We start from the raw sequence: 244,392 nt of genomic DNA on the forward strand, positions 1-244,392 counted from the left end.
GTCTTTTCTAGGTACCAGCTCATTGCCCTGATCCTGAAAGCAGGGGAAACACGAAAACCGGAATGCATCTCCTCACGCGCTCGGGTGTCCGCATCGGAGTAGGCGCGCCCAGCCGGCGAGTGGACCAAGTCCCAGTACCGGGTTTGCGCTTTTGTCCGGCTCAGTTTTTCCAGGAGTAACTGCTCGACTAGCCCGCCACGCAACTCTCAGCAGATATCCTGGCCGGGGGAGGCAGGGGCGGGGCGGGTTGCGCACTGGTACGAAACGCTCGGTCTGCAGCGGAGAAGGCAGGCTTTGGTGAGCTGGTGGGCGTGAGGCCGAGGGTCTCTAAAGGGCAGCTAGTCCTGGCGGGACTCAAGTCTGGCCGCGGAGTTGGGAGGCGGCCGCAGTGGAGTGTCACACGGCTTAGCGCTAAGCCCACCCACTCTCGAGTGGTCTGCCTGGGGAACTCGCTCCTTCTCCTTGTGGGCAGCGGCGGCAAGTATCCCGGGCTGCGTTACACTTGGTTAAACTGCTCCCGGTCACCGGCGAAGCTTTTTGCCTTTGCTGCTAGGGGCTGCCCCGGGGGGTCGTGCAGAAGTCTCTTGCCCCAAACGTGGCGTCGGCGGTGCAGGCTGGGAGAGCAGCCCCACCCCCACTCTGACCATTCCAGGTGCCTTGGAATGCCCCGCTGCCCTTCCCTGCGCGCTCTCATCTCCACGATTTGGGCACCAGCCCCCTGCCCTTCCAGGCAGTGGCAGTGCTCGGTGGGGGTAGGGCACGGACAGGGTGTGTGAAAATGATCGGCTCGGGCGCTTTCCCAAAGCCGGAGTTCTGTCCACACTCAGTGGGAAGAAATGACATTTGTCTTTCCCCAAACAAGCCAACTTATTTAGCACCCGCCACTCTGAACAATTAATAGCCACTCCTTACTGATTTCTTCTTGTTTCTTTTTGTCTTCCCACCACTCCTGTCGCCTGAGCCTGGGAACCGCGCTGTTTAGACTTTGTCCGGGTCTCACGGAGGATGCCTCGACGCTGATTGGAACACAGTTGGACCGAAAATGTTTTGACTGGCGTCGTTGTGACAAGGTCATCAGTCATTCTTGGACAGATTGATGGTATCCAAGTTTAAGGCCAACACCACGAGGGAAAACCCACGTGCTGTGGACCCCCGAGGCTAACCGAGCACTCTGAGCGCGGGCTTTGAACCCCATCGGAAGGAGACTACGAAGTTCCAGGCCCGTTTCAATTAATTTGCTGGAAGAACTGCCGAAGAGTAGCTGCCGGCCCTCGGGAGAAGGGGCAAGCTGTCTCTCTCTGACACTCTCCCGGTTCATTGCTGGGGAACGAGGAGGCTTCTCTCTTCTCTGGGAGAGACGGGGAGCCCGGACGCTGCGGCAGCGGCCCCGCCGCCTCCTTGTTTGGGGCCACGCCGGCTACGCTCAACTGTTTGGTCCCCAGGGCTGGCCGTCTCGGAGAACTCCTCCCCATACCGCCCTCCAAACAAACTTGAAAATCTCGAGATTTTGAGACGCTAGTTAGTTGCAACAACTGTCGTCCCGCCCCCAGGCCTCCTGCCGCCCGCACCCTGGGAAGCCAGAGGGGGGGGGTCCCCTTCGTAGCAAGATTAGCTGATCGGTCAGGGAGAGCTTCGGATTGGCCAGGCGCGGGTAGGCGCTTCAAGTTCATTCCGCCTAGGAACCGCGCGGAGAACACATTATCATTAACCCCATATTACAGATGGGGACACTGAGGCTCAGAAAGTAGGTTGCCTAAGGTCCCGCCACTAATGCGTGATGGAAACCGCGTCAGTGAGGCGACACGTGTGTTTTCCTGCCCACCCTGGTCAAACCTCTACCCTCACCTTCGAGACCGACGCCAGAGGGGTGTAGGGGCACCTCCAGGGAGGTTGGCCTTCCCTTGCTGTGAGGGCCAAGGGGAGAAGCAGGGACTGGAGCGGAGCCTCAGCCTCTTCCTAGGCCAGAGTGTGGAGTCCCTGACTCATCAGGTTCGCCCCCACCCCCTGCGGCCCTGGGAGTAGGCGGGTCTCAGGGCGAAGGGACCCTAGGGCCCAGAGGCCTTAGGGAACTTGCGTGAAGGAGGTGACTGGAAGTTAGAGCGAGCGCTCAGAAGGCCCGGGAATCCAGAAGCTCACACAAAGGGCTGGAGGGGAGTGTGGCGGGAATCCTGTGCCTCCCCAGTCGGCCCACCACGCGGGGCGGGGCCCTGCCCTCACGCAGAGGAGGCCCGAGGGGCTGGGCTGGGACAGAGGTCAGCGCGGTCCCCCCACCCTCGGGCGCCGAGCTGTGTAGTCCCGACCGCCCGTGGCCCCGGGGTACTAAGTTCTGCGGAGGCCGCCACCCCACCCCCACCCACCGGCTGATCCTGGGCCCGCGGCTCGCCCTGGCACATCTCGTCGGTGGGGGGTGGGGGTGTTTAGAAAGTGAGGCCACCCGTCGCCAGGACATGCACCCCCCAAATCCGCCCCCCTCCTCTTCATTACTTAGAAGAAGACCGCGGAAACAAATCACTTGGACCACTTAGGAAGCGATCAAACCTTTATAAAAATCCATCGCTCCCAAATCGATGGGTGAATATTTGCTGGGAATTTGTTCCAGAGGAATAAATAAGGAGCGTGAGTGTATTAAATGCAAACGGGGGGACACGGTGGTGTTTTTCTTCATTGATTAATGACCTCTAAAATAAAACAAGTGGGAAGAGGAGCCGGGATCGATAAATTAACTACCCAAATTCATCATTTTCTCCAGCAATTTTTTTTTTTCTTCCTGAAAATTATTCTCGGGAAGCCCATTGTACCCTTCGCTGGGAGGGGAAGAAGGGAGCTGGAGGGGAGAGTGGGGAGGGAGTGCCAGGAAGGGGCAGGAAAGCGACAAGAGGATTGGGTCAGGGAGACCCTCTATCTGATTTCGTTTGACACACAATTTTAAAGTTTGCCTCTCATATTAATTATTTTTTTCGTGATGGAGGAGGGGGACAAATGGTCGGTTGCCTTTGACAGGACTCCAATAAAGGATTCAGCAGCTCTCTGCCCTCGGCGCTCCCGCTTCTAGGTTTAAGGTCATGGATGGCTGAGTTAATAATTCATTAATATAGACATTTATTCAGAAGGGTTCTCTGAGACCCGCTCTCCCGCCTCCTCCCAGAGATTTATTTTCCTGGGAAATGGCAGGGAGGGGGGAACTATCCAGCTGCAGGTGAAAGGAAGGAGGAGGAAAAGGGAAATGGAGAGAGCTGGACACAGCTAGGAGGAATCTTTGTTCGGCCAGATTCACGGACAGGTCCCTCTAGCCTGCTGACAAAAACTTGGTAGAAAATGTGGCATCCGAACAGCCCAGGGACCGTGGCCTCCAACATTCCTTTGCCTGTGTCTACATCCGTTCACTAGCCCTTATTCAGAAAGCCCCTTTCCTCCCCGCTTTAACATCGGAAGAGCCTTCTGAGGACCCGGCAGTGCAGGCAAAAGGGGGAAATCTCTGGGTAGAGACTAGCCAACCCCCCTCCCCCGGCCCTGTGAAGTTCCCAGAGGAACTCTGCAACTGGCCCAGAGGAAGCTCCATTCCTAGGGCCACAGGCAGCTTCTGGTGGGCACTACCCCTTCAGAAATGGGGATTTCTGAAATGTGGCATTCAAACAAAACCAAATCACAAAGTCCACATCTGCATGAAGTTTATGGTCAAGTAAAGGAGTTGTGAGATGCTAATAAGTGCAATAAAGAGCGATAAAGGGTGTTAGTATTTGAAATAGGGTGGTCCGGGGAGGCACCCCTTCCAAGGTGAAATTTGAATAGATACTTAACAGTAAGGGGATGACTGCTTTGTGCGTGGAGTGGAGTGGGGGCATTCCTGGCCCTACCCTCAGGGCCCCAGGGCGAACTTGGTAAAAGGGGCCTCCTCTGAAGAACCGCCAAGGATTCTGCCTTGTCAGCTTCTGGCCACACTTGGCTCCCCCTGCTTCTCTCTGTTCCCACCTGCCCCCCCACCCCCACCCCGAGATGCTGTGAGCGCCTCAGTGTCCTTTCAAATACATCTGCTCGTTGTTAACATCAGTGCAAGTCCCCTCTGTTGCTGGCTGCTTAGAGACTTACACAGTGGCCTGCCCCAACCCCCCTGGGCCTCAGTTTCTTCAACATCAAACAAAAGGATGGGGCTCCTGTGGCTTTCCACCCTAAGGATTCTCATAAAGGAGCTACCCAATTCTGATGTCCTCTCTGCTACCTATTTTATACCCCACCTCTGTGAGTCTAAGATGTATGGTGTGTAAAATGTACAGAGAAACTGAAAACAAGGAAACGGACGCCACTTATGTGAATCACTGCCATCTTCCCACTGACCCCTTTGCATCTTGGCTGGTTTGTCCTTACTCAGTGATAGCAAACAGTGTGTTGGAAAGAAAGGGTGTGAGAGGGAAGACACAGGGCTAGAGTTGGTGGGGGGTGGGGAGTGGAAGGGACTGGAAAACTCCCCAGGAAGAAGCCAGCTCTCTCCTGAAATGCTGCAGCATGAAACTGTTCCTCTGAGGCCTTGGCAATTCAGACCCATTGCCTCCTCAGCTTGCCTCCTGTCACGCCTGCGTTGGGAAAGCAAGTGCCTCGCTTTGCGAGGTCAGAGATGGCCTCTGGGGCCAGGAGCCCAAGCTTGGCCTATTTCTGACCACTCTCTTTTATCCTCTGCCAAAATTACTGCAGACAGCACCTGTTCACTTCACTTGAAATGCAGCCGAACCCTCCAGCGCCTTTCACTAGGGTTTCCCAACAGCTGTCACTCAAACAATGCCTCGCAGCCACCCCAGGCCTGATTTGGATTTGACCTGCTGACCTCGAGGTGAAAGGCTCTCCCGTCCATTACCAGTCCCCCAGGGCCGGATCATTCTCCCAGGAAAGCCTTTAAAGATATCCCTTCTGCTTGTGGGGAAGTCAGCTATTATTATTTACAAAGGCCTCGTAAGTTTAAAACATATTGGGGAAGTTCGGTCCCTTAAAGATTTCCTGAATAGCCAAGGAATGAAAACCAGCCCCTCTTTCAAGTCTTGACGAGTAAAAGAGAAATAATTAGACACGGAGAACTGTCCCTTCAGAAACTCATGTATCTCCTTTACTGTCTCCTTCTTTATCTACTTTTCGCCCATTTCCCCCAATTTGCTCTTCCCTTTTCCCCAGAATCTGTTAAGGATAAGACCAATTGAAGTTAGCTACAAATTAACAGCTATACCTACTATCTAATGGACACCTACTATGTGCAAGAGACTACGGGCAGGGATCTTTGGGACAATCTCCTCTGATTTCTTCTAGCAAATGCTACCTGGTTCTAACACGGGCTGCTTTGGGTCACCAGAGCATTGCCTCAACTGGCTGAAGCCCGTAGGCCTTAAGTTCTAATCAGGACGAGGCAAGCATGTTGCAGCGCATCTGTTTGAAATTAGGAACATATGCTTTGGTTGATTGGCATTCTGAGGGTCGGTGCTTCCTAGTGCCTGCTGGGTCCCCCTAAATGCCTGGCGGCGGTCTAGGAACCAGGATGGCTTCTAGTTAGCCCCGTTCATGAGGGGCCCTGAAGATTTTGTCCCAGAGCAGCCTGAGGAAATCGGACCCACACCTTAGGGGATTACATATATATATATGTAATGTATAATATATGTGCTCATAATATGTAATATGTAATATGTAATATATATATGTGTATATATATATACACACACATACATATATATATACACACACATACATACACACACACACACACACACACACACACACCCCTGTGGGAGCCCTGGGAGTCCTGTCTGCCCCCTCATCATACTCTCTCCTGGATGGACTGGTGTTCTTGCCCTCTTCTGAGTTAGGGGGTCAAAGGATGACACTAAAGTGTGCTCTTGTATTATTTCTGGCGAGTCTATGTTCTCTGTATAAGAGCCTCCCGGCAAATAAGTAAATAGATAAATAGATAGATAAATAGATGATAGCTAGCTAGCTAGATACATAAAACTTACTCTCAGTTTTTTGGAACCAGAAAAACTTGCCTTTAGACCAAGATAAAGCAACCTGTGCAGGTTTCTGGGGGAAGCCAAAAGAGGATAGGGGCTCCTGGGTGGCTCAGTCGGGTTAAGCGTCCGACTTTGGCTCAGGTCATGATCTTGCAGTTTGTGGGTTCAAGCCCCACATCAGACTCTGTGCTGACAGCTCAGAGCCTGGAGCCTGCTTCAGATTCTGTGTCTCTCCCTCTCTCTGCCCTCCCCTGCTTGTGCTCTCTCTCTCTCTCTCAAAAGTAAACAATTTTAAAAATCTTAAAAGAAAAAAAAAAGAGTATAAATCTGCAGTGCCCCTACCTTCAATGTTCCGGGGATAACTTTCGGAGTCCCCACTTTCCTTCTCTGATCTCCAGGATCTGGAGCCAGTGGGTGACATAAGAGTTCAGGAGAGGAAGCCATCATTGCTTGAGGCCAGGAGATGATCAAGCAAAGTTTCACAAACGAGAAGGGCTGTGAGGACCGCCTGCATTCTGGCTAGCAGGGAGAGGAAGTGAGGAAAAGCATTATAGGACAGGAGAACTGCCTGAGCCAAGCTGCCCAAGGAAAGGACCCACCAAAAATAAACTGGGAGGCTCCTCTGTCTTTCCTTCATCCACTCAGGAGAATAACAATGGAATGACTGACTGCCCTCCTTCAAGGGCCGAGCACCAGCTCCTTGAGGGCCCTGCAGTCCTAGTCCAGATTCAGAAAAATGTTTTTATGAGAATCTCCTGACCTAATATGTTCAGGTTTAAATCTGACAATCACCTCACAAGTACGGTAAGTGAAAACTGTTGAGAGCTCCAGTATACAGCCATTGGCACAGAAGGTACACGGGACCATGGTTCAGTAAGTTCAGCAATGCTATTTCCAGGCTCTGGATGGTACAGTCTATGACTCTCCAACCCACTCCTTCAACTCTTGGTCGACTCTTGGTTTCGACTCAGGTCATGATCTCACAGTTTTGAGAGTTCGAGCCCCGCATTGGGTTCCGCGTGGACAATGCGGAGCCTGCTTGGGATTCTCTGTCCCCCTCTCTCTCTGCCCCCTCCCCACTTGCACTGTCTCTGTCTCTCTCAAAATAAATAAGCTTTAGGAAAAAAATATATATATATAACTTAATATAATAGTATAATAATAAATATATAAATATTATATTTATATATTAGGCCTGAGGTAAGTTTAAAAGATACTTCTGAAGTAAAAAATCATGTAGGAAAATGTTTCAAAATATTTACTTATTTACTTATTTATTTATTTATTTATTGAGAGAAAGAGAGAGCTGGGGAGGGGCGGAAAGACAGAGAGAGAGCGTCCCAAGGAAGCTCCTCACCGTCAGCACAGAGCCTGATGTGGGGCTCGACCCCACGAACCACGAGATGGTGACCTGAGCTGAAATCAAGAATTGGACAATTAACGGACTGAGCCACTCAGGGGCCCTGAAAATATTTTAGAATATGCAGATACATTTCCCAAGGATCCTTACAGACTAATTATGGCTAATCCCGCGGCAAAAAGAAAACAAAGAAAGATATTACACAAAAATGACAAGATTCTTGAGACTCAAAGAAAAATAACCATTTTTTCATTGGCAAAACTCCCAGATTCTTAAGTGAAACTTGTAAAAGGCTAAGCACGAACATGGAATACATTCTTAGCTCATCTTTATAATATAGTAATTGACAGGTAACACTGAGACATTGATTGGAAAATTAACATTTTGAAAAAATCAGTAATTAACAACGTGACTTTTAAACATATTGTTAAGTATGGCCAAGGTTCGGGCATTTCCTTTTTGTCTGTCTACACTGGCAAGCATTTTTCAACTCAAACATATGTTTGGGTGGACAAGTATTTTATTTGGCAGCAACCTAACAGTTTAAGTATAGATTTCAACATCAAATGTTTGCTCCATAAGCAACCATTTTTCAAACAGAAGCATTTCTCACCATTGTTTCCTCAAACAAATGTTTATCTTGGAGCCGGCAGAGGCAGCCAGGCATTCCAATAAATCTCTTCAATACGTTCATCACTATTATTTTGTCACCTACAAGATCTATTGGTCACATCCTCTTACGGATTTTCAAAGGGTTGCTTCGCAAGGCCAGCCCTCAAAAAGCTTTGTACGACAAATGCAAGCATTCTCAAGATGACATTTTTCTTTGTTGAAAGGGAATGGAAGGAAGTACACGCCCATTTAGCAGTGTTTCATCTGTGTTGATGCCATTCTACTTGTGATTTGATTATTGGCACTACTGGTCTTCTGACTTCCAGATACAGAGTTGGGAAAGTGGTTGGCATGGGTCCCTCTGCTCCCTCCTCCCAGACAAAAAGGAGAGGATGAACCTCACATGACTCTCTGAGTGACCGTGTGCCGTGTGTGTGAAGACAGAGGACCACTGGGATTTGAAGAATCTGCGATGATATAGTCTGGCTATATATTTCTTTTTATTTATTTATTTACTTACTTGTTTACTTATTTATTCATTCATTCATTCATTTTTCAATTGGAGACAAAGAGAGCACGCAAACAGGGGAGAGGGGCAGAGGGAGAGAGAAAAACAATCCTAAGCAGGCTCCCTACTGAGCGCAGAGCCCGACGCGGTGCTCGATCCCATGACCCTGGAATCAAGCCCTGTGCTGAAATCAAGAGTCAGAAGCTCAATCAACTGAGCCACTGAGGCTCTTAGGTCATGATCTCACCATGTGTGGGATCAAGCCCTGCATTAAGCTCTGTGCTGACAATGCAGAGCCTGCTTAAGATTCTCTCTCTCCCTCTCTCTCTGACCCTCTCCCGTGCTTGCTCTCTCTCTCTCACTCTCAAAATAAATAAATAAATAAACCTAAAAAAAAAAAAAACAATGGAGTATTTGATGGTTACATATGAAAAGCCTGGTTGGGGCGCCTGGGTGGCTCAGTCTGTTGAGTTTCCAACTCTTGATTTAGACTTAAGTCATGATCACACAGTTGTGAGATCGAGCCCCACCTTGATGCTCCTTGCTGAGGGAGGAGCTGCTTGGGATTCTTTCTCTGTCTCTCTGCCCTTCTCTCTCAAAATAAATAAATAACCTTAAAAACCAAAGTCCAGTTATGGGTTTTCAGGTCTAGATGGATTCAGGGCTTCAAACAACATGTAGTCTAGGTCTTTCTCTTTATCTCTTGGCTCTGGCTTCCTCTGTTGTGACTTTAATTTCATGTAAAACCTGCCATGTGGTTGCCCCCAGCAACTCCAAGTTCACCTTATTTAATCTTCCAGATAGCAATCCCAGGGGAAAAGTTCACTCCTTCCAATTGTTCCAACAAGAGTTCTGGTGTTACGTCTTCACATGGGCTGATTTGAGTCACCCAGCTGACCCTGAATTAATGATCACTGCAGCCAAGAAAATGGAGTATACTGACTGTCCAAGCGTGGACAGTAGTCCTAACTAAATCCAGAGACTGAGACTGGGACAGGAATCGTTTTCCAAAGAAAACCGGGTGTTATTCTAGAAGATTTATGAATGAATGAACGCTGAACAAGTTAAAGTAGGTGGCCCCTCCCCTAGGAAGGCTTTGCCTACTAATAGCTACAGGTCCCTTTTTATAGGGAATATTGCCGTTGAAAAGCCCACAGTTGTTACAGCAAATCTGTATTCGTTCCTTGTTGTACTTGGCCTTCTGTCTTGAAACCACCATAAATGTCTACTAGGAGCAGAGGCTGTAATGAACGAGTTTGGCTCTGAGAGCCAAGTGATCTGTGTGACCCGCACCAGTGGTTGACCAACTCAGCTCCCATGTGCAATCTGCACAACCCTTTTTTCCCTATTCACCTTCTAGGGTTGACTTAGAAGCAGTTGAGGCGACCCAAGCAGAAATCCTTGGGTAAAACTTCTAAGAATTCTTAAATTTTTTTTTCAATGTTTATTTATTTTTGAGGGGAGGGGGGAGTAGGGGCAGAGAGAGAGGGAGACGCAGAATCCGGAGCAGGCTCCATACTCTGAGCTGTCAGCACAGAGCCCCACAAGGGCTGAACCCACGAACCATGAGATCGTGACCTGAGCCGAAGTCAGATGCCTAACCGACTGAGCCACCAAAGAGCTCTTAAGAATGCTTTTAAGAAGAAAAAGCTTCAGGAATGCCTGGGTGACTCAGGTGGTTCATCGTCTGACTTCGGTTCAGGTCATGTTCTTATAGTTTGTGGGTTCAAGCCCCGTGTTGAGGCTCTGTGCTGATTGATAGCTAGGAGCCTGGAGCCCACTTTGGATTCTGTGTCTCCCTGTCTCTCTGCCCCTGCCCTACTCACACTCTGTCCCCCCCTCTCTCTCTCTCTCTCAAAAATTAAAAAAAAAATAAAATTTAAAAAAAAAAGATGAGAGTTTGAGCTGCCACGCCTTTTAGACTTCTGACTTTTGTCTGTTGCTCTTCCCCATTTCCTCCGTCCTCAAGCACAAATATAACGAGTGGAGGTACAGGTGTAGCACTGCTGAAGAAGAAAGCTACGAGCAAAATGGAAAAGCCAGGATGCAGAAGGAGCCCAGGTCCCGTGTGGTATCCCTGAGCTACAGTCCGAGCCTTAGACTGTCTGCCCCTAGCTTTCTTGTTAAGCAAGACAAAAAACCCTCTGCTTGCAGCCAAATGCAATCTCACCTCATACACAAACCTCCAAATCATCTGTGTAATTCACAATGTGGTTTACAGAAGGGTTGATTAATTAGGCGTACCTGGGGGCTCTCAATTTTTGTTAACTATTCTTGATACCTCGGTGGCGAGGCCATGGTTTTCATGCTTTAGGAAGACATACACTGTCCACATAGGCAGTATACCTGGACAGCAGAGTTAGTGGCATTTGGACTCCAACGTGGCTCTGACACTAAAATTGGCAATTGTGTGACCTTTGATAGGTTATTGAAACATTTTTGTACCTCAAGGACCCCATCGTAGTTTCTTAGTGTCATGAGCATTCAATACCTTAGTCCTGGAAAAATGTTTAGGACACAGAAAGCACTCTCTATATGTTATAGCTTACAATGTGCATCGCTTTTTAAAAACCTATTTATAATTTTGTGGCTTCTGTGTTTTGGTATCCTACGGGTAACTCCAGTTAATACATATGGCTCAGGGGTGGCTGGGTGGCTCAGTCGGCTGAGTGTCTGACTTTGGCTCGAGTCATGATCTCACAGTTGGTGAGTTCAAACCCCAGCATTGGGCTTACTGCTGTCAACACAGAGTCGGCTTCAGATCCTCTGTCCCCCTCTCTCTCTGCCCCTCCCCTGCTCATGCTCTCTTTATTTTTAATAAACATTAAAATATAATAATAATAAATTAATTTTTAAAAAAAACCATATCACTCAGGAATGAGCACATGGCATGGAGACACTATGGTTAACTATTTATGAACCGCAACCCTAGCCATACAGAGACTGTGTGGTCAAGACTGTGGCACCTGTGAGTTCCCTTCGACCAGAGATCTCATCCTTTCTCTTGCACCTTGACCCTAGTTGCTCCTGAGATACTCATTCCAGTGTTTGGGCTGATCTCTTAAATGCACATTTACTTGCCTTGGCTGAATATGTTTTCTCATTGACTGTAAGAAGCGTCTGGATATGAAATCAATAATCATGATTGAGAATACTTATATTTCATACAAAAAGAAATGCCTCAGGAGAAATGGATGCCATTGTAGAGTCTATAACAAGTAGGCTAAGTAGTAGGTCACCGTCTTGATCATGAGGCCACTCATCTTGGACTTAATTGGCTACCTTAACACATCCTCACCCCCAACTCAAGTACATGCTGTTTGCCAGGAAAAGGACTGGGTTTTAGGACAGAGGTAAATACTTTTGGCTAAAACTTACTGAGCATAGATTATGCACCAAGTAAATGCTTCTCAGGTATCATTTCGCGGAGTATTCATTTTGATATGAGCTACCTTTTAAGGGAAACATTTAGGTTATTTTATTTACAGTTTTACCACCTAAGAGTGCATGTCTAAATCTCATGGTTCATGAGATCAAGCCCTATGTCAGGCTCCATGCTGACAGTACAGAGCCTGCTTGGGATTCTCTCTCTCCCTCTCTGTCTGCCCCTCCCTCCCTCCTGCTCTCTCTCTCTCTCTCAAAATAAATAAATAAGTAAACATTAAAAAAAGAGTTATCTCCAAATAATTTTTGAATTTTTGTGAATTTTGTGAATAGAATCATACCAAATGCTTTCTCTAGAACCTTGCCTCTTTTGCTCAAAGCTATAAAGTTAAGCTTTATTCACATTGTTGTATGTGACTTCGCTCACTGATTTTTAATGTCACGTATCATAAAAATATACACCATAATTTATCCATTTTAGATTGATGGACTTGCGAATGGTTTTCATTATATGACTATTTTGAAAGATGGTGCTATGAACATTGCCGAACCTGTATCTTGTTAGGTGTATGCTTGAGGTTCTGGATGGTATAGACCCATGAGTAGACAGGCTGGATCCTGAGGTTTATATATCTTAAACTTTGCTAGAAAGTACCAAACTCTTTTCCAAAATGGTTACATTAATTTGTACTCCCGCAAGCAAAGAAAGAAAGTTCTTGCTATACCATATTTTGTTAACCCTTGGAGTTGTTAGTTTTTGTATTTCTTTTGGTCTACATTGGCAAATTTTGACATTTTGATATTAACTTGCATTTCCTTGATCACTAATGAGTTGAGCACCACTCTGTATGGTCACTGGCTATTTAGAGTTTCTCTTTTGAGTGGTGCCCATTAATGACTTTTGCAAGACTTTTGTCTGGGGTTATCTGATTTTTCGATCTTGATTTGCAAGCCTCCTTTTTTCCTCCCTCTTATTTGGTCTGCTTATTTGGTCGTTTGTTTACTGTATGCACTGCAGATACCTTCTTCCCTTCTGTGACTCACAGTTCCACTTTCTTGATGGGGCCTTATTTTAATACAAATTTTTATTTTATTAAAAAAATTTTTGAAAGTGTATTCATTTTTGACAGGTGGGGAGCATGAGCAGGGGAAGGGCAGAGAGAGAGGGAGACAGAATCTGAAGCAGGCTCCAGGCTCCAAGTTGTCAGCACAGGTTCTGCCACAGGGCTTGAACCCATGAACTGTGAGATCGTGACCTGAGCCAAAGTCGGATGCTCAACAGATGGAGTCACCCTGGCGCCCCTTAAATACAAAATCTTAATCATTTTTGTATGATCTATGCTTAATGCTTCATTAAGGAATCTTTCCCTATCTCGAGGTGACAAATATATTCTTCTATATATTTCTTTCTAAAAATATTATTGGACTTCTATTTCCAGTCATCACAGAATAGCAGGGACTGAGTTTACCCTTCTGTCAATACAACCAAGAAACTCAACAAAATATGTACAACAATAGTTGTCAACACGTTGAACACCAGGCAGTGAAGGACTGTGATCCTTCAGAAGTGGAAAGCAGAAGGGTTAAGGTCTACAGTTGCCCCAGCTCACTGCCTTGACAAAGGAGTCAATGAGGTGAAGACCAGCACACTTGCAGAGTTGAGGAGACAGAGCCAAGATGTGGGGGAGTCCAAGGTAGCTGGAATCTGCAGAACAGAGGGCTCAAAAGACAGCTGCATAGAGAAGGCACAGAAATCTGCAGAGAGCCCCCTAGAGTGTTCAGCAGAGTCCTGATCAGTGTGTGTGTGTGTGTGTGTGTGTGTGTGTGTGTGTGTGTGTGTGTGACCAGTTTCCCCTCTCCTGAGGAAATCAATGCTTCTAGTTTTTTAAATACTGTTCCTGAGACATCCTATTCATATGTACCCCCCACTTTTTGGTCAAATGTTAAATGACGCACACTGCTTTGTACCTTAGGTTTTTTTAACTTAAGAAATAAAGCTTAGAGATTGTTCTGTATCTATGAATAAAGAGCAGTCTCAACTTTTTAAAATAATGTTATGATCTAATCATTAGTTAAGCTGTTCTCTGCTGATGGCCATTTAGACTGTTTCAAATCTTTGTTATGACACATAATGGCACAATTTTGCACATATTCTTTTGCATATTCTGATGAATATTTACTGGTGTAGTGTTGCAGGCTCGCATAGGCTTTTGAGGGCCATTTGTTACAATTTCAGGAACTTTGAGCTCTGGTTGATGGTAGGAGAATAGTTGGAAATTAACCTTGATAGGAGTATTTATATACCATTAAAAATGGCAATATCCAAATAATGGAATGAGCCTAAATGTCCATCAACTGACGAATAAAGAAGATGTGGTTTATATATACAATGGAATACTACTTGGCAATGAGAAAGAATGAAATCTGGCCATTTGTAGCAATGTGGATGGAACCAGAGGGTATTAGGCTGAGTGAAATAAGTCAGGCAGAGAAAGACAGATACCATATGTTTTCATTCATATGTGGATCTTGAGAAACTTAACAGAAGACCATGGGGGAAGGGAAGGGAACAACCATAGATACAAACAGAGAGAGGGAGGCAAACCATGAGACTCTTAAAATACAGAGAACAACTTAGGGTGGATGGGGTGGGGGAGAGGGGAAAGTGGGTGATGGGCACGGAGGAGGGCATTTGTTGGGATGAGCACTGGGTGTTGCATGTAAGCCAATTTAACAATATATTTTAAAAAATAAAAGAATAAAACTGGCAATATCAGGGCACCCGGGTGGCTCTGTTAAGCATCTGACTCTTGACTTCAGCTCAGGTCATGATCTCTTGGTTGGTTAGATTGAGCCCTGCGACAGGTTCTGAGCTGACAGTATGCAGCCTGCTTGGGATTCACTGCCTCCCTCTCTCTCTGCCCGTCTCCTGCCTACGTTCAATCTCTCTCTCTCTCTCACTCAAAAGAAATAAGTTAAAAAAAGAAACCTGGCAATATCTACACATAAAAGGCATTTCCTTATTTTGGGCAGAGAGTTGGTTGTTAAGTATGTACAGTTTTCAATGAACACATTTCCAATAGTGGAATTGCTAATTCAAAGGGTATGTAACACTTGCCATTTTGATATATATATATATTGCCAGACTGCCCTTCATGGATTTCTACCAGCAATGTATAAAAGTTATTCCTGAATTCTCATTAACGGTGTTATCAAAATGATTGATCTTTGCCAATTTGATCAGGGAAATGGGCTTCTCAATGAAGTTGTATTACTTACACCACTTGTTATTGAAAACAGACATCTTTTTATATTAGTTTTAAATGTTCTTTAGAAAGAACTCGATTTATATCCTTTGCCTTTAGATTGTGGGATTTGTTATTATAATTATTACTTGTAAGAGCTCCTAATATGTTAAGAAGATAAGGACTTGTTGTGGGATATGAACTGCCTGTATCTTTTCTCCAGAATATTGTTTCCTATTTAAGCTTGTTATGGTGGTTTATGCAATGCAGATTATTCAAAATAGTTTTTACGTAGCTAAATTCATCGATATTTTCTCTTGATGCTGATGATGTTACACATCTTACATGCTCATGGACCATGTGTATATTTTCTTTGGAACACTGTCTTTTAAAATGCTTTCTGCAAAAGAGCCCAAATGTCCATCAACTGATGAATGGATAAAGAAGATGTGAAATCCTGCCATTTGCAACAACGGGGATGGAAATAGACAGTATTATGCAAAGTGAAATAAGTCAGGGACGGACAGATACCATATGTTTTCACTCATATGTGGGCTTTGCGAAACTTAACAGAAGACCATGGAGGAAGGGAAAAGGAAAAAATAATTTCAAACAGAGAGGAAGGCAAACCATAAGAGACTCTTAAATACAGAGAACAAACTGAGGGTTGATGGGGCGGAGGGAGGAGAGGGGAAAATGGTGGTGGGCATTGAGGAGGGCACCTGTTGGGATGAGCACTGGGTGTTGTATATAAGTGATGAATCATGGGAATCTACTCCTGAAGCCAAGAGCACACTGTATGTTAGCTAACTTGACAATAAGTTATAATTAAAAAAATCCTTTCCCCATTTTTTTAACTGTTCACATTTAAAATGTTAAAAATTTTTAAATGTTAAAAAATGTTTACCATTTTTTAAATGTTTATTTATTTTTGAGAGAGAGAGAGAGAGAGAGTAGTGTAGAGGCAGAGACAGAGGGAGACAGAAGATCTGAAGCGGGCTCTGTGCTGAGAACAGACATCTCGATGTGGGGCTCGAACTTAACGAAATACGAGATCATGACCTGAGCCAAAGCTGGGTGTCTACCTGACTGAACCACCAGGTGCTCCTAAAATCCTTCCCCCGTTTTAAAATTAGCTTATTTGCATTCTTATTATTGGATTCAAAAAATTTTTAATGTATTCTGAACACAAGTCTCTATTAGATCTCTTCTCTTATTCTGGGAATTGTCCTTTCATTTTCTGGATGGTGTCCTTTGAAGTATGAATGTTTTAAATTTTGATGAAGTACAATTAATCTATTTGTTTCTTTTTGTCTTGGCTTTTAGCGTCATATTAGGATCAAAATCACAAAGATTTGCTCTTGTTTTCCCTTATAAGTTTTAGAGTTGAATTCTTACACTTAACTCTATAATCTCTCTTGAATTAGCTTTTCAGTATGATGTGAGGTAGGGGTCCAACTTCATTCTTTTGCTTGTGGAAATCCAGTCAACTGAGCACCCTTTGTTGAAAAGACTACTATTTCGTTACTGAATGAATGGTCTTGGCATCCTTGGGGAAAATGAACTGACCATAAACATGAGGTTTATTTCTGGATCCTCGATTTTACTCCACTGAGATCTATGTCTATCCTTATGCCAGCGTCACACTGTCTTGATTACTGCAGCTGTGTAGCAAGCTTGGAAATTGGGAAGTGTGAGTCTTCCAGCTTTGCTCTTCAAGGTTTTTTTTTTTTCTCTTTCTTATTCTAGATCCTTTGGATTCTCACAGGAGTGTTAAGATCAGCTTGTCAAACTCTGCAACAACAAAACGAAGCAAAACAAAATAGAACAAAACAAAACCCAGCTGGGGTTTTGATAGGGAAACCTCACTGTGCCTGTCATTTCTACCACTTCCGGCGTAAGAGGGTTGTTATGGATAAATGTAACATCCAGGTGTGTCAGATGACATCAGGGCACAGCTAATGTGACCAGGAAAGAGAGCCTGACACCAGCATAGCTGTCTGTCCATGACTACGTAGCCTTCTCCATGATCTCAGCCCAGAGACACAATGTGGAGTCAGGGGGACTGGCTGACCAATCAGATCTCTTCTCTCAGGTAGTGTGAATTTGGGACAAAGTCTTTCAGTCTTTAAGAGTAAGTTCTTTGCAAATAGAGAGCAAGAAACTGAGTCTCCCCATAGTAGCATAATAGAGAAGTGAGGAATAAAAAGATGCCAGCTGTTGAGGGGACCTAATGACCCATCTTCTAAAATTGTATTGTTTCTTTCTTTTTTATTTTTAACTAATCTCTGCTCCCAATGTGGGGCTCCAATTCACAACCCAGAGATCAAGAGTCACCTGCTCTTCCAACTGAGCCAGCCAGGCACCCTTAGAGTTTTATTGTTTTTTAAGGATATCACAGCCTTGGTTGGGTTGGGCTGGGCTCTTTAAGGCATCCTGAGTGGAGTCTCCTTCTTTCCTGCCTGAATTATCAACACACAGGTCTTTCGGGGTGGGCAGAGGCTGTTCAAGAATTTTTTTTAGTGCTTATTTGTCTATTTTGAGAGAGAGAGGAGAGGGGCAGAGAGAGAATCCCAAGCAGGTTCCATACTGTCAGGGCAAAGCCCGGCGCGGGGCTCAGTCCCACAAACCATGAGATCATGACCTGAGTCGAAACCAAGATGTTTAACTGACTAAGCCACTTAGGCATCCCTGTTCAAGCATTTCTTGTCCTCATTTCAACCTCAGATGAAAAAATGCAGACCCTAACACCTGAATAGTGTGCCCTTTACTTGTGGTAGGTGGCTAAGTTCCTTGGGCACGGGGCCAGGAATGTCTGATCCCACGCAGCAGGACCTGGCACATAGTAGGCCTTCAAGAGATATTTGTTCAATGAACAAAATGCTGGATAAACACACTGTGTCCCCTGTAATCTGTTCCTCTCCATGAGGGTCAGGAAAATACAACTCAATCCTGCCTTCTCACTCGGAGCTGGCTGTCAGCTGTGGAATCGAGTCCACAGGCAGGCCAGACGGAAGATGTGTCTCAGAGTAGCTACTGAGTTTCTCCTCAGGACAGGTTAGTTCTGTGCAGGTTTCTGGATGTCCTGTCCAGATGCAGCCACTATAGGCAGATGGGTCCTGACACACAGATCTGGGGTGGGGTGGGGAGGCTGGACTAAACCAGGCTGGGCTGGACACGCTCACCTTTCTCCTTCCTTTCCTCTCTCCCCTCCCCTCTTCTCTTGCCCCTTTCCTTCTTCCAACATTCTTGCTCTTCAGCTAAGAAAAGGGAGCTTGACCTAATCAAAGATAGCCACAGCTATTCTCCTTTCCATCAAATAATTTATATTTCTTTTTCTTTTAATGCTAAAAATAAAATATTCCTTAGTCCATGCTAAATCCATTATTGTTCAAGTATCTGAAAGGCCTTATCTCCTTCCACTCTCCTCCTTGCCAACCCTACTCTAGCCACACTGTTGTCTTCACTGTTCCTCAGGACACACAGGCATGCTCCCACCTCAGGGCCTTTGCACTCGCTCTTTCCTCTGCCTGGAATGCTTTCTTCCCCCCTGATGTTCTCATGGTTCAGTCCTTCTTCCCTTTCAGGCCTTAGGGAAATGTCAGCTTCCCAATGGGGTCTGCCTTGATTTCTCCATTTTTGCTTATTCACTTTCCTTGCTTTATTTTTCTCCACGGTCTGTATCATCCTTTTATACAGAGCATGTTTTTGTTTCTTATTTTGCTTAGCATCTGTCTCACACAAGAGGATGTAAGCTTCTTGAGGGCCAGGATCTTTGCCTATTTAGTTTCCTGCTCTCTCCCAGTGCCTAGAACAGCTCCTGCTCTTAGCATGTGCTGAATTTTGAATTAACACGTGATGTCATGAGGTGCTTCGTCTCCCGTTATGCCTTGCTATGTTTCCAGTGTCCAACTCTGGCCTTGGGGATCACTCTGCCCTCCACCAGGTGGGAACAGAGGCATGCCACCAGGTAGTCACAGAATGGTCGCCCAGTATCGAGGGCCACAGGCAGGCCCTTGAGTGGCCCAATACAAGTGACTGCGTTTGTAGCCATGAAACATGGTCAACACTGAATGGACAGTTTGTCCAGTGAGGTGAAGTGATCAGCTGTATCCCAAAGGCTCGGCAATCCAATCGTCTACAGACTTTGTGGTGCAGAGGTAAATGGTGGCAAAGACAGGACAAATCAGGGGCACCTGGGTGGCTCAGTCGGTGAAGCATCTGACTCTTGGTTTCGACTCAGGTCGTGATCTCACAGTGCGTGGGCTCGAGCCCCACACCAGGCTCTGTGCTGATGGCACAGAGCCCGCTTGGGACTCTGTCTCCTTCTCTCTCTGCCCCATCCCTTGCCCTCTCTCTCTCAAGAAAAAACATTAAAACATTTTAAAAAATAAAGACAGGACACATCATCACTTGGGGTTTGAATCCTAGTGAAGTCTCTTCAAATGGCTGTTACCCAGGATCAAAGAGGGAATCTAGAGAAAGACCAAACATGACCCCCAGCACTTTAAGCGTGTCATGTTGCTTATCACGAGTGTGATGGGAGGAGGAAGTTGGAAAACTCATTTGATTTCCTGTGGTCTGAAAGTCTTTATCTCCATTTCTCTGTTTGGATTAAAATGCGATATATGTTGTATACGGTTCAGGATACCCCTCCGCCGTTAAAACTAAATTAATGGTGGGAAGGTGACAGCGATTTGAGAGACGAGAATCACCCTTAGTGCTTCTCCAGACACCTCACGAAGTTAGGAGAGAGCTTTGCGGGGAACAGTTCCCCCAGGGAACTAGAATTGGAAATGCTTGACGTGTGCTTGCTTGGAAACGGTGACAAGCTAGGATCTGTGATTCTGAAGTGGTAAGTGTTGAAAGCTTAGATGGAAGCATGCCACTTTGAATGATCCATATTTCATCCTAGAATTGGGTCATGAATTACCCACCATCTCACTTCATGGAGCATGAGTTTCATTAGGCCATTTTCTTCCTGTGAAAACCGGGCAGTTTTACAAGACAACAGGGCAGGGTGTCTATCCTGCATGGCATGTGAGTAGTCATCTCATCAGACGTGGGTCCAGACATCTTCTCTACGCGCTTTTGAGGTGCCTGACATCTGAACATGTACCTGGGATCTAGAAGATTCAGATCACCATTGACTCGCAGCTCACACCGTCTTTGTTACAAGGTCCCAGAGCAACAAGAGCTATTAGTTGGAGGGTCAGAACGTGTGCTAACATATGAGCAGAGATAGCAACAGAGGCTGCTATTGGCAGTAACGGGAACAAATACGTAATGCGACGGGGCAGCCGAGAGAGAAGAGAGAAAACTTGTGAAGTAGGTCAGCACTTCCAATGAGCAGAGGAGGTAAAATTTGTCTCTTTCGCACATGTGGTCCCTCATTCAGCAAGCATGTAGTTGAGCACCATCCCTGTCCCAGGCATGTTGTAAATGACAGGCGATGCCAAGATGAAAAGGGGCAGTCTGTGTTCCCAAGATGTGCACAGTCTAGTAACCGCCGAGGGGACACTGCCCCAAGGCGTCTGGCACATTCCTTCAGAGGCATTGAAGCAAATCAGGAAAACTAAGCGATATACAAGGTATGTGGCCCATGATGCGGTGATAGTTAGATGTGACAAGAATACACCACATTTAAGAAAATGTGAAATTAAAAAAAAAAAAGAAATGGGAAGGAAACGGTAAAAGACAAGACTCTACAGTTCAGGACCGGACATAAATAAACAAGATGAGAGGAAAACACAGAAAGTTGTTTTTTTTTCTTTCATATTCCTTAACTCTAAATATCGAATCATTCAAGTAATATCTATTCAACTTACCCCGTCTGGGTAAAGGTTTTTTATTTTTTTATTTTTTAAATGTTTGTTTTATTTTTTTGAGACAGAGAGAGACACAGCCTGAGTAGGGAAGGGGCAGAGAGAAAGGGAAACACAGAATGTGAAGCAGGCTCCAGGCTCTGAGCTGTCAGCACAGAGGCCCGACGCGGGGCTCGAACTCACAAACTATGAGATCGTGACCTGAGCCGAAGTCGGACGCTCAACCAACTGAGCCACCCAGGCGCACCAAGGTTTATTTTTTTAAATAAAATTTTTTAAGATTGATATTTTATAAATAAGGTGGAGAAGAATTTCTTGTTTCTAAAGAGCTCTCCTAATGATGGTGATGGCAAGAAGTGACTCTGGATAGTCATTTTTTGTTTGTTTGTTTAAAACTTTTTATTTATTTTTATAGAGAGTGAGGGAGAGCAAGAGAGAAAGAGAGAGAGAGAGAGAGAGAGAGAACAAGTTGGGGAGGGGCAGGGAGAGAGAAAATCCCAAGCAGGCTCCACAACGTCAACACAGAGCCCAACACTGGGCTTGAACTCACAAAACTGTGAGATCATGACCTGAGTTAAAATCAAAAGTTGGCTTAACAGACAGCCACTCAGGCACCCCTGTTTGTTTTTGTTAAGTAAACTTTAGCCCAACGTGGGACTTGAACTCACAACCCCGAGATCAAGAGTTACATATTCTACCAACTGAGCCAGCGAGGTGCCCAGGCACTGGATAGCTTTAAGGATCCCAGAAAATCTGACCCCCCTAAACCGTATTCATGTAAAGGAATGGATTTTTCTCCGATCTCACTAAAAGAATCATGCCGACATCATTTCCTCACAAGTCCCCTGGCCCTGCCCCCACTCCATCTTTTGCCACCAGACTGTGGCACCTAGGACTCTCTCCGTGTGGATATTCCAGGGATGTTTAACCTTGATCATGCCTTGGCAAGAGCACAGAGGTGGTGACTTTGTGAGAAGTAAAAGGGGGTGCTGCTGGGTTGAATACTGACCCCAGTTCTCCCAAGTGAGCGTCCACTGGAAACCTAAGAATGTGATTTTATCTGGAAATAGGATCTTTGCAGATCCAAGTACTTAAAATAAGATCATATTGGATTAGGGTGGGTCCTAAATCCAATGACCTATGGCCTCATAAGAAGGCCACATGGAGACATAGACGCCCAGAGAAGACAGCCATATAAAGATGGAGGCACACTCCCTCTCTCTCTGCCCCTCCCCTGTTTATGCTCTGTCTCTGTCTCAAAAATGCATAAACGTTAAAAAAAAAAAAAAAAAAGATGGAGGCACAGAGGGAATTACATTGCCTGAAGCCACTGAACACTGGGAGCCACCAGAAGCAGGCAGAGAAGGATTCTCTCCTAGAGCCTTTCAAGGGATCATGACCCTAGTGACCAACACCTTGATTTAGGATTTCTGGCCCCTGAACTGTGAGAGAACATGTTTCTGTTGTTCTGAATGAGCTGACTTGTAATGTTTTGTTAGGGCAGCCCCAGCAAACTACTTGAGGGGGCCTGACAGGAATCATGGCTGCAATCAAAAAAGCAGTAAATATCGTTTCAAAGATTCAATGCATGGATTAATGGCTCTTCATCACTGGAACGACCGTGTCCCATCTCCCCTGCTGCACTGAAGCCTCTGAAGCAGGCCCAAGCCCTCAAGGTGAAGGGCCATTCAGCATGGCCCCTTAAAATCAGCACTGTAGGTTGTAAGTTAGGGGCGGGAAAGAGAAGCGGCCTCACGCCTGCCCACGCCTGTTGTGGGGCTGGAACGAACTCTCTGGAGTCTCAGAAAAGACGTCCAAGTTTAAAGTCTTTGAAACCACTCACAAAAACCAGCCCGAACCATACAGATGGCCTGAATTTCCACTCTGTGGCAGAAATTACTGTGTGACCCTGGGCAAGTGGAAGCTCTCTTTCAGTCCTGGTTTCTCCTGCCTGAAAACCAGGAATAAGACAGTACTGGACTCTTACTTTCCCAATGTTTACCATGAAGCTGGCAAAATCCATTCTCCAAAGTCCAGAGGTGCTCTAAGTGGAATGAACACATATGCCATTGGGCCCCAGATACTTCCCGTTTTTGCTGTTATCCCAGCACGATTATCAACAGCTCCCCTTGCACTCACAAAAACTGGCCTACTGTCGGTCATGAATTCTATGGTCGCCCAGGTTTTGAGGAATTCTCATGGACGTGGCAGAGAAAAAGTTACAACGCGAGCCTGACCTTGGCCGGACCCTGCACAGAGCACCACAATCATCTCAGGCATGCGCCCTACAGCGATGCAGTTAGCGTTACTTGCCCTCACTGTGTATCTTTCACATATATGCATATTATTTTCATTACAGTTCGTTTCAGTACAGATGGAAAATATAGTCGGTATGTAGGACTGTATAATATTGTGTATCGAACACAAAATAACCAGTGTGTTTAATAATTAGATGATTGGCGTGCCTGGGAGGCTCAGTTCGGTGAGCATCCAACTCTTGATTTCAACTCAGGTCATGATCCCATGGTCGTAGGATCAAGCTTTGCAAAAGGCTCCATGCTAAGTGTAGAGTCTGCTTGAGATTCTCTCTCTCCCCCTCTGCCCCTCGCCCCTGCTCATGTGCATGCATGCACTGTATCTCTCTCTAAAAAAAAAGCGGGGGGGGGGGGTGCCTGGGTGGCTCAGTCAGTTAAACGCCTCACTCTTGGTTTTTGGCTCAGGTCACGATTTCATGGTTTGTGAGTTCGAGCCCCACATTGGGTTCTGCGCTGACCATGTGGAGCCTGTTGCAGACTATGAGTCTGAAGTTCTCTCTTTTCCAGCAAGAGAGTGGATGCAGAATTGAATACCAGAAAGGTTAACATCCGGGAAGAGAGAAGAGCTCCGAAGCGGGGTTTCTTCTCTGTATTTACTGAGCGCTCAAGATCTTACCCATATGGTGAACGTGAAGAAAACAAGATCTGACACATGTGAACATGGAGAAAACAATCAGATAGTAATCATTAACTTGTATAAGAAGCAAAGGGCCTGGGTGACAAGTGGAATTTATGATCAGAGTGGAAGAGTATATTGGCGTCAGATGGAAAGTGATTTCCTGCAGGTGATATAACAAGTTGCTCGTGTTCCCATTACAGTATCTCACCCGCCCACCTCGGGCGTTTTTGCCCCATGGTGGTGGCTTTCCACCCTAAGCTTTTTTTCTAACCATTTATGTAAGTAGAACCTATTTCCCCACAGGATCCTGCTTGGGATTCTCTCTCTCTCTCTCTCTCTCTCTCTCTCTCTCTCTCTCTCTCTCAATAAATAAATAAATAAATAAATAATCATAAAAATTAGATGATTGGTGTTCTTAACATTTTATATGATGCAGAAATCCATGATGAACGGTTGTATAGACATCTGAGATGTTTGGTGAAATCTGGAGCAACTTGATTGCACTTCTGGGTAAGCCTAGCGTTCTCTATGATTTTTTTTTTATATTTAAAATAACAGAATATAGTCTCTCTCGTTCTGCAAATCCCCTATCTGGCACATTTTCAGGAGCAAATGCGATTGGTAAGGAGGGATACTTATATGTCACTGGGTTGTGAAAACTAACTAGCACACACATATAGCAAGCACAGGGCTCACAATGGCTGCCTCGTCCCCTCTGTTGAAATGAAAACTCTATGTAGAGAGTAGGAATCCCAGCCCCCATGCCCAGTGTGCAAGAATCCTCACCTGCTTTATTTAGAGTTCTCATTTAGGCTGCGTGACCCACATTTCATGTTGCTTGGAGGGAGCTCGCCTTGCCTTGGATTGTGACAGGAAATTCTGGTCCACTCCTGTGCCACCGGGCAACTGGGTCCTTGGTCACCAACCAACACGGTCATGGGGGGAGCGGAGGGCTTCCCCTGCCCCTGCATGTGGTTCCTTGAGCGCTCCTGCCGGCCTCCTGCTGGGTGCCACCTGGGGCGCGGGAGGTTCACCGCACAGCCTCCTGGGATCCCTGCCCCCACTGCCTCCACCTGAGCCCCAAGTGCTGCCGTAACAAATTACCACAAACACCACAGATGTATTACTACCTTGCAGTTCTGGAGGGCAGAAGGCCAAAATGGGTCTCAGGAACTAAAGTCAAGCTGTCAGGACCAGCTGGCTCCTCCTGGAAGTGCGAGGGGAGAATCTGCCCATTTGCTTTTGCCACCTTTGTGGGGGGCTAGGGAGAGAACACCTGGGTGCTGGGACTCCCAGCATTTTCCTCCATCTTCCAAGCCAGCAGGGTGATGTCACCACACCACCGGTGATCCTGTTCACCTGCCTGCCTCTGGCAAGGACCTTGTGCTTACACAGCGTCCACCTGGGTACTCCAGGCTGATTTCCCCCATCGTGAGTTCCTTAATTAATGCTATTTGCAAGGTCCCCTTTGCCGTGTAAGGTCACAAATGCATAGATTCTGCAATTCTGGAGGGGCCATGACTCAGCCTAGCACACCTCACAGAGTCGTTCCTCCCTGGGGCCTTGGTGCCTCCCAGGCGCTCCTGGAAAGCAGGGCACAACCCCCTCTGCTCTGGGAACCTGTCTTCACGTTTGTGTCCATGCACTCGCCCCTTAGCTCTCCCCATCCCCGCCTCAGCCCGGGAGAACCTTTTTTCAAGTTTGGAGGTGAAAGGAAAGCACCCCCACTGGGGCATTTTGTTCAGATCCAGAATCTTCTAAGCTCCCCCCAAGATTTGGGCTATGGTAGCACAGACATAAGTAATTTCTAGGGTGCTTCTGCTTTTTGGCCCGGTACCTCCTTTTCCTGAGGTTATGGACCAGAGCAAACCATCTGATTAAAAGATGGGAGGTGAAGGGGGGAATGTGACAAAAGTCTGTAAATTAATATCTCAAAGTATTATCCAGTCACATTTGCAAACCAACATAGCTCTGTGTGAGGGATAAAGGCAGAGGCGTGTCAAGAAGGGGTCCCGGAGGAAATCCGCCCAAAGGCTGGCTCTTCAGCCTCTCTCTCCCTCTGGTGACTTCTCACCCTTATTTCCACCGCGGCCACCAGCCCGTGTGGCTCTGAAGGCACCCTGCTTCCCCTTCAAAATATTGCCCCTAATCTGCACAGAACTTTCGCCCGTGCTTCCCTCAGCACACCTAAGACAGGCTGGCACTTTCACAGAGAGTGGTACTCAGTATCAAAACAGACAGAAGGAAACAGCTACACAAAATACAAACAGCATAAAAATGATTATGACTCCATCAGGCAACCGTCTGGCCATGGTAACAGCCGGCTGTGACAGCCGGCTAAAAAGAGTGTCTGGGGGCGCCTGGGTGGCTCAGTCGGTTAAATAACCGACTCTTGATTTCCGCTGAGGTCACCATCTCACGTTTCGTGGGTTCGAGCCCAGCGTTGGGCTCTGTGCTAACAGTGCAGAGCCTGCTTGGGATTCTCCGTTCAACTCTCTCTGCCCCTTCCCCTCCCCAACTTGAGCTCTCTCTTAAAATAAATAAATAAACTTAAAAAAAAAAAAAAAAGAGTGTGGCTTTCTCTCTTCTCTGCCATTTCTGCTGTCACCCCTATCCTTACCTCTCACTCTAGAGCAGGTGTCATATTATTGTCTGACACACGACAGCAAGCCAGGCAACTCTTCTTTCTGGTCCCCATTAAATAGAAACCCACATCTCCAAATCTGCCACCCACCATACTGCTCAGCCCTGGTTCATCACCATGGTGACTGACAAATGACCACAAATGAGAACCAAGAGACGAGGAAGGATCTCGGCCTTCAAGCCTTAGGCTCTGAGCTCCACCTGTGGAGAACTTCAGATGTTACACATAAGTGAAGAAGACCCCCTAACACATACACACACACGCACAAAATATCTTGAGAATGTGTAACTGCATTTTCTGTACATGATTACACACTTAGGGAGCAGGAAGGTAAATTTTCAAGGGAGAAGGTATATAGAATTTTAGCGGAGAAATCACAATTTCTTCAAAAACAGAAATGACCCAGTTCAAAAGTGGGCAAAGGACTTAATAAACATTTTCCCACAACATATGCAAAGATATGCACAAGATATGCAAATGGCCAATGAGCACATGGAAAGATGCTCAATATTATCTGTCATTAGGAAAATGCAAGCCAAAACTACAAGATATCGCTCACACCTACTAGGATGACTACAATTAAAACACACACACACACACACACACACACACACACACACACAAGATAAAGTATCAGCGAGAATGTGGGTAAATTAGAACCGTCATACATTTCTTCTGGAAATGTAAAATGGTACAGCCACTGCGGAATACAGTTTGGCAGCCCCTCAAAAAGTTAAACGTACCATGACCACATGACCCAGCCTTTCTACTCCTAGGTATACACACGGTGAATTGAAAACATATGCCCACAGAAAAATCTATACATGAATGCTCATAGCATTATTCATAATGTTCAAAAAGTGGAAACAATCCAAGTATCCATGAGCAACAATTAACATTATTTGAACAAAGGTCCACAAATTCTTAGCAGCACTGCTGACAAAAACTAAAAAGTGGAAACAACCCAAACATCCCTCAATGAATAAAGAAATCATGATATCAGCGTAAAATGGAATACTACTCACCCATGAGAAGGAATGATTCATGCCACAATGTGAATGAACCTCAAAAACAGTATGCTAACCAAAAGATAGGCACCAAAGGTCATGTACTGTATGATTTAGTTTATATGAAACATCCAGGAGAGGTAAACCCATGGAGCCAGAAGGCAGATTGGTGGATGCAAGAGGCTGAGAGTGGCCGCTTAATGGGTAGAGAGTTTTCTTTGGGGGCAATGAAAATGTTTTGAAACTAGATAGAGGTAACTGATTGAATAATATTGTGAATGTATTAAATGCTACTGAATTGTACATTTTAAAAGTGTTAATTTCATCCTATGTGAATTTCACCTCATTTTTAAAAAACGTTTATTTGTTTATTTTGACAGAGAGAGAGAGCAATATGCACAAGTTGGGGAGGGGCAGAGAGAGAGAGAGACAGAGAGACAGAGAGACAGAGAGAATCCCAAGCAGGCTCCATGCTGTCAGTGCAGAGCCCAACATGGGACTCAATCCCACGAACCAAGAGATCACGACCTGAACCAAAATCGAGAATCATCGCTTTACCAACTGAGCCACCCAGGAACCCCTCATCTCATTTATTTTAAAAGAGGAAAAAGAAATACAGAACTAGGAGTAAGAGGACCAGAGACTGAATCCTGATCTATTACTTGTTAGCCATTTTACTACAGGAATGTAAATTAAAGTCTCTCTGGGCTTCAGTTTCCTCATCTGTAAAGTGAGACTGATAATGTTTGTACCATCCACATCATAGGGCTATTGTAAGAACAAAATGAGATATTGTTTAGGACATATGACTATCATGTCACCGTTTTATAAGATACAGCAAAACCTTCTATTGTGAGTAACTTGTTCTGCGAGTGTTCCCCAAGATGAGCAAACATTTCTAATAAATTTTAACTTCATAAACAAGTAATGTCTTGCAAAACAAGCGGTAACGGATCAAATGTCACATGATCGCTACTGAGCCCATGGTTCTTCTCTCTCTCTCGCTGTGGGATTGGGGGTGATCATCACTGCAATGTCACATTTCCACAAAATCCTCAGAAGTAGGCAAAAGCAAATGTCATTGGATAGGTTCCTTGTTAAAAAAAAACTTGCACGAAAAGAAAAAGATTCCATTGAGCCAACATACAGTAGTGATTCCATTAGTGATAGTGAAAGTTGTCCTACACAATCACCCTCCTCTCTTGTCTCCCTCACACCAGCCACAGAAGTTTGCAAAGGTAAGCGCAGGTTAATTTGTTTCTTTTTCTTTATATTTTCTTTATTATTTTGTATTATATTACAGTATTATAATCATTTTTATGTGAATATTTTTGGGGTGTGGAATGAATCATCTGAGTTTTCATTATTTCTTATGGGGAAATTTCCTTTGATATACAACTGCTTTGGATTACAAGCATGTTTCTGAAATGAATTATGTTCTCAAACCAAGATTTTACTATACTAGATACGATTATTCAGGTATTAGTCATTAAAATATACACTCCAGGGGCACATGGGTGACTCAGTCGGTTAAGCGTCCGACTTCAGCTCAGGTCATGATCTTGGGGTTCATGAGTTCGAGCCCCACATCGGGCTCTGAGCTGTCAGCACAGAGCCTGGAACCTGCTTCGCATTCTGTGTCTCCCTCTCTCTCTGCCCCTCCCCTGCTCAAGTTCTGTCTCTCTGTCTCTCAAAAATAAATAAAAACGTTAAAAAATATTTTTAAAAAATAGACACTTGATAAGAACATCTAGAGCTTCCTTTCATACTTTTGCAAGATCCGAGTTATGATAAATGTACTTGCAACATTCTATTTTTAATTAATTTACATATTATGAGCAAAGGATTAAAATAGACAATCCTTATCCAAATAAGTAAGCAACATCTTCAAAATTTACTCCAGGCTATCAAGCCTCATTATGGAATTGACCCTCAGGGAGGAAGATAAAACACATGACACAAATTCTTTTATGGACAGGTGACGGAAATGTGAGTCATTTTACATGCCCAACAGGCACAAACACATGGTTCCTTGTAGTATATCAGTCTGCCCTGGAGTAGGTTCTCACAATATTTTCAACAGAGTAGTGATAAGAATATAGGCAGGGACAGTAAAAACATCTGTGGTTTAAGAAAGCATAAATAGGATTTATCTCATGGTGGCAAGGACTTAATGTTTAGAGGCTCTGTTAGTAAACATAAGGTCCTCCCTCCCAATTTCAATCTGGTTTCAGTCTAATTCAAATCAGGATCATGGGAAATTTGAGTTAAAAATATAAAATAACAGAGGCACCTGGGTGGCTCTGTTGGTTAAGCATCTGACTTTGGCTCAGGTCACGATCTCACGGTTCGTGGGTTCAAGCCCTGCATTGGGCTCTGTGCTGACAGCTCAGAGCCTGGAGCCTGCTTCGAATTCTGTCTCCTTGTCTTCCCATCCCCAGCTTGCACTCTGTCTCTCTCTCTCTTTCTCCAAAATAAATAAACATTAAATATATATATATATATGATATATATTAAATATATATTAATTAATATATATAGTAACATAAAAATCTCTACATATTAAAGAAATTAAGAAATAGTACCAACACATCAAAAGATCTCTCTCTTCCTCTCCCTTCTGCTTTTTTTTTAATGCCACAAACAGTCCCATAGGAATTTGGTGATAAACAAATAAACAGATGAAGTCTCATGAAATCGTTAGGGTTTTTATAGTGTATTCAGGAGGCTGGTAAATTGTTACTCTTCTTTGATTTTATATCTCTACCCTATCTCCCCAAAGCATTCTAGCTGATCATGTCTTGAAACATTTTAAAGAGTAAAATGCAAGTGAGCTGAGGGTTTTACAGGATTTCACAAATAATCTGGACTATTTAAATATAACTCTATTTTTCTTTAGAAGGCCATAGTCATTTCATGCCACTGTGAGATTCTGGCCATCTAATAATAAAAGCATGTGGTAAAATGAGTCATTATCCTCTATTTAGTAATGTGCAAGAAAATCCTCTAACAGAAACTAGATGTGTGCAGTTGTGATGAGTTTCAGGCAAAATTATACTCACTTAGTCTAGTTGGAATATGTGTTCTTATTGTTGTAAAACTGTTTTTTGTTTTTTTTTTGTTTTTTTTTTTTTTTGAGGAGAGGGAAGGGGCAGAGAGAGAGAGAGAGAGAGAGAGAGAGAATCCCAAGCAGGCTCCAAGTTCAGCACAGAGCCCGGGACTCAGGGCTCAGTCCCACAACCCTGGGATCATGACCCGATCTGAAATCAAGAGTCCAACGCTCAACCGACTGAACCACCCAGGCACCCCAGAACTGGTTTAGTTTCACTGCTAAACACACTCAAAGTGTCCAGAGGTGAACACCCAGTCCTCCAAATTCTGTAAGCCTGTTGTAATTACAGAGCTGAGAGCCAGGCCCCAAACACGGGTCATCCTATATAACCAAAGATCCAACGTAGTTCTAAGAAACCAAGGACACTTCTTAAATTTTGAGTGTTTGTACACTAAGTTACATATATGAATAGCTCATTTTTAATTAATCTGAGACATGCATGTTCTGAGAAAGATTGCCTACTAACATAAGACAGTAAGTTGATACATTTCCCTAAAGAGCTTAACATTTTTGTTAATATAACAAAAGTTGAAGTCCATATAACAGTTCTGTTCGCCTTTTTAAACCATTAAAACTAGTTAGCAGCCCCTTCTTACTACTTTCAAGTTCTATTAGTCAGGAACCTGCTCGGTGAACAGAAACAATCCAGCATTGCTGAGTACGTATGATGTGCTCGATTCTTAGACCATCCTAGATATATAATTTCACTAAACTCTCATCAAAATCTTGTGAAGGTTATCACCTCCTTTTTAGAGATGAAGACACTGTAGCTCGGAGAGTTTAAGTAGGTGGTCTGAGGCCCCATAATCAATAGGTCAAACTAGGGCTCAAACCCAGGGTCTTTGGACTCTAGGAGCAAGGCTTACAAACCCAAGTTAATGAGTTAATTACGGAACCTAGCATCTAGACACCCAACGAGCTTCCTGGGTGATGAGACTGGAGAGCAAGAACCAAGCCTGTTCCTCTAACAAGTATTTTCTAAGCACCTGCTAGGTGCCTTGTGAAGGGTGAATTAGATAGACACGGCCCCTGCCTTCACAGTCTAGAGGTGAGTTAAGACATCTCTAAAGCCAGTGCGCCTCAGTGACTCAAAAGAACTACAGAAATGGTAATGATAACATGGCATGGGAGAGGGGCCTTCTGACTCCCAAGCAGACTCTCAGGATGAGGGGGAGGAGGAGAACATAAATCTTGTAACTGTGTCAAGTATGGTAAGTTTAATAGGAGACCTGTGATTGATTTAACAAGCATTGCTGGAACACCACCTTCGTCCAAGGCACCAAGCTAAGCCTTCCTTTTCATAAGGGTATTCCAATGTTTCACGCATTTCCTGTTTCCTAAATACAGGCATCTCCTAAGAGAAAGCTGTGCTTCCATGGAAAGATCACAAGTATTTCTTAAAGATCTCATTGATTATCATGAAAGTGGTACAGCTGCAACAGTCCCTTCCATGTGGGGGAACTGGTCGGACCTGAGGACATAAGGGCAGGGTGTTCCAGACCAGATTACATGCAGGCAATGACCACAGAATTGAAGCATTCAGGCCGTGTCTCCCTCCAATGCATCCAACTGTGGAAACTCAATCAGGTCCAGAAATGAATCAATTTCCTTTGCCTGTGTCCTTAAATTTGATGAATAGGGCCTTTGCTTAGAGCTACTGAAGCTGCTATTCATCTCAGTTAGTTGCTAAATAAAACGTTGTTCTTGGATGTAATTCTGGCGAATATGACTTTGGAGATTTTTCATTTAACTATGTAAGTCCAAATTATTTCCCTAGTGATTCTACATTTGAGCTATTTTTGTTCCACATGCTCCATATTTTTTTCCATGTTAAAGACTAGGAATCTAGGAAGACCAGGTTTTCTTGTTGACCGTACAGAAGATAAACCCAAGTGCAAGTGCCAATTTCTGTGACAAACAGCTAAAGTCATCATCAAGAGTTACTTTTCTATTCAGCGCGAATGGACAATCAGGAAAGAGTTTGGGACCTTTAGACACACAAAATTTAAAGTAATTATGAAAGATAAGGTTTAAATCAACAAATAAGCTGTATCTGAAGAGAGTAGCAATGATTTCGACTTGAAGTAGAGGGGCCAGTGGAACTTCTCCACAGAACAGTTCAGAACGCCGTGGTCTTTGTGGTTAAGGACTTGCCTAGTCATGTAACTAGTAGTGAGTAGAATGTAATTGGACCTTGAGTCCTTTTTTTCTCTTCTTTCTTTAAATCTTTAAGCAGGGGCACCTGGGTGGCTCAGTCGGTTAAGCGTCCGACTTCAGTTCAGGTCATGATCTCACAGTTTGTGGCTTCAAGCCCTGAGTCAGGCTCTGTGCTGTCAGTCTGGAGCCTGGAGCCTCCTTTGGATTCTCTGTCTCCCTCTCTACCCCTCCCCCTCTCATGTTCAGTCTCTCTCTCTCTCTTTCCTTCTCTCCCTCTCAAAACTAAATAAACATTAAAAATTTTTTTTTAATTTTTTTTAAATGTTTTTATTTTTTTGAGACAGAGCATGAGCATGGGAGGGGCAGAGAGAGAGGGAGACACAGAATCCTAAGCAGGCTCCAGGCTCCGAGCTGTCTGCACAGAGCCTGATGCAGGGCTCGAACTCACAGACTGTGAGATCATGACCTGAGCTGAAGTCAGACACTTAACCAACTGAGCCACCCAGGTGCCCCCCCAAATTTTTTTAATTAAAAAAATAATAAAAATTTTTGAGTAAATTTTTATTTTTATCTAAGTGAGGTATGCTCATCATTCACAAAGTCAGAAAGTATCAACTAAAAAGGCTTTTTATAAAAAACACTGGTCCCTGACTCACCCCTTTACCATACCTCTCATCTCTGTCTTCTGGGAGTACCCCTTTGTGTTTTTTTTTTGTTTGTTTGTTTGTTTTAATTTTTTTTAAATGTTTATTTATTTTTGAGACAGAGAGAGACAGAGCATGAACGGGGGAGGGTCAGAGAGAGGGAGACACAGAATCTGAAACAGGCTCCAGGCTCTGAGCTGTCAGCACAGAGCCTGACGTGGGGCTTGAACTCACTGACCGCGAGATCATGACCTGAGCTGAAGTCAGCCGCTTCACCGACTGAGCCACCCAGGCGCCCCGGGAGTACCCTTTTGAATTGTTGCTTCCAGCATTTACACAGCTTTGTTTTTCTAGGTCCTATAACTTTATCCATAAATTTTTATTATGAAAAATTACAAAAAGCATATATCTACATCCACATAGTTATGCACTCACATTTTTGATGAATTCTTTTTTTTTTTTTTAATTTTTTTTTCAACGTTTTTTATTTATTTTTGGGACAGAGAGAGACAGAGCATGAACAGGGGAGGGGCAGAGAGAGAGGGAGACACAGAATCGGAAACAGGCTCCAGGCTCTGAGCCATCAGCCCAGAGCCCGACGCGGGGCTCGAACTCACGGACCGCGAGATCGTGACCTGGCTGAAGTCGGACGCTTAACCGACTGCGCCACCCAGGCGCCCCAATTTGATGAATTCTTTAACAAGTAAGTCGCAACCATCAGTCTTAGATACTATATGTAATTATGCTGTCTTTGCTTCCTCTCTTTTAGACATTATCATGTGACCTTCTGTTTAAGGGATTTAAGGACTGAGGTTTTGTATACCAGCATCTATCTCTTTCACATCCCCCATCCTCCCAGTATCATTACAGTACAATTTTTGGGTAAACATATTCAATGTTGTATACTCTTTGTTTTTCCTGAAATGAATAAGTGCCTTGATTTTTTTTTCATTTTCTTACTGTCTTTGCTTAGTTTCTTACTAATTCTTCCTGTACCTTCAATAGCTTTTTTTTTTCAGTTTTTTAAATGCTTATTTATTTATTTTGAGAGAGAGAGCACATGCAAGCGGGGGTGAGGGGGACAGAGAGAGGGAGAGAGAGTATCCCAAGCAGGCTCCATGCTGTCAGCACTGAGCCTGACGCTCGGCTCAATCTCATGACTGTGAGGTCATAACCTGAACCCAAACTAAGAGTTGGATGCTTAACCAACTGAGCCACCCATCCTTCAATAGCCTTTTAAAACATTAAATAGCCCCTGCACAGCCTATCAGTGTGTGTGTATATATAGGCTATATATATATATATATATATATATATATATACACACACACACATATAGGCCATATATATATATGTGTGTGTATATATATATATATACATATATATATATATATACACATATATATATATACACACACACACACACATATGTATGGGCTTATTAACACACACACACACACACACACATATATATGGGTTTATTTCTTTAGACATCTCTCTTAGAGAACTCTACTCTCCCTTGGTTGCCATCTGGAACTGCCTTTGCCTATCTTCAGGTTTAGAATCCCTGTCTCCTGACTCTCATGCTTGGCACACCCCCTCATTTTGGCAGAACACGGCCTCTAATAGGTTCATGAGGAGAAAAGAGGAACATAAGGGACGATGTCTATCTCCTGAGTCACACTGTTCCAGTCGGGACTGGTTTCCCTCCTCACCTGTTGTGCAGCTGTCATCCTGGCATCCTGTTCCCAATTATCCTGAGGATTGCTGTGACCATGCTCATGTGTTCCAGCTCTGCATACAGCATGCTGCGTCTTCCTCTTTCCTGGCTTATTTCTTCCCTTGCCTTGGTGGCACAGTCTCCGGGAGCTTCCTGAGAAAGGGTGCACAGAAGGTAAAAATTTTTAGAGCTTTCACATCTGAAAATGTTTTTATTCTACACTGGACTGATATTTCGGCTGGCAGTGCATTCTGGGCAGGAAATAACTTTGCTTCAGAATTTGGAATTACTCCTCAATTGCCTTACAGCTGCCCATGATGCAGCTGAGAAATGTGAATTCTGATTCCTTCACTGTTTTTTTTTTAAGGTTTATTTATTTATTTTGAAAGACACAGAGAAAGTGCCAGCTGGGGAAGGGCAGAGAGAGAGAGAGGGAGAGAGAGAATCCCAAGCAGGCTCTGTGCTGTCAGCACAGTCAACATGGGGCTCGATTTCACGAACCATGAGATCACGACCTGAGCGGAAATCAAGAGTGGGATGCTTAACCGACTGAGCCACCTGGGCACCTCGTGATTCCTAATCCGTTGTATGTGATGCTTTTTTCCTTTTCTGAATCGTTTAGACTCTTCCTCCTATTTTAACTATTTAAAATGACATCCTTTGCTGTGGATCACCATAATTTATGGTGCTGGACACCTAGTGGCTCCTTCAGTTGAGATATGTGTTCTTCAGTTCTGGGAACCTTTTCAAAAATTAAAAAAAATTTTTTTTGCTTCCTCCCCCTCTTTTCTCTATGCTCTCTTTTTCTAAGCTATTGTTGAAACATCTGTATTAGTTACCTAATTTTATTGTCTTTAATCTTCTACTTTCCATTTATCTTTTTTCCTCCATCTTCTGGAAAATTTCTTCAACTTTCTTCTTTAACTTTTTTTTTTTTTTTTGAGAGAGAGAGAGACAGAATGCTCACAGGGGAGGAGCAGAGAGAGAGGGAGTCACAGAATCTGAAGCAGGCTCCAGGCTGCGAGCTGTCAGCACAGAGCCTGAAGCAGGGCTTGAACTCATGAACCATGAGACCATGACCTAAGCCAGAGTCGCATGCTTAACCGACTGAGCCACCCAGGCACCCCTCTTCTTCAACATTTCTCATCCCAACCCTAGCACTATTTTTGGTATTTTGCTCTTAGTTTCTAAAAGTTATTTTTTGCTCTTTAGAAGTCTTTGGGGTTTTGTTTTTTTGTTTGTTTGTTTTGGGTTTTTTTTTGGCTAATAGCGTTTGTCCCCTAGATGCAGTATCTTCCCTTAATTCTCTGAAACTAGTAATGAATTGGGGGGTGTTTTGCCTTGTTTTCTTCTCTCTGCACTGCTTCTAATGTCTCCAATTTGGTTTTCTCCCTCTTGGTTGATTTTAGCGTCTACCTTCAGGGTTAGTGACATCCCTCAGATGTTTGGCAATCTTTGGCTGTTGGCTTATGTTTAACGTGGCGAAAACGAAAGCCGAGAGGAAGTTTTGAGATGTTTGGTTTGGGCTTCCTCACGGTGGGTTTCGCTGTAGAGCAATCTGTCTTTGGAGAGTTAAACAGCAGAAAAGGCTGAGAGGATTATTTAGTCCACAAACATTTGCTTGGTTTTGCTGTTTACATATGGTAGCCCCCCTCTCCGCCCTCCCGCTTAGTGCTGCCTGGCATCTTCCAGTCTGGACATCCTCTGGACGTCTACAGGAAATTAACCTCCAGGGCCCCACGGGGCTGGCGAGTGGCCGATGCCCAGGGTGGAGGGCAGTGAGGGGTATATTCCGGGCTACAACAGCTCTCATCAGGCCTCCTGATTTTGCTCTGCATTCCAACCCTCCCCCTCAGATTCCAGAAGCCTCCTCTGCGGCCAGTTCCTAGCCTGTGAGGACTGCACAGACTAGTCAGCTTGGGTCTTCACTGCCCCACTCCAGGTTTAGAATGTGGTTCCCTGCATTTGCTAAAACGCCTCCCATCCATCCATTTTTCAGTTTACAAAACGGTGCTCTTATCTCCTGTTATATCCATCCTGGCCTGGTAAGTTTATCTTTTACCTTAAACCTCTTTACCGTGGTCTTCATAGGGCTTCAAGAAGGAGCAAAATTTGACAAGTATGTTCAATCTGCCAAGTCATCCAGAAAACTCTGTTGTGTTTTTTTTCTACTCCATTATAAGTGTTTGTGCCAACTGTGTAAAGTGTGTAATTCAAGATTATATGATAATCTTGAATAACTATGATACTTCTATAAATATGATTCTTTTATAACCACCTTATCAGCTAGAGTAACCATGAGGTAATGATCAGAAATTCTGAATTTTTTTTAAGAAATTTTTTTTAATGTTTATTTTGGAGACAGAAAGCAGGAGCAGGGTAGGGGGCAGAGAGAGAGGGAGACCGAGGATCTGAAGCAGGCTCTGCGCTGATAGCAGCCAGAGCAAAGTGGGGCTTGAACTCATGAACCATGAGATCGTGACCTGAGCCAAAGTGGGACGCTTAAGTGACTGAGGCACCCAGATGCCCCCAGAGCTTCTGAATTTTCAAAGGAAGAGATGGTTGAAAATAAGAAAGGAAGAGAAAGCATTTTAATATATTTTGCATGATGTTATAAGTTCCAACTTCCATCAGGGAAAATAGAAATGACTAGGGAAAAAAAAAGGTAAATGTAGACTAAATCCCCCTTAAATGGTAGAGAGGAAGCTCCAGAAACAAATGTAACGCTGACATGCACAGGAATAAAAGTTGGGAACAATGGATCAATGATACCTTATTGAGTACTTAATAGAAACAAACCCTAATCTGTCCCCTTTTTCTGTATTTTACGTAAAACAACCAAAGTTTTTATTATAATACTGAAATGCACATTAATTTGTACATGTCTGTAGGATAGCTGAAATCTACAGTCATGTAGTTAGCATGTTTGTCTCTTCATGTGGACAACTCAAGGAAGATGGTCTCAAAGCAACGAATTTTTCAGCACTTGTTCATTAAAAAAGTTAGAGTGTTGGGTACCTGGGTGGCTCAGTCGGTTAAGCGTCTGACTTTGTGGTCATGATCTTGCGTTTCATGAGTTTGAGCCCCACGTTGGGCTCAGTGCTGACCGCTCGGAGCCTAGAGCCTGCTTCAGATTCTGTGTCTGTCTCTCTCTACCTTTCTCCCACTTGCACTCTGTCTCTCTCTCTCAAAAATAAATACACATTTAAAAAACATTTTTAATATAAAAATTAAGAAAATAATAAAAAGTCAGTGTCAGACACCTGGGCTACAGGGCACTGCAAATGGAATTTCTTCTGTTTTTAAAAAATATTTATTTTTGAGGGAGAGACAGAGCGTGAGCTGGAAAGGGGCAGAGGGAGGGAGACACAGAATCTGAAGTGGGTTCCAGGCTCCAAGCTTCCAGCACAGAGCCCAACGTGGTGGTTGAACTTGTGAACAGCGAGATCGTGACCTGAGCTGAAGTCGGACACTTAACCAACTGAGGCGCCCCACAAATGGCATTTCTGAAGTAGGTAGTAGAATTTGAGCAAGAGGAAAGAGTTTGAAAAATTATCAGTCAAATAGATTGTCCTTACTACTCGAAACTTAAAAAAAATATATACCACAAAGTATTCATTGCATTGTTATCGGTAAAGAGGATAAAGGGGACATCCTAGGGAATGACCTTCTCCCCTCAGGGAGAAGCAGCCAATGCCAGGCATGATGTATTGAGTTCTCTCTGATGGTCAGCTGCCTGGGCTTGTCCCAAGGTGGATGCCACAGAGATTGAGTTGGGGCTCAAAGCACCACCTAGACAAGCAAGTTATGTTTTTGCAACAGGACTCTCCCTGCCCCATAAAGCTTCCTTCCCTCTGAACCTCCCCCAACCTGTCAATCAAAGTACTGGTCCTTCACAGTTCCTCTGCATGGGGTTCACCTCATCAGAAGCGAGAACTTAACTTCGGTTTGCTTTTGTTTCTTCCCATTGACTAGCAAAGACACGCCAAAGTAACCTGAAATGAAAACCTTTTTTTATGATATTTTGGCTGATTGAGCCAAATTGCTTTTGATTTATTTTATATTTTAAACCAAAATACATTTGTGATCTGATGTTAACTTATTCAGTATGGAATTCCCTTCATTCATCCAAAGAATATTCTCTAAAAAATGTCTGTGATATCTGGGGAGGAGATAATCATTTCCTCATTTCCTCGTGCCATGAGGGAAAAATTCACTAATTACATTTTTAAAAATTATATATATATATATATATATATATGTTAACATATTTATAATGTATATATATTTAATTAATTAATTAATTAATTAATTATATATTTAAGTTTATTTATTTATTTTGAGAGAGATACAGAGCACATGAGTGGGGGAGAGGCAGAGAGAGGGAGAGAGAGGGAATCCCAAGCAGGTTCTGCACTGTCAGCACAGAGCCCGAGGTGGGGTCCCATCACACAAACCGTGAGATCATGACCTGAGCTGAAACCAAGAGTCAAACCCTTAACCGACTGAGCCACCCAGGCACCCCGGCCACCACTCACGTTTGTCATCTCTGCCTCCTAATCCTAAAAATCATGTCTTCTTGGTGACAGCAAGGTCACATGTGGACACGGGCCACAAGGACGACTTGGGGAATGTAGTTTTAGCATTCCAGCCCTCACAGCACAAGAAGGAAGAGAGGGAAGTTAGGAAGGTACTGAGGGAGGCATTTCTGCTGCGCTCTGAACAGAATGGGGATTCCCGACATTCCTCATCTGGGATGGAGCCCTTCTACCCTTGGGCCTGGGGCGTAGCAGTCTAAATAGGAGGATGTTCCCGGGATTCTCTTAAGGAAACAAGATTCTCTGCACAGGATTCTCTTAAGGAAACAAGCTCCTAGATCCTAAGTACAGATCCACGGTGGTGACAGGGTGTGGCTGTTACCAGTTGCCGCAGGATGGATCACCCCCCAAAACTTGCGTCTGTAAGCAACACCACCTTCCTGTCTCTCACGCTTCTCTGGGCCGGTGGTCCCGGCTGGCTCCCTCACAGGCCTGGCGGCTGGTGCTCCTGGTGGGGCCCGATCCTGCCCTGCGTGGCCTCTCAGCACCCCCGGTGGAAAGGGCAGAACTGCAAGGCCACTGGAGCCTGCGCCTCAGGGACCACCTCACTTCCACCACGTTCTACTGGACACAGCAAACAAGGCCAGCCCAGATTCGGGGGGGCGGGGGGGGGGAGCGCGACCCATCTCTGGATGAGGGGAGCAGTAGAGTGACATCACATACTGGGCTGGGGCCTGGGACTGGTTGTCATTAAACGGCCTGCCACACAAGTGGTTAACGAGAACTGATACAAGGCAGCATTCAGGGAGGATACAGAAATTCCACTCTCTTCTTACCAAGGCAAACACAACCATTATTATGATTAATAATTTCCCATGGGGTGTGATAGAGTTAAGAACAGAAATATTTTTGTGAAACTGCAGTGGAAGGCAGGAATTTTTTTTTAATTTTTTTTTTTAATGTTTATTCATTTTTGAGACAGAGAGAGACAGAGCATGAATGGGGGGAAGGTCAGAGAGAGAGGGAGACACAGAATCCGAAACAGGCTCCAGGCTCCGAGCCGTCAGCACAGAGCCCGACGTGGGGCTCGAACCCACGGACTGCGAGATCATGACCTGAGCCGAAGTCGGACGCCCAACCGACTGAGCCACCCAGGTGCCCCGGAACGCAGGAATTTTAGTGACCTCTGACGAAGGAATTAATAACCTCCTTGGTTTATTTGGAACTGTAGCTTAGAAGTCACCTGCTCATAACAAGAATACCACCGAGGGGCTCATGGGTGGCAGAATCAGCTGAGTGTCCTTGACTCTTGATTTTGGCTCAGGTCACGATCCCACTGTCGTGGGATCAAGCCTCGTGTTGGGCTCTGCGCTAGGAGTGGAACCTGCTTAAGATTCTCTCTCCCTCTGCCCCTCCCCCGCTCATTCTCCTCTCTCTCTCTCTCTCTCTCTCTCTCTCTCAAATAAAAAACAAAAATAAACAAGTTAGAAAAAAAAAATGTCACCAGAAAGAGCCCCGTCCAGCCACAAGAGTCTAGAACTCCAGCATCTACATCAAGCCTTGAAGGACTTTACTGGGTCCTGTTACCGAAAATTTCAGTTTTCAAGTTTCTCTGGCATATTCCCTCAGTGAATGGAAACCTTGGAGGCTTTTCAAAATCATTCAAAACAGTTTACCATGTGGCCTTGGTAGAAAGAGAGGTAAAAAGCCTCCTTCTCCCCTATTTAAGAACTTCCATCTGGTCTGACGCTTGCAGACAGGCCAACTGTGGCCCCAACGGCTGGGAAGTCCTTGGGGCACAGCACAGCCACCAGGCAATGCACGAGGGGCCCTGCGGTGACAGTCCCACCCAGCACGGACTTCCTCCCTTGCCCAGACCTTACATTCGTATCTGTCAGAGGACAGGCGCCAGATGAACGCCTTTCCTGTCGTGGTATCAGAAGACTCGAGAAGCTGGGCAGATGGGACTGGGCATTTCTGCCAGCCCCCAGCCACCTTCCTCCCCAGGCCTGGCTAGCACAGAGGAGGCACATGAGGTGTGCCAGGGGCTGGTGTGGCCCTGAGAGCAGGTGGGGATGTGGAGGTCTCACCTGAGATGCGAGCGCGTCTCTGAAGTCTTCCCGCTGAGGCTGGGATTTTCTCCTTCCCCCTGCTACCTTCTCCAATTGCATTTTTCAGTTGCTACATCTGGAAATGACTATGCAGTGTTTATAAGATTTGAAAATCTTAGGGCGCCTGGGGGGCTCAGTTGGTTAAGCATCTGACTCTTGGTTTTGGCTCAGGTCATAAGCTCACGGTTCCGTGGGTTTGAGCCCTGTGTGGATTCTCTATGTCCCTCTCTCTGTCTGTCCACCCCCCCCCCCACTCTCTCTCTCAAAAATAAACAAACAACAACAACAACAAAAAATCTTGTCTTTTGAACAATTTTTTTTGTTTTGTATTGCAGGAGTGACAATACTCACGCTTTTTCATTTCTGTAAGCCATCTTACAGATATCTTCCAAAAACATTTTATACTTATGTATACCATAAAAGACATCCAAGAACATTGCATTAGCTGAATTCAATGAAAAAATAAAATGCAAAGTAGGATGAACAGAGTAACCAAAAGTCTGAAAGAGAGATGTTAATATATTAACAGTATTTATTTGGGGGGTTGGGATTTTGAAAATTTTTTCCTTTCATTTTCTTGAAGCATAATAACCATTTTTATTATAAGACATTTGTTTACATACAATTAAAATGAATTTGCTCCAAGTTATTTGTTATATTAGGCTTACACTTAGAGCCACATGTTTAAGGAGCAATTAAGAATTTTGTTTTCACTCCTAAAATAATCCATTAGCTTGTTTGTTTAGATTGATGTGAAAACAGTGGCCTGCAGTTTATCTTATATTTGACTCTAATTTTATGGCCATGGATTAGCCCTATGACAGTGAGTACAGGCTAGATTTACAATATCAGTGTCTCTTCTCTCCAAAGAAAGCATATTAAATGGCCACTCGGGTTCCCTGGGCCACATCAACCTGAAAGCTCCACGCCCTTCAGACCCTACCTTCAAGTAGGAAACAAACAAACAAACAGGGCAGAGGAGAAGAAACATTTTCTGAAACAATTTCAAATATGTACTGTCAGCTCTCTTTCTTGAGCAGGGCTCTCGACCAGAAATCCTCAGAGCTACTAGCTTATCAGCTGATGGAAGAAAGATACTCAAGGAGAAATCCACACAGATGTTGTTAGCCAGTGGCCAGCGCTGAGCGCACAAAATGATAAGAATGCCAATGTTTGAAAGACCTGGAACTTTTTGAAACAGAGTAGTACATGGATTTTGTCAATCTGATGTTTTAACGAGGAGACAGATGCCACCATGTTCCTTTGCCAACTTATTTTGGGGGGGGGGGGTGTGTTTGTATCTGAGGACACCACTTATATGTCATATTGCAGCCAAAGAAAAAATTGCTCTCTGGACCACCGCTCTACCAGGGATTGGGTGTTTTCGTACAACAGTAATGCTGGAAGTCTTTCAATGTCACTTAAAAATCCTAATAATTTGAGCTCTCCCAAATTTCCAGTGTTTAAAGAAAAATCATTCAGGCAATTTCTATCACCAAGAACACAACTGCCAAAGATATATTTATAGTGGGATTTCTCTCTTTTTCCACAATCATGGGGTTTCCTTAAACACACTAAGTCGTTACCAATAGACAAGAGTCAATTTGTATTTTACCTTTTAAATGAAGCCTCATATATGGTATGATTCAGTTCCACAAACATGTTTTGAAGTAGATAACTATGTTCATAGTAACTTCATAAATGTCCCCTTGGATTTATTATTTCAACTGTATCTGGTGAGGGCATTTCACATGCTTATAAATCTCTACAGTTTCTTTTTCTGTTTTAGTGCTTCATGTTAATGGACTCCCTAACTGTTACATAAAACACATCTTTCAACAAAGGGTTGGGAACAAACATTTACCCCAAGACTGTTTAAAAGTTGGCAGTCCTGGTGAATAGTAAATAACAGTGAATAGGAGAGAACATAAATATACACATCAATTAAAGAACAGATTGTCTCCAAAGAATTTTTTAAAACGTCGTCTGAATGGGCAAGGTAGACACATGTAGCACTCAGATCAATGCAGCACGATGTGGGAATCCTCAGAGTTCCGTAGCCCTTGATTTTAGTACCCTCGCATAAATGGATTTTCCCTATTTTTGGAATATAATCAATATTTAACCAATCTCTGACTTCACTCTAAGTTGCTATATTCACTGACTCACCACTTCTCTTCACTCCCCAGTTATCATACTGAAATCCAGCTGGACTTCCATGTTCCCTGAACTAACCATTTTTTAAAACATGTATTCATTTTTGAGAGGGGGGGGAGGGGCAGAGAGCAAGGGGGACCAAAGATCTGAAGCAGGCTCTGTGCTGACAGCAGCGAGCCCGACACAGGGTTCAAACTCACGAACCACGAGATCGTGACCTGAGCCAAAGTCAGACGCTCAACCAATTGAGCTACCCAGGTGCCCCTCTAGAGTAGCCATTTTTGACTGCGCACTTTAGAGATTTGTGAGAACTCCATCACACCTGAAATTCACAGAAGCATGACTCTTGGGCCTCCGGGTTGAGTTCGGTGCCTCAGTTTCATGTAACAGCATGCACCTCACCGGGGTCATAGTGTATGCAAGGTGCCTTGTACACAGTGGGAACTCAGTGTTTACATTTCCCTTCTGCGATCCTTCTCACGGGGCTGAATGTTGTCCCACCTCATACCCTCTGGCCCACTGACTGGCATGCAGCCAGTCACTTTACGTAGTTTAAACCCTTCTCAGGTACACAACCTACCTTTGAAGCTCCTTGAGGGCAGGAACCCTTGCAACTGTACGTCTTTGCCAGGGCCAATGCTGCTTCTCTGGCTGGGGAAGGAGCTCAGGGAGGGGGAGAAGGGAGACATCACCTGTCATTAAGAGTGTTGCTCAGGGGCGCCTGGGTGGCTCAGTCGGTTAAGCGTCCGACTTCGGCTCAGGTCACGATCTCGCGGTCCGCAGGTTCGAGCCCCGCGTCGGGCTCTGGGCTGACGGCTCAGAGCCTGGAGCCTGCTTCCGATTCTGTGTTTCCCTCTCTCTCTGCCCCTCCCCCGTTCATGCTGTGTCTCTCTGTCTGAAAAATAAATAAACGTTAAAAAAAAAATTAAAAAAAAAAAAAGAGTGTTGCTCAGCAGAAGGGGGCAGGGGTGGGGGGGGATGGGAAAAACGGGTAATGGGGATTAAGGAGCTCACTAGCTGTGATGAGCACCAGCCCACACGTGGGACAGAGTGAGAATCACTATATTATACAACTGAAACCAATATTACACTATATGTTAACTAACTGGAATTTAAATAAAAACTCAAAAAAAAAAAAAAAAGAGTGCTGGTCAGTTTTCTTCAGGTTGGCAAATAAAGAAGGAAGTTACTTTCTAATTCCTTGGAGACTGTGTCACTGAAAGTCTGGCAGGATGGTCCATAAAGGGGGGAACATTAGGGCAAATGACAGGCTCTGGAAAAATATGCCATGCGCATTAGGACAAGAACAATAGGAAAGTACCAGTAATTTGATCCCAAACCAGAGCTCTAGCAGGTAGACCCTAATGCCTCCTGATGATCTAAGGGGACTGCTCCCTTCCTCGTCTTAACACCTGGAAGAAATGTCCAGGCAAAAAGTTCACCGTTCCGATAGCTAGTTGTTGACAAAAGCCTTAGGCATTTACTTGCTAACCATGAATTTAAGTTACCACAGGTATTTGTGCCAGTTTCACTGTAGTTTGAGGGGAAAGTACTACCTGACTCACCTAAGATGTTATTTATATAAATGAGGATAAAAGCTAACACAGGGCACAAAAAATAAAGGGTTTTGAAAGATAGTGAAAGGTAGTTTTGAGAGCCACATTTATTTAAAAAAATAGCAGAAATCGAAATTTGTTTTTTTTTTAAAATAAAGTTTATTTATTTTGAGAGACACAGAGAGAGAGAACACAGGAGGGGCAGAGACAGAGGGAGAGAGAGAATCCCAAGCAGGCTATGCAATGTCAGTGTAGGGCCCAATGCAGGGCTCGAACTCACGAAAGGTGAGATCATGACCTGAGTCAAAATCAAGAGTCAGATGCTTAACCAATTGAGCCACGTAAGTGCACCCAAAATTTGTTTCTTATATACTAGGAAAAAGGTTATATATGATAAAACTCTACTTTCTGGTACTCATAAACCATTAATAAATGAAACACAAGCAGTCCTTTTTTGTAGTGAATGAAAACTAGAACAAAAATGGCAAGCTATCATATTTCACCAGTTTATTTTGATATTATAAACATAACTGCTAACAGATTAGCTAGTCCCTTTTATAATTCACACATGCAATACATTTGCATAGGTTTAATATTATTCTCGCATTTAACATTTTAATTGTACAATTTACAGTACGACCGCTTCAAATGTTTTTTGAAACATGTGAAAAAGCCTCCAAAGGACTGTACACAAAAGAAAGTAACTGCATTATGTAGTGAGATTGATTAAAAGTGATTTTCGAAGAGTTAATGACAGAGTTTTCCAAAACTGGTAAAAGACATCAGTCACAAGAGTTAAGAGGCCTTTTGAATTCCAAGCGGGATAAATAAAAAGAAACCTATACCTAAGCAAGTTCTAGTAAAACTGTTTAAAAAATCAAATGCAGAGAGAAAGTGACTAATATCATTGAGATTAAAAGAAGACAGATGTGTGGCTCCTAGCTGGCTCAGTTGGTAGAACATGTGCCTCTTGATCTCAGGATTGTGAATTGGAGCCCCAAGTTGGGTGGAGAGATTATTTAAAAACAAAATCTTAAAAAAAAAAAAAAAGACAGATTAACTCTAAAGGAGGAACAATTAGAATAACAGCAGATTTCTCATTAGAAATAATGGAACCTGTAAGTCAGAAGAAATGACGTATTTATGCTGCCGAAAAAAACAAAACCGTCATTCAAGAATGACATTTTCAGGGGCACCTGGGTGGCTCAGTCGGTTAAGCGTCTGACTTTGGCTCAGGTCATGATCTCACAGTCCGTGAGTTCAAGCCCCGTGTTGGGCTCTGTGCTGACAGCTTGGAGCCTGGAGCCTGCTTTGGATTCTGTGTCTCCCTCTCTCTCTGCCCCAACTCTGTTCATGCTCTGTCTCAAAAATAAATAAACATTAAAGAATGACATTTTCAGGGGCACCTGGGTGGCTCAGTCGGTTGAGTGTCTGACTTTGGTCAGGACATGATCTCACAGTTCATGAGTTCGAGCCCCACCTGGGGCTGGCTGCTGTCAGTGCAGAGCCCACTTCAGATCCTCAGTCTCCCCGTCTCTGACCCTCCCTCACTTGCACTCTCTCAAAAATAAATAAAACATATAAAAAAAAGAATGACATTTTCAGATAAACAAAAAATAATTTCTCACCAGCAGACTAGCACTTAACGAAATACCAAGTGGAGTTCTTTGGGCAGAAGGAAAAAGATCACGGGTGTCAAGTCAGAAATACAGGAAGTGATGAAGAAAAATGATTGTATAAATATGTGGGTACATCTGAATGCGTATGAATTTACTAGGCAATAGTGATTACGTGTTGTGGGGATAAAAACTGCATGATGATAATCGCATACAATTCCAGAGGAAAAGTGTCCTGAGGTTTCATATGAGCCAAAAAGAGTAAGAATAACAGGTAATATTAGGCTTTCAAAAATCAAGAATGCATGTTGTAATCTTTGGTAATACTACTGAAAGAGTTTTCAAAGGAGTATGTAACTACCACACTGGCAGAGAAAGAACACAGAAGATTAACATCTATCCCATCAAATCAGGATAAGGAGAGAGAGGAGGGAGGGAGGAACATAAAAGACAGTACAAAGAGAAAGGAAGCATTAGGATATTAGGATTAAATCTAAACACGTATTTATTTTATTTATTTAAAAAAAAATTTTTTTTAACGTTTATTTATTTTTGAGACAGAGAGAGGCAGAGCATGAACAGGGGAGGGGCAGAGAGAGAGGGAGACACAGAATCTGAAACAGGCTGCAGGCTCTGAGCTGTCAGCACAGAGCCCGACGTGGGGCTCGAACTCACAGACTGTGAGATCATGACCTGAGACGAAGTCGGACGCTCAACTGACCGAGCCACCCAGGCGCCCCTATTTTATTTATTTTTAAGTTGACTTATTTATTTTGAGAGAGAGAGAGAGAGAGACAGAGCAGGGGAGGGGCAGAGAGAGGGAGAGAGAGAATCCCAAGCAGGCTCTGCACTGTCATTGCAGAGCCCAATGAGTGGCTTGAACTCACGAACTATGAGATCATGACCTGAGCCAAATTTGTACACTTAACCAACTGAGCCACCCAGGTGCCCCTAAGTAAATACTTTAAATGTAAACAAGTTACATATTCTATTTAAGATAAAGATAACCAAACTTTATTTTTAAAAATTATTTATTTTTAAATATTTACAAGAGATATTTTACAAGGGATTACAAGAGATATCTATTTACAAGAGATATATTAAAACATAAGGACAGAAGGATTGACAGTCAAGTACAATCACAGAAGAAGACAAACTGTGTGTTCAGTAACCAAAGAAAGATGGTGAGTTATAGTAGCATCTGACTTTAAGGCAAAAAGTATCACTACAAATCTCAAATGACACTTCATAATGACAAAAAATTAAATTCATCTAAAGATGGTATTAGATTTGTTTGCACTCAATAAAGTTGCCTTAAAACACATTTAAAAAATACATAAATAACTTAGAGACCTACAAGGAGACATAGATAACCTACAGTCATGATGAGAGATTTTAACACACTTGTCTCAGTAACCAGTAACAGGCATACAAGTCAGTAAGAATAAAGATATAAAATCCAGGATTGACAAACTTGATCCCATGGACAGACAGAGAATACAAAATCTTAACAAGGGCAGAATAATACACTGAATACACAGAAAACAGTTTAAGAAAAATTGATCAGATCCTATGTCATTAACCAAGTGTCTACCTATTATAAAAGAATATAACTAACAGACAGGATGTGGAGAAAGGAGAGCCCTCTTGCACCGCTGGTGGGAATGCAAACTGGTGCAGCCACTCTGGAGAACAGTATGGAGGTTCCTCCAAAAGTTAAAAATACAACTATCCTATGATCCAGCAGTTGCACTACTAGCTATTTACTCAAAAGGATACAAAACTATAGATTCGAAGGGGGTACATGCACCCCGATGTTTACAGCGGCATTATCAACAGTAGCCAAACGAGGAAAGAGCCCAAGTGTCCATCAACTGATGAATGAATAAAAAAGATGTGGTATACACATTCAATGGAGTATTACTCAGTCATCAAAAAGAATGAAATCCTGCCATTTGCAATGATGTAGACGGAGCTAGAGCGTATTATGCTAAGCAAAATGAGCGGGGCAGAGAAAGACAAATACCATGTGATTTCACTCAGGTGGAATTTAGGAAACAAAAGAGATGAACCTATGGGAAGGGGGGAAAAAGAGAGAGACAGAAAAGCAAACCATAAGAGACTCTTAATGATAAAACAGGGTTGATGGTGGAAGTGGGTGGGGGATGGGCTAGATGGGTGATGGGTTTTAAGGAGGTCACTTGTTACGATGACCACTGGGTGTTACTAAGTGATGAATCACAAAATTCTACTCCTGAAACCAATATTACACTATATATTAACTACCTAGAATTTATTTTTATTTTTAAATTTTTTTTTTAACATTTATTTATTTTTGAGACAGAGAGAGACAGAGCATGAACAGGGGAGGGGCAGAGAGAGAGAGGGAGACACAGAATCTGAAACAGGCTCCAGGCTCTGAGCTGTCAGCACAGGGCCCGACGCGGGGCTCGAACTCATGGACCGTGAGATCAGGACCTGAGCCGAAGTCGGCTGCTTAACCGACTGAGCCACCCAGGCGCCCCCTAACTACCTAGAATTTAAATAAAACTTTGGAAGGAAAAAAAAAGAATACAATCAAGCTAGAAATCACTAACAAAAAGATTTTTTTTAACTCATATTGAGGAAATAAACTACTAATCTTTTTTTTTTTTTTTTTTTTTTAAAGAAGGCTCCACTCCCAGTGTGGAGCCCAGTGTGGGACTTGAACTCACAACCCTGAGATCAAAACCTGAGCTGAGATCAAGATTCAGATCTTTAAAGGACTGAGCCACCCAGGTGTCCTAACTAATAGACTTTTAAATAACACATGGGCTTTTAAAAGTGTAAATTAGAAAAATTTTTAAATGGGAAGAATAAATGAAAATACTACATATCGAAACTTGTGGGAAGCATCTAAAGTTGTGCTTATTAAGGGGGATTTTATCATTGTAGTTGCACAGTGAGCAATACAGAAGAAGAAAGGATAAACACTGATGAACTAAGTGAAATAAGTCAGAGAAAGACACATACTATATGAGCTCTCTTACATGTGAAAGCTAAAAATACATACATATAAAAAATAAGTTCACGGGCACCTGGGTGGCTCAGTCAGTTAAGCATCTGACTCTTGATTTCACTCCGGTCATGATCTCATGAGATTGAGCCCCCAGCTGGACTCTGTGCTGAGCCCGGAACGTGCTTGGATCCTCTGTCAGTTCTTCTGTCTGCTTGAACGTCCACGAGCACATGCACACACCCTCTCTCTCTCAAAATAAATAAATAGGCATCAAAAGAAAAAAACAAAAAAACCCCAGCACCTAAGTTCATAGATACAGAGAACAGACTGGTTGGTGGCTGTGGTCAGAGGAGAAATGGGTAAACTTTTATTTTTCTCTTACTTTAAATAAATCACAAAATAAAACTAACTTCTTTGCGTCTTTTCAGGATTCTTTCTTCTCAGGGATGTTGTGATCTTCCTGGATTAAAAAAAAAAAGAATTTGGCAGCACCTGAGGTGGCTCAGTTGGCTAAGCGTCACACTTTTGATTACCCCTCTGGTCAAGACCTCATGGTTTGTGAGTTCTAGCCCCAAGATGGGCTCTGTGCTGACAGAGCTCTCTCTCTTTCTCTCTGCCCTTCCCCTACGCATGCTCTCTCTCTCTCTTTCAAAATAACTAAATAAACTTAAAAAAAAAAAGAATTTGGCTTATACAATATTATAAGCTAAAATACTACCACCACATGCCTATTAGAATGGCTAAAATCCAAAACACTGACAACACCCCAGCACTGCTGAGGACGTGGCACAATAGGAACTGTCATTTATTGCAAGGGGAAAGGCAAATAGGTACAGCCACTTTGGAAGACAGTCTGTCAATTTCATGTAAAACTAAACATACTCTTGCTATATGATCCAGTAATTACTCTCCTATGTATTTACCCAAAGGAGTTGAAAACTTATGTCCGCACAAAGACCTGCACACAGATGTTTACAGCAGCTCTATTCATAATTATCAAAACCAGAAAGCAACAAAGAGATTTCTTTTGCTTGAGTGAATGGACTAACAGTGGCACAGCATATAAGGGACTATTACTCAAAGATAAAAAGAAATGAGGTATATCAAGCCATGAAAAGACACAGAGGAAATACAAATTCATATTACTCAGCGAAAGAAAGAAAGAAAGAAAGAAAGAAAGAAAGAAAGAAAGAAAGAAGAAAGAAAGAGAGTGGATCTAAAGGAGATACAAAAACTAAGAGTAAATTAAACTCAGAGAAAGTAGAGGGAAGGAAATAATAAAAGTTAAGAACACAAGCTAATGAAATAAAAACAAATGTAATTACCAGCTCTCTTGGTGAAGCTGTTCAAAGAAAAAGAGATAAACAGTGAGAGGAATGAAAAAGAAGACATTACTCTAAGGCCTACAGATCTATAAAATTATAAAAAGATGTGCTGGGGGGCGCCTGGGTGGCTCAGTCGGTTGAGCGTCTGACTTCGGCTCAGGTCATGATCTCATGGTTCATGAGTTCGAGCCCCGCATCAGGCTCTGTGCTGACAGCTCGGAGCCTGGAGCCTGCTTTGGATTCTGTGTCTCCCTCTCTCTCTGCCCCTCCCATGCTTAAGCTGTCTCTCTCTCTCTCTCTCTCTCAAAAATAAATAAACATTAAAAAATTAAAAAATAAAATACAATTTGAAAAAATTTACACAAAAGTAAAAAATATAGTAGAAAAAATTTAAAGAAAAATATTTTTAATAAAAATTGAAAATAGAAATGAATTTTTTCCCTTTCTGTATTTAAGAAAGAGAAGAGAAAAAGAAAAATAAATAAATAAAAATAAAAAGATGTATTAAACAACCTTATGGGAGAGAATATTAAAATATAAATAAAATAGAGAAATTCCTCAAAATACCCTACATGTAAAAACTGGTGGAAGAATAGAAACGTTAAATAATTCATCAACTACTTGAAAAAATTAAGCCTATGATTTAAAACTTTTCAATAAAGAAAACTCCAGGCCCTGATGGATTCTAAGAAACATTCAAGGAAGAAAAGGAGCCACACACACCCGTTCAGAACACAGTAAGGAGAGCTACCATTTGCCAAGTCCTATTAGAAGGTCCAGAGTAACCCTGATATAAAAACTGACAGGAAATTCCACGAAAGGAAAATTTCAGGCCAGTCTGACTGATGAATACAGATGCCGACATTGTGAATGTAAGATTAGCAAACTTATCCATTAGCATAAAGATGAAGTGTTAAAGATCAGCTTGGTCTGATCTAGAAAGCCAGAACCACTTTACCCACCACTTTTTCCCCAAACTTCAAGAGAAATGCCTTTTTTCAGTTTTTGGTAAGTTGTTTTTTTTTTTTTTAAAGAAGCACACCATATCTAGCAATATGTAAAAAGGCCAGTATGTGTTGGGTGTATTCCAGAATGCAATGCTGGGTTAAGATTTAAAAATCAATGCAATTCACCACATTAACAGACTGAGGGAAAAACACCTTTCAATTGATTTCAATAGATGATGTCGATCAAATTCATCACAAAGACTTTTAACAAATGAGGACTAGAAAGGAATTTTCATAAGCTAAAAATTAATACCCATTCCCAAAAGAACCTTCAGCAAGTATGAGACTTTATGGTGAAATACTGGAAGCTTTCCCTCTGTAACTGGGACTAAAACATGTTGACTTTGTTGCCTAGGGCTGCTATAACTAACTACCACTAACTGACAGCTCAAAACAGAAATTTATTGTCTCACAATTCTAGAGGCTACAAGTCCGAAATCAAGGCACTGGCTTGGCCGTGTTCTCTCTGAAGGCCTTGGGGGAGGATCCTTCCTTGCCTCTTCCTAGCTTTTGGTGGTTGCCAAAATCCTTGGAATCCCTCGGCTTATAAACGCATCATTCCAATTTCTGCCTCGGTCTTCACATGGTGTTCTTCTCTGTGTATGTCTTTGTGTCTCGTCTTTTTAAAAGAACACTAGTCACACTGGAGTAGGGCACCTATCCTATTCCAGTATGACTTCATCTTAACTCTACATTAACAAAGACCCTATTTCCAACTACACTCGCATTTACAGATTCTGGGGCTTAGGGCTGCAACTTATCTTTCAGGAGAACACTGTTTAACCCACAAAACAAAGACTCCCCCTACTGTTACTTCCTTTTGTACTGATGGTCCTGGCCAATGCAGTAAGACAAGAAAAAGAAAGGAAAGATGTAAAGATTAGAAAGGAATAGGTAAAACACATTACCTATGGACGATATACTTGTCTCTGTAGAAAATCCTGAATAATTCACAGATAAATTATTACAATTAGTAAGTTTAACAAAGTTGATTTATTCAAAATTAATATGCAAAATTAATTTTGCTACAACAGCAACAAACAGGAAAATAAATGTTAAAAGGGTATAATTTATAATAGCGCGCACACACACACAAACCCAAACACATTTTAGGCAATCTAACAAAAAACATCTAAGACCTTTGGGTAGAGAACTATAAAATCTTACTGAGAGGAGCGACTGGGTGGCTCAGATGGTTAAGCATCCGACCTCAGCTCAGGTCATGATCTTGCTGTTCGTGAGTTTGAGCCCTGCCTCGGGCTCTGTGGTGACAGCTCAGAGCCTGGATCCTGCTTCGGATTCTGTGTCTCCCTCTCTCTCTGCCCTTCCCTTATTCATGCTCTGTCTCTCTGTGTCTCTCAAAAATGAATAAATGTTAAGAAAAATTTAAAAAAATCTTATTGAGATAAATTAAATAAGACCTAAATAAATGGAGGAATATGCCATGTTCATGAACTGGAATATTACAAATATGGCAAGTCTTTCCAAAAGGATCTATAGATACAAGGCAACCCTAACCAAAATCTCAGTTTATGGAAATGCAAAGTGATTCTCAAGATTATACGGACATGGAAAGGGTCAAGAACAGCCAAGAATCTGTCGTACAAGGTGACAGCATTTGCATTACTAAATATGAAGACTTATTATAAAGCTATTTTCATTAAGACAATGTGATACTGGCACGAAGATAGACAAAGATGTCAAGTGGACAGAAGAGAGGGCCTACAAGCAGATCCATGCGTGGAGAACTTGTTCCATGACAGAAGTAGCATTACAGAGCAGTTAGTAAAGGAGAGACTTTCCAAAAAATTGTGCTGGGATAAGTGGATACTCCTAGGATGGGAAAATGGAATTTAATCCCTACCTTGTGCTATGCACCAAAATAGCTATGTGCAAAAACATAGATGCATTTCACCAGCATAAATTTGGGCAAAAGAATACATGCTATGAGATTCCAACTAAACGAAGTTAAAAAACTAAACAAAACCATAAGGTAAGAAGTCGGGATTGTGGTTCCCATTGGGAAAGAAAGTGTTAGTAACTGGGAGCAGGTACAAGAGGAGTTTTCAAGGAACTGGTGACTATTCCATCTCTTTGGGGGCAGACAGTTCTAGTGGTGTTTTTGTTGTGATAATTCATTGATTTTCATTCTGTGCACTTTTCTTTATTTGTATTAACCTTCTCAATACAGTGATTTTTTTTTTTTTTAAGTAGGCTCCATGCCAAGCATGGAGCCCAACACCAAGCTTGAACTCACCACTCTGAGATCAAGACCCTGAGATCAAGAGTCAGAAGCTTAACTGACCGAGCCACCCAAATGCCGCACAATAAAGTGATTTTTAAAACAGATTTTTAAATCTGTAGGTAGACAGGTTCATCCACTGAACAAATATTTACTGAGAAATCACTATATGCCAGACATTGTATTAGGTCTGTGTCATCAACAGGAGTAAAAGCAGGTATGCTCCCTGCTCTGGTAATGCTTACATTCTGATAACAGAGTCAGACAAAAACGATTACAGTAATGAGTGAGATAAATAAATACAAGCATTCCGTGTGATAAGTGCTCTGATATGCTTAGATTGCTACAATTTATATACAAGAAGGGTGACTTTATTGGGGGCGAGAGGTTATGAGGAAAGCCACTAGATCTTTCACTGGACTGAACTATTAAAGTAATTCAGAAGTGTTCTACCTGCCCCTCTAAAGTAGAAGTCACTCCTTTTATACATAAGAAATGGTCCCAGTTTAATTTCAGATCTACACTTACACAGAGGAATCCTATCTGCTTACTCAAGGAAAATCTTGGTTTGAAAGTCATGGCACCAGCCACTCGGAAAACCAAGACAGGGGCACCTGGCTGGCTCAGTTGGTTAAGCAGCATCTTGTGGTTCCTGAGTTGGAGCCCCACGTGGGACTCGTGCTGACAGCTCTGAGCCTGGAACCTGCTTTGGATTCTGTGTCTCCTTCTCCCTCTGCCCCTCCCCAGCTCACGCTGGCGTGCTCTGTCTCTCAAAAATAAACATTAAAAAAAAAGAGAGCGGAAAAAAAAAAAAACCCAAGAGAATACTATTCTTAATTTGCAGTTAATTTTGGAGCTATTACTCTACAACTTTAAAAGTCCTTTGAAGCCCTAATTCAGAAAGCACTGAGCTTTAAAATAACATTTTCCTGATTATAAAGTACTTACATGCTCGGTATAGAACACCTGGGAAATCAGAAAATTACAAAGAAAGCAAAAATCCCTAATTCTGTCACCAGAGCTACCGTAAATATTGTGGTACGTTTCTCACCGTTAAAAAAAAAGCCTTTATATATTTATTTTCACAGATGAGATCAAAATTTCCATGTGATTCTGCAACCGGAGTTTTCCATTAAAGGATATAACGAGCTTTCCCCATATCATGAAATAATCTTCCTAAACCTACTTTTAAGTTTGTAAAACTTGTATCTCCAACTTGCATCATCTCAGTGAAGAGTCGTTCATCACGTGCAATCGAGTCAACACATCCAGGGCTCCCAAAGCTCTGAGAGACGTCCAAACCTTTAAGCTAAAGTCTCGGAAGGAGCACGGGAAGCCGGCAGGCGCGGCGGGGGCTCTTCCTCGGATATCGCGTCACCCACGCGGACCCTTCCGCAGAGACCCGGCCGCGCGCAAGTTGCCAGGCGGCCCCGCAGCGCGGGGAGTCCTGAACTTTCCGGCAGGGTCAACGCGCTCCTACGCCGTAGGTTGCCGGAGATGCCCCGCGCGCGCTCTGCAGCTCTCGGGCGTCGAGGGGCCGCGCCTCCCCCCGGGCCCCGCGGGCTCGCTTGGACCCCCGGCGCCCCGCGCACCCGCCGCAAGAGCGGCCGTCAGCCCCGGCTGCGCCCTCCGCGGCGCGCCGCCCCCAGTCCCCAGCGGGTCGCCGGGCTGAACTGCTGAGGGGCGCGCCCCAGGTTCCCGCCCAGCCCCGACCGCCCCATCCCATCCCCCCCGCCTCCACCCCCCCAACCCGGGAGCGCGCAGGCGCAGCCGCCCGGGAGTCCGGCCAACCGTCCCGGAGACTGCGGTGGCGCCCGAGCCGCTGCCGCCACTGCCACCGCTCGCCATGGGCCCGGGTCCCCGGCTGCTGCTACCTCTCGCGCTCTGCGTGGGGCTCGGCGCGCTCGTGCCTTCTGCGGGGGCCTCGCGCGTCGGCAGGCGAGGCCCCTCGGTGACGGCCAAGGTGACCGAGCGGCGGGCAGCAACTTGCCTTCGTGCGCGCCAGGGGGATGGGGGAACTTCGGGGACTGGGTCCTCAGCGCCCGCGGCGGCGAGGAGGGGGCTTCCCGGGCGCAGGCGAAACGAGGCGGCCGCGGGGCTGGGGGGCGGGGGGGAGGGGGCTGCCGGCGCGCGGGGGCGGCGCTGTCCCGGGAGACTTGGGGGCGCTGGGCCGAGCTGTTTGAACTAACTGAGTCCCCCGGGCGGGTGGTCGGGTCCGACGTGACCTGCCGGGGTGCTAGAGGAAGCTTCCGGAACTATTGGGCCCTTTCTCCAGGAAGGAGCCGGCGCGAGTACTTCCTTCGGCGTGGCGGGGACTCGGGAACAGAAGGAGGAAAAGAATGCTGATTGGGGCGGGCGTAAGAGGCGCTCTCTGAGCCGCGGGGGCGCAGTGGGCAGCCGCCGCCGCTGTCACCCGGGCCTGGGCGGGGGGGGGGGTCCCGGGGCCAGCTTCTGCGCGGGGGTGTGCGGGTCGGCTTTACGTGCACTGCTCTAGAGACCGACTGGCCTCCTCCTGTATTTAGGAACCGTGGTCCTCCCGCTGGGGGTGGGGAGGGAGAGGTGTGCTTTTAGACTTAGACTTTTTTCGACTTTGGACCCTGAGCTTGGGATGGGACTGGCTCTGCCAGCCTTTTAAAATCTCTATCGGGAATGGAGGGGCGGGGGGAGGGCAGTGATTATCTACCATGAACTGTTTCTCTCCACTTTAAGCTCTTTTTTTTTCAGCATATTTACCCAGGCTAGAAGATAATGGGAGGGTGCAGAGAGCAAGGGAGGAAGGGAGGGAATGGTTTGGTGCCCTTGATCACCACTTCTGGAAAAACCCACTGGCAGCAGTGTCTTGGAATCTGGAAGGAGGGGCAGCTGCTAGTTGTTTTAACGATAAAGCTGGTGTTTGCCAGTGGAAATGATACCGTGGAGCTAGTGGCAGAGTGCCTAAATCCTCCACCACAGACCCCACGCGAGGTGGTGGGGTGGGGAGAGGGAGATCACCCCAACATCTGATGTAGCCCAAGAGTGAACAGAAAGGCCATACCGCGCTGCGGGTGCGTGTGTGAAAGAGAGAAACTTAGCCCGATTGTTTTGAGCACCGATTTCACTTCCAGCCTCTCCATGTTCTGGGCTGATCTGATTTTTTTTTTTTTTTTTTTTTTTTGAAGTAACACTGACAAGATTTGCCCACGGTTTAGAAGGGAGTGGGGGATACGAAGTAAACTGCCAGCTGAGATAGAAGTTTGTCAGTTAGGTGTGAATTTCAGATAAACCGTGAACAATTTCTTAGTGTGAGCATATCACTGGCAGCACTGGGGAACAGACTTGGCCAGGGAAGCTTTAAAACCTAACGGTGCGGTCACCCACCGCAGAGCAAGTGAATCAGGACGTCTGGAGATGTGTAGCCTGGGTTGGGAACTTCTAGAAGGGATGCCAAGAGGGGAGGAAGCTGGTGGCTGCAGGAGGGGAAGATTTGGAGCCTCTTAGCCCCTAGGCTAGGGTGCTGTCACTGAGGAAGTTTGCGTGCAGTCTACTCTCAGAATTATTTTTTTTATGTTTATTTTTGAGAGAGAGAGCACAAGCGAGTGAGGAGCAGAAAGAGACAGAGACACAGAATCCAAAGCAGGCTCCAGGCTACCAGCTGTCAGCACAGAGCTGTGATGCGGGGCTGGAACTCACAAGCTGTGAGATCATGACCTGAGCCAAAGTCGGACGCTTAATGGACTGAGCCACCCAGGCGCCCCCACTCTCAGAATTTTTAATATATGTCCTTTTCTTTCCTACCAAATTTATCATTAAATTCTAAAAGCTAATTGTGTAGGTGAGTCTTCTGCAGATTTGACCCTGTCGAATGACTTTTTCAGTGGACTTTTTAAAACAACTGAACCTACTGGAAAATAGAGACCTTAAAAACTGTCTGAGTCAGGAGAAGTAGATTAACTGGGACTAGTGTTTTCCCCATCAGTCTTTTTCCTTTCCGTCTTGATTTCGTTTAAAAGTAGGAATCTGTTATAAGAGAGGTGGGAGGCGCTGTCACCCACAAGGCCTAAAGTGGCACTCACCAGCCACCGCCTCAGCCACCTGCTCAGCCCAGCCCGAGAGCCTCAGGTCCAGGCTCTGGCTCACTGGTCTCAAAATCCGCTGGATTGGCATGTGCAGCCCTGACTGTTTCAGCAGATGCCCTGGGGTGTGTGCAAGGTCAGGCACCTGGAGTGGGGAGAATAATGCTGCCATCTTCCTAACTGCCCCAACGGCACAGCATGTTGGCACTTTCTACAGCATGGAGGGGCCAAGTGGCTATGGCCTGGTGACCCTGGGCAGGTGATTTCCTGTGTGAGGCTCTGTTTCCTCCTCTGTAAGTGGAGACAGAGATAATATCTACCCTCCGGGCTTTTGTGTATTAGATGTGATAAAGCAGGTAAAGTGCTTAGCGGTGATTAAAAAGGCCAGTTGTTACTGTTATTCATGTTACCTTATTAATCTTCCTGTGAACTTGCAGCCCTGAAAGGAATGGTCGTCTCCGGAACAGATCCTCCCTGCATCCCCCCTGGTTGCTCTGGAAAGGGAAGCAGGATTAACCCAACAGGGGTTTGGATCGGGCTCTGAGTGCCTCTTCCCTCTAACCTCTTTGCCCACCTCCAGTGGCCCATCATTTTCAAATGACTTTCAAAAGTAGCCCTCAGGGGATAAAAGAAATGACTGAGGTGCTTACTCTTGAAGGGCAGTGTGGAATTCAGATGCCACCTCAGCCAAGAAGCCCACCCTGATCTGCACAGATAATCATCACCTCCAACCATAACATTTCATCTGTACTTGTCTTGTTATAAACCTGATTTCCCATTATGTTACACTTACTTATATATACATTTTTTCTTTTCTGTGGGACTGTAGCCTCACTGCTTGTCCAAAACATGGCCTGTTCTCAAGGGCACGCAGCAGTCGGAGATGATCTTAGGGTGATAGGGTCTGCCTTGGGTCCCCTGCACCCTCTGTCTACATGTGTGCCCTGGTCCTCCTGTAACATCACCTGGCATTGAACTAGTCAGCACGTTTTGAGGACCCGCTCGAGCTGACGCTGTGCTAAGCACTGGGGACCTAAAAACACCATTTCTGCCCTTTAGGGGTCCCCTGCCTGGCCCGAGAGAGCCAGGATTAACCACAGTCCAGTTAGGTGTAACCTGGGACTGCAGAGCTGGCTTTCCTGCTCCCGGCTGGGAAACCTTGGTCAATCACTGAGCCTCCCTCATCCTTACTTTTCTCGTGTGTTAATCGGTGATGACAGCACGTGCCCCTCGCCCAAGGATGTGGGAGGATCAATTATACGAGACATGTAGGCACAGTGCCGAGACACCACTGACTAGGTCCTGTTTGTTTCCTTCCCTCTCTCTCCTCCTCCTCTCCCTCCTCCCTCTCCTCCTCTCCCCTCCCTCCCCCTCTACTCCTCCCCCTCTCCCCTCCCTCCCCCTCCTTCTCTTCTTGTTCTTCCCTCTCCTCCCCCTCTACTCCTCCTCCTCCTTCCTCTCCTCCCCCTCCCTCTCCTCTCCCCTCCCTCCCCCTCCTTCCCTTCTTGTTCTTCCCTCTCCTCCCCCTCTACTCCTCCCCCTCCTCCCTCTCCCCCCTCTCCTCCCCCTCCCTCTCCTCTCCCCTCCCTCCCCCTCCTTCTCTTCTTGTTCTTCCCTCTCCTCCCTCTCTACTCCTCCCTCTCCCCCCCTCTACTCCTCCCTCTTCTCCCCCTCCTCCCCTTCCCCCTCCCCCCTCCCCCTCCTCTTCCCCCCCTTCTCCTCCTCCCTGGTCTAAGAGCTCCCAGATTCTCCTCCCCGCAGCTTGAGTAATATCCCCCATCTTCCCTGGATCCTGTTACTTCCCTTTCTACTGCCTAACAAAACCCAGATCTCATAGCCGCAGCCTTCCTTCTGGAACTGGTGAGATTCTCTCCCTGTTGCTTCTGTGCACAGAGACCACATTTCAGGAGCTCTGCCAGGTGGGGCTCATGATCGTTCTAGTCCCCCCACTCCAGGCCTGCTCCCCATCACGCCTTTTCCAGGATGCCTGCCCTCGGCCCTCAGCCCCCCTCTGGGCCCCCTCTGGCCCCTCATGCGCTTGTTTTGCCCAAGTAAGATTTGACTTTATCATTTCCACTGGAGTCAGGAAAACTCTGCTGCGTTTTCGTGCTGTCAGTCATGAAGTTGAAAGCTCAGTTTGGGGGGAAAAAGCTGTTAGTATGTGTGCTGGGCCGCACGTAAGAAAGTCAGATTTTTTTATTGACGCGTTTTGCTGGGTGACAAGCCCTCTTCTTCATCTTCTGCTGCCCTCCCACATTTTCTTCTTCGTGCTGTCTCAACACTCAAAGGCGATATTTTCTTTTCTTTATTTTACAAGTCTGGCAGGCTTTTCTAGCGTCTTGTATGGTGTCCCTAGAAGACTGTGTCCCTGAGTCTTTTCCGGATGCTGGTTCGTTACTGCCCGTCATTGAATTCTCTCGTTGGCTTGTAAATCACTTTGGAGAAACGGCTTCTCTGCGACGTGGGCTCTGCACGACCGGGCTTGTGGCACATTCATGCAGCTTCCTGTCCCTGAGCCCCATTGACTTGTTCTCCTCAAGTGCATCGCCGCATCTCAAGGGCCCGGTCTCTTATACATTCCATAAAGTTGTGCCGTATAAATAATAATACGGTTTTGGCTGCTGTGGCCACGTAAAAACTCTCAAATGCCACACGGAACACTAAATATCACATCACCCCGTGACAGACGTGCTGATGTATTGGCAGAAGCTCTTGTCTTGGACTAACGCTTCACAGTCTTTACTTTATGATTTTTCTAAACTGTAAGACATCTTTTTCCTCTGACAACCCTTCTTACATTTTTTTTAAGCCATCTCTTGAATGTCTTTTTTTACCCATTCAAACCGTAAAGTGGTTCATATAATCTAAACTTGCTAATAGAATGCCCTTCGACTTGGTAGCCTTTTCAAGCATTCCAGCCCAGAATCCTCGAAACACGGTGATCTGTGAGGCAAAAACGTGGGTGATTTCATTTCGGATGGAACAGGGGTTTTTTTTGTTTTGTTTTGTTTTAATTTTTTTAATGTTTACTCGTTTTAGAGAGAGAGAGAGAGAGAGGCAGAGTGTGAGTGGGGGAGGGGCAGAGAGAGGGAGGCCCAGAATCCGAAGCAGGCTCCAGGCTCCAGGCACTGAGCTGTCAGCACAGAGCTGGACGCAGAGCTTGAACTCATGAACTGTGAGATCATGACCTGAGCCAAAGTCAGACGCCTAACCAACTGAGCCACCCAGGCACCCCTCGGATGGAACAGGTTTTTACAACATAGTTTAAGAGAACTTTCTAAGGTTTATCCACACAAGTGACTCACTCACTGTGGGTCCATGTTTCCTTTTATCTGCTCTAAAATGTGGTGACAGAAAGAGAGAACGCAGTCCCCCCCCCCCCCCCCCCGTTTCGGGAGCATGACCCCTGAGTTCAGCGGTGGAGTCCCCAGGGTGAACGGTTTTGTTGGGGGTGGGGGTGGGGGGAGCTCTGGATGAGGCTGGGGAGCCGGAGCCTCAAGGGCTCGCAGGGGAGTGGCAGGCCTTTCGGAGAACTTGCTGTGCGTTCTGATGTCTTACAGTTCCCTTGACAGCAGATGTCTATGAGAACTCACTGGGAATTGGGCCGTGTTTGAAGTCACACAAAAATAAATCTGGATGGTTAGACGATTTCTCTCTCCACCAGTTTTTCTCTCCTGCCAAGATTTGGAGCGTCACCCTTCTGGAAGAGCACAAAGCTGGGAAATGGGAGGTGGCAGCTGTGCGGTCTGGGGTGTGCGGGGGCCGGTGGGGGGGCATGGAGTTTTCTCGGAGACCTCACTGGCTGACCAACTTCAGACCTAGCACAGGGCCTGGCCTGTGGGGGCTCACTGAGTGCTTGCGGAATGAATGTTTACAGGTGCCTTGCACCCACACGAGGGTTTTAGGGCTCCCTTATAAGCTGCTGTGGGGGCAGGGAGGCCTTTCGCATAGCGATGCGTTCTCAGATTTTAACCTTCTCTTACCTTGTACCTGTGCTCTGCCGGTTCAACCACACACAGGTCTTCTTTGATGTGAGGATCGGAGACAAAGATGTTGGCAGAATTGTGATTGGCCTCTTTGGAAAGGTTGTGCCCAAGACTGTGGAAAATTTTGTCGCTCTGGCCACAGGCGAGGTAGGTCTCAGCTGTGGGTCCCTTAACTGTGCACAAAATGGGATCTCCCTTCTTTTAAGCCTGGCGTAAATACAGATGTTTTCTGGGAAAATAAGTGTGGAATTAGCAGGTCCAATGAACCCGGGATGTCTTAACAGTATTTTACTTTATTTTTGTACAAAATCTTACTCTTTGGGCACCCTGTGTCCTTGGGGTTCTAGAAATTGAGGGGAACTGCATCATGTGAAAACGCAGATTGCTCTGTTTTCACTTATTCACATTAATCCTTGACTTCCACAGTTGGTTTCTTTATTTTGGGTCTGCTAATGAGAACATTTCTATTAGTACCTTGTTGCAGGGACCTCATCAGGTTCTGCCGATAGCTCGTGTCATTTTCTCATTGTGTCCTTTCCAGATAAACGCTGGGGTTTATCTTTTGGTGTGGGTTATACCTACTCATATATTCAATTGACATAATCTCTTTAGAAAGGCTACGGATATAAAGGAAGCACATTTCATCGCGTCATCAAAGATTTCATGATTCAAGGAGGAGACATCACCAGTGGGGACGGCACTGGCGGTAACACTGTCTTTTGCATTTTTCCTTTTCTGTCTACCAAACTGACACCTCAGATCAAGTCAGTGTATCCACCCCATGAAGTGAATTCCCAGGTTCAGGAAACCAATTCATCAAGACCACCAGACTAATTCTTCAGAAGCACAGGGTTTGGGCCAGGGGGGGGACAGCAGGGGGAGGACCTCATCTACCAAAATCTAGTCCTAGGTGTGAATGAGTGAGGCTTCCTAGTTTTGTTTTTTTTTTTTTTTTAATCTTTTTTAAAATTTATTTTGAGAGAGAGAGAACACATGGGGAAGAGGGAGAGAGAATCCCAAGCAGGCTCCACACCACCAGCACCGAGCCTGACGCAGAGCTTGAACTCACAAACCGCGAGATCGTGACCTGGAGGCTTCCTAATTTTAAACAGTATTGCTTTGGTGTTCCTTATCTTTTCGTGGTGGAGATATATTCATCCAGTAGACCACTGTGCAGCTTTTAAAATGCTAGATTCCCAGTTTGCAACAGTAGAGAAGGCTATCTGACACAGGAAGGAAAGGTTGAGTATAACACTGTGTGCACGCTGGGGTGGCAGCCAGCCTCAGACGGGGATGCGGGAGAGGAGAACTTGCAGGGGAGGCCACCACTCTGGGAGGGTGAGGCTGGAATTTAGGAGGCAGGATTACAGGTGGCTTTACCCCTTTCTTTCAAAATTCTTTCATTTTGTTGTCAGCTTTTCCAGCAACACTAATAATAAAAAGTAACAGAGGAGTTGTCAAAATTATAATATACACGTTTGTAAACAAAGGCAGAGCCCTGTGAAGCACAAATAATTAAACTTACGCAACGTCGGATATCCCCGAGGCTGTGGTTCCTCACTGCGGATTGCAGGTGCCCAGCTCCCTGGAACGTCTTCCCTCGGGATCGCCGGGAGTTTGTGACCTGGACACACACCATACCTACAGCCACATTAGGATTTCAGTTTCATTCAGGTTTAAGATTTCCAGTTCAGCAAATAAGTTGCTGTGATGGGTATTAGATTGCTAACTTTTTAAAGAAACACTCGGGCTGTGTGCAAGCTCTATTGCTAAGTGTATGCTTACCGCCATGGCTTATCTATAACAAAATGGCTACCATTCAGCCCTCGGATTGGCCGGGTCCTTCGGGAGAGTTACTTTCACTCCCTGCCAAAATGCCACAGGGGTATGGGGATGTAGAGTGGAGTAGAGAAGTGGTTCGGGTGACTCGGGTCAGTGGGGCCAGGGTGAATGCCTGGGGAAGCAAGCCCCCGCTGCTGCAGAGCTGGGCCTCTCTGGAAAAGCCTGCAGGTCCGGTGGCAGTGTCCTTTGAGACCCGCATCATCTCAGGGTCCCGCCCTGGGGCCAGGCAGGAACAGTGACTGAGCTTTCCTGTGGCCACTTTCCTGCTTTTTTCTCTCCCTCTCTTTGCCTTCCCTGCCGTGTGTGTGCACGCACATCTTGAGTTAAAATTCTCTGAGTTTTGGAGGGAGGACCTTTTGGATCCCTTCACTTCAGTCTCGATCTCTCTGTGAGCAGAGCTTTCTCCAGGCCACCTCATCTGTCCCTGACCAGTCAGCTGTGAATCGCTTGCCTTGGACACCCACTCCTGGTCCGTCTAACTGAGCCAGGATGTTAAGGTTGGCAAGTGAGGGATAAGGAGCCCGGCAGAAGGGGAGGCGGAGGAAGTGGGTGTGGCAGGCGTTCCAGGTGGGAGAGGACAGAGCAGACACTTCTCATGGTCTCTCCGGCTGTCGTGTGGGGAAACCGTGTTCCGCTCCACTTGGGGCTTTGCCAGAACTCCAGTCAACACGCCCACGTCTGGTTCTTCTGTTCAGGGGTTGGATCGCTGGGTGCTCCGGTTGCTACCACCCTCTGTCTCCTGATGAGACCGGAGGTCATCGTGCCTGATGACCTCCTGGCGGGCTGCCCTTGCTCAGAGCGCTGACTCAGGAGGGAGCAGCAGCTTTAGTGACAGAAAGTCCTCTGACTTTCCAGTTCTGCTGTGCAGTTTTCAAACTTTGGAACCCCTGTTGCCTCACTCACAATGGGATTGAGAATACCTGTTCTGTAGGGCTGTGAGAATTAGCTGAGGGTGGCAAGTGCTAATTGCATCACGGTTGGGTGCTGAGGTTGGAGTGACACAGGACAAGTGACTTGAAGCTCCGGACAGAGATTGAGCCAGGAGGATAGTTCACCCACCTTTCCATGTGGTTCTATGATGTCATCCTGCCCTTCACTTCCTTAGTTCAGAGTGAATTGTTGGCTTAGCCAACGTCGGGGTCTTGCTTGGAGGCCAGAAGGTGCTGCCACGTCTTTTGTGTTTATCTGAGCGTCTGGAGCCAAATTGTATCACCTCCTTTATTTTCCTTTGTTTTACCATCTTTTCCCCCTTCCCCACCTCCAGAGGTTAACCAATTCTATTAAAACCTTATGTCTCCCTTTGAAGAATTTACTTTCATATAACATCTGGTGATTCTCCAGATTCTCTTTTTTTTTTTCCCACTTTGTCTCACCCAGGTATAAGCATTTATGGTGAGACATTTCCAGATGAGAACTTCAAACTGAAGCATTATGGCATCGGGTGGGTCAGCATGGCCAACGCTGGGCCTGATACCAATGGCTCTCAGTTCTTCATCACCTTGACCAAGCCCACCTGGTTGGACGGCAAACATGTGGTATTTGGAAAAGTCCTTGATGGAATGGTAACTTGATATGTTATTATTTCTCATTCAAAGTCTTCTATTTATAATGAAGGACTTTCAGTGATTTATTTTCATCTTAAAATGTGTCTGTTAGAGGTTCATCATTATATGATGACTGGCTTCTTCAGAGGTGAATAAACTGGTATTTTATTTTTTAAATTTTTTTAATGTTTATTTTTGAGAGAGAGAGAGAGACAGAACGTGAGTAGGGGGAGGGGCAGAGAGAGAGGGAGACACAGAATCCAAAGCAGGCTCCAGGCTCTGAGGTGTCAGTACGCGGAGCCCAATGCGGGGCTCGAACCCAGGAACCGCGAGAACATGACCTGAGCCAAAGTCACACGCTTAACCGACTGAGCCACCCAGGCGCCCCATATTGTGGTGTTCTGACTGTTAGGAGCACGGGGGCAAAAGCTGGAGACTTGACGTGGAAACACTGAGTACTTAATTTATCTTACTACTTGATACAAATGAAAACTTTTTTAATGTAACCAAATAAGACTCGGGTCCCATATGTGTACACAGTAGAATAATATTCTGCCTTAAAAAGGAAGGAAATCCTGTAACGTGCTACGACGTGGATGAACCTTGAGTATGTTAAGTAAAATAAGCCAGTCACAAAAAGACCGGATGATTCTACTTTGGTATCTAAAGTAGTCAAATGCACGGAAACATGAAGGAGAATGGTGGTTGCCAGGGGCTGGCGAGGAGGAAGAAATGGGAGTTGGTGTTCAGTGGGTGCAGAGTTTCAGTTTTGCAAGATGAGAAAGTTCTGCCCATGAGCCGTGCACTGTGAATATACGTAAGACTGCTGCATTGTCCATGTAGGAATAGGTAAGATGGTACATTTTATGTTATGTGTTTCTTACCGCAATTAAATATAAACTGTTAAAAAAAAAAGACACTGAGCCCCAGGTGCTTCAGGACACAAACAGGTCACTTTCGAAGTCACAGTACAGCAACCAAAACTGCTAGAGAGAACTCAGATTTCTGCTGGTCTGTCTGAAAGAATAGCGGAGGGGTCCGACTCCTAATCCATGGGAACACGTCTTAAAATCCTTACTCTCTTCAGTTCCCAACACTTCTCCTTAGCAGCTAGCTGCCCACAGAAGCTCCCAGCTCCTAAACTAGCACCTGTAAGGTCCGCTCACCCCAACCCTGGACCATTCTTGACTCCCCTGCCCTCTTCCATATTTGATTTTGTTTCATTCTCAGGTCCGAGTTCTGCCTCTTCCCTCCAAACGTTAGCTCCGTTATGGCGATTCTTCCCCACCTTCTCCCCGCTATCCTGATTCTGCCCATCGAAAAGCCAGGAACCGAGCTGACCCCCCTCAGAACCTAACCCACAGGGCAAGCAAGTATTCAGCCTGCACTGCTGAAGATAGGGTTCTCACGGGCGAGTGAGATGAAATATGGCCAACACGGATGACTTCGCAGCTCACTTTACATCCTGTCACAATAAAGAACAGGCCTGTGTTCTCACGAGACGTCACTGTCCTCACAGGACTGTATTCTTACCCGGTCACAAGTGCACCACTCCGCCAGCGTCTTAGGGAACGCTGTTCTTGGCGTGAGCCGAATGGGGGTGTGCGTGTGTTCAACCAGTCTGGGTTTTTGACCAGTGGGCTGAACCAGGTTTTGAACGGTTTAAAAGTAAACTGGTTCAGACGTTCCCGCAATGAGTGTTGTGGAATACATCATGCTAACCCGTGAGAGAATGAAGAGTGCACGTGTTGTGTTTTCTTCTTCTGGTCACGGTTTTTCTAGATCTTCTGACCTCTCGATCTTCTTATGGCTGTAACTGACTGCACTGAATTCCTTCCACCCACTGGGGTGCATCCTAGGAGACCTGCCTGGCCTCAGAGGAACAGTCCTTAACATTCTGAGTCATAGACTTCTTTGAGAGATTAATGACAACTATATTCTCTCCAGAAAAAAAAAAAAATCACCAGACGTTTCTCTCCAGAAGGAAACAATCGTGTGTATGTGTGTGTGTGTGTGTGTGTGTGTTTTGTACTGTTGCCCTCTTTGTCTCAACCCTGTGTGGGAAGCAGGTCAGAAGCCAGTATTCCTAGTCCTGGACAAATCCTCCCTCCTTCAGTGTGAAGCGTCAGGTGTGTGCAGCCTTCCCGGGTAGAGATAGGGCTTTCACGCCACTGTGGGGCTGGGGCCTCTAACTCAACCTGGAGGTTAATGGCTGGGGTCGGCTTGAAAATGGACAAACCCAGACTCAGCTCCGCTTCTAAAGGCTGCCTTCTGACCTGGTTTCTTAACGCCTAGACCGTTTACAGGGCAGAGCAGCAACTGATCCATGCTCCACGTTAACTCTTACGTCGGGTGTGAAGCAGGAAGAAATGTATTTCATGAGAGCCATGTGTGTACAAAAATATCTAATTATGTTTAGAATATAAAATGCTAATTAACAGAGGGAAATTCACAAATACGTTCTTTCACTAGCAAGGGAGTGGATACATTTTATTCTGTTATATGTAAATTTCCTGAATATGGTAAGTTTACCATGGTTGGCTTGTGTGGTTCTTGAAATCATACGAAGGTCAGGGGGGGGGGTGGGGGGGGAGAGGGGTGGAGAAAACCAATAAAAAGCAAAAACGAAAAAACAAAAAAACCCCTAAAAACAACAAAAAACCCTAAAAACAACAAAAAAAAACCCTGGTTTCCCACTTGGGCTTTCAGACTGGGCAGCGATTTCACCTTCTGACCGCCACGGTTGCCAGTCAGAAGCGAGCCATGGGTCTGCTTGTCTTTCCTAGACAGTGGTCCACTCCATAGAACTGCAGCCAACTGATGGGCACGACCGTCCGCTCACCGACTGCACCATCGTCAGCAGTGGCAAGGTAGACGTGAAGACACCCTTCGTGGTCGAGGTCCCTGACTGGTGATACAACGGGCAGAAAACAAAGAACACGCTCTGGCAGGGATGCGTGCGTGTGTGTGTGTGTGTGTGTGTGTGTCTTTTGATTCTCCAAAGTTATTGTTTGCCTTTCTGTTTTGTTTTGGTTGGTTTTTACTTCTGTTTTCTACCCCCGATCACAGGGAAGTTCAGAACATCAGCCACTCAGTGTTTACTTTGCATGAACTGCAGTAAATCACTTGCCTTGGGACTTTGCACTTAGAAGACTTATCCTCTTTCTCCAATGGTGCTATTTTTAAACTAGAAGACTTTGGATGATCTCTTTTCTTTCTATGAGCACAATCATTATTCTGCTGAATTAAATGTGATCCTCAGGTTGAGGGATGCTGAAGATTTGTCTGAAGAAGATGGGGACATGAAGTTTGTTATTTTATATTCAAACAAATTCTCTGCAGATAAAGAGAGATGTGACTAGTGCAATCAGATATATGTCATCGGGACTTTTACCTGGTGGAAGGTGCTTCTGTGTTCTCTATATTAAATGCTTTTTATATAGGTCAATTCTTTTTGCAAGAGTTTTTTTCTTTTTTTTTTTTTTAGTTTAAAGTTCTTTAAAAAAAAATCCATGTACAAAAATATACGTACTCTGATGTTAACAGTGAACAGACTAGAGGGGGTTCTGCCCATCAAAATACCAACACGATTGGCTAATTTGGGATGGGAATGCACACAAATGACGCCTGACCACATCCCAAACACTTGAGCGGATTAACTCACTAATTTTTAGTCACTGTAACAGTTTGAGAAAGTTCCCTTGAGTCCCACTGCAACAAAAGGGCACCTTTTTTTCCTAGTTACACAGTGGGCACGAAGATTCGGGCTGTGCTCAAACCGGATGAGAAAGTGGAACCCTCCTGGGGCCTTGCTGGAACATACCTGGCTGGAACAGAGTGCCTGGCCTCAAATGGGGGCAGGCTCTGCTCAAAAACGGCCCCGGTGCTTCTCCTCTAGGACCCACGCAGTCAGGACCCCCCCAGGATTCCAGCTCTTCAATAAAAAAAGAAAAAGAACAGTAAATAAATTTTGAGAATTACCTTTGAAAAAAGTTCCATCTCTTGGGCTGTATTCTAAGCAAATTGTTTCATCTCAACAGGATGGGAGATGAAATGAGCATTCTCACTGCCGACGGGGGTGTTAGCTGCTGTAACCTTCTTGGTGAGCAACCTGCTCATTTTTTTTTTTTTTTTCTAAGAAAAATTCACTGAAGGCCTTCAACATGCCCGGTACCAGTTTGGAGTTCCAGAACAGCAAGAAAAGGACCCCATGGAACTTCCATTCTAGAGCTGGAGACAGAATAAATAAGGTGACAGGGTGCTGATGGGGTGAGGAAGAGACACCCATGTGTGTGAAGCAGGTGAAAGAGGAGCCCTGTTTGGTCAAGGAAGCGTCTCCTGAGGGGACGTTGGAGCTGAGGCCTGAGGCTGACAGGGTAGGTGGGGGTCAGGCAGAGAGGCCAGCAGAGGCCGGAGGGTCCCCAGGTGAGAAGGTGTGGGTTCCGGGGCTGCAGAGGAGTCAGGCTGAGACTGGATTGTGCGGGCCTGGGTGCCACAGCCAGGTTCTTCCATTATACACCGTACAATGGGGAGCTATCCGTGTTAAGTTGGGGAAGGGTGTGACGCGGTCTGCATTGAAGAAAGATTATTTTGTCTGCTATGAGGAGAGTTGTTTTTTTGTTGTTTTTTTTTTTTTAATAGGGGAGCTAGTTTACACATCAAGAAACTCAAATGGCACCTGGGTGGCTCAGTCGGTTAAGTGTCTTTGGCTCAGGTCATGATCTCACAGTTCGTGGGTTTGAGCATGGGAACCTGGGGCCTGCTTCGGATTCTGTGTCTCCCTCTCCCTCTCTGCCCCTCCCCTGCTTGTGCTCTCTCAAAATACACATTTTTACAAATCAGAAGAAAAAAAAAGAAACTCAAAGCATTCACATCCGTATTTTAAGTCCTATTCCTGGCACTTTGCTTTTGAAAGAGATGTGAAATGGTCATGGGCCCCAGTGTTTGGTTGGTCCAGCACCCAGTTCTCCCTGCCATCTGGGCATGGCTGCCCATTTTCTTTGGGGAATCACACCACTGCTGCAAGTATTTCGTATCAGTAGGGGAGGCTGACCCTACGGACGGGTACATCCATGGCCTGCCAAACTCATTTATTCGCTCACTTGACAGATATTTATTGAGGGCTGGGTAGAGCTGCTCACAGTGACAGCCTAGTGGTCCCCATGAAGACAAATAATTCAAACATTTACCACATGAATATATAGCAGGACATCAGGTAGGTGTAAGTCTCTGGAGAGAAATAGCACAGAGAGAGGACAGAGTGAAGAGGTGAGGTGGTCCGGGAAGTCCTGAGTGTAGGCTGAAGGAAGTGAGGGGGCAGCAAGCCCGGGGGACACAGAGGGAAGAGTGTGTGAGGCAGTGGGCCTGGCTGATGGTCAGGCTGGTGGCCTCAAGAAACATCAGAGTCCGGGTGTGCAGAGTGAGGGTGGCAGGGGGTGAGGTGGAAGAGGGAGCAGGGATGTCCTGAAGGCTAACCAGACATTCCTTCACCCTGGGCCCCGTGACTGGCTCAGGGAAAGGTGTTTGACCCAAGTCATGGTAATGAGTCTCAATCGTGGGACTCCCAGTGGAAATATTGGGAAAGAGTGGCAGTCTTTCCTCTCAGAGACTGTACAGGAGCAAGGCTGAGAATGAAACTGACACAGAGGGAAGCGGATCCAGGAAACGGAAAGATGTATTCCGGAAAACACCATCGAGCCCCTGAGTCCCGCCATGCCTGAAGCCCATCTCCACCCCTAGCTTTTTAGCTATGTGAGCTCATACATTTCCTCTTTTGCTTAAGCCAGGGCAAATTGATTGTGACTTGGAAGCTAACATCTTTGTCTAACACAGCAATATCGAATAGTTTTAAGTACAAAGGTGTGAATTGCAGGGGTGCATGGCTGGCTCGTTGGGTAGAGCATGCGACTCGACCTCAAGGTTTTGAGTTTGAGCCCCAAACTCATAGAGTTTATGGAAAAAAAAAAAAAAGGATGTGAACTGCAGGCTTATTTATGATACCAAAATCCTGGAAGCAACTTGACTGTCCCAGAATGGTTATAAAATATATGTCCTGTAACAGAAGAACATGTGTTCATTAAGACGATGATACAAAACTTAGAGTAACATGAGAACATGGTTGTTTTTGAGAAAAAAGTAGAAATTTTGGATGCAGCTTGATCTCAAGTATGTAAATGCATTCTCATAAAGCAAATGCAACAACATATAAATTGACATGAAGAAAATAAATTGGGATTTTTAAACTCTTATGTTTATGGTTTGTTTGTTTTTTTTTACCTTTTTGGTCTCCCAATTTTTCTCTAAGATACATTTCTAATAATTAGAAATAATTTATTTTTTCATTTTTTAAAAATTATTTTATTTTAGACAGAGAGTACAAGCTGGGGAGAGGGGCAAAGGGAGAGGGAGAGGGAGGTAGAGAATCCCAAGCAGGTTCTGCACTCAGCGTGGAGCCCGACGTGGGGCTCGATCCCACAACCCTGGGACCATGACCTGAGCTGAAATCTGGAGCTGGCCTATCCAACTGAGCCACCCAGGTACCCCCAAAAAAGGCTATTTAAAAAAGTTTTTTAAGGTAACATGTCAGGAAATTGGCAACAAATACCTGTTAGATATATGAAGTGCCTTAAGTTTCATGTCAGAGGGCACATGAGCCACTGATGGCTCCATGCACAGGAGCACAGAGTTTGCCCTGTAGTGCTTTTATTAGCATGAGCATAATCATAGACATCTCTCTAGTGACAAAGCAAAAAGGGGTTCATTTTCAAAGGGCTGAAATTCTGAGACCACTTATCGCCCACGTAGTAAATTGTCAGGCAAGGTGCTATGTGCCAGGCGGCTGATAAGCTCACAACACACACCCTGTTCAAAGCTGTTTCTTTCTCGTAGGCTCAGAGTTGCGCCTTATACCAAAACCATCGGCAGACTCACAACTCTCAACTACTGCTTTACAAAAAGCCTCTACTTTCTGCAAAAGCTTTTGAAACTAACAGTTCACTCTTTTGGCGACTGTGCGGTGAAAAGGAAACATAGTAGCCAAGGGCGTATACAGACTCAGAGGAAAATTATACTGGCCATCACCACCACCGTGCCCAAATTATTAAAATTTTGATCCCGAATCACTTTAACAAACAGTTTAAAACATTGCGGTATCCTTAGCCATACGTTGTTTTATTCTAAGTGCTATTTTGCAATTTCGAGGATCATCAAATAAGATAAATTCTAGTCAAATCTATTCTTGGGACAGACTTGATTAGAATGACACTTTCAAAACTTTTAACTACTCCATTTCGGATGAGTTTTTAGGTTTTGAACAGAACTCACCAGCCTCATATTTTAGTTCAGCCGTTTTGAGTTACATAAAGACAAAAACATGGCAAGGATTTTATAGCAGGAAAAGGATTTGTTTTTGTTTTTAACATTCCTATAATTCAGAGGGCTGAAGAAATCTTTGATCTGGAAGGCTTGGAAATCCAAAGCCCCCTCAAGGCATTTTTTTTTTAATTAAGAAAGAGGAAAAACAGTATTTGTAATGGAAAATTTTTGTGCTGTTAAGTACCTAACGGCTTTCACTTAAGTCTGTAATTCATCTTGTGGACTTCAGATTTCGGCCAAGCCTAAGTTTTAGGTGTGATATAACATCACCTGCTTGGAGATTCGCTAGTGTTGCTGACATTCTCGAATGATGGAAAGAAAACCAGCACTAAAGCAGAATTACGGTGGCTAGTCACAGGAATCCTGTCTGGAAGAGGGGGGAAGAAAAGTCCATCTCACAAATATTAAAGTCACAACAGTATGCAACCCCAAATCCACACGTGGAATTTTCACCCTATGACTACTTCTATGAGAACGCTCGAGGCTCTCAGATTTGGAGGATCTGGAGAGAACTCAACATGCCAATATGCCCCCACCGCCCACTTCTGAACTTTTATTAGGAGTCATCTGTTGCCACATCCACTAATTTTTGAGAGGGTGGGAAGGATTTTTCTTCCCAGTGTGCTATTTAAAGTGCTATTCAATTGGCTGTTCAAACTCTGGTCTCTTTCTGTCCTAGGTGGCAAATAGTATGTCCTGTAATTTGGATAGATATCTCCATTTGAAATTGTTCTTTTTTTTTTTTTTTTTTTAATGTTTATTTTTGACAGAGAGAGCAGGCAAGTAGGGTAGGGGCAGAGAGAGAGGGAGACACAGAATCCGAAGCAGGCTCCAGACTCCGGGGTGTCAGCACAGAGCCCGACACAGGGCTCGAACTCATGAACCATGAGATCATGACCTGAGCTGAAGTTCGCCGCTTAACCGACTGAGCCACCCAGGCGCCCCTAGATACCTCCATTTGGAAATCTGAATCTTTTCTTCCAACCTGGATGCAAAAAGAGGTCTGTTTCCTGTGCCTCTTCTGGGCAGCAGGACCCACACTGTGACGAGACGTCAGGAGGAGAGGAAGAAGAAGTGGTCAGCCTGGAGCAGAGAAAATTCAAGACTTCATTTGTCCCTGTCACAGCAGACCTCAGAACTCCTGAACTGCTTCCCAGCCGTGTACAAGCTGTTCACTCTGCCTCGCCAGCCTCCTACACGCGTTTCTGCTCCCCGTGGCTTTAGGACTCAGTACAGGGCTCCCTCAGGAAGCCCTCCCTGGAAACTTCCTCCCCGGGGGGATCTAACTGCTTGCTTACTTACTGACCTGCTTGCTGTCTCCCATCTCCTCTTGGACTGGAGGCTTCTCTAAGGGAAGGATTAGATCTTCATTGTAATCCTCCCCCTCCCCGGTATTTTACACATAACTGATGCCCAGCAAGTACATTCAGAACTGGTAACCAAAAACAATAGGTCTGCATTTATACCATGAGGTACTTAAAATCTCGCAGGACCATAAATGTTGTTAAACGCGGGCATGCATCTTCCCACTGTTTCTGCTTTCCTCAAAGACTGTAATCTTCTAACAACTTACGCTTTTCCTCTTTACCTTCTGAGTGGAGGTGTGAAGGGCTTGGTAGAAGTAGATGGTCCAAAATGAGGTGGGCGTCAGACATTAAAGAGGAAGAAACCCAGGGGATGGTGAGGTTAAGGGGCGGTGTCTGCGGCGGATGCTAGCTGGCTTCAGTGTCAAACCGTGGTCATGAGCGTGGCTGGCTGTGGGCAGCTGGTGGAGAACCAGGCCCCAGGGGAGTACTTTGGATTTGACCTGAGAGGTGATGAGAAATCACTCTCTCCAGCCTTCAGTACTGTGGAAGTCATGGCATCCGCTCTGGAGACCACGGTCGAATCTTCATTTGTTGGGGGCTTCACGTGGCCTGCCTGGGGGAGGGGGTCAACGACAGAAGTGTGTACATTCACCCCACACAACACCTGGAGACTCAGGTAGGCAGCAGTATGGAGCTCTCTGTGCTTTGCTTTGTTCCCGACCCTCGTGCAAGAAGCGAAAGAGGCTTCGGCACAAACCGATCACCACAGTGGGAAAGATCTAGGCGAGCTTCCTTCAGCTGGGCGGGGGGGGGGGGGGGGGGGGGGGGGGGAGAGTGTTGCATCTAGTTTTGCTTTCATGCTGCTGCAGATGAAACTCATAAAGGAGAAGTCACAGTATATCCACTGGAGAAAGAGACCAAGAAGGAAAGGATTTATCCCCAAACCTGGAGCTCCCTGGGTGACAAGGGTCCTGTTTGCATTCAGGCTGCTACAACAAAGTACCATCGACTGGGTGGCTTACAAACAGCAGAAATCTATTTCTCGCCATTTTGGAGGCTGGTGGCAAACTTGGGGACTGGTGACGAACCTCTTCCTGGTTTAGGACTCACGTGTTTTTGCGACAGCCTTGCATGGTGGAAGCAACAAGGGAGTTCTCTGCCCTCCTGCCCTAATCACCTCCTAAAAGCCCCGCCTCCAGAGACCATCACACAGGGGAGTGGGTTTCAATGTATGAATTTGAGGGGGACACAAACATTCAGCCTATAGCAGGTCCCGACCTCCCACCCCCAGCCCTCATCAATGAACGGCACCACCATCGGCCTAACTGTGCCGGCCAAAAACCCATCCTTGACTTCTTTCTCCCTTCCTTTTACCCTCCACATTCAAGTCCACCAGCAAGTTCACCAGTAGCTGTGCAATAGATCTCACATATCCGTGTCTCATCCTCGTCCCTGCTACCACCCTAAAACAGAAGGTCATCTCTCACCCAGATTATTCAAGGGGCCTCCTAACAGTCTCTCTGCTTTGGATCATGCACGTGGCCAGTCGATTCTCCACGAGCAGCCAGAGTGATCTTGTTAAGTTGGCTCAAGAGGGACAAACCATGTGCATGACCCCAAACTGACGATCGCCTGCTGCTGTTTGCCAGCTGTCTGGAGGGTTTTTAAAAATTCATGTTTTAAAATGTCTCATGCCTAATTAATAAATGAATATGAAAGATAAAAATAAAATTTGTCAATAAACCTGAATAAAATAAAATAGATCACATCCCTCCTATGTACAACCCATCAATGGCTTTCCATTGCACGCAGGCTAGGAGTCAAACTCTTGAAGGCCACCTCCCGAGGGGAGCCCTGTGGGATCTGGCCCCAGCCCCTCACTATGCTCCACATTCTCTGGCTTTCCATGGGGAGCTTGGCTACAGCTCTCTCCTGATTCAGGGCTTTAGAACCTGCTGATGTCTCTGTAACACATTCTCCCTACTCGCATTCTTTGCCCAGCTAATTCCTCCAGCATTCTTCAGGTCTCAGATTCAATGTCACTCACTCAGGGAAGGTTCCTGCCCTGCCCCAATCTAAATTAGGTATCTTCTCTATGCATAAGTAAACCTTCTTCATAGTCCTTCAGAGCCCTTGACACACTTCAAAATGACAAATTTTGGGGGCTTTTAGGCATCCAATATCACATTATTCTGTAAGTTCCATGAAGTCAAAGATTCTAGTTTACTCGGTTTCAAATTTAGAAAGATATCATAGATTTAGAAAGACATTTTGCTGCCTTCTGTGCTGAGGAAAAATTACCATGATAACCAGATATAACAGTTCTTGTGAAGGAAGACAATTTCTAAGTGTGATGGTTCTTATCTTTTACTACATTTAAAATACCTTGTTAGTTTTGTTGAGATGCTGACGGGTTGGACTGTTGTCCTAAAGGTATCACCAGCCTTCTATTGTACCATCCTGACTTGATTTAACTTTGTGTCCGGTTCCCCTAGAAGTATTGAGGGTTTTTTTTTTAATCAAAAAATAATTGAAACATATAAAAAAATACACAACATGAAAATACTTTGAAATGTCCTAGGGTTACAGTTCTCACAATTTCTGTGCACAAGAATCATCTCAAGGGCTTATCAGATCTCCAGGCCCCAGGTTCAGAGCATCTAAGACTACAGGGGCAGGACCTGAGAAATTATATTTCTAAGAAGTTCTTGGATGATGCTGGTCCTGGGTCTAAACTTCGAAAACCACACCCTATGGTGTCACACAACCATGGTTTGTAATCACTGAATTAGCTTAATCATTTGTTAACAGGAGAGTTTAAGAAATCATCCAAGTGTGTAGTTACCCAACCTATTACCACTCTGTATGTGAAGTTCATGAGCAAATTGTAGAAAACGGTTGTTTTCAGAACAATCGGGATGTAATGAAACATTATGGGAACTTGGGAAGATGTTAGCAAATCCTAACTCAAGGTTATTGACTCCACATGCATCTACGAAGCTTCTGCTGTGGAGCACGTAGCCGGCATTGAGCTGGGGCTGGGAAGACAGGGTGCTGGCTACCTACTCCTTCCACAGTGGCTCCTGAGATCTACTCCTGGCCCCATAATGGAGTGTAAACAAGTCAGAAAACGGCCCTGCTCTCACAGAGTTCATGTTCTTTGGTTAAATGCTAAGAAGGAACACTTTGCTACGATACACAGTAAGCCAGAGAAAGACAAGTATCATATGATTTCACTCGTATGTGGAATCTAAAACACAAATGAACAAACACACAAGCAGACTCAGATACAACCTGGTGGTTGCCAGAGGGGAGGGGAGTGGGGAGATGAGCAAAATAGGGTGAAGGGCATTACGAGGCGTGAGCTTCCAGTTATAAAATAAGTCACCGCGATGAATACTATAGCACAAGGAATATAATCAGCAATAATGTAATAACATCGTATGGTGGCAGGTGGGGACTACACTTACCGCGCTGAGCACTGTGTGAGGTACAGAATTGTTGACTCATTAATGTTGTACACCTGAAACTAATATATGTCAACAATACTTCGACAATAAAAATTCTAAAAACTCATGGTGCAGAGTGGCGGGACCAACGAGGGGCTCTTTGTGGAAGGAATATTTAAGCTGAGACCTAACAGGTGAGTGTGAGCATCTTCTCAAGGGAGACAGAAAGGGTGTTTCAAGCAGAGACCAGAAGGAGTTGGGTCTTTAGGGGGTAATTAGGGTTTGGTACCCTTGTAAGAGGCTCCAGAGAGATTCCTTGCCCCTTTTCCACCACGTGAGGACACGGCAGAGAACGCTCATCAGACACTGAATGTGCCAGTGCCCTATCTTGGACTTTCCAGCTTCCAGAACTTTGAGAAATAAATTTGGATGTTCATAAGACACCGTGTCTGTGGCATTTCTGTTACACAGCCAGAACCACTAAGACAAGTACCTCCCTGTGGCCACCTGCCACCCCAGGGCTAAATTGATGTTCTCCTGAGACTGGGGACTGCACGAAGTATACAAGTCAGTAACCATTAAAGAAAGGTAGTTCGAGGCGCCTGGGTGGCTCAGTCAGTGAAGTAGCGACTCTTGATTTTGGCTCAGGTCATGATCTCACAGTTCATGAGTTCAAGCCCTGTGTCTGGCACCATGCTGATGGTGTGGACCCTGCTTGGGATTCTTGTTCTCTCCCTCTCTCGCTGCCTCTCCCCTGCTCATGTGCACTCTCTCTCAAGATAAATAAGTAAACTTAAAAAAAAAAAACGGTTGTTCGTAAACCATCTGTCATCTTCACATCCCTCAAACAGTGGTTCCCAACATAGGTGAGTATCAGAATCACCTAGGCAGTTTTTCTCAGTAACCAAAGACAGGATGCACCCAGCCAGATTTAATGATTGAGCCCTAGGAGATTCTGATACATATATATCTGACTTACAGCTATTGTTTTAGGGGTGTCTGAGTGGCTCAGTTGGTTAAGCATCCGGCTTTGGCTCAGGTCACGGTCTCACGGTTTGGGAGTTCAAGCCCCGCATTTTGCTCTGTGCTGACAGCTCAGAGCCTGGAGACTGTTTGAGATTCTGTGTCTCCCTTTCTCTCTGCCACTCTTGTGCTCAGGCTCTGTCTCTCAAAAATAAACATTAAAAAATTTAAAAAAATATATCATTTTAGAATCTGAGGTTGTCAGGGATATGAGACTAATACCAAGTATGTGTGCCAAAATCTGTTCCGCACCCTGGCAAATATCATTAACTGGTTGTTACATCCTTACTCAAAAATCCTTTAAAAACAACTTAAAAAATTTTTCGGTAAAATAGGCATAACACTTACCATTTTAACCATTTTTAAGCGTACAGTTCAGTGGTATTAAACACATTCACACTGTTGTGCAGCTCTCACCACCACCCATCTCCAGAACTTTCTCCTCTTCCCCAACTGAAATCCAGTGAACATTAATGCCCCATTTCTCCCTCCCCCCAGACACTGACAACCACCATTCCACCTTCTGTTTCCATGAGCTGGACTATTCTAGGTACCTCACGTAAGGAGAACCACACAGTGGTCATCCCTGGTGACCGATTTCACTTAGCATATCTTCAAGGTTCATCCGTGTTGTAGCACATGTCAGAATTTCCTTCCTTTTTCAAGACTGAATAATATTCCGTTGCACGTATCTACCACATTTTGTTTCTCCACTCATCCATTCATGGACGCTTGGGTTGCTTCCGCCTCTTGGCAAGAACTGGGTGTTTAAACAATCTGCTCAAGTCCCTGCTTTCGCTTCTTTCTAGTCTATACCCAGAAGTGGAATGTTTAGCTCACATGGTCACTTTGTATACTTCTCTGAAAAAATGCCATGCCATTCTCCACTGAGGCTGTGCCTTTTTACATTCTTGCCAGCCACGTACAAGAGTTTCAAGGTCTCCGCATCCTTGCCAAGTTGTTATTTGCTTTTTTTTTTATAGTAGTCACTCTGAAGGGTGTGCCAGAATCCTTATTAAGTAGCCCTTATCATTTGATCACAGGTGACAGATGATATAAGAGCCATGTGTTATTTCTAAACTGTGATCATGAGATTTTGACACTTCTTTAAAATCAAAAAATATTTTTATTGGGGAGGCTAGAATTTTAAAGTAAAAAATCTGTTTCAAATGGTTGGCAATTCACATATGTTGTTTTCTACTGACGTTTTTATTTTTTGTAAACCGAGTGGATTACATTTCTACACTTTACAAAGCGAACTGAGGATTTACCAGGTAGGGACGGTTGGTGTATTCAGGGTTGCAGAGATAGACAGCTGTTTGAAAAAGTGGGGTGGGTCAAAGAAGACAGAAGGGGTGCTGGTTGGGAAATGGCCAGATGATGGAGGTGAGGCCCGAGAAGCTGCACAGGAAGCACCGGGAGACCGTCTGAGACCCAGCCCAGACAGACCACCAGATTCATGAACTAGGAGCACAGCAGATGACAGCTGTCCTGGGCTCCTGCTTTAAGAGACAGTGTGGTTACCCTTCCTTTTATTTTTTCTTCCCTTTACTCTTTTACTGCTGTATTGTCTATGAATCCATGTCTTGGAAAATCCTTGTTTTGTAAAAAAGGGAGAAATGGAATATGTATACTAAACATGATTTTGCATGTATGTGGCTGAAATCTCTGCAGGTACACATATAAACTAAGCACAGTGGTTGTTTGGGGGGCGGGGACGGGATGTAGGAGACGGGGTGGGAGATTTTTCTTTTTTTATATATCCTTTTTTAGGTTGTTATTAAATTTTCAACCATGGAAATATATTCCAGCCTCTTTCCATTGTCCATTCCTGCAGTGCAGGGACCAGGCAGTTCCACGCCCTCCCAGACTCCCTTGAGGCTGGGGATTGATCATAAGGTTCTGCCAATTGGATATGCTTTCATGAGATGGAAAATGGAGGTGGGTGAACACCATCTTCCGGCTGTAGCTGTGGGCAAGCAAAGTCAAGGGTGTTGAGAGGGGATGTTAGTGCAGCTGGTAAAGGTGGACACTCTGTTCCAGGGCCCAGTCCCCAGATTCCTGCTATGAGGCAGTTATAGTGGGAACAATTACCTCCTGATTTTGCTTGCTGATACCCGGATCACAGCTACAGTGGAGTTTTTTTGTTTTGTTTTGACCTCAATAGCTCCAGGAGCAGCCTCCTGACTCCCTGAATTCCTGCTTAAGGCAGAGGTTGTAGCTCCCCTGGCAGGTGGGTATTAGATGTTGCTGGAGGATTCTGGAAGTCATTCCTGGATTATCCGCTGAAGTTCACTCTCCTCATCCTTCCAAAAGATTCTACGAGCATCCAATTTCTCACTATTCCATCCTGCTTAAAATACCTACCGTGGTTTCTATTTCCTATAACAGAATTGAAATGAAACACAAAATTACACATTAAAAATTAAATAAAAAATAAAAGTCATCACTAAATAAAAATCCTCAAAAAACGTTTCCTGAGGTGTGTGCCGCCAACAGGGCTTGGTTTACATATTAAAAAAAATTCTTACTATCTTGGTAAATCATCAACTATTTAATGGGTACCTACTGGCTTAACAGATGTGGTAATTTAACACTTCAATTAGAGATAAATGTGAGTATGTATGTGAGAAGTTGTGTGTGTGTGTGTGTGTGTGTGTGTATAAAGAGATAAGACACAACTGGTGTTTCCAATAAAATCCTAGGAGGAGACAAATTGAAATATTTCTTCATCTCTGTTTTTATTTAACTCAAAATAGCTAACAATGAAACATTTAAAAAATATCTCCCAACACTTGAGCATTCAGTTATTTTCGGTTCATGACACTTGATTATTTAGTCCTTGCGTGTTTCCAGCATGAAGTCACATAGCTATCATAAATGTATCTCTAAAAGTCTGCAGCAGGCTTGAAACATATATATATATATATGTGTGTGTGTGTGTGTGTGTGTGTGTGTGTGTGTGTGTGTATATATATATATGTTATATATATAACATATATATATGTATATATGTGTGTATACACACACACACACACACACACACACACACACACACACACATATATATATCCTAACCAAAAACCATGATTCAGTTATTGGTCTTGAATCCAAATATTTTTCTCCCACAAAGCAGCTTAGTAAAATTAATAACCATAAATAGGCTAGCTAGGAGTTTTCCATGAAATGCCTGAATAGAGCACATACATTGTTTGCATATATGTTTTTATCCTCGTACTCCTCAAAATACGAACTTGTGTGAGATGTAGAGTGGCGTTAGATGATACACACATTTAACTTACATAAATTCCATAGAGGAGGTAACAAGGAAACAATAAGGAAAATAACAATTAATCCGGCGGCAATTCTACTTATGTAATGAACGAGTAAACCTCGATGAGTGCTGAAGAACCGTGAGGAAATCAAAATGAGGCTTGTCACTCTGGTGTCTCCTCAGGCAAGTCAGTTCACATCTGTCTCTCGGAAAGCAAGCATCTTGCAGGGCTAAGTACGATTCTAGTGTGGAAAGGTATGTGGTTTTATACAACAGTGTCTTAAACAAACACCAACTCCCATTGGTCTTCAACAGAAGAAACGGTCATTTCTTCCAACATTGGCAGAAAACCTGGATGTGTTGGATGTACAGGGTTCATTGATGGTGCCTTTCTGAAGGGCAGTCGAGGATGATCTCGATGTTCCATTTTATTTTAGGTACTGACCCCAGAAGCGAATTCCTAGGTAAGATGCAACCCTACTGCAATGTAAATAGAAATGACATGGTTTTTTAAAAATGCCCTAACATTGACAGCGAAATATAATTTCCAGTTTAGTTCCATTCTCACATTTAGCACAGCATGTTTCTGTGATACTCTCCCGGTGCGGGCACTTCAGAATACACGTATCGCTGACGGAGAAAATCTCATGATGAAAAGATTAGTCTGTCACGAAATCTGAACAACAACGACAAAAAGTTACCGAAGTAGATGAGTCTCTGTATGTTTCAGGATAAGATGTTCAATTAGCAAGTGGTGCAACGAAAGCAGAGAGCACCTTCATTTTGTTATGCTCGGTGCTCACAGGGACATTCTACAACCTTCTCACCAGGTTCGAAATTGGCAGCTACCTTCTCCTTCTCAAATGCTCGGCCCTAACCTCAGCACCGCCCGGGGTTCAGTTTCTATTTTTAAAAGCACCATTCTAATGGAAATGTCCCTGCCCTGAATTAAGCTGGGACTGTGAATTTTACCACTAGCTAGAGCTGTTATGTCATAGAGTTTAGGTTAATTTGGTAGGTATCGATTTCCGTGAGACCTGCTTCAGCTCCTTCCAGCCATGTAGGATTTCTACCTGGGCTGCAGATGAGGGTAAAATATCCCATGGAGAACTCCTTCAATAACCACATTTGGAAAATCTGAAAAACAAAAGGAACACAGCTTTTCTTAAGCACATCAGTGAAATACGAAATACAATTGCGTTTGGTAGAATTTAAAGAGGTGAGGCCCACGGTAACTTAGGGATCCGCATCACCTTGTTTAGGATGCGTTATCTGTCACGGTGCCTTGGCCTAAAGCCACTTTAGTGCAGGGCCAGGCGCTGCAGGAATGCACGGCCAGATTTGTAGCTTATTGATTTAAGGGATGTTCTAATGGTTAATGCTGCTAGGCCCCAGCTCTTTATCTGAATGTTTTCTCACAAGGAAGATGGATTACACTGGCAATTCAATTTCTAACAAAATCTCAATATACTTGAAGGAATTCCAAGATTTCTACAGGGAATACTCGGCTGCAGTTTTTCCATTGTGGTTTACAGGAGCGTTTAGTCCAAGTTGTCTCGAGGATGATCGTGCTGTTACGTGAGCTTCCAAGGAGCAGTAACATTGGGGGGCCGTCTTCGTAGCTTAAAAGGGCACATTTCCGACAAAAACCATCTTGTCAAACTTGAAAAACCAGCCACGTTTTTAGAGGAGATACAAAGGAAACCCAGAGGTGTATGGATGTGGAGCCACGAGCCAGTGATCGGAGCAGGGAGAATACGAATGGTAAGCTGCACAGGGGGACCTATCCATCACACGGCTCAGAGGTTCAATTTCTAAACTTCAAGCTGCACATGATTATACCCAGGATCTATGCTAAGCCACCCACTTTAAATAATACAGTTATTATGTGAGGAAATTAGCTGGTCCAATACTTTAAGACAAAAACTTTACGACAAGCACTGTTCACGTAGTAATCCAACCTCTAGAGAGTTCCTACTCTGTAAAAGCACTCGCAAGGCAGGGCAGAAATGTTCTCGGAGGAGTGGACTAGGCAGAGGAGCTAGCCATGTGGCACGTCTGTGGCAGGAGGGACCCTGGAAGGATCAAAGACTGAAATGGGGGCCAGGGTGGAAAAGGGAATGAGGGATGCCTGGGTGGCTCAGTCGGTTAAGCAGGTTAAGCGTCTGACTCCTGATTTCCGCTCAGGTCATGATCTCATGGTCTGTGGGTTCGAGCCTCACATTGTGCTGCTCATTGCTGTCAACACAGAGCCTGCTTCGGATCCTCTGTCCCCCTCCCTCCCTCACGCCGTCTCTCTCTTTCCCTCTCTCTCTCAAAAATAAATAATCCTTAAAAAAGAAACAAAAAAGAAGAAAAGGGAATGAGGGAGAGGCCTGGGGGCAGGAAGGCCAACTCAAGCACAGGAACTGTGGCTTCATCTGAAAAGCAACGGGAAGCTCCTGAAGGAATTTAAGCAGAGGGAGAAGGAAATGAATTGTGTTTTGCAAAGATGACCCTGGCTGCCATTCAGAGTAGACAGGAACACGGTCAAAGAGGTGACGAGTTCCACATGACAAGCGAGGGACTTCATAATAGTACCTACCTGATAGGCTGTTGTAGAAACTGGTGGGAGAAACAAAGCACTTGAACCCGACCTGGGCACACGGTGAAGTACCAGCTACCATCAGTACCAAGCGCTGTCTAATTACCGGGGATCTAAGTAAATAGCAGTCCCTGCCCATGCCACAGAACTTTTACGCTAGTCAGGGAGGCAAGCAAATGAATACACAGACAAAATAGGTTTTAAGAATATCTCCAAGGGGTGCCTGGGTGGCTCAGTCGGTTAAGCATTCGGCTCTTGATCTTGGCTCAGGTCATGATCTCATGGTTTGTGAGATCTAGCCCTGCGTCTGGCTCTGTGCTGACAGAGTACAGCCTGCTTGGGATTCTCGCTCTCTCTTTCTGTTCCTCCCCTGCTTGTGCTCTCTTTCTCTCAAAATAAATAAACTAAGTTAAAAAAAATGTCTCCAGTACATGAGTATTCATTCAATCACCTTTAGGCGATGACACTTGATGTCTTATTGTTTGCTCTTATACAACATGAAGTTAACATAATTTTCCATAAAACATATCTTTCATAATCTGCAACAGAACTTAAGCCTATATATGTTGATCTCAATCAGAAACCATGATTTTGCTAAGTGCATTTTAGTTCTAAAAGTTTTTCTCCCTCACAGAGGTATACTGAAACCAAGAGCCATAAATGGAAATATTGATCAATTTTCTTAAAAATTTTTTTAAAAATTCTTTATTTTTGAGAGAGACAGAGAAACAGAATACAAGTGGGGAAGAAACAGAGAGAGGAAGACCCAGAATCTGAAGCAGGCTCCAGGTTCTGAGCTGTCAGCACAGAGCCTGATGCAGGGCTCGAACTCATGGACCGTGAGATCATGACCTGAGCCAAAGTAAGATGCTTAACAGACTGAGCCACGTAGGCGCCCCATAATGATCAATTTTTAATTAGATGCCCAAACAGCATATATGAACATGCATTGTTAGCATATAGGCATTTATCCTTTACCACCCAAAATATAAAAGTCTATTTGAAGGTTAGTGATTTACATCATCAGCATATTTAGTATGGATTTAATAAGCTCGGCAAAAAGGACAATACCATGAATTACTCAGAGAAATTCTGCACCACCTGGACAGGTCCAGCAGTGGCTTAAAGGCAAAGGGGGGAAAATGAAACAGGGCACGGGGCTTGAGGGCAACAGGATGGGAAGGTGAGGAAAGACCTCTGTGAGTAGGTGCCGTGTGAACGAGGGTGCAGCAGCCAGCTGTCCTCACAGGTGCCAGGGTGCACACCTTGTCTGGGTGAAGGGCATTCCCAGCAGAGGGAACAGCACAGGTCAAGGTGCTGTATTTACTGTCCAGCGAGTGCTGAGCATTTGCTAGATGCTGGAGATTAGCAGGTAAACACGACAGAGAAAAAGAAGGGAACAAAGTATGCGATCACTACTATAAAGGAAGCAAACGGGCAGGACGCTAATCAAAGCAAATGGAATACTGGGGTTTTTTTTATTCAAAAAATTTTAGTATTTATTTTGAGAGAGAGAGAGAGAGAGAGAGAGCGCATGAGCATGAGCAGGGGAAGGGCAGAGAGAGAGGGAGACACAGATCTGAAGCAGGCTCCAGGCTCCGAGCTGTCAGCACAGAGCCCGATGCAAGGCTCGAACTCACAAACCGTGAGATCATGAGTTGAGCCAAAGTCGGACGCTTAACTGACTGAGTCACCCAGGGGCCCCTAATGTGTATTTTTTAAACACAGAAGCAAATGCTAGAGAAAGGTGATTAAGTATTCCTCACTGAAAAGGATTTTATAGGAAAAATACTATGAGACTATACTCTTATATAGCAAAGGAAGCTCCCTCTGATCAGGGTGTTAAGAATGGACCCTTGCCAGAGCCGGGCTGTGTCCTGCTAGCCTTCTTTGAACTGACAGCTAAGTCAGGGATCTCAGTGCATGGACTGCGGCTACACAACGGTCCTTTCTCTCTTGCTGGTGATAAGGTTTTATTGTCAGAATGTAGGAATGGTTTCAACAGATAATTTATCTACTGCTGTTTAGCTGCCATGCTATTTAGTTACTCTCAGAAACAAAGGCTGAAAATTCACTCTGTGCACAGAGCACACAAGAAGAAATCAGGCACCAGGGGTCTGCCCATCAACTATGGAGACTGGGCAAGTCAGGGACCTCCTTGAGCCCCGATTCTCTCATTAACCAGTGATGATACCTGCCCTGCCTAGTTCATAAGGCTGTTAAAAAAATGCAATGAGATAATGTCTGAGAATGTACTCACAAAGAGCTGGACAAGGGAACATTTTGAGAGGGACTCTGAATAATTTAAATTTCTTGGCACAAAGAAAGGACCCAACTAAAATATTGATTATATTTATGCTTAAATTAATTCATTATATTTAAGTATATATCTTCTAAAAATATACATTCCATCACCTAAGATGCCATAACTGAAATGGAAGTAGAAATACACATGTGATATACGCAGACAGCTTTTGGGAAAAAGCATTTAAATAAAAAAGAACCAGAGCCTTGGAATCAAACCTCAGCATCTGGATAAAAACATGCAGAGACCCAAATAACATCATCAAAAAAAAAAAAAAAAAAAAAAATGAAAAGACGGTAAATACCTTTCCTCCTTATTACTCTAATTCAAAATCGCCTGGTAAAGTAGAAAGAAAAATTACATTTCTTGCCGAAAGCCCTGCCCCAATTAAAATTCTGAATGTCTCTTACACCAAGAGCACTGTTTTATTGGCAGATTATTAAGCCCTGGACCAATGTCACTCTGTTAGACCTGTATTAAAAACGTGGTTTATGTGGTGCAGGGTCAGATCAGTAAAGAGCTGTTAGCAGATGACAGGTTTGATTACCGCTGGCTGCAGGCAAGACGTATGGATCCCTGAGGAACAGTAGCACCGGCTGGTGGGACAGTTTGCTGGAAAGGTCAAGAACAGGCATGTCAGCATCAGGGGACGACGGTAAACAGAAAACACTACAAACTAGCTTTGAGGGGATCAAACTGCTGTGTGGGGACATCTCAAGGTTTATGTATCTAACCGTGTGGGTGAAGGATAGCAAGCCGAGTTACAGGGAATAAACAAGCCGGGCGCTCACCTTCTAAACATTTCTTTGTGGAATCTGAAGCAGATCTACAATCTATACGATAAATCACTGCTGAAAAGCGTCGCTGTCGTCTTTTTTAATCTCATAGCACAATTATTGATAAAAGAGTATTCTTATTACTTGCACAAAACAATGCAGGGCTCCTATGGCTTCTCTCCTGGATATAACTGTTTACTTCTCTAACTTTCTATCAAATATTTATAATCTGAAAATCAATTTGCTAACAAACGTTTTCAAGAAGATCATGACTTGATACCCTTACACCATGGTTAACTAAACATTTCACAAAACCACAGTCCTATTCCTGGTTTTATGTAAGTCTTGACTGGCCAGTATTAGTTCTTACCTTGATTCTTCAGATTCTGTCTCATCAAACGATCTAAAAAATTTTTTAAAAGAGGAGAAAAAAGACCATATAAATTGGGTGACTGTTTACACCAACCAAAGAAAAAAAAAACCAGCCAGCAATCCTAGAGCTCCGAAATGGGAAACATTTTGAAAAGAAAGGGGTTTTCCCAGAGTCACAGCATGACTGACGCCTCCTTCTAAGGAATCTTATGAGCTGAGGAATCTTATGAGCACGATATTCTCGAATGTCAATTTTCCCGACGATCACTTAAAAACCTGATGGTTTTACTTTCAGACTTGTATAAGGGAGAAACGATTTCACTCTGTCATTTCCCACATTTCTTCTTAAAAACATCCCTCTATAAACCCCCACCTCATAGCAAGTACACGCAAGTCAGAACAGGGCACACTGACAACGCCTGCTATTTGGTGAGCAGTGTGTGTGTAATTCTCGCTCTGGGGTGAGTGGAAGGTGGCCCTGAGCAAACACTGCCAGTGAGGGGTCTAGTGTCTGCAGCGTCTCGCCCCGCGGACGGCTGGGGTTTAACACGACTTTGGGTGTGGTCAGCTGGAATCTTGTAGTTCGAATGAATACAACCCTTTCCTCCGCTTGGGCTCCCAGAGACTTTGTGATGATGTGTTTCTCCGTAATGGATTTAATTGGTCAGGGGTGTTGCTAACTGCTTTCGGCAACAAGCTTCACGCACGTCAGGGGCCCGGAGCTGGGTGAGGAGCTTGTCTCAGAGTTAATTCTGCAGAAGAACACCTTCCCAAGTGCTGAGGGTATCCAATGTTTGGTTCCTTGGAAGACAAAGATGGGGGTCTGCAGCCCCTCAGGAAAAGGTTCTGCGAGAGAGGCAGCAGGGCAGCAGAGAGAGTTCACACAGGAAGGCCTGGGCTCTACCAACTACAAGGTGAGAGATTGTGGGAAAGATGCTTAATTCTGTGCCTTGGTTTACTCCACTCTACAATAAGGCAGTTGGGTAAAATCATCTTAAGGTCCTTCTCAGCTTTATGATTATGTGACTGTATGTGTGTGGGGATATAGACCTAGCTGAAGTATCCACAAATAAATATATGAGTCTCTCAACAGGCTATCTAGATTCATAACTCCTGTCTTGTAACATCACTCCATGAAGCAGCAGAACTTAAAAAGTCAATTCCTTAAGTCTAAAGCTGAGTTACTAAGCCTTGGTCATTTGGCCACAATATAGTGATGAGGGCTGATGAGGAATTCCTTTGACTACAGGCAGGGGGCGTGTGAGTGCTGTCCCGGCAGAGAGAAGGGGTGTGGCCAGGCTGGCCCTTTCCAGTACCAGTGGGGTTATTGGTTAGGCCAACAAGTGACTGCAGAGTAGTTTCAAATACATGTCCAATGGGTGAACAACAATCCTTACCCACAACTCTCTGCCTTTGGTAGAGAGGGCAAGTGTCGCACATTTAGGAAATCAAGGAACAGCTTGGGGAGCTCTTCATTTTCTAAAATGACAGCCTGCAAAAGTAGAAAACAGAACGGAGAAAGTAAAATTTGCTAGGCGATCTATCCAACGAACTACTTCCAAACATCATGAGCACCCATCTAAGTTCTTAGCAGTATCATTCTTCACACTCTGTATGGGGAGTGGTCCCCATCTTACCCACTAAGAATTCAGGAGCCATGCATGCTCTTCAGTGCCAGCAAATAGTCCATTTCATCTATTCTCTCACCCAGTCGGCATTTACCGAACATCTACTGCATGTTAGGTGCTGACAAGGGCGCAAGTCAGTGGGCGACCAGGCAGATGTAGTTCTTGCCTTCATGGAGGTTCCAATCAGAGTATTTTAAAAACCTGGGTACGTCAATAATATTGCTAAGATATGTACATCAAATTTTCCTTACTGAGTGATAAGGTGGTCTGGGCTGTGTGTGTGTCTACAAGAGATCGCTATTGTTTAGGAAATATTACACATGGCTTTGCTAACTGGAAGATTGAGACAAGATCCCTCAGCTCTCACCTCTTTGGGCATTAGGATTAAGTGACATTAATTGCTCTGTGGACAGCTCCACTTAAAGGGTAACAACTTTACCACTAAGTGTAAATCAGCATATATACTAAAAAAAAAAAAAAAAATCTATACCGTTCTTCCATTTAGGGAACGCTGCTAAAGACGTGGCGTAATGGCAGAACCATGTCAGTTCTCGGCTATCCGAATTATGCAAGTGCAAGGAGAAATCTAATGGAGAACTAGAGAGTGCATTTTCATGGGTACCTATTTTTTACAAAGAGAACCATGGTGTGTGAACCGATTGCACATCTGCCCCTCCCTCCCGCACCTTTGTTTTTGTTTTTGTTTTCAAAGACCATGGAGAAAGCATCAAAGACTGTACAATAATCTCTGAAAGTAACAGAACTCTCTTCAAGGGTTCATATTTTATCACGGTTCTCCTCCCCACACCCCAATAAGCATGTGTGGTTTACAGGACAGTGAGAAGTGATGGTCAAGTATCACTCACACGGCTGATCAGGTACAGCTGTGCAGCGTGATGCATAAGGCTCCAATGACAAAAAGGGCAAATGATGTATATTTAAAATACCTAGCTCAACATAATCTGTTGCTTTTAGTCATACTTTACGCACCGAGTGGTTGTATTTCTAGCACAGTTTGCAGATAGTTGCCCAGTTCAGGACATAGAAATGGAATGAACAATATAGGCTGACCCCTGCACTATGCTAGTGGCTCAACCTTCCTGCTGTTCAGTTGCTGGAGAAGACTCATCTGGAAAGCCAGCTCTGTTTTGGTCTCTTCCTATTCCTTACATAGCCGGCTATACCCACTGAGGCTTAAGGACAGTAAGCAAAGAAGCAGGAAAACAAAGCAATACACAAAATAGAAAAAAAAAATCCCTTTTCCAGGGGCATGCTTTCATTACTATTTCCACTGACCTTCACCTAAATTTTTATCTACTCGAGGAAATTTTGGGAGTGCCTCTAAGGTCATTATTTCAGTGCCTGGAACTCAAAGGCTGTAAAAATCATCATATATATGAAGCTCCCAGGAATGTTTGCCGTCAAATTGCAGTGATTATTTCCTCGTTTCTAGATATCTGTTTAACAGGATGATACAATACCTATCTGAATAATAAAGCTTAATGTTGTAACAAATACAGAGCTGGTAACCCAGGCAATAGTTTTAATTATGTGTACAAGTGGTAGCTTTCAGATTAAAAAAAAATGGGGGGGGGGTAACACTCTTATCTCCACCCCCACCTTTTAAAATAAATTAAATCAATAACAAGTGTGGGACACTTTTAATGACCTGAACTACTTAATTTCCAGGATCTTTAGACATGCCATCCATCACCGCAGTATGGAGGAAGACATCTCTTGAGTGTTCAGGGGGTTAGTTTGGTTTTATTAATGCAAGATTTAGGGAATTTTAACAAGGTGAATTGTTTATTTGCCTTGACAGATTGGCTTACAATGCACTGGGTACATCTACAGCATGATCATTAATGACAAAAGACAGGCAAAAAGCTGTTTACACTGCAACACCAGGACAGGAATTAATCCTGCTCAGCCTCCCCAAACAGAGTAACTACAAAGAGATGATCACATTTTTTTTTAGGTAAGCTATATTTGCAAAAAAAGGAACATCGAAAACTCCAGAAATTTGTGAGCATTTTTGTTAACTGTTCACTGAAAATTCTCAAATAATATTTTTCATAAAAGTCACCAATATGGATTTCAGGGTTTACAGTTATAAAGAAAGTAGCATTGGGGGAAGAGGGTGGATCAGTTAAGCATTCAGTTACATGGTGGCAATACCTCCTAAACTCTGCTAAGGCTTGTAAGAAAATGATTAATACTTAAATCCAAACAGAGGTAGAGTGTAAAATGGTAGAGTTTACCTAATGTAATATAATAAGTACAAGTGAAATGACTGTCATTAAGTAGCGCGAAGATGCACAAGAGACATTACATGAGTTTCAACTAGATTGTTCAGTTCATAAACACACGATCTCACTCTCTGAGAACCCCAGCAGTGATGTGGGGCCTCATGACTGTTCATTTACAACTTTTTCTATGAGAAGCTTTCACTGAAGATCACTCCTTAAAACTGCACCCTGGAGCGTTCCACCTTCTTGGGACCTCTGTCAGGTCTAAATACCCAATTTTATTCAATAGGTAAATAAATACATATAAACCTATAATAAATAAAAAATATTCTATATAAATATAAATAAATATAAAATCACTATATAGAAGTTACATTTTAGATATCAAATTAAATTTCCCCATTGCTATAGCTTGCTTCGTATGATTTTTTATTAATTTTCAATGTTTAGTCATTTCCATTTCTTAGAGAGGCAGGATGGTGTGGTAGGATGTATGGAGCTTTAGGACAAGAACTGGGTTCCAACACCCCTTATTTTTCTACCTTATCAGCTTTATAAAATCCTGTGGCTACCTCAGAGGATTAGTGTGAGGATAAGATGATGTGATGTCCCCAAGAGTCTTTGGCACACCATGAGTCTTCGACAAAGGTTCATTGTTTCCTCAGAATGTCTTGTTATATCAATTCCCAACAACCTCTTTTATTGGTTTTAGAAGTTTGAATCACTGTCCATCTAGTGAGCCGGGGCTTCTTAACCCTCCATGATTCATGGATCCCTTTCAAAATTGGATCAAACCTGAGAATCTCGTTTGCTGAAAAACATGCATACATACATAACTGTGCTGACAGTGGCAGGGGGGGTCACAGGCCCCTGACAGTCCAGCCAAGGACACCCGCTTTCAGTTCCCGAATGACAGTAACGCTGCTGGGCACACTCTTCATTTGGCTGGGAGCCTGCAGCACTCACTGTTGGGCCCGTGCTGTAGGCCAGCTCCCCAAAGGACACGCTGGCCCTCTTGTTCTAGTTTTCTGCCTCTTTGTCAATTGCAACCCCCACTGGGCTGTGTGCAGCCTTGCTATTAGAATTCATTAATGCTTTCGGCTCTGGGCTGTGGTTGAAAATATTTATCTGGCAGTGGGGCTAACTTTCGGAAGGATTCTTTCTGGTGGTTCAAAATCTACAAGTGCATTGAATTTAGAAAGGAGTTCAGGGGCGCCTGGGTGGCTCAGTCGGTTAAGCGTCTGACTTCAGCTCAGGTCATGATCTCACAGTTCGTGGGTTCGAGCCCCGCGTCGGGCTCTGTGCTGACACCTCAGAGCCTGGAGCCTGCTTCGGATTCTGTGTCTCCCTCTCTCTCTGCTTCTCCCCCTGCTCATGCTCTGTCTGTCTCTGTCTCTCAAAAATAAATAAACGTTAAAAATTAAAAAAAAAAAATTAGAAACGAGTTCATACTCATGGCTTCTGTGTCTTTCATACGAAATTCTAGAATTTAGCAATCTGTAGTATTGGGGGTTCACAAGGTTAGCAAAACATGGAGGAAAATATTGTTTAAACGCCATCACTGCTGGGTTAGGGTACAACCGAGGAGACATGAGTCCCCTACATGTGTTACGAGAGGAGCATTTTGAACTGGAGTGCAGTGATGGCCCCAGACCCAGTGCTACTTAATCGATTAACTGATCACTGTGATGGTAGAGGTCTGACACTGGATCCGAGTTTGGACAGATGGCTGGACAACTCATTTATGCAGCAGGACAACACAATTCAAAAATGAATATGGCAAGTTAGAGAAGAACTTGGAAATAAATCCCATTAAATTCCATTTTACAGGTGTAAGTAATGAGTCAAATACCCCAAGGGGCAGAATTCACACCACAGATGTAAGACAAAAAGTAGGTGCTTGTATACAAGTGCTGTTGTCTCGAGTGGTAGGTCAGCAAAAAGAGTTGCTTCCAGAACTTTTATAAAACGAGCTAAGCAACCAATCCTCTTGCTCCCCTTAATGCAATATTATCTAGCACCCCAAAATGAGAAATAAGAATAAATTTAGAAAGGCCTAGAGGTGAGCAATGAACATGAAGAAAAGGCTCAAAATCATTTCCAAAAGAGGTCACCCAATAGCAGGTACCAAGCACAGAATGATGTGTCGCTGGGCCAAGGAGCGTGGTCCTTTGATGAACTGTTTTTGTTTTTTTAAAGGAAGGTGGAGATGTTCAAAGCTGCTGGAATGAGAAGAAAGCACTGTGCAAACCAGCTGAGAAGGTACCTGTCTACATCTAATTGAAACCTGTGCAATAAAACAAGCAAAAGTGGCCCATGTGGGGGAAGAGCCTGCTATGTTAAGAGCTTCCAAACAGCCTGGGCTCTGAATGTTTTTTAGTTGTGCTTTGATACACATGCAGATTGTAGAAGCTGTAGGATTAACAGAAGAACGCATTGAAGAAATGTGCACGTAATTCATCACGTAGGAGCCATGCAGACTAAAAACCAGGTTATTATTAAGAGGTACATGGGAAACGGGGTAAAATCAAGAAATGGAACAAGTGTGTGCTATACTATGTATGTAATGGAGGGCTGTTGCTGTATCCAACTCGGATACACATTAAAACTGGGAAATTGAGTGCAACTTGTAAGCAAAAAACAATAATTTTTATTCTTTATACAGTGTTACTCGCTTTCAGGATAATAAATAAATGACTTTGCTTACAACAGGTTTCCTGCAGAAACCTCACTCTAAACGAATGGGTGCCAAAAACAAAAAACAAAACAAAAAAAACCCCAAACCAAAAACCTCATAGTCTACAAAAACATTTACAAAAAAAATTGCCTGAATAGGGCAAAAAAACAACAGCATTGCTACCAGCATCCCCCACAAGCTCAATGTTTACTCCAGGAGAAATGTCTTTTTTATTGAAAAGGTGCAATTATCATCATGTAACACAAATCACAAAATCCCGATTTTTCTACCTTATCAGCTTTATAAAATCATGTTCCCAAAGGATACCATTGATTAGTTGCACATGTTCTTTCTGTGACATCCCAAATACTTAATTGTCAGTTATCTTTTCTTCTTCAGTAAGTAAAATGCAGTCACAAAATTACAGAGGGACCTGTTCTGCCTTAACCTTTGCTAGATGCCATCATGCAGTGGAAAACACTGGTAAAATATCACAGGATAACGCCATCCGACAAGGGAGACATATAAACACTGTAATGATTTCCCACGAGTTTCCATTTTAGAAAATTGTCACTAAGGCGAGCATAAACGGTGACACATCTCCACCGAGGACACGGCGAAATCGAACGCTGGCATTCTAGTTAGGTCCAAACCTACCCAGCAGCCAATTATAACAGGAACGGAACATCTTGTTGAAAACTTGGACAAGACCACTTTGCTAACCTTCCGAGATCGCTGCACAAAGCTGCACTGTTTTCACTGATTTGATCCTTTTATTCTCTCCTCAAAACATTAAAAAAAAAAAAAAAAATTTCTTCCCTATCGTCGGTCAAGGTTTGTTACAAACTGCAGGGAACCTCTCTTGTCACAACAGCCAGGATGCTGAACTAAGTGGGGAGGTTTTCAGGAGTCTTTAAAGCCCTGTTCCTCCTCCATCTGGTTTGGCTTGAAATGTCCGTTTGTTGGGGTGACAAAGTTCATGACAGGTTTTCCTCTCCTTGCCAGGAAAGATGCTTCATACCAGACCTGCCTCAGAGGTGCAGCTAAGAACAGAGAGGGAGAAAAATCAATGCCTCCTCACTGCAGTAAGCGGGCTGCAGTGTCACTGTCCTCTGGGACCGAAGCTAGCAGTGCACAGAGCCTCTGCAGTCCTCAGGCTTCTGCTCACCTGCACCCCAGCAACTGCTCAGAATTTCAAAATTGAGTCCTAGTAAACTTATCAAAGGAATAAATACTTACTATTGTTTATATGTTTATGTATTTTTTTGAGAGACAGCGAGCAGAGGAGGGGCAGAGAGAGAGGAGGACAGGGGATCCCAAGCAGGTTCTGAGCTGACATCAGAGAGCCTAGGCCGATGCGGGGCTCGAGCCCACGAACTGCGAGATCATGACCTGAGCCGAAGTTGGATGCTCAACCGACTGAGCCACCCAGGCGCCCCTCAAAGGAACACTTTTAAAAAGTCAGATGACCACATAAAAAAAAAAAAAAAACAACACAGATCTGTGTCTGAAGAGCCCAGTGTTGCCACGTATCCTTCATTTTGTGTGTGACACCATTCCCAACATGCACCTAACTCTGTGTCTGGAAAAAACTGCACTGTTCACAGAATTCAAAGAGACAAGTGCTATGGTTTCACAGGGCTTTACAGACTATCTTGGAAGAAATCTGAGGACCTTGAAAGCTGAATGCCACAAGAACCTATTTAAAATGGTAAAGAAAAAAAAAATATGTGAAAAGAAATAATGTAATTTGGCTTACGAAAGATCTTAGAGAAGAAATACCATTTTATAGCTAAAAAGACCAAACTCATCGTGGAACAACAGAAACTGAAACACCAAGCATCTTCAGAGCTATTTTAATATAAAAATTTATGTGCTGTGTACTTCTGGAATATTCATCAAACACCTACTGGGTACAACCACTGACACAATGGTTGGCCAAACACACAGGGCGTACAGTCTAGTGGGGAAAATGAATGGTGTTCAAACAATCCCAGTAATAAGTGTAGGATTACAAACGGAAACAAGTACTTTGAAGGAAGTGGCTAGCTGTTTTAAGTGTTAGTAACAAAGCATCCTTGTTAACCTATGGAGCAAAGGAACGCTTCCCTGGGAAGGTGATCCAGGAACTGGGAGAATGAGCTGATAGGGCAAAGGAGCGGGATATTTCAGGCACATAGCATAGCATGCTCAAAGGGGGAAGCGTGGTCATATTAGAAAAACAGACGCCAGTGTGGCTGTGTCTGAGAAAACAATGAAGCTGAGCTGGAGAGGCTGGGGGGGTGGTGCTTCTGGGTCATGTCAAGGATTGTACTCTTTTTCTGTGGATTTTGGGGCCAGTGAGCAGTGTTACCTGTGTGAGTGGTAGGTGGGGTATCCGGGTACACATGATATGATCTGAATGGTATGGTGACTATAAATGGTGACAGCAATAGTGCCCCTCAGATCCAGCATTAAATCCTTTCTCTGGCTGTCTCTAAATTCCTTATTTTATTTTATTTTACTTTACTTTATTTTCTTTTATTTTGAGTGAGAGAGCATGCATGCATGAGCAGGGGAGGGGCAGAGAGAGGGGGAGAGAGAATCTCAAGAGGCTCCACACCCAGCTGGGAGCCCAACTCGGGGCTTGATCCCACGACCCTGAGATCATGACCTGCACCAAAATCAAGAGTCAGATGTTTATCCAATGGAGCAACCCAGGTGCCCCTCTAAACCACTTCTTATGCCACTGAGTTAATGGTAACAACTATATTTTCATTTCTACTGGTTCTTTTCTAAATCTACCTGGTCTATTTTTCTTTGATGCTTGATCTTTTCCTATGCCTTCAATCATTTTAACACATCTTCATTTTTGGTTTTCATTACATTTCCTTTACTTAAAATTCTTGGGGTTTAATCCTGTTGTTTTGTGTCTGTTGACTCTCACTCATAGCTATTTATTTTCTTCTGTGTTTTGTAGTTTTGATTCATAAGCTCATCATCAACAGGGCATATCTGTGGGACAGTTCAGGTCAGGTTCAGGTATGACCTTTCTGTGTGATTTTGTTTCTGTACCTAGGAAGCATAACCCTGACAGGGATCCCTAGGATACAATCAGCTTTCAGCCAATGATTATGTTAACTTTTCAGATTGGAACTTATGAGACCCTGCGGAAACTGAAAAATATAAACCTTAAACTCTCATAAAACCTGGTTGGGAAGCATTAGGAAAACTGTCCATGTTCATTATGTTTTTCCTAGGTCAGTGGTCTCTAAAGTAGGCTAGAGGCATGTGGGAAATTCAGCAAGATCACCACGATTCAGGAAAACAGATATTAGGATTCCTTTTTATTTTGGGGCCTGGGTGCCTCAGTCAGTTAAGCATCTGATTCTTGATTTTGGCTCAGGTCATGATCTTATGGTTCATGAGTTCGATCCCCGGGTTGGACTTTGCACTGGTGGTACAGAGCATGCTTGGGATTCTCTGCCTCTCCCTCTCTCTGCCCCTCCCCTGCTTGCATTCTCTCTCTCTCAAATAATAGACTTTTTAAATTTTTAAATTAAAAAAATAAATCTATTCTAATAAAAAAAATGTTTATTTATTTATTTTGAGAGAGAGAGAGAGAGAAAGTATGAGCAGGGGAGGGGCAGAGAGAGGGAGACAGATAATCTAGAGCAGGCTCCACACCAACAGTACAGAGCTTGATGTGGGGCTCGAACCCACGAACTGCGGGCCAAAACCAAGAGTTGGATGCTTAACCAATTGAGCCACCCAGGCGCCCCTATCCTTCCTAATTGTTAATGTATGGATTTATACAGGAGCACAGTTATATAAGTTATTATTAAATGTGCATATATTCGAATGTTTTGCTCAAACATTTTTCATGATAAGGATCTTGGGCCAGTAGACTCTGCCGTTGACAACAGAGCATAATAGAGCTGGTAAGATCTGGTGAGACTCAATCTATCCAGACAACACTTGTGAAACAGTCTACTTAGCTTAGTTTATCCTTTTACTAAGAGAGTAGCTCCATTACCGGAAACGCCCTTCCTGCCTCTTTTCAAATGGCCAACCCCTACCTCCAAGTCTCCGCTCAAGCATTATTTCCCTTAAGAAACTTTCCCCAAACCTTCAGTATGGGCTAAATTCTTTGTGAAAGAAACAAAAACAAACAAACAAACCAGAATCATTTCATGTGCTGTGAGGATTAAGAGTGGACTGAGTCATATTAACTTTCCAGAATTTTGACCTACCAAATATGGACATTTTCACAGTGGTTTAAAACTACAATAATATTTACTTAATGCCTACTTTTTGCCAAGCCCCTCATCTTAGTTAATTTTCACAATACTGTGAGACACCATCATCATGCAAATTCTACACAGGAAAGATGTGGGGCTTGGAAAGGCTAAATCACCTGTGCGAGGTTTCTCAGAGGGTAGGGGGCAGTCAGGATCAGAAGCCAGGTCCCTCCAGCTTGAAAATTACTGGACCAAGTGATGTCTCCATTCGGTCATTCACTCATTCCATAAGTATTTACTGACATGTACTGTGCTACAAGTTTAGCTCTTTTCTTAGTGAAATTAATTGGAATCCTGATTTTTCCCAAAATATATTTCCCGCTGTATTTATAAATTTAATTGAGCCCATTGACAAATGTAAAGGAGACACTGAAACTGACTCTCTTAAAATACATTCCTGATTTTCCTTGGATTTTAAATTTATCTTAACATCTCGACTAATTCTTACATCTTACTATTCTTCTTACAGAAGAAGAAAGGCAATAAATTCCATTAATCTCTGCCCTATATTAAAAAAAAACAACAACAAAAACAAAACCACAAACACCTGAAAAAACAAAAGCATAATCCAAAAAAAATCTGGCCTCATAACACTTCAAAACGTATTTGACAATCTCTGACCAACTCAATTCCTTTTTGACTGGGAAGAATACTTTAAAGCCACATTTTATACACTTTTGATCTGTTCCAATGACCTAATTATATGTTGAATAACAATGTGACTCAATTACAGATTATAGATAACACCAGCATTTGTGAGGCATTTCCCTGATGATCCAATAAAAACAAATCAAACAACCAAATGAAACAAATTCTAAAAGCAATCATAAATTGACTGCTTACCTGTAAGGCAAAAGTAAGACCGTGGGATGAACACATTTGAATAAAACTTATTACAAAGCACACCAAACCTGATTTGGTAATTCAAATAATGGGGGTTGGGGGGGTAAGACACTAATTTAAATACAAATTATAGGATATGCTTATGGAAAGGCTGTCTTAATACTTTAAAGAAGAAATAGTAATCAGAACTGGGCTTGTGCGGGGTTGCCTGGAGACAGCCTCAGGAGACTGGTTTTTAATGAAAGATTTACAATTAGAATAGCCTAGGCATGTGGATGAGCTGATGTTTTTAAAGTATTTAAAGTTCTTGAAAACAATCTGCTCTCTCAAGTCCCTTAAACCTTCCTCCAACTACCTAATTTATGCCTCTGATTCACTTAAGCAGTCTCCTTCTTCATGAACTGTACACTTGGAGCCAGCTCCGGCACTGGTGGGGTTCATGTGGTGGGGTCAGATCAGTTAGGACTTCCTAGGCCTCCACATCCTTATGGCACAGCAGTTAAGACATAGGACACCAGGCAAGTATCTTTTCTTTTTTTTTTTAATGAAGACCCCCCTAATGCCATTTTATATTTGTCAAATTATGAGTACCGCATTGAGTCTCCTGTTTAAATGCTATAGTTGTTATTTTGCAGGAATTTAAGACCCTTGGATGCGCAGAACTCATGGTGTTTGGTACTCAGTGGGAAGACTTAGTGGAAGAGGCCAGATGGTGAGTGGAGACTGTGTCAAGATGCGGGAACAGGTCCTCAGAGAAATGACACAAAGGATGGAAAGTGGCCCTTGCAGAGACGGTTCAGAGGTTTAAAGTTAAAAACACACCTAGGAGGGAGTAACAAAGAAAAGGGGAAAGAAGCCCTTGACCTCTTGGCTGCAACCAAAAATGTAGTCAATAAAATCGCTTACATAAAACACACTGGTGGGTTAAGAGCAGTCCAGCGGGACCACACCAAGGAGGATGCAACACAATAGCAAGAAGAGAAGAAAGTAGGCCTATATGTACATGGCTGTTAATCATTCACAGGAAGTCTAAGTGGGACCCCATTCTTTGCATCCATGGAAAGAGCCTATCTATTCTAGCCCTTCTCCCAAATCTAACGCTGAGATAAATACTCCCATACTTGGAACTAAATTATAGATGTTTATTCAGGGATCATACTTTCCTGGAGGTTTTCAGATTATACCAGCCTTTTTCAGATAAACTCCCAGGTATCCCGGGAAGGAGGAACAGAATGAACGCAAGGGAAGCTACCCTACATCTAAGCAGAAACATGAAATTTCTGCCTTGCCTTCTGCCACTGGAGGCTGTGGTTCTGACCGTCAGGTGCTACCCAAGACCCATGCTTCCCTTCATCCTTATAAATGGAACATCAATTTTGTTGGCGGGTGTGACCATTAGCCAAGGTTAAAAAAGCAAACAACAACAAAACCATCACAACATCTGTTCCCCCAACATTTTCCAAGTGCCTGTGCCATGGGACACAGAAATGGCCACTAAAATGTCAGTGGAAGTCACTGGATGGCAAAGATCCAAAACATTCCCGAAAAGGAACGGTCAGGTTCTGCTGGCCCTCCTTCATCTTCCGCTCATCTCTCTACCTGCTTCCTCCCTCTTCTTGCCTGGAACATGAAGTGTGATCTCTAAGCTCAGCTGCCACCTTATGATCAGGAGGGAAAGGCCACAAGAAACAGAGAGATCCAACCCCCGATAATCCTGAGCCACTGAACCAAAACCCACAATTATCTACCATTGGTAGCACGTGAGAAAATACTATGCCTGAGAAAGATAAACCCCAATTTTAGTTCAGTCCTTTTATTTGGGCTGATATCTGTGGTCAAACACACATGCTACTGATGGGAACCTCTTGCTTCCACAGATCATAAAGTCCTATTCTTGGCCCACAGAACAGAGTACTGGGGAGAATACTTTAAAAGACAGAGAAAATGAAAGGGAAAAACCCAACTCTGCAATTCCACCTTTATTACTTCAAAGTGAGTAGAATAAAAAGGAAAGAAGGAAAGAAGGGAAGAGAAACAACCAACAGACCGTGATATTCTACTTTTAACTTACTAAAGATGTCCATACCATAAGGAACAGACTATGAAAAATGAAAAAGCAATTAGGCTCACATATATATTGCACAATCTATAAAAAGCAAGAAAAGGACCATTGTATGAAAAAACATGTCCATCACACACAGCAGGTACCGAGAACATGTATTATGGAACAGGAAAGAAATCAAGCATATAGCTAATGAGATGAAACTAAACAAAGAAAAATGTAAGCTGATTATCCAGAAAAAATAGTCTACCAAATTGGGTCTATTAAACAAATCATAGACAGTATCCCTGTGGAAATAGAAAGGGTTTCATTAAACTTATTTTACAAAGGATCGTCCAAATCACTGTAGAATGAGCCATAGGGAATAATTTAGCATTGGCTGGTGGAAGAAAATACAATTCTCCTTACCCGGGTCCTTTTAATCACAAATTTTATGATCTTTTAACAGCTTTCTATTAAGAGCAATTAAAGGAAGATAGTAAAGGTTTACACTAATACTCTAGCAAGTTAAAATGATTATATACATCTTCAAGCAGTTTATAGCTTCAAGATCGTAGCTAAGTTTGAGGGAGAAACACAAATTTATTTTTTAAAAAAGAAGAAGAGGAAGAAGAACCTGAAAGACATTCAGAGATAACACTTTTGGATTCCTTTCTGCTCCCTGTCCATGGCCTGTCCCTAGTACAGAGGCTGTTGTGGAGCCAGACATCAGTGGGGTAGGTAGAGGTACCTACAAAAGTATGGCCGAACACAACACAGGACCCACTGCATGACAACCTAGACACCTTCTCAGTCCTATCCACTACCCACATTAGTCAACCAGAGCAATCATCCCAGGCTCTGGCCGATTCAACCGCCCTCGCCTCCAGCCAGCCCCATAGGTGCCCTGTAAAAGGAGCCGGGGAGGTACCTGGGAGCAGTGGACAGGCACACTCCTATTTTTGGGTCAACAAATCTTTTTTGTGTGTTTCCACAAGATTCAGTAGAGGTGATCACCTGGGGCAGCCAATGATCAAGTGAAAATGACACCTGTTATTTCATACTTAGTACCAAGAAGTGATAGGGAGGTAGTTTCAGTTTACAAGAACTGTATGCACTTCCCAGCATCTATCTACCTCAATTATTTAAAATTAATGTTAGGCAAGTTTCTTAGTTTCTCTGTGCTTTAAGAGGGTCAAGTAATAGTAGTCCTCTCAGATGCTGTAGTCATGATGAAATAAGACCCATGGCCATGAAGACACCACTGTGGTACCTGATAGACCATAAGGACCTAAAAAATATCATTATTTCTTCTTCTTCTCCTTCCCCTTCTCCTTCTTCGTAGCAGCAGCAGCAGCAGCAGTATAAGATGAACAAAAAACCCAATCTGACTGTGATATAATGATTTGGTCATTCAGATGATCAAATAATGTATTTCTTAGATATATGTGGTCACCATCCATACCATAGTTCCTGAAAATGCTTCCGAGCCATAAAGTTGAAATTGGTGTCTTGTTATTAACGAAGGTGAATTTTGGATCCACCCAAGGTCAGGGGCTAGTTGCCAGTCAGATCAACCACATGATCAGAGGATTGGAACTTTCAGTACCAGTCCCCACTTCCCCTAACCTCTGGAGAGGGAACAGAGGCTGGAGGTTGAATCAGCCAATGGCCAATGACTTAGTCAACCATGACTATGCAATGGAGTCCCCATAGAAACCTAAGAGAATGGCTTTTGTAGTCCTTTTGGGAGAGCTTCCACACTTGGGGAATCGGAACACTTCCATGCACCCCCAAGCTGGGACCTAAGCTCACGAGGACAGAAGTTCCTTTGTTTGAGATCTCACTCTACATATCTCACCATCGGATTGTTCATAAGTAGCCTTTATCCTGTAATAAGCTAGTAAACTTAAGTGATTCCCTGAGTTCTGGGAGCCCTTCTGGCGAGTTACTTGAACCCAAGGAGGAGGTCAGGGGAACCTCTACTCCATAGCCAAGCAGTCAGAAGTACAGGTAAGAGCCTGAAGCTTACCACTGGTGTGTGAAGCCGGGGGTGGGAACAGTGTTGCAGGACAGAATCCATAACCTGCGGGATCTGATGGTATCCCTGGGTAGGTACTGTCAGAATGGAGCTGAACTGGAGGACACCCTGTTAGCGTCTGAGAATTTCTTGGTGTTGTGCGTGGGCAGAACCCCCTCGCCCATGATGGACCTGGATCTGGGAACTCTAAAAGATTATTACGGAAGCTAAATAATGGAAAGAGCTGATTTAAAGAAAGGAAACATTTTCTTATATGGTTTTACTTGTGTTATTATTTTAAAAAGCTTGTGCTTTGTATGCGGTCCAACTATGTTGTAACTTCCTGGTCTCTTAATGCAGGCACTAATGCACGCACACAGGCCAAGTATTTGTTCTAAGGAATTTTTATGCAGAACTCATTTAGTCAGATCTTCAAAGCATTATCTCTACGGGCCAGTAAGCTCAGACATGACCTTGCTCTGCTATTACACAGATCCCTTCCTTGCAATGGCACTGCCCTTCCACTATGTGTGAGACCTCCAATGCACCGATCTGGGACCTTCTCATTTCCATCAGGCCCCTCTGGCTTTTCTGCCCTCCTCGTCCAGCTTAAGTTTCCATAATCTACCATCAGAATCAAACACTTCCAACCCCGTGAGTCCCTTTCCCTCTGTTGGACTCAGGACACCACAGTTCTGGTCGAACCCTAGCATCTCTTACCCATGCCTCAACCCAGATGTTAAAATACTACAAGAAAACCACACAATACGAACAAGTTGTTTTCACTTTAAATTCAAGCTCTTTACTCACAAAATATGGTCTTGCTCCCTTACTCTAGAACAGTCGTTCCCAAACTTCAGCCAGCATCAGAATCATGCTAGAAAGCTTCTAAAACACAGGCTGCTGGGTCCCATGTCCAGAGCTTCTGATCCAGTAGGTCTGGGGGGTGAGCACTCAGAATTTCCATTTCAACAAAGATTTCACGTTCCCAGGTGATGCTGCTGCTGCTGGCCAGGATCCAGACATTGAGAACCACTGCTCCACAGGAACCACTTTTCCCCATTTCATACTTTCTCTTCTCTGAATCCCCCTGACTCCCTACCTCTCAGCTGATAACCACTCTTCACAGAGGCTTTGACGAGAATGCAGAAGCCACCAGATTTGAGGTCCCTTATCTTCACCCTACCGACTCTATCCACACGTCTCCTCCATCAACCTCTCTTTCTTCCTCTGTGTGAGTGGAAGAAATGCCCCTTCTTCTGTCAGAGGCCAATTCTTCTAAGTTCATGCTCTGGTTCTCAGCCTGCTTCTCAGCCTGCTTCTTGACTTTCCCAAGTATTTCTTTCTTTAGTTACAGCCCTGGTCTCCTCAGCCTATTCCTGATCCAATTCCTTCCTTCTTTCCATCCATCCGCCCTTCTATCATGTCTGCTGAATTGTTCCTATCAGCATATAAACTTATTCTAGCATCTCATTTTATTTTATTTTTTTAATTTTTTTTTTAACGTTTTATTTATTTTTGAGACAGAGAGAGACAGAGCATGAACGGGGCAGGGGCAGAGAGAGAGGGAGACACAGAATCAGAAGCAGGCTCCAGGCTCCGAGCCATCGGCCCAGAGCCCGACGCGGGGCTCGAACTCACTGAGTGCGAGATCGTGACCTGAGCTGAAGTCGGACGCTTAACCGACTGAGCCACCCAGGCGCCCCTAGCATCTCATTTTAAAACAACGGAACAAAACAAATGAAAAAATGAGAAAAAAAAAATATCCCCCTAGAAGATACAGCTTATTTCTCGGCTTCCTTTCACGGCAAAAGTTCTCAAGAATGTTCTGCAGATGTTGTGTCCCCTTCTTATCTCCAGTCCATCCATTACACCACTCTCTACAAAATGGCTTCGGTTTCTGCCATTCTCAGCTTGTCAAGACCACAGACCTCTTCCCTGTTGCTAAAGCCAATGGCCACTTTCGTCCAGACCTCACTCAGCTTCTGGGAAGCCAGTACTCAACCAGACAACCACTTGACCCACTTTTCTTTGCAACTCTTCTGGTGTTTTTCCTCATTCTTTTCTACCTGGCCTCAAAATATAGGGATTTTTCAAAGCTTAGCCAGCAGTCTCTTCTCTCCTCCCGGAACACTCTCCCTAACTCAGCAGTACCAACTGCCATGGATTTTAAGACCTTGATGCTGATGAGGTGCGAATTCACTTCTCCAGGCTGGCTCTCTCTTCTGAAACTAAATACCTATTTAACATCTCCACTAGGAATTTCTTAGAGACATCCTCAATTCAAAAGGTCCAAAGTATAACTTGATATTTCCTTTAAAAAACAAAACCAAAACACAGGGGCGCCTGGGTAGCTCAGTTAGTTAAGCGTCGACTTCAGCCTAGGTCAAGATCTCGCCATTCCCGAGTTCGAGCCCAGCATCGGGCTCTGTGCTGACAGCTCGGAGCCTGGAGTCTGTTTCGGATTCTGTGTCTCCCTCTCTCTCTCTGCCCCTCCCCGACTTGTGCTCTGTCTCTATCTCTCAAAAATAAAATAAACATTAATGACAAAAAACAAAAAACAAAAATAAAAACAAAAACATGAACAACCCCATCCCCCACTACCACCCATCACCTTCCTCAATTTCTCATCTCAGCAAAGGATAGCACCACCACCCACCTTTCCCTCACCTTCCACATATAGCCTTTTATTAGCCCCCATCTGGCGCTCCTCTCCCACTCGCTCAAAAAGGTGCAGCCACAGGGGTCACCAGAGCCACAAACGTGCCTTTGCTACTTCTGTCCCCAGCCCTTCCCTCTAGCTGCCTTGTACACATCTCCCTGGAGGTGTGCTCCTGGATCAGTGAAACCCAAGCACTCCCTCTTGCTCCCTGGGAACTTGTTTTCTGGCTCCCTTATTTGCTTCCTTTAGAGCACACAGCACTTGCAATTATTTCATGCAAATGTCCACCTGGCTTTTACCATTTACCTTTACCTTTTTACCTCTGCATGCAACACAGGGTTTTGAATGCATGAGGATCATTCCACAGGCACAATCGGGGCCAGCCATGGAAATAGTACCGAGAAGGCCAAGTCTGGCTTACTGTAAACAGAAAACTTTACCAGTGGAGTCTGCCATGATTGTTACACTTGCTGGAGGTAACCAGGGCCTCTGCGGCAACGATATGACCAAAAGCAGCGGGAGGTCCAGTTGCTACACGATGGTGTAGCAAGGATTTATTGGTAGGTAGGAAATGAAGCAAGGCCGTAGCTGAGAAAAAACAGTAATGTGTATTATTTGCAGAATATTTTATGGTTTGCGAAGTTGCCTCACATACACGAGGTCACTTAATCCTCACTACCACCTTTGTGGTAGACAGATCAAAAGTATTCTATGGATGAGCGATCATCCAAGCCCAGCAACACCAAGCCCAGATCCAAGTTGGAGAGTCTGCCCCTGGGGGAGGATGAGCTGAGGATCTAGGTCTTGCACTAATTCCTGGCTGTACTCTCTCTCTAAAGGGTTCTAGCAGTTCTGTTCTTTCTCTCACACCCAACTGATCCTTCAAGGGTCAGCAGCAACCCCCTTCACCCTATGGCTAGAGGTGGGCTCAGATCCCCTCCCTCAAGCTCTGGAGCACAGCCACGGTGTGGCTGAATATATAATCAAGATTCAACCAAGGAGGATGACAGAGGGAAATAAACAAAGAACATCATGAGACTAGATGAGGTGCCTTACAAACTGCCAACAAAATAAGCAAGTGCTCATCTATGAAAAAGAGCCAAACAGAACAGCGATGCCACTATTTCGTGTCTGATTCACCCTGCTACTCACATGAGACCCTTTTTGACCCCTTTATTACAGCTCATTAAAAGCTAAACATCAATAGGAATAAAAAGGGAACTGGCAAACAGCCTTGTTCAACTTAACGTTTGAATGGAAGAAGGTAGGATGAAAAGGAATATGCTTAATTTGTCTTTAATTTTTTACTCGATCAGAGTAAGTGCTGAAAACTATAGTTCCAACTCCAAATGTTTTCATATATCTATCTTTCTTTCTTTCTTTCTTTCTTTCCTTCCTTCCTTCCTTCCTTCCTTCCTTCCTTCCTTCCTTCCTTCCTTTCAACGCAGCCCACCACGTCGTCATTTTTGGAGAAGGAAAACAGCTACTTGCTAGAGCAATCTTGTCTTGAGCACAGTTTTGCAACCAGAAAATCACGGAGCCAGACAGCAAATAGGAATCTTCTAAAACATGCCCCCAAATAACGAATAACGCGGTGAGAAGCAGCTTCCCGACTGTGATAACTTTTCTTGTTTTGTCTCACTGATATTTTCTTACGAGGGTTTTTGGGTCAGAGTAAACTCCTGAGGACTGAGCTGACATTCCCTCTGAAACTAATTACATTAAACAGCAGGTGCCCACTTCAAGTCTGAGCAGGAGAATGCAAGACGTTCAGGGAATGCAGTGCACTTGGGGTTAATGCTCTCATTTCTTAGGAGCCTCTTTAAGCTTAGAAATCCCCAACTCCACTAACTGTGTCATTTGCATAGAGAGAAAAGAAGGATCAATCGGATGCATTGAAATAACAACAACAACAACAAAAAAAGATACAATGCACATGTGGGGAGCGTACAGCAGCTGCTCTTAAAATACACTCTGGAATGTTGAAATGCTTAGCAACGAATTGGCTAATTATATTTTCAGGGGGGAAAGCTACCTTTCAAGGGAAGACTTTGAACAGATGGCTGTGATGAGCATACGAACAGCAGGGGGCAGGAGCTACAGCAAAGAAGGGTGGACTTACCCCTGTGTTTAAACTCTCCACAAGTAAACCCAGCGTTCAAAGAACGGGCATTTCTTTACGAGTTAATGCAAACAGGGATGACTCTGGAAAAAACAGTGGCCTCAATAATTTTTTAGTGGCCTTCTGTCACTGATATGATGAATGACTAGCACAATTAATGGGACTACTTGGCCAACCCAAAAGGACACCTTTTCAAATACACCAGCTTCATTATAAATAAAAACAGGAGCAATACACATAGCTTTGAAAGAATGGCTCATTACTCTGCTGGCTCTATATGAAGGATCTTGATGAAATTTGAGCAGCCAGTCACATTAACACTACAAGCTAATTCCTGGTCTTGGCTTCAAAGTCTCCCCTGGTCAGTGACTTAAATGGATTTGACTGAGGTCAACAGAATCTAAGGAAAATAATCTATATTTTACGTAGGTGGTATATGGTAAAGCCAAACACTGCAACAATGCTTAAAAAATCACGGGTTCTAGTTGCCCTAAGGGAGTCAAAGAAGAAAAGAAGACAAACCAGAAGATGCCTTTCGTTATGCCAAAGTCAATAGGATATGCAAAATTTAAATACTATTCCATTTAAGGAGCGCCTGGGTGGCTCAGTCGGTTGAGCGTCCAACTTCAGCTCGGGTCATGACCTCGCGGTCCTTGAGTTCGAGTTCGAGTTCCGCGTCAGGTTCTGTGCTGGCAGCTCAGAGCCCGGAGCCTGCTTCAGATTCTGTGTCTCCCTCTATCTCTGCCCCTCCCCTGCTCATGCTCTGACTCTCTCTGTCTCAAAAATAAAAATAAACATTAAAAAAAATACTATACCATTTAAGAGGGAAAAAAAGGGATGGAAGTGAAAGAATGATCAAAATACAACCTAAATTGCTGCACTTGCAAAAAAAAGTATCAGGAGAGTTCACTTGAGCTATTTATTAACAACAGATATGAATTTCCTTTACTTTTGTCTTTGGGACTCTTTTAAGTATTGAGAAGAAAATATTACTTATTGAAAATATAATTTCCCTTTAGTCTGATTTCATCAATTTCTTTCTTTAAAAAAATTTGAAGTTTATTTATTTATTTTGAGAGAGAGAGGCGGGGAGAGGCGGAGAGAGAGGGAGACAGAGAATCCCAAGCAGGCTTCGCGCTGTCAGCACAGAGCCCGACATGGGGCTGGAACCCATGAACCGTGAGATCATGACCTGAGCCAAAATCAAGAGTTGGAGGCTTCACCAACTGAGGCACCCAGGTGCCCTGTGTTATCAGTTAAGATTTTAGATGACTGAGACGTCTCCTTTTTTCAGAAGCATAAATAATTAAGTTGTGCTATAATTCTAAAGTTTTGTAATAGATACACCAGTTTACCATGACACAGAGCACTGCATCTTACAGGGTAAGTGGGAGAGGATCAAATGGGTGCTAAAAGAACAAGCTTCACCAGGTGGAGTAGGACACAAGACCTCCTTCAGTTCAATCCCTCCACACCTAGGAAGCTAGGGGAGTCCCTCAGACAAAGCAGGGGCTCAGCAAATGTAAGTTCCCCTTCCCTTTCCTGCTGGATCCACTAGTAGGGGAGGCATCAGGGACAAAATGAGCATTGGAAGAGGTCTCTACTGTCTACCAGCCATTCTCTCCTGGAAAATACACGTGTGTGTCGAAGGAAATGACTAAGGCACAAATAAAAGGAAAGCTCCGTTATTTCCTTCCTGTCATTCCTTTCCCCCACTTCTTACCTCCTCTTTCTCCTAACTGCCTGGGAGTTCGAGTTCCAAAAGCCATATCTGAAGATGCGGCTACAACCTTGCAAGGTGGTCTCCACTGCAAGGACCTGAACTTGAAGCAGACCGCTGAGCAGAGAGTCAAAGACTAATGAATAAGAAAAGGGAGACACCAGGGTGTCTGGGTGTCAGTTAAGGGGTAAGCGTCTGACTCTCCATCTCAGCCCAGGTCTTGATCTCAGGGTTGTGAGTTCAAGCTCCACTGGGCTGGGTGTGAAGCCTACTTGAAGAAGGAAAAAAAAAAAAAAAAAAGGAGGGACCACCAACTGATAACATGCATTTGGTATTTCAAGTTTTATAATAAAAGTTGCTCAAGCTGTGCAGGGGGAAAAAGGAGATTCTGTGGGCACAAAGGAAATTTTGCGGGTGAGAAAAATGTTCTAAGGAATGGATTGTGAGGGGCGCCTGGGTGGCTCAGTCGGTTAGGCATCCGACTTCGGCTCAGGTCATGATCTCGTGGTTCGTGAGTTCGAGCCCCATGTCGGGCTCTGTGCTGATAGCTCAGAGCTGGGAGCCCGCTTTGGATTCTGTGTCTCCCTCTCTCTCTGCCCCTCCCCCGCTCATGCTCTCTCTTTCTCTCCCAAAAATAAACATTAAAAAATTTAAAAAAACACAAAAAACAAAAACCAAATGGACTGCGAAAACGGTCACACAGCTCTCTTAAGTTTACAAAGAACTGTCCACATATAACATGCGTATTCCATGGAAAGGAGTTGACACCTCAGTAAAGTTATAACAAAAAGTGCCTGTTTTCTGTCTTCCCACTTTTCTGCAGGTGACATTCAAGAGTGTGACTGTCAGTTGATAGAGCTAAATAAATACTATATGCTAACCAAGTTTTTCTTGGGTCAGCCAAAAGACTGTTCAATAGGGCTGGTACTCGGTACTGCCACAAGAATGGGGAGGGATTTTTTTTCTAACAAAAGACTAATTAAACATACCAACTTTTTGTATACATAATTGTATGTCAGGTGGAAATAGTACTTGCCTACTAAAAATATACTAAATTGGCTCCTATCACCTGTCTTACCTGAATTAGAACAAGTCCAAAAAGAGAAGCTCGAAGGAGAGTGCAATAACCTACCGTATGAACTATCTAAGAGAATCTATCAATCCTAACCTTCATAATTTTGCTTTCATTTCTTTCCAACCAACACAGTGGCATGCAAAGAGAGTGCCGGTCGCTTGGTCCTGAACCATTCTCATCTGTCCCTTACAATCTCGTTGCACCTCCCGCCTCCTAATCACCTGCTGGCCGCATGGACCCAGCGCTTGTTTGTTTGAGACAAATCAAGAGCACTGCCAGTATCAGAGGTCCTGCCTTGAGTCTCCTTTCTCAGACGCGTCCCGCTCGCCCACCTGTAGCAAACAGGGAAGAGACGGGCTTCCTTGTCTGCAACTTTCCTTTTCGTTTCACAAACCTGATGCCAACTAGTCTTGTCTATCTACCTTGGAAACAAGAGCTTATTGTTCATAGAAAAAGCACTGGGGCGCCTGGGGGGCTCAGTCAGTTGAGCGTCCAAATTCCGCTCAGGTCACCATCATGCAGTTCAGCCCCACATTGGGCTCTCTGCTGTCAGCCCGGAGAAGCCTGCTTGGGACTGACTCTCTCTCTCTCTCTCTCTCTCTCTCTCTCTCTCTCTTCCCCCCCCCGCCCCTCCCCAGCTCAAGCTCTCTCTCTCTTAAAAATAAGCAAACATTAAAACAAAAAGAAAGAAAGAAAGAAAAGAAAAGAAAAGAAAAGAAAAGAAAAGAAAAGAAAAGAAAAGAAAAAGCACCAAATAGGTATTCTCTGGGTCACCCTGGTCAGGGGGAGGGATTCAGAGTAAGTAGAATGTGGTGATGGCCAATTAGAACACACAACGCCCTCAACACACAGGCACTTCACACAAGTCCCTTTCCACCTCAAACTCCTCTGGTCTCCAAGTTGGCTTTTCTCCTAGGAGGAGAAGAAGAGATGAGAAAGAAACGTGAGGAATAAATGCTCTTTGTTACAGAAGCGAATGAATAAATTTCACCTCCCCAAACCTTTATGGCCAAGGTAGGGGGGAGGCTGGGGGACATGGAGCTCACATGACTCAGGACTCCCCTGGGACCCAACCAGGTGAACTTACCCCTCTCCCCACAAACAAAACAAACTTGCCCCTCTCCCCACAAATAAACAGACTGCAGTAAAATGTTTCCATTGTAGGGCCGCCTGGGTGGCTCATAGGTTAAGCACCCGACTCTTGATTTTGGCTCAGGTCACGATCTCACAGTTTGTGGTATTGAGCCCCACTTTAGGCTTCATGCTGTCTTTCTCTCTCTCTCTCTCTCTCTCTCTCTCTCCCTCCCTCCCTCCCCTGCTCACTCTCTCTTTCTCTCAAAATAAATACATAAAACTTAAAAAAATGTTTCCATTTTAAAGAATAACAGTTATGGGAATGTTTTTAGGACTGTCATTTGTACTAACAGTTTATTTACGAGAAAAAAAAAAAAAAAAACCCAGTGGAGTAAATCTGCAAAATTTTGCTATCATTGGGCGAGCAGCTTCATGATACATTTTTGTTAGGAGTATTTTACTTATATTTAAAATTATAAATTACAAACAAAAATTAAGTCATTCAGCTAAACTTCACTTATATGCGCATCTCTGAGTAACAAATACATGCTTTATGATGTAAATAGATTTGCTATTTGTTCATATTGCTTTTGACAAGTGGTTTTCAGTATTTAATAAGTTTGGAAGGGGGGGTGAAAGTCACCACGGGTAGGTGAGTCTATCCTTAGTTTTTGAGATGTAAAGTCATTGTTGGATACAGCTTCAAGGAAAATATTTATAAATTCGACATCTGTAACTACCTATTACGGAAAGACATTTCAAAACCAAATGTGATTGCTGACAGAGGCTATGGGCGGACTGTTGTATAAATAGAGATAAAGCACAACTGGTTAAGCAGTGGACCGTCGGCACAGCTTACGCGGACATTTATGTCTAAGGCCAGAAGGCTCGGCAGTGGACATTACGTGATCTATCTGAAGATTACCTCATTCTACCCCAGAGGCAGGGGGAAAGATTTTATTTAGTTTTCTTTAGATACAACATGCTTAAAATGAGTATTCTCTGATTATTACTCAGTTGGCGATTCACTGGAGACATCTGCCTAAGTGATGACCACAAATGTTCTTTCTCTAAAAACACCAGCACACATCTGATTACATTAATTCAAGTTTCCATTTAAGTGGATATTCATGGTTTTCAAATACGATTTTTTTTTCTCTCCTTAGGATTAGAGGGAGGGCTAGTCGGTCCTTCTTGGCTTCCACCCTGGCCCCCAAACCTGCGCCCCTTTTCACCATGCAGCGGGCATGCAGGGTTGCACGCTGCTCCTTAACTATGGAAGCAAATCGATAGCAGCTGAATGCCATCTGCTTCGGGCCGCAGAACAGAACCAAAGTGTAAGCCATGCATCTTCCCTTATTGAAAGGTTATTTTATGCAAGTAAACAATTCATCGTCTTCTTGCACGCTTGATGCTCATTTACCACTGTGATCAATAAAATATGCAAAACAACAAAAAAATTGAATCCTAAGAGTAGTTCTGATGCCAGCGTGATGGTTAATCAATACCCGGCCTCTGCTCACGAGGGCAAGCGGTGGGGGTACTGCTATTGTAACCTGCGAGACCCACAGCGGTAGACGTGGCCCTTCCCGAAAAGACAGTTTCCAGAAAGGAGATACATTACGTTTACCCTAAAGATTAAACAGGAGAACACATTCTCGTTGAATTAAATCAAAACACTAACATCAACAGGCTTGAATGTTACTGATTCAAAGACAGCACTTCTCAAAGCTCAAGAAAAAAGTAATTTGGGTTTATACGCCTTTTAGAATCTCAAAGACAAATATCGGATGAGATCGCTGACGTGGACCTTTGGACAGCAAGCCCTTCCGCTCTTCCTTACGGTCTGTCTTATTAAGTCTTGCTTCTCAATGTATTCATGTTTCCGGGGAACTCAGTTTTTCTTCTAAAAACAAACTGCTGTGGGAATTTCATGTGCACGGTGTTTCTTTTAGTCATACCACAAGCTGCCTTATTATATTAAACCTCTTGACAATTGATTCAGGCAGAACACTTTTCTCCCAACAAAGAAAACTATATCATCTCACAGATGCTACCGTATAAAATCCCTCAATTCGAGACTGTTTTCTAGCAAAATACAAAGCACTAAAAAAAAAAAAAAAGAAAAAAAGAAAGAAAAGACAAAAAAACCAAAACACATAAAAACCAAAAAACTGGAATTTTTTCCATTTTAACCAGGTCTCTCGAGCTGAATTATGAATTTCAGCCTAGCACGGAAATAAGAAAAAAATTAAGATAAATTAGACAGCTTTTCAGAAAGTCTAAAAAAGGAGTTTAAGAGAAAGAAAAACAGTGTCAAGTGAAATAAGGATTGCCCCGAGAAGGTAGCTTTGCTTTTTGCGTGTTTTCAGATTTTCTGTATATTTTACCACAAGAATGACAAGTTTCCTACCACTCAAATACTCTTTAGTTTTCCAGAATACTATCGCAACAGTTAAAAGACCTAACCTTTTTCTTACTTACCCAGATCTACTGAATCTATCACACTTACACGTACCTCTCTGATCACTAGATAGAATGTGTACTGTCCAATAAACCTATCGTGTCCTCTGTTTTACATACATACCTAAGAGCACTGTTAAAAATCTAAGTGATATAGGAGGAAAATGAGTAATGCTATTTAATCTGTAGGAGGAAGGAAAAAAAACCAAATATTACAAGTGTTAATGGGGATCGTTAGCATGAAGGAAAAAAAAAAAAAACAAAGAAATATCCCACCAGATTTCTATCAGTATGCGTTTGTAGTCATTTCATGTCAAAGAGTTATCTTACAAATACTTTTCTTTACAAAGTAGTTAGAGTAGGCTAAAATCTCCCCGAAGTTCTCCATTATGACACAAGCTACATTAGAGACCATTGATTGTGGGAAGTAGTTTTCCTTGTCATATTCCTAGTTTCACACACTAAAACTCTCTATTTCTAGTTGCTATTTCAAAATCATCATTCTAGAACTGTATCTAATTCATCTTCGTGTTTTAAAAACACCACATAGACAGTGCAATTTAAATATTTATTTAAGTCAAATAACAGTGATGCAATTAATAACAAGAGCTCGACTAGGGAAGTGGAGTAGCTTTGAGTCAATGACCCAACCAGTGGCAAGGGTATAATTTAAAGGCAGAAATTTCCAGTGCACGCACCGTTAGCCACAGTGAACCTGTTACAGCTCTAAAGGGAATTGTTTGCCTCTTATTAGATTTTCTACAGCACAGCCATAAGTGATAAATGTACTGCTGTACTCACTGTCAAGTTAATCAATGCTGCCAAAGTTTTGTTGACCTAACAGTAATCCATAAAGTAAGCAGCATTTTCTCCATGCCTATGACATCTCAGTCCACAGAAGGGCTACGAATCCAAAAGTAGCCACACATGATAAAGACTTGGGGTGGGGGGAAGCCGGAGTCAGAGAGGGTTGATAAGACACACCGAGTGATTTTCCAAATTAGCAGTTATTATGGGTCCCCTGCCTTGATAAAAAAGCATTTAAGATCACGACTACAAAAACAATTTTTTTTTTCAATTTTGATGTTCAAAGTCCTAATAAATGACTACCTCTCCCAATGAAAGGCGATTTCTTCCACAAGGCTCCCCGCCCTGACCTCAGAGCAAAATGAATAAACAAATAATGAAAACACCCAGAGCTTCCAGAATCTCAAATCAAAACAGCCATTTCTAGCACACGGTCTATGCCTGTCTACAGTTCAATGCACTGATCAAATCCAGTCCAGGGCACCAGTAATAAGAATGGTAATATGGACAAGAAAAAAAGGCCCCAAATTTTGCTTCACTGTAAATCAGGGCATGTGAAAGACATGTCCATTAGAAATGAGGAAAGAAACAACGGGAGAGGCAAAGCCGCCCTGCAAACAAACCAGTGCCATGCTTTCACAAGCAATTATAGACATATGAAATATGAATTGCAATTGATTTTTCTTCCTGGGGTCACTCTGCTCCATGTTTTACGGACTCTAGGCATTTATTTGGGCAGCAAACTGACAAGTTTTGTAGAATGACCTGTGCAGGGTAATCTTTGCTCAGTCACGAGCACTTCATTGTGGCTTCTCATCCTTGACACTTGTCCCTCCCAAAAACTTACTGGCAAGGGATTCCTTGATAAAGACATGGAACAATGCAATTACCGCCGTAAAGGGCTGGCAGAACCTGACCAGGGGATGCTTAGCAACCTTTTCTGTGCCAATGGAAAATAAATAGCATCAATCTGGAAGAGTGACTGTCATCCTTGTATTTCCACAGCAAATTTTCTTATTCAGCTGGCGGTGATACAGCAGGATACTAAGCTCGTGTGATTTGTCTTGCCAGTAAGAAGAATAGCAAGACAAGGTTGTGGTTATAAGGATAAATAAATACCACGGATTTCTTCTACTTAAATAAGGCTTTTAAAAACTTCAACCATAAAAAGATAGGATCTTCCCCATTTGTCTGTTTTCTATGACTCCGATTACAAGATTTCCCTGTGTTTTGGTCTTCACAGAGCTCTGAATTGTGAATGTTACTAATCATAAGACAAAGCGTTAAAAGGGTCTCTGGAAAACCTCCCTTATTTCTTCTGGCATCAGTCCATAATGCTTAGACATCTTTCCCTGTCCCTACATATAGACAGTTAAAGCATTCTTTGGAACCGCTGTGGAGTATTTTGGAGAGCTTTCCACCGTAGTAGAAAGGAGTAGTGTATTCCACTCCATTTTCCACTAATGTGCACCTTATTGGGCAATTTTTAGTATAATTACATTGCAATGAAATAAATGCCTTACATACAGCATAGCCCAACTATGCAAGAATAATTGTAGGATAAATCCTAGAGAGGGAAATGCCAAATTGCTTCTCCAGAAGGTTGCCACAACGGGCAGTCACCTTAAAGGTATAGTACAAATGTTTTGTTTGAATCTTTGCAATTCCATAAGTAAATATCTCATTTTAATTTACTACCCTCTGATTAATAATGAAGTATCTTTTTCTCTTGTTTCCTGAGCATTTATAATTTTTTTAAATAAGTGAATTCTGTCCATTTTCCTACCGGGTTATCTATCTCTTAGTGATTTGTAACAGCTCTTTGCATACCACAGCAATCAGACTTCTGTCCTATGTATTATGAATATTTTTCAGTCTTTTTGTCCCATGATTCGAATTCGTGGTGACTTTTTTGCTGTATACAATTTAAAATTTCTATGCAGCCCCATTTTAAATGTTGTACATACCAAATAATACAGAAATACCACTATCAACTCAGAGAATACAATGCACTGAAAAACTGCATGATGAATGTGGGCACTACTGTTATTTCAATCTCAGATTATGTCCCCAACTACCAGAGAGGAACAAAAAATAACAAAAGAAAGGGTCAGAATGATACCAGATATCATTAAAACCAAACTATCCATCTTGCAGGCTTGGACAGCCATCAGGGTGGGCTGAACTGAAGTTGGAAGATGTTTAGGGGAGCTCAGGTGGGTGGCAGGCAGGACTGAAAACTTGGTGTGGAGAAGTTAGCCCTAGGAGCTATAACAGAAGGTAAGATGTGCTGGTGTATGCACAGCTAAGGTGCATTCGGGCTCCACAGTATCACATCTGGGTGTGGAGAATCAAGAAAGGTCTCACGAAGGAGGGGCAACTGCAAATAAGCCTTTCAGGATGCTGTGGTGAACAGAGATGCGAGAAAGGGACATACAGGGCATGGGGTACCCGGACATACAGGGTACAGAGTAGGATAAACACAAGGGTCAAGACAAGGGGGCAGGTAGTCAGCTAGTGTGGTTGGCACAGAAGAGATAGGAAGAGTAAGGCTGGAATTCTGGACACGTGGCCTAGGAATATGACAGTTTGGTACCTGACAAAGAGCCATGAGACAATTTTTTGGCAGCTCAGAGATGACGGTGAGTAGGAATATCCACCTCAGGGTGAACTAGAGTACCCCAAGCGAATGAGGAAAACTGCCATGAGGATCTAGAAACACTGAATAATGATAATGGCAGGGTGATGACAACCAAGGAAAGTACTTCTCCGACTGATCATGAATAGCTTGCAGGGCACAGTCATGGGACTATTTTTAGTGAAAAGAATGATTTTATAAAGGAACCTATGAATGGCCCAAAATGGCCCAGAGTTTTCCAAAATAGTACCCGAGAGGCTCTGTGGAGAATGTGTCCACCAGAGAGGTGCCAACGCGATGATGAATAATGTTGGAAATAAGCCCAAGGCGCATCCTGGGTACAGCGGTGCCGAATTCCGTTGTGTATCTGGAAGATGAAGACGGTCTCAGTAGGGCATGAGGCATCATTGTGAAGGGTTTGAAACAATAACAGAGACAGACAATCAGAGTTCCAACAACATACCCTATGTTCAGATGTCGCTGCTCTACCTTCCTGCCCAGGTGGATGAGGGAGAAAAAGCGAAAAATCAATTTATGTATCTGCTACATGAAAGGCATGCTGAGGCAAGAGACAATGACTCAAATGTCATCTCAAATCACTAGGAGGGTCAGGGAGCACAGAAAACAGGGTAAAAGCCACAATCCTCACTGAGGAGGCAAACAGCATCTGCGGAAAAAGTAAAATTAAAATAAAATAACACCCATTCTGTAAATGAGAAGAAAAAGTAGAGAAGGCAAAGCCGGGGAATGCTTTAGTATTAGACATTCTGGGGCACCTGTGAGGCTCAGTCAGGTAAGCAACAGACTTCGGCTCAGGTCATGATCTTATGGTTTGTCAATTCGAGTCCCACATTGGGTGAGCTCAAACCCCACTTAAGGTGAGCCTGCTTCTCTCTTTTTCACTCTTTCCCTCATGGGATTCTCTCTCTCTGCCCTTGCTCAGTTGCCTGCTCGCTCACTTGTTCTCTCTCTCTCAAAAAAAAAAAAAAAGTACTAGACATTCTTTAGACTCTAAGTGTATTGCCGCAACTAGAATTTACTCTGGCTTCAGGGATATGGAGGTAAGACTCTTCGTCGAGCCTGAAAATAACCCGCCATTTTTAGTCCAAAAGCAAGATGGGAGTTTGCCAAGTTCTGAACTGGGAAAGGCCCTTCAAAAAATTTTTTGGGAAACTGAGCACTTTGTTTAATAAATTACAAATAAGCCCTACAGGAAAAAAAATTTTTTTTTCACAAGTTCTAAACACACTGTAACTACATTATTTTACTTACTTAAAACACCTTGGCACGAATGGAACAGGGGGTTCTGCCGAAGAGGGAGTAGTGTATCCCAAACACTTTTCACCATAGGCCTCTCAAAGGAAAAGGAGTTCAGCCCCCATCCTAAAATATACATATTTACTTAATTATACACCATTAAGGTATCACTGTCTTAATTATGTGCTATGTAAGACATACACAAAAGGAAATTTTAAGAAATATAAAGATGAAATAAGACATTTGTTTGTTTGTTTATTTATTTATTTATTTATTTATTTATTTATTTTAACATTTATTTATTATTGAGAGACAGAGAGAGACAGAGCATGAGCATGGGAGGGACAAAGAGAGGAGGATACACAGAATCCGAAGCAGGCTCCAGGCTCTGAGCCATCAGCACAGAGCCTGATGCGGGGCTCAAACTCACGAACTACGAGACCATGACCTGAGCCAAAGTTGGATGCTCAACTGACTGAGGCGCCCAGGTGTCCCAAGATGAAACAAGATTTAAAACAAATTTTATTTTATTGTGCTTATCAATGATACAAAGAATGTTTATTTTTATTAAAAATTACAAATAACAATACTTTTAACATGAGAATGTAACTGAGTATGCTGCCTTAAGGTGATCTCTTTTTTGTTAAGTTTATTTATTTTGAGAGAAAGAGAGGGCAGGGGAGGGGCAGAGAGAGAGGGAGAGAGAGAATCCCAAGCAGGCTCCACGCTGTCAGCCCAGAGCCAGATGTGGGGCTCGAACTCACCAAGTGTAAGATCATGACCAGAGCCGAAATCAAGTGTCAGTGGCTTAACTGTCTAAGCTGCCCAGGAGCCCCTCTTAAGGTGGTCTTAAGTGACTATTCTGCACTATGTTCGAGAATGACTGAGAATTTTGTTCATTTCAGAAATATTTGATGTTAAGAACTGCCTTTGTTGGAAACACTATCTCACAAAGACCGGTAGGTCCAACAGCTGCACTTACTAAGTCAGAGTACCAATTTTTCCAATTCCAACCTCCAGTAAGACAAAGACATTTTAATGAGGTTTGGCCAAGAAATTCCCTGCTTTCCTGACGTCACACGGTTGTTCTTGGAGAGCAAGTGGAAAAATGTTGCATTTAGAAAAATCTGGATCCAAGACCCAACTGAAACTCTTCTTGTGAAAGGTTTTTGAACAGGCTTGAAAATTCTGTTTCCAAGTTTTAAGGGAGGTAGAGAGAATTTTAGGTTACACACATTCATCCTGGCAGCCAAATCCCATAATGATAGCAACTTTGTCAGACATCCATTTTCAAAATGTTCTCTCCCAGGCTTGTGTTCTTTCAAAAGCCAGTTACTTTCCCACTTGGGGTTCCCGGAGCCTTCGGAGGCGGGGGGATGTGGGGGGGGGGGTGGGTTATGCCGAGGCCGCAGCCAGCTGGCAGGAGTTGGGGGACAGCGCCCGCACCAATGCTGCCTCCTTCCTGCTGTTCACCGGGCAAGCAATCTTTAGTTTTGTCTTCAGTCTGCCCTTCCTTTGCTAGGCTCGCTTTTAAGCAACTTGCGCCTTCCGTGAGGTTCAGTTGGTAATACAGCCTCATGAGGCACCTGACAGGCAATAAGCTATAACGAACACGCAATCAAGGGCACCAGGGCGAGGCCCCTGGTTGTGGACCCCAGGCTGCCTGACATCTGGACTTGTGAAAGGGTCGGAGTCAGTCTGAGCAGCAATATTCATAAAACTGGCTTCACTTGTTTGTCAGATAAAAAAGAAATATAATTGCAAGTTTCCTGACTCCTTTCTACATTCGAACGGGGGGACTGTGCACAGTTGGCCTTGTATACGCCGGTAAGAGGGCTGCAAGTGCTACCCCCCCAGGGATGAGATGCCTACACGGGCTCTCTTCAAATCGTCTCCCCTGACCAGCAGGTTGTTCAAAAGGTTTAAGCTGATTTACCTGATTTACTTCCTACTATTTTGTCTACTGAGGAAAACAGAGGGCTTTTCAGATAGCCTCAGTGCACGTCGTCCTAGACGAAATGGTCCATATTTAAACAGACTCACTTCAACCTCAAATACCAGATGACGCTGTTGAGCTGGGACTGGGAAGGACTAAATGTAAAGCGCCATGCAGACTCTGCGGCCCAGCACAGCTCCTCCAAGGGTGTTTATTTTATGAATCAATGAGTGAATGAACGGATAAAGCATTTCCATTGGAACTTCCTAGTGACAACATCTTGCAGCATCTTGGACATTTCTGCCCAGGATGGCCCCCAACAATATTTTAAATTAGTCATGGTTTGAGCTGACTTGATGAGATGGTTCCTGAAGGAATATCCTCTAATTTAATTTCCACAGCTAAATAATTAAGATTAGGCATTAATCCTTGTGGCTCTCCGGAGTCCTGAGGATATTCTGGGACTGGGGGAAAACAGATCTAAGGAAGAAGGGAGAGCTGCTCTTCAACGTAGGCCTATTCTATTTTAGGAACTAGATGGTACTTCATATACATTAGCTCACGTGGTCCTCTTTACCAACTCTATGAGGTATGCCTTTTAAACTCCCTTTACAGAAAAGGTGACTAGGGCACAGACAGGTTAAGTTACAACCCCAGGTGAGACAGCAGTGAGTGGAGGTTCAGGACTCTGAACCCATGTCCCTCCACCCCAGTGCCAGGCCACACTCTTCCATTCCAGCCCTCTGCTGTTCCCCATCTGCCTCATTCTAGACCGGCTTTTAAATTCAAGGGTCAACTATAGCCCGAGGCCCAAATCTGGCCTGATGCATCCCCTTGTAAATAAAGTTTTATTAGAACACAGGCCCTCTCCCTTGCTACGTACCGTCTTTTAACATCTTACGGCAGCTTTCACACGACGGTGGCAGAGACCTGTGGTTGTGACAGAGACTGTATGGCCTGCAGAGCCTAAAATATTTACCAGCTGGTCTTTTACAGAAAAATCATGCTGATTCCTGACTAGTGTAGACACTCTGGTGTTTACAACCTTATTCCTTCCTGTCAGAGGGACATTATACTTTTCTCTTTTAATTCATTCGCTGAAGTCATGGGTCAATTTTGATTTAGAACACGTCAAAAGTCTTTCTCACATAACTTGAGATTCGAGAAAGCAAAGAGTTTTCAATACTAAAAACCATCAGCAATATGGTAACATTTCATCAATTTCCTTTTTTGATTGGCCAGAAGGTGTGACACTGTTCCCGTGCCAAAACTTGCCCCAAATCATTACTAATATTCGTTCACATGGCTTATTTTCAGGAATCTGGAACTAATTGGTCTCAATTCATCTCCTCTACTCTTTGATCGCTTATTTATCAGACTGGGAAAGATAGATTTAATAGCACTTGCTTGAAACAGGTTCCTTAATTGGAAACATCACAGCATTTAGCTCACTTTGTACTCCAGCAATTAAGAACAATTTGGAAAAGTGTTGTTGATTTTTTTTTTTTTTACACTATTGTCTCCCTGATTAGTTTTCCAAAGATCCAGACAAAACAAATGACAATTGCAGCTAGCACTATTGGTTCCAATGAAAGCCCAACAGCCAGATTACTTACTATGAGAAATGTGAGGCATCCTCATCCATTTCGTCAGTGTCTTACATTTATTTCCCCGTGCCCTTGTCTCTTGTGGAGGTAAGTGGCAATACCTCTTAGAAAAGGCACCACTTTGCACGTACCTTTACACAATTATCTTTTCTCCAAATAAGCCAAATCAACAGAAGAAATTATTTTTCTTGATTAAGGACCCACATTTCTCTTGGGAGGGCCCAAAACAAACAATTAATCTTTCCTTATTTGTTCTCAGAAGTCCCTGCCTCCTTAAACGCAGGCTATCCAGGTACCTGTGGCAGCCAGTCGGCAGCAATTAGGCCTGAGCAGAAAATGAATGGACTCTGGGCTGAGGGCCTAATCTGCTGAGAGTCTGTGTGAGAGGGCAAGGTTAGACCAGGAAAATTCCCTTGTTGTCGGAACAGTGTTCAAAATTACTACCTGACTTCAGCATAATTAACCAGGCTTGGGAATTTATATGAACTAAGTAATTGGAAAGAATTAGCAAGAGATATGGACATTAATCTTTACCAGTTACACAGTGTTTAATGAAATTAAGGGTCTTGTGCTCATTCTCGCCTTGCTTAGTTTGCACACTTTCCCCTTTACCTGTGAAACCAGGAGAATATGCCATATGAAGATCTACAAAAAACAAAAAAACACTGAAAACAAAGACAAACCCCAAAAAACCCCAAAACACTCTAGGTTGAAAATTAAAAAGAATCCCAAAACTTAAGAGCAGGCTCTGAAATAAATGATAATGCATCCATAGCATAGAATATAATGGAACATTTATTAAAATAGTTTTTTTTAAAAAAACTTTATCTACTAGAGATACATCCTGAAATATTTATAGATAAAAGATATCTGTGAGTTTTTTCAAAATAATATGGGAAGGTGGGATATGTCTGGGAATAGGGACAAAATTGTCTCTGAGTTGATAATTACTGAAGATGGATGATGGATATCTGCAATTTTATTACATTATTTTATATATCTTGAAAATTTCCATAATAAAAAAATAAAGGATTTTTAAAAACCTTATCTTAGAGGAATACCTAATATAGTTATGGTAAATGTTTGAGATAAGTTTTTATTTTTAAAAATTTTTAAAAATATTTTTATTTATTTTTGAGAGAGAGAGAGAGAGAGAGGAGCGTGCACACAAGCATGAGTGGCAGGGGGGCAGAGAGAGAGGGAGATACAGAACCCAAAGCAGGCTCCAGACTCTGAGCTGTCAGCAGAGTCCGATGCGGGGCTCGAACTCATGAACTGTGATACAATGACCTGAGCCAAACTCAGACGCTTAACTGACTGAGCCACCCAGGGACCCTGAGATATGTTTTTAAATTAAGAAAAGAGTTTATAAAACATTAGAGACGACATATCAAATATGTTAAAATATACGATTAAAAACATGCACAGAAAAAAGACAAATGAAGCACACCATAATTCAAAGATGTTTAAATCAGGGTTTCTCAGTCTTGCCACTAGTAACATTTTGGAGCAACTGACTATTTGTTGGGGGCTGTCCTGTGCACTGTAAGATATTGAGCAAGATCCCTGACCACACCCTCTATTAAATGCTGGTAGCACCCCATCCTCAAACTGTGACAACCAAAAATGTCTGTATGTGTCATCTAATGTCCCCTGTGAGGAAAAACTGCCCCTGGTTCAGAAACAGTGGTCTAAGTGGAAGAATTACAGAAAATTATTTTTATCCTTTATGTTTTTCAAAGTTGCTGAATATGAACACCTGTATAAATAAGAACAGTAACAAAAATACTGATATACTAAAAATACATTAATCTGCAAGGAGAGAATTCTTTAACATTTTTTTATTTTAATGTTTATTTAGTTTTGAGAGAGAGAAAGAGAGAGAGAGACAGACAGAGCGGGAGCAGGGGAGGGGCAGAGAGAGAGGGAGACACAGAATCTGAAGCAGGTTCCAGGCTCTGGGCTGTCAGCACAGAGCCCAACATGGGGCTCAAACCCTCAAGGTGTGAGAACATGACCTGAGCATAAGTTGCATGCTTAACTGACTGAGCCACCCAGGTGCCCCTGCAAGGAGACAATGCTTGATGTCTGTGAAGAAATAAGACTGTTTATATTAGAAAATAAAAGACCATGGAACAGATTCTTTGATTAAACTGAAGTCATCAACCTAAAACTAAACCTGATGAAAAAAGCCAGTTCTTTCAAAACTCATGAGTCTATCACATACAAATCTGATAAAATACAAATCAAAACTATCTCAGGAATAACGTCAGGCTTGGGACACCTGTGTGGCTCAGTCGGTTAAGTTCCGAGTCTTGATTTCGGCTCAGGTCATGATCTCACGGTTTGTGAGATGGAGCCCTGTGTCGGGCTCTACTCTAGGCTGAGCATGGAGCCTGCTTGGGATTCTCTGTCTCCCTCTCTCTGCCCCTCTCCCCACTCACACACGTACGAGCGTGCGCGCGCTCTCTCTCAAAATAAACGTTAAAAAAAATGTCAGGCTTCATAAAATCTTCTCTGAATGGAAAGTGGTAGCACCGAAGACAGAGTCAAGTCCACTATAGCCATCTTCTTAAAAGAACGAAAAGTCACAGAAACGTAATGCTGGCTCAGGGTGTTAAGTTTTCATCAGACAAAGGCATCCACATTGTAAGTTGAGTTTGCATGCGAAGAAAAAGAAGTATGTGGCTACCTTTGCGTCCATATAGGTGAAATGACACGAGGGGGACTACTTGTTTCTACAAGGGGCTTGGAGCTGGCGTTCCGCAATGAGTCCAAATCTGTGTGTTAACACCCCACATCTCACCCACCCCCTTTCTAGAAACAGCACGCAGCCCTGAGCTGGCCAACAAGCAGAGACAGCTGTCCAGGACGATTTAGCCCAAACATTCATCTTATCAACCCAAGGATCCCGTTTAGGGCACTAAAGCTAACTTTATGACTACTAAGAGGGTTTTGGTTTTTAAATCAGTACATACCGCCAAATCAGGTGGTCAATATTTGGTAATTCATAGTCTTAAAAGTCCCCAACTTTTAAGTTGTAAGCCTCATTAAAGGCACTTTGGAGCATACGGCTTGTTTGCCTTACTTCCCTTCTTCCACACAGGTTCCTCCCCATCACGTGTGAGGTTCCTAGAGCTTTTCACATTGCCTTTACTGCCCTTACCTCCACTGACCTATATTACCTCTGAAGGCTCAATATCCATAGCTCTGCAGGTCAGGCTTTCTTTGCCAGGCTTACTCACCCAAAGTAAGCAAGAATGCACTATGTGGATTTTCTAAATACCGGCAGGGGCTCCCGGGTGGCCCAGTCGCCTAAGCGTCTGACTTTAGCACGGGGTTTGTGAGATCGAGCCCCACTTTGGGCTCTCTGCTGTCAGCACAGAGCCCGCTTCAGATCCTCTGTCCTTCTCTCTCTCTGCCCCTCCCCACTCATGCTCACACTCTCTCTCTGTCTCTCTCAAAGCTAAATAAGCATTTAAAAAATACTGGTTTCATGTATTTCCTCGAAAGAAAAAGGTATCGTTTTCTTTAAAGGAGTAATACATATGGCTAGTACCGGAAATTTAAAAAAATTGTTCTGTACTAAAAATTATTTTATTTTAAAAGTTTTAAAAATGTTTTTATTTATTTTTGAGAGAGAGAGAGCAAGCAGGGGAGGAGGAGAGAGACAGGGAGACCGAGGGTCCAAAGTAGGCTCCGTTCTGAGAGCAGAGAGCCCCGTGTGGGGCTCAAACTCACAAACCACAAGATCATGACCTGAGCCGACGTCGGACGCTTAAGTGACAGAGCCACCCAGGCGCCCCAAGTACTAAAAATTATTTTAAATGAAGTTCATTTCGAGATGAATGGGAAGCAAGCAAATCACTGAGAAAACAAAAAACACATTTGATATTAAGTAGCACAATTCTCTATAATTAAAATTAAAAACATTTATACGAGAAGAAATATCATATACTGTGCTAAGTATTTATAGCTTTCGTAGTGTTTTCAGCTTAGCACAAAAAAGTCTTCAAGAACTATCCCAAAACCTAAGAATCTAGAGAGCAGTGCCTACAAAAATGAAACTTAGGAAACACAGTTTTTCTTCTTCACGTTTTGACAATTATTTCACCAAGTATGACAACTAACCTGCCTTCTAAATTCTGGATAAGCGGTTAGGGTTTTCCTATATGAACAACCAACCAGTGAAATAAGGTTCCAGGATTTCTAACCAGGCACAAGAGAAACGTATGCGCAACAGAATCTGAAAACACTTGCTAGCAATGATGGATTTAAGTTATTAACAGATCAAAAAGAGATGGATGGTGGTTTGCTTTTCTTAATCTACATCATCATCTAGATCTATTTAAAGATACGTGGCACACTAACAAACTTGGTTAAGGTTTCGATGAAATCACTAAAAATAATCTGCCCCGTTACATGGAGTCTGTATCGATCAATAAAATCACTTGTACAAGGAAAGTACTGTTAAGTACTGACAATCCCAGCCATTAATATTATTTAACACCCTGTTCACCATCTTTAACGAGAACAAAGAACAGTTTGTCTGGTGTGATAAGCAGGACCTTTATACTTAACTGTGACTTCTCCAGGCTTTTAGGGTGATTTGGTGAAGTCCAAATTGTACATCCCTCTTTTCCCGGTACGCCCCCCACCCCCAATACACAAGATCTTGGTCTTTACTTCAGGTGCATTTTAGAGGAAGTCCTTTGTAAGAAGCGAAACCGCCATTATATGACTTCTTAATTTGTGAGAGAAACTCAAAATTCTAAGGACCTGAGCTGTAAGGGATAGATAGGGTGGCCATCGGAACAACATGGGGCTTCCCGGGTATGCACTCCAAGTTCACTCAGCTTCATCAATGACATTACCCTGCCAGGGGTGGAGGAAGAGAGAAAATTTCAATAATAATTGAAATTCTGGCTAAATACCTCAGCCAGAACTGGATGGCCAGGAAGAGACACACGCATGTATCTTAAAAATACCAAAATGGAAGGTAGAGAAAAAGGATGAAAATACTACACAGAAGAAAATTTTCACCTTTGGAAATATCTATGATTATATGAGAATAAAGAGGTGGAAACTCCTTTACGAAGTAAAACTAACTCAATGATAATTCTAAGATCTTAAATAGAAACCTGTTCCAAACTGAACCTTTCTGGTTCTGACCACTCACAATCTGGAAGCTTATGACACATAGTGCTTTGCAATTTTGCTGGGATAAAGCAAGAGGGAGCCCCTCTCTGGTAAGTGAACCTTGAAAACATTAAAGACTTGAATCTCAGCTCAGTTTCATTTACTTTGTCCTTGTCAGCTCACTTGTGCCTGCCTTACAATGCTCATGGAGTGATTAAAACAAAAAAAAATACATTTTGGGGGGTCTGCACAGTACATGGAGAAAAGGTCCCCCCAAAAGAATATTAATTCCTGGTGCACTTCAAAGAAGTGAACCCAAATTGAAAAAACAGATCTAAAAAATGGCTGTTGGCCACAAAATTGACGTTTTATGTAATGTACGAGTAAAATATCTGGTTTATAAGTGGTTTATGGTCATTAAAAGATAAATCTAGAAGGAAAGGTACAGCATAAGGAATATACTCAGTAACATCTGTATGGTGACAGATGGTAACCGAGCTTATGGTCCACTCACTATGCTGTATGCCTGAAACCAATATAACATCGTATGTCAAGTATACTTCAATTAAAAAAAAGAAAAGGGAAGTGTGGAAGAAAATGTGATTCACAAAATAGTTTATGGGTGTGCTCCAACTAGTATAGAAGTTGCTTATTAAGCAAAAGAGGACAGTTCTGAGACAATGCCGTGGTGGTATCAGACACTTAATGACCATGCGATTCTGGAGGTACGTGGGCTCTTATTCCAGCATTTTCATGTAGCAACAGGTGATAGGCATCCCAACGGCTGTTCACCCAACAATTACCAAAATAAAATGCCACTCCAGCGTGTCAGCCGTAGTTTCTTACTGCAAAATGGGGAACGGGATCAAGTTGCCACAGACTCTTTAGAAGGGTAAAGAAGCTCATGAAAAAAGAAAGATAAAGACAGGTAAAAAATAAAGAAAGGCTGGCATGTCTGGGTGGCTCAGTCAGTTAAGCGTCTGACTCTTGATTTGGGCTCAGGTCATGATCTCAGGGTTCATGGGTTTGAGCCTTGCATCCGACTCTGCTGACAGCAGAGAACCTGCTTGGGTCTCTGTCTCCTTCTCTCTCTGGCCCTCCCTGACTTGCTCTCCATCTCTCTCTCAAAATAAATAAGAATTAAAAAAAAAAAAAAGATATGGGAGGCTGGGTGGCTCAGTTGGTTAAGTGCCAGACTTTGGCTCAGCTCATGATCTCACGGTTCATGGGTTTGAGCCATACGTTGGGCTCTATGCTGATAGCTCAGAGCCTGGAGCCTGCTTCAGATTCTGTGCCTCCTTCTCTCCTGCCTTTCCCTCACTTGTGTTGTGTCTATCTCTCTCAATAATAAAAAATAAACATAAAAAAAAGATAAAGAAAGGCTGGAAAATATGCACAGTGGAATCAGGAAGCCAGCCTACTTTGGAAGAAAGTGTCTTCTTAAGTACACTGGGGTGGGGAGGGTGGTGGCTGAATAATAGTCAAAGGCAGATAAAAGAAAAAAAATTATTCTATGTACCCCATGGCATTAAGCCTACATACTAGCTATGTAATTTAAAAACAACAACAACAACAACAAAAACCAAAAAAACATGTTTAGGTCACGACGCAACCTCTTTGGGAACTAACTTGTGGGAATGTTTAAGGTCTATTTTACAGCACATGTATATGACAGGTGGCATTTTATAAAGGCTTCTGCTCCGGTATGGAACATGACAAGTCACTTGCTGTGGCAGGTGGACCCTCCCAGAGATTCCTGCATAATCACATTCCCGCCCCTGAATGAACAGGATATCAAATCCATTTTGATTTGGGAAGCAAACACTGCCAAACAGAATCTTATAATCAGTCAAATAATTAAACTTATTTTCCAAACTTTTCTGTGTTTGAAGAACGTATTGTAGCAAATTATGTATGTAACTGCAGAGGGAAGCCCATATGGTAAATCCTGGTAGTAGTATCTGGCTAACCATGAGGAGTGATTTAGCACTTGAACACTTCACTAAGCCATATTTTCTTGGAAATGAATACTGAGGATCCTAAAAATGTTATATATGTAAACACACTCACAATATATACATTTAAATATATTTCACATATCTTGTATTTATAAATATAAATATATATTATTTTAAAATATAATTACATATTACATATAATTACACACACACATACACACACACATACATATAAATATATATAAGAAATTTTTTAAAAATGCATCACTGAGGTAATAAAAAAGTAAGGAATCACGAGCATCCTTACATCAAATGTAAACTGAAATCCTGATAGATGAGCAAGCACCAAAGCTGGTCCTTTCCCACAGGCAAGTCGAACCCTAGAACTCTGAGCATCTACTATGAAAGCTGCATGGACAGAAGAAATGAAGATAAAGCCTAAGCTTTGCTCAAGACAGGTGGGCATCAGGGATCTAAGAGGCGAACTCCAAGTGAAGCTGCTGAAGGATACATACCCAGAGGAAGGGAAAGAGAGAAATAAACCCACTCACAGGTTTGGAACCTAATCTAATGCCTTTTGTGTGGTCCAAAAAAACTTTCAAGCTAAGAAGTCCCACCCAGTTGGTAGTGCTCCTAGCAAAAGCAAACAAAAATTCTATCTTGTGTAAAAAGTAAATTGAATCCTGGACATGAAAAAAAATCACCAAGGATGAAGGTACAAGGAAATGCATTACCCAAGCTAAAAATTGAAACAAACAAAAACCACACATAAATACACTAAGAGGAAACAAAGTACCATGTGCAAAAACTAGCAGAAACAAATGAGACCTATGAAGACATCACTTTTATCAGAATGAGAATTAAAAAAATAAAAAAAAGGGGGGGGGGACGGAAGAGGCAACAATCAAAGATAGGATACCTGGGCATTTTCCAGAGACACTGAAAGGTACCTATATTCAGATTGAGAGAGCGTGTACACACCCACACAAATGCACACACAATACACAAAAATATAAATGAAAAAAAAATGTACACCTAGATACAGAATAACTACAGTAACAAAGTTCTACGGTAAAACAGAACACCAAAGATGAAAAGAAGAATCAGAAGAATGACAGATTACATTTAAAAGGCAGAAAATTAAGGGCGCCTGGGTGGCTTAGTCCATTGAGTGCCTGACTCTTGATCTCTGCTCAGGTCATGATCTCAGGGTTCATGAGTTTAAGCCCCGCATCGGGCTCTGCAATGATGTCTGTATCCCCTTCTCTCTGCCCCTCACCGACTTGTGCTCTCTCTCTCTCTCTCTCTCTCAAGGTAAAGAAATAAACTTTTTTTTTTAAAAGACAGAAAATTAAGTGTTTCTATTGATAAAAATTGGTATTTTATGACGTTTATTCTTTCTTACATGTCTTCCAAAAAAAAAGAAAATTCGTGTATCTTTAAAAAAAGAGAACCAAATTCCTTCACTCTTAGGATTACCATATGAATCAATTGGATTCTTTCCTAATACACATTACTGAATTTTAGTAATCTTATTTTTCCTATACCTTGCAACACTTTGCTACTATGTGATTCTAAGTATCATTCCATCATTGCTCATCAGTTATTCTCAACTGTGCTAAGAAAATATGAAAATAATAAGAACATCTATAGAACAACGGAATCATTTGGAAAGACAATGAAATAAATAATAATCATTACAATATGCTTTAGCTTTTCTTACTGTGTTGCCCAAAGTACTCATTATCTTTCAAGGTTTGGAGACATCATCTTTGAAGTTACTTAAAAAGTTTTCATTGAACACAGTTAAATATTTAGCAATTTTCATTGTCTACCCAAAAGAATAAAGAGAAAAAAATCAAGGGAGTAAAGTGTTTCCTGATTATTAGATGACTCAGATAATGACAACTGAGAGAGACAGGAATACTCTAGACCACCACGATCCAACAGAAGTAAAATGGAAGCCACAGATATACTGCATAATAATTAAAAATGTAAAATTTGGGGCACTGGGGGGCTCAGTTGGTTAAACTTCTGACTCTTGATTTCGGCTCAGGTCATGATGCCGCATTTCATAAATTCAACCCCCAACATCTGGCTCTGCGTTGATGGTGTGGAGCCTGCTTGGGATTCTCTCTCCCTGTCTCTTTGCCCTTCCCCCTCTCTCCCTCTCTCCAAATAAATAAATAAACTTAAAAAAAAAGTAAATTTCACATTTAAATTATTTGGTAGCCACATGAAAAAAGTAAAAAGGAACAATATATTTTGTTTGACCCTATACAAAATATTACTTCAAGTGTAATCATTATAAAAGCTATTGAGATATTTTACATTCTTTCTTGTACTAAGGTTTTGAAATCTGTGTATATTTTACAGAACATCTTGATTCAGACTAGCCGCATTTCAAATGTTTATTAGCCACATCTGACTACTGGCTTCCATAATATATACCAAAATTGGGTGCATAGGTAAAGTCATAGATCGTGAAACTTCAGATGCTATCACAGATGAATTTTCTCACACTTACAGATCAATGACAAAAAAGGAAATACAGTATTCTCTTGGAGATGTTCATTCGATAGTAAGAACTTTTCCATACATTACTTCACATACAGAACTTGGATCATTTCATTTTGCTAAAAGAATGTGGAACACTATTCTTTCACTTTTTATGATGTTTGTGTACCAAGATTTATTTAACACATGCTTTATTTTACTTGACAAAAGCATATACAAAGGTGTCTGGAAGGAAATAGTAGAGTAGAAGTTTAAAAAAAGTTTATTAATTTAGTCATTCTAGTTGTGTCTCTAAATCTAAAAAGGAAAATATTTTGCAATTAGGCAGCAAAGATATAAGCCACTGTCTCTTCAACACATCTATTAACCATCAAGGTTTCCAAAGATTTGGACTGTGAAAATGCATGTCTAAGAAAAAGAACCATTAACAATGGTAAGCTAGAACCTACTAGAGATATACTTAAAATCTGGAAGCTTTTACAAGGCTTACAAGATGATTTATGTTTCAGGTTCATGCAGAGTAGTTCAAGATCAAGGAGGTATACTGTTCAAAAGATGCTGCCCATTTAAAAACTAGGAAAATAAGGACTAAAACTTTTGAGTTTGTGATGCTGAAATTCCGATCAAAATTCTAGTGAAGTTGTATTTCACTTTTCTCATTTGAATTTCTGTAAATTATTCATTAAAAAAACTACAAAAACAGTAGTGATTACTACAAAAAAATGGTGATAACCATTTTTCCTGGGAAACCAAGAGTTAAAGTATTTGAAAAAGATAAAAACAGACCTCCCAAGAAACATCCAGGCAGATTAGGGGGGGAAAAATCAGACAAAATTTCTAAAACAAAAAAGTATAATATTAAATCCTAAAAAATCAAAGGACAGACTTCCAGTTCTGTTACGATGGAACAGCTATACTTTTTCCCTTTCTCCTGCTGAATGCAACTAAAACATTTTATTGGACATTGTACCTAAGGCTGAGGGAAGAAATGAAACCTGCCAGCACCTAAGGAATGCCACAGAGGTACATTTTATCTTTCCTGGGATTTCGTTTTGCCTGACGTATTTTGACACACAGCAGAAAAAGCTGGCAGCCAGGAAATACCAAGAGTTGCAGACAAATAAAGCCTCAATAAAAGCCCATTTCCTTTAGTAAGAAGGCGGTGAAAACGATAGCCTAGTAAGAGAGAAAACTTTTAGACACCGATCACTCTACTCAACCCAACGACCACAGAAAGAATAGTTGCTCCACTTCCACTCAAGCCAGGGAAAGCCTAGAAGGAAGCCTAGACTTCCAACCTCATGAGACTTCAATGGGGCACTCAATGCCAGGGGGGTGTCAGAGAAGGCCAAGCAGAGAGCCAGGATTCTCACTGCCCCCAAGAGAGTAACGTGCCCCACCCAAAGCGTCAGTGGCAACCAAGGGAGAGCTGGGACTCTTTTCCTCTTAGCAGTAATGAAGAATGCCCTTTCCAGCCCAGGTGTCAACCAAGGCCAAGTGGGAAATCTGGTCTTCTACCTGCATCTGGCAGAAATGAGATAAAGTCCCCCCACCTGTCCCCCAGGCTGAGGGGTATCAGAGAAGGCCAGCCAAGATGGGAGGTTTAGATAAGATCCGGAGTCTCGTCACAAAATACAAAAATGTCTAGGAATCAACCAAAATCATTCCTCGTATCAGACCTAGGAAGCTCTCAAACTGAATAAAAAAGACAATCAATAGACGCCAACACTGAGAAGACAAAGATGTTAGATAATGACTTGTAAGGCAGCCAAGATAAAAATATTTCAATGAGTAGGGGCGCCTGGGTGGCTCAGTCGGTTGGGCGTCTGACTTCGGCTCAGGTCACGATCTCGCGGTCCGTGAGTTCGAGCCCCGCGTCGGGCTCTGTGCTGACAGCTCAGACCCTGGAGCCTGTTTCAGATTCTGTGTCTCCCTCTCTCTCTGACCTTCCCTTATTCATGCTCTGTCTCTCTCTCTCTCTCAAAAATGAATAAACGTTAAAAAAAATATATTTCAATGAGTAATTATGAGCACGTTTGAAACAAAAGAAACAATACAAAAACTCAACAAAGACATATAGGGGGTCAGCAAAGAAATAAAAGCTATATAAAGAACAATCAGTGGGAATTTTAAACCTGAAAAATACAATAATCAAACTAAAAAGCTCAGTGGACAGGTTCAACAGCAGAATGGAAAGAACAGAGGAAAAAGTCAGCAAATGGAAAGACAGAACACCAGAAATGATCTTATCTGACCCACGCAGAGAAAAAAGTCTGAAAAAAAAAAAAACCCAGAAGACCCAAGTTTCTGTGGCACTACAGCACAAAACACCCCATGTATCCCTACGATCACAGTCCTAGAAGGAGAGGAGAAAGCAGGGAGGAGAGAAACAAAACTCCAAACAGGAAAAACCCAAAGCAATACACACCAAGGCACACAATGAAGCTTCTGAAAACTAACGACAAAGATAAAATCTTGAAAAAGACATCTTAAAACCTCATCTCACAAGTGGAAAACACTAATATGACAGCGGATTTTATCATTAACTACAGAAGCCAGAAGGAAGTGGTACAGTATTTTCCAAGTGGAAAAAAACAAAACAGGGACCGTCAACCCAGAATCCTAGATCTAGAGTGGTCTAGAGTGATGAGATGTGAAACATCCTAAAATCCTTGTTGTGCTCAGGAGGAGACTAAAGAGAACAGGTAACTATGACAAGAATAGATGCAAACTAACAGAAGAAGGAAAATGGAAAGAGAAAAAGGGGGGTTGGGGGCAGGGGAAATCTGCCACCAATCCAAACGTGGGCAAGAAAAGCAAAAGCTCACAAAAAAAGGGACCAAGAGAGAAAGGATGGATGTTTGAACTAAGCTCAATCATAGGAGCAATCCTTGAAACGTAAGTGGAAAATCTGAACACACCTTTTTCTTGCAGATCAAAAAGCCACGTTTGACTGAATAGCACACTTAACCAACTTCATTTGATTATATATAGCTCAGTGCATTCAAGAATTAGAGAAGACGCGTTTTCAAGCACACGATGTCAATTTTAATAAATGTTTCATGCACTAGAGGAAGAGTTAAAAATATAATACTCTGGTCCACCAGACTACTGGCCCAAGGGAACATTGTACTATATTGTACATGTTCAAAAAACAAATGAGGGGCAGGCTAGTCAGGTAATCGGGTCCTCTGACTACAGCATTCTGCAAGTGCTTTTTGACAAACCCCACACCAGCTGTGGACTGTTTTCTCCAAATGAACTTTTCTTTAAGGCATTTCTTTCTGGCTGAGATTATCCTTAGTCTCGATTTCTATGGGTCACTTGGATCTCTAGCTCCCAACACTCACTGCAGAGTTAACTGTTGTTCCCTCCTTATGAATAAGATGAAAACGTAAACTGCTGTTGTTCTTAAGTAAATGACATGAGATGTGTGTCCCTTTCTCAGAAACATAAATCTCACATTACTGCAACAAGTGACGCATGAGAAATACACATGAAAAGCCTTTGTCTAAGCCCGGCCAGCTTGCGATTTCACGCTGCTACTGAAGAACGGAGAGGGACCCGCGCATTCGACCAGTCTCAGATAAGAAAATGAGGCCAGGGCGGAACCTCAACCTTGCCCACTGTTTGTTTTTCTTTTCTGGAAGAGTATGGATCTTTATTTCTGACATACTGAAATTTTGCCAGCTGTGTCCAAGCCCTGGAGGGCTTCTATGGTTCTCTGGGTTCTGCCCTCGGGGCACCTGGTCTATGTAAAGGCTCACAGCCTCCAGCCGGGGAAAATGTTCAACTATTTTTCCTTTGATTATTTCCTCCCCTACTTTTGTATTTTCCCCTCTTCCTTCTTTCTGGGACTCTGCGACGTTAGACCTGGTTAGGCCCTCTATGTGTCTTGTCTTTCGTTGCAGAGTAGGTGTACCTGTACTTTATGGAACAATTTCACAACCAGAGAGAAGCTATGGAACTTTTCCAGTTGGAAGACACAACGAATCCTAAGAATTCTTTTTTTCTTTTTTACTTTTTTTAATGTGTATTCATTTTTGAGAGAGACAGAGGGAGAGACAGAGCATGAACAGTGAGGGGCAGAGAGAGAGGGAGACAGAATCTGAAGCAGGTTCCAGGCTCTTGACACGGGGCTCCAACTCACAAACCACGAGATCATGACCTGAGAGGAAGTTGGATGCTTAACCGACTGAGCCAGCCAGCTGCCCCTGTAGGATTCTAAATAATCAAGTTATAGATTTTAAAAATTCCCAATCTATCAATCTATCAAGGGAAATGGGGGTAGGTAGTTAAGTAAATTGCGAAAGTTTATGATTATAAGGACATTTCTTTTACAATTATTAATACAGCCTTAAGTAAAACTATGTCAAGGCTGAAAAATTAGAAACTCTACAATGCAGCTTGAAAAGAGCCTCCTGAGAGTTAAGAAACTAACATTTCAGGCCATCTCATTAACTAATAAATTCCAGGAAGTGAGGCAGGTTTTGTAACCATACTACACCTCAGTTTCTCCATCTCTAAAATAAAAGAGCAGTGTGGGCCACCTTAGGGAATGGTGTTGCACTCACCCATGGTCCAGAATGTACTAGCTGATCTCTGGACAAGTGTTTTCTGGGGCCCTCTCAAAGGCTAATCTGCCTGTTCTACGGGTGGGAAGGTGAGGCCAGACAGAAAATCATGAACGTAAATGAAGGGCAGGAGGCAGGTTGGACTAGGTAACGTCTAAGGTCACAGTGAGCTTTAGATGCTCTGACTTGGGCTATAATACTCTCTCAGGTTTATGGGCCAGAGAAGGGCCAGTTCATGAAAAGACTGGCCTACTCCTTTTTTTTTTATAAGTTTATTTATTTATTCTGAAAAAAAGAGAGACAGAGCGAACAAGTGAGCACAAGCCGGGGACGGGCAGACAGAGAAGGAAAGAGAGGATCCCAAGCAGGCTCTGCACAGTCAACACAGAGCCTGACATGGGCCTCAAACTCATGAACCGTAAGATCATGGAGGCTGTCTTACTCCTCAAGAGGCTTACATACCACAAGTTATCCCAAAATGATGCATAACCCAGGGTTTTCATTTCACTTGGGACAGATAAAGCATTCCCACTCATCTTTCCAACTTCCACCTAGCTCCCACTGCCAACAAAGAGAATCAGGTAGAAAAGGGAGAAGAGAAAGCTCTCTGCAACTCCTTGGAGACTGAAGTGACAAGAAAACGAATATTAAACTCACAACAGGAACCAAGCCCTTTTGGTCCCTCAACCACATCTTTCAAGCCCCATTTCTGAGAATAGAAAATTCCAAGCCCAATTTGAGAGTCACTGTAAACTCCTCTCGGTGCCAGATGATTTTATCTGCATATTTATATTCAAAGTACAAACAACTTAAAATGTTTACACTAAGTAGTAATGGAAGTCATGTGTCAAAGACAATGGGAGGAAAAAGAGGAAAGCGTTCTTTACAACGAAAGCTTGAAGATATACAATATCCGTGGAAAATCTGGCTTATGAGTAAGAATGCACTGTTTACCTATTCCATTTAATTACAGAGAACATGACTTTCTACCCTTTGCATACACAATGTCTAAAGTCTCGTGTTTTGGTTTTTTGCTTTGGTTTTGCTCTGCAATGCTGCCAGAAGCTTGGGAACGCTCACAGCTCCATGTACAGAGTCCCAGGGAACACAGCCACACACGTTCCTGTCCTTTGTGGTCCCCCTTTCCTTTAATCTCCCACTTTCAGGGAGAGGCAGTGAAAACCGCCATGCCCAAAGGAAGAGAACAAAAACAGTCAAGACAGCCCTCCTCAGATGATCGCAAGGTCTCCAGCATGTCAACTCTCCTTGGAGAACACCATCAAGACCAAGAAAACTATGCGAGGCCACCAAGAGGCTCTTGGCATCTCTCTAGTGGGAGAGAGTCATCTGAAGCATGCAGTGACAGCGTATCCTCCCCTTGTAACCAAGAGCGATTCAGGCACGACCACCCAGAAAAACTCTGTCGTGGAAACTGGGTCCTGGCTTCCCAGAGCCTCCAGCTACCTGCCTGCACAGAACCCACCCTAAGATTAAAGCTTACAGGGGTTACAAGGTATTATTCATAAAAAGGACAGTAACAGCCGCTGTTTCTGTGATGTAACATGTCTCAGACGGAGAGCTCCTCACGGCGAATCCATAACCCTCAGGTGAGGTCCAGCTCTGCTCTTCCTTATCTTCCCAGCTATGTTCACCTGGGTCATTCCCATGCATCTGCCTGTCAATTGTTCAGTGTCCTGGCTGAACACCTGACCTGTGCCATCCCTGCACCTGCCCTGTGTGGTTCTCTTCGGATTAATGACTACATGAAATATTCATCTGAGGCCTTTAGCCTTTTATATTTAAAAACAGAGAGAAGTTGACACTGCTCTATCTTTTCTTTTGCTTTTCCTGTCACTTAGGACAAGTGTTGTTCTTTCTTCCCTCAATAGTTCCACTTGCTCCTCTCAGCTGCAGAAAAGAGCCTATCGCATTTTCACAAGCACACATTCTAATTTTCAAAGAAGCTGACACTTCATCAGAGGCAATTAATTTTTATGCACTTATTCTCAACTTGATTCCATATATGGACTGGCCAGGCCCAACAAAAATTCAGTTTCTCTATGTCCTCAAAACCCAAAACTAAAGGCTAGGAATGCCATGAGAAAGCAATAAATCTTGGAAAGAAAACAAAAAGCAAAAAGTATCACAGAGCTGAATTAAAACATGGACAGATTTGCTTTACATCAGTTTTTACCTTTATACTAAATTTTCAATTCCTCGATCCAGAGAACCAATTACAAATACAACTTCATTAAAGCTAAAAGGACCAACTGACAACATATTTTTAATTTTAAACTTTGTTTATTTTAATCTAGAGTGTTTGACTGTTGATATATTTTGCATCTCACCCAGAAGTTCTGACAAAAAAAATATCGAGACATAAATTTATTTAAATTGCATTTTATTGACTGAGGATCTAAACACATCTTACCTGTAAATATGTTTCCAAACCTTGTCGTCGTTGCTCCAAGACTTTTGGGACCCAGTTCCTAACATGTTTAGAAGGGATTTCTGGAGTTTTTATACATTTCTTAAGCTATAAAGATAGAAACAAACAAAAATACAGAAAAATGTCTCAATTATAAAGACATTATTTGAAGGGGAAAGGCAGTAAAAGAAAATGAGCCACAACTATCTCCAATAAAAAAGATACAAGAAAATATAATTACAGTGAAATTTCGTTAACAAATTCTTTACTTGGCTTTCCTAAGTGTTTAGGTTTCGGGATAAGCATTTTATGGTTTTGGTAGATTTTGCTATGCTTGTATATCACTGAGTATTTCAGACTGGATTACTTTTTTCCAAAAAATTAAAAGCTCACTAAATGCATTATAATGGAGGTAAAGACATTTATAATCTTTTTAAATTTACTTTTTAACGTTTATTAATTTTTGAGAAACAGAGAGCACAAGCAGGGGAATGGCAGAGAGAGAGGGAGACACAGAATCTGAAGCAGGCTTCAGGGTCTCAGCTGTCAGCACAGAACCCGACGCGCGGCTTGAACTCACAACGCGAGATGGTGACCTGTGCTGAAGTCGGACACCCAACAGTCTGAGCCACCCAGGCACCCCTATAATTTTCAAAATCAATTAATATAATGAAATTTTGCTCAGAAGAAGTAAAGTCTTTCTACATATTATTTCACATAAAAAAGCAAAATAAAATGCAATGTTTCTAACCATCTCGCTGGAAATGACACGTAAACTAGACCAAACTACTTGGAGAGTTTCCCAAAAGGTCTTCAATAGAATGAACTTAAGTTTTTTAAAACTGAGAGACTGATCCTTCCAATGCTCCTAAGATTTAGGTCCAAATTCTGTTCATGAAAAACCACGGTTCTCAGCTAAGTCTTTCTGGGCAGCAGTTTTAAGGGACAACATATATAAAGAAAAATTCTACTGGAACCTGACTTAGCACTGCCTGTGTGAGACTCATCCTATGACATTAACATCCTAACCTGTGAAGGTCACCTTACATGGCCAGGTACTTTGCACAGGGGTCTTAAAATGGAACAATTCTCCTCGACTATCCAGGTGGGCTCAGTGTAATAATAAGATGCCCGATGAGAAGGAAGCAGGAGGCTCCGATTCAGAGAGAGCCTGGAGGATGCTACGTGGCTGGGTTCATTGACAGAGGGAGGGTCGAGAGCCCAGGGGACCTCGAGAAGCTAGAAGGAAAGGGAATGGATGCACCCCTCCAGCCTGGGGATGCCTTGATTTTAGCCCAGGGAAACTCGTTGTGGACTTCTGACCACAAGAAGAATAAGAAAATAAATTTCTGTTGTCTTAAGCCCTCAGTTTGTGCTAACATGTTAGAGCAGCAATATGAAACCAACACACGGACTCAAATGGAATGAAGTTTAATGTTCTAATTAAAAACTTGGAAACCCTGCTGAGACTGTGTAGCGGGAAGCCAGACCTGGTGTTGGAAGTAAGAATATACAGATTAAAGGGGCACCTGGGTGACTCACTTGGTTAGGCGTCTGACTCTTGATTTTGACTCAGGTCATGATCTCACACTCTGTGAGAGCGAGCCTCGCATCGGGCTCTGAGCTGACAGCGCGGAGGCTGCTTGGGATTCTCCGGCTCCCTCTCTCTCTCTGCTCCTTTCCAATTCTCATACACACTCTCGCCCTTGCTCTTTTGCTTTCTCTTGCTCACTAAGATATAAATGAGTAAATAAACAATAAAAAAAGAAAAGAATGTGCAGATTACGACCTGCTGAGTAAGGGGCATACGTCCTGAACACCTGAGCTCCCACTTTGGGGAAATGGACCCTATGGGCTTGCTGTGAATGAAGGCAAGGTTTCACTATACCCGAGGAGAGGAAAGAGAGTACAGAAGCGGGGGAGGGGTGGCAGGTCAGGAACAAGCAGGAGATAAGACAGCAGGGTGACAAGCACCTATCACTGATCACTTTCAGCTGGTCAGGACTGAGGTCACCAAATTTCTGAGGGCTTGACTCCAAATGGTTATTTTAAAAGGTGCCAGGAGGGGCGCCTGGGTGGCTCAGTCGGTTAAGCGTCCGACTTCGGCTCAGGTCATGATCTCACGGTCCGTGAGTTCGAGCCCCGCGTCGGGCTCTGTGCTGACAGCTCAGAGCCTAGAGCCCGTTTCAGATTCTGTGCCTCCCTCTCTCTCTGACCCTCCCCCATTCATGCTCTGTCTCTCTCTGTCTCAAAAATAAATAAACGTTAAAAAAAAAAAAAAAATTTAAAAGGTGCCAGGAAAGTCAAGTGGGAATGTATGGAGGGAATCCTGAACTCAGGTCCTTGCCTAAATGTCCGGACTCTGGGTGTGAGCAGGGTTATCATACTGTAAAATGCCTAGACAGCAGCCTAGGAAATCACAATTGTCTTTCAAAGTTTCAAAAACTCAGATAAACAAGTTTTTCTCCTCACACATTGCTCCTTTTTAAAAAAAAAATTTTTTTTAATGTTTATTCGTTTTTGAGAGAGAGAAAGAGAAAGAAAGAGAGAGAGAAAGTGGGGGAGGGGCAGAGAGAGAGGAAGACACAGCATCCAAAGCAGGCTCCAGGTTCCGAGCTATCAGCACAGAGCCTGTCATGGGGCTCGAACCCACCATCATCGAACTGTGAGATCATGACCTGAGCCAAAACTGACTGACTCACCCAGGCGCCCCCATATCATTTTAAATGGGAAGCTTAGTGAATGTCTTGAGCAAGGGCATGACTTAATATAAATTCACTTTAAGGAGGTCATGAGAGATTCCATAATCAGGCAGCACTATAATGGGGCTCTTTTTCCTGACAGAAACGCCAAGCACTCCTGGAGCAACAGCCGCTGTACTGTAACCAGATGAGTGAAAGGCGCGTGCTAACATAAAGGTGGTAAAGCAGAAAGACCAGAAGGAACTTGGAATATGGATACTGTGGAATTGCAACATCAACTTGGAGCGTCTGCTTTTAGTTTTGTTGCAATGTGAGAATCTTCTTGCACCTGTTTAAGAAACCTAATCAAGTTCCTAGTATATCCAATGAAAAATACTCCTGGCACAAAGGAACCCATTGTTTAGTTTTGGTGATTCTAAGTCTCAGATGCCCCCGAGGCACTCACACAGAGATAAAATGTAGGCAGGTGGAAAGGAGTCTAGATCTAGGCATCAGAATACGTTCAGTGGTACTGAGAACCATGAAACTAGATGACGTGACAGTGGGGTGTTTCTCTGTTGGCACAGATGGGAAAAAAGTGCTGTGATGGCAGAATCTGAAGACAGCTCCGAAGATCCCTGCCCCTTAGTGCATGTGTGCCTACATAATCCCCTCCCATGGGGTCATATGGGATCAGTGAATGTGGGCAGGACAGCCGTTCCTTTGATGAGGTTACCTTTTATGAGACCTGGTCCTAGCACACAGACTCATGGCTTTGCCATGTTCCAACCACATGGCATAGATGCTGAGAGCTACCCTTGGCCAAAAAATCAGCAAAAAAAAAAAAAAGGGGGGGGGGCCTCAGCCCCATGACAGCAATAAACCTACTTTCACCTAAACAAGCTTGGAAGAGGACCCTGAGCCCCAGATGGGACCATAGCCTTGGCCACACCTGGATGCCCACCTGGTGAGACCCTAAGCGGAGAACCCAGTACACCTGTGCCTGGACTCTTGCTCCAGAGAAACTCCCAAATGATACAGTTGTCTTGTTTTAAGCTGCTGAGTGAGTGGCAGTTCCTTACACTGCAATGGGACATGGTTACAATGGCAGAGATCTCTGATTCTGAGAGGCAGGGCAGAGAAGCAGGCAGGCACTGAGCAGGGGGTGAAACCGCACCTTCAGACAAGAAAGGGTTCCAAAAAGCGGGCACAGTCCGACTGCCCAGCCAGGCTGGGGAAGTCAAACAGTGGGTAAGGAGGGAATAGGAAGGGATAGAGCAGAGCCTCCATTTTCAAGAAATTCTACCAAGAAAGGAGAGTAATGCGGGCAACATGGGAGGGAAGCAGAGAGGCAAAGGTGAGTTTTATTACGTTAAATGGGAAACACTAGCACATGTTCATTTATTTATGAGACTGATCCAATACTGAGGAACAAGGGAGAGAGAGAGAAACCATTTATGATTGTCTGTGTGGGAATAAATATATATCTCATCTCTACACCATTTGAGGTATTTCTCAAACAGAGACAAAGCCAAAAATGCTCAAGTATTCTGTGGTAATAAATTTATTCGGTTACAACTTAAACCTCAGGAAACTTCCTTTAAAACTGTTGAATCGTGGGGCGCCTGGGTGGCTCAGTTGGTGAAGCACCCAACTTCAACTCAGGTCATGATCTCACAGCTTGTGAGTTCAAGCCCCATGTCAGGCTTGGAACCTGCTTCGGATTCTGTGTCTCCCTCTCTCTCTGCCTTTTCCCTGCTTCAGATTCTGTGTCTCCCTCTCTCTCTGCCCTTTCCCTGCTCACTCTCTCCCTCTCTCTCTCTCAAGAATAAATAAACATTAAAAAAAAAACTGTTGAATCGTGACATTTCTTACATTGTAAAATAGAAAATCAACTCCATTATCTGTCTCTCCTTTTTTTTTTTTTTAATCTTGAAGATAGAGTACTGAAAACACTTTTCCTTTTTATTTATGTCAGGAGTGTGGAGGAGGCCGATCATCATAGCTGCGGGGATCTGTGACAGCGTTTGTAGGTGAGTAATGAATTGCTTTAGATGAGGAGAGACAAACCCAAGACAATATGTTTCCAGCAGGGCTCAGCTGCTCACAAGATAAATACTCCTCTGCCACTCCATGGGATGATTAACTGTTCTGGCCATGCTGCGTCCGGCCACATGGCCTTTCTGATCCACACGGATAGCCACCAGATTCCGTGATACTGAAGGCACAATCCCCTCTGCCTGGAGTCATCTTTTTATTTTTATTATTTTTTTTAATTTTTAAAAGGTTTTTGTAAGTAATCTCTATGCCCAACGTGGGGCTCGAACTCACGACCCCAAGATCAAGAGTCGCATGCTCCAGCAAGTGAGCCAGCCAGGCACCCCTCCCTTTCCTCTTTATACCATTCAAAGAGTTTACTCAGACTTTCCTCCACACAGATGTCCCACGTACACACTGGTGAGAGCGCCAATCTTCCAGAGAAAGGAACACAGATACTTTCCCAAGCACCTAAACAAAGAGCTGGAAATGTGACAAAAAGGTTAAGGAAAGAAGTGAGGAGCCTTTGGGGTAAAATTCAACCTTTCCCTCCACCTCGGTACCCGTCCGTCCTCAGGGTTCCCTCTAGAAGCACTACATGGGGCGCTTTATTCCTGGTGTGACCCCATATGGCAGCTTCGGGTTCTTTTGAAATGTGTACTTCATTAATTTAAATATAAGAATGTACTGTTTTATTCAAGCCAAAAGTAGGCAATAACAAGAATGAGGACAGTTAATTTCATAACAAACCAGCACCGTATTTCCCTGAAACCTCTGGGCCGGAACAGAAAGTGAACAGCTGAGAAGGCATGTAAAATATGCTCCCCAGTTGGCCATGCAGGGCAGGACTTTCTCCGCACGCCCGTGACTGAGGGCCTGGGGAGGCAGAGCTGTTCTCAAGGACCACCATTTAAAGTGGTAACTTGCTTGTCTACAGGAGATGCGGGCAGGTGCCACTGGGGCACAGGGGAAACTCATACAAGCCTAAGGCTCTTCCCATCACCGCCGGCCCTCAACAGTAGGGAGGAATCCCCATAACTTTTTTTTTTTAAAGATACGAGGCTAAGAGTGAACAGAGAGGAACAAAGTGGGGGCCCGCTTGGGTTGCAGTGTGGTGTGCGTGCTGGTCCCATCTGGGACTACACAGCTACAAAGGAATTACTCGTGTAACCTGGGATGGAAATTACAGGGAACTCAACTCCCACGGTCGAAATGAGTTTTTTTAGCCAAAACATTCCTCCAGTTAATTCATAAATATGCAGGATGTCCTCCAAACATCCCATTTGCCGACTACTTATTTAATGCCTAATACGTGCCCAACACTAACAGGCAGGGAGGAAGATGTGAAAGATAAGATACGGTCCCGACGTGTATAAAACCCCCAAAAAAGTGTCTTCTAGTTAGACAAGACTTAGAGACAAGTAAATTTTAATGATCTCTTACATGCTTTAAATTTAAGCAGAAACGTCTACTCTAAAGGAAGACGAGGAGGTGCCTGGCTGGCTCAGTCAGTACAGTATGTGACTCTTGATCTTGGGGTCATGAGTTTGAGCCCCACGTTGGGCATAGAGATTACTTTTTAAAAAAATAAAATAAAATAAAGGAACAGCAATTCCAAGAACAAAGACCTGAGGGAATAAAAGAAACTCCCAGGAAAGAAGGAGAACGTGAAGTATTTCAGTTTGGTTTGAACAGATCAGAACACAGAGGGAAGGCCATTCAGCACGGCAAAGACAGACAGCGATCTTCTTACACGAGGGTGAGTGGGGAGACTAATTGGCTGCCACCGCTGTTTTCTCATGAGAAAGTGAGAAATAAGGTCAACTAGAAAAGGAGTTTGTGGTTGACAGACTAACGGTTCCCTCCTGCAAAAGATGTCCATGTCCTGACCCTTAGAACTTAAGACTGTGTCACCTTACCTGGCCAAAGAATGGGCTTAAGTCAAGCATCTTGAGCTGGAGACATTATCCGGGGGTATGCAGGTACAGTCAATGGAATCTCAAAGGAGAGGCGGAAGTGTCATCATCAGAGAGGGTAGAGGCAGAGACAGCAGAGGTGATGATAGAAACAGAACCTGCAGTGACCGACCATACTGCTGGCTTTGGAGATGGGAGAGGCCACAAGCCACAGACTCTGAGCAGCTTCTGTAAGTGAGAAAAGGCAGGGAAACGATTCTCTCCCAGAGCCTCCCAGGGGGAACTGGGCCCTGTCGATGCATAATAAATGCGTGTTGCTTTAAGCCACTATGTTTGTGATGACTAATCCTACCAGTAATTGGAAACTAATAGAGAGTTTAAGATAAGTGGTCGTGAGGGTCAATGTCCATGATACGGTTGACAACACCGACCCATTTCAATGCGTTTGCGCCACAGAATGATGAAAATGGTGCTTTAGGGAAACTGATCTGTAGCACAGAAAGAATCAGAAGACAAGGATCAGAAATTGCTAAAGCAATACTTAGAGACAACTAGTAAGACTCTGGCTTGGGAGGGAAAAAGAGAAGAGGAAAATTAAATGGTGCACATTATAGAAATTTGGAAGAATGAATCAATGGGACTTGGTGACGCTCTGAACACAGGAGGTAAGAGAAACACAGGTAAGACCCCTGAGGTTTCAAACCTTGTGGCTTCGGTGCACCTGATAGACAGAGGGTGGGTGAGGAGGGTTGTCTAAGATATGCCTCTAAAAATATAACCACACAATAGGAACTGTCAAACTTCAAGAGGCACTGAGATCACCAGGGATCCTGATTTAAAGGGCAGATAACTGGGGTGCCTGGGTGGCTCAGTCAGTTGAGCATCTGACTCTTGATTTTGGCTAGAGCCATGATCTCACGGTTCGTGAGCCCCACATGGGGCTCTGCACTGACAGCGGGGAGTCTGCTTGGGATTCTTTCTCTGCCTCTCTCTCTGCCCCTCCCTGACTCATGCTCTGTCAAAATAAACAAACATTTTTAATAAATAAATAAATAAAAATAAAGGATGCATTACGGGGCTCCATCACAGAGATTCTAACTCAGCACGTCCCGGGAGTACACAGAATCTTCACGTCATTCAATACTGTTCTGTTACAGATGGTCCAAGGTGCACATTATGAAAAATACCAATCTAGAAAAGCTAAGAGAAAATGGAAGCAGATACTCATCACCACTCTGGAAGAAATGACTTCTATTCAGAATCTGAGAGAGTGAAAATTGACATAACAGATAACATACACATTTAAAGCTTTTGTAAATTAAAATAAATATCAGAGCCAAAAGGTCCTGTGTGAAAAGTACTTTCAGCAAATGGCTAAAATTTTATTAGCAGGCCACACAAACTAACGGGTAAAAATAAATCAGACTCTAGTAGATAGACCAGTCCAAAAAAAGGGAATACAACTTCTTTTTTTATTTTTATGTTTCTTTTTTTTTTGAGAGAGAGAGACAGACAGAGCACAAGCAGGAGAGGGGCAAAGAGAGGGAGGCACAGAATCTGAAGCAGGTTCCAGGCTCTGAGCTGTCACCACAGAGCCCGATGCGGGGCTCGAACCTAAGAATGGTGAGATCGTGATCTGAGCTGAAGTCGGATGTTTAACCCCATTGAGCCACCCAGGCACCCAGGGAATACACCTTCTAAACAAACTTAAGACACACCAATGACAACAGCAACAAGGCAACATACATTGTTTGCTAAAGTAAATAAATATAATTTTGGGGGGTAATATTCAAACACAATGAGATTTTGTGGTACTTTCCAATGTGCTGGCTGCATTTTAAATCTGCTATAACCATTCTGGAAAGAAATGTGGTAGGATATATGCAAATCCTTTGACAGAGAAAGCTTCTTTTTGCAATCTAGCATAAGGAAACCACCCTGAATATGGAAAATATTATATCTAATGAAAGCCATCAATAATTGGAAGTTTACCATATGATGCACACACAATGTCATTTAGTTTGTAAAATAATCCTATGACGTTAGTACTGTAATTATTCCCATTCTCCAAATGGGGAACGTGAGACACAGAAAGATCTTGTAACTTGCTCCATGAACTTGACAGCCAGGAAGAGGTAAAGGCAGACTCAGGAAAATTCTGCTTCCAGAGCCTACACACTTAACTTCGACACCGTAATTACCACCATGCAGGAACATGGTTAGTCCAGCAGCATTTGCTTTACTAAAAAATTCAAGAAGAGAGGGGCACGTGGCTGGCTCAGTCGGTGGAGTAATCGACTTGATCTTAGGGTTGTGATTTCGAGCCACACGTTGGGTAGGGAGAATGCTTAAAAATAAAATCTTAAAAACAAAAACAAAAACAAAACTTCAAGAAAAGAAGGAAAACAGCCATTATGGTAGCAGAGTAGAAATATGTGTGGGTAACAATGGGTTATTTACCCTGTCCCCAAACCTCCTGCAAGGTTTAGCTTTATAGTGTGAAAAAAATGAAAAAAACAAAAAAACACCTCTTGAATGTTCCCCCAAAATAGAAAGAAATCCTGAGAAAAGTGTCAACGAATGGGATAATGTTTTTGTATAGGGGCGCCTGGGTAGCTCAGGTGGTTAAGTGTCTGACTCTTGATTTCAGCCCATGCTTCAGGTCACGATCTCCATGGTTCATAACTTCGAGCCCTGCACTGGGCTATGTGCTGACAGTAACGGAGCCTGCTTCAGATTCTGGGTCTCCCTCTCTCTCTCTGCCCCTTCCCTGCTCTCTCTCTCTCTCTCTCAAAATAAATAAACATTAAAAAATTAAAAAAAAATAAAATTATAAAAAAAACAATTATTAAAGTTTGGGAGAAGTGATAATCATTAAGAACTTTCTTTAGACAACCAGATGAACTGTGAAATGGGTAACAGTCTCACCTTCTGCCTCAAAATTAGCCTGACAATAAGCCAGGAAGCATTTTTGTCTGAGGCACAGAGAAGAGCTATGCCCCTGTTATTCTAAAGATGCAAAGCACCTGTTAATAGCACATTTATCATTTTAGAATTAACTTGGGGACACTGGCCAAACACTTTTAACAAGTGAGAAGTAAAAGTAAAATTTCGGAAAAACCAGGACACTAGCAGCACAGCAAATTGCACACAGCGCAGAAATAGTTGAGGATTGCAGGAAAACTACATAATAGACTTGACTGAATTTAAAAGGGAAATATTTTCGATAAAAATGTAACACCCAAGGTGCGCTGGGCTGGCTCAGTCACTGGGGCGTGTGACTCACGATCTCAGGGCTGTGAGTTCGAGCTCCGTGCAGGGTGTACAGATCGCTTAAAAATAAAATCTTAAAAAGACATAGCACTCGGAACACATCACAGAATTCAAATACGGAAACTGGGGTATCAAAATGTAATACAAAGGTCAAGTTGTACCACATGCAGCAGCGATCAGTAGAGCTTGTGGATTCTGAGTAAATTTTTGGCTGATTTCAATCCTTAACACAGTTGTAGACTCAAGAAGACAGATTTCTGTTTTTTGCACACACTACTACCATGATTTGTGCTTAACTAGCTTCTATGGTAACCTTTTAGCCAAATCTAATACGATCGCAATGGGGCAAGTAAATCCGTAACTAAAACTCTGCCTCACAAAGCCATTTTTATCTCTATGTACCAGCCAGGATGTTTTAAACACACAAAATTGAGACGTTTGAGAATTTTTACTCTCTCAACTCTGGTAGGCCTGATTATATGATTGTAAGAATAGCTAACCTTCTTAACCAAAATGCAGAAATTGAGACAAGATTCCCAGAAAACCCAGGAATTTTTTTCTGACTCTGAGTATCTAAGAACTGCCTATAATCGCTGGGGAGAAAATAAAATCCTGTTCGAGAAGAGCACAGGGGGAACGACCCTGCACTGGTTAGAAGCACGGCAGGCTCTCGCTCGGGGCGGGCCTAATTGGCAGTCACCCAGCTGTGCCTGGTGTGGAGCTGCTCCTGGAATATCTGCTGGGGACAGCTGGGTTGTGTCGAGGTCATGGTGAGCTAGGAGGTTAGGAAGGCAGCCTGCATGTGACAGGCGCCCTAGTCCGTACCCTGGGCATCAGAGGCTGAGCAGGGGGCTGAGATCTGGTTTTAATCTTAGCGTCAGAATTTATTGCAGGAGGTGCCCAGCAGAAATCTCCCTGGGATCTGCTTCCGTGAAAAACAAGCAAACAAAAACAGAAGCCCTCGCGAAGGCATGGAGACCCAGACTCCAGGTTTGTTCCTCTCTCAGACTCCTAGGTTGGAGCTTTCCTAAAAGCTAACAGCAACGTCTGGTTTAAATCTGTACCCACCTGCGTTCTTTCTTTTGGAAGTGAATCTGGATTTAACAAAATTTTAATTGAGGAATGACTTTTATGTTATCCCCTGCCATCCTAAGAGAAAAGTGTACAGAGGGAAACAGTTTCACTGATTTTTCAATAATATCCTGTTAAAGTTTATACTGAATACTCCATTCTCTTGACTTTAAAAAAAAGAAAAGTGGGGAAATTCACTTAAAAAAAATAACTAAAGAACTTTTAATATAGAGTAAGCACACTGTCACATGATTTATGTACTGATAATTTCCAGAACATTTAAGAGGTCTTTAATAAAATTAAAAGAATAGACTCTCTTTCTTAACATATTCACTTAGTATCTTCCCATCTAACTTCTTAGCTAATAAAGTAACAGAAGTGAAGAAAATGAATTATGGCATACATTTACGTGTGTGTGCATATTCATGCATGTGTTTATATACTCATATATACATATATATACATGTATACATATATAGACACACACACTATATATATATACACACACATATATATTAAGGTAATGTCAGCACCCCAAAAATAATTTCTAGCCTGCAAAACATTAAATTTTGTCAGAAAATAAAAAGTATTCACTCTTCTATTCTTTACCATTTCTCCCCAAACTCAGCCATTCCTTTTGAATTCTTGTTTCTTTTATCTCAGACTTTTAATGAAATGAATCCAAGAACTCGAACGCCAATCTTACAAAGTGGCCTTTACAATTCAAAAGGATTGGGCATGTTCTCCTTTTACATTTTCCCCAAATGCTCCTGGATACATGTGACATGCATATTACTTTTCCAGATACCTGTAAGTTGATTTTAATAAATTTCTCCCTGTAAAGTCATCATTTGCTTCTTTCTTTCCTTTTTGTAAAGCACATTAAGTGTATTTCATGGATGAAATAAGGCCTCAGTCTTATTCTTTGTGAACCCATAACACCCAAAGAGCTTACACCCTCACATCCATTTATGTAAAAGACCTTAACAGAAAACCCACTTACTCAAAAAAGCACACCTTTAAGGGACTGAATAATTTATTTTAAAAGAAAACCTCAGTCATGATAAAAGAAACTGTATTGTTCCAGGAACTGTTAATGCTCTCAGAAAACACAGAGAACAGTCTTAACCTTACAGCATCTAACATACAAGGAAAAAGGGAAAAAAAGTTACCTTTTTGTGCAAGGCATGAAATTCGCTGTACCTTTTTTCAACAAAATGTTTTCTTCCATTCATTAGTACTTCTATCTTAAACACCTAAAGAAAAGAAATTTAAAAAAAGATTAATTCCACCAGTTCAAACCCCTCAGTTGTCTGATGTGGTAAGTTTGTGACCATGATATATTTCATCCCTTTAATTACAGTAGCTGAGCCCCCAAAACCCAGAAGGCTCAGGAGACCCTGGTCCAACAGCACTGATTAATGAGCATTCCAGCCAAATGCTTTAGTTAGTACCAAGTGAGGTCTCCCTGTAACGTGTCTAAAAACAACAGAAACTTAAATGCATTCGGATGCTCCTTAAACTTTTTAAATCAGAGCACATTCCTCCCTTAAAATTATTTCACCAATGAGTATGATGGTATTGAAACAAATTGTGTGACGACAGCGAGAGTCTGGCAGACACAGCAGGCTGGAGCATTCCATTACGGGTGGGTATTTCGACGCCCGGCCATGCTGTGTCACCTAGAAGACAATCAGGCAAACAGCAGTGCATTTTAGGTTAATTTCTTCCTAACCTGCATATTCATCTCTAGCCTCAGCTGGGCTTATTCCGCTGTTTGCAAAACAGGGAAAACGTAGTAAAGGCTCATTTTCCCTGCATGATGCCAGTGACAGCTTGCGTTCCTACCTCCAGAAGGTTGAAAGGCCAGAAGAAAAGGCTCTCTGGGTGCGCTAATTAGTAGGCACTAACATGACATTTTCTTGATTCTTAGGTCATTGGGGTCAAGACTGGGAACAAGGGATGAGAGATATTGTGAAATCCTCATGAAAACACAATGTTAAGGTGGGGTGGGGGAAGGATGCTTGGCAAGAATGGAAGAGAAGGTGATCTGTTATTTTCAAGAGTTTGTCTTGAACTCCTGTTCTGCTGAGCGAGATGTGGTCAACACCAAGATGAAGGAACACTGCTCAATTACTTAGTAAGCCTATTTCCTCTTTCAGTCACCCTTCTGGAAAAAGCTAAACTTGAGGTCACAAGACACGAAAGAGTGTTAAAACATGCTTACTTTAACCCTAAAGAAAACTACTTAACAGTAGCACATGAAATATGAGGTCACAATGCCGTGATTATGAAATCAGATCCCCTCTGGCTCTGTATTTCTACCTTATATGTATTACTTATTTGAAAAGACAAAATTAAATCACCAAACACAAAATATTTGTATATTTGTACTTCTTCGAATCAGAAACAAAGTCGTCTGTTCTTTGACTCCGTTTAAGAAACGTGCTTTTATCAAGCAAATGGTAAATATTTATGAATTTAATCAATATTTTATAGTAACATTTGGTTTTTCAGGAAACCTCCCCAAATATACTTTTCTTTGGTCAATTAGTGAAAACAGAAACTATTTTCTTCTCAAAACATATCCATATGCTTCAAAGTCTCATATATATGTATATTATTTTTTTAGAAAAAAAATTGGTCACTAATTCAATAAAGAAAATTCTTTTCCTTCAAAGATGCTGCCGGGAATCCGATGAGGAATACACCCTGAGAAACACAAACAAAAGAAGCACAGCTCCCATGTCCGGGCTTGGTTAATAGGATGCAGAATCCCTTTCTAGTGTCAGGTCCCAGAGTTAAAGCAGGACAGTGTGGAGGCAATGAAAGTAGTTTCCATCTGCTGAACTGCATGAGACAATTGAAGTTATATTCTGAGTCCAGTTACATGAGGCTTCATCGCAAAACCTACCATGGTAGATAAAGAACTGAGGGGTTGGTGGAGGGAGGTGGGTGGGGGATGGGCACTAAGGAGGGCACTTGTGATGAGCACTGGGTGTTGTATGGAAGTGATGAATCACTGTATTTTACTCCTGAAACCAATATTGCACTGTAGGTTAACTAATCAGCATGGAAACAAAAATTTGAACACCCAAACCAAAAAAGACCACTTTAATTGGCATGTTTGCTGCTGGATACACAGAAGGAGAGTGTTGAAGACTCAGAAAGGCTCAACCTACTGGGTCAGCCCTCAGGGTCACCCCTCTTGAAGGCCAGGGATAAGACACATCACACAGTGGCTGCCTCATGGAATGTCATCCCTTCTATCGACCAGACGGCTCCATTACTAAGTTCCACAGTTACTTTTCAGTCAGTCAGTCCAGGGGGGCGCGACGGTGTGGGTGGGTGGCGGGGCGGGTGGACACACACACACACACACACACAGACACCGTGTGTGGTACATTTTCACGCCACTATTTGTACCGTGTTGCCATTAAAAAAAATGTACAATATACCTAATATTGTTAGGGGTTTTTCTTTTAAATTCTGGGAAAATATTTTGGAAAGGAAGTTGGTTAATCAGAATTTCCAGAACGATGTGAAGAAATGGCATCAATGTCATAAATCTTATTTTTCTGCGGGCGCCTGGGTAGCTAAGTCAATTGAGCATCCGACTTGGGCTCAGGTCATGGTGTTGTAGTTTGTGAGTTCGAGTCCTGGGTCGGGCACTGTGCTGACAGCTGGGAGCCTGGAGCCTGTGTGGGATTCTGTGTCTCCCTCTCTCTCTGCCCCTCCCCCACTTGCAGGTGTGTGTGTGTGTGTGTGTGCATGCGCTATCTCTGAAAAATTAACATTAAAAAAATTTTATTTAATCTTATTTTCTTGAAATCCATGGCAGCACCCTCCACCCCACTCCTTTTTTTTTTAAGAGTTTCTGATACATGTTGTCCCTGCTGCCTGGAAAATCTTTTTCCCTGCTTTGTTTTCCTGGCAAACTCCTCAAGGCTGTTACCTGCCTCTAAGGTTGGGACAGCACAGGCAGAGGCTGGGAAAGCAAAAGCACAGGATTTGTTTGATTCACTCATGTGTTTAGCAGATATTTACTGAGGGGCTTGAGGGACTACAATGTACCCAGGGGTTGCTCTAGGCTCTGAGGATTCAGCAGTGAACAAAAGGGACAGGAGCTCAGGCTTCATGGCACACACAGTCTATCTGGTGAGGAAGGCTGACTATAAACACATGAATGAATATGGTGAGGTCAGGAAATAAGCACGTGAAGAACAAGGCATCAGGGTAATGAGACACAACTGAACAGGGTGCTGTTTCAGACAGCATGCTCTGAGAAAGGTGAGAGCTACAACATCTGGAGAGAAATACCAGGAAAAAGGTAAATGTGGCTGCCTCTGGAATTTCAGACTAGGAGTAGGTGGACAAGGACTTTTTTTTTTAATTTCTGCTTAAAAATTAAAAAAAAAAATTGTTTTTAATGTTTATTTTTGAGAGAGCCGAAGCGAGTGAGGGGTGGAGAGAGAGAGAGACCCAGAATCCAAAGCAAGCTCCAGGCTCTCAGCTGTCAGCACAGAGCCCGACACAGGGCTCGAAGTCACAAACCATGAGATCATGACCTGAGCCAAAGTCAGACGCTTAACTGACTGAGCCACCCGGGCGCCTCTCCCGCAATTTTTTAAAGTTAAAGTCTAGGGCGGGGTGATTTCCACTTCTGTTCAAGAAGGCGTAACAGGGAGTAGATTGACCCTCCCACGTGGAACAACTCAAAACTGGGCAAAATATGTGGAAAAGATGGCTCTCAAGACATTAGACACGAGGAAATGAAGAAAAGTGAGACACAAAAGAAACAAAAAGGAGACCTATGGTTACCCCAAACAGAGCCCTGAGGTCCCCTGAGTTAGGGTGCAGTTGGTGGGTGTGAGGGGAAGCAAGTTCTGAGGACAGGATGCTGGACAAGAGTGAGGTGCACAGAGAGGACTCCGGTGACCTGCCAGTGGTCTCTCCCTCCAACATTCAGCTGAATCCCCCCCAACACAAGGGACTGGACACGTTTACCAAAGGACGGGAAGACACAGTGCTCAGAGCTGACAGACAACTGGGCATACAGCCTGTTCCCAAACGTCAGGGTAGAAAACCTCATAATTCATGAGGCACTAGTTAGAGTTCTCAAAAAGGTCTTGCCTCAGCAGTGGGACAAAATTAACTGTAGACTAAAGGCTCTTTTAGTGCAGCATAAATAAACAAACAAATAAAACAAACAAACACAAATCCCAAAAAACAACATTAAAGGCAATGCCTAGAGAGTACGAACTGTTTCCAAGTAACTTAACCACATGCCAAGACAAAGCTCAAGAATATTTTTAGGAATATAAAAATACTAGTACCCAACAAGATAGAATTTACAGTGCCTGGCATCCAATCAAAAAGAAGCAGGAAGATACAATCATAATAAGAAAAACCAATCAAGAGAAATTGATGTAGAAATGACAAAGGTGATAAAATTAGTAGACAAACGGATTAAAATCATTATTAGAAGGTAATTTCTTACACTTAAGTATCCAAAGGAAAGGTTGACCATATCCATGGAAGATAATAAAAACACACACAGCAAGTCTGGGTCCCACTGATGAAATCAACAATGTCTGTGATTATCACAAAAATACAATGGATGGGATTTACAGCAGATTAGATATAGCAAAAGAAAAGGTAAGTGATCTTAAAGATCCACCAACAGCAACTATGCCAAATGAAAAAGAGAAGGGGAAAAAAACTAAAAAACAAACAAAGCTTCAGGAAACCATGGAACATCCTGAAACAGCAGAATGTATGTATACTAGGAGTCCCCACAGGAGAGGAGAGAGAGGAGACAGGGCTGATGGAAAAGACAAATGAATTTAAAGAAATCATGACCCAAAATTTTCCAAATTGGATGGAAACTATAGCCCCAAAGACCCAACAAGATCAATGGATCCAACTACAAGAAACATGTGAAAAATAAAAAATCTAAGGCAAATCATAACCAAATTCTTTAAACCCAGTAAGAAACAGAAAATCTGAAAAGCAGCCAGAGGAAAAAAAAAGAGACATTAAGTAGAAAAGAAAGGTCAGTCTGATACCAAATTTCTCAAGTATTTCTATAAATAACCAAATAAGAGTGATTCAATGCACATATACTCATGTTTTTAAACATCATAGAAATATGTGCTACGTGAAGACACCTGGCAGGGACAGGAATGGTGGTGTCCTGAGGTCTTTACCCTCAACTGTTTGGAGGCTGTGCCCCTGTCAATGGAATCAGACCAATGATCTATATAAAAAGCATACAACTCTGCAGAGTACAAGGTGCTTTTTTTATATTACCTCCTCCTACCAGGCTCTGTGCTCACACTACCCCCTCGATCTCTTTATACTGTGGTTCCAAATGTTAGCGTGTATGGTTTTTTCTAAAAAAAAAAACAAAAAAACAAAAAAAAAATGTACTGATGGGGGAAAACTTTCAAAAAGTTCAGACTGTAAACTTAAAAGTACAAGTTTCTTACAGAAGAGACTTTATAAGTCCTTGCCAATTCAAGAGGGATCGCAAATATCCTTTCAGAAGTTGTCCGCATACATATAAGCTCTGTAGGTACCCATGTATATAGAAGTTGTTTTATTCTCTTACACACTGGAGCCCCATCACACAGTTGTACTACTTCCACTATTCTTATTTTTTACCTTATTTATTTAATACATGTTGAACATCTTATCAGCACATTTTGAAATACCTAATTCTCTAATGGCTACATAGTACTCCTACGTACAACTGTTACCATACTTTAATTAGGACCCTGAGGTAGATACTAAGTTACCTAAAAGTATAAGGTACTAAGTTACAGTACAAGTTACTGTACTATTCTGTCCCATATTTATTGTGTTTATATATGTCTATGTTTATATATGTGTGTCTCTATGCATGTTTATGCAGTTGACCCTTGAACAGTGCAGGGGCTAGGGGAACCAGCCCTCTCCCCCCCACGCAGAGAAAAACCTTATATAACTTCTGATTCCCCCAAAACTTAACTATGAATGGCCTACTGTTGACTGGAAGCCTTCCTGATAACACAGTTGATTAACATATATTTTGTATGTTATGTGTACATTATACACTGTATTCTTATAATAAAGTAAGCTAGAGAAAAGAATATGTTGTTAAGAAAATCATAAAGAAGAACAAATATGTTTAAAGTACTATACTATATTTATTAAAAAAAAATCCAGATATAAGTGGACCCACAGTTCAGACCCATGTTGCTCAAGGGCCAGCAGTATATGTTTAGGTATATTTGTACATATATGTATACATATATAAAATAATGTATATATTATATATGTACCTATACATGTACATATATATTATACATATTATATATAACACAATACATAATATACAATGAATGCATTATATGTGTATCTATACTATAAAATATATGTGTTATATAACATTATATAATCCACATTATATGTATATGCGTATATTATATATGTACACATATATGTACATATGGAATATACGTATACATTTTATAACATATGTACATATATTTTATATGTATTAATATATTCCTTATTTCGGTAAACAGACTTACACACAGAGACGAACACAAGATAAATTACCAAAAATTTTGCCAAATTTACCCCCACTTATATTTACTAAGTTACAAACCTGCTAAAAAGATATGGAATATATGGAATACATATAATACATATATATATTATATGTACATATATAGAGAATATGGAATACGTAGATACAACTTTAAAGACACTATTTCCATTCCTAAGTATGGTATGATTACATGTTAGAGGCAATTTTCTTCCTTTGTGATAGTATCTCTGAAATTAAACTAAAGTCAAGGATAAAATATTTCAAAATTTGGGTGTACACCCGATTTTCCAGGAACTTATTTTAAGAAATAAAATAAACTTAAGCTAAAGAAAGACTTAACCTATATTCCAGGTTGAACAGTCTCTTGCCTTCAGAAATTTGTACTCTACAAAGTTATTCACTTCCAATGAAAGCAAAAATAAAGCTTTTCCTTTAACATGCTAAAAGTATCTAATAAATAACTTAAAACCTTCCAAATACAGATGGGGACTGTATACACAAATAAAGCTTACAGTCCAGTGTTCCACATTGTCTGGGTTACAAAACTGTTATGCTGATGGGCTCCTGGGTGGCTCAGTCAGTTAAGCGTCAAACTTGGGCTCAGGTCATGATCTTACAGTTTGTGAGTTCAAGCCCCACGTCGGGTTCTGTGCTGACAGCTCAGAGCATGGAGCGTGCTTCGGATTCTGTGTCTCCTCCTCTCTCTGCCCTCCCCCACTTGTGCTCTGTCTCTCAAAAATATATAAATGTAAAAAATAATAATAAAAATTGTTATGCTGAGAACATGAGATACACACAAATGACAAGTACCTGCTTAAAATATGACTTTTCTTTTATATGTTTTAATACTTGCTCAGTTAGAAAAACATGGCCCAAATATTAACTCAGGGTTGAAGTCAACTCTGGGTTTGAAATATTTTAATGTTTCATTATTTATTTTTAGAGAGAGATTGTATGTGTGAACAGGGCAGGAACAGAGAGGGAGAGAGAGAATCCCAAACAAGCTCCACACTGTCAGGGCAGAGCCCGATGAGGGGCTTGATCTCATGAACCACGAGATTATGACTTGAACCAAAATCAATAGTCTGACACTTAACCAACTGTACCACCCAGATGCTCTGAAATATTCTCTTTCTTGACTTGAATGAGCAAGAAAGAAAAAATAAATTTAAGCTTTCTTTTTTTAATGTTTATTTTTGAGAGAGACAGAGACAGAGTATGAGTTGGGGAGGAGCAGAAAGGGAGGGAGCCACAGAATCCAAAGCAGGCTCCAGGCTCTGAGCTGTCAGCACAGAGCCCAACACAGGGCTTGAACTCATGCACAGCAAAGTCATGACCTAAGATGAAGTCGGACACAACTGGCACCCCAAGAAAGATAAAATTTAAAAGGTTGTTATTAACTTTAAAAAATTACATCTCTAAAAAAGCCATTAATTGTGTGCCTGTTGGGGGCCTGGCTTATAACAGGTATGAATTCACGCGACAGTTTTTTATGAGTGGAAGATGGTACTAAACCCTCTAATTATAAATGACTATGACATTCAATGACTAAGTATACAATTCAATAATGCTTGTATAAAAATTTAATTTGTTCTTATTCTGAACCTTCAATCATATTTCCTCTAAGATGCCACAGTAATGAAGTGACAGACATTATTAATTTAATTGTACTATATGTGGCTGCAGAAAACTGCTAATAACTGTTCTCATGCCTTTGAAAATATGTACATTTCATACATTTTAAAGTATTTTGAGAAAAAGATGCAGTTTCAGATAAACTACTGCTTAAGGAATAAGAAGAATTCTCTAAATAATTGCCACTATCAAACAGTGCTGTAAGAGTTGGGCATAAGTAAATGTGTGTGTGTGTTTTTAAATACAATGCTTCTTGGGGCCCCTGGGTGGCTCGGTAGGTTGAGCAACCAACTTCGGCTCAGGTCATGATCTCGCGGTCTGTGCATTCAAGCCCCTCATCTGGCTCTGTGCTGACAGCTCAGAGCCTGGAGCCTGCTTCAGATTCTGTCTCCCCCTCTCTCTCTGCCCCTCTCCCACTCATGATCTGTCTCTGTCTCAGAAATAAATAAGCAGACATTAAAAAAATGTTTTTAAACATGATGCTTCTTTGCAAAGAAAACTCATGATACCAAAAAGACCCCCCCCAAAAATAAGAAAAATCTCCAAAGAAAGAAGAAAAAAAAAACACAAGCAAAATTACAGCAAAAGCAAATATCAAATCAAAGGAAGTCTAAGTTTCCTAAGTTGGGAAGATCAAAAGAAATGACCATATCCCAGGGAAAAATAAGACAGTTACCTACTCTGGATTATTATTATTTTTTAACGTTTTATTTTAATTTTTTTTTGAGAGAGAGACAGAGAGAGAGCAAGACAGAGCATGAGCTGGGAAAGGTCAGAGAGAGAGGGAGACACAGAATCCAAAGCAGGCTCCAGGCTGTGAGCTGTCAGCACAGAGCCCACACAGAGCTTGAACCCAGAGACCCAAGATCTTGACCTGAGCCAAAGTCAGACACATTATTATTCACATGAAAAGGCACAAAAAGGCCATCTTAGCTGTGAGCAAACTCAGAAAACAAACGGCCCACCCATACTTTTTGAAAAAATTAATGAAGATGTAGAATTGTCAGGGCGCCTGGGTGGCTCAGTCGGTTAAGCGTCTGACTTTGGCTCAGGTCATGATCTCATGGTTTGTGGGTTCGGGCCCCGCGTCGTGCTCTGTGCTGACAGCTCGGAGCCTGGAGCCTGCTTTGGATTCTGTGTCTCCCTCTCTCTCTGCCCCTCCCCTACTCGTGCTCTGTCTCTCTCTCTCTCTCTCTCAAAAATAAAAAAATATTTAAAAAAAAGCTGTAGAATTGTCAAGGGATAGATGAATCAAAACTAAGAACTCAAAAATATATGAAAGTAATATATTTTTACATATTTAATATATATAATTATTTTTATGCATTTATAGTTAATATAGTTTTAAATATATGTAACATATTTAAAATTTTTAAAATATAATTTATATTTGATATATAAAATAGATAATATATAATAAAATAACAAATACACATCAAAGTATATATCAAAAAATATGTCAAAAGTAATATACAAGGCCAGCCATTGTTTTTGTCATCATCAGAGCCTATGATCCATGGACACAGTAAATGAATGTAGAGAAAGGCAACATTATAAAGTGGCCACTATCCAGAGGAGGCTGAGGACTTCTCCAGCAGGAAGCATCATGGCGGCTTCATGGCCACATGGAGACTGCTTTCTCACAAGTTACTTTGTTGCTTGTTTCTAGAAAGAAAGCATTTGGGGTTGAAGTACTTGGTACACAGAGAAACAAAAGAGCCTCCAGAAATCCACAGAAAACCCAGTGCAAATGTTTAGCGGCATATACCTTCAAAGTTTGATGGCGAATGATCTTTACCACAGAATTCCACATCCAGGCAAATTCTCCACCAAGAAGAAAGTAAAGTGCTCTTTTCAGACACACAGGAGCACTTTATGGATTATGTAGATTCTGATGGGATTTTCTTTGATGTTATTGCTTAAAAATGGAATTTTTTTCAGGCCACCTGGGTGGCTTAGTCAGTTAAGTGTCCGACTCTTGGTTTGAGTTCAGGTCATGATCTCATGGCTCATGAGTTCAAGCCCTACATCGGGCAATGCACTGACAGTGTGGGGCCTGCTTAGAATTCTCTCTCTCTGCCCCTCTTGCTCTCTCTCTCTCTCAAAATAAATGAATAAACCTGGGGTACCTGGGTGGCTCAGTCGGTTGAGCATCCGACTCTGGTTCAGGTCCTGATTTCGTGGTCTGTGAGTTCAAGCCCCGTGTCGGGCTTTATGCTGACAGTTCAGAGCCTGGAGCCTGCTTCGGATTCAGTGTCTCCCTCTCTCTCTACCCGTCCCCCACTTGCACTCTGTGTGTGTGTGTGTGTGTGTGTGCCTCTCTCTCTCAAAAGTAACATTAAAAATTTTTTTACTAAAAATAAATAAACTTAAAAAAATGGAGTTTTTTTCAAGAAAAGCCAAAAAACTTGTGGCCCTAACCTAGAATAAAATGGTGGAGGGGCACCTGGGTGGCTGAGTCAATTAAGTGTCCAACTTCGGCTCAGGTCATGATCTCACAGTTCATGAGTTCAAGTCCTACACTGGGCTTTCTGCGGTCAGCACAGAGCCCACTTCAGATCCTCTGTCCTCTTCTCTCTCTGCCCCTCCCCCACTTTCTCTCTCTCTCTCTCTCTCTCTTTCTCTTTCTCAAAAATAAATAAACATTGAAAACATTTTTTTAATTGTGGAAAAATCCTAAAATGGCAGCTCTGTATCCCCCAAAATATTTAAATTAGAATAAGAAGCCAGAGGGCTCCAAGAAACATGCCTTCAAGAAGAAAACAGGTATGATGAATATCAATCATAGTTAAGAAGGTTTCAGGATGGTGTAAAGTATTTGCCTTTCTCTGCCAAGAAAAAAAAAAAAGGCTGCCTAAAAATTCCAAGAAAACCAACCAGATAAAATGGTATACAATGTAAAGTTCCAAACATAAAGCAAAATAAATATAAAGCAAAATAAATGTAATACGCATGAGATAAAGACAAGAGTGGCTATTTGAAATAATGTTTAGAACACTCTCCAGTGAGCAGTACAGATTTCATAATTTATAAGACAACATTTCATCCTCCACAGTTCCAAACACTTGATTACAAAGTGAAAATATAAACAAATATATGTACACACACATATATAATTATAATATCAGGAACATCAACTCTTGTGCTCAGTTTTTAAAATCAATCTATACAACACAATTCTTTTTACAGAACGGACTATAAATACTTTTTTCAGTATAAAAAGTAATGGCATAACCAGCAGAAAATAAGAGGTGAATGGGGAAGGAAACCAAATAGGGTCGAAATTATTTTCATCTTATATCATTGGTAATCAAAGGCTATTGCTAAAAATTGGTGGATGAAGAAAATGGTTCAAGTTACGTTTATTATGTTTAATAAATATAAGTCATGATACTGATTTTTTTAATAATGAGATTAAAATCATACACATAGTAGAAACTGAGTGTGGAGGGGAGGTATGACAGGGGTGGGTGAACTCAGTTCCTATTTCAAAGTGGAGGGACACTAGAGATTTTCTAAGATTCAGACATCAAGAAATAGAATATATTATTCTAGAGAATATATTATATTATATATAGTATATTATATATATAATATGTATATTATATATAAAATATACTATATATAATATATATTATACTATATATAGTATATAATATAGTATATTAATATACTATATTATACTATATATACTATATAATATAGTATATTAATATACTATATTATACTATATATACTATATATACACTATATATACTATATATACTATATATACACTATATATACTATATATACACTATATATACTATATATATACTATATATTATACTATATATATACTATATATTATACTATATATATACTATATAATATAGTATATTAATATACTATATATAATATATATTATACATATTTATATATATTATATAATTATATATTATATATAAATATATATAAATATATAAAAATATATAAATATATTTATATAAATATATGCAAATATATATTAATATATTATATATATTATATATTATATATTATATAATATAATATCTATATTATATATAATATATAGTATAATATCTATATATATAATAGAATATATTATTCAGAGTCTGGGTGCTTAAAACAAATCAGCAACCTTCCAACTAACTTATGGTTCTGGAAGGTATTAGACACATTTCGTTTTTCCTTTTACACGTTCCTATAGTATTGAAAGTTTTTCTGTGTATAAACATTACTTTCAGATATCCTAATAATGACAAAGTCTCTGCTAAATGTTTTAGTTTTAAATCTCTCTGGTTGTAAAGGAAAGGTTTTTCTTCAGTTTTCCAGTGTTTATAGAATTACAGGTTTTCAAAGAATTTATTTTTAAGCAATCTCTACACCCAACGTGGGGCTTGAACTCACAACCCTGAGATCAAGAGTTGCACGTTCCACAGACATTGATTATGAAGTCTTCATTTTTCTTTTCCTCTTAAGCTGTATCTATATGCCGTAAATCCAATCAGTCAATTCAGGGTGAGGGGAAAAGTGCACTCAAATACATCACGTCATTACATGTTGATTGGCTAACATAGTTTTTCATTAGTTTCAACAGCATATAATTTTGACTTAGACTGTGTAAAAAGGAAATAGTGCTGGTCCTTTGCCTACCTGATTGTTGTGGTAATGCATCAAATATGGTGGTAAACAATGAAGCATTCTGAAAGACAGATGCTTTATGAGCTTTATTTGTTCTCTTTTGTAACCTGCTTTGCAGGAATGAAAACAGATACCTTTTATCTGCACTACTTTCTAACTTGTGCCAAACTCTAAATACCCTGGAGCCATAGTATCTCCGTTAATAAAACAGGAATGACAAAATGATGTCGAATTATATTCGTTTGTTGGCTAATAAATGTCTTGGTGCTCTGTAAGATGCTCTGAAATGGAACAGGTAATTGCTAATTATGAAGTGGGCAACAAAGTGTCCAGCAGGAAGCACACGATGGTTTCCAGGAGCATGTAGGCCAGCCTTCCTCACAGGCTGCTTGGGGAAGAGATCTGTGCCTGAAAGAGCTTGTCATAGAGCAGAACAAAAAGAATCTATCATTCTTCTCCCAAATTACTCATCTGTAAACTGCCTCGCCTCATCACAAGCTCATGGCTTCTGCAAAAAGCAACTCTTCGATCTGCCTCCAACCCATCAACCCATCCTGTTTTCCACAGCTTTCCCAAGCCAATGACAGCCAACGCCTTCCTAAATCCTCCCTCACCCAGGCACCAACTACACAGAGCAGGATCACCTACCCTAGGGCTTATGCTTCCAAGGGAGGCCCTCCAGGCCAAGGAGTCCCATCCTAGCCTCCATCCAGCCTCCATTCCAGTGCCTTCCAGAATTTTAGGCATTGCTGTCTTCCATACCTTCCCCTTAAACAGACTATCTACGTGGTACAATATTATTACTTTTTTTAAATGTTTATTTACTTTTGAGAGAGACAGACAGACAGAGTGTGAGTAGGGAAAGAGCAGAGAGAGAGGGAGATACAGAATCCGAAGCAGGCTCCAGGATCTGAGCTGTCAGCACAGAGCCCGACGCAGGGCTTGAACTCACGGACTGCGAGATCATGACCTGTGCTGAAGTCGGACACTTAAACGACTGAGCCACCCAGGCACCCCAGCATAATCATGTTACTTAAAGTACAGTCACACTCTCTAAGTTTTGCCACATGTATTCCTATTGACGTCATATAATATGTATTATATGCCCCAAACAAACTGGACTTTTTCTAAGGAGAAAATCATCACCAAAAAGAACCTACCACAATGTTGTAAGAAAGCATTTGCAATATATACTAGTTAGAAAAGCAGGAGAAAATATTTTATCTATACAAAGCTGCTGACTCTCAAATCTGCAGAACAAATGACAAAGGAAATCAAAATGATGCCAGAGTGGTTGAATTACAAATTATCATGATTTTCCCTGCAATCTGCATTTTTCTTGATAGCATGCATATATTATTTTTACAATGAGAAGACAAATTTAATCTACTTTCTGCCTTCTTAAGTCCTACTGGGGTAAATGTAATAAATGATTATTATTCAATTTTTTAACACGAACATCAAGCTCTTACAAAATTCATTTAATGAATTTCCCCAGATATTTATTGTGCATCTCTACGTGCCAAGCCCTTCGCTATGCTCTATATTAAGAACAAAGGCAGCAGCAGCTAACCTTTTTTAATTGTCGCTATTTATTTATAAATAGGCTCCACTCCCCTTGCGGGGCTTGAACGCATGACCCTGAGATTAAGAGTTGCATGCTCTACAGACTGAGTCAGCCAGGCGACCCTACCATTTTTTGAGTGCTTCCTATGTATTATGCAGTGTTCCAGGCACTTTCATTTATTAACTGGTTTAATCCACATAAAACCCTATGAGGTAAGTAGGTACCAGTATTATTCCCACTCCATATGTGAGGAAACCAAGCCACAAAGAGGCTCAGAGCTTAAAGACACAGAACTAGGAATGGATTTATAAACTCAGACAGTCTGAGTTCCAAAGCCCACAATCCATTAACTACAGAAACAGTGGTGAGCCAAACCCATCATTCTAGCCTTTGTGGTGCCTACATAGAAGAAAGAGTGAAATTAAGAAAGGAGTCAAAACAATATATAATTATGAGGTATGATACAAACTATAAAGGAAAAGTATAAAAAACTATGTGAGCTATACTCAATATAAAAATGCTTATTTTTATTTTATTTTTAATTTTTTAATGTTAAATTTTTAAAAATGTTTATTCATTTTTGAGAGAGACAGAGAGAGAGAGAGAGAGCAAGAGAGAGCAGGGGAGGGGAAGAGAGAGAAGATGACACAGAATCTGACACAGGCTCAGGCTCTGAGCTGAGAGCAGAAAGCTCAGTGTGGGACTCGAACTCATGAGCCGTGAATCATGACCTGAGCCGAAGTTGGACACTTAACCAATTGTGCTACCCAGACATCTCTAAAATGCTTATTAAAAAAAAAAACAACTATGTACATAAGGGAAGACAAGATTTGCTCTCTGGAATCAGGGAAGGTTTCTTTCAAGAGCTGATGTTTCTGAAAAGACCTACGGTAAAGGTAGGCAAAGAAGAAGGGCAAGCAGTAGGCAGATCATGTGCAAAGGTCCCAAGGCAGCAGGTGAGAGGAGGCAGAAGGTGAGTGTAGGGCCCTCATCCTGGAAGCCTAGCACCTCTTTAAGAGGCTGGAAAGCAGACAAACAGTAAACTCAAAGGCTCAACAAGAACAATTACCTAGTGCATAGGGCTTAGTTCTACTCTCTGGAAAAGAAACTGTGAACAAGAGGAAGATCAAAAGCTTATTTACATTTGAATGGAAGGGAGACAAAGACAATCACACAAGTAAATGCATATTAGCTGATAAGTGTTACAGAGGCCAAAGAAATCAGGATAATGAGGACAGAGAGGGCCTGGATGGGGGCGGGTATGGCTGTGATATAGGGTGGTCAGGAATGGTCTGACCAAGAAAGTCATATCTGAGCAGAGACCTTGTATTAGTTTTCTACTCGTACTGCACAAACACAAAGTGCCATTTCTTCTCTCACAGCTCTGTGGGCGAGGAGGGCAGTGTGGCTGGCGGCCTTCTCTGCCTCATGTTCATGGGGCTAAAATCAAGGTACTGGTGGGGCGGTGTTCCCTTCGGTGGTTCACTGGGAGAAAAGGTTTCTGTCTCCTTGTGGGTCTAAGACTGTGGTCCCTGCTTCCAGGCAGCTGTAGCACTGGGGTCCCCGTTTCCTTGCACTTGTAGAATGGTGGTCCCCTTTTCCTCACTGGCTGCCAGCCTAGTACACGGCTCCCACCTTCTAGAGGCTGCCTGTGATCTTTGGCTTATGGACCGCTTTCTCCATCTTCAAAACCAGCCAAGCAGTCCTTCTCATGTGACACTTCTCTTACCTGCTTTCCTGCATTCTCTTCCACTTTTAAGGACTCAGGTGATTATACTGGGCTCACTGAGAAAATACAAAATAGCCTCGATGACTCAAGGTCCTTAACCTTAATCACAAGTATGAAGTCCTTTCTACACATAAGGTGACATATTCGTGGGTCTAGGGATTAGGGTATAGACATTCTTGGCCCATTAGTCCCTTTACCATAGGCCTGAAGGAAGTGAGAATACTGGGGGTGGGCAGAGGGGTCCATGGAGATATTTGACATGTTATGTGCCTGCAGTGATCAGGAGGGAGAAGAGTTGGTAAAAGAGGTCTGAATGGTGGCACCAAGACGTGAATGGAAGCAGAAAGAAAAGCACAGACTGACAACGAAAAGTGGAGTCTGTTTAAAAAAAGAGGAACCAGGGTGCCTGAGTGGCTCAGTTGAGCAACAGACTCTTGATTTCAGTCCAGGTCATTACCTCGTGCAGTTCATGAGTTTGAGCTCCACATCGGCCTCTGCACTAACAGTGTGGAGCCTGCTTGGGAGGCTCTCTTGCTCTCGTGCTCGCTCTCTCTCTCTCTCTCTCTCTCTCTCCTCCCTCTTCCCCTTCTCTGCCCCTCCCCCCTCAAAATTAAATAAACAATTTTTTTTTTAATTTTCTCAAAGGAAGAAGAAAGAGGAACCAAATATAATGGGGAGGTTTGGGGCCTGAACAACACGAAGGATGGTGGAGCCATCCTGAGCTGGGAAGACCATACGTCCACCAGTCTGTGTCCAGCAAACAGGAGCTCTACAAGCGCGAGGAAACGGGGACCCCAGTGCTACAGCTGCCAGGAAACAGGCACCCCATGTTAAGTTTGAGATGCATGGGAGAACACCATGTGACCATGTTGAGCAGCAGTGAACTGACAGCCTGGGTCTTAGTCAGACATCTAAATCTGGGAGTCATCAAGAGTGTGTGAATGTCATTTAAAACCAGAAGACCGGATCGGACCGTGTAGGAAGAGATGTTCACATTGGGGTGTATGGTTTTACCATGGAGGCAGTCGGAAGCCTTTGCTGTGTTTTAAAAGCCTTCCCCTTCCAAATTAAACTTCTCTCAAACACCAGATGACTTGGTGTTCAGGTCTTGCAGTACTGACCACCTTTTGGATAAAATACAGATTGTCATTGTTTCTTCTACAATGTTGAATTCAGGACTCAGGAAAGAGGCATTTCCCCACTTAGTGAATGGAACTGACCTCCAGAATTCATAGTTGAAGTACTCTAAAACTCAGCACGGATTTTCTCATAGAATAAGTATAAAGTATTCCAACTCATAAAAAAAAAAAAAAAAACCTATTTATCCCATAATCTGCATAAATTACAAATGCGAAATTATTTCACCCATCAGATTTGCAGTACAACACAGCAGGTCAGAGTTCTAGCTCTTCAATCAAACTACCTGGGTTTGAATCCTGTGTTTCCTGCTGATCTCCTCTGAGCTGTCCTAATACTCCATGATTTGGGCCAACGGTACCTTTCAAACAGATCTATTGCTGGGATTAAATGTGATTATCCATGTGAATAATTTGCCCCCCTGTCTGGTATTTAGCAAGAACCCAAACAAGAGTCTTACCTACTAATGTCATTATCAACATTGAGTCACGGCTACAACTGTTTTTATCAGCATAAAGGAGGGTAGAGGTCTTGGTGGACTAAGAGGGGAAAAGATGACCCCGCATGAGAGTAACTTACTGACCATATCCGTTCATCTCTACGAGTGAGAAGTACTTTTCTCTCCATCACCAGAACTTCTTCACCCTGCAGTGCATACACATGGTGGGTCTCTGCAGCCACCTCTGTCAATACCCAATGGGAATCATGTGCTCCTGAAGAGACTTGACTGGCATCTAAGTCCCAGAGGAATCCTGACTTCGCTCAATCTGCGTTAAAGATTCCAGAGCTGTGATCTGTATCTACCTGTATGGTTTTGGAAGCCCTGTCTCACTGCTGATTCATGATACTGTTGAGGTCAAACAAAATTTCCAGGTCTTCCCCAAGAGCTCTTGAACAAGTGGTTTTCAGAATGGAGGTCAGGCTTTAGAAATGACATGTTCAAGGCAGCCTGGGTGGTGGCTCCGTTGGTTAAGCCTTCAACTTTGGCTCAGGTCATGATCTCATGGTTCGTGAATTCAAGCCCCGCATCGGGCTCTGTGCTGATGGCTCAGAGCCTAGAGCTTGCTTTGGATTCTGTCTCCCTCTCTCTTTGCCCCTTCCTTGCTCACACTCTGTCTTTCTCTCTCAAAAATAAACATTAAAAAAAATTTTTTTTAAAGAAACGACCTATTCAATAAAACAGTGTCCACTTGAACCCAGTGTACGAGGATATTGTGACTTTTGTGAAAAATGTCACAAGTCATCCAAGTCATGAGCCAGCGTCTTTGCCAACCTTTGGGTCCTGTGCAAATCTAAAGTGTCTTTCTCCTTCCAGGCCTGAGATCTCACCTGCCAACCTCCCAACTGGTCTCTCTGCTCTACTCTTGCCCTGAAACAATGTGTGTTTCAGAGCAGCCAAAGTGGCCCTTGGCAACCCTCTATCAGATCATACCACTGCCCTGCTTAAATCTTTCCAGTGGATTTCCATCACTCCCAGAACAGAATTCAAGTCCTTAACCCGCACTACCGAGCCCTACACCCTCCAGCTCCAAAACCCATCCCTCCCCTCCTCCATTTCTCTAGCACACCTGTCTTCCTCACCCTGGTCCAGCTATGCCAGTGTCCTTGTTGACTATCAAATGGATGGAGCACATTCCCAACTCTAGGGTTTGACATGCTTCTTCTACTTAAAAGCATTTCCCTCATTTTGTTCAATGCTGTACATGGTCACCTTCTCTGAGAGGTGTTATCTAACTACTCCATCTAAATCAGAGACTCTCGTTGCCACCATTCTCTGTCCCCAGACACACACACACACACACACACACACACACACACACACACAATGCTGGTTGTTTTACTGTCTGTTTCCCCACTAAATTACAAATTCTCTAAGGGCAGGCACGTCATCTATTTTGTTCACTGTTATTGGTCCGCTGCCTTAAATGGCATCTGGCAATAGAACAGGTTGAATCCACAAAATAAACGAGGAAGGAAAGAGGGACAGAAAGAGTGAGCAAGTAATTAATGGCGGGACAACATGCTGCAGAGAACATGACTACACCCTAGGCCAGCACAGCAGTCTTACAGCAAAAGGGTTAAGAGGAGTTATTTTTGTTAGGAAAACAATCAGTAAGTTAGACATGACGGAGGTAGATTGTGCAAGATAAGATGGCTTCTTATAGAAACTGTGTTGCTGTTGGTCAAAAGAACACTGTTCATGAGAACCCGGAAGCTATGAAAATAGTTTTGAAATGCGGCCCCTTTAGTAAAAACAAACTAGGAGGCAGGGCACGTGGTTGCTCAGTCAGTTGAACGTCTGACTCTTGATTTTGGCTCAGGTCACGATCTCAAGGTTCATGAGCCCGAGCCCCACAGTGGGCTCTGCACCAGGAATACACAGCCGGCTTGGGATTCTCTCTCCCCCTCTTTCTCTGCCCCTCCCCCACTCACACTTTCTCTCTCAAAATAAATAAATAAACTTAAAAAATAGAAACTAGTAGTCCTTTTTTCTAGTTTGTATTTTACTTTTTAAAGAAACTACGAGTCTTCTTAATAATCAGTACTATTCTGTATATGAATCAGTACTATTCATATACACAATATGGTAGATAGAGCACCAGTCTGGAGTCAGATACAAATGACATCCAGATCTGCCATTTGCTAGTGGTGTTTCGTTGTAGACATTGCTTATCCACTCGAAGCCTTAATTTCCTCATCTGTAAAATAGGGAAGATAATACCTACTGCTTGGGGCTGGTGATGGAGTAAATAAATAAGACAAGGTATATGAAACAGTTAGCACCCAGCCTGGCATACGGTTCGTACTCCATACGTTCTAGTATCTTCCTGAATATCACTGTGTTTCTTACAAGCCTAAATGAAATCTGAGGCTATAAATTGTCTTGATTTCTCTAACACACTGAAGCACCATAATGCACTACACTCATTTCTTAAAAAACATATTCTCACTACAAAAATCTACACAATTCTGAAGATCAAAAACTTTAAAGCATTCTCTATGTAGATATACATACACCTATATACATATACATACATGTGTAGAGAGACAGATTTTTTTTTAACCAAAAAAGGTGTAAAGAGTAAGTTTGAATGGCTGAGAATTACTGGTCTCATTCCTAATGACCTGGGCTCCATATTTCTATAGGCACCAAGAAGGTGAGATCCAAGATTGTCCTGTGTTCTCTCAATGTTGAACTTGGAGTCTTTACTGGACCCCAGAAATTAAAGGCTGTTTGACTATAGGCAATCTGCAATATACATGTCAGCTTCAAAGCTCTACTGCTCAGCTTTGAAACATGGGCAGAGAGCAGGTGGGGAGGTACAAGCTCTATACCCATGAAAGGCTGCAGACCATTGTGTCAACTCTACAATTGAGAATCCTAAAGAGGTATTCTGTTATTCCTGTTGAGGAGAAAGAAGCTTCTGTTCTACAGAAAGGGGTTAGAGGGGATCTGTCCATACAGAATGGACCTATAAGACCTACAAGACGTAAGCTCTTTAAGATTGTGGAATTCTCAGCCTTCTTTCTAAACTCAGAATTTCAATTCTTCCCAAGAAAAAAATATTTATCACGTTTTTTACTGTCCCAATAGAAGCCTGGTTTAAAACTATCACACTGTAGGAGCGTCTGAGTGGCTCAGTCAGTTAAGTGTGAGACTTTGGCTCAGGTCATGATCTCACAGTTCGTGAGTTCAAGCACCACATCAGGCTCTGTGCTGGTAGCTCAGAGCCTAGGGCCTGTTTGGGATTTTGTCTCCATCTCTCTCTGCCCCTCCCCTGCTTGTGCTCTGTCTCTCTCTCTCTCTCTCTCTTTCTCTCTCTCATATATATAAAGATTTAAAAAAATTTAAACCATCACACTGTAGGGGTGCCTGGGTGGCTCAATCACTTAAGTATCTGACTCTTGACTGGCTCAGGTCATCTTGGGATTCTGTCTCCTTCTCTTTTTGCCCCTCCTCCCCTCACAATCTCCCTCCCTCTACCTCTCTCTCTCTCTCTCTCAAAAATAAATAAATATTTTAAAAATAAATAGGGGCACCTACGTGGCTCAGTTGATTAAGCATCCAACTCTTGGTTTCGGCTCAGGTCATGGTCTCGCAGCTTCGTGGGTTTGAGCCCTGCATTGGGCTCTGGGCTGGCAGCATGCAGCCTGCTTGGGATCCTCTCCCTCCTTTTCTCTCGGCCCCTCCCCCACTGGTGCTGTGTCCGTCTCTCTCAAAAAATAAACTTAAATAAATAAATAAATAGATAAAACTGCCCCACTGTAAAGACAATGATGATGAGGACATCAATCACTTTATCCAAGTATTTATTAAGGACTTAGTATGTTAAGCCCTGTTCAAGGGGTCTGAACTCAAGGTATCAGTGAAGTGAAGTGAAGTGAAGTGAAGTGACAAGGAGTTCTGCCCTCATGAAACATACATTCTAGCAGGGGAGATGGGTAACCACAGATTTACAAAACAATAACTAAATCATACAGGGTGTTTTAGAAAGTGATTATCTGGTATGGGTGAGGCCAGCAGAATTAGGTAAAAGGCATTGGGAGTGCTGCAGGAAAGTTGCAATTTTATTTCCAGGTTTACTTATTTTGAGACACAGAGTGAGAAAATGTGTTCAAGTGCTCGAGTGGGGGAGGAGCAGAGGGAGAACGAGAATGAGAGAGAGAGAGAGAGAGAGAGAGAGAGAGAGAATCCCAAGCAGACTCCACTGCCACCACAGAGCCCGACGTGGAGCTCAAACTCACAAACCATAAGATCATGACCTGAGCCAAAATCAAGAGTTGGACACTTAACCAAATGAGCTGCCAGGCTCCCCAGGAAGTTGCCGTGTTAAATAGAATGGTCAGAGTGGGCCCCACTGGGAAGACAGAATTCCAGACTTGGAAACTGTATCACAGCTCTTAACTTAGTAATAGCATCTATTTTTGTTTACCTTTTCCTTTAAATTTCTTGTTTATCTTAAATTTCAGTTAACCTACTTTTTAAAACGCATGGATACACGAGTGTTTAAAAACGAAGTCCATCTAATGTCTAATGAAAAATGCACAACTGAATTGCTGTATTTAACCAATTGCCATCCTTCCTAAGCCCCTATAGGACACATGCTAGTGGCAGACAAGCGGGCAGAAGTTTGGAGCCTAACGAGGCCGGCCTCAGCATGTATCACTGTCATTCTTCTGTAGAATCAGCATTTCTAAGCCCATATATAAGGAGGTGCTAAGGAGGAGGTGGGGGCGGGGGGAGACTATTCCAAGAGCTTCTCATATTGATTTCTTTACCCTAAACAAAGAGATTCTCCTAGTTACATGATATATCATAATCACTTAATTTGTTTCACTCCTTTAAAGCAGGAACAATGAGTTGAGGAAAAGGTGTTGGGTTGCAAAAATGTAATCATTTTGCAGGTGTTTTGTTGTCGGTATGGGTCATTTTCCCTTAGTAATATGACATATGTGGTCTCTATAGAGAAAGTGAAAATGCAGAACCCAAATCCCCCCTGTTCCCTAGAGCCTGGACTAACCTAACGAAGCCTACATCTCAAGACTCACACTGTTCCCAAGGGTAACAAGGATAAAGCTTTTCCACAAGCCTCTCTAAGGCTTCATGTATTAGGCATTCATAATTAAACCACCCCCATTGCCTGGACATGAACAGATTTTTTCTCTCTCCATAGTGTTTTTGTACGCACGGAGCCAGTGCAACCATGAACCTCATGCCATGCATTCCCCACAGGGCACAACACACAGATTTAAAGGCAACTTTCTAACAAAGTCTCTTCCTGGATCGAAAAAAAAAAAAAAAAAAAAGGTGCACAAGTAGGGAAACTCCAACCGAAACTAGTACATGCGTTTCATTTGGGAAGCAAATATTCACTCCCTATATGTCCATTACTCCTCGCCATGGCTCTCCCAAAGTTACCCCTTTACAAAGGGGGGTGCTAATCTCATAAACCGTGAGATCATGACCCGAGCTGAAACCCAGACTCAGAGGCTCAACCAACTGAGCCACCCAGGTGCCCCTAAAATTTTTAAACATAAGCAGAGGCTACAGAAAGAGTACACTGTTTTGCATTTAAGTAAATACATGATCAGGGCACCTGGCTGGTTCAGTCAGAAGAGCATGTGACTCTTGAACTGGGGGTCGTAAGTTTGAGCCCCACACTGGGTGTACAGATTATTTAAGTAAATAAATACTTTAAAAATTAAGTAAATAATACCATAACAGTGTATATTTGTAGGTACTAAGTACAAAGAAAGATGGGACGAAAAAAAATACCAAAATGTTCTAAAGGAACAGATAAGATTTTTCTCTTCTTCACTTTTCAAGATTTTTTCCTCCAATTTTTCCTCATTGAAGATGTGTATCTCATAGCATTTTCTAAAATTTTGAGTGAAAATGTTCAAAATGAAAAAAAAAAAGTTGTGACTCAGGCATCTTTGGTTCCAAGTCCCTCTTTGACATCTAGCAGCCATATAGACAGGAAAATCATTTCTCGTCTCTATTGCCTGTTCATCAGCCAGGACAGCTCATGTTTGACTTGTGCATGACAACTGCGTACTTCTCGATCGCAAGTGGTTTTCTCGAAGTCTGCTCTCAGGTACAGACTGTGCGGTATGCACATTTCTGGGCTATGCTTCACACAATGACGAGGGAAAACAAACGTTAACTCATTCTCAACTGATCATGCACGCTTACCTTACTGTTCAAAATCACTGTCTTCCGGATCAGATTCTGTTCAGGGGACTGCCTTCTGCTACCTCTCTTTTACCAAACAGCAAATTCAGTTCTCGAAACAGGTGACCCTGCTCCTCTCCTATTCCTCCTCTATCTCGTGTGCGGTTTCTGGCTGTGAAATCAGAGGGCTCTATATAAGCTCCAGGTCGGTCTGTGGTTTTCAAAAAGACTAGACCACATGCCTTCTCATCCCACCAGCTTCCTTTGTCAAAATGCTCACCCCTCTCTCTTCCTTGGCCTGAGAGCAGGTGCTATCGTCTGAATGTCACTATTCACCTGAGTTCTCCAGTCTCTGGACATTTCCTCTTACCTTACAGGGACACATCCCAGTGCCACAGGTTGTGAGCAAGCAGAGGCTCTCAGAAAGGATGTGGCCACCGGTTTGCTGTTAAAGGGACTCACCCAGGAAGTCCACGATAATGTGGCCCATCACATCAAGCCCTTTTAAAGGCATTGTTCTAAAGCTGTAATAACCTTGTGCCTCCATAGTGTGAGCCCGGCTCACTGACTTGATGCCTGTGCACTATGTAGCGGGTCTGGTGCCAGGAGGGGAGACAGCATGAGAACCTCCTTCGCCTTGGTCCTGGAGAGTGTGCAAAAACATACTGTCCACCTGACAGGGGGAGAGGAGGTAGTATTTCTGTTCTGCACTTTTACTTAACGTCACTGGAGGTCAGTTTTTATTATTTTCCCAGGACCTAAGCAACTCTGAGTTGATACACTGTTGGCATTTCTTTCATATGCTTTCTCAAAACGCAATCAAACTAAAATGACTAATTTTTCCGGCCACACAGTCAAAACCTGACACCAAATGCCACAGAAGTAAGCCACGTGAAGCCCGTCCACCATCTTCCTGGTCGGGTTTCTTTCTGACTGCAAGACAGGACCCCCAAGTGAGTACAGTTTTTAATTTGAAGGTATTCTCACTTCATTAACGCAATTGTTCATTTTTTACTTCTTTGTTAGTACCAAGGAGAAATTCCAGGCTTTAAAAGATTCAAATGACTTGTTCCTAAATCAGGCCTGGACTGTCTCCTTGCAACATGCCGATTTACATGAGATCTCTTGGAGTTTCTCTGCTTCCATAAAATGCGGATGCCACTGGCCATCAGGCCTGGGTTTGCCTCTCTGCACAAACAGTCCAAAACAGTTTTCCTGATCTGTTTCAACTTGAAGTGTTGTCAATATATGGATTGTCTTGCTTTCTAATTCAGTGAAAAATCTAGTTTTCCATTAGTCTCTGCCTTTCTAATTTTCGATACAGCTTTACTAAATGTAATTATTAAAGGCAGATTCAAGAAAGCAATTACTGAGCTACTGGTTTGTATCTCTGAAGTCTTAATAAGTGGCAAAAAGTTGGAACTGCACCCAGAGTATAAAATAAATTTTTCTACAGATTAGAGACACACACACACTTGAATTTGTATGGGGAGAGACCTATTTAAAATAGTACATAAAGTGTGCTTTTGTAAAACACAAGTTTTAATCTTCATTTAAACTTTGTTCAAAGGCAATGCTGTACGTTCTAAAGAGGAGGAAACGACATTTCAGAAATGTCTTTCTGCTCTGTGTCCAGGACTCTGTGACTCTGGTAAACCACTTAACTTCCCGGATTTCCTCTTTCCCTCCATCTGTAACTATGTGAGAACGTTAAACTAGATGGCCAACAAGTACCCTTTCAGCTCTAAAGGCTACAAAATATTTGTTAAATTCCTAATGTCTGCTAAGCTCAGTAATACACACAGGACAGAACTTCCAAGGCTTAAAATTTAGTCAAGAAGAAAGAATTACTATCAAGCAGCACACAAAAGTGCTAGCCCAATGAGATAAACCAAATTAGATTTCCAAAATGTCCTAGGAAATAGCTGTAAATGGGGTCTACAACTTCTCTGGTAGTCACCCAAGGACACAGTTTGGCTTTCCATCTCTTGGCAAATGGTGGTACATGCATTACGTGGTCACTTAACGCTGGTCTTGGGCAAACAACAGACTCTGTGAATGGAACCACTATACCCAAGCCAAAACGCCTATGAAACACTCACGGTCATGGATCAATCAGGTAATCATCCTCATCTCAGTAGGGTGATATTATTTACTAACCAATGAGCAGCACAAGGTACAGGTGAATGTTATCATTTTACAGCTAAAAAGACTAAGGATCAGAAAAATAAATGCCTTTTCAAAAGCGTCATAACCACGCAACAGTTATGGTCATGAGCAGCCTTTTTTGCAAAATGAATTATCAAATAGTGCCATAGGTGCCCTTGTCCCTATGCTGTCTACACGCTCCAGAAAAATCATCATTGCTCTTAATGATTTGGTCTGTCAGCACCACTCAAAATTGTGCTAAATTATTTACCTTGAACTCCATAAAACTAGAGTAACCATTCTAACTAACTCTTAGATTAATTTAGATGATATGCAAAGAACTCACCTTCATGATTTCTAGAATCTGTGCTAATGGATTTTGGATAGGGTCCTTACCCCGAGGCCTAGAAAGGGATGATGAGCATTATTACTACCACCATTAGCTGCAAATGTAAAACCACCCTAGCGTGGTTTCTTCAAATCCTCCTTCACAAAGGTCGGACAAGCAAGTATGAAGCCAAGGGGAAAAAATTAAAAACAGACACGAGCAAGCAAGCAAACAGCACGCTTCTTCCTTTAATTCCATAATGAAGTTGAAGACCTGCATACCAGGGCCATATTGAATCACTCTTCTACAGGATTACCAGGCTCGGTCTGGAGGCCACATTTTTCATCATGTCATTGTCACATGAGATCGTCTTTTCCATGGAGAAGCCAGAGCAAGACCAGAGGTCTATCCCTATGGCATGTGTAGAGCAAGGAGAGATGTTTACCCCAGGGGAGCAGTCTTTAAGTATTTGTAGAGCAAATGAAAAGGGACTGTGGTGAAGTTTTGTCGATCCCAATAACAAAATTAAGGCCAGCCAGTAAATTTTCTGTACAGTCTAGAGCGGAGAAAAAGAATCATGACTTAGAGTTTGCCATGCAAGCATAACGAGCCCACATCCCAAATCACCCACCAGAGAAGGCTGAATTGACAGCTTCCAGGCAGTCCAGGCAGCTTATGTAAGGAGGGATTACAATTCAACCTAGTTTCGGGTCAGAGATTGTACTATGGGAAAACAGACGGCACGCCACTGTTAAATAAACAGGCTCTTTCTTTAAAGTGAGTCAATAAGGGCAAAGAAATAGCTACCACAGAATTTGAGATGGATAAAGCCAAAGGCCCCAGATCTACCATTCGAAGCAAAAGAATTTTACAAGGAAACACCAAGACTGGGACTCAGAGTCAAAGCTTCTAAAATATAAAAGCACCAAGAATTACTAACACAAAACCTGAAAAAGTCACTTGACAGAATTAAGAAAAGTAGGTAAACATTCAACTTCTGACCTTAAAACACCAAAACCACAAAGCAGGGCTCCGGTGATGAAACGCTACAAGGGGGCACAAGGAACGTACCAGAAGGAACCAACCCCACAGAGGAGCTAGAAAGAGAACACAGATATCGAGGTGCTCCTGGAAACAATGTCAGCAGCACATCTTCCTCAGGCAATCAGAATGAACAAGTCACGTGCATGGACAGAGACTACTAGTAAAGAAACAAAAACCAGGCCGTGCCAAGGGCTGTGAGTTTTATCTCAATTCTGGTAGTAAGTAGTCATGCCATCTTAGATAAATTATTTACTCTCACGACTCCAGTTGATTTGTTTATTCAGTAAAAATGTATGGATCGCTTCTTTTTTTTTTTTAAATTATTTTTCATGTTTTATTTATTTTTGAGAGACGGAGAGACAGCATGAGCGGGTCAGGGGCAGAAAGGGAGACAGAATCCGAAGCAGGCTCCAGGCTCTGAGCTGTCAGCACAGAGCCCAACATGGGGCTTGAACTCAAGAGCTATGAGATCATGACCTGAGCCAAAGTTGGAAGCTTAACCGACTGAGCCACCCAGGTGCCCTGTATGGTCACGTCTATGTGGCCACATACACTGGATGGTGAGGTTACAGTGAACTAACAACACAATGCACGGTATGACAAGTGCTCTGAGGGACAGACGGCCAAGAGAGTGTGAAACAGGACAGCCAGTTAGGGCTCAGTCTCTAAGGAAGTGATAAAGACTTGAGAGCAAGGTGGGGGTGGTTTGAGGCTGAGAGGAAGGCTACTTTAACAAAAGTAGCAGATGCACTTGAGGAAATGGGAGGACTGCAGCTCTTGGGGAGGAAGGATGGAGAGTAGGTAGGCAGGGGCCAGGTCACGCTGGGCCTGAGGAACCTTGGGCCTTTCTCAAGGGAGCAGGGAGAAGCCACTCAATGACTGTAAGCAGGAGCTGCCTTGATGAGATGTGCACAACAATCCTTCTGACTGGGAAATAATGGATTCTGCCAAGTTCTGAGAGGACGGGGAAAACCAAGTAGGAATGTGCTGAAGTCTTCCTCAAAGTTCTGTCCCACATCAAAAATTTTACGTTTCTTAACGTTTTCATGTAAGCATTTTATAATTACACCACATCAGTTTAAAAATGGACTCAGTCGGAGCGCCTGGGTGGCTCAGTTGGTTAAGTGTCTGACTCTTGGTATCGGCCCAAGTCATGATCTCATGATTCGTGGGATCGAGCCCTGTGTGGGGCTCCATGTTGACAGCAGAGAGCCTGCTTGAGATTTTCTCTCTCCCTCTCTCTGCCCCTCCCCCATGCGTGCGTTCTCTCTCTCTCTCAAAATAAATAAACTTTTAAAAATAATAATAAAAATGGACTCAGTCATACAACAAGTTTAAAATGGGACTCTAAAAGTTTGCAAACAAAGTGCATACTTGACATTTTAAAAATGAAATGTCACTAAGACCTTTTCTCCCTTCCTCACGCATGTAAGACCAAGAGAAGGTTGCTGGTTACCAGGAGAGAGCAAACCACCATAGGTCTGTGGGCCCCAGTCTAAAGAGGGAAAGCGAGGGGTGGAGCCCCCTCCAGGGTAATGAAGGCAGTGCAACTGAGCAGTGTGCAGGTGTTTGCAGAGGAAACAAATCAAGAAAAAGTAGTGGTGGGGGAGTGGGGAGAAGAGAGTGGAAGAAGGAAGGTCCTATAAAGGCTAGTCTCAAAAGAAAGGCAAAGGCAGAAGGCACCCACAGGGCTCTATCCGTGCTGGACCAAGGGTGAAGTCAGCAGCCCACTTAGAGTGGCAAAGAGAACACCAAAACCACCAGTGAGAGATAATACCACTGAGAGGGGAGAATTGTGAATGTGAGACTGAATTGAGTTGTCCTATAAAGGACACTGTGGGGGAGAACAGCGAAGTCCTCAGATTAACCCTCCATGCTGGGAGTATCTGATAACAGGGATCTCCATAAAGATGGGCCATAATCTACAATCCCCATGTTAGGGTTAATGAGTATAAAACAATGCATTCTATCAGTGACAAGGATTACATGTTACAATGGCCCACTTTGGGTTCCAGTCAAAACTGCGTAACGATGAGGTTGACACAGGACTCTGATGCATAAAAAGGAAGGGCCTGGCTCTTCCCAGAGCATCACTGGGAGAAGGTGTCGTGGGTGTGCAGATTTAGCAAATGTATCTGTAGCCTATTCATGCAGTGTGGGAAGTACCTGGAGTACCGAGAAGGTTCTTCAAGTGAGTGCTAGGAAAGGGATGGGGAGAGAACAGAATGGATTGTATACAAAGCAGTTCCCCCATGTATCTGTTAGCAGCCTTTCCTCCTACTTACACCAAAAACTGATTGAAGAGGGAGAGGGTCAGGATCCCACACTCTGTCTCCATCATCACCAAAGCCACCCGCTACCTACAGCCCTTCCTCCTTCCTCTCCCTCTCCCACTTACTCCTCAAAGCCCGTCTGCCTGCAGGCTGAGCCTTTGAGGAGCCGTGGGGATGGCCCTAATTTTGAACCTCTCCCCACATCTTATAATGTGATCCTGAAATTAAAAGGAAAAGAATTTCAAAAGTGAAAATGAAAATAAATAAGACTAGAAATGGGGTGGACACAAATGGAGCAGCCAGAAGACAGTCTCAAGGCGCTCAGATATAAGGCAGAATACCTCAAATCCTGAACATCACAATGGCAGGATTAATGTTCTACAGCAACTTTGTTCTACTGGATTTTTTCATTTAGGTTTCCCATTGTCAAGGTGAACCTTTTCTCTGGTGATTTTCTCAAGTTCCTAATCTTCTGCCTTTATAGCTGTGACTCCTATGGTAGGAAAGTGATGGTTCACTATTTATAGACTCAATTGTTATCTTTCAGCCCTGAACCTACAAGCTCTCAATCCACTCTGGCCTCAAGGCTGCATTCCTCATTAGGCAAAGCCATGCCCTAGAAAGAATTATTCCATTATGTAGCTCCCAAAAGATAATCACACCAATGTCATCTTGTCATTACTACAGGGTCCGCCTCTGAAAATAAGTCATTCCTCTAGCAAGTACGGTTGACCTTGGAACCACACAGGTTTGGTCTACATGTGGATTTTTTTTTGAATAAAGTACAATAAGTGAATCTTCTCTTTCTTAGGATTTTAAAATCTTCTTTCTCTAGCTTACTTTATTGTAATTTTGTGGTATATAATATATATATAACAAACAAAATATGTGTTAATCAACTGTTTATGGTATTGGTAAGGCTTCCAGTCAACAGAAGGCTATTAGTAGTTAAGTTCTGGGGAGTGAAAAGGTATACATGGGTTTTCAGCTGTGTGGGGGATGTCAGCACCCCTCACGCTTGTGTTGTTCAAGCGTCAATATTTATTAAATATTTTTGTGGGTCAGGTTCTGAGCTGGAACATAGCGGGCAGCAAAAGAGACATGGTGTTTCCCCCATGGAGCTCTGAGAAAATAAGAGGTTAACCAATTTTAAGCACAAGATTATGACTGAAATACCAGCAGGAAAGAAGTCATCCTACAGGGAAAGCTGGCTGAGTGGGGACACTGAGGGACACACTGCACTCTACTCATGGTGCAGGCACGGGCTAAGGCAACTGTTCTTACAGGATGCACACGCCCACGTGGTTTACAGTCCTCTCCACTCTGATACTCACTCGCCTCGCTTATGTTTGGAGACCAAAGACCTGGGTTCAAATCCCAGCTTTACCACTTATTGGCCATGTGTCCTACAGTTATTTAAACTCACTGGGCATCAGTCTTTTTTCATCTCTTAAGTAGAGATAATAATACTTTCTCTGTAAGGATTTGAAATAATAAATATAAATTACATAGTATGGTGTCTAACATACAGTAAGGGCCTTATTTTCGTGACCTAACTGTCCTTGAATTTTAGCCCGTGGTTCTAAAGTCATTTAAACTAGTATTTAATGACCCCCTCAATTCTAATATATTTGAATGCCTTTGTCTAGCTTTGATAGTGAAGAATCTAACCAGAGGGTTCTTGGAGTGTCCTTTGTTAATACGGTAATGACGGTATTTCTTTTAGAGTATTTAAGACAATTTTCAACATGAAATAAATAAATGTATTTTAATAATTCAGTATTTTGAATAGGTAATACATGCGTTTGATTTTAAAAGTGTAAGGGGGGCCTGCATGGCTCAGTTAAGCGTCCAACTTCAGTTCAGGTCATGACCTTGCGGTTCATGGGTTCGAGCCCCGCATCGGGCTCTGTGCTGACAGCTTGGAGCCTGGACCCTGCTTCAGATTCTGTGTCTCCCTTTGTCTCTGCCCTTCCCCCGCTTGTGCTCTGTCTCTCTCTCTCTCAAAAATAAATTAAAACATTAAAAAAAATTTTTTTTAAGTTTAAGAAAAAAGATATGAATAAACAGTGAAGACTCCCTTGAAACCCAAATCGCTCTGTGAGCAAGTCACACAAGTTGCTTTGGGCGCCCAGGCTAACATACCTTTCAGCCTGGCGATGTACAAGTTCAAACCGCATCAGTCTTACGTGCCTCCCTTCTACACAAAAGGCGCACATTACACACCCAACCATCGCTTGCTTTTTAACTTAGCAATGGTCCTTGGCAGTCTCCCCACGCGAGAGGACACAAACTGTCCTTTTCCTCCATTTACTGCTACGTAACATCCTATCTCAGGGATACTGTTATAATAAATGCTTTGCTCCGTGTCTTTCTGGGCTGACACAAACTTTCCTAATTATAGTTTTGGCAGTAGGTGATGGAGAAAATGGATAGAAATGTCAGTATTTTCATTTGACTTCATTGTTCTTAGTCAAAAACAGCAACTAATTGTTTTTGTGATACTTCACGTAAACAATCTACATGAGCACTACCCTACCGTCTACAGTAATAATTTCTCCTTCAATTACTCTAGAACATCTGTTCTGTATTTTACACGTAGCGGGATCATTTTCCTTGATGTTTATACGGGAAAAGTGCCGGCTGCTAGTGTCCAATCGGTTACCCCGAGATGTCAGCTGTCAACCATGTCTCCTGCAGCAATTTCCCTCTCCTCCCCTCCCTTCCCACTCTGGGTGAGCTGTCAAGTTTCTAGTTTCTGACGTGCATTTACATCACTCAATGACATCTGACAGCAGTGAAAGGCCACAGAAAACTGCTTATTGATCAGAGCAAAACTAGTTGACGGAACAGATGAGGTTGTATCACAGAAATGCAGCCACATTCAGGTGATGACATTTTGCCCCCTGTACACGAGAGCTTAATGGAATACAACTTCATTATATCCTGCCACTAGTACTTACGGCCCCAAACCCATCTCCTGACTGTTTTGTCTATGTGGTGATGAGGACAATCTATTTGTGCTGGTATCAATGGATTACTAACCTGATTTGTTCATGAACACTTGCAAACTACTTGTGAATCTGTCCTGACAAATACACCAAGAGACACTGAAATCTCAATCTTACTAAAATCTAATTGGGCTGTCCTTTAAAAAAGAAAAATGGAATGACCACGTAGTGAGCTGTAACTGCTCAGTTTAAAACTTTTATGCCACTGGGTAAAGAAGTTTAAATGGGCATTTCTTTGATTCTTGTTACACTAGGGAAAAAAAAGGAAGGAAATAGGAAAAAGAAAAGGAACGGGGGGGTAACTTGAGAAACATTCAAAATTTACTTATTAATGGAAGAATTTGGGCATTTCTAGGAAGTAAAATACCAGATGAAGGCCCTCTGCATACAAACTGCTCCTTTTACTTTTAAATTTTTTATTTAATTTTGAAAGAGAGACAGACAGACAGACAGAGAGACAGAGCATGAATGAGGGAGGGGCAGAGACCGAGGGAAACATGGAATCAGAAGCAGGCTCCAGGCTCTGAGCTGTCAGCACGGAGCCGGACGCGGGGCTCAAACCCATGAACCGCGAGATCATGACCTCAGCTGATGTTGGATGCTTAACCGACTGAGCCACCAAGGTGTCCCTGTTCCTTTTACATGTAAAGATAACAGTTTTAACCACCTGCTATTTCCATTGCCAATAAAGACACATGATTGTAAAGTTGAAATCAGTACGTGTCTGGAATAGGGATCAGCAAGCCACACACCTAATACTTTGCCACAAACATAAGAAAAGGAAAACATAGTGCAAGGGACAAAATTACCAGCCTCCCATCCAAGAAGGAAAAAAGAGCTAACACTTTACCCTGAGGGTTGTCTGGCCTTGATCTTTCCTTTTTAATTTCTCCTTTGAGGTGGGAGAGGTCTCCCAAATTACAAATTCCCAGACAGCCACTGCCCCCGCCCCTCCAACACACACACACACACACACACACACACACACACAACCTGGCCACATTTGCATCTTTTCTGGACTTAATTCTTTTTTTTTTTTTCTAACCAAGTAGACTTTTTACTTCAGTAAAAAATAAAGATAACTTTAAAGTGAGTATGAAAAGAAATACTCATTTTTAAGATATATTTCTTGCTGAAGGTTCTGAGGCCACAGACTGCTCTCTTCCTTAGAGAGACTGGTGAAACGTGAAGCCAAGTGAAAGCTTCCGGAGAATTTTTTAGAGGACTGGGGAAAATGAGATAGGATTAAAAGTTACATGAGAAGCAAAAACTTTCTCGCTTGTGAACGAATATTAGTTAAGGTGGAGGCATTACTGAAATTATCTCCTCCAGCACCAATGGCCTGTATCCAAATGTTGGCAATGCAGCCAAAGGACAATGAATGGACAGGTAGTCACGGCCTGCTGCTGGTTCGAATCCTGTCCCTCCCACTTACTGTCTGACCACCTCCACCAAGCTGTTTAACCTCTATGCAGCATCTCACTTTCCTCTCATTTATAAAAGATTTATAAAAACAAATGCTCTCATTTACTGAGAGCAGATGAACTTGAAGAACTGCTCTTAGAAGTAACTGAGATCATACGTTACAGTGCTCCACATATTACCTGACACTAAGAAAGTAGTTAACAAATGTTAAGTCATGGGGCACCTGGGTGGCTCAGTCGGTTAAGCATCCAACTTCAGCTCTGTTCATGATCTTGCGGTTTGTGGTTCGAGCCCCACGTTGGGCTCTGTGCTGACAGCTCAGAGCCTGGGGCCTACTTCAGATTCTGTGTCTCCTTCTCTTTCTGCCCCTCCCCACCTCTCAAAAATAAATAAACACTCCAAAAAAATAAAAAAATAAATGTTCAGTCATTACTGTTTATTTTTTCCAATCTTCTTATAGATATAGTTAAAAATTTTAAGGGAAGGGGTGCCTAGGTGGCTCAGTCCGTTAAGCATCTGACTTTTGATTTTGGCTCAGGGCGTGATCTCACAGTTCATGAGATTGAGCCCCAAGTCAGGCTCCATGCTGAGTATAGAGCATGCTTAAGATTCATTCTCTCTCCCTCCCTCTCTCTCTGCCCCTGCCCTCCTCATGCACATACTCAAAATTTGTACTCAAAAACAAATTTTTTTAAGAGTACAGGACAGAAGAAACACAGGTATAGGGCACACAAAGAAAATAAAGAAATGGAAAGGAAAGAATATCCATACACTAACAAGGAAAAAATGGAATCTGAGCCAAAGGAGGGTGTTCAGACCCACTGCCGTGGCCTCCTTGCTTGGCAAAACTTCCTGTTCCCGCCTTACCGTGTTCTGTTTCTTTCAGGCAATGACCACTGCTCTCCTCCGGGCTTCAGTAATACTCCGGTGAAGCCGTTACAAGCTTTGCGTGGCAGCCTGCCCCTGCGACCTGAGACCTTTTGGAGACAGAAGCCACATCTCCTGTGGAGTCCCCAGAGCCCAGCACGGTGCTCTGTCGACACACACAGAGCAGAGCAGGCTTGCTGACCGCACACCTTCCAGTCCGCCTGCCCAAACGCCATTGCTGGCCAGGCCTCAGCGGGGAAGTTACACAGGTCTGAATAAGGGACTTTCTGGTGTAGCTGACTTTTTACTTACAGCCCCGGCTTCCGTAATGAAAAACAGTACACAGTAAAGCAGAAAAGTGTTACGCGTGTTCATTTCAAACACGTTTGATTTTTCAAGAAATAGTCTAAGGATTGCCATGTCACACATCACATTATAAAAATGCTTCAGCTTCCCCAGACCAACACATATGCCTTAGGACACTTGTCAACTCAGTGCTTCTGAACCACAGGCTACGTGTTGTTTTCCAAATACTTTCGCTTCACACACTGTGTCCTCTGCCTAAAAGGAAGCAAAAAATGGACTCAAATCAAACCCACTCTGCTGTACTCACAGTGAAGAAGATACAAAAAACTGGTGAATATAATCGTGTTAGGGACATGATGACAGACTACAGACATAGCAAGCAGGGTGGGAAGCCAAGTGTGGGGTGATAAGCGGAGAGAGGGACCATGTACCCCAATAACCCTCAGACGTAAGTCCCAGCACAATGATCAGCGTTGCCACGTTTTACTTCCCAAAGTACATCAGTTTAGATGATAAGTTTTGTGGTCACCCTAAGACTGGAGAAAAACCGACCCCATGCAGGCTCTCTGGTCTTAGAGTTCTTTGTGGACACATATTGCATTTGTGGTTCCCTGGCCTCTACGCCTTCATTTTTATACACATATCCTGCACCTCTTAGCCATTATTCCAATTCAGTCTCCTTTTTTTTTTTTTTTAAGTTTATTTATTTTGAGAGATACAGAGTGCAAGTAGGGGAGGGGCAGAGAGAAAGGGAAAGAGACAGAATCCCAAGCAGGCTCTGCACTGTCAGCGTGGGGCCTGACTTGGGGTTCAAAGTTACAAAACAATGAGATCCTGACCTGAGCCAATACAAAGAGTCAGAAGCTCAACTAACTGAGCCACCCAGGTGCCCCTCCAATTCTGTCTCCTAATTGAGGCCCTGCCACATAGTAGGTACTTAAATGGGGTTGAACTATTAATCCTGAGACATCCACGATTCATTGGAACAGAATATAACTGGTAGGTCTGAGTTTGACAAGGAAAACCGCATGGTCTGGGCAAATGCATTTAAACTTGAATTCTTAAGCAAAGTCCCAGAACCTGAAAACCATAATTACAAACATAATCTCAGAGACAAGAGTAACATGAGTTGGAAAGTAAGACTGTTAAACTGCTGCTCAGAAAATCTGGTCATATACTCCAAACAGGTGTTTCCAGGGCCACACAGTGATGCTTTACTATGAAGACTTTTGGAGGTAGTTGACCAGCGCCACCTGTATTTACCAAATCTCCTGAAGGAGTGGCCGATTCAGGCAAGCCCTAACCAACACAGTGTACATCTAGACTCACAGGCTTCTCAAGGGCACCAACGGAATGAACCCACACATCAGGAACTAACGCTCTGGGACACCCACCTACCCGTCTCCCACCAGCCTCTGCTTTTCACTCCTTGCTGATAAGCTCAAGATGACGTCAGGATCCTTACTTACAAAAAAGCAAAAACCACAAACAGAAACCTGAAATCAGACATGCCTACTGTAGTCCTGTGTTATATCCATACAGCCAGAACGAGGCCGTAAGTACACCATGCGTCTTAACGTTTACTTCCACCAATGACTTTAAGGATTTGGAAGAACCTTTCTGAAGTGAAATACGTATATTCTTCCACATGTACTTAAAACGCCTCCTGGGAGATAACGCCTTCAGCATGCCCCAAAGAGCCACCTGTGAGACACTCAGGAGGGGTAGATGCCCCATGGCTGCTCCGAGCCTGTCTGCAGCAACAGACCATGGTCTACATGCACTCAAGGCCTGAGGGAGAGGCATTTTTTCCCATGAGACTCCATGCAGTTTGAGTCAAAGGCAAAAGAAAAACCAATCTCAGATTCATTATCAATGAAAAAGCATTTCGCATTCTTAATTGTGCTCCCTTGGTCACAGAGTTCATTTTATTTTTATCTATCTATCTATCTATCTATCTATTTATTTATTTATTTATTTATTTATGGTTTTAATATAATTTATTGTCAAATTGGCTTACATACAACACCCAGGGTTCATTCCAACAAGTGCCCTCCTGAATGCCCATCACCTATTTCCCCCTCTCCCCCACCCCTCCAGCAACCCTCAGTTTGTTCTCTGTATTTAAGACTCTCTTACGGTTTGCCTCCTTCTCTCTCTGTAACTATTTTTTTCCCCATTCCTTTCCCCCATGGTCTTCTGTTAAGTTTTTCAAGACTCACATATGAATGACAACATGTGATATCTGTCTTTCTCTGACTTCAAAACATTAAAAACAGATCTACCCTATGACCCAGCAATAGCACTGCTAGGAATTTGCTCAAGGGATACAGGAGTGCTGATGCACAGGAGCACATGTACCCCAATGTTTATAGCAGCACTTCCAACAATAGCCAAATTATAGAAAGAACCTAAATGTCCATCAACTGATGAATGGATAAAGAAGATGTGGTTTATATATACAATGGAATACTACTTGGCAACGAAAAAGAATGAAATCTGGCCATTTGTAGCAACGTGGATGGAACTGGAGGGTATTATGCTAAGAGAAATATTTATTTTGTAAAGTGAGCTTTATGCCCAACATGGGGCTTCATTGAACCCACAACCCTGAGATCAAGACCCGAGCTGAGACCAAAGGTCGGACATGCAACGACTGAGCCACCCAGACATCATCCCCCCAGAGTTCATTTTAAACAGCATGTTGAATAAAATTAACACATTCTGGATTATCTGATGACTTTGTACATTACTAATACTTTAAGGGTCTATAAAACAGACAAAAGTATAACTTTGAGATCATTTTTTTCAAAGTATGTAATTTGAGATTTGTAAAAAGGCATGTAAACATTTCATAACCTTGGGGCACCTGGGTGGCTCAAGTGGTCAAGTGTCCAACTCTTGATTTTGGCTCAGGTCATGATCTCACAGTTCAAAATAAAATTCATGACCTTAAGTAAGAAATGGACATATTTTTAAAATACTGGGGCATTCCCTTTGATGACTGTGTAATTTCAACAACCTGTCATTCTCAAGTTTTTATTTTTATGTTTCCTTATTTACTTTGAGAGAGAGACAGAGACAGAGTGCTCGAGCAGGGGAGGGGCAGAGAGGGAGAGGGAGACAGAATCCCAAGCAGGCTCTGTACTGTCAGTGCAGAGCATAATGTGGAGCTCAAATCCATGAACCGTGAGATCATGACCTGAGCTGACGTCAAGAGCCAGACGCTTAACTAGAGTGAGCCACCCTGGCGCCCCTTCTTGCCCTTGTTTTTAAAACTATGTTAGACTCAAGGCACCTGGCTGGCTCTGGTGGAGCCCTTGACTTTTAATCTCAGAGCTGTGAGTTCAATTAATTAAAAAATAAAAATAAAACTATGTTAGACTTAACCCATATAACTCAATGATTTAGAAGGGGTGCAAAAACAAAACAAAACAAAACAAAAAAAACCCAAACATAAGATCCCCTGTCCCTACTATGCCAACTAACCCTAGGACCAACTAGATACAAAATTCATAAATTTATGTTTTTAATTTTAATATACATTATATTTATACATCTTTTAATGTAGTTTCTGGAAGGTATTGTGTACCCTGGAAAAGAAGAAAACCAGAACATATCTGAAGAATAAATGGGGTATTTTAATTAACATTTTCTTTTTTTTTTTAATTTTTTAAATGTTTATTTACTTCTGAGAGAGAGACAGAGTGTGAGCAAGGGCAATACTGTTCCTAAAGTATTTTAATTAGAAACAATAATCCACCAAATGGAATGATATCACAAATGCAGAAAGCAGGAGGTTATTAAAAGTATAAAAATTCAGGGGCTCCTGGGTGGCTCAGTTGGTTAAGCATCCAACTTTGGCCTCGGTCATGATCTCGGAGCTCAAAACCTGGAGCCTGTTTCTGATTCTGTGTCTCCCTCTCTCTCACACTCTGTCTCTGTCTCTCTCAAAAATAAACATTAAAAGAATTTTTTTTAAAGCATAAAAATGTATAAATTTTTAAAAAACATTTATTCACCTCTGAGAGAGCACGAGTGGGGTAGGGGCAGAGAGAGAGGGAGACACAGAATCCGAAGCAGGCTCCAGGGTCGAAGCTGTCAGCACAGAGCCCGACGTGGGGCTCAAACCCATGAGCCGTGAGATCATGACCTGAGCTGAAGTCTGTGGCTCTTAAATGAGTGAAGCACCCAGGTGCCCCCAAAAGTATAAAAATTTAGAAATACAGTCTTCTCAAATGGATTCGCAGAATAATTATGTTTTAAATTACAGGAGCATGGGGCAGATATACTATGATATACCAAAATTTAAGGATCATTAAGAAATAAAAGTCAGGCGCCTGGGTGGCTCAAAAAATGAAACGTCTGACTTCAGCTCAGGTCATGATCTCATGGTTCATGGGTTCCGGCCCTGCATCAGGCTCTGTGCTGACAGCTCAGAGCCTGGAGCCTGCCTGGGATTCTGTGTCTCCCTCTCTCTCTGCCCCTTCCCCTGCTCACGCTCTGTCTCTCTGTGTCTCTCAAAAATAAATAGCAAAAAAACTGTTTTCAGAAAAGAAAGAGAGAGACAGAGAGAGAGAGAGAGAGAGAGAGAGAAAGAAAGAAAGAAAGAAAGAAAAGAGAAGAGAAGAGAAGAGAAGAGAAAAGAAAAGAAAAGAAAAGAAAAGAAAAGAAAAGAAAAGAAAAGAAAAAGAAAACTCAACATTAAACACATGGCCCAAACTTTCCAGGTTTTGAAATTCCATTCAGTGGGGCCCTTGTTTTATCCCACAAAGAAGGACCGTGTAGGTGCCCAGGGCAATGGAGATCAATGAATCCATAAAGCATAAATTGCAAGGTCACAGTTGATACACCAGTGGAGGACAGACTTGTTCAGTGATCATTACAAGAGCGCAAGAGTTGGTATAAGAGACATAGGCAGGGTACAAGAAAATCACAGAGGAGGGGCGCCTGGGTGGCTTAGTCGGTTAAGCGTCCGACTCTTGGTTTCGGCTCAGGTCATGATCTCACAGTTCATGAGTTCAAGCCCTGCATCGGGCTCTATGCTGCCAGCATGGAGCCTGCTTAGGATTCTCACTCTTCCTCTCTCCATGCTCTTCACCTGCTTGCTCATGCTCACTCTCTCTCAAAATAAATAAATAAATTAATTAAAAGAAAAAAAAACGCACAGAGGAGAGTGCAACCAAGTCCATCCGGGGCAGGGAGGCAGTAGATTCAGAGGACCAAGTCCTGAGCTGGGTAGTGGGTTCTCCATGTAGAGGACTGACATGGGCCCAGAGGGGTTGAGGATACTCCAGGACTAAGCGCAAAAATGGAGATCCAGAACTGACATGATACATGTGTGCAAGAGAAACAAACTGGTATGCGGTGAATCTCAGCAGACTCTTGAGGGTCAGAGGGAGGGAGGAGACTGGAGGAGACAAGGTTAGGGAGGCAGACTGGGGCAAGACTGGGAAGGGGCTTTTGTCGACCATACCTACAAGTCTGACTTTGCACTGGAGACGGCCAAGAGGCAGCAGAAATATTCAGAAAGGCATATTCAAACTACACGTCAGCGGAGGGCAAAGCGAAGGGAGCCTCCTATGGAAGAGTGAGGCGGCACAGCCTCCAGTAGTCCACAGGGAAGGTGGAGGAGGCTGGGGCAGGGACCAGGGCCATGGACATTTCTGGTAAACAGCTCAACGTCCAGATGAGGGAGAGACGATGGTTGCCCATATATTTTATGTTGGGAAGCTGAGCAGATGGTAATGTCTGGACTCGAAGATACAGAAGGCAAAATAATTTTTTTTAACTGTTTATTTTTGAGAGAGTGCAAGTGGGGAAGGGGCAGAGAGAGGGGACAGAGGATGTGTGTTGACACAGTGAGCCCAATGTGAGGCTTGAACTCACGAACTGTGAGATCATGACCTGAGGAGAAGTCGACCGCTCAACCGACTGAGCCACCCAGGTGCCCCAAGAATATTTTTTGATTCTAGAAGAGGCAGAGAGAAAATGGAGATAATGAAGTTCGTTGTGTACATCTTGAACTGGGAGACTTGCAGGATTTCCAGATGCAGGTGGTGAGTCAGAAGCAGGACAGGATGGAGCGATTCCATACGAGCCACTCTAGAAGAGGGTCCTGGGATCTAGAGGAAGGATCCCTGCAATCAGGCACCAGCTGGGCACTGTCTTTACCTCCAGAGGCCAAGGTCAGACAGAACAGGAACGAGTGTTCAAGACACTCCAAGCAGAGGATAGAGGGTCAGGATCTTGGAAAATAAATTTGTCAAGTCCAAGGAGCAATGACAAGAGACAAAGTCAAAAGAGTCACAGGCCAGGCAAATCTTGAATTGGAGCAGTACAATGGGACAGAGACAACAGAGGAATGACGAGGCCCAGAACTTGGGCAGTAATGGGGCTAGAATGCCCAAAATATCTACTGCATGCCAGCCTCTCTGGACCAGGCTGATCGTCCCTAAATTCCAAGACCACTTATTATCTCTTTTTATTTGTTCCTAACCATACACTGGTTTTCATTGTTGTAACTGCAATCTCTTCAAACAGACTATAAGTTCCTAAAAGAAAGAAACTGCTTTTTATGTACCTTTGACATCCTCCTTAGCATCACCCACAGTACAAGGCATAAAGGGGAAACGTAACGGAAACTTGCTAAATGAAAAGAAAACAAGCTATATTTCAAGAAACCCCAAAGTAAGATAGTATGGAATAGTTCCTCATAGTAAACACTAGCAATATTTTCTTTTAAAAATATCTAGATCAGGGGCACCTGGGTAGCTCAGCTAGTTGGGTGTCCAGACTTTGGTTCAGGTCCTGATCTTGTGCTTCGTGAGTTCGAGCCCCGTGTCGGGCTCTGTGCTGACAGCTCAGAGCCTGGAGCCTGCTTTGGACTCTGTGTCTCCCTCTCTCTCTGCCCCTCCCCCACTCACGCTTTGTCTTCTCTCTCTCTCTCAAAAATCAATAAATGTTGAAAAATTCTTTTTAAATATGTAGATCATTTCCCCAATACAGGAGCAATACTCTTATTAGTAAAGGAATAAAATCATGCCTCTCAGGACTTTGACAGATAAGATTTTACCTTTCTCCAATTCTACTTTCTAATACCACACAATACCCATTTTTCCATAAGGCCATACAGAACTGAAATTTGAACATACTTTCTAATGCAAACACCTATGTCTTCCCTGCTCTTAATTTTTTTAAAGGTCTTCTATTTCACATTTTAAAAATTACTTCTACTAAGCCCATTGTTTTTTCTACCTGTAAGTTAATCATCAATGTTAAGACACCCCCACCGCTACCATGAGAATTATCCTCATAAGATCATATGCTGTCCTTAAAAACTAAGATCTCATTGAATTCCTTCATCACTGTAGGAAGCATGCAGCTGAGTCAATGCTCAAGTAACTGTTCGGGGAAGTTTCTACTATTCAACAGAAGCGTTACTGACAGACTATATGCTGCCAATTTTTCTTCTTGTGCAAATGGTACACTTCCATTGGCTTTATGATAACTATAAAAATAAGTCCACTCAAGCTACTGTTGCTACAGCTAGCGCCTCTGCTTAGAAGCTCTGTTGCCAGAATCCTACCAGTGGCAAGGGATTGACTACACTAGCTCCAAAGTCACGTGACTCAAGCCAGGTGGAAACAAAGGGCAGAGAAGACTGTGCTCTTCCAGGTGGAGCAGCGATCTCAGAGGGAGGGCTGGCAGTAGGTGGTGAAAACTATTCCAACGGGAATGGCAAAGACCAAAGCTTTCAAATTAAGAGAAAGACCATCAAAAAAAAAAGCAGCTCTCAGCAATGGCCAGCACCACCAACACATATACACTGTAAGGCTCTAGCCAACAAGGAATACATAATACCCGCCAAAGGATGGGAAGCACGAGGTTCTCTGACTCCCAATTCTTGGACCCTGAGCTGGGAACTGCCCCACCAACCACATCTAGTCCATCTGCTTAGTAGTAAGAAGCCCTGGAGGCCAACCACTCCCACTCCTGGCTGCACGGGGGTTACTTGCAGAATGGTTTGAAAGTATCAGTGCATAGGTCTCCAACCAGGCCAATTAGATCAGTATCTGGGTGGAAAGCAGTATCTTTATACTGGTAGATACCTCTACCCATTATCAGGATTTAACAGATGCTTAGGGGCACCCGGGTGGTTCACTTGGTTCAGTTGGATCACAGTCACAGATGATGACAGCTCAGGTCATCATCTCATGGTTCATGGGATTGAGCCTTGCGCTGGGCTCTGGAATGACAGCACAGAGCCTCCTTGGGATTCTCTCTCTCTCCCTCTCTTTCTGCCCCCCTCCCGCTCGAGCACACGTGCACTCTCACTCTATCTCTCAAAATAAAGAAACTTTAAAAAAAAGATTTAACAGATATTTATATTTTTCTGTGTTTACTTTGATTTTGCTGTCTTTTAAGAAACAACGTATCGGGGCGCCTGGGTGGCGCAGTCGGTTAAGCGTCCGACTTCAGCCAGGTCACGATCTCGCGGTCCGTGAGTTCGAGCCCCGCGACGATCTCGCGGTCCGTGAGTTCGAGCCCCGCGTCAGGCTCTGGGCTGATGGCTCGGAGCCTGGAGCCTGTTTCCGATTCTGTGTCTCCCTCTCTCTCTGACCCTCCCCCGTTCATGCTCTGTCTCTCTCTGTCCCAAAAATAAATAAAAAACGTTGAAAAAAAAAGAAACAACGTATCACTGATTGAGCTAAAGCCCATATTTAACCTTCACAACACTTGTTTCCCCATAAATAGAGAACGGGGACGTGGTGGCGGACTGGCCAGAGCCCCAATTCCCTGGTCCCCTGCACACAGCTCCCTGCCTGACATCACACTGCCTACAGGGACTCAGATTTTAATTATTAATTTAGAAGGTTACAAATGGAAAGGAATTTTGAGTAAGCCCCACCGTGTTTTAATTGTGTACATATCACGTCTAGGAGTCCATTTGCTGCTTGCCATCAGGCGGAACACTCCTCCATTTGTATTACCTACGTGAGGGAAAGTAAGATTGAAGATAACTGAACGCTAACATTACAGGAGCACAGTGAGGCCCTGAAGTTTCACTCAGGTACACTCAGTCACCATGAACCTTCTCTAAGTCACTCTGTGTGAAAGTAACATCGGCTTTCTTGGGAACGCAAAAATCAACTCAAGTATTTCAAACAACAGATCGTAACACGCACACGTGCACACGCAAACATGCACACGCACGGACAAGCGTGTGCGCGCACGCACACACATGCACACAGCTTTCCAGAACATTTGTACAGTCTCCATGTGTATGACTAAACTGAAGAATGTAGTCTATCACGGTGCTTATCTTCACATGAAAGACCTGTACATGAATAACGCACATCTTTCATTATTCCCCCAAAGCAACAGAAGACAAAAAGTCAAATACTCGCCCTTTTTTTAAAGGGACAAGCAGAAGAGTGAGGAGAGTGAGAGAGCCTCAGATATCTAAACAATTAAGCTCTACCAAAATGATAGGAACCACGATCAGGGAACAGTTTTTTCCATTAAGGAAAAATTTAGAAATCAGAAGAGAAGCCTAATAAATCTGTAGAGTACTGAAAAATACTTGATCAGAAAATCTTCGGTGGCAAACATGGATGCACCTGCACATACAAAGATTTATTCACTATGTCTACTTATGGCATACTCTTGTATTGTTGTGACTAAATATAAGTTATACGTGAAGAAATCCTGCCTGCCCCTCCCCTGCCAGATAAGTTTCTAGCAATAAAGCTCTATGAGTGACCTACACACGTGCAAAAGAATTCACTCTTTCAATTACTATGTCGGGCTACTTACCGTCTTCTGAGCCTTAGGCATTCACCCAATATATATGTATTTAAGAGCTCATGTAAGGTAATAAGGTAGCAGGATGGGGTAAAGAAAGAATGCTGTCACGTTTTCTTAAACGTGTTGGGAGCTTAGTGTTGGGAGCTCTCTTTTTGAAAGACGGGTAATGATACTTAATTTTGGAAAGGCGCTTAATGACATCTTGGATTTCCATTTAATGTACACAGTGACACCTACTGGCATACTGATGAGGCAAATAAAGACAGGATCTGAAAATTCACACACAGGCAAAGGCCCCTGAGTTACAGATGTTCATGCGTTTCCTGTTTAATGACACTTGAGTTAAGTACAATATTCTGAAACGCCATATCCATCTAATAGTGGGGAAAAGCTACAGGAAAGCCCACATTTCTGGTGTCCAATTTCATGTTTCTGAGCACCATGAGAACGACATACACAGGGCTTGGGAGGCTTTACTTAAGCATTCAGCTCACATTTTCCAAAAGCCATAAGCATTTATTTTTTGGTGGTTGGAGTTAAACCTCAGACCTCACTAAAGTCAATATGTTTGGTTGAGAGCAGTCACATAACATGGTAATTTTTAAAAATCATATAAACCAAGAAAATCCTAGCTGGGAGGCATTAGCTGCTGTATAAACAAGGTGTGGCTTCTTATAAATAAGCTGTGGTCTATCACAGAAACAAGGCCAGACTTATAAGACTTTTTTTCTTGACTGTACATGCAATTGTTGGGTCACAGGGAAAGAAAGAAGCTCAAGATGAAGCAGGTGGAAAAAATAAGGGCAAGCGAGTAGAGCGCTCACGGGGAATGTCTTAAACTACAAGTGGTCTAACTTTAAAATAGAAATAGAGGGTTTGGAACAGGACGGGGGCCACCAAGGTATGAGTTGACCCAGTGGAACCAAATAGAATGCCGTGAATTTGCGTGATCAGTTCTGTCTGTGAAATTAACTTGTTGACAGAATGTAACAATCTTAATAGGATATGCATCCCGCATGCCAAATCTTAGTGACTAGGACGGCTTCACAGCGCTGCTAAGGTTTCCAAGGCTGAGTCGACAGAAATGAGTGCTGGGATCAATTAGCAATGTCTGCCATGGGTACGGAGGAGGAAGTAACATGCGTGTCAAAGATCTAGTAACCTCATTATCGTAAGATTAAAAACAAAGAACCGTTCTTCGTAAGCTCACTCATTACTATCCTGCTGCATTTTTTGCTTGTGCATTTGGTCTTTCCTTTTGTTTCTCAGTGAAATTTACTTTGAAAACAGCCCTGCCTTGGCTGAAGTAGGGAAAAGGGGCTGGCTGGATAGGCATGGGGAGGGTGGCAGGGATGAAGCAGGGCACACTAACCTGGAAAGGGAGTGGCTGGTGGTGCTCATGGAACACAATTTGCCTAAGTCTCCTTCAACTTATGACAGGTGATCCCCTGAGGGCATACAACGCAACACAGGCCAGGGGTGGCTTTGTGCCAAGTCACCAGGACCCAAAGGTGCCACACTCTTCCCCAAGAGGTTGGTGATGAGATGGTGAGAACTACCTCAGCGTGCTGCCTCTTAAATCTCACTGGCAATGAGCTCTCCACCAGTGCATCGCTTGGACTTTATTATTTTTATTAATGTTTATTTTTGAGAGAGAGAGAGGCAGAGAGAGAGGGAGACACAGAATCCAACGCAGGCTCCAGGCTCTGAGCTGTCAACACAGAGCCCGACATGGGGCTCAAATTCATGAACTGTGAGATCATGACCTGAGCTAAAGTGGGGCACTTACGCCACTGAGCCACCCAGGTGCCCCGGTTCAATGGTCAATTCTTGCGAAGTGGAACAAAATCTTAAATAGGAAAGAATCATACAGTTCTCTAAGGCAGAGTCATCTTATCCATATTTACTTACCTTTGGAGAGATAAGTGGATTCCAAATATATTAGGAAAGGGAAGTGCACACTAGATTTAAAGACCTTTAGATAAGATGTGTACCTCCTTAGCTAACCTGCTTATTTCACTGCCAGCTAACCCCCCAGGGCTGAATCTGTATTTTCAAGAATCCACAAGAACTTGGTTTCCAGAGGCACTGGCGTTACAAGTGGAACAGAAGGGAAGGTGAGTAGGGCATCGCACACACAACTGAGGGCTGACACAGGGCAGAGGTATTCGAGAAGCAGAAAGGGAAGGAGTTCCTCCTCACAAAAGGATGTCAATTAATAGATGTGGGGAAAAAATGATCAAATTAGAAAATCACCATTTTTCCACTATCAATGTAGTACCTTATTTAGGCAAAGGACCATTACTCTGGTTGGTTAACCAATGAATCGAAGTAGTGAAATGTTTTACTTTAGTGGGGAGAGTAAGTGTGCAACTTTCTTTCAATGGGTTCATCCAAAAAAATTAATGTGTGTGTGTGTGTGTGTGTGTGTGTGTGTGTGTGTGTGTGTGTAAAGAGAGACAAAGACAGAGGCACAGAGAAAATATAAAGGAGAAGTGACAAAATGTTACAACGGGTAAATCTGAGGAAATATGCATACCCCTGTACTATGTTTTCAGTATTCCTGTAGGTTTAAATTTCTTCAAAGGTAATCATTGGGGGGAAGAACAAAAAGAAGTAGGTCTACTGCTGTAACGACCTCACTGTTTGTGGATCCTGTGTTACAGTGACTCAGGTCTCTGACCTGACAACACACTCGGGTCCCCACATTGACCATTCGTATTTCACTGGCAGAAGGACAGTTTTGGTCCCTAGACCGCCTCCAGCTTACACACATGCTTTCTTCTTATACGTTTGTTCAGAGGTCAGTATCTAATGTTCACAACACACTTCTTCACAGAAGCCATTTTCCTGGCTGGTCCAAAAAGACGACTTGAATAACCTAACTGAACAAAACAATGAGAGTTTGGGGAAAAAAAATCAGTTCATACATAAGTAACGTAGACCACATTTAATTCTTAATAAAACTTAAAGATGCAGTAATACCTTCCCTAAAATAATGAGAGGTCTTTTTTGGAGATTCATTATTGCTGGAATACCAATAAGAATGGGAGGAGACAAGGGAAAATTTCAGGTAACAATTCAAAAATAATCCAAATAACCCAGAAGTTATACTTTGAACGGTGTATTTTTTAATATGGATGAATTATCACTGTAAAAACTGCAAACAAAATAGGGACATCTAGGTGGCTCAGTCGATTAAGCGTCTGACTCGGGCTCAGGTCACGATCTCGCGGTTCAGACGTTCGAGTCCCACATCTGACTCTCTGCAGTCAGCATGGAGCCCGCTTGCAGTCCTCTGTTCCCCACACTATGCCCTTACCCTGCCTGTGCTCTCTCAAAAATAAATAAAAAACTAAAAACAAAACAAAATAAATAAAACCTTAAGAGAATGTTTAAAAATAACGGCAGACAAAACAAAGTTAAAATTACCACATTTTCCTCTCACCTAAAATAGTATCTTCCCTAGAGGTAACCATGACTGTCAACTTGGCGTGTGCACTGACAGAAATAAAACTGATTCGGCATTCTTTCCCACAAATAGTCTTAAATGGCACCTAGTATTTAGTAGCTTGCTTTTCTTATTTAACATTTTACTTTAGAGAGTTTTTAAAGTTTCCTACCCATCAGTATTTTTATGTTAATATTAGGATATTAGATTACAGTTAGCATGTTAATATTAGAATAAAATAAAATAAGCATTTTAAAGTCAACACCCCAACAATTTCAACCAGAAAAAAAATATCCTTAGGTAAAAAGTATCGGGTAAAGTTCCAACAAAGTCAAAACATATGATACACAAATTCTTTATTGAAAAAAAAAATGATTTGCAGGGGCACCTGGCTGGCTCAATCAGTAGACCATGCAATTCCTGATCTTGGGGTTGTTAGTTCAAGCCCCACACTGGGCATAGAGATTATGTAAAAATAAAATCCTTAAAAAAAATTATGTCTGATTCCATTTTTGTCTGGAAGGGCATATAACAAACGATTACCCCTGAGAAGTAAGATAAAGGGAAGAAAAAAGACTTTTAGATTTTATTTCACAAACTTCTGTAATTTTTAAGTTTATAATTTTTGCAGAAAGTTACTGAAGGGATAAAAGTTTCAACTAATAATTGATGTCTGTGAATAGGTACAAAATGGATTAGGATTAAACTCACTGCTCATCTAAGGCTCACTTCCTTAAAAATAAGCAATTACAGTCAAAGAAAGGATAACAATGGGGACTCAAGGGTCAAGACAAGGCTGCAAACGCACGCTTTTACAATGCTCTCTGAAGTGAAATCTCTGTCTTATGGAGAAGGAGTGACGGAGTCTGAAAATGTCCATTTTGCCAACATCACAGTCAAAACTTATTCAGGCAAGAATTGCCCAAGGATGTTGACTCAGGGAGGAAACATTTGATCAGGAACAGAGTATTTATATAATCTCAAAGTGTCTCTCCAAATGTGACTTTACTAATTACAAAAGGAAAAACTAGTAAATATTCAACAATGAAAACCACCAATACCTAACCAAGCGGTCAAAATTAGCATCACCAAGAGGCCCCTGGATGGCTCAGTCAGTTAAGCGTCAGACTTTGGCTCAGGTCATGATGTCATGGTTTGTGGGTTCGAGCCCCACATCAGGTTCTGTGCTTACAGCTCAGAGCCTGGAGCCCGCTTCGGATTCTGTGTCTCCCTCTCTCTCTGCCCCTACTCTGCTCATGTTCGTTCTCTCTCTCTCTCTCTCTCTCTCTCTCTCAAAAATGAATAAACATTACATTTTTTTAAGATAAAAAAGCATAAAACAAAAGCACATCGGAATTAAAATAAAATAACATACAAAAGCACATCAAATGAAACATACATAGGTAGGCATGAAAACGGACCAAGTATGAAACCTGGGTATGAAAAACACCATCAATGAAGTTAAGAACTAGGTGTGTCAGTTTAGCAAGAGATTAGGCAACAATGAAAAGATCACTGTTGGTGTGGAAGAGAAATCCAAACAGGACATGAAAGCATGAAAGAGTAACAGAAGGGTGTGAAGGAGAGACTGAGAAGCCCCTGTATACATCTAAAAGTCATTCTGAGGGCAAAAAATCACCCAAAAGTCAATAAAGACATGAGTCTCAGAATGAAATGTAAATTGTCAAGTGTACAAAGAATAAGGATATATAAATTCTCGGGGCAGCTGGATGGCTCAGTCGTCAGTTGAGCATCCTTTTTTTTTTTTTTTTAAACGTTTATTTATTTGAGAGAGAGAGAGAGACAGAGCATGAGTGGGGGAGGGGCAGAGAGAGGGAGACACAGAACCCGAAGCAGGCTCCCGGCTCCAAGATGTCAGCACAGACCTGAGCTGAAGTTGGACATGTAACCGACTGAGCCTCCCAGGCGCCCCATGAGCATCCGACTTTTGATTGTGGCTCAGGTCAAAATCTCACCGTTCACGGGTCTGAGCCCTGCGGCAGACTCTGGGCTGACAGTGCAGAGCCTGCTTGGGAATTCTCCCTCTCTCCCTGCCCTTCCCCCACTCTCTCTCTCAAAAGAAATAAACTTAGAAATAAACAAATAACCTCCTACACATACTGTATTGAAAATGCTGAACAGCAAAGATGAGGAGAAAAATTTCAAAAGCCATTAGAGAGAAAATCTGATTATTTACAGCTAAATGACACTTAGGCTGACTACAGACTTTATCAGCAACAAAACATGCATAAGATAACTAAGAAATATATTCAAAGTCCTGATAAAATAATACTGTCACCTTAGGCTTCTGAATGGAGCTAAACCACCAAACAAGAGAGTATGAGCAAAATTAAGACCTTTTTTTCCTTTTTTATTCTATTAATGTTTATCATCAGAGATCCTTGTTTAAAATTAAAGGAACTGTATTTCACAGCAAATAAAATGTGAACTCAGAGGGAAAAACTGGGATGTAAGAAAAAAGTACAGATACTGACAAAATGCTTGTTAAAATAATTCCATTTAAAAATTTGAACAAGAATTCTAGATTTTCACCTCCCCTCCCACCAACTAATATAAATAGAAATGGAACCGGGGGTATAATTTTTAAGGTGTGCTAAGGTTCTTGCTCTGCTCAGGAGAAAGATAAAAAATAATGAAGAATTTTAAAGGTTATTGGAAATATATACAACAAAGGATAAATGTTAAATTTTTAATGCTAAATATTCTAAAATTTATAGCTTGCAAAATGTCTGGGGAGGTACATGGAAAGGAGAGATATAAAAAACAATCCATCCAATAGAACACAGGAAAGGAGAAAGAGGCAGGAATGAAGCCGAACCTAATGATCAGAAAACACAAATTGAAATGGAAAGGCACATGGGTGGCTCAGTCAGTTAAATAGGGACTCGATTTCAGCTCAGGTTATGACCTCACGGTTTGTGGGTTCCAGCCTCAAATCGGGCAGAGCCTGCTTGGCATTCTCTCTCACCCTCTCTCTGCCCCTCCCCAGCTCACACTCTTACTCACTCTCACTCTCTCAAAATAAACTTCAAAAAAATAAATGAAATGAAATGAAATGAAATGAAATGAAATGAAATGAAATGAAATGAAATGAAATGGTGGAAATGTGTTAGTAATCAAAGTGAAGGAACCACTGTACTAAACCATTGATTTTCTTCTACAAAGGCCTATGTAAATTACTATAATGCTTTCCCAATGTCACTCATCAACTAAATATCTGTAGTCTACTTGAAGTCAAGTCTAAGCTGTCAACCATGACGTTCTAGCATTTCCTTACACTCTTCCTCACCTGCGACCATGCTCCTGAAACTTTTGAGACTTGCTCAGAACCTCACCCTCCCATCCTCTCGCACACACTATGTCTAGTTCTATTTCAGCACCTTTACTCTTATTTTTCCAAAACCCAGAATCCTCCAAACCTCTGCCCTTAAAACCCATTGATTTCTTAACTGTCCACTCATCCATTTAGGTCAGGACACAGGGTTAAGGAAGACCTGCTTGGTACAGGGTAAAGTTGGTAGGCTGAGTATAGGCTCAGGCTTCTCCTCTGTCCTGAATTCCCCAAAATTACATTATATATATTTGTTTTGTTTTTTGTTCTTTTTTCCCCCCAGAACAAGAAATACCATGGTTTTATTAAATTTGTATTTTACAGAATTTATGTCGTTAAATGTCACGTATTAAATAAGCTAATTCTTTTTATTTATATTTATTTTTAAAAATTTTTTAACGTTTTATTTTATTTTTTGAGAGACAGAGGGAGACAGAGCACAAGATGGGGAGGGACAGAGAGAGAGGAGGCACAGAATCCGAAGCAGGCTCCAGGCCCCGAGCTGTCAGCACACAGCCCGAAGCGAGGCTTCAACTCACGGACTGCGAGATCATGGCCTGAGTTGAAGTCAGACGCTCAACCAACTGAGCCACCCAGGTGCCCTAAACTCATTATTTTTAAAACATTCATTTTTAAAGTATTTTTCTCTAAGATTGAGTAAAATTCTCAATCTTACAATGTGTAAAATATCCCCCAGCACACACACATACACACAGAGACAACACCCTTACAATCTCTACAAGAAATAAACAATTGTTGATTATTTGTGCCGACAGGGTGGGACAGAGGACTAACTTAAATCAAATAATCTTTGCAAATTTCCTTTCAAGTTCATGGGAATGAATTATTTAACTGTCCACAACACCTGGTGTGGTGTTTTGGCATGAATAGATTGAATAGATGTTCATATTTTATTTTATTTTTAAAAGATTTGTTAATGTCTTATTTATTTTTAAGACAGAGAGAGACAGAGCATGAGTGGGGATGGGGCAGAGAGAGAGGGAGACACAGAATCCGAAGCAGGCTCCAGGCTCTGAGCTGTCAGCACAGAGCCCGACACGGGGCTCGAACTCACGAACTGCGAGATCATGACCTGAGCCGACGTCGGACGCTTAGCCGACTGAGCCACCCGGGCGCCTCTAATAGAAGTTCATATTTAAAAATAACAAATCCATGTCCACATTCGAAAATGAGAACGGGTACTCTCAACTAGCCTAGAACAGTCACAGATAGGAAGGCATCATAGAGAAATGAAGGAGAAAAGCATGATTCTCAGGGCACGCACAAAACAGGATGATATAAAATGAGCAAGAGGTTGCAAGGGACTCCGAGTCCGAAGTGGAAGGACCGTGGAACAGGAGGGGCCTGGAGGCCCTGGGCACCTGGGGCCAGCCTGTGAGCGACAGGAGTCTAGTCCAGCCGGAACATAGACACTAAGCTTGAGAAAAGGAGGCAGGGCACAAGTAGGAAGGCAGTGACACCCAATACGGTGGGCTGGTTACTGATGTACCATCATCCAGCCCCACAAATCCAGCCTCTTTTCCTTTTACTCTCACAAAGCGAGATCCTCCCTCTATTCAAGGCCAACCCTTCACTTGGGCTTTCTAAAAATTGAAATCTTGGGGCACCTGGGTGGCTCGGTCTGTAAGCGTCAGGATCTTGATTTCGGCTCAGGTCACGATCTCACAGTTTGTGAGTTCGAGCCCCCACGTCGGGCTCTGTGCTGACAATGTGGAGCCAGCTTGGGATTCTGTCTACTCTCTCTCTGCTCCTCTTGTACTCTCTCTCTCAAAATAAATACATAAGCTTAAAAAAAAAATACAAACTGAACTCTTTGACCTGTTCACTTCTAAAGAGTTTAAACGACTGCCATTTCAAATATGTCCTTTTCCACAAAAAAGCAAAAATGCTTCTGACACGGCCAGTGGAGGTGTGGGAATATGTGAGCCTAGAGGGTACAACTGCCAGAAGGAGAAGTGCTGGTACAAAAGTATTCGGTTTTCTGCAGAGGATGGGTGTAAATCTGTAGCTACCCATTCAGAGGGGCTCCAAACCTTCCACGTGAACACGGATCCCACAGCAGGGAGATGCTCTTTGCTCCAGGTAACCACCCGGGTATCCCACTCCTTGACGCCTGCTCTCCCATCTCACACCCCTTCTCTACCCTTCGGTCAGAATCTTCCCCTTAATCCCGACCTGACATGCTTGGCAGTCTCAACTGCTTATGCTCTTTAATTTTTTTAATGCTTATTATTTTTGAGACAGAGAGAGAGACAGAGAGCAAGCAGGGAAGGGGCAGAGAGGGAAGGAGACACAGAATCAGAAACAGGCTCCAGGCTCTGAGCTGTCAGCATGGAGCCCGACGCGGGGCTTGAACTCACGGACTCTGAGATCATGACCTGAGCTGTAGTCAGCCGCCCAACCGACTGAGCCACCCAGGCGCCCCTAATTTTACTTTTTAAGTAGGCTCCCTGCCCAAGGTGGGGCTCGAACTCACAATCCTGAGATCAAGAGTCGCATGCTCTACCAAATGAGCCAGCCAGGCACCCCTCTATAGCTTATTCCCTATTATTTAGGTTTAAGGTGAGTTAACTGCTGTTGAGGCTGTAATTACTGAATAGAGACTTGACTGAGAGAAATGAATTGTCTGACATATGTTTTGTCAGATAAAGAAACAACTGAGGCTAATTCAATACAGCAATAATAAGTAGACAAACGGTCCATAATTCATTCGACACCAACTTATTCCTACAGAAGCCCAAGGAAAAGTTAGAAAATGTGTTTCCTACCTAACACTTCCAAATTCTAATTTCATAAGTTAAAATGGACATTTATACATTCAACTGAATAAATCAAGTAGTGTTCATTAGCACTCTGACACTAAATCTGCTTTTTCTACAGAACCGATGATGCTGCCACAGAAAATATTTATCAATCCATCCAAGCAAAGTTCCAACCTGAGAATCAATGATGTGACCATCTTGAGTAATACATTTCTGACAGTTTTGAAAGCTTCCTGGATGCATTAACACTTTAATGCAATGGCCAGACATTAATAGAAGTTCACGGAGTTATGGCAGGAGCCATGGAAGCAACCAATTAATCAAGTCAGCTTGAAATGTGAAAAGAAAAAAAAAAAAAGGAATACTCAGGAAAACATGCCGTTTATTCATTTTAAGACACATCAGGAGACTTAACCAGATACTAACCCATGAGCAAATACAGAAAGGTACTACTACGTTAATAACGGGGCTTAACAAAAAAGGAAACACAAATATAACTCAGTGAACAGCTTCCTCTTCGACAGGAAGGTGGTTTGGACCTGGGATCTGGACTGATTCTCAACTCTTCTTGGGGTCACGGATATGAAAATCTGGGGACCTCTGTGGAAACATACATACATGCAAGTTTTCCCATGTTACTTCAGGATGAAGAACGTGAGTTGACTAAGAGTTCTCTCCTACCTACTGAAACACGCTGAGCATGCTGACAATGACCGACCTAACTGCAGTACCCGAGATGCTTCTGCCATTCAGCCTGTACACTCCCTGCTCTGTAATCCATTTCCCCTTGCCCTTGATCTACAATACCCACTCCTACTCGCCATGCCTCTGTCTCTCAGCCCAGCATTCCCCAGTTCCTGGCCCACCCGTTTCTCCATAGATATCCTCCCACTCCCAATTCCTTAACTACTTCAGATATGGAAATAAATTCTATGTTTCAGTGGCTCAACTAAATCTGTATGCTGTTATTCCTCATTTTAAAAGCCTGTGAGCTGAAAATCTTACATTTACAGAGACGAAGAGATTTATCACAAGAGAAAAAAAAAACAGGAAAAAAAGAGGAAAATAGAGTTTTTCAAGAAAAAAAAAAGTTGTGTTATATGTCTGTTAATTTTTGTGTCTGTATTCCTCCTCCCCGCCCTGCCCCCCGCCTGCCACAGGTCCATACTAGGAAAAAATGCCTGTGACAATCAGGAGGTATTGGGAACAGAGAGAGCCCTGAGCACCCAGAGTGGGACCAGTACACAGCACACAGGGACAAGGGCAAGAGTTTCTTCCACACTAGGCCAGGACCAGAAGGCCAGGAGGCCAGGAGAGGGCTCTGGAAACAGAACCTGCAGATGCTGAGATGGTACTGAGCCCCAACTCCAGGAGTCAGCAGGTGCATTTTATACACCTCTTCAGGCAGCAGGCATTGTCCATGGCTCTACTATATATTCCAGATCATGATAGGACAATGCCATGGGACAAAGGTCAACAAGATAAGTGACTGGGGTGCCTAGGTGGGTCAGTCGGTTGAGCGTCAGACTCTTGATTTTGGCTCAGGTCATTATCTTGTGGTTCGTGAGTCTGATCCCTGTGTCGGGCTCTGTGCTGACAGCGTAGAGCCTGCTTGGGATCCTCTCTCTCCCTCTCTCTGCCCCTTCCCTGCTCATGAGCTCTCTCTCTCCCAAAATAAATAAAACAAGATAAGTGATTATGTATGGAGGGCCACTAAATGCAGCCACACTCAGCTACAGTTCATCTACAACGTTGATAATCCCTGTAGGGTGGAAATTACTTGCAAGTGAATTATTTCCCAATTAGATCAAATGTCACGCTCTCAAGGTAAAGTCCCTGGAGGCACCACTATACCTCTTTCCTTTATGGCACACTTTCCCCATGCCAAGCACTGATTGAGGTACAGGAAGAGACCTTTCTGTCTCTGCGTATTCATTGTTGAACTGAATCATCAAAAGACCCATATGATGCAGTTATGCAATCCCTGCTCAGATGGGAATGGGCAACTGACAGAACTGACCCAGAGCCAAACATACAGTCACAAAGATGGACTTTAAACACACCTCTCCCAGATTCCAAAGCCTGTGCTCTAAGCCTGAGTTTCTTCTCAGCTTCTCAAACTGTATCTAATGCGCATGCACACCCCTTGGCCATCTTGTGAGAATGTCGATTCCGGTAGGTGTGGGCTGGGACCCGAGACTCTGTGTTCTCACAAGCTCCCAACCCTGGTGGTGATCGTTGGGCCATGTTTTGAGGAGGAAGGGGCTCAATAAAGTATTGTGTGTGACAGATTCCATACTTACAGCTGTGATTTCTAAACGTCGAGATGGATGCCAATACATTCCCAAGGAGGTAACCGCTTTAACGACAAAAACACGCAGTATGCGTTATAGCTATTAAACTGTGCAGGGAGGTTTCTTTCTTTTTTTTTTTTTTTTAATTCAGAAAACACAACCTTATAACCTAAAACCAACTTTTAATGAGGTAAAATGAATATCCAGTTTCTCTGCACACGCTCCTGTTGTCTTTAGCCAGCAGAGTCTCTCCCACGTCCTATGCCCAAACCAGATGCATCCTGTGTTTCTACGAGGAAACCATCAGAACCTATTAAAATTACTGAGCACTGATAGCAGCCGGGACATGACAAATCACAGGCCAAGAGTCAGATACCACAGACTTTCAGGGCTTTGGGGGCAGGCCCATTTGCAACCAAATGATATTGTGTGAGGCTGGCATGCTGAGTACATGACAAACTGATGCAATTTCAGTGCTGTCTGTGGGCCGGGAGAGATTTCTCTGATGCTGGCTGTGGTTATTTTGCCCAATTGTGCAGAGTTCCCAGATTTGAATCACTTGGGGCTTGAAAGGGCTTCACTTGACAAGCTACAAATAATTACACTCTACTCCTTCCACTGTACTCTATTATTTTGCCCCCCTTATCTCCAGGAGTTGAGCTTTTGTGAACAAGCAAGGTCGGCTTCTATTTTGACCACGACACCACACAACATTGTTCTTTTCTGATATGATAAATAAAACGAGGCCCTGCAGACTAAACATTTTTATCAGGCCCATTTTCCACTTTTATAGGCGAAAGTCAACTTTGGGCCCAGTGGGAAGGGTTGAGCTGGACACAAGCCGGCAGGTAGGTGGCCGGGCCCTCCCTCAGGGATGCGCTCCAGGGCTGCGGTGACTGTCAACGCTCATTTGAACAATGGGACACCGACTGATAGATAAAGGGCACGTGAGCGGTAACTGTTACAGGTTTCCACAGCAAATCCCTTGCTCCCATTCCCCTCGTCGCTGACTCTGTTCCACCAGCCTCTTCGTTCAGATATTCTTAATGAAAAAGTTTTTCCAACTTGGGATACAATCGGAACCAAGCTGCCTTGTGTCCACGGCGCACTTCTGAGAAACCCCAGGGTCTCAGATTCTAGTGTGCTATTCCACATGTGAAAGACACTCACCGAAGGCATATCCTAAGAACACTATGTTGATCACTGCTCCAGATACTTTGACTAGATGTACAACTTTGTATTTTCATATTTTTCCAATGTAAAGTCCAAGATTAAAGGAGGCAGGTTTGTGTTTAAAATACAAGCTCAAATAACATTTCATAAAGTTCTAGTCCCGAGAAAAGTTTCTTTTTTTGATCTGTAACAATGATGAACGTGGACTCAAACAAAGTCATCTAAATACCTTCTTTTAAAATTTATTTGTGAAGCAGGGACGCCTGGGTGGCTCAGTCGGTTAAGTGTCTGACCTTGGCCTCAGGTCATGATCTCATGGCTTGCGGGTTCAAACCCTGCATCGGGCTCTGTGCTGACAGCTCAGAGCCTGGAGCCTGTTCGGATTCTGTGTGTCCATCTCTCTCTCTCCCTGCCCTTACCCTGCTAGTGTTCTGTCTCTCAAAAATGAATAAAAATGGTAAAAAAACTTTTTTTAATTTGTTAAGCAGTAAGTGGGTCAGCCATCCACGTGTAATTCTTACAACAACTCTGATGGTAAATACAGAATTTCCTAGAATAAAATTTGTGATTGCTATCCCCGTTTTATTTATTTTTAAATATATATATTTTTAATGTTTATTCACTTTTTGAGAGGCAGAGACAGAGTGTGAGCAGGGCAGGAGCAGAGAGTGAGGGAGACACAGAATCCGAAGCAGGCTCCAGGCCCCGAGCTGTCAGCACAGAGCCCAACACGGGGCTCCAACTCACAAACCGTGAGATCATGACCTGAGCCGAAGTCGTACGCTTAACCCACTAAGCCACCCAGGTGCTCCTGTTATCCCCATTTTAGAGATCAGGAAACTGAGGCACAGAAAGGTACCTGATGCACTCAATGACTCACAGCTGGTAAACGATGGTGCTGGGAACTGAGCCCAAAGAGGGACTGGAGCCCTCTTCAATACTGCTTCCTATTGGGGCGCCTGGGTGGCTCAGTCGGTTGAGCGTCCGACTTCGGCTCAGGTCACGATCTCGCGGTCCGTGAGTTCGAGCCCCGTGTCAGGCTCTGGGCTGATGGCTCGGAGCCTGGAGCCTGTTTCCGATTCTGTGTCTCCCTCTCTCTCTGCCCCTCCCCCGTTCATGCTCTGTCTCTCTCTGTCCCAAAAATAAATAAAAAACGTGGGGAAAAAAAAAAATTAAAAAAAAAAAAATACTGCTTCCTATTTCCACAGCCCCACCTACATGAGCACAAGTCAAGCACAGGCTCATCTGAGTGGAAACCAAGAGCCTGGAGGGTACTCAGGTTGACCACACATACAAAACACAGTGAGATTAAATTCTCACCAGTAGCAGGGCACCCTCCTGGCTCAGTTGATAGAGCATCCAAATCCTGATCTCAAGGTTTTGAGTTCGAGCCCCACACTGGATGCAGAGATTACTTCAAAACGAAATCTTAAAAAAAAAGAGATTCTCACCAGTAGCTGAAGAAGCTAAAACTTGAGATTTCAGCTCCCCAGAGTGGAGCGCTTTACCCCTGCCTCGCTAGAGGTTTTGCTGTGAACTGGACCCCTCCTTGTCCCTAAATCTGTCTTGTCCAATATGGTGGCATGCACCATGTGTTGCCATTGGGCATCTGAAATGTGCCTGGTCCCGAGAGAGAGGTGTCCTGTAAGTGTAAAACACATGCCAGGTCTAAGGAATTACTACAAAAAAATAATGTAAAATGTCTCATCAGTAACTTTTATATTGCTGACATGTTGAAATAATACTTTGATTTACTTGGCTAAATGAAATATCTTACTACAGTTCATTTCACCTCTTTCTTTTTACCTTTTTTAAAATATGGCTACCAGAAAATTTAAAATCCTTGTGTGGCTCACATTCTATTTCTCCTAGACAGCGCTGCTCTAAACCTATCTCTGAAGCCCCAACTTTATATGGGCTGAATCCTCAACACACATCTGTAACCTGACAGGAAGAGTAACTCTAAGAACTGCCATTTGCCCCTCTTCTCCCCAAGTCTCATTCCCACTCATTCCCTCTCCTTTCTCACACCCTTGCCTCTTCTTGACCTTGAAACACTCACTGTCTGTGTTCCCAGTGAGAGAAACCCTTTACCTGACCCTGAGTTCCCTTCCTGCTGCTCCCCCAAGGTCCTGCCTCACCTCCGTGGTTGTTCTCCCCCTCGTTCCAATGCTCTGCCGTCTCTAGAATCTCCCGACCGCTCAGTGGCCTCGCCTACCCTGGGCTTCCGTGCACTGGACATCAACCAGGCACTTGGAAGAGGCACCCGTCTCCCCGCCCATTCTCCCAACCCTGGTCCAAAGGAGGATGTTCTCTCATTATCTAGAAATTCTTGCTCGAGGCAGATGTGGCTGAAGGCGAGGCTGTTCATGGACCCTCCCTGAGTGGCCATCCTTCTGCTGTGTGCTCTCTCTCCCCTCTGCCCTTCCTGTCTAGGAAGAGCCGGACTCAGGGTGAGCCTCAAACATCCCCTGATGGAGGGGACGTCCATGTGGCTGCCATGCCTCACGCATGGCCAGGGTGGGGTCCCATGGGGAATCCCCACTCATTGGTTTACAGCCTTGAAGACAAGGGAGTAAGAAGAAAGGTGTTGGCTGCCGGGAGGAAGTAAATGAAACTAGAAAACACAGCTGATCAAGTACAGCTGGGGCAGCAGGAGAGGCTTTAGGACGGCAGGAGAGGCAGGAATATGTGAGACTCAGAGGCATGAGCACCGGGGACGTCCAGGCGCTGAGGGAGGCGGGGAGCAGTTCAGGGGTGTCAGGTACCAGGTGCCACGTGGAGAGGTAAGTAGAATGAGCCAAAGGCCACTCAATTATTTTTTTTATTCATCCTTTTCTGTTAGCTGCCAATTGCAGACAGTTTCTGAAGCCCACTGACATTCTCTTCAGAATCCCTCACGTCCATCCTGTGCCACAGTCCCGGTCCACACTGCCATCCTGATCATCTGCCCGTCCCTCCAGCCTAGACGAGGCCACAGCGACAGCCCAATACGGGGCTCCAGCCAAACCCCTATGGAAACATCCCTTACACCGAGCTAAGCTTCACCGGCATGACTTCTCACTTCCACGTCGCTCGGCAGCTCGGAAACATGCTATGCCGCCCTGTTGACTTCTGCACAAAGTTAAAAGATTTCAGAGCTTCGGATCCCACCCTTACCTGATGCCAGTGATGGGTGTTCTCTCCTCCGCACCCCTCCCTCCAAGGCAACACAGATGTTCCACCCACTTGAACGTGCCCTGCTCTCCCCACTCCTCATCAAAAGTGGAAAGGCCTCTGACACCTTCCACGCTGGTGGCTGCCTGCCCTCCAGGAGCACAGAGAACAAAGCAATCGCCACGGGGCCCCTCTGTAAGCAGCTCTGCCCCAAGTATCCAGAAGACTTCCTTTCTCTCCCTACAACCGCCTCCGGCACACGGGGTACTGCTCCCTTCCCATCCCCTGTCATACAGTGTTCACTTACGTGGTCCCACCTATACTAGAGAGGGGCTCCTTCATACGAGCCCTATCCTTTCCACTTGCTTACCTAAATCATACGAAACCTTCAAAATGCACCTGAAGCATGATTCCCTGAGGGCACTTTACTCTTCTGATCTCCTTCTCAGAATCTCCATCCAGTGCAATTTACCATTTTGTATTTGTTACCAAAAAGCATTCATTACTGCCTCATAAGCACTGTCATTTCGTGCAGGCACTAGACTGCAAAATCTTTGAGGGCTGGAATCAGGCCTTACAGCTGTCAATATATATATCTGAATATGAAGCAGGTATTCAGATACTTGATTTACTAAGTTACATTGTTAAGTATACTTAAAAAAATTTTTTTAACATTTATTTATTTTTGAGAGACAGTGTGAGGCAGAGCATGAATGGGGGAGGGGCAAAGAAAGAGGGGGGACACAGAATCTGAAGCAGGCTCCAGGCTCTGAGCTGTCAGCACAGAGCCTGATGCAGGGCTCAAACCCATGGACTGTGAAATCATGACCTGAGCCAAAGTCAGATGCTTAACCGACCGTGCCACCCAGGCACCCCAATTATATATATTTTTTTGAGAGAGAGAGAGAGAGAGAGAGAGAGAGAGAATGAGAGCAGGAGCAGAGGAGAGGGGCAGAGGAAGAGGGAGAGAGAGAATCTTAAGGAGTCTGCGTGCTCAGCCCAAAGCCCAATGCAGGGCTCAATAACGCGACCTTGAGATCATGACCTGAGCCAAATCAAGAATTGGATGCTTAACTGACTGAGCCACCCAGGCACCCCTAATTGTGCTTCTTTATAACAGGTAAAGGCTTTGCTTCCACTGTATACTGAGACTAAAAGCACAGCGGGTCCATGCCAGGGATCATTCATAATCCCTATCCATCTCTTATGGAACTGTTCCTTAAAATTCACTCTCACAATGTCACAAATATATACATATAAATATAGATATAGATGCATTTTATTTTTAAATTAATTTATTTAAAATCAAGTTAGTTAACATACCATGTATATGTCACAAATATATTAATTAAGGAGTTGACTGGTTCAAACTGTGTTATGGTGCTTTCAAAGTATAATATTTCTTCATTTTTATAACCTAATGCTATTATAAATGGCCAAAAAAAATGAATATATCTGTAACATAAAGCAAATGTTGCCTTAAAAAAAAAAATCTCCAAATCTAAAAAACTGTAAAACAAATAATATATTTTCAAAATGACAGTACTGTAGCCAACTTAAGAACCCAGGGCCTATCCACATCCATTTAAGAACAGTCTGTACAGCACCTGAAGGAAACCAGTGGGCATGTTTATAAAGGCTTCAGTACAAAATAGTACACCAGAGATTCAGGAGGAAAGGGCATAGTTCCACAGTGTTCCATCATACAGTGAGGTGGTCTTGCACAGACCTAGGGCAGCCAAAGGAAGCAAAAAGTGGGCAAATCAAAGAAGAGAAGTGTTGAAGTCCATTTCAGCATACAATCATTTTTGGCCACTGTTATTTAATAAGCCAGTTCTTGGCACTTCTGGTTCTATAACCATTTTTTATGTGAAAATGTTTCCTATAGTTTAACTCTACACATGACTGAACACTTCAGGTTGCAGGGTACTTCTTCAAATTACCAAAACTCACTGTACCACAGATCATCCTTAGTAGAGTTTCTGTTTTCAGTTCCTCTCTAGTGCTTAATGATATTACTGGAAAACTCTCTTTGGTTGCTTAAGTTAACCCCCAATGAACTGGGAGCATGTTTCAAATCTGCCCCCTAAACCTGCTCCTTATGTGCCCAAGAACACACCCCCCCCCCCAATCAGGCACTTGGGCACCAGCAAGGGCAGAGCTCTCAGGACCCAGATGGTTCGGGTAGGATCCTGGTCTTTGGGGCTTCTGGCTCTTTGGCCAAGAATAACCGTGCACGGCACCAGAACCGCAGCAGGCTTCACTGCAATTTCCAGAGCACAAAGTCTACCACACGCAATCCACCTGGCAGGTTAAACGGCTCCCCACTACGCAGTGTGAACCCAAGAGACTGAGGGCCTCAGGGCCGGTGGCAATGAGCAAGAGAGCAGAGATGCCCAGGCCAGAGACAGAGGTGACACCACCAGAAGTAAAACGAGAACATACCATTCTCTGCCAGCTTGACGGATGCCCAATGATAAGAGCAGCTGCCTTTCAGTCCATGCCTTGCACTGTGCTAGGTGCCTGTTACTTATTATCTGCATTACTTTTCTCTCTTCGTGGCTCTCAATGCTAGTTCTCATCTTACAAACGAGGCGGCGCACTCCTAGAGTGTAAGCCTCAAGCAAAGGATGGCAGAATACTAAGGGAAGACTTCTTGACAAGTGCATCTTTGGATGGGCAATCCATAAGACTTATATACTTTTTCTCCATAAAAAAGAGGTCTTAATATGTGAGCTCTAGTGTTCTCAGTAATCTCTTCCCACAGCATCGATTTCTCATTTGTTAAAACTCTATCATTAATTGGTTTTGATGTTTATTTTTGAGAGAGAGAGAGTGAGAGAGAGCAAGCAAGCATGAGCAGGGGAGAGGCCAAGAGAGAGGGAGACACAGAATCTGAAGCAGGCTCCAGGCTCCGAGCTGTCAGCACAGAGCCCGACACAGGGCTTGAACCCACAAACTGTGAGATCATGACCTGAGCTGAAGTTGGACTAAGCCACCACCCAGGCACCCCTATCATTAATTGGTTTTGAAAGGGTGTGTCTACTGCCCAAAAGACACAGTTCTGGATAGTTCATGGATAAAATCAACAGGGGTTAAACTCTAACTCAACTTCATGAGCCCCCACATACTCAAATGTCTCTCAAATTTTTACTTGACAGGCATTCTTCTTGTTGTTTTAGTTTTCCTTTGGTGGTAAAGCAGAGGAACAGGAGATGAATTTATGGTTGCAATGGTACTCATGTCAGAAATCCTACACAACCCTCACTCAGGCAACCCTCTCTAGAAATCCAACATAAAGATGTAAGCTTTTAGAAACAAATGCCAACGCTAACTACTACAGAACTAACTACATACGTTAAGGGCTTTACACCCATTATTTCATTTGCTTAAACAATCCCTATTAGTTACGAAGCAGGAACTATCATTCCCACTTAGGGAGCCACGGCTCAGAGCATTTAGGCAACCAGTGGTCATCAAACACATAGTTAGGAAGTGGTTCCATGTCACCAACAGCAAAGTGCACTCTTCAACCGCACTGCTACTTCCCCTCTCATAGAACATCTTCCCAAAGAGGTCAAGTTTGCAAAATAACCATAACCTCAGCTTCTGCCTGACTCACAAGAGCTGGCTGTGATGCTGTGCTGTTCAATATCAGATCAAGTACAACACGCTGACCACGCTCCTCTCCACTTGACCAATCTCGTCTACTTACTGTCCCGTCCCTGCTTCCCCAGCATCTGAGACAACCTGTCGAGAGTCCCCTCTCCCAGACATCCTCCTGACTTTCACAAAGGTTTCCTGACTAAACGTTAGTGCCTGGCCTTCTGGGAAAAGGCTAAGCTGAGACTGTGAAGGCAGACAGAGGCCTAATAACAGGAGTGATACTTACTGAGCCAACTATAGTATGGGGCAAACACCTTGCCAGGCATATCACATGAACTATTTCTTTTTTCTTTTTCTTTTTTTTTTTGAGAGAGAGAATGAGAGAGAGAAGGAGAGACAGAGCACAGCTGGGGAAGGGCACAGAAAGAGGGAGACACAGAATCTGACGCAGGCTCCAGGCTCTGAGCTGCCTGCACAGAGCCCGACGTGGGGCTGAAACTCACGAACCATGAGATCATGACCTGAGCCAAAGATGGACGCTTAACCGACTGAGCCACCCAGGCACCCCTCACATGCACTATTTCATTTAATGGTGGCAAGGACACTGCAGGTTGGGTACTTGGCAATGGCTGTATGGGTTAGGTACTAATGTTAACCCATTTTAAAGACAAGGAAACTCAAGTTCCCAATGTGTACAAATTTAAGCTTATTAACATAACACAACCATACGTATACGTTCAGCAATCCACGGGGCAACACACGATTAGTTTACTACAGCTCCAGTGTACCTTGTGTTCACAAACAGGGAGAATCCCTTTGCGAGAGAGAGTTTTGGAATGTCATGAGGGTCTTGGAGAGAAAATAAGGAAATGATGGCATCCCCAGGGCCCAGTACAGTGCCTGGTATACTGCAGGCCTTCCAGCACCATTGGCTGAATAAATGAATACAAGTAAATATTGGGGCTGATAAAATTGTGTCCCACACTCCACTTCTCTGCCTCTTTGCCAACCCTCATCCGCTGCTACCTCTTACAGCTCCCACCTGGCATTTCTTCCTGGCTCTCCCGGCCAGTCCCCTCTTCAGACCACGTAGAGTACCCAGGTTGCAAATGTGCTGCTGTGGAGCAGATCACATAAACTCTGAACTAAACTTCCAATTCAACAGACCACCAGCCTCCCCTGACACCCATTTAGAATCCTCTGGGCCACAGAAAGATGAGGCCACAGAAGGGCTCCCAGGTGCCTCAGTGGGTTGAGCATCTGACTCTTGATTTCGGCTCAGGTCATAATCCCAGGGGCATGGCATCAAGCCATGTGGTCAGACTCTGTGCAGACCATGGAGCCTGCTTAAGATTCCCTCTCTCTCTCTCTCTCTCTCTCTCTCTCTCTCTCTCTGGGGTGCCTGGGGGGCTCAGTCAGTTAAGCATCAACTTTGGCTTCGGTCATGATCTCACGGTCCATGACTTCAAGCCCCACATTGGGGTCTGTGCTGACAGCTCGAAGCCTGGAGCCTGCTTTGGATTCTGTCTCTCCCTCTCTCTCTCTCTCTGCTCCTCCCCTGCTCATGCTCTGTCTCTCTTTCTCTAAAAATAAATAAACGTCAAAAAAATTTTTTTTAAATATTCTCTCTCTCTCCCCCTCTGCCACTCTCCCCCACTCTTGCATGCTTTCTCGCTAAAATAAAATACAATTTTAAAAAAAGATGAGTTCCGCGGTACTTTTTTAGACCCAAGAGTCAGTAAAGGAGCAAACCCTGACTGTAGAAAACAGCTTCAAAACAAAACTCTAGGTTAAAACATCATTTGTTAAAACTGAACCTAGCAAAGCTGAACAATGATGAGTCAGAAGTCAAAAGTTCTACTTCTGGGGGCACCTGAGCAGCTCAGTCAGTTAAGTGTCCAACTCTTGATTTTGGCTCAGGTCATGGTCTCACAATTTGTGAGTTTGAGCCCCGTGTTGGCCTACAACTTGTGACTTTGAGCCCCACGCGCTGACAGTGTGGAGCTGGCTTAGGATTCTCTCTTCTTCTCTCCCTCTCTCTACCCCTCCCCTGCACTCGCTCTCTCTCTCTCTCTCTCTCTCTCCCTCTCTCTCAGTTCAGAGCAAAACACCAAGAATGGGTCTGGATAGGGGATGGCCTCACTCCCACTGCCAAGCCAGTGCCATATAATTAAACACTTATAAATGGAGGCAGGATTGTCTGGCCTCTTCTAAAAAGACTTTATGTTTGCAGAATGTAGAAAACCAATTCAAAGTTTTACCTGAGAACACTGTTAAGCATCTAAAGCAAAGAACAGTCGCTGAACATCACCTAGGGGTTCTGTGATTGACAAATAGTTGTCAATAACTCGATGTTTAAACATACCATCGGCACTCTTCACGTGTTCTTACAGATGAAATGACTAGGACACTGTAGATGTCATTCTCTAATACGAAAGCACTGCAAGGTTTTTTTGATATTACTTTTTTAAAAGAATTCATTTAAAGCAGTGCATTAAATATAGAGTTATTCAAAACTAAGGAAAAAGGAAAAACTTTCATAGTAGATGACAGGAAGGTAAAATATATCATGACATTTTACCCATTCTGTCAAAGATTTAATTAGGAGTACCAGAAATGGGGCACCTGGCTGGCTCAGTCCACTACCCATGTGACTCTTGATCTTGGGGTTGTAAGCTCAAGCCCCACATTGGATGTAGAGATTACGTAAGATAACAAACAAAAAAAAAGTACTAGAAATAACAAGAGCCACCCACATGGCGAGTTCCTACTCTGTGCCCAGAACTTACAAGGATGCTTTCAGAGAAAAGGAGGTAAGCATTTTAGGGAAATGAGGCCCAGGAAGGTTTATGACTCGTACAGCACAAGCACACTCACTAGTATCACACCTAGAATGTGGAACCAAGTCTGTCTGGCTCCAAAGTTTAGAAATGACCCTCCTTAGAAGTTCCTCAAACCGGCTGAGGTCAGAAAAGCTTAAGTTCATTTGGTTTATGGCTCCAAAGAATCAAGAGTGGTTCAGGCCCTCAGTCCTAGATGCACTCCTGCTGAATCACAATGTGAACCGGTCCTTCAAAGCTTTAAACAAATCTAACGTTTCTCCTCCTCCGTGCTAACTCTGCACTCTATAGGGCGTCTTTTTCAGAACAGCGTAAGTCACTTCATAATTTGCAGGCTTGGCTACAAATTAAAATCAACTGGAGAGCTTTTAAACCATACCAAAGCTAGAGCCCCAGTTACATGAGAATCTCTGGGCAGAAAGTCTGAAAAGTCTATGTGTTTAATCTCTCCCAAGAACCATAGACTTACCCTATTAAGATGTATGGGGACAAGTAACCTGCCTTAATGATCTCCACAAGAATCTTGGGGACATTTCTATGGCAGTGCTCTATTTCTACTGCTCATTAGAATCACCCAGGGAGCTTTATAAAAACTCTCATGCTCAACCCATATTCCAGAAGCACCAGACTCCCTGAGGGTGGGATCCAGGCACTGGCAGTTGGTAAAGGTCTCCAGGTGATCGCAGGGTGCAGCGTGGGCTGGGCGCCACGGCCTTAGCAGCTCATTATTTGCACCAGAATCCAAGCCCCGATTTGGACAGAGATCCAAAGTGCTACCTACCAGCGGCACCATCACATCGACTATGAGCCTATTTTCTCCTCCTCCCTGCCTCCTCCCTTAGCATCGGCTGCCACCCAGAAGTCTTTCCATTCATCAATCACTTCTTACGGGCAGGCCCACTTAAGAGAAATGCTACATGACTGTCTCTCTGTCCTTCAGAAGCCTTCCCACTACTGAATGATTCATCTCCTGGGCACATGCAACATTTGTCATTCTCCTGCCACTTTCAATTTCAGTATCCCCACTTCCTTTTCTCTCTTACTACTATTTTCAATACTGTCCCTTCTTTTGCCCTTCTGGGCAATCTGGGTTAATGCTGCTCTGGGTACACTGAAGCCTAGTTACAAAGCTACTAGCTAAGGACCCGCACTGTGGCTGAAATTGAACTGATATCCCAGCACCAATGCCATTCACTGCAGGCAGGCTGAGCAGACGTCCTTTTTGGCTTTGGAGGGGAGTGGAAAAGTTCCTGTGGATGCAATGTTTTCATGTAGAGGAGGTTTGTCCTGCAGCTTCTGGAGATGCCACGCAGCTTCTGGAGAAGCAAAGCTCAGAAGGTTCTCCTGAATTCCCAAAGCACACTCTTGACTGCCTACAAAGATCTTCATGGTTTAAAACAAAACAAAACAACCTTTGTGCATTTCAGTTCTAAACTTCTGAAGTATGTGAACCTTCTGGCATGGGTCATAAATGAAATAAATTCTACACTGATAGCAAAATGCTTTTTATCCAACAATATTTCTATGCAAAAGCAGCAGCATTCATTGTGAGGACAGCGTCTCAAAGGGCAAATGAGCTGTTGATTAAAGCTTCCCTAGAATGTACACTACTTTGGACTACTAATGGCTGGCGGACAAAATCCACTCACATCTGCACCCTGCAAACCATCCTCCTTCCACATACACATGACAACATCAATGAAAAAGTTCAGAGCACTAAGAACATGCTTTTGCCTGGTAATGTACTTCCTGCACTATGTAAGACTGTTCATTCCTTTGCAAAATTTATTTTCAACACTATTTCAGGTTATTTCTGCAAAATTACCCGTGTAAAACCCACCATGAATTCAGAGTCTGCGATGCAAAAAAAAAGCGCATCTGATTTCTTTACAAATTATAAGGTAAAAATGTAGCAATAATTTACTCCAGTAATTTTTATGGGAAAGATCAGGGTTATTGACTTTTAAAATAAGGTTTCTCTTGACTAAGTTAATTTCACTCCTGTTCCTAATAATTGGTATTTGAGAAGGAATTTTAGGATAATATTTAAAAGTTAATTAAAAACAGTGTAAGCATTCGTGTCAGTCAAGCATGACCTCTGCTCTACAATGCATTTAAATGCATGCCACCTTGACCTGTAACACAGCAGTGTAAAAAATTTTGGTCAATATAAATCAAATGTACACTAATTTATTCAGCAGGTTCCCTAGTATCTGAATCAACATTAGAAATCTAACCAGTATTTGTTATTCTGTTATTGACAAAAGGAAGCATATTTAAATGATAACTAGTACTCATGGGTGTCATTTGGAAGTTAAATTGTTCCCCAAGGACAGCCTGCGTAAACATCTACATTTAAAGGTCATTTGCCACCAAATTATGAACAACTGTTGCATTTATTAGCACAGGCTCGATAATTTGGAAGCTGCCGCCATCAATTTTTACTGACAATGAGATCTAATTGTCCACTAATAATAAACAAGGAAAGCAGGCCTTTTCTACAAAATTTTATTCCCTGCACTACGATCACGTTTGGGAAATGGAGGTGCAAACCTTCCACGGGTATGCATCTGAAGGAAAGAACCTTCCAAGAGCAAGAAAGCACTAAACATAGTTTACCGTAAATATCAGATCCTAAAATATTAAAGTGTGTTTTCTCGTGTCACACACATCTGAACTAAAACAAAAGAAAGAAAAACACTACCATGTTTATTGATGAAGTGCGTCTTTCAATTTTAAAAGGAAGTGTGATGGTGAATTCTACCGTGGGGTGCCCAGATATTTGGTCAAACATTGTTGTCTGTGTTTCTGTGAAGTGGTTTTGGGTGAGATTAATATTTCAACCTACAGACTGAGCAAAGCAGATTGACCCCTATGATGGTTGGCCTAGGAGTGCCTGGGTGGCTCAGTCGGTTAAGCATACAACTTCGGCTCACGTCAGGATCTCACAGTCTGTGAATTCGAGCCCCACGTTGGGCTCTGTGCTGACAGCTCAGAGCCTGAAGCCCAATTTGGATTCTCAATCTCTCTCTCTCTCTCTCTCAAAAATAAATAAACATTTAAAAAAATTATAATGTGGTGGGCCTCCTTTGATTCTGGAGGCAACTTACTCTGAGTGTGTTATTCCAACCCCTTTACCAAATGACCCGAAGAGCTAATGCTTTCGACTAGGGTCCAGAACAAGAGAAGGATCTGCAAGAGGTCCACAGTGCTGTGCAAAGTGCTTTGCCACATGGGTCAATATGATCCACCAGATCCCATAGTGCATGAAGTGGCAGAAGCCGATAGGGATGTTGTTTTGAGCCTCTGGCAGGCCTCCACAAGTGAACGACAGCACAGGTCCTTAGGAAGTTAGAGCAAAACCCCGGCCATCCTCCATGAATAGCTACTTTCCTTTTGAGACAGAGTTCTTGGCTTGCTATTGCACCTTAGGAGGGACTGGAGGCTTGACAAGAGACTACCAAGTTACCAGGCGATCTGAGCTGCCCTTCACGAAGTGGGTGTTATCTGACCCACCAAGCTATAAAGCTGGGCACAGCAACACTCGGTTACCAAATTAAAATGGCATATGCATGATCAAGCCCAAGCCGGTCCTGAAGGCACAAGTTATGTGAAGAAGTGCCCCTGGCCCCCACTCCTGCCGCACTAGCTTCCCTCTCCAGCCTGCACCTGTGGCCTCATGAGGAGTTCCCCAGAATTAGTTGACAGAGGAAGGACCTGGTCGATGGAGGAGTCTGTACCATATGCAAGCACCTCCTGTGAATGTACACCTGGGCCATCTAGTCCCTCTCTGGGACAGCTAGGAAGGACAAGAGTCAAGGGAAACCCTCCCTGGGGGCAGATTTCAAGCAATGCACCTAGCAGTTCACTTGGCTGAAAAGGAGAAGCGGTCAGATGTGCAATTAGATACTGATGCATGGGCTATGGTCAATAGTTTGGCTGGATGGTCAGGGAAGTGCAAAGAACATGACTAGAAAACTGGCTCTGAGGAAAGGGGAAGATGAGGTTACCTTGACAGACCTCTCTGAATAGGCAGAAGAAGAAGAAGGAGGAGGCAACAAAGGAGTAGGAAGAGGAAGAGGAGGAGGAGGAAGAGAAAGGGAAGGGGAAGGGGAAGGGAGGAGGAACATGTGAAACTTTTTTGTGTCTCATGGGAACGCTCATCACTAGTGACTGCAGCAAAGGAGGATTTTAGCAATCAAGTAGATAGGATCACTTGTTCTGCAGATGCCAGTCAGGCTCTCTCCCCAGTCACTTCTGTCATTGCCCAATGGGCTCACAAAATGGCCATGGGGACAGGAATGTAGGTTATGCACGGGTTCAGCAACATGGACTTCCACTTTGTGAGTCCAGTCTGGGTATGACCACCACTGAGTGCCCAATCTGCCAATAGTAGAGGCCAGTTCTGCACCTCCAATCTGGCACCACAGGAGGAGGCTGATTACACTGGTTACACTTCCATTGTAGAAGGGACAGTGTCTGGTTCTCGCTGAAATAGACATTTATTCTGGATAAGGATTTGCCTTCCCTGTGTGCAATGCTTTTGCTACAACTACCATTCTTGGACTTACAGAATTCCTTATCCATGACCGTGGTATTCCACAGCACTGCTCTGATCAAGTGGCTCATTTCACAGTAAACAAAATGATGCAGTGGGTCCATAAACATGGAATTCACTGGTATGATCATGTTCCCCACTGTCTTCAAGCAGGTGGCTGGAAAGAATAGTGGCATGGCCTTTTACACACTCGGTTACAGTGCCAGCTGGGCGGCCACACCTTGCAGGTTTGGGACAAAGTTCTCTAAGTGGCCGTATATGGCCTGAATCAGTGTCCAGTACCTGATGCTGTGTCCCCATAACCAGAATTCGCAGTTCTAGGAATCAAGGCATAGAAACGGGAGTGACATCACTCATTATTACCCCTAGGTGCCCAAAATTATTGCTTCCAGTCTCTGTGACTTTATGCTTTGTTGGCCTGGAGGTCTTAGTTCCACAAAGATGAATGCTTCCACAAGGAGACACAGCAATTCTACTGAACTGGAAGCTAAGACTGCCACATGGCCACTTTGAGCTCCTTGTGTCTCCGAATCAACAAGCAAGGGAGGGGATGACTGTGCTGGCTGGGGTGACTGATCCTGACTAGCAAGGGGAAAGGGGACCACAGTGGAGACAAGGAAGATCAAATGTAGGATAGGAGGAGATCCTTAATGGTGTCTCTTAGTAGTAAGATGCCCTGTGATTAAAGTCCATGGAAAGCTACAATGACTCAATTCAAAAAGGACTACTAATGGTCAAACCCCTCAGGAATAAAGATCTGAGTCACCCTACATGGTAAAGAACCACAACCAGCTGAGGTGTTCACTGAAGACAAAGGGAATACAGAGTGAGCAGCCAAAGAAAGTAGTTATAAATACCAGCCATGACCATGTGATAGGTCACAGAAATGAGGACTGGAATTGTCAAAATATTCCCTCCTTATTTTGTCTTCAGTACGTTTATGTGCTCACCTATTAACATATGTAAAGCAGGTATCTTTTTCTTCCCTCTCATCACTTTATCATGGAACATAAGAGGTAATGACTTCATATTGCAGAATTTAAGGAGTGCTAACTTAACATCATAGTATTTAACTTAGGGGATATCAAGGAGAAGAGTACACATGACTCAGGATTCATCACCTCTTCGGGGTAAGGGGTTCACGTGTTTTCAGTTGCACACTAGAGAGTTGTATCTTGCTGGGCAGAACTACGACCTTGTCAGTGTTTTTATTTGTAGCTTAGGTATGGTGTGAGGAGATGTGCAGGCGTGTCCACGTGACAAAGGGTAGGTTTGTGATGGTTACTGTTATGTGTCAAGCTGACTGGGGCACAGGGCACCCAGATATTTGGTCACACATTTCAAATTGAGCACGTCCAAAATAGGATTTCTGATCTTTCCTCCAAAATCTGCTCAACCCAAATTCTTCATTTCAGTAGTCCTCCTATTGGGTCTTTTTTTCTCACACTCCAAATCCAATCCATCAGTGAATCCCACCGGCTCCATGAGCAGAAATCTACCCACAATGCAACCTTCTTCCACTATGTCTACTTATAGAACTGTTCTCAGCCATCATCATCTTTTACCCAGGAAAGTACAATAGCTTCTTAATTGAGCTTTGTGGCTACACCCAATACTCCTAGAGTCTGTACTCACCAAAATGAGAATGATCTTTTTTTTTTTTTAATGTTTATTTATTTTTGACAGAGAGACAGAGCTTGAGGAGGGGAGGGACAGAGAGCGGGGGCGGGGTGGATGGGAGGGAAACACAGAATCCAAAGCTCCAGGCTCTGAGCTGTCAGCATAAATCCCGAGGCAGAGCTCAAACTCACAAACCATGAGATCATGACCTGAGCCAAGTCAGATGCTCAACTGACTAAGCCACCTAGGTGCCACGATACTGATCCTTTTAAAACAACTCCTGTCACCACCACATAAGGGCAGGGATTTCCATGTGTTTTCTTCACCGTGTCCTCAGCATCTCAAAGAGGGCCCGGCACATGGCTGGTGGCCAATACTTGCTAAACCTCATTACTCCTGCTTCCCATCTCTGAAAGTAGAAGTCTTCTCAGTGCCTACCGGGCCTACCAGCTCAGTCCTCGCCACCCGCCAGTCTACCTCACATTGTCCCTCTACCATATTACCTGTGGCCTCATCTCGGACCACCCTCTATTCTCTGATTCAGTCCAACTGCCCTGGACTCATTTCTATTCCTAAAACACAGGGGGCACATTCCTATCTCATGCCCTTGGTGCACATGCTGTTCCCTCTGCCCGAAAAACTCTTCCCCTAGATTACCTCATGACTCACCCCTCATCAACCTCCGGGCTCAGTTCTACTGTTATTCTCCCAGGGAGGGCTTCTCAGTACTCTTTACTCCCCTTCCCATGTATATTTGGATCAGTGGCACTTATCACTATCTGAGATATTATGTATAATGTACTTGTCAGGTCTATGTCTGACCCTCTCCACCCATCCAACTAGAATGTAAGCTCCTTGAGGGGACACTTCACTGCTCTGTTCACTGCTCTATCTCCAACAGGCAGATTAGTGGCCTAATCAATTAGTGGCCAATCAAGCCACACGGCTGGCTGTCAATAAACATTTGTTAAACAAACGATTAGTTGCCATATTTTCTTGACATTATAAACAATGTTACAAGGAATAGCTTCATGTGTCTACCTTTGTGCATTTGTGGGTAGAGACCAAAGAATGGGAAAGGTTAAGACTAAGAGTATACATTTTCTTTAATAAATATTGCCAAGGGGCGCCTGGGTGGCTCAGTCGGTTAAGCAGCCGACTTCAGCTCAGGTCATGATCTCGTGGTCCGTGAGTTCGAGCCCACGTCGGGCTCTGTGCTGACAGCTCAGAGCCCGGAGCCTGTTTCAGGTTCTGTATCTCCCTCTCTCTGACCCTCCCCCGTTCATGCTCTGTCTCTCCCTGTCTCAAAAATAAAATAAACGTTAAAAAAAAAAAATTTAATAAATATTGCCAAATTGGCTTCCAAAATACATCTTCCCAGTTACAGTCTCACCAACAGGGTGTTAGAGAACCTGTCCCCCCTCAGCCCCATTCCCATCAGTACTGGTTTTTATCATTTTCATTTTACCTATTTTTTTTTTTTTTTTCAGTATGCTCTATGCCCAACATGGGACCTGAACTCACAACCCTGAGATCAAGAGTCACATGCTCTATCCACTGAGCCAGCCAGGAGTCCCTTGCCTATCCACTTTTTAAAAGTCTGTTTTACTTTGCTTTTCTTTAATTACTGGTGAGAGTGACTATCTTTGCATATGTTTCGGTCATTTTGTACCTCTGATGTCTTTATTCTCTTACAAACCAACCAAGCAACCAACCAACATGTTCATTATTTACAGCTGCTTCCAGGATAAAATTCTAAGTATCCACAGTCCCACTAACCACTCAACCCAAACTCCAAACTCGTGTTCTACCCCCACTACCTACCCCTCCTTACTGACTCCCAGTACTTCCTACCCTTCACCACGTGCTGCCTGGAACCAGAACCGGAAATGATCTTCCCTTGCCCAAACTGGCAAACTTCCACTCATCCTTCCTGAGCAAGCATTCAGATCAGTTGCCCCTGAGCCTACAACACTAGTACAATGCCTGGGAGACCTAAGCACATAATACATAATCACGTGAATGAGTGTTTTCTCTACCTGCCTTGTGTAATCCTGACAGTAAGAACAATATCCATCCACTAGCAAGGTAGACAGAAGGGTGAGGGTGAAGAGGAGAGAGAAGCTTCTAGTTTCTCAAACAACTTCTAAATGCCTAAATGCAAAGAACTAAGGAAAGGCGGCTGGTAGGACTCAACTTACACACTGATTCTTCCCTCGAGTGAGAATTATAGGGTGAAAACCTAAGTCATTTGCCTTTTTAATAAAAATCAACAAGGGGACAATAGTTTATTTCAAATACCCACCCACCCAATACCTACTTCAAAAAGAAAGAAAGAAAGAAAGAAAGAAAGAAAGAAAGAAAGAAAGAAAGAAAGAAAGAGAAAAGCAACCACAAGGAACACTAGCATGTTTCAAACATGCCCAAACTAGTCATCAGCCATTGAGCCAGCAAATTACAAAGAGTGTATACTGAAATACCACTGCTTACCTATCAGATTGGCAAACACCCAAGGGCCTGACAACACATTCAGCTGGCAAGCTTGTGAGGAAACACATAATTTCATAAACTGCTATAGGAATGCAAAATAACACAATCCTTAAGGAAGGGGATTTGACAATGTCTAGCAAAATTAAATAGGCATGTACCTTTTGATCCAGTAACCCACTGCTAGGAATCTATCCTAAAGATGCCCTGACAAAAATACAAAAACTCATATGCACAAGGCTAATGACTGCGGCCAAAAATGGAAAACAACTGAGCTATTGAAAAGGAGGTGGCATCTTTAATTTTTTTTTTTTAATGTTTAATTATTTTTTAGACAGAGAGAGACAGAGCATGAATGGGGGAGGGGCAGAGAGAGAGGGAGACACAGAATCGGAAGCAGGCTCCAGGCTCTGAGCCATCAGCCCAGAGCCCGACGCGGGGCTCGAACTAACGGACCACGAGATCGTGACCTGAGCTGAAGTCGGACGCTCAACCGACTAAGCCACCCAGGCGCCCCGAGGAGGTGGCATCTTTAAATATGCCCGTGGGGGGGTGAACTACAGGTATATTGTTAGGTTAAAAGAAAAAAAAAAGCAGGTGGAAAAAAATGTTTTAATACACTACTGTTTAATTTTAGACCACAGTTTCATCTAAGGGTACAAAAATGTACCTGTATTTGTTTATATTTTTTTAATGGAAAGATAAACAACTTTTTTTTTTTTTTAATGGTCATCAAAGGGAGAGGAAGAGAGCAGAATGAAGGGAACATAAAAAGAAGCCAGTTTCAGCAGATAAACCTAAGGCAGTACATACTTTACACAGGTATAAAACAAAATCAGTTTCTAAAAAAAAAAGCCCTAAGGTGGAGGCTGGGTGACACAGTCTGTTAAGCACCCGACTCTTGATCTCACAATGTATGTGTCTGAGCCCAGCATCCGGCTCTGTGCTGATGTGTATAATGTGAGACAAACTAAACTGCTAATCATGATATTCCAATTCCATCAAGCTCAGCATTTAAAGTACTGAGATTTTCGATGTGAGACAAAAGACACCACTGAAGATAAAAGATCAAGATAAAAATTCCTGTTGGCCTCAACTTAAAAAAATTCCTCTGCTGTGACCACCGAAGTGATCTCGAAACCTTCACAAACCCTGTGCCCAGCTCATGGTCTCTAAATAGCATTTCTCAATACAAGCAACCAGAGGTCTTTAGGGAAAACCCTAATTCCAGACCTGGAGCAGGAAAGGTAAAAGATGTACCCTGAATACCTTGTTAGGAAGCAAGGAAGTGATCAAACACCACTAAGATTGTGTCAGTGACACAGCACCCAATTTGAAAATGCCAAACTTTTGAGGGGGGCCTGGGTGGCTTAGTCAGTTAAGCGTCTGACCTTGGCTCACTTGGGTCATGATCTTGCAGTTCGTGGGTTTGAGCCCTGCATGGGGCTTGCTTCTGTCAGCACAAAGGCTGCTTTAGATTTTCTGGCCTGCTCTCCCTGTTCCACCCCCTCTCCAGCTCGTGCTCTCTCTCTCTCTCTCAAAATAAATAAAACGTTATAAAGAAACCAAACTTGAAAGATGGCCAAAGAGGGGCAAAAAGTATATCAGAATCATAAATGCAAGGGACTACATTGTATCGAATATGCGAATATCCACAAATTCATAACAATACTAATTTTTTTAAAGACAGCCTCTCTGAAAACCTTTAATTTGTGATCTTTGAGGCAGCCAACTTATGGTTTTGAAAAATAAATAATAAAAGAAAGAAGCAGGCATTTATCCTGCTTTTCCTGGAAAAACTACACCTCAGGGTAACCAAGTTACGAGGCAAAGTTTCTTTGTACACATGTATTCAAGTCAATAAATGAAGGAAGAACGATAAAATTAAACTATCAATACTTAGCAACCACTAAGGGATTAAGAGATCTAGGCAATGCTCTTCAAGGGCTGCTAGCATCACAAATCAAAGCTGAAAATGACCCAGCCTCTGCCTTTTCATGACGTAAGCAAATGAAAAAGGTATCATAGGGATGTAATCAGCAAAATTCAGTGGGGAAAACTCTATGGGACAAATGTCACAGCTTATACAACAAAATAATTGTAAAAGAAAAAAGAGAAAGAGAACGAGATGGTAAAAGAACTTAGAGATTAAGGGGCACCTGAGGGGCTCAGTCAGTTGAGTTTCCGACTCTTGGTTTCTGCTCAGGTCATGGTCTTAAGGCTTCGTGGGGTTCAAGCCCTAGTTGGGGCCTCCGTACTGACAGTAAGGAGACTGCTTGGGATTCTCTTTCTCTGCCCCTCCCCAACTTGCTCTGGGTATCCCTCAAAACAAACAAATTAAAAAAAAACAAACCCAGAACTGTTTAAAAGAGCCTACAGATTAAAAAAGATTAAGGACACATACTAAGCAATCACATGATATGGACCTAGTTTCAATCAAATTCAAACAAACTACATTTAAAAAAAGAACATGCTTGGGAAAATAAAGAAAATGTAAAAATGAATTGATACTTATGATAATAGAAGAACTGCTGCTTTTTTTTTTACTGTTCATTTTTAAAGTGTCTGATAATTATATTAGGATTATATTTTTAAAGGGGAATCTTCGTTTTTTAGACATACATGCTGGAAATACTCAGAGACAGGTCTGAGATTTGATTCACAATGAAAGAGGGGAGAATGTGAGGGGAAACGAAGCTGGCTGTAAGCTCATTATTTTAAAAGCTTAGTAAAGGCATCATTTTCTTCACTGCTCTATATGTTGGAATTTTTCATAACAAAAAAGGGAGGGGGGCAAGACAACAGGAAATTAAAACAGAAAAAGCATATTCAAAGCAAAATAACAGAAAATTGCATTGAAAATCTGAATAAGAACCTGGAAAACCAGCATAAGAATGCAAGGTGTGAGCCTGATGGCCCCAGTGTTTTGCAGGGGTGCTGGGAGTGGGGTAGAAAAGAGGAGGTGAGAAGCATGTATCTCTAGGCCCTCTAAAATATATCCTAATCACTTATGTAGCATCTTGGAAAAAACAAAACAAAACAAAACATAGGCAGTAAATAAGGCTAGAAAACAAAACCTGAATTGATCACACAGTTTGAAAGTTGTACTAAGAATATGAAATGAATCCATGGTGTTACTTCTGAAGTACTTCAGAGTATTTGCAAAGATTTTATTTTATATAGCAGATGACTATTTCTCCTGGACTTTTGTTTACATTATTCATTGACATTAAAGAGCTTAAAAAAAAAAAAAAGTTAACTTCAAGGCAGTCCCTACTATTAAGAATAAATTATAAACATAGCTTGATACGTTATTCCTTGCACTTTGCAAGAATTATGTCATTTGAAAAAAAAAAAAAAAAAAAAAAAAAAAGAATTATGTCATTTGAGCCTCAAACCACTCTACAAGGTATTCTCTTTTACAGATGAGGAAAATAAAGCACAGGGGATGAAGTGACTTGTCCAAAGTCAGACTTCAAGCTAAATGTTAGAGGGAAAATTTGAATGCAGACAGCATGAGTCTCTAGGCTGTGTCTTAGGCTGTGACAGTCTCTTAGGCTGTGACAGCCTCTGTCACAAACTGTTGGAACAGAACAAGTAGGCTTTTTGCCAAATGGTAAAAGTTACACATAAAGCAACTAAAATAGCTAAAATTTGATTTGATCCATACAGGTTCGTTTCTAATGACACACACGCCTCATTTTTGAGACAGTGTGCTGTAATGTGGACTACTAACTTACTTTCACATCACATCAGACAAAACTAAATGCAACATGATATCCTGGATTGGACATTAGTGGAAAAACTGGTGAAATGCAAATAAAGTCTGGAGCTTAGTTAATAGTAATATACCAATGCTAGTTTCCTTGTTTTGACATTACCATGGTGATACAGGATGCCAACGAGGGAAACTGGGTGAGGGGTATACAGGTACTTGCATTTTCTAACTTTGCAACTTTGCTGTAAGTCTAAAATTATTTTACAATTAAAAGTTTCTTTTAAAAAACACATATGGAGCGCCTGGATGACTCAGTCGGATGAGCGTCCGACTTCAGCTCAGGTTATGATCTATCTCACAGCTTGTGGGTTCAAGCCTCGCGTCTGGCTCTGTGCTGACAGCTCAGAGCCTGGAGCCTGCTTCAGATTCTGTGTCTCCCTCTCTCTCTGCCCCTCCCCCCCTCTCAAAAATAAATAAATGTGTTTTTTATTTTAATAAAAAAAAAAAACATATAAATTACGGGGCACCTGGGTAGCTCAGTCAGTTGACAGACTCTCGATTTTGCTCAGGTCATGATTTCAGGGTGGTGGGATCGAGCCCCGAGTTGGGCAGAGCATGGAGCCCATTTGAGGTTCTCTCTCTGCTTGCACACTCTCTAAAATATTAGTATACTAAAATAAAATTAAAAAATATATAAATTACAAAATGAAAACTATTCAAAACAAAAAAAAGATTAAAATGTATTTCTAGCCCAAGGAAAATAAACTTCTGTCCCCAAATTTCTAAGCACCATACTTGCAGAATTCAATCCTCTTGTGCCCTATTTTGATTCTTAAGGTAGTATTGTGTTGGCTAACGTTCAAGAATATTTTCACAATTGTATATCCTGTCTTTAAGGGTAAGGAACATACCCTACCCGTGCCTGGTTTAATTATGCAGCATATATTTAATGTTTGCTGATGCTGTGAATTTATGGGCATGAGGCACTGTGGCGGCTATGTCCTTGTTACACTGAAGCCTCCTTCATCATAGATGCTTATAATGAGTGACTTTGAGATACTGTGGTGGACGTCGCGGTCTCACTGTCCTTCTGACCTTCTCCCACTGCCGTGCCTAATGGGTTAGGTGGCAGAAAGGGGACTGACCTCATTCCCAGCTCCAGAAAGGCCTATTATTTTAACTCCATCTACTTAATGTAGCCTTGCCACGGTGATTGGTCCAGGTGGCTGTGGTCTCAGCCAATCAGCTCACAGAGCTCCCCCGGCAACAGGATTGGTTGAAAACCAACTGGGACTAATAGGATATGAAAGGAGAGGTATTTGTTCCGAGATTCTGGGGGGAAAGTGCCCATATCCTGAAGAAACGCCCTGGCTTCCTCTGGAAGTCAAGCACACACAATTTTTTTTTTTTTTTTTAAATCTGCAACTTGTTCCTTTCCGTCACCAGGTGAAAGCAGAGAGGAGGGCCACTCCTGAATAGCCAGATGCCCTCATTCAACTTCTTCTCATTTTCACAAACACAAAATGGCAATAAAAATATTTCCTGCAGATCACTGTTAATTCCAAGGCAATACCTGCTTTGGGGTTACGCTAAACAACAACAAAAAGAATTGAGAACTGGAATGATATTAAGGTGTCGATAATTGTGTGACAATACTGACATTTTGGTTATAGGTTTTTTTTTTTTTTTTTTAAGTCTTTACTTGTTGGATATCCTAAGTGAAATGGTTACAGGTGAAATTATAGCTTAGATTTGTTTTAAAATATTCCAGAATTTTAAAAAAGTGAAAAATAAGGGGCGACAAATGAAGTAATAATTTAAAATACTGAAAGTGAGTAGTGAGTAAATGATTCCTCATGTTGTTCTATTTTTTGTATTTTAATCCATAAAGTATTCTAAAATTTTTTAACGTTTATTTTTGAGAGAGTGTACACGCGCAAGCGGGGGAGGGACAGAGAGAGGGAGAACCAGAAACAGAAGCAGGCTCCAGGATCCTAGCTGTCAGCCCAGAGCCCTACATGGGGCTTGAACCCACAAGCCGTGAGATCGTGACCTGAGCCGAAGTTGGGCATTTAACCGACTGAGCCACCCAGGCGTCCATCTAACAATTTTTTAATGTTTATTTATCTTTGAGATGAATTTGAGAGAGAGAGAGAGAAAGAGAGAGAGAGAGAGAGAGAGAGAGAGAGAGAGAGAGAGAGAGAGAGAGAGAGATAGCACAAGTGGCAGAGGAGCAGTGAGGGAGGGAGACATAGAATCTGAACCAGGCTCCAGGCTCTGAGCTGTCAGCACAGACCCTGATGTGGGGCTTGAACCTACAAACCGCGAGATCATGAGCTGAGCTGAAGTCTGACGCTTAACTGAGTACCCGGATGCCCCTATTCCATAAAGTATTAAAACAGTAATGTTCCGTACACATATCTCAACATTATGATCATGTATGTATGAAGCTGCCTTATGTAGTAAAAAAAAAACAAAAACAAAAACAAAAAAACATGATACATCAGGTACATCAGTGAGAGTCCAGAATCCAAGAAAAAGATTTGTATAACCACAACACAGACACACATAACACAGTCACATATAGTTAAAGCAAACTCGAAAAACCATCTAATTCAATGCCTTTTTTCACAGCTATAAACAATGAAATCTAATACATTCAACTTTTGTGTTGCTACCTAGGTAGCAATTCTGGTGTTGCTACTTTTACCGACAACATATCTGAAACCTGAAAACAGCAGCCTACACGGTCCCCCACCCCGCCCCCGGGGACCTGCTTACCACCACATCCAACGAACTGTCCTCCATCCTTACAAGACCACTCAGCCACCGCCAGCACCCTCCTTGCGGTAAAGCACCTACCGTTCTCTCTCTTCCCACCCCTTTGCTTCCTTCCCCCTCCTCCCTCAGGATGCAGTGCTGAGACGTCTTTGCTCGGGCAGACTCCAGGAGTTTACTCTCAGTCCACCATCTTTCTTCCCTCCACATGCTCTTCCTGGGAAGAGCATCAACTTTGATACTTTTTCATCTTTTGGGCTGAACGACCACCTAGAGAGGTATTTCTAGCCCAGACCTCTATCCTGAGCTCCAAAACTAAGCAGCCTCATCAATCACAAAAACCTCAATACGTCCGGCCCCAAATGAAATTTCCTCCTTGCTTCTGCTCTGATTTGGTCAACAGCAACGGCATCCATGGGAGTCACCACTGTTGCCTCACGTCCAGTCGCCAGGCCCTGGAGATTGGCGTTTTCCCCTTTCCCTTCCCAGATGCCTTTAGTTCAGGCTCTCACCCTCTCTCCTTTCTGGTCCTTCTGCTAGCATTCCTTAAATGATTAAGGCTCCAGGGTCCTCTTTCTAAATGCAAAGCTCATCATCCTGTATTTACTTCCTTCCTAAAAATCCTCCAACGACTTCCCAAAGTCTGGAGCTGAAGTCCACAGTTCTTTACAGCTCTCAAGGCTACCGAGCTGGTCTCTCCCCACCTCTCTCGAGGGTCAGGAGTCACCCTGCAGAATCCCTGCTGCTACTAGAAACTCCAGTCTGCACCCAGACCCCCACCCACCCAGTGAGCTGCTTCACGCCTCATAATCACTGTTCTTCTGGTGTTCCTCTCCTATTAGAAGACTCAATCACTCGTTATTTACTCAGCGCACATGTACTGAATTCTGACTATGTGATAGGCCCTGTACTGGAATACAGCTGTGGAGACGGACACTGACTCTTAAAAAGTGTAGAGACTTGCAGGGGAACAGCCAGCCAACAAATAAGCTATGATGAAGTACTACTTGAGTGCATGTGAATTTTGTTAGAATATCCTCTCGGGCTTCTTTATAAACTTAAATGATTTACAAGCGCCCCTCCTCCCAGCTTGTTTGTTTAAATCGGGGAGCTTAAAATGCCTTGCCCTTAAGATGAGATTTCTGCCCTGCAATTCCTCCTTCTAGACTTCACAATGTCAGCAAAAACCTCACCTGATTTCTAAAGTCAGCGTTCCTAAGCAGCAACCCCCACCCCCCCCCCGCCGGCCCCATCCCCGCACACCACCCTAAGGCAGAGCACAAGTGCCCTCTCCCTCTGCCCCGCGAACACCAGGGTACCCTAGCCCTTTCCTACCTTGTCCCTCCCGGCTGAGAGTCCCTAAGGAACAACACCCCTGCACCTTTCAATTCCCCTCTCGACATCATGCAAGCCCACAGTAAATGTTTAAGTGCTCAAAGGGCAAAATTTCACTCTTTAAAGGTAAATTACCTTGTACATGGAGCATAAGTTTGTATACTTTTTTTTTTTAACGTTTTCTTTTCTTTTTTTTTATTTTTGGGACAGAGAGAGACAGAGCATGAACGGGGGAGGGGCAGAGAGAGAGGGAGACACAGAATCGGAAGCAGGCTCCAGGCTCTGAGCCGTCAGCCCAGAGCCTGACCCAGAGCCTGACGCGGGGCTCGAACTCACGGACCGCGAGATCGTGACCTGAGCCGAAGTCGGTCGCTTAACCAACTGAGCCACCCAGGCGCCCCTACTTTTTTTTTTTTTTTTTAAATAACAATGGAGCAATATGTATAAAAACTTTAAACAGCCCAGAAGTACCACTTCTAGTTAAGGTTCTAGGTAGATTCTAGTAGTAGGCATAAAAAAAGCATGTATGGGGATTTCTCAGGCCAACATTTGACACAGGTGCTAAAAATTAGAAGCAAATGTCCAAGCACCTGGGTGGCTCAGGTGGTTAAGTGTCCCACTCTTGTTATCAGCTCAGGTCATGACCTCATGGTTCATGAGTTCGAGCCCCTGTATGGCATCAGGCTCCATGCTGACAGTGTGAAGCGTGCTTGGGATTCTCTCTCTGTCTCTCTCTGTCTCTCTCTCTCTCTGCCCCACCCCACTTGCTCTTTCTCAAAATAAACATTTAAAAAAATGTTTTAAAAATTAGAAGCAAATGCCAGTCGCCATGAACAAGAGATCTGGGTAAACAAATGATGGAGTATTCCTTAAGAGGAAGATCCTTTGCTAGTAGCTAGGAGGAGACAGACCTATCCATATCGGCACAGAAAGATATCCATGTTGTAGGATGAATCTTACAACTTATTCTAAGGGGAAAAAAGCAACATGTTTTCAGGGCAAACAGAAAAGTCTCTAAGACAGCACCCCCACGTTTTATGTCTTTAGGGCAAGGGATTAGAAGCAAGGAGATAGAACCACACTTCGCTACAATGAACCTCGTATCACTGAATTTGTTTGAGCACACTATTTCTTAAATTTAAAACAGACATAATCACTAGAGTAAAAAGATGTGCTTTACTCCGAAGTATCCATTATTTCACAAGTTTCTTGTTGAGCAACCTGCGATCGTATTTTTAAATTCTGAGGGTTTGTTAAAGGCGAAATATTATCCGCTGCTAAATTCCCAGGACCTAGAATACAGACAGGGAGCAGGCATTCAGTTAATATTTGCTAAATGAGTAACTGCTGAGCAGTTACAAAATAGCTGCTCAGAGGGAACAAAGTATCCAATAGCTGCTTCCTAGACTCATAGAGGGAGAAAAAAAAATCACTTGCAGTGGTATCTTAACAATATGGTTACCAGTCTAAATGAGATGGGATTTTTGTAAAACGTTAACTTTTAAAAAGCACGCCAACTGTCATCACATAGGCAACCTTCACACTGCCAAGTTGACCAAGAAATGGGCTCCTTCCAAATCGATTTAATTCACAACCTGGCACATGCCTGGTAGTAATACAAGTCAGGAAAAGGTATTTGAAAACAGTGTGGGAAAACACAGATGCAGTAAGAGAAGAGAATCGCTAATGGCCAAAAAGCCTTAATGTTGATTTGAAAGTGCTTCTTTGGGGAAGTAACTAACTTTAGTTTGGATTACTGAGACCGCCTTCATCTAAAAATGACCAAACAACCAGGCTATGATCTTCAGATCCTAAAGAATGTCCCCAAGATGGTAAGCCCTCCATGACTGTTGATGCTGACGGGGGAAGTGACCTATCTGGAAGAATTAAAGACAACCCAGGTTTCAAGGCTTTAAGGAAAAGGGTTTGCATACGTTCAAGCTTAAATTCAATCTCCCACCCACCCCCGCCCTTTTTAAGTAAAATAGACAATATTTAACCAAATGTCAATTCATTGTAAAGACTTATTTATATAAATAATGGCCAAACAGATCTCAGCTCTGCCCTCCCCCACCCTCCCCAGTTGTAGTTTCCTCCCCAAAAGAAGGCACTCTGAGTACTTCTTTTGGGACACCTGAACTCAGAGGTCTACTTAATCCTAAAAGCCCACATACTCCCTGCTTTTTTTTTTTTTTAATCACTGCTCTTAATTCTCAAAATTCCCTTGAGAGGTAGATTTAATCCTCCCTATGAAAACACACAAGGTTCCAAATAGGCTGTCACCAAAACCCAGGAATGTTTAGAGGAGAGAAAGGTTCAAACCCTTGCCTGCCGAATGAAAGTCACTGGTGTTTAGCAAGTGAGTGAGTTAGAGCTGAATAATGTGATCACTCCTTTCAGGCTGCCCTCTGCAATCTTCTCTGCCTACCTTCTCTTTAACAACTGGAAATAAAATTCTTTTCAAGGTCCAACCAGCATGAGGAATTTCTCCCTTTAGCAATGATGGTCTAGATAAAGGTGCCTACGTTCACTGGGAAATCAACCACCCACAGTTTACTTACTGAACTCGTTACCCAAAGGTCCCAGGCCCTCCCTCACCCTCCCGACACACTCTTCCACGCCTGAGATGAGGGGGCCTGTTTCTCAGTTCTCAGGGATCAGTCTCAGGTACGGAACAGGTGCTCAGAAAGTACCTGATGATGCCATCTCAAGGCACTGCAGAACGAGGAGAGGGGGGGGGGAAAAAAAAACTTTGGAAGCCATCTAAAAGCAACACACGTGCTCACTCGGGCTTTAATAAATCTCTACAAATGATTTTTTTTTTAATTAGCATGTTCTCCATCTGAATGGACCCACGGAACTTGGAAACGGACATCAACCCGCCGCGAAGCCACTCCTGTCTGGGCGGAGAGGGGGCAGCCGTGCCAGACACGAACGCAGCCCACCCCGGGCTGCAGAGGGCGAGCGGCGGGGAGAATGGCGAGCGCGGCGCACGAGGGCTGGACTCCCCGCGCTCCTGCCCCGAGGCCCGGAGCGGGGCCGGGAGGGGGAAGGGAGCGAATCGGGGCCGCCGCGCCGCGGAGGGGGCCCCGTCTCCCTGACAACCGCGCCGGGGCGCAGCCCAGCCTCAGGCCCGAGGGAAGGGAGGGCAGCCCGGGGACCCCCCGCGCAGGGCGGGCGGCGGCCGGGGGCACCACCGCGCTCAGCAGCCGCGGGCCCCGCTCGGGGGCCCTGTCCGGCCGCGGCCCGCGCCTACCGTGTATCCCCGCTCCAGGTCGCTCTCCTCGTAGCGAAAGGACGGGATGTAGACCTCCATGGCCGCGCCAGCCGGCCGGCGGAGGGCGAGCGGGGGGCGGGCTCGCGGCCGCAGCTCCGCCCCCGGCCGAGCGCCCCGCCTCCCTGCCCTGCACCCCCAGGACCCACAGGCTGCGCGGCCCGGCCGGGAGCCGCCGCCGTAGCCGCCGCCGCCCCCGGCGCACCACTGGCGCGCCGCGCTCCTGGGGGCACGGGGCGGGGAGCTGGGGGCCCCCCGCGGCGGAGGGCGCGGGGCTCTGGGCTCCCGGGTCCGGGCCCGCAGGGCGGCGGAGCGGAGCTGGGCCCGGAGGAGGCGGGGCCTGCAAACCTGTGAGTCTGCAGAAAAGGGGTGTGCGCGCCTCCGCGCCAGGCGCCGGGACCGGGCCGCACCCGGGCGCTCCCTGTCCTTCGGGCGCCCGCCCGCGCTGTGTCTGCAGTTCCCGAGACGCCACCCGAGCGGATGGCGGGACCGCGGGCGACAGAAAAGCATGGAGCTCCTGGGTTTGGTTTCGGATGCTTGGGTTTTCGTTTTTAACTCTCGGCTGGCAGGAACAGCAGCGAACCCTCCCAACTTTTTACCCAGACTTTTCTATTTGCCTTAGAGTCCAAGGTCAGCGTCTCGTTCTGAGTTCGCCCGCGAAGCTGGGGATGGTATTGTAATACTGAACCTGAAAGTCAGCGGGCCACAGACACCCACGTTCTGGCTTCTAGGTCCAATTCTAAAATACTGCCTTTGAGTATCTGTGGCGTTTTAACTAGAAGACAGACACACACACACGAGGAAGAAAAGAGAAGAAGGAAGAAAAGAAAAGAGAGGGCCCGAATGTGCTCTTCAGGCCAGGACCAGATAAGCTGAAAGTGCCTAACAGATGAAATGTTAGCAGATTACCTTTGCAAACTCTGCCTTAGATTAAAGCATGGAGGGGCGCCTGGGTGGCCCAGTCGGTTAGGCGTCTGCCTTTGGCTCAGGTCATGATCTCTCAATTTGTGGGTTCCAGCCCCACGTCCGGCTCTGTGCTCACAGCTCAGAGCCTGGAGCCTGCTTCGGATTCTGTGTCCCCCTCTCTCCCTGCCTTTGCCCTGCTCATGCTGTCTTAAAAATAAATAAACGGTAAGAAAGAAAGAAAGAAAGAAAGAAAGAAAGAAAGAAAGAAAGAAAGAAAGAAAGAAAGAAAGAAAACAAGCAAGCATGGAGCAGAATAGAAGCTTGGAAGTGACTTGTGGGTCACATTATGAAGTGACCAGCCAGTGAGCTTTGGGGCTGCAGGCAATCAGCTTCTCAACCTCACAACCCAGAGATCAAAAAGTCCCACACTCTATTGTCAACCCACAGATCAAAGAGAGTCCCACACTCTATTGTCAACCCACAGATCAAAGAGTCCCACACTCTATATCCTCAGAGCCAGCCAAGTGCCCCTAAACACCTGCTTCTAACTCTGTTTGCTCTGGAGGCCAGGGGCATTACAACTTGGTAAGCTCTGAAGTTTATCCTGAGCCCCTAAATCGTGGGAAAAGAGAAAGCATCAGGCCCTTTCCTTTAAGAACTTGGCTGATGTGCGGGTTGCCTGGGTGGCTCAGTAGGTTAAGCGTCAGACTTTGGCTCAGGTCATGATCTCGGCTGACAGCTCAGAGCCTGGAGCCTGCTTCAAATTCTGTGTCTCCCCTCTTTCTGCCCCTCCCATGCTCATGCTGTCTCTCTCTCTCAATAATAAACGTTAAAAAAAAAAAGAAAGAAAGAAAGAAAGAACGGGCCTGATGTGGACCTACAAAACCTCATTAGCCTCATCTGAAGACCTGTGTGCTGACCCACACACTTGCGACTCCAGCATCCCCCCCCTCAGAACTACATGCCTCAGCAGAAATCTGTGCCCCGTGACCAGACTCGTCTTCCTCTTTTCTTCTGCTGGCCAGCACCATCTCATGTTGGGAAACAGCTCTATGGACACCACGCTGTCTGAGTTCAGAGCCTGGCTTATAGGTTCTCTTAAGCCTCTGGTGACTATCACTGGGTGTTCTGTGATTCACTTCTCTGCCTCACTCAGTAGGTTTTAGGGCATATACCTTTAAAAATATTTTCTTTATCCCCTGCTTGGCACTTTGCCTGGCACATTTTTCTTGAAAGCCTTGCATAAGCATTTAAATAATCTCTACAAAAGCAGCAGAATGCAGCAGGTACTATGGCAGATGCTGTTAACTACCCTGTCTCAGTATTAAGCTTTCTGATAACCCCATGAGGAGGTGTGATCTGCTGTAGGACTTTAAAGAACTAAGAAGTAGTGTTTCTTTTGTTGTTGTTGTTGTTAAGTTTGTTTTTATTTATTTTGAGAGAGAGAAGGGGGTAGGGCAGAGAGAGAGAGACGGAGACAGAATCCCAAGCAGGCTGTGTGCGGTCGGCATAGAGCCCGACACTGGGCTCGAACTCGTGAACCATGACTTCATGACCTGAGCCGAAATCAAGAGTTGGATGCGTAACTGACTGAGCCACCCAAGGCACCCCCTGTCTTGTTTTTTTTTTTCTTTTTGAATAATAATGGTGAGGTGCCAGGTTGGCTCAGTCAGAAAAGCATAGGACTCTTGATCTCGGGGTTTTGAGTTTGAGCCCCATGCTGGGCTCAACATGGAAAAAAAATCATGAGTTTTAAAGTTTAAAAAAAATGAATAAAATAGGGGCACTTGGGTGGCTGGGTCGGTTAAGCATCCGACGTCAGCTCAGGTCACGATCTCATGGCTTGGGGGTTTGAGCCCCACGTGGGGCTCTGTGCTGACAGGTCACAGCCTAGAACCTACTTTGGATTCTGTGTCTCCCCCTCTCTCTGCCCCTCCCCCACTCATGCTCTGTCTCTCTGTCTCTGAAAAATGAATAAACCCTAAATAAATGAATAAATAAATAGAATCTTTAAAAAAAAAAAGTCTCAGTGGTTAATGTAACCCAGGATTATGCAATCATAAAACCCTTGTGCTAGAGATTGCTGAGCAAACTTTTAGCATGCTTTCTACACTCTCCTACCCCAAAGCCTGCTAGTAACCTGGCATATACATTTTTGTCTGGCATCGCTCACCTGTTTACCTGTTGAACTGAACAGGCAGAAGTGTGTGGATCTATGAAGATCTGACAGAATGGCCCAAGTGAAACCTATTTGCTGTATTCTAATAGCTGTGTATAATTTAATTTTGCCTTGCTGAAAATCCAATATGTGGGTGTGTTCTTGGGGTCTATCGGCTCAGCCATAAGTGGTATTGCTATTATTTCAGTTATTATAGATGGCGTAATTGAGGCTTAGACAAAATAAGTAACTATGAAATTCCTAGCTAATAGAAGACCTTAATTTTTTTAAAGAGCTAAATTTCTTTTCTTTTTCTTTCTTTCTTTTTTTGGGGGGTGTGAGGGGGAGAGGGAGAGACAGAGTATGATTGGGACCAGAAGAGGGACAGAGGGAGAGGAAAAGAGAGAATCTTAATGGAGTCAGATGTGAGGCTTGATCTCAGGACTATGAGATCATGACCTGAGCCTAAATCAAGTCAATGATTAACTGACTGAGCCACCCAGGCTAAATTTCTAACCAAATTCTGTGAGTAACCATTAAGAAGGGGAGAAAAGAATAACACTACAGAGAACTATTTTATCCTGTTGTTCCTACATAATTTTTAGACTTACTCTACGATCAGAGACAAGCCAGCTAAATTTTTTCTCAGAACCTTAATAAAAATACATGGCAAATACATATGTAAGACATTGAACAGTTAGTATCTGTTAATAAAAGTAAAAAATATGAGGCACCTGGCTGGCTCAGTCGGTTAAGCTCTGACTTCAGCTCAGGTCATGATCTCACCGTTCTGGAGTTTGAGCCCCACGTCGGGCTCTGTGCTGACAGCTCAGAGCCTGGCGCCTGCTTTGGATTCTGTGTCTCCCTCTCTTTCTGCCCCTCCCCTGCTCACACTCTGTCTCTGTGTCTCAAAATTAAATGTTCAAAAAAAATTTTTTAAACAAAAGCAAAAAATTTGCATAACCAAAATAATAAAATTCTGTTAGAATCCAGGTATAAAACTCTTACAGTAAAAATACCATATTTACATAATACTGGGTAGAAATATATTTTAGCAATATAAACTAGTTAAAACACCAACTTATGTTAGTTTTTGACCTGAGTTCAAGAGTTGAATGCTCTAACGACTGAACCAGCCAGGCACCACTATATTAGAAGTTTTGACCAAAATCTATCAGGAATGTATTACATATTCAACACTCAATTATAAGACTAATACATCATGACCAAATAAGATTTATCCCAGCAACATAAAGGTGGTTATGTTGGTGGATTTCCTAAACATTAGGAAATCCGTTGACGCATTTCTTAGCATCATATTAGAAAAGAAAAAAAACCAAATGAATATTTCAGCGAATCCTAAAAAATCATTAATAAATCAGTGTACCACTTCCTAATAATTCTTAGACTAGGAAGAGCTAGAAACATCTTTTTTTTTTCTT

At 43.2% G+C, this 244,392-nt stretch overlaps 2 protein-coding genes and 2 long non-coding RNA genes across 4 annotated transcripts; 2 read left to right on the forward strand and 2 right to left on the reverse strand.

Moving 5' to 3' along the window:
* Positions 1 to 56,446: 56,446 nt before the first annotated feature.
* PPIC (peptidylprolyl isomerase C) lies at positions 56,447 to 69,555 on the forward strand. Its single transcript, XM_053907532.1, has 5 exons — positions 56,447 to 56,646; positions 62,755 to 62,868; positions 63,334 to 63,427; positions 65,941 to 66,125; positions 68,894 to 69,555. The coding sequence occupies exons 1-5, from the start codon at positions 56,530 to 56,532 to the stop codon at positions 69,020 to 69,022; spliced, it is 639 nt and encodes a 212-aa protein (XP_053763507.1). The 5' UTR covers positions 56,447 to 56,529; the 3' UTR covers positions 69,023 to 69,555.
* LOC128778334 (uncharacterized) lies at positions 60,914 to 62,802 on the reverse strand. The gene is made up of 2 exons (XR_008423917.1): positions 62,719 to 62,802; positions 60,914 to 61,678 (listed from the first exon to the last, which is right to left on the reverse strand). It is a non-coding gene; the product is annotated as an uncharacterized LOC128778334 (long non-coding RNA).
* Positions 69,556 to 82,621: 13,066 nt separating the features above from the next.
* On the reverse strand, positions 82,622 to 240,183 carry SNX24 (sorting nexin 24). The gene is made up of 7 exons (XM_019469550.2): positions 239,869 to 240,183; positions 152,437 to 152,520; positions 140,290 to 140,394; positions 89,969 to 90,063; positions 88,570 to 88,602; positions 87,971 to 88,035; positions 82,622 to 83,671 (listed from the first exon to the last, which is right to left on the reverse strand). Exons 1-7 carry the CDS (start codon positions 239,926 to 239,928, stop codon positions 83,604 to 83,606), a joined length of 510 nt encoding a protein of 169 aa, XP_019325095.1. The 5' UTR covers positions 239,929 to 240,183; the 3' UTR covers positions 82,622 to 83,603.
* Positions 89,236 to 95,159, forward strand: LOC128778335 (uncharacterized). Its single transcript, XR_008423918.1, has 2 exons — positions 89,236 to 89,485; positions 94,648 to 95,159. It is a non-coding gene; the product is annotated as an uncharacterized LOC128778335 (long non-coding RNA).
* Positions 240,184 to 244,392: the final 4,209 nt, after the last annotated feature.

This window comes from Panthera pardus, unplaced genomic scaffold (assembly GCF_024362965.1).
Source record: "Panthera pardus isolate Hobbes unplaced genomic scaffold, ASM2436296v1 HiC_scaffold_2, whole genome shotgun sequence".
NCBI lineage: Eukaryota > Metazoa > Chordata > Mammalia > Carnivora > Felidae > Panthera > Panthera pardus.

Excerpts from the sequence above, each read along its gene's own strand:
- PPIC (XM_053907532.1), top strand. The coding sequence starts at position 56,530 with ATGGGCCCGGGTCCCCGGCTGCTGCTACCTCTCGCGCTCTGCGTGGGG. Across the intron at positions 62,869-63,333 it reads TCGCTCTGGCCACAGGCGAG|AAAGGCTACGGATATAAAGG; the intron begins GTAGGTCTCAGC and ends TAATCTCTTTAG. Across the intron at positions 63,428-65,940 it reads CAGTGGGGACGGCACTGGCG|GTATAAGCATTTATGGTGAG; the intron begins GTAACACTGTCT and ends TGTCTCACCCAG.
- SNX24 (XM_019469550.2), bottom strand. The coding sequence starts at position 239,928 with ATGGAGGTCTACATCCCGTCCTTTCGCTACGAGGAGAGCGACCTGGAG. Across the intron at positions 152,521-239,868 it reads ACCTGGAGCGGGGATACACG|GTGTTTAAGATAGAAGTACT; the intron begins GTAGGCGCGGGC and ends TCTTTTCTTTAG. Across the intron at positions 90,064-140,289 it reads GTTTGGAAACATATTTACAG|GCTGTCATTTTAGAAAATGA; the intron begins GTAAGATGTGTT and ends CTACTTTTGCAG.